The 276,082-nt window shown below is 54.4% G+C and overlaps 12 protein-coding genes, 1 non-coding gene and 1 pseudogene across 40 annotated transcripts in view; 5 read left to right on the plus strand and 9 right to left on the minus strand.

Moving 5' to 3' along the window:
- Positions 1 to 4,030: 4,030 nt before the first annotated feature.
- CAPN15 (calpain 15) lies at positions 4,031 to 25,533 on the minus strand. Of its 5 annotated transcripts, none has more exons than XM_060120314.1 (14): positions 25,271 to 25,533; positions 16,917 to 17,211; positions 12,236 to 12,334; positions 9,889 to 11,317; positions 8,896 to 9,104; positions 8,624 to 8,807; positions 8,321 to 8,544; positions 7,449 to 7,574; positions 7,197 to 7,349; positions 6,661 to 6,822; positions 6,317 to 6,543; positions 5,954 to 6,102; positions 5,701 to 5,879; positions 4,031 to 5,619 (listed from the first exon to the last, which is right to left on the minus strand). In XM_060120314.1, the coding sequence occupies exons 2-14, from the start codon at positions 17,096 to 17,098 to the stop codon at positions 5,442 to 5,444; spliced, it is 3,501 nt and encodes a 1,166-aa protein (XP_059976297.1). In that variant the 5' UTR covers positions 17,099 to 17,211; positions 25,271 to 25,533; the 3' UTR covers positions 4,031 to 5,441. The 5 variants fall into 5 exon arrangements, with proteins under 5 accessions (XP_059976297.1, XP_059976296.1, XP_059976298.1 ...); XM_060120313.1 differs by having other exon boundaries at positions 5,954 to 6,120; XM_060120316.1 differs by having other exon boundaries at positions 5,522 to 5,615; positions 5,954 to 6,120.
- Positions 25,534 to 29,979: 4,446 nt separating this feature from the next.
- RAB11FIP3 (RAB11 family interacting protein 3) lies at positions 29,980 to 111,377 on the minus strand. 3 transcript variants are annotated; one of them, XM_060078487.1, is made up of 15 exons: positions 110,745 to 111,377; positions 70,082 to 70,175; positions 61,524 to 61,618; positions 52,745 to 52,902; positions 48,646 to 48,795; positions 46,015 to 46,149; positions 42,786 to 42,821; positions 39,044 to 39,137; positions 38,099 to 38,202; positions 35,095 to 35,235; positions 32,724 to 32,805; positions 31,987 to 32,124; positions 31,741 to 31,896; positions 31,489 to 31,629; positions 29,980 to 31,414 (listed from the first exon to the last, which is right to left on the minus strand). In XM_060078487.1, exons 1-15 carry the CDS (start codon positions 111,309 to 111,311, stop codon positions 31,301 to 31,303), a joined length of 2,205 nt encoding a protein of 734 aa, XP_059934470.1. In that variant the 5' UTR covers positions 111,312 to 111,377; the 3' UTR covers positions 29,980 to 31,300. The 3 variants fall into 3 exon arrangements, with proteins under 3 accessions (XP_059934470.1, XP_059934472.1, XP_059934471.1); XM_060078489.1 differs by lacking the exon at positions 46,015 to 46,149 and having other exon boundaries at positions 61,524 to 61,615; XM_060078488.1 differs by lacking the exon at positions 46,015 to 46,149.
- Positions 111,378 to 123,205: 11,828 nt separating this feature from the next.
- On the minus strand, positions 123,206 to 136,368 carry DECR2 (2,4-dienoyl-CoA reductase 2). Of its 2 annotated transcripts, XM_060077916.1 has the most exons (9): positions 136,180 to 136,368; positions 129,888 to 129,956; positions 128,749 to 128,800; positions 128,028 to 128,163; positions 126,418 to 126,542; positions 126,256 to 126,349; positions 125,990 to 126,094; positions 125,260 to 125,477; positions 124,157 to 124,244 (listed from the first exon to the last, which is right to left on the minus strand). In XM_060077916.1, exons 1-8 carry the CDS (start codon positions 136,257 to 136,259, stop codon positions 125,260 to 125,262), a joined length of 879 nt encoding a protein of 292 aa, XP_059933899.1. In that variant the 5' UTR covers positions 136,260 to 136,368; the 3' UTR covers positions 124,157 to 124,244. The 2 variants fall into 2 exon arrangements, with proteins under 2 accessions (XP_059933900.1, XP_059933899.1); XM_060077917.1 differs by lacking the exon at positions 125,260 to 125,477 and having other exon boundaries at positions 123,206 to 124,244.
- On the plus strand, positions 127,544 to 127,955 carry LOC132476037 (small nuclear ribonucleoprotein Sm D2-like). Its single transcript, XM_060077727.1, has 2 exons — positions 127,544 to 127,888; positions 127,932 to 127,955. Exons 1-2 carry the CDS (start codon positions 127,562 to 127,564, stop codon positions 127,953 to 127,955), a joined length of 351 nt encoding a protein of 116 aa, XP_059933710.1. The 5' UTR covers positions 127,544 to 127,561.
- A 1,420-nt stretch (positions 136,369 to 137,788) lies between the features above and the next one.
- Positions 137,789 to 140,992, minus strand: NME4 (NME/NM23 nucleoside diphosphate kinase 4). 3 transcript variants are annotated; one of them, XM_060120397.1, is made up of 5 exons: positions 140,845 to 140,992; positions 139,085 to 139,215; positions 138,711 to 138,812; positions 138,501 to 138,613; positions 137,789 to 138,013 (listed from the first exon to the last, which is right to left on the minus strand). In XM_060120397.1, the coding sequence occupies exons 1-5, from the start codon at positions 140,933 to 140,935 to the stop codon at positions 137,890 to 137,892; spliced, it is 561 nt and encodes a 186-aa protein (XP_059976380.1). In that variant the 5' UTR covers positions 140,936 to 140,992; the 3' UTR covers positions 137,789 to 137,889. The 3 variants fall into 3 exon arrangements, with proteins under 3 accessions (XP_059976380.1, XP_059976379.1, XP_059976381.1); XM_060120396.1 differs by having other exon boundaries at positions 139,085 to 139,218; XM_060120398.1 differs by lacking the exon at positions 137,789 to 138,013 and adding an exon at positions 138,022 to 138,091 and having other exon boundaries at positions 139,085 to 139,218.
- A 12,582-nt stretch (positions 140,993 to 153,574) lies between these two features.
- LOC132477200 (U6 spliceosomal RNA) lies at positions 153,575 to 153,681 on the minus strand. The gene has a single exon (XR_009530220.1). It is a non-coding gene; the product is annotated as a U6 spliceosomal RNA (small nuclear RNA).
- Positions 153,682 to 156,203: 2,522 nt separating this feature from the next.
- On the plus strand, positions 156,204 to 166,555 carry PGAP6 (post-GPI attachment to proteins 6). Of its 6 annotated transcripts, none has more exons than XM_060078808.1 (13): positions 156,204 to 156,445; positions 159,989 to 160,166; positions 160,250 to 160,442; positions 160,715 to 160,842; positions 161,045 to 161,313; positions 161,397 to 161,716; positions 162,116 to 162,203; positions 162,279 to 162,402; positions 162,820 to 162,956; positions 163,365 to 163,543; positions 163,612 to 163,758; positions 164,585 to 164,701; positions 165,050 to 166,555. In XM_060078808.1, the coding sequence occupies exons 1-13, from the start codon at positions 156,322 to 156,324 to the stop codon at positions 165,344 to 165,346; spliced, it is 2,301 nt and encodes a 766-aa protein (XP_059934791.1). In that variant the 5' UTR covers positions 156,204 to 156,321; the 3' UTR covers positions 165,347 to 166,555. The 6 variants fall into 6 exon arrangements, with proteins under 6 accessions (XP_059934791.1, XP_059934792.1, XP_059934794.1 ...); XM_060078809.1 differs by having other exon boundaries at positions 160,748 to 160,842; XM_060078811.1 differs by having other exon boundaries at positions 159,989 to 160,049.
- Positions 166,556 to 166,867: 312 nt separating this feature from the next.
- MRPL28 (mitochondrial ribosomal protein L28) lies at positions 166,868 to 169,913 on the plus strand. Of its 2 annotated transcripts, none has more exons than XM_060078116.1 (6): positions 166,868 to 166,920; positions 167,138 to 167,435; positions 168,122 to 168,274; positions 168,594 to 168,728; positions 168,824 to 168,910; positions 169,519 to 169,913. In XM_060078116.1, the coding sequence occupies exons 2-6, from the start codon at positions 167,148 to 167,150 to the stop codon at positions 169,624 to 169,626; spliced, it is 771 nt and encodes a 256-aa protein (XP_059934099.1). In that variant the 5' UTR covers positions 166,868 to 166,920; positions 167,138 to 167,147; the 3' UTR covers positions 169,627 to 169,913. The 2 variants fall into 2 exon arrangements, with proteins under 2 accessions (XP_059934099.1, XP_059934100.1); XM_060078117.1 differs by lacking the exon at positions 166,868 to 166,920 and adding an exon at positions 166,942 to 167,038.
- An 11,337-nt stretch (positions 169,914 to 181,250) lies between these two features.
- On the plus strand, positions 181,251 to 239,969 carry AXIN1 (axin 1). 3 transcript variants are annotated; one of them, XM_060077844.1, is made up of 11 exons: positions 181,251 to 181,333; positions 185,170 to 186,130; positions 219,000 to 219,140; positions 222,451 to 222,547; positions 227,187 to 227,324; positions 231,436 to 231,962; positions 232,482 to 232,652; positions 234,681 to 234,926; positions 236,639 to 236,746; positions 238,389 to 238,556; positions 239,185 to 239,969. In XM_060077844.1, exons 2-11 carry the CDS (start codon positions 185,253 to 185,255, stop codon positions 239,309 to 239,311), a joined length of 2,601 nt encoding a protein of 866 aa, XP_059933827.1. In that variant the 5' UTR covers positions 181,251 to 181,333; positions 185,170 to 185,252; the 3' UTR covers positions 239,312 to 239,969. The 3 variants fall into 3 exon arrangements, with proteins under 3 accessions (XP_059933827.1, XP_059933826.1, XP_059933828.1); XM_060077843.1 differs by lacking the exon at positions 181,251 to 181,333 and adding an exon at positions 181,416 to 181,488; XM_060077845.1 differs by lacking the exons at positions 181,251 to 181,333; positions 236,639 to 236,746 and adding an exon at positions 181,418 to 181,488.
- LOC132476109 (small integral membrane protein 15-like) lies at positions 205,631 to 205,910 on the minus strand (annotated as a pseudogene).
- Positions 239,970 to 240,358: 389 nt separating the features above from the next.
- Positions 240,359 to 243,417, minus strand: PDIA2 (protein disulfide isomerase family A member 2). The gene is made up of 11 exons (XM_060077699.1): positions 243,207 to 243,417; positions 242,378 to 242,584; positions 242,175 to 242,308; positions 241,959 to 242,096; positions 241,760 to 241,876; positions 241,545 to 241,670; positions 241,270 to 241,467; positions 241,057 to 241,177; positions 240,803 to 240,984; positions 240,557 to 240,667; positions 240,359 to 240,430 (listed from the first exon to the last, which is right to left on the minus strand). The coding sequence occupies exons 1-11, from the start codon at positions 243,415 to 243,417 to the stop codon at positions 240,389 to 240,391; spliced, it is 1,587 nt and encodes a 528-aa protein (XP_059933682.1). The 3' UTR covers positions 240,359 to 240,388.
- A 181-nt stretch (positions 243,418 to 243,598) lies between these two features.
- Positions 243,599 to 246,064, minus strand: ARHGDIG (Rho GDP dissociation inhibitor gamma). Its single transcript, XM_060077700.1, has 6 exons — positions 245,948 to 246,064; positions 244,703 to 244,882; positions 244,542 to 244,625; positions 244,210 to 244,286; positions 244,066 to 244,129; positions 243,599 to 243,970 (listed from the first exon to the last, which is right to left on the minus strand). The coding sequence occupies exons 1-6, from the start codon at positions 246,018 to 246,020 to the stop codon at positions 243,771 to 243,773; spliced, it is 678 nt and encodes a 225-aa protein (XP_059933683.1). The 5' UTR covers positions 246,021 to 246,064; the 3' UTR covers positions 243,599 to 243,770.
- Positions 246,065 to 248,450: 2,386 nt separating this feature from the next.
- RGS11 (regulator of G protein signaling 11) lies at positions 248,451 to 257,595 on the plus strand. Of its 7 annotated transcripts, none has more exons than XM_060120271.1 (17): positions 248,451 to 248,534; positions 248,890 to 248,986; positions 249,063 to 249,113; positions 249,259 to 249,386; positions 250,005 to 250,056; positions 250,177 to 250,235; positions 250,450 to 250,526; positions 250,693 to 250,774; positions 251,912 to 251,980; positions 252,885 to 252,932; positions 253,015 to 253,076; positions 253,180 to 253,293; positions 253,372 to 253,487; positions 253,582 to 253,669; positions 253,755 to 253,893; positions 256,674 to 256,756; positions 256,835 to 257,595. In XM_060120271.1, the coding sequence occupies exons 1-17, from the start codon at positions 248,472 to 248,474 to the stop codon at positions 256,941 to 256,943; spliced, it is 1,437 nt and encodes a 478-aa protein (XP_059976254.1). In that variant the 5' UTR covers positions 248,451 to 248,471; the 3' UTR covers positions 256,944 to 257,595. The 7 variants fall into 7 exon arrangements, with proteins under 7 accessions (XP_059976254.1, XP_059976255.1, XP_059976256.1 ...); XM_060120272.1 differs by having other exon boundaries at positions 252,903 to 252,932; XM_060120273.1 differs by having other exon boundaries at positions 249,259 to 249,365; positions 252,903 to 252,932.
- A 991-nt stretch (positions 257,596 to 258,586) lies between these two features.
- FAM234A (family with sequence similarity 234 member A) overlaps positions 258,587 to 276,082 on the minus strand; it is a 32,145-nt gene continuing 14,649 nt past the window's right edge. For 2 of the 5 annotated variants that reach the window (XM_060078367.1, XM_060078369.1), the window contains 12 exons: positions 270,199 to 270,246; positions 269,584 to 269,881; positions 263,153 to 263,272; positions 262,722 to 262,913; positions 261,850 to 261,980; positions 261,489 to 261,621; positions 261,205 to 261,334; positions 260,715 to 260,855; positions 260,387 to 260,462; positions 260,094 to 260,249; positions 259,697 to 259,799; positions 258,587 to 259,609 (listed from right to left, as the gene is read on the minus strand). In XM_060078367.1, the coding sequence (XP_059934350.1) occupies positions 259,398 to 259,609; positions 259,697 to 259,799; positions 260,094 to 260,249; positions 260,387 to 260,462; positions 260,715 to 260,855; positions 261,205 to 261,334; positions 261,489 to 261,621; positions 261,850 to 261,980; positions 262,722 to 262,913; positions 263,153 to 263,272; positions 269,584 to 269,848 (1,659 nt within the window). In that variant the 5' untranslated portion in view covers positions 269,849 to 269,881; positions 270,199 to 270,246 and the 3' untranslated portion in view covers positions 258,587 to 259,397. Of the gene's footprint in view, positions 259,610 to 259,696; positions 259,800 to 260,093; positions 260,250 to 260,386; positions 260,463 to 260,714; positions 260,856 to 261,204; positions 261,335 to 261,488; positions 261,622 to 261,849; positions 261,981 to 262,721; positions 262,914 to 263,152; positions 263,273 to 269,583; positions 269,882 to 270,194; positions 270,247 to 271,686; positions 271,819 to 276,082 lie in introns of those variants that run through there. The other 3 variants (XM_060078365.1, XM_060078370.1, XM_060078366.1) reach the window with 3 other exon arrangements.

The following is a 276,082-nucleotide window of genomic DNA, read 5'->3' on the forward strand; positions in this document are numbered from 1 at the left end:
CGGCAGCTCAGCAGAAGCCGTGGAGGCCGCCTCTGTGGATGGGCCTTTCCAGAAGTCTGGGTGGGAGGAGAGGTGTCGGCACCTCCAAGGGGCTCAGCACCTGAGGGGCATGACTGGGCTTCCAGGAGGGGTCTTGCCAGGGGTGCAGGTGGGCCCTGAACTTGCTCCAGGGGTCCCGAGAGCTTGGCCATGGCTGCAGCCTAATGGCCTGTACACGGGGGTGCGAGTCAGGTCAGCCCATCAGGTGCACAGACTGTCTGCCGCTCTGCAGCCAGGCGAGGCCGGACAGCAGTGCCAGCCCCGGTGCCCCTGTGCTCTCTGCCTGAGGCACTCCCAGGCACATCTGCTCCCTCACAGCTGGCACACAGTGTGCCCAGGGCCTGTCCCACTTTCCACTCAGGAGTGGGGCGTGATGGTAGGTCATGACCCACCCACTGGACCCCACCCTGCAACATGTTGGGGAAAGCTTGGGCCCGGGGAGGTGGCCCCTGCTCCCTGAGGCAGTGTCAGGGATCCCTGAGCTTTGGGGCTTGGTCCCCCATGTGACCTGAGCCCTGAAACCCCTGCCCCTGCTCCTTGGGCATCAGTCCCCTTGTCTGCAGATTGGATGGTGGAAGACTTGGTCTCTGGGTGCTTCTGGCACCAGTGGGGTCCTAGGGAGCAGTCTTCTCTCCTCAGCTTGTCCTGGTGCAGGGTGGGGTGGGGACACGCAGCCCCTCCCTCTGCCCCCAGCCAGAGGCATTGTGGCCATTAACGTCCTCTGCCTGCTTGCCCAAGGCCGCCCGCCTGTCACCTCCATTAATGCTGGTACTTGTGCGCCAGGGGCACATGGGCAGGACGGACAGTGGGCCCAGGGAAGGCAGGGGGATGGCGGTGCAGTGCCTAGGGCAGGCCTGTCTCCTCCCCTCAGTGTCCACACACGGCCTCACCAGGACAGGTGTCGGGGCTGGGCCAGCCTCTGCTTACCCCATGGGTAGCGGGAAGGCGGTAGAGCCTCTAGGCAGGGTCTAGAAGCCACTGGGAGGGGTCAGTGCCATGCAGGATGATGGCCATGGCTCATATTCACCCTCTCGCTGATGAGCTCTGGGACACATGGCAGCCCTCAGAGTGTCTGAGGGCCCCTCCACGGGCCAGTGCGTGAGTTATCCTTGGCACTTCCTTCTCCTTGCCCATTTGAGGTGGCCTCAGGGACCCACGACTTGGTCCAAAGGGGCAGGGTTGGCACTTCCCTGGTGGTCCAGTGGTTAAGACTCTGAGCTCGCCAAGCAGGGGGCCCTGGTCAGGGAACTAGATCCTGTGTGCCGCAACTAAGACCTAGCACAGCCACATAAATAAATAAATAATTTTTAAAAACTCAAAAAACCCACAGAGGGGCAGGGTCACACCTGAGGGCCCTGGGTGCCAGTCTGAGTCCAGTGAATCTGAGAGCACTGGGGAGCCACAGCAGGTTCACAGCAGGTCTGTGAGGGAGCAGCAGAGCCAGAGAGATGGTGCTGGGTGACCGACTGTGTGGAGAGGGCTGCAAGCAGGTTTGGGGAACTCCACTATGAACCTCTGAGGGGTGGGTGGAGTGTGGCCCATGGCGGGCACATGCAGGGCCCAGATATTCTCCAGGGAGTGTATGGGAGTGCTGCCCAAGCTGGTCCAGATATGTAGGGTGGAGCGGGCCCCCCTGAGGGAAAGGGCATTGGCTGGGAGGCTCCTGGCACCTGGGACCCCAGGAGGCCTCTGGACCCAAACCTGCTCACTGCACCCCTCCCCCAATTAGCTCCCTCCTCTGGAAGTCACCCGGCCCGGCGCTCCCTGCATGCTTGATTAGCGGCCACCCTGGGGTGAGGTGGGGTGGGGTGTGATCTGATCCTCCATCTGCCTCAGGCCCTGGGATGGAGAGGCTCCTGGACGCTCTCTGGAGGCGCCAAGAGGGGCTGCAGTGGGAGTGAGCTCCCCACTATGAGAGGCATGCCAGCTGGGGCAGGGGCCTTTCCAATCACTGAGGGAGCAGCCTGGCCAGGCAAGTGGGAGGAATGGCTCAGGCCGCCGAGCCCCAACCCAGAGCCCCCACCCAGCTTCTGAGCTGCCCTGGCAGAGCAGCGCCCGGGGCCGACAGCAACCATATGTTGGAAGAGGAGCTGCGCAAGTCCCTCCGCGGCCCCCGGGGCCCAGCCTTCCTGGGCCTGTCACAGGCGATTTTCCCTGCCTGAGTGGCAGGCCGGCCAGCGGGCGGGGCGGGCGGGGGCTGCAGAGCCTGTGCGTACTCTGGGTCTGTCCCCCACGGCTCTCGACACTGACCCTGCCAGTCGGGGCAGACGCAGGTGCCGGGCCTGGAGTGGGAGACCCCGACATTCCGCCAGACGCCCGCCCCTTGCGGTCACCCCTGTCCAGGTCAAGGTCGGGGGCCCAGAGAGGAGCCCGGGAGAGGAGGTGGTCAGCGGGACCAGCCCCGCTGCTCCGTCGTGGGTGGGCGCCCAGGGCAGGCGGGAGAGTCAGCCCAGCGCCCAGAGCCCAGAGCCGTGCGGAGGAGGCGGGAGGCCGCGGCTAATTTGTACACTAAGTGCTTCTGACAGGGATGCCTCACAAGTGAGAACACAACACCACCCGCCTCAGGAAGGCCACCGCGGCCAACGGGTGGGCAGCCAGGCGGCCTGGGGGAGGGGCAGGAAGGGGGTCATGGGGGGATCTGGCCCAGCAGAGACCGGGAGGGGACCGGGGTTGTGGGGAGTGGGGGTGGGCTCGGGACGAGGGGCCCCTGTGGCTGGAGGGTCAGAGACACAGCGGGCAGTGGCTGAGGCGGGGAGCGGGGCCGGGCGGTGCGGAGGCGGCTTGCCCTCTTCCGACCCTCGTCCACCCCTCGCACAGGCCTGGGTCCAGGTGCCACCTGACGAAGGCCGAAGGCCCAGCAGGCCAAGTCCACTCCTCGGGCCGGCTCCCCCTCCTTCTCCCTCATCACAGTGGCTGCCCCAGGCCCTGACCCCTCCCCTGGCCAGGCCCCCACCTCAGCCCCCACCAGCACCTCCCCATGAGCTGCCGCGTCCCCACCAAGGGTCTCGCCTGCGGGGGGCCCCCAGCTCCCATTCCCCTCAGCCCCTCCCTGCTGGAGCAGGGGTGCCAGGGGAGTGGGCGCTGGCTGGGGTGAGCCGGGGTCTCCAGGCCAGCCGACGGTGGGCACGCAGCCCCCACCCCACTGTGGAAACCCCTGACGGGCCTCTCTGATCTCACTTCCTGGGCCATCTTGGGGCTGGAGGAACATGGGTTCAGGCTGCCCGGGACGTCCCAGTGGTGACGGGGGAGCCCAGCCCCCACCCCACGGGAGAAGGTCCGGCGTGGCCGCGCAGCTGTGGAGCAGGGCGGGCATCTCTGGGTGCTGAAGGGAGATGTGTTGTGGCAGCTCCCCTGCTGCCCGAGGCCCGCCTGGAGCCAACACTGCTGGTGGCTTTAATTGCTTTCACATACGATAGGCTGGCCTGTGACAGGCCTCTTACACCCGCGGAGCGGCCTCTGCACCCCAGCTCCCCTCTCGGCTAGGAGGCCGGGCCTGCTGCCGTTCCAACCTGGGAGCCCAGGCTGGGGCTGCAGGCTGTGTGCATGGTCCTGGCCGCCATCTGTAAAATGGGACAGGAGGGAGGGGGCACAGGACCCCACCACCCGCGGGAGACAAACTCTTCTCCCCGCCCCTCACTCTGCTCCGCCCACGACTCTGATGGATCCAGACGGGTGCCCTGAACGCAGATGTCTCCCTGGGAAAAGCCGAGCACACATACGGTCCTTCTGACGCTTCGTGGGGGCCGGTCTGCCAACCACTGTGGGGTCTGGCCTGAGCCTCTGTCCTACCTGGATACCCAGTCCTTCCTGGGATGCAGGCAGCTGGTGAACAGGGTACCCCTAAAGGCTCTCTGTGAGGCTGGCCTGGGCACTGGCTCAGCCACCCTGAGGAGCTGTTACCAGGTGGGCCTTGTTGCCCTTCAGCCCCTGGAGGAGAGGTGAGGGGCCAGGAACCCCTGGGAGAGACAGATGAGGAATCCTTACAAAACAAAACATTTTTATTTGGTCCATCAGAGCCTGAGTCGGGAAACACCCATGGAGAATCATCCTACAGGGATGGTACTGACAACTGATAAAATAGTCTCTGTGTCAGAAGAGCTGCCGTATGTACAGGGTTAAAAATACTCACAGCTCAGAGTGAAAGGAGAAATATAAAGGAGGCCCAAAGGGGAGTCTAGTGCTTCTGGGTGCTTCTCCAGGTGTAAGCCCACCCCCCACAAGTCCCATGGGAAGTGAGGGGCCACAGACTGGGCCACCCGCTGCCTGGGGACTGCAGGACAGTGAGGCAGGCGGCCCAGGAAGCCGGCCTCAGTCATCCTCAGGCAAACACAGAACTCAGGGCTGAGCAGCCAAAGGGAGGACGCTGGGCTTCTGAGGTGTGGAGGGGCTGGGAAGGGCCACACCCTGCATGTGCCTGGACAGGGCTGGCCAAGGATTTCTCCTGGACTGTTCCTCCCAGCAGAGGTCAGGTGGTGCTGAGGACAAACCCCCTCACCAAGCACAGGGCTGGGCCTGGGCTCAGGACCACCTGACCCACTGCCCCAACCCCAGCCTGGGGCATGGCTTCGATCCTGGCTGGCGCTCCAGGAATTGCATAGTGTCCCTCCCCACCACTGCTTGAGCCCATGGTCGCCAGGCACCTGCCTCCTGGGACACTGCTGGGACTCCAGGAACCCCTGCTTGCCTCATGAGGGCTTGGAAGGAGATGGGACCTGGGGCAAACTGCGGAGAAAAGGCTCCTGACCTCGTGCCCCACAAAGGGGGTGGGTCCCTGCTCTCACCTGGGGTTCTGGCCTGACCCCACAAGGGGGGGTGGTCCCTGCTCTCACCTGGGGTCCTGGCCTGACCCCACAAGGGGGGTGGTCCCTGCTCACCCCAGGTCCTGGCCTCTGACCCCCCAAAATGGGGGTGGTCCCTGCTCTCATCCTGGGGTCCTGGCCTGACCCCATAAGGGGGTGGTGGTCCCTGCTCACACCAGGGTCCTGTTCTCTGACCCCTCAAAACAGGGGCGGTCCCTGCTCCTACGGTGGGGTCCTGGCCTCTGATCCCCCAGATTTGGTTTTGTGAATGGAGCTCTTTGCTGCCTCACCCAGGCAGGAGGCCCCAGGCCATGGGAAGGTGCAGCCTTACCTTGGCCCTGGCAATCTGAGCCAGACCTCAAGGTGGGCTGGTCAGAGGAGCTGGCACACAGCTCCCTCGAGCTAGAGGCTGCTTCGAGGTATTCTGCTTGGTGGCTATGAGGCCCTGGGTAGGAGGGAGGGGCAGGAAGGAAGGCCCAGGGGAAGCTGCGCCATGCCGCTGGCGCTCCCTGGGTGGGGGTCCTGAGATTCTGGTTCAAGCATCCTGTGTTGGGGTCTTCCTCGTAAAGTGCGTGTGGGGGCAGGCAGGTGGGGGCAGGGTGGTCACAGCGGCCGGGGCCCATGCAGGCCAGCGACCTCGGGCGTGAGTGGGGGGCTGTGGCTGCCCTTGGAGGCCGTCCAGTCACTGAGGAAGGCCTGGGCCGCCTTGCGGTGCGCCAGGCGGTGGGTGATGGAGAAGCCGGCGTTGCCCTCCAGCTGGGACAGGATCACCAGGACCTGCCTGGGGGAGGGGGGCCGATGAGGGCCTGCGGAGGCTGGGGGCCGCGGGGCGGTGGGGTGGTGGTGGTGCGGGGGTGCCCACCTGTGCAGGGGTGGCACACTGTCCTGGGTGCGCAGGCTGCCACGCGTGGACACCACGTTGAAGCTGTCTGAGCAGTCGCACTGCACGTGCAGGTAAGACTTGGGGTGCCGGTTCTCCACCACCACGATAAGCCCCGCCCAGCCGTGCGTCAGGTAGTAGCAGGTCATGCCCTCACGTCCCTGGGTGCAGGTAGTACAGGGGTGGGTGGGTGGGCAGCCGCCTCCCTCCCCCTCCCCCCTGGACCCACACCCACCTCGTGCCGCTCGCCCCTGCTCTCCGTGAGCAGGATGATGGCATCCGCCAGCGTGGTCGGCTGGGCCTCCACAGGCTCCACCATGACGAGTCTTGAGCTGTACACGGCCAGCACGTGGCCGGGCGGCTCCGGGGTGCCGCGTGGGACCCCTGCTGAGAGGCCGGAGACTGTGGGGGGCACTGGGTGAGGAGAGTGGGCAGACATCCCCACTGGGTGCAGGCAGGGCTGTGCTGGTGTGGCAGGGCAGTTACCCTGCAGAGTGGCCGGAAGGCGTGGGTAGGGGTCCATGCTGGGCCTGGGTGGGGCAGGGGTCCCACCAGCGGGCCTGGGTGGGGGTTGTGTGGGCAGGCGTGGGTCGCTCACCCTGCACGGCCGGTGGGCCCGGTGCGGGGCCCCAGTGGTTGAAGGCACAGCACACCACGGCATACTCGCCGGGCTCCAGCATCACGTCGCAGTTGACAAACTTCTTGACTGCACGCTTGCTGTGGGCCAGCAGGCGGCCCAGGCTCAGGCGGCCACCGCTGCCGAAGGAAGCCCGGAACACCAAGACGCACAGGTCCAGGAGGTGGCTGTCTACCGAGTCCGTGCGCCTGCGGTGGCCCGCAGGGGTCACGGGTGGCCAGGCCCTGCCCAGCTGTCCCGCCCCTTCCACCCCGCCCCACCCTGCCCTGGCCAGGCCCCACCCCTGCCGCCCTGCCCCCACCCACCTGCTGCCCTCCTGGAAGAGGGCAAACTCCAGGGACGCTCGCTCCAGCACCGTGAGGGCCGTCACACCCACTGGCCCGCTGGCTGAACTGGGGAAGCAGCCCTGCACCCGTGCCTCCTGCCAGTCCGAGTGCACCTTGCAGATGTCCACGGAGTCAAAGTACCTGGGCAGCAAGCGAGAGGACGGCCCTGCTGAGCAGCCCCCACCCTCGCTCCAGACATGGCGCTCATCCCTGGGCAGGGTAACCCCAGTAGGCATCCTGCCCATCGGGATCTCTTGGGATCAGTGTCCCAGAAGCCCTGGTCTTGGCTGTTGCCTGTGGACACCACCATGGGGCGTCAGGCCGTAAGGCTGACCCACAGACAGAGCCCTGGCAGAAACACCCCGACCCTGTGCTGACCCGGATTCCAGGATGGACCAGGCCTCTGGTTGGCAGGAAGGACAGGACAGGCTCCCCGGGAAAGGACACTGCATACACTGGGGCGAGCAGGGCAGCCATGGGGCCGACACTGGACGTGGCTGCCCAGCATCCAGTACCTGATGAAGTCGCTGTACTCCATCCAGAAGACGCCTTCACTGCTGCCGTGCGGCATGAGCTCGCTCCGCAGATGCCCTGGCCAGTGAGGCCACTCATCCGACCAGCTGCCGTTCCAGGAGAAGCGGCCCCACGGGTTACGAAGGCGCAAGAGCCTGCGGACCACAGGGCTGAAGGCCACGCCCCTGCCCCCACGCCCCTGCCCCCACGCCCCTGCCCCCACGCCCCTGCCACATCCACACGCCCACACGTACCTGGAGCTCTGGACGTCACGGACGTCCAGGATGGAGTAGGCGTGGCGGGGGCGCAGGCCCAGGCTCTCATAGGCAGCATCGTCCACCTTCATGTTGCCTCCCCCACAGGAGGCGCCCATGAGGAACCTGTGCAGGTAGAGCAGCCCCGCTGACCGGGGAGCCCCTCAGTGACGGGCCTTAATGACGGGGGGGGCTGGGCTCACTCTCCAGGGGACCCCTGCTGGCCCAGACCTGCCTCCGGGGAGATGCAGCACGAGATGGGGGACCCTCCCTGCCTCTGGGAGACCCACGTGAGGCACATGGGACTCAGAAAGTGCTGGCCCAAGAGCTCAGAGGGCTTGGGCTGGGGGCAGGCAGACCCAGGGCCTTCGGAGGCCTGGTGAGGCCAGCTGATCCTGCCAGCTCAGGGCTGCGGCTCCCTGAGGGGTGGGGCCACCTAACTGACCAGCAACAGCTGAGTGCAAGGATCCTAGCACCAATGAGCTCTCTCCCAGGCCTGGGGTCCGGGACCCTCCCCAGACACTGGCCAATGCGTGCTGGGGCTCAGAAGCACCCCCAGCTCCCCCCACCTGCCTGTCCTGGCTGCTGCCGCCAGGCGCCTCTGTGGGGCTCACTCCACACAGCTCCATGAGGACACTGATGGTCATCAGCGGCCCAAGTCAGGACAGGGCCTTCTAGGTACAGGCCAACGGACAGCATCCTGCCTGCTGCTATCCTGCCAGGGCAGGTGGGACAGCCAGTGCAGCAGGGGAGCCAGGCTCCAGCTGGGGTCAGCCCATGCCCGAGATATCTTGTGAGATGTGGTACAGGTCAGAGGGTGCTGGCCCCGCCTCTCCCACTAGTCCATGCCCCAGCATGGCCGCCCCTCTTACCCAGCCTCCTTAGAACTCAGCATTTTGGCCCAGATGAGGTCAGTGTCAACTGGTTCCTCGCGGGGGTTAGTGGAGCTGACCTGCAAGGCCAAGCTCTCACAGGGGGCGCCGGTGAGCGTGGCCAGACCCTCGATGGCGCGCCCGGCCTGGAGGGCAAAGTAGGAGCCGTGCAGCTTGGCCAGAGCCTTCTCGATGAGGGCCACCCACAGCTGCTTGCGCTGAGCCTGCAGGGGGGGCTGGAGTTGTGAGGCCTGCTGCCGCCCGGCCCACGCCTGCCGCCCACCCCGCGCCCGCCGGCGCCACCTGGGAAAAGAGGAGGAAGCCGGCCTCGTCGCAGGGCAGCATGTCGTCCACCAGCACCGTTGTCCATGTGCCATCCTTGCAGAGCCGCACCTGGTAGGCGCCCTCTGCACACAGGCTGCGTGTGACCATCACCCGCTCGACCAGGTCCGGCCGCTCGGCCAGTACCGCCAGTGCACTCAGGAACCTGCGTGAAGTTGGGGCTCACGGAGAACATGGCCCGCCTGCCTGCCGCCCACTGCCCCCCACCCCCCGAGTAGGTGCCCCAAACTCACCAGCAGTTCCCCAGGAGCCCCTGAAGGATGTCTGAGGGCCGGAGAGTGTGGAACACGGACCACGAGGTACTGTGGTCCCTGAACACAGAGCAGTTGATCTCATGGGGCCGCAGCCACTGTCGCACACGCTGCTGGACGCTGTCGCCCGCGGGGAAGCCCACAGACTTGGGTCCAGGGGGGAAGCTGTCATCCACAAAGTTCACGCCATTCTGCAGAGACCACAGCCACAGGCTCAAGTCAGGCTGGACGCACTGCCCAAGAAAGCACCCTGCTGCCTGAGCCCCAGAGGAAGAGGTGGGCACATGTGTAGCTCCCTGACCCCTGTGGATGGCTTGGCCAGGCAACAGGTCAGTGGCAAGTATGTGAGCCCCAGGGAGAGGGTGCAGCACCCAGCCTGTAGGCTGCGTGGTGGGCATGGGTCGCAGGGAGCCTGGGTGGCCTCCCTGCACAGCCCACTGCACCGAAGGCCCCAGGAAGAAAAGTGGGGGGACCTGACGGGCAGGGCAGCCAGATCACAAGCTCCTGGATGGGTTGCCAGCAGTGACAGAGGGCAGCAGCATGAGCGGGGACGGACACCCTCTCCAGGTGCCCCTGGGGGTGGGTTATGCCCTGGGCCCAGGCCTCCTGCAGCTCCAAGGGAAGAAGGCATGAAGGGGCACCCCAACCCTGAGTTTCAGCAGGGTTTCTGCGGCTGCGGGAAGCACCAGGCCTGCCTGTTGGCGTGAAGCCGCTACCTGTCCCCACTTCCCTGTGGGGCCACCATCTGCAGGAACTCACAGCGGGGCCGAGGGGTCAGGACCACGGACTGTGGGGTCATGGATCCTTGTGGACACAGAGGGAGAAGGGCCCAGCACACTCAGGCAAGCAGTGACCTGGTGGCCCCACCCAAGTTCAGGGCCGGCCGGTGCTCTGAGCTTCGGGAAGAGGGTCCCACCCTCCCCCGAGCTGGAGAAGAGACAGCGGGGAAGGACAGATGATGCAGAGGGGCCTCACCTCCCGGCAGAAGGCCACAATGTTCTCCCATAGGGCCTTGGCCTCGCCCTCGTCCGTCTGCCGCCGCTTCTCCACGTGCATGCTCTCCCTGCGTCTCAGGGGCGCTGCGCCCCGGCGCTGGGTCACCAGGAGCTGGGGGGTGTGGCAGGCGGCACAGTGCTTGGCTCGGGGAGTGTTGAGTAGGGTGCAGGCAGGGCAAGCCCACTGGCCCAGGCGCTCAGTCGGTGCTGTGGGAAAGAGGTGGCCAGCCTTGTGGGCCAAGCAGGGCCCGGGCTTGTCCGCGCTGCAGTCGGGGCATCGGGTGGGAGGCTCGCCGTGCTCCTGGAAGCCATGCAGCTTGGAGCAGCCGCACGCCGTGCAGCGGGAGGCAGCTGTGGGGTTCCTGAGCGTGCACTTGGCACACGACCAGGTAGTGAAGTCAGGGCTGGAGGGGCTAGCGGGAGTGTAGCGCACGGTGTCGCCGGCCAGGTCAATGACGTCGCTGCCCGGTGTGGCGCCACCAGCCTCACAGTGGGCAGGGCTGGCGGGACCAGGTGGGCGCAGCGTGGTGCCACCCTCAGCTGCCTCTTCCTCCAGGAAGCTCAGCCGCTTGCTCGACAGTAGCTCCGCCAGGCGGGAGGCCCCGGCCGCAGTCCGCCCCAGGCCCTGGGGGTGCCCCTTGGAGCTGGCAGAGGGCGAGGGCTGGGTGGCCTCAGGCACCGGTGGCTGCAGCTGGGGGGGAACCTCGCGGCGGCTGCGAGGCACGGGGTTGTTCTGGAGGGTAGGCGAGAAGGGGCTGAAGGGTGGCCCCCGGGGGGGCTCCTGGTCCGCAGCAGAGGGAGGGTTGGCATCGGCGCCTTCCCCGGGCTGGGGCGGGGCAGGCATGACGGGGAAGCCTGCGGGAGCCACGACTTCTGGGACCACCAGGGCCTCGGGAGGAATCCTGGGCAGCGAAAGTTTCCGCGGCCCCCCACAGGCCGAGCAGGAGCTGGCCACGGGCGTGTTGTGCAGTGTGCAGCGCTGGCAGGCCCAGCCACTCCCGGTTGCGGCCGTGCCCCCCTCTTCCCCCTCCACCACCTCCGGCCGCCCCCCAGCTGGCTCCATGGCCGCCAGCCCTGCCGTCCGCGCAGGCCCTGCCTCCTCCCTGCAGCTGCCCTTGGGCTCCGGCAGGACCCCGTTGATGACGGGTAGCAGGGAGGCCCCGGGGACGGGCTCAGGGGCAAAGCCGCACACTTCGCAGGCCCCCTTGCCCAGGAGGTTGCGGAATGTGCAACGGGTGCAGGGCCACTTCTGTTCCTCCACGCTGAGCCGCAAGATCTGGTCGAGGTCAGGCTTGTGCCGTGGGGCCTCGCAGATGGAGCACTGGCGCTGGCCGGCCGGGTTCAGGAAGGTGCAGCGTGCGCAGGACCACTCCCCGACCGCAGCCATGGGCCCGGGCGAGTGCGTGTGGCTGCAAGGGAAGGCCGCGGTCAGTGATTTTTGACAAGGGTGTCAAGATTATTCAATGGGGAACAGACAGTCTTTTCAATCAATGGTGCTGGGAAAGCTGGGTTTAAATGCTAAAGAATGAGCCAGAGCCTTACCTCATGCCACATTCAACAATTAACTCAAAATGGATCAATGACCTAAATGTAAGAACGAAAACTATAAAACTCTTCGAAGAAGAAAATGTGAGTAAATCTTCATGGCCTTGGATTTGGCAATGTATTATTAGATATGACACCAAAAGTACAGGCAAACAAAGGGGAAAAAAAAGAACTTCATCAAAATTAACAACTTCCGTGCTTCAAAGGACACCATGAAGAAAGTGAAAAGATAACCTACAGGAGAAAATATATGCCCATCATCTATTTCTGATCAGGGTCTAGTATCCAGAATATATATAAAGTTCTTATAACTACACAACAAACAACCTGTTTTTAAAAATGGGCAGAGATGGGGACTTCCCTGGTGGTCCAGTCATTAAGACTCCGTGCTCCCAATGCCGGGACCTGGGGTTCGATCCCTGGTTGGGGAACTAGATCCCGCACGCCACAACTAAAAGATCCCACATGCTGCAACTAAGACCCAGCACACCCAAATAACTAAATAAGTATTATTTAAAAAATGGGCAGAGGACTTGAGGAGACTTTCCCCCAGAGATACATAAAAAGCCCATGAAAAGATGCTCAGCACCAGCAGCCATCAGGAAAATGCAAATCAAACTAGTACAAGGTACCACCTCACACCCAACAGGGCAGATGGTAACAGCACTGGTGAGGATCTGGAGAAACCACAGGCCTTCCCTACATTGCTGGTGGGAATGTAAAATATTACAGCTGCTTTGGAAAACAGTTTGACGGCTCCTCAAAAAGTTAAACAGACTTACCACAATTGTGACCCAGCTATTCCACCTCTAGGTATATGCTCAAAGAATTGAAAACTGGTGTTCTTCACAAACACACATCCACACATGTTCATGGCAGACCTGCTTACAACAGTCAAAAGGTGTAAACAACCCAAGTATCAATCAATGAATAAATGGATAAACGAAACATGGAATATCATTCGGCAACCAAGAAGAACGAAGCACCAACACACAACACCAACGAGCCCCGAAAGACACAAGAGGCCACGCGTGGTGTGATTCCATCCACAGGAAATGTTCAGGACGGGCAAACCCAAAGGCAGAGAGGAGACTGATGGTTCCTGGGGGCTGAGGAGGGGGGTGGGAGCAGGGCTCTGGGAGCCTCTGGGGTGGGCAGAGCTGGCCCCGCAACCCGCCTCTTAAGGACTAACCCGGGTGCGAGGGGCGTCCACACTCCACACACACAGTCTCCTACCCTGACTGTAGCTGCTCTGCTTGGCAGAAAATTCAACTGTTCTTTATAACAAGGCATGAAGCTTGGGCTTCTTATGGTATGTTTGTGCCAAATCCTTCAGGAAGAAAGAAAACTTCCCTCTTCTAAAAAAAACAAGGGACTTCCCTGGTGGTGTAGTGGTTAAGACTCCACACTTCCAATACAGGGGGCCTGGGTTCGACCCCTGGTGAAGGAACTAGATCCCACATGCCGCAACTAAAGATCCGCATGCCTCAATTGAAGATCCTGCATGCCGCAACTAAAGATCCGCATGCCTCAATTAAAGATCCTGCATGCCGCAACTAAAAGATCCCACATGCTGTAACTAAGACCTAGCTCAGCCAAATAAATAAATATTAAAACAAACAAACAAAAAATGTCCCCCGAGCAGCGCAACTGTTCCTTGGCCCAGAATAAACTGTGAAGCCGCCTTCTCGGGCGTGTGGCTGAGACTCACAGGCTGCCCACAGCACCCAAGTGGGTGGACGGGCCCTGGGGTGACCAGCACGGGGGTGGGGCCTGGCCAGGTCAGCTTTGGCCTTGGCTTCTGCACTACCAAAAGCCTAAGAAATCTGCCTGGAGGTGACTGGAGCCTCCCCTGCTGCTCCCCACTGACAGAAGGGCCCACAGTCAAGGCGTGGGCACATGTGTGCCCACACAGACACACACGTGCACACACACGCTGGATCCCAGGCAGCCTCCACGTGGGCCCCAGGCTCAGAGGATGGTCTTTTGCCTTGGGTGCCCCACCTGGCCTGCAGAGCTGGTCTGACCCTTTGTGGACCACCTGATCCTGGCAGGGGTGTCCAGGGAGAAGACTCGGGCCCCTGCCCCCAGCACAGGACAGGTGGGCCTGGGGCCCTCCTAGGACACACCTGCCCTCAGTTCCAGGCCCCTGGTGGTCCCAGACACGCTGAGCAGACACAGGACGGGGAGAGAGCCCAAGTCCCACCCACTCTCATGACCCAACAGCTGGCCAGTCCCTTGGCCGGATGAACATGAGGCCACACCCAGGACACACAGCAGGTGACACCTGGAGGCGGTGGGAGCTATGCTCCCTCAGGGACCCCTGCGGTCCACACCTCAGTCCGCACCTCAGCGTCACCAGGTGGGCAGAGATGAAGTGGCTCTGGGGTCAGCGACCAGGTGTCCAGAGGAGCCCTGGGCCTTTGCCCCCACCCCCTCAACTACCCTGCTCTGGTCTCCACACACAGGGTCACCCTCACGGCCACCCTGATGTTCTGGGGACCCAGGATCTGGATCCCTAGAGTGTCTGAGGTGAGGCCAGAGCACCAGACAAAGCCTGGAAGAGACCAGCATACCAAACTCCAGGACACGGGCGTCACTACGCACGACAGGAAGGCCAGCCAAGTGGGAAATGGACACCAAATACCTGCTTTGCCCTCAATTCTCTGGGGCTGCAACACTCAGCTCCAATTCAAAAGGGAGGTGATGGAAGGGCCTGGGACACGCAGGGTCTGCAGGAGCCTGGGGATGGCCTTTTCCTCCCCCAAAAAGCTGAGAGGAGTAAGTGTTGTCCCCACTCAGGGACCTTGCTCGGTCAGGCCAGCAGACCCAAGCCCAGGCTCCCAGGCAGGATGTGGCCACCTGATCCCCTGCTGGTTCTGAGGTGCACGTGGGCCCCTCCCTCTAAGGTCATCCTCAGCCAGCCTTGGGCTGTCCTCTCCGCCTCTGTGTCCCCAGGGGAGGCCCGAGCTCGTAGGTGGTGGATGCCCGTTACTCCTCAAGGCCTCGCGGCTCCTGGCAGGGCTTGGGGGTGGGTGTCATGCCCAGACCTGGAGGCTCTTCAGTGAAGGATGGGCTGCGTGCGGCGGGTGTCCACACAATGCCCGGGGCCCATGAGAGCAGGGGAAGAGTCAGCCGGACCGTCCACAGCTGCATATCCACGTGTCCAGGTATGGGTGTGGGGAGGGGTCCTGGCAGCCGGCCTTTCTGCCCCTCTTCCTGCATCTGTGGCGCCCAGCCCGCCCGTGCCGCTCCTTCTAGTGTCCGTGCTGGGTGTCTGGATTCCTCAAGGTCACTGGCAGCTCTTCCCACAACTTGCTCCCAGGGGCAGACAGTACCTGCCTGGAGTGCCAGGCTGGATGCGCCAGCCTGCGGAGAGGCCTGGCGGGTGGCCAGAGAGTGAGAGAGGACGCTGCCCGCCCAGGCCGCTGGCTGGTCAGCGTGAGCCAAGATCCAACAGGCACACACGCGCTGGGGCACAGGGTTGCCACCTCTGCTGCTCGCCGCAGCCCCCCCGCCCCCCAACCCAGTAATTCTACCCCTGGCGATTTATCCTGAGGACATAAATAGGCAGAAATAAAATGACACGTGTGCATGGAGAAAGGTGTGAAGAGGTGCACCCGCCACTGGGGATAAGCTGATCAAACCAGCACGAGCGACCACCTCAAACCACCAGGAGGCCAGGATCAGAACCGCGGGCGGTAACAGCATTGGGAGGGTGGGGAGAAACCAGAACCCTCCCTGCCTGGCTGGTGGGGATGGGAAACACTGCAGCCACTGTGGAAAACAGACTGGCGGTTTCTCAGAAAGTTAAACATAAACTTACAATAAACACGAGCAACTCACTTCTATGTATCTACCCAAGAGAAGTGAAAACACACGTCCATGCAAAAACCGGTACACAAATGTTCACGGCAGCAGATTCATAAAATCCATGGGCAAAGAACCCAAATGTCCATCAACTAATAAGCAGATAAACTCCACACAGTGGAGCACCATTCAGCCATAAAAGGAGTGAAGCACTGATACTACACCGTGGATGAGCCCAGAGAACACAATGCTCGGTGAGAGAGGCAGACACAAAGGTGTGATTCCCTTGACGTAAAACGTAAAATGTCCACTTTTGGTCTCTGTGGCAAATCCACAAAGACCAAAAGCGGATGAGTGATTTCCAGGGGGTGGGAAGTGACTGCAAATGGGCAGGAGATGGGGTCTTGGAGATGCTGTGAAACTGGATTATGCTGATGGCTGCACAACCGCACACGTGGACTAAAACCACTGAGCCACACGCTTAGGAGTGGAGGATCTGGCGGTAGGTTACGTTACACCCCAATAAAACACGTCACTCTAACAAGTGAACTGAGGCGATTTGCTAACTCCTGGTCCCTGCCACCGTCTGCTTCCCAGCACATCCCTCTGGACCTCAAGCCCTCATGACTCCATCCACTAGGGTAACTCAGACAAGACCACTCATACTGCCCCTGAAGCCTCCCAGGAGGCGGGTCCTGCTCCCACACGCCTGCTGGCCACCTAGACGGTGAGCTCAGGACATGCGTGGGGCCCACAGACACCAGGAAACTGTCCTGCACAAGTGAGCTGTGTCTGAGAGAAGTGACAGCCAAGGGCGGCTGGCAGGGGCCTTCGGGAGATGGAGGAGGGTGTCTGCTACCCACTAAGTCCAGGCGTAGGGGCCCAGAAGAGTGAAGCTACCTCTGGCTGGAGGTCCGTGGACCCTGAGTGTCTGCTGTGCACCAGGTACCTCTCCCTCCAGTGAGGCCGAAGGACGGGGCAAAGGCAGGGGCGTCAGTGTGTGCGTGGCTGACGTCGGAGCCCAACCCACCCAGACGTGAGCAGGGGGCACAGTGCCCGGGCTGCCCCACCCCCGTCACACCAGCACCCCAAGGGGAAGCTCTCCAGGTGATCCAGGGCAGCCTGGGCGGGTCTGAGTGCAGCCAAGGCTGCAGCTGGTGGGAGCTGGCGTGTGCAGCCTTGCCAGCGGGGACCCACGCCCCCCTCTGCTCCCTTGCAGGCAGCCACATCAGAGCAGGGTACCACGCACGGGTGGGGGGCCAGGGCAGTGCCCCCCATATCCCATGGGAAGCGAGCCAGCATTCTCAGTGCATGCTGTGCCCCTGCCCCTTCCCACCCAGCAAGAAGCTCCAGCTCCAGCAGACAAGCAAGCCCCGGGCTCAAGGTGGGCTGCAAGGGTCCCGTCCCAACCACCTCCGACCAGCCAGGCAAGACCTCCAGCCCGGCTCCAGGAGGGGCTGGCATCTCGGGCCTTCTCTACTGACTGAGCAACCCCTGAGCCTCTCAGGTGTCTGGGGGGGATGTGAGTCGCCAGAGGACCCTAAGGAACAGGGACCCCACTTCTCTGAAAGTCCCTCTGCCGAGGAAGGGGCACCTGACAGCAGCACCCGCCCCTCAGGGTCCCTTGGGGCCACGCCATCTCCACCTTCTTACCTTCGGGCCCGGGGGCGTGGGGGCTGGTGCTGCTGGGGGACCAGGGTGTTGCCCCAGACAGGCCCCCCAGGGCCGCTCCTACACCAGCCGGCCGCTGCCGGGGGCCCTGGGTAGGGCAGTCCCCTGGGGAAGCCGTGGTCCGACTCGGTCTCAGTGGCCAGCGAGGAGGCGGAGCTCCCCATGGCCCCTGCGACAGTGGCCACGCTGAGAGCCGGGCCTGGTCACATGTGGCCGGCGGCGGCTGGCGAGGTGGAGCATGGAGGAGGGCACCCACGCAGGAGACAGGGCGGCCGGGCTGGTCCGAGTCACACAACAACAACAGAAATGACACAGAGAATAAAGAGAGAGAAGAGACAGCGTGATTCACAGGCACCAAGCCCCCCAGGAGCCCAGGGAGGTTCCCAGCACACAAGTGGCCTTGGGGTGGCAAAGGAGAGCCCAAAGTAGGGGTCCCCACAGCCAGGGTCCCAACAGGGCTGCAGCCCCGGCACACAGCTCGCCTCCGCCCTGGAGTGGCACCCCCTCTCTGCTCCCACAGGGGAGGAGCGGCTGTGCCACGGTCGCTGGCCAAAAGGATATCAGCCTTAAAAGAAATGACTTAGGGCTTCCCTGGTGGCGCAGTGGTTGAGAGTCCGCCTGCCGATGCAGGGGACATGGGTTCGTGCCCCGGTCCGGGAAGATCCCACATGCCGCGGAGCGGCTAGGCCCGTGAGCCATGGCTGCTGAGCCTGCGCGTCCCGAGCCTGTGCTCCGCAACGGGAGAGGCCACAGCAGTGAGAGGCCTGCGTACCGCCAAAAAAAAAAAAAAAAAGATTTAGTGGATATTTAGCCGGAGAAAAGAAAAACAAGGGAAGAGAGCCCAGCGGGGCAGGCGAGCCCTGGCAGGACGGCCTCTGGGAGGGGCACTGGGTGGCGTCCAAAGTCACAGGGAGGTGCAGTCACCACCATGGCCCTTCTGGAAGGACAGCTCCCCCCACCCAGAGATGGGTGACCATGGAGGGACCCGGGAGGCTGCCCACCTTCCACGGGGAGGCCAATGGGCCCAAGAGCATCCGCCCTGAAATGGGAGGCCAGGTGCATCTCATTTCAAATAAGGCAAGTTCCAGTCAGGTTCAGGAAAGATGCCTGGGCCAGGCTCTGGGCCAAGGTGGGTGTCCAATTGGCTTTTTGGCCAAAGAGGTGACCAGCAGCCCTGCCCCCACCCCCAGGTCCACCGTCACCCAATGACACCCTTCTCCCAGCTTCCAAACAAGTCCCTTGGACACAGGGGCCAGCAGCAGGGGTGGAAATGGTGGACGCGTCCTTGCACAAAGGCAGGCTGGAGGGCGCCCAGGCCTCTGAAGCACTGGTCCATGCTGCATCCAGGGGACACGGGTGGGGATGCCCACACCTGAGTGGCTAGCAGCCCACGCAGCTCTGGAGGCTGGAAGGGTGGGAGAAGTCTGGGCCTCTGCCCCATAACAGCTTCAGTCAGGCCAGCTGAGGCGCCTGTAGCAATACCGTTCACCTGGACCCTTTCCTCCAAGGGACATGGACAGGATAGAGCAGCGTAGGGCCCGAAAGGCCTGGAGATCCCCAAAGTCACTTATCACTCAGGCCTCCTGTGCTCAGTACGACCAGAGCTGACGGTGGGGGCAGAGGCCCCAGTGGCCTTTAAAGCCGACACTGCCCACCTGGACCCTGAAGGGCTGAGGCTCCTGCTGACAGGAGTGCCGTCCAGTGGGAGCATCACATGAGCCTCAGGTGTCATTTCTAACCCTCCGACAGCCACGAAAGAAAGGCAGGACAGGTAAACAGAATCTCTGTAGCACATGTTACAACACCCAACACGTCCAATGTGCTGCCAGGTCAGTTTGGAATCAGGATGAAACCTGCGTGAACCACGTACCACCTATGTTGAGTTGAGGTCCTTCCTCTACTGTGGTTGATGCTCACCTCCACGAAGATGGGCCACACTCCAGGGGCAGCAGCCATGCTTGCCCAAGGTTTCCGTACTGGGCTGTGCTAGAGCACACTCCCAGTGGTCACGGCCACCTCAAGCAGGGTCACTCAAGACACCTGCCTCTCCCGTGATTACGAGTCGGCCACCACAACAACTAGAAGAGCCCCCAGGCTCCTGAATCCCACTCCACATAGGAACCCTTCGTGGGAAAAGAGCCCAAGCGTTTCTGACACTCCCCTTTCACAGCCAAATCCGGAGCAGGTGAGGGCTTGAGCTGAAGCTGAGCCCAGTGAAAGGTGTCCATGGAGCAAGACTACTCAAGCCTGGGTCCAGGCCGGTGTCCACTGTGAGAACAAAGGACGGGTGGGGGTAGACAGTCTACCTGCAGCCAGGTCAGGGCTGGCATCACGTGTGCCTGATGCAGGTAGAGCCGAGGGAAGAGTCAGGACACAGCCCTGCACCTCCCGGGGGCCTGTGGGCCTGGCTCGCTGGGAGGAAGGAGCACCAAGGTCCTGTGAGGACCCGCCTGCTCTGCACTGACGCTCTTAGCCTCGGGGGACTGAGCGCTCAGGCCTGTCACAGACACTTGGGGTACCGCATGTGATCAGCACACGAGGCACCAAGCGGGGCCAGCTCTGCACCCAAGCCCGGCAGCAGCTGTACCCCACGTGCCAGCCTCCCGACACACCTTCAGGAAACTCCGACCCTGCAGTCAAGAGGGTTGGGGGAGGGTGACCTGGAAGGGCCCCTCTGGGGAGTTCTGGGGATGGCAGCACCAACAGCCCCACACCCTGCTCGGCCCGCCGGGGTGATGGGGAGCCCTGGCTGCCTGGCCCAGGCCCTGTGCCCCCGCCCCGAGTCAGGTCCTTTCAGCCATGCCTTCTTGCGTCCTTCACTCACTCGCCAGCGCCCAGGCCACCTGGGCCCCGATGGCACTGCCCAGGGCCGCTCCCTGGCTGCTCTCTCTCGGGAACACTGCAAGAGAATCGCGTCTCCCGGCAGAAGCCTGGGCTCAGACGCTGCCAGCCTCCCGAGGGCCCGAAGGGTGGGTGTGCCTATCCCACTGCCCAGACCAAGCCAGTGCTTCCTTGCCCTTATTCGGGAACTGCTTCCCTAGATCTGAGCGGGATGGTGGCCTAGATCTGGCCTCAGGGAAGTGCAAGCACAGGGCTATGGCAGCCCCCCACCCGGAGTTACCAACACTCCCCAGCGGCTGGGGACAGCACGGGACCCTCCCCCAGAGTGACAAGAGCATGAAGGGCCGGACGAGGGTGACGCCTCCTCAGGACTCTCTCTGCGTGGGACGTGCCTGTCTTGGTGGTGGCAAGCCGGGTCCCGGGGGTGACGCCCCACGGCCTCACCCAGCTCACCTCGTCCCACTGCCCTCAGGGCACTTCCCGCGGCGGGTTACCCGACTGAGGACTAGGGTTGAGCCAACACCTGGCAGAGGCTGAACCCCACGTCCAGGGCGGGGAGGCGCGGGAACCTTACTCCCTGTACCCCCAATGCTCCGGGGGCTCCCGTGAGTCCTGTGGGCATCAGCACAGGCTGCCCCCGCTAGCCTGCGGGGCGTACACACAGGGCACCAGAGTCCCGTGGGTCAGCCAGGCTCTGCAGACACGGGCCGCCTGATGATGCTTCCACATGCGTGTACACGCTTCGCCCAGCCGTGTACACGCTTCGCCCAGCCGTGTTCACGGTGTACGTGCCCGACACCTGGCTGGTTTGCCACGTGCCAACTGCACACCACCTCCCACCCAGGGCCCCGGGCGGAAGTCTCGTTAAATCTCATCTCATAACGACGGTGCTTTCACAACTGCAGCAACCCCAACAGGCCGCCCCAAACCAGCCCAGACGGGGCATGGAGGGAGAGCAGCCGTGAGGGGACCCCAGGCTTTCCCAGAGCATTGCTCCCTGTGCCCGGGTGCCCCAGCTGCACCCACGAGACGTGAAGCCTGGTACTCCTGCCTGAGGGAGGGACAGGCCAGGACAGTGAATGAACCCACCTACGTCCCTTCCAGAAACCAGGCTGGGACAACACCCCCCACCCATGCCAGGAGGCCCCTGTCCCAGCACGGGTGGGACAGCATCCTCCCACGGCCACCCTCGAGGGGTCAGGCACCCATATCAGCAGCTCGGGGGCCCAAACCCGCAAGGTGGGAGGGCAGTGGGGTGCAGAGTTAGGGGCTGGGCCACTGGGGACGTGGTGGCTCTACCTGGGGAGCACCAAAGGGACAACAGACACAGTCCAGGAGACATGTCTGCCTTGCAGTGTGCCCAGAATGCCGGGACCACAGCCCCAAGTTTCAGGGGCATGGCGGCCTGCAGGGCTGTGAGGACCAGGGTTCTGAGGGGGGTGCCCACACCGCTCCACTGCAGCCGTACAAATCCACGGTGCTCGTGCCTGGGCTCTGCTTTGGGAGGTGAGGCTTCGTGGCAGGTTTGCCAAGAGCACATCCACCCAGAGGGAATGCCCTGTCCCTCTCCTGGAATGGTCTGGACTCTGGCCCCTGGAGCAGCAGCCCCAGCCCCCAGGCTTATCTGCAGGAGCCAGAGTCCGTTGGAGAGCGGTGTCAACCGGCCACATGGCTCTGCCTGCCACCCCGAGACCGGGGCCAACCCCAAGGTGAAGGCCACACAGAGGCCGTCCCACCTCCGCTGCCCCAAGGAAACACTCCCATGGGAACTGGCCAGGGACTATGTCCCTTTAGAAGCTGCATCTGTCCCTCACCCAGAGGTTGGAGGCCCCAGGGGCATGGCCTGATTCAGCTGCTCCTCGCTACCTGGCCCAAGGCCACAACTACCTCTAGGCCAGCCAGGGCCATAGGGAACAAGGCCCCCCTCAGCCTGGCTCTGCCCATGGTTGGGGCCACCAGGGAAAGGTGCCCAGGTGGGGCAGGGCTCTGGGCAAGTAGCCAGTAGCCATTGAGACTCATCTGGACCCAGGTCCTGGAACCACCTGGCCACTCCAACTGCCCACAGGGCCCATGTCCCCCTGCCAGTCCTTTCTAGGAGTGCTGTGAGGCCCAGATGCGCCCCCCCCACCAGCTGGGCCAGAACCCCACAACAGCATCGTCAACCTCTGAGAGGAGACTGTGGAGGTTCTGCTGAAAATTGCTAACAACGCCCCTAAGAACCAGGTCCAGGAACAAAATGGTAATGAGCACTCCCTGTCATCCAACTTGGGGAGAAATGCTGGAGTCCCAGATCCCTGCCTGCACACACTCTAAGGTGGCCGCTCTGCTGGCGTTTCTGGACTTCTCGGCCTGTCCAGCACCTCAGCCCTGAAGCATCCAGCCACAGGCCAGAACTCAGGGCCCCACTGGTACTGGTCACATAAATGACCAGCAGGTGTCAGGTGGGATTTGCTCTGCTTCTAGGGCCCCTGCTTTCTGGGGAGGGAGGAGCAGAGACAGGCCCCTCAAAATCAAAGCCATGGGTGAGGGGCAGCTCGCCAGCACGGAGGCTGGAGGACAAGCCGCGGGGGTCTGGGCTGCCTCCCAGAGGGGACAGGGTCACGGCGTGTCCTCCGTCTTTGGAGTTGTACCTGCCTCCGTCGTACGTCGTGAAAAAGGAAATTATTGTCAGGGAATCAGGGATGCCACCAGGACCTCGTTTCTAGTTCACGAGCTCAGTGCCGTCTGATGGTGAGTGTGCTTGGTTTTGGCACTCTGCCACATTTCTGTTCGCCAAGTGGCAGCAGGAGCAGCCCTGGCCCGGGCAGCCCAGTGACCTCGGGCCTTGAGCGTGGCAGAGCCACCTCACAGTGAGGGCACTGGAGCCTCCAGCTCACCCCAAAGGGAGGCACCTTTTCAGGAGCTGCAGGGGCTCCAAACACGCGGCCTTTCCCCTTCTGTGGGGGGAGGGGCAGGAGGTCCTAGCAGTGTGGATGTGGGGGGGCCGGGTGTGGGAGGACGTCCCCTGCCCTGGCCTTGGGCCAAGACGACCCAGAGGAGGAGAAGCCATGGATGCCTTCCTCGGGGCAAAGACACCATGACTCTCGTCAACAGCAGCTATCAACCCATTTTCCTTCTGATATTTTGCAGCACCATCCAGGCACGTCCCCCAGCCTGGCCACCAGGGAAAGGGGGTTGCAGCCTTTGACCTCAGGGAAGCAGACAGCAGGGTGTGGAGCAGTTGCTCAAGCGAGATGGTGCTGCCAGGACAGGCAGTGAGGCCGTGTGTCCCACTCGGTCTTGTGCGAGTCCACCCTGGGTGCCCCAGACAAGTCCTTACTGGAGGGACGGCACATCCTGCAGGCATCGGGAGGCCCCATGCTGCTCTCCCACAGCCCCCGGCTCCCTGCACTGTCCTAGCAGCACCAGCACAGCCATCTGCAGAGTGACCCAGGATGACAGGGTGTGGCTGGGCAGGTCTCCAAGCCCGAACTCCACCCACAGCCTCCTTCCAGCTCATTCAAAGAAGGTGGAGGCCAGTGACTCTTCCTCATCCATGAGAGGCTGAGAGGGGCCATTCTGGATGCCTCCCCCTCCAACCCCGGAGTTCCCCTCCGAGTTCAGAGCTGGGTCACCAGAGCTGCCTGCCAGCGAGCAGCTGACAGAGGATGCTCCCTGACCACCCTGCCTTGGTGCGAATGGGGCAGTGCTGGGCACAGGGGAAGCTGGGGACAGCCAAAGGGATACCACAGGCCTGCTGGGCATTCTCGGCAGAGCGGGACAGGGGGTGGGGGGGAGTGGTCCCTGCCTGCGAACTTGGCAGAAGGGATTAGGCAAGAGAGACACAACCATATTCCTGCTTTGGGATGCTCCTGTGGGTGCCGGGTGGGAGGGCCTGAGGCAGTCCAGGCAAAAGAGCAGAGTGAGGAGCCAGCTGACCCGGAGCCCACGGAGAACCCTTGGTCAGGGTCTGGGCCGCACCACTTAGGCTCTTCACCAACCAGCTCAGGCCGGTGAAAACATCTGTGGTTTCAGAGAATTTTTAGGACAGCAGAGTCCTTCTTCCCAACTCCATGTATAAAAAACAAACCGCCAGTGGTGGAAGGAAGAGGCTGAAAGGCATCCTCGTGGATCAGAGACCTGGATGTGCAGCCCCATCCAACCCTCCCCAGCAGCCACGGCTGCCCCTCAGCCTCGGCCTCCGGGTCTGTAAAGTGGGGCTTAGTAGAGTGCTACCTGAGAGACAGGGGCCCAGAGAATTTCATGCAGGGCCTGACAGCAAGGGTACCCCGTCAAGAAGGGCAGAGGGGTTTGGAGCCATCCTCCGGATGCAGGATCGGAGGGCCCAGCCACTTCCTGCTCTCAGAGCCTGTGGTCTGGGGGGTCTTAAAGCAGAGACACAAGATCCGAGACCGAAGGTCCCTGTCTAAAGCTGTGCAATCACTGAGCTTTGGGCCCAGCGGGGCTTAAGCCTGGCTCTCAGTAGGTCACGAGGTCACCAGCCTGGCTGCTCACGGGAAGCAGCTCTAGAGAGTTTCAGATGCAGAAGAAAAGAGGGGTGCTCCTCCCGGGAGCAGAACGACCTGAGAGGAAGTAAGAGAAGCTCAACACCAAGGCCAGGCTGAGCTGGCCTCTCCAAGACCTGCTCCCACCAGCCAGGCTGCAGAGTAGTGGCTCTCAGGCTCCCCATCCATCTGGGGCCCTCCTTCTGCAACTTGGGCCAGGGAAACACTACCTCTCTCCCCACATTTGAGAAAAGCAGTCAGAAGTGGAAGGATCGACTTACCCCCTCCCCCCAGCCTCTGGGAGGGAGGAGCTCTGGGATCTCCAAAGGAGGGGCTCCCAGGAAGAGCTCGGAACTACCAAGCACCCAACTGAGCCCGTTTCCCTCACAGGACGCCATGGCTCCGAGCCACAGGACCCCAAACTCCCAGGCCTGGCCTCACTGGGGTCCTGCTGCCTGGAGTCCGGTCACAAATTCGTGTGTGTTAAGGGGTCCCGAGAGCCAGCCCAGTCAGGGCCACTTGACCACACAACAAGGCTGCACTGGTCAGGATCAGAAGGGCCCCTCCTGTGGGCAACAGAAAGAGCTGGCTCGGCCGGCAGCCTAGCAAACATTCTCAGGGCCACCATGGGTAACTTTTCGGTTCGCTCCAGCGCCAGCAAGAGAGGGACGGGAGGAGGAAGTGTGGTTGGTGGCCAGTGGGCACACAGGGCGCGCCTGCTCCCCCACTCCACGGGGCCGCCCCGGGACACATCCCCTAACGTCGCCGGGGCCGGGACACTGCCCGGAGGTAAGGGCACTCAAGGGCAGGAGGGGCTGAGGCCGCCTCCCGTGTCCTTAGCACCCTGGGCTGGTCTCCCCCTGCTCGAGGTCCCGCCGGCTCCCCTCTCCAGCAGTGCCCCCAGGCCGGCCGGGACCGGCCAATGCCCAGGAGGCGCCACCCGTCGGCCACGGCCCCTCGGGGGTCCAGGCCGCGCCCCCGGCCCTGGCCTGGCCCAGGAGCGGGACTCACCTCCGCAAACCCGCGGCGCCTCCTCAGTCCCCGCGGCCCGGGCTCGCTCGCCTGCGCCGGCCGGCCCACAACTTGTTCTCGGAGGGCGGGCGGGCCCTCTGCCGCCGGCGCGCTGCCCCGACGGCCTCCCGCGCTGAGTGGCGGAGCGGGCGAGCGCACCGACCCTGCCCGACCCGTCCCGCGCAGCGCCCTGCGCCGCCTCCGTAGCGTAGCGCCCTGCCGGGGCCCCGCGGCTACGGCGCGCCCGGGGCGCACGCGGCGCTGTGAATCCCGCGCCCGGACTACCACTCCCACAAGGCGGCGCGGCGCGCGAGGCAGGCCGGGAGGCGGAGTCCGGAAAGATGGCCAGTAGCCGCCTCGACTGGCGCTCTCCGACTTCCCGGAGCGCCCAGGGAGGTGGCCGAGCCTGGTCCCGGGTGGCGCTGCGTGCTGAAGGAGGCCTCGACGGGACCGGGACTACAACTCCCAGAACGCCCCGCCTGGAGGAAGGGGCGGGACCTCCCCGGTAGCGGTGCTTCCGGTTGCCGTGCAGGTAGGCGCGGAGCTGCAGCCGCTGACCTCTCTCGGGCCCCTGAGGTCCGCGGTGCCCGCAGTCCCGCCAGCTCCCTCACGGGGTCCTTCTGGACTTGTGTGCTTCCTCGGGTCCCCGCAAACGCTTCATGGTCCGAAGCTCCGGTTCCCTGGGACCGACCTGGGCTGACCCAAGGCCGCGCCACTCAGTGTCACTTGGGCACGTTGCTTGTCTGAGCCCCCGTTTCTCCTCGGCCACCGGGGAAACCAGCATCCCCGCGCCGCTGGGAGGACGGAGGGAGGCGCAGTCTGGCGCCTGGCAGGAAGGAAGCCGGTGTGGTGAGCGGGGAGCCTCTGAGCAGAATCCGCCCCCATTCGCAAAGAGCCTCCTCAGGGGCGGCCGCTCCCTGCCCTTTGGGCAGCCGGAGGTCCCTCTGTCGCCTAGAGGCTGTGGAGGCAGCGGGACCTGCTGAAAGCGCTTTGGTGTCAGCGGTTTACCAGGCACAACCGAAGCACGGAGAAGCCACAGCGGGGAGTGGGGATGCTGAGGGCGGAGCTCCAGGGACCCTGGTATTTAGGGGCGCGTGGGGATCCTGAGAAGGCACGGCCCATGCAGGAGACACGGAAGCAAGGCCCCTGAGCTAAGACAGATTTAAGGAGAGTGGTTGTGGTCCAATTCTGCCTCCAGATGGAGAGGAGTTTTGCAAGGGGAGGTTAGGTAATGTTTGCTCCAGCGTCCAGTCAGTAGGACCTTCAGGGACAGCGCTCAATGCTCCTGGAAAACCTCCATCTTACTCTCCAGATGCTGCAGCCAGGACACCCACGTCCCAATCGTAGGTGCTTGGGCTCAGACAGCCGAGACAGAGCTGCTTCCTGAGTGCCTCTGGGGACTCAGCCCACCTCCAGCTTCCTCACCTGCACGAAGGTGACAATGACAGGCCTCTGACCAAGGCCTGGTGGCTGCAGAATCACTAGAGGACGGAGTCAAGGGCCGACTCCTAGTGGTGGCTCAGTGACCACAAGTCCCTTTCCTTCCCAGCCCCCTTCCGTCTGCACTGCCTGGGGTGATTGGGCCAGAACCGGTGTCCACAGCTCTATAACCTCCCAACAAGAAAAACAGCCGAAGTTGAGCCTGGTGACCTGATAGCTGAGGTTCCTGCCAGTTCACTGCAGGGCTTTGCAGAGCCAGTCCCTACGTGAGGGTGGGGAGAGAGCAGGAGCATCCCAGCTCTCCCCAGTAAGGGGCCAAGGCCTGCTGTCATAGGGGAGAAAGCCCAGTCACCAGAAGAGGGCCTCAGGAGGATTCTTCAAGACTGTCCCAGGAGGGAACTGGAAGGAACAGGTTTCATGTGCAGGGGCAGCAGGAGGACCAGAGCAGTGAGACCAGGGACGCATCTGTATAGTCAACCTGTGATCATCTTAGATGTTCTCAGGCACATAGGTGTAAATTTTAAGTTAACTATAAAGCAGAAGATAAGTGACCTTCAGGAGATAGCCACCCAGAGGGGAGAGGGGGTGGGGGGTGGCATTAGTTCAAGTGTCCCTGTGCAGGTCTCACTTGCGCTTTTCGCGGCTTTGGGACACAGCAGTGAACAAATGCTCTCAAGGAGTGGAGGTTCTATGGGGATGAGGGCACAGGGACCCTCCGTGGTGTGACAGGCACGTGGGAGCTGAGGCCAGCAGGCGGCTGAGGACAGGACACACCTGTGCTCTGGCAGGTTTTACCTAACGACCCGTAATCACCTGCTTTGTGAGACGCCCTCACAGGGCCTCCATCTCCTGGTCTCTGAACCACCAGCAGGTGGAGCGACAGGCACTGGCGCCACAGGGCTGGGGGTGAAGGTGGGCACCCCTTCCTTTAGTGTGGACAGGCTGGAGCAGGCTGAGCCAAGGACCGGGGCAGTACACGTGGGGCACGAGGAACCAGGGGCTGGGGGCCGGCTGTGCAGCCACCTGCCAGCACTCTGCTTCCAGGGGAGGGGCAGAGTCTTGCTCTGTGCACTTTGGCCAAGACCTCGAAGGGTGAAGCCGGGGCTCTAGCAACGTGAGGGAGGAGCTGACTTGAGACAGGATCTGCTTTGGGGCTGGGGGTGGAGGGTCCCCACACGGGAGAGATGCACTTTTTTTTTTTTTGCGGTACGCGGGCCTCTCACTGCTGTGGCCTCTCCCGTTGCGGAGCACAGGCTCTGGACGCGCAGGCTCAGCGGCCATGGCTCACGGGCCCAGCTGCTCCGCGGCATGTGGGATCTTCCCGGACCGGGGCACGAACCCGTGTCCCCTGCATCAGCAGGCGGACTCTCAACCACTGCGCCACCAGGGAAGCCCAAGAGATGCACTTTTGACACTGGCCTCCCGTGTACCCCACAGCCCCCTCCAGCACTCTCTGGGCACGCTCCGCCTGGGCCACCCTCTGTAAGAGGCTCTCCGGGAAGCTCTTCCTGGGCAGCAGCCAGGCACTGCCATTTCCATTTACAATGGGTTTTTGTCATGTGTTCTCCCACCCCACCCTGTCCCAAGGGGGCTCTGTCTCTAGTAGGGCTGGGACCCCTGCAGGACCAGGGCAAGGATCTCAGCCTTGGCTGGTGGGACCAGCTGGACTGCAGACAGGCCCCCACGTTTAAAAGTGGAAATGGAACGGGTTGGCAGGCCTCAGTGGGGTACGGAGAGGAGCCCCTTCCTGGTTTTGGCTTCACCTGATGGAAAGTCCCCTCCCCACACCCAGCTTCTCCTCCTAGGCAGAGACGGGCCCTTCAAGCTCCCGACGGACAGACCCGGGACATCACCCGGTGTCAAAGCAGAGGCACTGGCCTCCTCCCAGGTCAGCAGAGACGTCCCTAGTGCAGCAAGGCTAGGGACAAGGCCCTCCCAGGCCGCCACTGACCTCCTGAACCTGCTGGAGCACCCCGGCAACCCCAGTGCTGAGCCGGCCCCCTTGTGCAACTCCACCAGGAGTCTGGGGGTGAAGCCCGCATCCCAGGCCCCACCACAATGCTGCCCTCCCTGGGTGCCCTGACCACGTGGCCCACTGGTTGCACCTGGCAAGCACTGGGCCCTGGGGGTGGCCAGGTCCAAGTCCCAGCCCCACTAATGAACTTGATGATGTATGTATTGACTCTGGGGAGCTACCCCCTCTGAGCCCCAGGAGCATGCTTGAGGGCCTGCATCCTCTCCAGGCCCTCCCCCGAATCCTGGCAGGGATGCCGGCTCTAGGCAGGAACTCCTGCGACACATCCACACCCTCCAATTGCCCCTTCGGTGCTACTCACACAGCACCCAGGGCTCCTGGCGACCCTCAAAAGAGTCTTAATGCCACACCCCCAGCTGAGGACAAGGCCTGGGGGCCCTGCTTGCTGCAGGCCAGGCCAACCTGTCATCACCCGGGGGCAGAGTGGGCAGCAGACCTGGGCTCAAACTCTTCTCTGCCCCAATGGGTGGTCGGGTGGGGACTCAGTTTCTCCATCTGTGTCTGGTACACAGGTAGCTCAGTGCTAGGGGGTGGGAGATGTCTGGGCCAGGGAATCAAGTTTGGGGGACTTTTAGCTAACAGCCCACCTTCAAGTCAGATTTGGTCACTCACCCTTAGAAGCTCCTTGGTGGCATCCCCATGACTGCAGTGGCACCTGAGTTCTCCTTCCCTGGCTTCCCTGCCAAGCCTTTCCTGCCCAATCCCATGGTGCCTTTGCCTTTCCTGTGTCTTCCTTTGGGTACTCTCTCTGCCCCTACCCACTTCGGCCTGGCTGGCCCTCAGCACCATGTCAGCAGCCAGGCTGCACTTGGGGGCTGTGTCCTACCATGAACACATGGCCCTGGGGCCCCACCATGTCGCCCCACCCAAGGAGCATCCCCAGTTGGACTCCCCTGTGGGCCCAGCCAGGAGGGGGAATCCTGCCGCCTCTGGGAGGGGTTGGCCGGACCAGAAGGCCTCCTGCTGTCCAAGCCCAGAAGATGCCATGGGGAGCTCCTGGCCCGCCCCTCAGCCCCCTCAGATGCAGCACCAACTTTCATCAGTGCTGGGGCCCCTGGCCTCATGCTCCTACATCATCCAGGCCACTGTTGCTCGGCCTGGAGATCTTTCTCGAGGGGGTGAAAACAGGGTCAGCGTGCCAGCCGGTGCCCGGCGTCTGCGTGAAGGTCTCAGAGCAGCTTGTGTTCACAGAAACAAACCCAGTCTGTGTGGCGGGGCACAGCAGGACGGGGAGCAGAGTTCCAGTGTTTATTATCGTACATATATATATTTCATGTGTATACACAGATAGTTTTCTCTCTGAGAAGTATTAAAAAATTGATCAACCTTCAATCTATAAAAAATACCTACTCTACACGATAGAAAAATCTCTCCTCCAAGTTTACATTGATTTACACCCAAAGCTTTCCCCAAAATATACAATACGAGGCAACGTCTTAAATCTTAGTGTAGAAGGTGGGCCACGTGGAGGGTGGAGGGACACAGAGCCACACACACGCTCGCTCACGCACGCACGCACACACACACCCTCACGTATGCGCTCGCACACAGCAGCGGCCCGCCTGTGTGCAGGGTCTTGGCCCACCTGGGAGCACCCGGAGGCTCCTGGCTGGCGCTCAGGCTCGGGGGGCAGGCCCAGCAGCCCCTGTGGGTGATGCTGCTGCTCCTGGCAGTGCAGGTGCCAGGCAGGGGCTTCCTTGAAGAAGCCCCCAAGCCACCAGGAAGGCCTTGAACTGTGTACTTGTGAGAGCCTGCCCACCCCAGCCTCCTGCAAAGTGCACCTTGTGGAGACAGGACGACTCCTAAAGACCTCAAACTCCCAGAGGAAACTGGTTCCAGACGTTTGGTTTCCTCAGGCCAGCGGAGATCCGCACAGGGAGGAGAGGACACACCCCTGCCTGAACCCCCAGGGTCAGAGGGGAACAGCAACACCCACCCGATGCAGACAGCACGTTCCACGCCATGACTCTCAAGTCACAGGAGGGTTAGCGCCTAGGGTTACTGCAGCGAGGGGCTGGCCGTGAGCACAGGCCCATGGCCTAGAGGCCCCTGGGCCTGAAGCTGGACCAAGGGGCCCCTTCTGGTTGGGTGCCAGCCTGAGCAGCTCCAGGAAAGCTGGGGGGGGTTGCCTGCAGCTCCTGGCCAGACCCTGACACACGCCTCTCCTGCTTGTCCTCCCCCTGCCCCACCATGTCTGGTGCCAGGGTCCTGGGGCTTCTATGCCATCCAGGAGCAGCTGAGACTTGGACGGTACCAGGTCAGGGTGCCTGGCGGGCACAGGGAGCAGCACCCCCGGCAGGGACCCATTTCGTTCCTTTCTTCCCTGACAAGGCAGGAAGCGTGGGCGAGGTCACAGAGGGGTTCACCCCAGCCTGAGAGACTGTCCCTCATTCTCTGCAGAAAGGAGGGCATAGTGAGAGGCCAGAGCCACCGCGGGTTCCGGTCCTAGCATCCCTCCTCCCCCGCCCTGCCCTGCCCAGCTGTGTGCTCCACGGTGGGTGAGGGACCTCGGTCTCGGCCGCGTGCGTGCTGTGCTGGAGCCCCGCCGAGTGGCACTACTTGACCTCCAGGATGGACGGGTTGGTCTCCATGATGGCCACGATGATCCTGTCGATGTAGTCCTGCAGGCGGAAGTTGATCTCCTCCTGCTTCTGGATGGCGTCCATGAGCTGTGGGAGGAGTCAGGGGTAGGTGCCAGGTGCCCAGACTGCGGACGCCCGCAGGGGATGGGGCGGGGCGTTACCTCGTCTCGGGAGACGGAGCTGATCTCTGCGGCCAGAGACTCGGAGAAGGCCGTGGAGAAGAGGTTCTTGGCGCCCTGGATGCTCAGGTTGATGATCTGCCCGTTGAGCTCGTCATTCTGCTCCTTCAGGCTGCGGTTGTCCTGGGGGACACAGGGCGTCGTCACTCCTGGGCCGAGGCAGGACCACCAGCTCGGGCACCGGCTCCCACACGCCCCCATGTCGGCTCCCGGAAGCGTGAGCCCAGCCCGCACCTGCTTCAGCCTCCGGACCTCCTGCTCCAGCTCACTTTCCCGCGTGCGGCTGTTGTACTCCTGCAGGCCTGCGCTGCTACTGCGGCCCCTCCTCTGCTCGGCCTCCAGCTTGAAGAGCTGCAGATGCTCCAGCTGCTTGCGCAGGTCCTCGATCAGCTGCAGCAGTGAGGGTTGGCTCAGCTTGGCTTCAGGACCTCCGGGGCGGTCTGAATGCCAATGGGGGGGACCCCGGGGCTCTGTGCTCACCTCCTGGGTCGCCTCCTTGTCCCTCTGGAACTGGTGCCTCTCATGGCTCAGCCTGTCCCCCAGCTTCCTCCTGTTCTCCTGTTCCTCACTGAGCCGCAGTGACAGCTCCTCAATCTCATCCAGCAGCTTCTGCTTCTCCTGCAAGAACGAAACAGTTGCCGGAGACATGCCCGTCTGCCATCTATCCATGCAGCTCTCCTCAGCTGTCTGCGCCTGACACGTGGCAGGTGGGCCTGCGAGGCGCCCGGGACTGTTGCTGGGAGGAGGCCAGAGCCCAAGTGCTCTCCGATGTCCTCAGGGTGCAGAGTTGCCCAAGGGTCCCTGGGTGGGGAGGGGACCACAGGGCACAAGGGGTCAAGCTGAAGTCAGCCTCTCAAGGACCTCATCCTAGATTCAAACCAGGGGTTAATCTATGCGTGACTCTCCAGGCCCAAGGATGCCGGGAAGCCGGGCAGGGTTGCGCATCTTCCAGCAAAGGGACGGCCAGGCCCTGCGTCTCCTGGCTCCCTCACCCCCGGGGCCGCAGGGCCCGGTGTCACCAGCCTGCTCTCGAGCAGCACAGCTCCCTGGCCTGCAGGCGCACCCCTTGGCCAGCCGGCGCACCCCTTGGCCAGCCACACCCCCGCAGGCCCATCGGCCAACAGTGCGGCTGCCCTGCTTTGGAGAACCTGTCTCAGGTCCCGATGGCCCACAGGCACCCAGGGTGGAGGGCGGAGAGAGCCTGGCCGGCAGCTTACCTCCTCCAGGCGCTCGATGCTGGCCTTCAGGCAGGGCATGCAGGACCTCAGCTCACTCTTCTCCTCGTCCAGCTGCTGCAGCCTGGGGCACAAGAACAAGGCTGGGACCCGCAGAGCTGTCCCCTGACCACCACACGCACCCACACAAGGGCCCTGGGCCAAAGCTTCTCATGAGCCAGGATGGTGTCTCCACACACCTCTGGTTTACAGAGAAGCTGCAGACACAGAGCGAGTTCCACGGACCCTGAGCCCCTTTCGGCTTCTCCAGGCATCTGCTCACCATCATGGCGTTCATCACACCCACAATGGAAACGCAAATGACCAACCCATGGACTCAACACAGCTTTCCCACCAGCGCTCCTTCCCGTCCGGTGTCCCTGCACCACATTAGCCGTCATGGCTCCTCTGTCCCCTCTGGTCTGCTGCAGTCTCTGGACTTCCCGGGCTCTTCATGACCTTGACAGTTCTGAGCAGGTCTGGTCATGTATTTGGTAAAATGTCCCTCAGACTGGGTTTGTCTGGTGTCTTCTCGTGACTGGACAGGTTGTGGGTTTGGGAAGAATCCCACAGAGGAGAGGTGCCCTTCGCATCACGGGTGATGTTGACCTGGATCGCCTGGTTGGGGTGTGTCTGCCAGGTGTCTCCTCTGTCTAGTTCTCCTTTTCCCATCCCTTCTCTGTCGTCTGGAGGCCAGTCATGGGGTCCAGTCCACGCTCCAGGAACCCCCGAGCGGGCATGTCTGTGTGTTATTTGGTCTCCTCTGCAGGAGTCCACGTTGGGTTACACTCTGGATGGCGGTTCCTACTGTGCCCTAGCTATGCCCACTGGGAGCCATGACACACTGTCGTCTGTGTGTGCTTCTGTTCAAGCACCTCCTTGCTTCCTGGCACTCCAGGCTCTGCCGGTTTTCCTCTGTCCCAGCCACAGACCCAGACCTCCAAGGAGCCCCAGTTCCTTCCATGGCCCCGCTGTCCTCACCCCCTCAAGATCCCCAGGGAGCTGAGGGAGGCCACCAGGGTCCAGGCACATGGAGCTGCTAACTGAGGTGCAAAGAGCAGGCAGCGGTGACCCCGAGTCCCATCTCGCTCTGTGAGGCCCTGTCCACCTCGGGCCCCTGCAGCTGCTGTCCCACTCGGCCAGCAGGATGCTCCCTGCCATGCAGGCTCTGGTGCTGGCAGACACGGGGGGCAGGACGGCCCACCCCTAGGCACCCACAGCCCGGTGGACAGGGCCCCACGGAGAGGCTGTGGCCTGCAGGTCCACTGGACGGCACTGTGCCGAGGCCCAGGAAGAAGGCTTTCCCGGCAGGTGACACCGCGGGCCTGCCCCCGGGGAGGCCTCCCGTGCAGGAAGACCCCAGCACGGCTCTGTGTGCGGCCCCTCCTGCCACCTCCCACTGTTGAAAATATGTCAAAATGTATTTTCCAGCTTTAAGAGCTGGAGATAAACACATGCTAAAGAGCCTAGAGTTGTCGTTCACGAGTGTAAAACGGCTGCACGTTGAAGGCTGAGAGTGGTGCCCGTTCAGTTAAAAAGACTGTGAAATACCTGCCTCCCCGTCACTACCCACCCAGAAGCAAGCTCTGCAGAGGGAGGATGAGCAGGAACCTCCAGGTGACTGTTAACTTGTAGACATCTAGGTTCTCTGCTGGTTTTCTTTGACAAACAACATTTGAGATCCACGTGTCACCGTGAGTGGTCGCCCCCGGCCTGAGTTCCTGGTCCACTCCTGTGCCTTTGTCGGGTATCTGCACAGAGTATGCTCCCCTTTTCCTGACTCATCTAAGGCTTATGCCTCCAGGGGAGCATAGGGGTAATTTTCTCAAGTTGCCTTAAAAAAGGATTTTGACTTCGATTTTGAATGGTGCAGCATCCACTGGAGAAAGATTAGAGAAAGTGACATCCAGGTAGTGTCAGTCTTTGCCTTCAAATACTTTGTGGCCTTCAGTAGAGTTTTTTAGTTTTCTTCACAAAGGTTTTTCCACTGTTCGTAAAATCAAATTTGTTCCTAGGTATCGTGCCCTCCTGGGGTGGCCAGCTGTTGTGGTGAGAGCCCAGCTGCATTTCTCATCAGCCCTCTCCCCTACCGGACCTGAGGGTCCCCCGTCCCCCTCTCCCCAACCTGGCCCGCGTGTCCCCCGTCCCCCTCTCCCCAACCTGGCCCGCGGGTTCCCCATCCCCACTCTCCCCAACCTGGCCCGCGGGTCCCCCGTCCCCACTCTCCCCAACCTGGCCCGCGGGTCCCCCGTCCCCCTCTCCCCCACCTGGCCCGCGGGTCCCCGTCCCCCCTCTCCCCAACCTGGCCCGCGGGTCCCCCGTCCCCACTCTCCCCTACCTGGCCCGCGGGTTCCCCGTCCCCACTCTCCCCCACCTGGCCTGCAGGTTCTCAATCTCGATGCTCTTCTCTCGCTCCATCTTGCACAGGAGCTCCTTCTGCTTGCGTGTCTCCTCAAGGACCATCTCGCAGGCTCTCAGCTCCTGCTCCTTGAGCTGCTCCTCCAGGGCATTGGCTCTGCAAGGCCGAGGGGGAGGGGAGAAACTGTCCTGAGATGCTGCGCCCGGAGCTGGAGAGAGCGGCCCTGCCCAGAGCGGGGACGGGAAGGCACTGAGACGTCCCCCAATGGCCCACAGCTCTAGTCAAGGGCAGTTCTGAAGCAGGACATGTATCCCCCAAACAGCCTTCACCTCACAGAGGGTGCCTGGCCTTCAGACCACAGCACAGCCTTGACGGCAAGGACAGTCCCCATCATTCCCAGGGGGACTTACCCCCATCCTGGTCTGCACCCACAGTTGCCTCCTGCTCGCTGAGTGTGGGCAGGAGACACTCCCGGGCACAAGCCCACCAGGTGCCTGGCCCCAGGGCACCTCGCACTGATACTCCAGGCTGGAGACATGGTGTACAGACCCACCCCACCCAGGTCAGCCGTGGCAGACTCGAAGGCAGGTATAGCAAGAACATGGGGACAGAAGGAAGGTACACATGGGGACCCTGACCCTGGCCTCTTCCCAGACCACCACTCCCACGTGCAGGAGACAGCAATGGACCAAACCACAGACAAGGGCTCTGGGCCCTGCCTGTGGATGGCCGGAGCCCATGCCTCCAAGCTGCCCATCCACACAGGGCTTCTCATCTGCTTTTTGGTGCTTCGCACCCAAGAGTGAACAGACAGCCAAAGACCACCAGACATCACAGGAAAGCTCTTAATACAAAGTGGCCAAAGCAAACAGAAAAAACGACCTGAAGGAGATACATATCATGTGGGAAACACCACAGAAGCCCTGTGACTATCACCCTCAGAGGCCTGAGACACCACGTCCACGAAACAGGAGCAGCTGTCGCAGAAGGAATGGGTAACAGAAGTAACTCTTAGCAATTAAAACTACGACACGACAAAATTTTAAATTCAATAGAATAACTGAAGGAGAAAACCAGATGATTACACAGAAAAAAAGAAAAATGAGAAAATTAGAGAATAAAGAAGTAAAGAAAATGAGAAGGAAGGTCCGTAAGGTCTGATATCTGATTAACAGAAGTTTAGACCGACAAGAAAATGGAAGAAACTCTGAGAGACACGTTTTCCAGATTTAAAGGCTGGAAACCGTGTGCCCTCAGCACAGGAAACAACAAGAGACCCTCACAGCGTCGGGAGAGAACAGGACCTCACATAGCAGTGAGCCCAGCGGTGCCAGGGCCCTGGTCACAGATGGGACAGACGGCAGCGGAGCCGGCTCCCAGGGACCCAGCTCCCAGCGGGATCCCAGACTCAGCCACACTGTCGATGGCGGGGGTGGCGGGGGGACACGACACAACCCCGTTTTCAGACACGTGAGGCCTTAGGAAGCCTGGCTCCTATGCTGCGAGCAGGGCCTCTGCTCAGAAAGCGAGTAAGCAAAGAAGAAATGCGGGATCTAGAGAATAAGAAACCAGATGTGGAGAAAGCAGGTGGAACTCCTAGGATGGAGGGAAAGGAGAGCAGTGTGGCGGGTCAGTGCGGCTGGGAAACGCCAAGCAGCAGCAGCAGGAGTGTGTGCTTGGGGGGAACTTAGGCAAACACTGGCAGAAACGGCCCCAGGAAGTGGATATGACAGGCCCTGGGGCTGGGTGGCCGGGCAGGGCACAGAGTGTGGACTTTCCACCACAAAAGTGGATAACTGATAAATGCCCGTTGGATGAGACGAACCTCCGGTCAGCTAGAGAAAGGAGTCTGGTGGCCCATCCAGATCTCCCTGGACAAGGACAGGGAGGGAGTAAGGAACGTCCTGCAGACGCAGCGCTGGAGCCCCAGCCCTCGCACGAGCAGGGCCGACCCCACCCCTGGCTCTGCAGCAGGGCCACGGGCAGGAAAGCAGGTGGCCCCCGAGCTAGGGTCTCGACCACACAGGAGAACATGCTTCTGCTGCTCTGTTATAGCAGCGGGCGAGGCGCCCAGGATAACACAGCACATCCCGGTTCCCAGCCTCCAAGAGCAGGAGGACAGGTCATGAAGGCCCATCTCGCCCAGGAGAAGCCACAACAGGAGGCCAGTGTCCCCCAGAGCCTCGGGGCCCGTGTCCAGCGCTGGTACAAGTGCTCGGAGGGCGAGGAGCCCGGGGCTGCAGAGGGTTCAGCAGGGCCAGGCTTCGCCCAGACCACACGCCGTGCTGCCAGCCTCTGGACCTCTTGAAAGGGGTCTGTGACCCCCAAGCCTCCGCCTGCACACGGGCCCAGTCCCTTGTCCTCTGCAGGAGACGTGCTGCAAACTGGGGTGAGGTACACAGCGTGACTGGCTTCCCAACACCAAAAACCACACCGTGTGCTGTGAAAAGTCTGCAGAACAGGAGATGGGGAAGCACCTGCTCCCTCCTTACACCCACTTCCACACGGCTGTTATTTCTAACACAGAGCTCGCGGCTCCCACGTGGGGCTCGGTCGCACTGCTACGCCCCACGAGGACCCCATGCTTCAAGGGTAGGTCAAGTACCCGAGCACAGGGAGCTCTGGAGGCACTGGCCCCGCCCCAGAGCCCTCCCTTGCTGCCTCGGTTTCCTGGTCCAGGAGATGCGGAGATGAAGCAAGCCTGCGTGGGGTGGGGGGCGCGCCTTTGGTCAGGACGGGTCTTGGAAGCGGGGCACACGCCAGACACCCCCAGATGGGAATCCCAGCCGGGCACTCTGCAGGCAGGGTGTTGGCCCCGGCTTCTCCTGAGAGGTCCCTCCCTCGCCCTTTCCTCTGGGGAGAGCCCTCAGCGGGAGCCTTGCTCACCCCACACCATCCAGCGAGCCGGCCCCCAGCAGCTGAATGGAGGGTGGTGCTCAGAGAACCTGAGGGGAGGAGAACGACCACAGGGACCACAGGGCGGATCACACCCCACAGGCACTAAGAGGCCTGCGCTCACCTGTGCACCAGCTGGAGGTTCTCCTGCCTCAGCCGGCTGTGCTGCTCCCCGTTGGCAGCCGTGTCCTTCTCCAGCTCCGACACTCGCTTCTCCAGGAAGACAACCTGGGGAGCAAGATGGTGGCTTGAGAATCAAGGGGGTGGGACAGTGTGTGCCCCACGCAGACTGTCCTGGAGGCCATGCCCACCAGGCTGGAGACGCCCCGTGAACGAGGCAGCGCAGCCCCGTGGGCACCAGTGAGGACAGGGAGCACGTGGTGCCCTCGACCCTCAAAGGCAAAGGAGCTGAGGGGCCGCAGGCAGGGCCACTGCTCCGCCAGACACAGCCCACAGAGGCGGCTCATGCTGGGGACTCGAGTGACAGAAAGGCCCGGGGTTTGGAGCCAGACACGCTCAGCAGGCGGTGGGAGGCATGACGGCCAGACCGGAGAGCTGGGGAGGGCTCTGCAGAGCTGAGGTGTTGGAGGTGCTGTAGAGGTCCAGGAGGTGGGGGGCAGGGTGAGGTGGGCGAGGGGGACAGAAGGAGGTGGGAGAGAAGGGGGGGGGGTCTGTGGCCACCCTGCCCCTGCACTTCCTGGAGCTGGTCCTGGAGCCCCAGGGCCTTGGCCACGGGGAGGCTGCCCTGCCCCCGGCAACCTCTCAGGGGTGGCCGATTCCACCGTCCTGGCTCTACGATCACTGCAGGCTGCGGGCCCTCCCGCTTCCCCGGCCGGCACCTCTCCATGGACAACGTGACACCTCTCCTGTTCACCCCGCGGCTGCCAACCCGAGGAAACCCGCCAGAGATCACCAGGGCTGGTGGACGGCACAGCCCTGCCGGCGCCATCACCACCTCCCACTGTGCCCTCTGCGCACCTCACTCAACACACCCACCGGGGGCCTGCACCTGAGGCTGCTGAGTTGTCCACACGTGGCCCTCTGGCCCTGCCATCCATCCAGGGCCTACCTTGTCAGCAATGTCCTCTTCCATGCCCTCCACAGGGTCTGGGGGAGGGTCTTGCAGGGCCTCCATGGTCAGGGCCCCTGACTGATGCAGGTGCCTGGGGAGAATAAATGACAGCCCTGTCCAGAGAAGGTCCTTCAGCAGAGCAAGGAGAGCAAAGAAGGGGGACAACTTTGTGGCCAGGCCTGTACACATGAACACCCCCAGGCTGGTCTGGAAAGCAGAACCCAGCAGCAGGCGGGCAGGCCTCCACCGAAGGGGACTCCGGGCAGGACACCACTACCGAGGGCTGGGTGAACAGGCCATAGTCTGTGGAGCCCAAGGGGCCCGGCCTCCTTCCCTACCAGCTACTGGGCCAAGATACTTTGAACCTGGGCAGTAAAACAGGACGTCACTCCTCTTGGTGACACGAAATAATCTCATCTTCCCCGAGCCTTGAAACATTAATTCAAGGTCACGACCTGTGGGCACACCGTGACTTCCACGCTGTCTCCATCTCTGACTTCCAGGCGCACCTCTTGGGGCAGCCACGGCAAGACACACTTGGGGCCTCAGGGGGCCGAGCGTGAAAAGGGCACAGGCCCTTGGCTCTGACACATGCGGGAGGCGCCTCAGCGCTGTGTGACCCCGAGGAAGCTAGGCACCCTCACTATGCTACAGAACGGGGATCTGCAGGCTGTCACATAACTAAGGACACAGCACAGAGCCAGTTCAATAAAACACTATTAAAAAGTACACTCTCAGGACTTCCCCGGTGGTCCAGTGGTTAGGCCTCTGTGCTTCCATTGCAGCAGGCCCGGGTTCGTTCCCAGGTTGAGGAACTAAGATCCCGCATGCCGTGCCACATGGTCAAAAAAAAAAAAAAAAAAGTACAGTCTCTTTATCAAACAGATCAAGTTCTATTTCCTTTTCAGCACTGACTGAGCTTGCGCATTCCTTACATTTCTTTTCCAGAAACATTCTCAGGGGAACAAAAAGGAAGGGCATCTTTATCCCTGTAGACCACAACCCCCAACTGTGCCCTGGGGGGTACGTATCAGCGCATTTCTGTGGATTTCACTCAATTCCCCGAGGGTGCTGAATCCCAAGGGCCAGGGGAGGACAGGCCATCAAGTTGCCATCTAATCACTCCTCTTAACATCCATGACCTTGACCTAAACATGAGCTCCTGATGCCACTCCTGGGGCAGGAAGCTGCCCACCCCAGATCCAGAGACCACCCTGAGGAGGGGCCAAAGCCTGGGGGCTGGCACCGGATCCTGATCTCAGACCAGGGGTTCAGGCATTTTCCAAGGGCTGAATCTGGGGTTGGGGTGTGTGGCCACAACATGTAGCCACCTTAGGGTAAGGCCAAGGTTCCTCCCATGGTGGGTGGGGAGATTGTTTATTTAAGCCCATCCTGGCTCAGGAGACCCACCAGGGGAAGGCGGGGGATGCCTGATCCACCCCAAAGGGAGTCAGGTCAAGCCTGGCCGGTGGACGGGACTGCACCCTAAATGTCACCCGACCCCAGACCTGCTGTCGCCCTGTGGGGTCCCCAGGCACAACGATCCCAGAGCCATCTGCACCCAGGCGAGCACACAGCTAGGTCAGAGGCCTGGGCTGAAACGCTACCATAAGAGTGAAATGACAGCAAGCATTTTGAGTTTCCTTGGAAGGCTGGTGGCAGTTCTAAGGGCAGAAGAGCAGCAGATTCAAGGTGCACGTGTGTGTGAGTGTGTGTGCACTGACTGCAGACGATGCCTGTTTGTAAACAACAAACACCTGCAGGCTGGCCTTTTTTATACCAAAGGGTATCTGCAAAGGAAGATGAATTCTCAGAGCAGCAGCCGCAGAGGCCAAAAGCCGAGGAGCTGGGCCCTGGTGGCGCCAGGTCCATTCACGTGCCTGGTGTGGGAGCTGGGAGGGCAGGTCAGCTTCCTTAGTCTCACCAGCTGCAGGCTGTTTGGGTAAAAGGTGGAGCGAGAAGGGAAGTAATGCTGAAACTATGATCAAAGCATGGTCTGGAATTACTAGGAGGCTCCCAAGACCCAGGTGATGGAGAGAGCAAGTGAGGAGGGTGGGCCTTTGGATTCACCTCTGCTTCCCCTGGACCTTCAGCCCTTAACATGATAGGAAAAGAAAAATAAGTGTTTTATGTTCTCAGGGACAGAAGCAGGAAAGTAGACAGCGCCAGAGATGAGATGTCCAGGGCGCCGGACGCTGGAGGAGAGCCCAGGCGGCTGGCACCTGAGGGGCAGCAGGGAGGAGCTCAGATGGGGGAAGGGCGGCCCCCACCAGACGCCCGACTCAGGACTGCAGGCCTCCAAATGGGCTGCACCACAGCCTGTGAACTACCTGAAGGTCGGCAGCCAGGCAGGACCCCGCTCAGAGGGAGACCTCTAGCAAGAGAGACAGAACTCAAAGAAGGGTGGGGGAGCCAGAGCAGAGAGGCTGCCGTCAGAGGCTCCGGGGGCAGGGGCTCCGGGGGTAGGAGCTCCAGGACCAGGAGGTGGGGTGGAGGGCTCTGCGGATCGCGCTCCAGAGAGGCCCGCAGAGCTCAGCGCAGGCACTTCCAGACTGGAACAACGCCTCTCACTCCACCCAGTGTAATTAACAGCGGAAAGGACGCACAAGATTCATCCTGAAATGTCTGAGCTTCAGGGACAGGGAGAACATCTTTTAAAAGCTTCCAGAAGGGAAAAGCAGTCACAAAGAAAAACTAGCAAGCACTAGACTGTCCTGCAGCAGCATCAGGACTAGAGGATAATGAGCAACGCCTTCAAAATGGCTAAACGGAAACCATTTCTGATCTAGAATTCTACCCCAAGCCAAACCACAGGAGTAAAATGTCCAACAAGGGCTCAAAAATTTATTTCCTGGGCACGTCTTTTCTCAAGAAGCTACCAGAAGACGTGCTGGATAGAAAATGGAGATTAAAAAAAGGAAGAAGGGGCTCAGGGGGAGAGATGATCCAACACCTGAAACAGACACCAGGACCCGGCGTCAGGGAGACACACGGGGCCGCAGCCGTGCAGCCCACACAGCACGGGTGGAGAGGGTTAGGGCTCTGGGGGAACCATCCACGCAGCGGCAGGGCCAGGCAGTGGAGGCAGAAGACGACACAAATAAAAACATAAAGGCAATCACTGCCTCCAGGAGAAGCAACAACTCATCTTAGAAAGGAAACCCAATAACACATCACATGGCTTCCTGTGAAGAATGCTGGCGTCTTACAAGCCTAGAGCAGGCCTGGCAGGAGGGGTGAACGCATGTGCTGTTACCTCTCACTGCAGGAAGCCAGTGGCAGCTCCCAAAACTGAAAAATGAAGAAATGGTCACCAACGCTTGTTCTTTAGAAGCTCCTCCACCTCCTCCTCACCTTGGGGAGCCAGCAGGGGTGGAAAAGACACAGCCCTTGCAGGAGGTGGACCCAGACCCGGGCTGTGGCAGCAGGGCCCCCGCTGACCCTCCCCACCAGGTTAGCCTACAGCCCTCACATGGGGAAGACTCAACTGAACAGGAGGAAGGACAAAAGTTTTCACCACGGACCCCCAGCCACAAACCCAGGCCCAAATCTACTGCTTTGGAAATTCTTTTTACAACCCGTCCCCTCAAACTATTTTCAATCCCAAACCATGAGAAGTAACTTTCAGAAGTTTTTTAAAAAATACCTTGAAAATAGTATTTTCTAAACAAGTTTTTAAAGCACTGTGACCAGTGACACATTTCTGAAGAGCACCTCAGTGGGCACCCAGGGTTCCTACCTTGCCACCTTCTTGCTGGAGAGCCGCTTCGATGGACTGCAGAAATCAAAACAAACAGGAAAACGGTGTCAGAGAACAGACAGGGAGGATGGAGAGGAAGCAGGAAACTCAGGCGAAAGAGATATGGGGCGGGGGCGCGTCCGCAGGCATGCAGCACCCGCTCCCGAGGCCAGCTCCATGCACGGAAAGGCTCGCTCAGCAAAACATTCAGGGGCACGGGGACAATCTTGGGGGCCTGTCACCTAGTCCCAGCCCTCAAGGAAGTTTCAGATGGTGTCACAACCGGACCTCGGTTCAGGGGCTGGCCCCAGCGCCTGGACCCACAGGTGGCCACACTGGGTTCGAGCCATCGGCACGTCCCAAGTGATTTTGGAGCCACACTGCCCTCCAAAGGCTCAGCCGTCAGAGGCTCCACACAAGGCGTGACACGGGCCCACGTGTACGGGAAAGCTCTGTCGTCGGTTTTAACTCTGGCACTGACATTTCACCCTCTACCAGCCCAGCTGCGCAGAGACTCGCAAAGCTTTCCTGCCGCCGTTTCAGGACAGGTAAGTCAGCCCCATGTCGCCTGCCTGACGTGATCACCTGCAGTGGCAAAAGGGCCAAGCTTACCGTACCCCTCGTTGTGCTTCCCAATTTAACTGCTAAACTATTAGTTTCAACCTATGAGGACAAGAACAGTATCACGGCCAGACAGACACACCCCGTCAGTTACCGTGACCCCCTCAAGCTGGGGCAGGAAACCCTGTCGGGGGAGACACGCTGTTCCCGTCACCAGCAACCGTACCCAATACCAATGCACTGCCTCTCCGCTCCGGGCTCATCCTGCCTACCAGCTCCTGGCCCCTGCGATGCTGCGTCGGCAGAGGGTGCTGGACAGGGACCCAGGAAAGGGCCTGCTTCCAGGTGCCCCTGCTGCCTGGGCAGCACCAGGGTTTGAACTTGGGCCCTGATCCCCACACTCCCGAATCCCACCTGGGCGGCTGCCCCTGACACCTCCCAGGCAGTTCCGTGGTGGGAGTCCCTCTGGTGAGACCTCTCTCAGCGAACAGCTTTCCTGGCAGCCAGAGGGTGGACTTCAGCAAGTTCTAGAAGGTGCGGCTATGCCCTCTGCAGCCTGTGGGCGTGAGCCGCTGCTCCACCCTCACAGCTGCTGCCCCGTCTCCTCCTGAGCTCTCCTCCCAGCCAGTGCCACGTTACTCCAATCCCCCGTTACAATGGTCACTCTCTTTATTAAACTTTCCTATTCAAGTTACTGTGTGGTCCCCTCTTTTGACTGGGCCCTGACTGATGCTGTACATTTTAACACAAGTCTAATTTCATCCTGAAGCAACAGGAAAGGACAGACCACTGTCCAGTGTACTGTCCCCCTTCAGGGGCTGGCATCACTTGCACCTCTGGGTAAAGCAGACTTCTCAGTTTCTACAAAATGAACCGTTTTACAGAGGCTCCCAGGTATGTGGAAAATATGTATGTTCTGAGATTCAATGGGGAGAAATTATATCAGACGTCAAAGCTGCTGTCTGAATATGGTTTGGACTAAATCACCTTTCACCAACCACAAAGCATGACCAAATATGTTTATTTTGAGGCAATTCCATGGAAACCAATGGGTAAGATTCACATCTCCTTAAGTGAGTGTGTAGGGGAAAGTTCCTGACTCATTATAACGAGGATTCTGATGGCATATTAGTCCCCTTGTTAGTGCCTGTCTTAGGGAACAGGTGGCTGAAACTGGACGTGAGATCCCCTGGACTTGCTGGCTGGACTCGGCCACATCCCGGTCTGTTCTCTGCCCCACAAAGCCTGGAAGAGGCGACTGTGGCCGCCCTGGGGCAGGTCCTCAATGTGGGAAAAGATCATTTCCACATCAAGAACGTTCGGAGGGTGAGAGCTGAGATACGGAGACGGCAGGTCCCTGCTCGGGAAGGACAAATGACCATCCCCACCAAGCTGAGCGGCCATCCTGGAGCGCTGATCACTGGGCTGAACACGAGGGGTAAAGGGAGGCTGGCGGGTCTCTGGAATCCCCAGTCTCCCTGGAAGCCCCTCAAAGAGCACCTCCAGTTCTCCTCAGTGCTGCTGGCACCCCCAGCTCCCCTCTGAAGCTGCCAATCGGCCCTATCCCTCACCTGACCAGGTGCTGGCTGGACCCAGGCCCGAGCTCTGAGCTACACAAGTGCAGGAGGAAGGGCTGAACCAGCACCAGGGCACGACCGGCTGTCGGTCGCAGGGCCCACCAGGCAGACTGAGCGGCCGAGGCCAAGCCCCAAGGGCAGACGGCAGGCCTGGGAGGAAGTGTACATGCCAAAACCATTAGGATGGTTCACCTTCCATGCAACTCCCACCAGTCCAAGGCCCCTTCCTCCAGGAAGTTGCATGGGAGCCCACGGCACTGGTCGGCACATCCCACCCCTTCCTTGCTGCCCGCACAAGAGCGCCTGGCAGTCCCTTACTCCCTCCGCTGGGCTGGGGCTGTGGGGTGCACCACACGAGGGCCCATCTCTCCTCCACACAACACACTAATCAGCAATCTGCCTAACGGACACGTCAGCGTGTGCAAACCACCCAAAATGTTTCCTGCAGCTGGAGCCTGTGAGGCTGTGAGGAGCCAGGTGTCTCCTCCTAGAACTCTGACTGGGGGTGGGTACAGGGGGCGGAGAGGGAACCAGGAGATGAGGAGAGGGAGAGGCAAAGAGCAGCAGGCATGCTGGGCCCAGCGGCCTGTTCCGGGGACAGAGCAGCCAGTGACCCTGCCGCTGACAGAGGCTGCACAGCCTCCCGGAGACCAGCTCAGGGCAGGGCTCACCCCGATTCAAACTGACGCCCCTGAAAGCTGCTCACAAGTCTGCACCGAAGACCTACTCTCACTTAATATTTCCCAGTGCTGCTCCTTGTGACTCTCAACTTCAAACATCTTTTAGTAAAACGGAGAAAGCACCTCTTTCTAAAAGCAGACTTTCTCCCACACGCTGGCTGTCCTCAGGCAGGGCAGAGGCAGGGGACTGGACCGTGGCATGCACACAGGGCACCAGACCAGGAACAGCACATGCAGGGCAGGGGCCGGAGAAGAGTCCGCTGTCCGCACGCCTGCCCGGCCTCTGGAGGAAGCCCCCGAAGTGGGCCGGGCACAGGGAGTGCACCTGGGCCAGGGCAGTGGGGGCAGCTGCGGGCAGGCAGAGTCTGCCTCCCCCGGGTCAGAGAGCAGGCCAGGCACCGCACAGGTTACCTATTCTTTTCAAGATCGTTCAGGCGAGCAGAAAGATCCTCAAGGCGGTTGATTTGTTTGTGGCACTGGCTACAGTAAAACTCAAAAGCCTCATCCGTGAGGATGCTGTGCAGCTTGGCGGCAAGCGGGTCAGCGCTGGAGGGACGAGAGGTGTGGCTTCAGGAGAGAGCAAGGATCGGGTGGCTGGACGGGGTGAGCTGTCAGGCGGATGCCGCGGAGGCCTCTGTCACCCTCGGCACCACCTCCGGGACCCGCAACACCCGGCGCAGCGGCTGGGGGCACCTTCCTGGTCAGGCGCTCAGAGGACACAGGCGCAGCCCCGCAGCTCGTTGTAAAAGAAGAACCCTGCTTTGCCAAGAAGTAAATGACTGGACACACTGCATCCTCCTTTGTCAGAAACAGGTCAGCGCGAGAGCAATGCACACGGCCGGGGGGCGGCTTACTTTCTGTTCTGTAACCCTGTCAGTAACTGTCTAAAAACCACCAGAACCAAGAACTATGGGTGGATGACTTTCATTAAAAACTCATAATTCCGTTAGCCGCGCCACGACCTAATCTCAGTGGGCTTTCAGGGCAGTGGTAACGGCAGCCACGTCTTGCGGGTATTAGGACCCCAGGCTACAGAAAAGTTAAAGTGAGACATCAATCGTAGCGCAGAAGAAACCCTGCGGACATGGGATGAGGGACGGACACACGGAACAAATGGAGAGATCACCAAAATGGGAGACACACGCCCCGCGGGGCCACAGCCCAGCCCTCGGGGCAGCACCACTTGGAGCGCGTCAGGCAGCCCTCCTGGCTTGGCCCCCGCCCAGGCCCTCGGCATCTGCTGTTGGCACAGCTGGAGAGTTTCCAGAACTGGGGGCAGAAGGGAGAGGTGACTGACATGTACAGGCTGTCCAACCAGGCCAGGGTCTCCCCAAGGGGCCGGCATATCCCCTGACCCGGATACGAGGGTGGGCGCTTTCTCCCAGGGCCTCCTGCAGCCCGAAGAGGCAGGAGAGCCGGGCAGGAGCCAGCTCCGTGAGCGAAGGTCCTGCCCTTTACATGCCACAGTTGAGTTTATTCAAAGCCGGAATTTTCCAGAGAGTTTGGGGATGTCAGGTGATAAGAAAATGAATCCGAAGAGCCATTTGTGATGTTAAACCTCCCTCAGAGGCCAGTCGAAGGGCACAAACTTTCAGCAAGAGGAATAAGGTCCAAGGACACCACAGATGATAACACCATGCAAGCAGACCTCAGAAATACTGCGGGTTCACCTGCAGCCCGTTGCAATAAAGTGAGTGTTGCAATAAAGTGAGTCATGCGAAGTTTTTGGTTTCCAGTGCATGTAAAAGTGACGTTTACACTGTACCGTAGTCCAATAAGTGTGTAAAAGTATCACATCTGAAAAAACAACGTAGGGAATTCCCTGGTGGTTAGGACTCTGCGCTTCCACTGCAGGGGACACGAGTTCGCCCTCTGATCGGGGAACTAAGATCCCGCAAGCCACACGGCACAGCCAAAAAATTAAAATATTAAAAATTGAAAAAGAAAAGAAAAAACCCATGTGCGTGCATACCTTAACTAAAAAATACTTTATTCCTAAAAAATGCTCACCAGCATCTAGGCCTTCAGGGAGCTGTAATCTTTTTTTTTTTTTTTTTTTTTTCTAAGTAGAAGGCTGCTCCCTGTTGGGGAGAGGAGCTCTTTCCATTTCTTTTTTAAAATTTATTTATTTATTTATTTATTTTTGCTGCATTGGGTCTTTGTTGCTGTGCGTGGGCTTTCTCTAGTTGTGGTGGCTTCTCTTGTTGCAGAGCACGGGCTCTAGGCACGCAGGCTTCAGTAGTTATGGCTCATGGGCTCTAGAGCGCAGGCTCAGTAGTTCTGGTGCACAGGCTTAGTTGTTCCACGGCATGTGGGATCTTCCCCGACCAGGGCTTGAACCCGTGTCCCCTGTACTGGCAGGCAGATTCTTAACCACTGTGCCACCAGGGAAGTCCTGTAATCCTTTTGCAACAGTCACATCAAGGATTGCTGATCACAGGTTCCCACAACAAACAATTATAATGAGAGTCTGAAATATTGTTAGAATTACCATAATGAGACACAGAGACACGGTGCAAGCAATGGCTTTGGAAAAATGATACAGGGCTTCCACAGGCCTTCAGTGAGTAAAAAACACAAAGGGAAGTGCAGGACAAGGTCCACCTGCACAGCAAGACTGACTGCTGAGCAGGGTGTCAACACTCACACACACACACTCACACACTCTCTCACACTCACACTGTCTCTCTCACACACACACACACACACACACACTCTCACACACACACACAGCCTCCCTCAAGCTCAATGCAAACCACAATGTGATCCACAAACAGCACTGTGAAACCCGTAAAGCCGAGTTTCCCAACCCCAGCTCTGTGCCCTGGGACTCGGCTGAGGCCCCATAAACGGGGAGTGACTGGGACCATAACCGATGAGAGGAACCACAGCCAACTGTTATCCCGATAGAAATCTTAAAATTTTGACTGTGGCATTGTTCAATTATATTACAGTGAATAAAACAAGTTCTCTGTGAACCAAAAGGGGACCCTCCCCCTTAACGGAACGTGAAGAAACAAGGCCCTGGTGCAGGGCTGTTACCTGGGGGTAAGGAAGACGGGGTCTCTGCAGCCGTGCTCCCCGTTGCAGAGGGTCTCTGGGGACAGCTCCGCCTCACTGCCCTCACCATAGTCCTCGAAATGTTCCTCGCCTCCTATCACCGTGACGACCGACTGGCTGTGCAGGTGGGACCTGCAGAGGCAAACGAGTGTCAGCTGCTGACAGGGGCTGCGGGCACCCCAGAGCTGCGGGCGTAACCTGAGCCTCCAGCAGAAACGTGCGGTGACCACACGTGTGAGTTCGTGTTCTAACAGCCACACTAGGGAAGGTAAATGCGCAGGTGAAACTGACTTTAACAATGTATTTCACTTGGCCCAACATACCCAAAATCATCACTTCCAAAACAAGATCTTTATATTATCTATGTCCTTGTGTCATAATAAGCCTTCGAATCTGGTGTTTGCTGCACCCTGGGCACATGGCAGGTGCTCCCCGCCCCAGGGCTGGGCCACCACCTCACCACGGACCCCCCCAACCCCTGAGATCCTGTGAGCAGGTGCAGGAGCTGCCCCTCAGAGGGGCAGGCCTGGTAGTCAGGAGGGGTCAGTCTCCGTCCGCTGCCCAGACCCACAGTCGCACGACACGCAGCACAAGCTCCCCGAGGCACCTGACCCCAATGGTCTCGGGACGTCCGACTGCTCTCTGAAGAGCGCGTCTGAGTCTGACTGCCGCCCGCCTGCTACCAGCCCTCACCTTCTCACACAGAGACAGGAAGAAATGATTCCTTCCGACAGACACCATTTCACACTAAGCTGCTTTCTGCTTCTGTAGATGAGCTGCTTCGTGGATCCACGTGCCCAGACCCCAGGAGAGGAAGCTGCCCCCAAAGTGAGAAGGACCATGCGCAGCCTTCACGGGCTGGACGTGGACGCCCGTGGGCGGCGAGGAGCCCAGCGCCTGTCCTCGTGTCAGAGGGGATGCGCGCTTGGTGCTGGGGACCCGGGGCAGACCACGCAGCCGTCACGCACCGCATCGACAGAAAACGGGTGACTTTAGATTATAATCGGCAACCTCGCGGCAATTCAAGATTTTCTCATTTGACACCAACGTGACTTCAACGAATCCTGAGGGCAAGTCGCTGCTTAAGCAGCAAAACAGCCCAGAGCCTAGAAACTTCCAGAGAAAAACTAAGACCTCATAATGGTTTCCCAGATCTGACACTTCAACTTTGATTACTTGACCCAAATTGAATTTAAAAAACTTAGGGACTCCCCTGGTTGTGCAATGGTTAAGATTCCACGCTCCCAATACAGGGGGCCCGGGTTCAATCCCTTGTCAGGGAACTAGATCCCACATGCATGTCGCAACTAAGTGTCCACATGCCACAACTAAGGACCCCGTGAGCCACAACTAAGGAGCCCACAAGCCACAACTAAGATCCAGTGCAACCAAATAAATAAATAAATATTTAAAGAAATTTAAAAGAACTTACCTTATTACCTTAAAAAATACTGATCAGGGGCTTCCCTGGTGGCGCAGTGGTTAAGAATCTGCCTGCCAATACAGGGGACATGGGTTCGAGCCCTGGTCCGGGAAGATTCCACATGCCGCAGAGCAACTAAGCCCAAGCGCCACAACTACTGAGCCTGCGCTCTAGAGCCTTTGAGCCACAGCTACTGAAGCCCGTGTGCCTAGAGCCCGTGCTCTGCGACAAGAGAAGCCACCACAATGAGAAGCCTGCGCACCGCAACGAAGAGTAGCCCACGCTCACCACAACTAGAAAAAGCCCGCACGCAGCAACGAGGACCCAATGCAGCCAATAAATAAATAAATAAATTCTTAAAAAAAAAAAAAAAAGTACTGATCAGGAAGCTACAGCGAACGTGGCATCCCCAGCCCCATGCATTCTACCCTCACACCTCCCTCCTTGGTCACTGCAAGCCACTCTGGGCTCCCATCTCCACACGCTGGGCTTGGCCCCTGGTGGCCCTGGAAGGTGTTCCTCCAGTCCCAACAGAGCCCAAAGGCCGAACGTGCACGCACGACGCCCCCTTCCCCACCAGACGGTCACCGCACACCACAGCCATCAAGGAAAGCCCCCAATAAATGGAGCAATAAACTATGTTCAAAGACTGGGAGACCCACAGGGACAAGATGTTGGTTCTGCCCAAATAATCTACAGATCCAGCAAAATCCCAACCCAAATCCCAGCAGGTACTTTTTTCCAGAGACTAACAAGCTGAATCTATATAAAATCCACATGGAAATGTGAAGGCCAAAGGTGCCAACGCAGCCTTATAGAGCGAGGCTGGAGGGTGCACATGGCTGAACGGCAGGACCGGCGGGCAACAAACCTGGAGCAGAAGGACTAAGCGGTGCTGACCTGCACAGGGCACACAGGGCCAAGCAGGGCGTCCAGCACAGCCCATGCACTCGGCCACCTTGTGGGGCAGTGAGGAAGGAGGGAGCTTCAAAACCGAGCCTGAGCCGATGGACATCTATACAGGAAAAATGACCCCTGCCTCGCACCATGCACAAAAACTCCCTTACGGGGAGATGAAAGAGCTGAAAACAAAGGCAAAACAACAAAGCTTTACAGAAAAGCAGAAGTAAACGTCACAGTGATGTGGAGTAAGCAGAGATCTCTGCAGCAGAACACAGACATGCTAACCACAAAAGACAAACAGATACACTGGACTACAGTAGAATTAAAAACGTCTGTTCTCAGACACCCCAGGGAAGTGAGAAGATGACCTGCAGAGGGGGAAAAAGATGCCTGCAACACACCCAGGACAAAGGAGTCCCCTGAGACAGAGGAAGAGCTCCCACAATTGAAGACGGAGGAAAAGACGGCCCACGGGACCCGGGGAGGCCAGATCCACCCACCGCCTGTATCCACAGAGGCAGCCGACGCAGAGCTGAGAAGCAGTGCTGGGACCATCGGGCCATGAGCCTGTTTACTATCTGGCCTCTACGGAAAAGCTTGCAGAGTCCTGCAATCAACAAAGGGGCGAAAGCCTGGAACAGGCACCGCACAGGAGAGGGTCTCCACGTGGGCAGCCAGTGCAAGAAAGGCACTGCCCCCGTCAGGCACCTGGGAAACCCAAGTGAGGACCACCTGCTCTGCACGTCCTCAGACAAGAGGCGTGAAGAAGCGGAGGATGCCAGGCGTTGCGAGAATGGAGAGCAGCTGGAACCCGCAGGCGGCTGGCAGGCAGGGAGCTACCAAACCCCACCTGTAAGTGTCTGACCTGCAGTAACCCTTACAGAGGAGCCTGTGCCCCAGGTGCGCCCTATGCCACCAAGGAACAATCCCGGCCACCAAAAGACGTGATGCTTACATGCAGCAGCTTTACTCATGAAACCAAAACTGTGAGCAAACCCAATGCCCCAATGCCCACTGACAGGAAATTAGGAAGCTGCGGGCATTCACACAGTGGAACACTCAATAATAACCAGAATAAACCACTCACAACGGTGCACACATACACGGATAAACCTCACAGCCACGATACCAAGTGGGAGAAGCCAGCTGGAGAAAGGATACACACTGTGTGATGACCCTTGAGTGAGGAACAAACCATGAGCCAGGGTACCAGGGAAGGAGCCAGTGGTGGGGGGGGGGTGGCGGGAGGGCTGGTGCCTGGGACAGGCACACCGTCTTCAATTAGGGAGGAAAAACAGAAGCTCTGCAGGGGCCAAACAAGAAATGAAACGAAATAAAATAAGCAAAATTCCAGTTTCAAGGCCTCCTGGGGAGTCCAGGGCAGAACTGCCAGCCGTCACCTGGGCCCACATGGGCCACCTGGCACCTGGCCTCTCTGAGCCGGCCCTTCCCCCTCACTGTCCTCAAAAGCGTGGAGTCAAGGTGCCATAAAGATGAAGACGTTTGAAGTGTGTCTCACCCTGGGTCATAAGAATTGTGATGACAAAATCCAAAAGACTAAGCGAACGTTTTCTCCTAGGATTCCTATCTGTACAGAGGAGCACCTCCTGACGGAGGCTGCACGGTCAGCTGGGCGCAGGTTCTTCCCAGGACCGCAGCCCTCTGCAGGCTCACACTCCCCTCTGGATCACCCAACATGAACCCCACCATGACCCCATCTGCCATCAGCCCCGGGCCATGTAGCTAGGAACAGACCTGCCCGGGAGCAGCAGCAGGGCGCCGTGGCCGGGCTCCTCCGTGGCGTCCAGGCATTCAGGGGGCACCAGGGTGCCTGTGTCCTCATCCGTGAAGGTCTCACACTCACTGTAGGTGCTCTCGGAGCCCATGTATGCACTGTCTGTCACCTCGTTGGCCTAGGAGAGAGAGCCAAGAGTCAGTCCCGGGGCCCGGGAAAGGACCCTGTGGAGGGGGAGCTTGCACGTGGGAGATGTCCCTCCTATACTTCTAAGCAGAAGCCAGTAGGTTACAAAACACTTCAGTATTTTCAAAAATGAAAAACAGGCCCATGTTCAAGAGCAGAAAAAATGACTGGAGTGATTTTTAAACTCAGTTATAGAAATATGCCTAAAACGGACACAAAGTATCCCAACATCACAGGATACATGCCAGAACAGCCCGTTTTGTGGCTTTCCAGCACTGGAATGAATTCTACTCCAGGAACTAATGTTCAATAATGTAAGACTATGCCTTTTAAAAAGTCCCCATCAGGCTTCCCTGGTGGCGCAGTGGTTGAGAATCCGCCTGCCGATGCAGGGGACACGGGTTCATGCCCCGGTCTGGGAAGATCCCACATGCCGCAGAGCGGCTAGGCCTGTGAGCCATGGCCACTGAGCCTGAGCATCCGGAGCCTGTGCTCCGCAGCAGGAGAGGCCACAACGGTGAGAGGCCCGCGTACTGCAAAAAAAATAAAATAAAATTTAAAAATAAATAAATAAATAAATAAAAAGTCCCCATCAATATCTGCTCTGTACGTGCAAGCTATTGTTTTGAAATTCAATTACGTGGTCTAACCTCAAAATACGAACTCATCAATTATTTGACCAATTATGTTTGCTGGTTAAATGTCTACTTTCCCGGACTTCCCTGGTGGCGCAATGGTTAAGAATCCACCTGCCAATGCAGGGGACGCAGGTTCGATCCCTGGTCCGGGAAGATCCCACATTCCACAGAGCAGCTAAGCCCATGCGCCACAACTACTGAGCCTGCGGTCTAGAGCCCATGAGCCACAGCTACTGAGCCCACATGCCACAACTACTGAAGCCCACACGCCTAGAGTCCTCTCGTGCTCTGCAACAAAGAGAAGCCACCGCAATGAGAAGCCCGCGCACTGCAACGAGGAGTAGCCCCTGCTCTCTGCAACTAGAGAAAGCCCGCGCGCAGCAACGAAGACCCAACACAGCCAAAAATAAACTAATTAATTAATTTTAAAAAGGTCTACTTTCCCACTAAACACATCTTTGTTTTTACTCTTGTGGACCCAGTACCGAGCACAGGGCTGGGCGTACAGCAGACAGTAGATATTTGTGGATTGTCCAAATGAACTTAAAACTGAAGAACCATTAAACAGGCCATTTTCAATTTACAATCTCAGCTTTAACTGAAGTGCAACTTCATTGGTTAGGAGAAGTAGCCAACCTTTCATGCTCAAAAGAGTCTGAGGTTAACAATTTGCAAACAAGTAAGAATTCAGAGAAGCAACTGGAGACGGTGCACTTTGTCCTCGGGCTCTGGTGTCACAAGATGAGGTGGGGGGGGCAAGAGGGCCCCTGACGGCTGTCTCCGCGCCTGCGCCCGATGGAGACCCAGGGCCCATCCTCGGTCTGCTGTCCACCAGCTGTGTGACCCCAGCCCGGGCTCTCGAGCGTCCGAGCTGTGCTGCCTCATTTGTAGGTCAGGGGCTGCAGTGTTGATCTCAAGAGGTCGCAACCACTCAAGACAGAGATCACACAGGCAGGTGCGAGAACAGAGCCTGAAAGCTGGGGGCTCACGTGTCATAGGTGGTGCAACCCCCACGTCCTGCACATAGGACAGAATGAAGGAGGGAAGGCACCCAAGGTACCTACTGCAGGCATTCCATGACGCTCATTTCCAAGGGAAAACCCGATATTCCTTGGAATCTCAGGCAACTAAGTAATTCACAAAGAGCGTTCACTTCAAAATCTGAAATCAGGAAATCCTTTCAAGAGGCCCCCACTCTCCTTCTCCTCACCACCAAGCAGGTGGCTCTGGGCTCAGCCTGCAGGTAGGGACACTGTCTGAGCCAGGCAGGCTCCTCCATGTGCGAGGCTGGGCCCGCTGCTCCTGGGCCGAGGGACAGCTGCCCGGAGCCCTCCCCTCCCCTCTGCTCGCCCTCGACCCAGAAGCAGGCAGGGCCCACACACCCAGGACTTGGACTGGGGGTCTCAGAGATGCCTTCCTGTAGGGGACAGAGCGTGACTCTTGAGGTCAGCGTTTAGACAGCCAACCACCGCCACTTCCAGCAGAGGCTCCTCTGGCCAGTGTGGCCCCAGGTCCTCGAAGGCAGCGGGGTGCGCAGAAGCGCCAGCCAGCTCGGTGCCGGGGGAGGCCCGGAGCTCAGGCCTGTTGACCTCACCCGCAGTCATGTTGCTGAGGCCGGGCTGCAGCCGGAACCCTCCCTGGGGCCTGGAGGACAGTTCAGGGTGGAAGTAATTCCTCACAATGCAGGACGAGGCAGATGCCATGCAAACCCGACTGCGCCCACACCTCGCAAGCAGACATGCCCACCTTCCATCCTCATTCCTAAAGCAAGCCCGGCCCCGGGGCACACAGAGCAGCCCAGGGGCAGGAGGCCCAGAGGCTCCAAGAGGACCCCAGGGAGGGCCAAGGGGACCGGGAGGACGGGGCCAGCTCGTTTCACAGACACTGCCCACCTGCTCACCCCCTGAAGTCCAGGCTGTCCTGAATAAATTTCAGCAAGCCAGATAGTTTTCTAGGGCAGGTGGGTGAACACCTGCCTTTTAAGAGGGCAGAAAACTGTCTGTGAGCGTGGTCCACTGGAGGAACACCGAGGGCTCAGAGAGGCACCCCAGCGGCCCCCATGTGCCGCCAGACAGGACCTCGCTTTGCCAGCCCACCGTCTATGCCGCCAACTTAAAAATGATTACAAATTACATGTTAGGATAAGCTCATGTGGAAATCAAAGTGCACATTAGAAAGCTTGGCTGTGTTTGCTCACTGGTTAACAAACGCTGGGCCAGTGGGTGGGCAAGGAAGCCCGTGCTCACGGCCATCAGTGAGGGGCTCAAGGGCACCCAGGCCTGCCTGGGGCCCTCGCTGTCCGGTCACGGTCCCTCCAAGGGGAACAAGCTGCTGGGCAGACCGTGGCTGGTGTCCAGCCTCCTCTTACCCTTAGATGCCAGCCTGGCCAGGGCCTGGCTCCTCACACCAGCTCCAGGAAGGGCGCGCTCATGGAGACAGCCTTCCCATGGAATTGGAGCGCTGGGGACTCTGTCCAGACCGGTCGTCAGCTTCCAGCGGCCTTCTATTTGCCCATTGTGCTGAGGTTCTGCAAAACCTGTGTGTCCACCTGAAGGTACATCACTGTCTCGGAAGGAGTTTAACCCACTCCCAGATATGCTCCATTAAACCCGCTGCGCTAGCTGGCAAGGGGGGCAAAGTTCAGGAAGTGCTTGCTGGGCTTTTCATAGTCAGATCTCAAAACAGAGCGGCTTTTGTTCTTGATTTTCTAACCTTTCTGATAAGAGTCTGAACAAAAGACCTATTTCTCCATCATCTTATTAAGGCCAAGAGTTGGAGGAGAAGGGAGGGCCAGAGAAGGCACAGCAGAGACCATGCTTATCGTTCCGCTGGCGCCTGCTCTCTGTGACTTTCGCATCGCCCCTCTAGAAGTCCTGACACACGCGCGTCCCCGCGGGCATCAGGTCCTCTGCCAGTCCGCCCTCCACCTCGCTCAGACTCTCAGACCCGGAACCTTCTTCTCATTACCAGAACGTCAGCGACAACCCTCATTCACCGCCCCGCCCTTCCCCTTCTCAGAATCACCACTTTCTCCTGGGGAGAAAAGAATCAGAAACTTTCTCCTGGGGAATTCCCTGGATGTCCAGTGGTTAGGACTCTGCGCTTTCACTGCCGAGGGCCCAGGTTCAATCCCTAGTCAGGGAACTAAGATCCCACAAGCCATGTGGTGAGCCCCCAAATTTTTTAAAAAAATTTTCTCCTGGGAGCTCTCCTACAAGCTGGGGCCAAAGGGATGCTCAGTCAAACACCGGAAGTCACGGGTCCCCCAAAGCGTCCCCTGCAGGAAAGGACTCGGGAGCAGCAATCCACCAAGTGTTACTGCATAGTGCACCCTGACCAGCACTGCTGTGTGCCCAGCCAGAAAGTGTTCAACAAAAGGCTTATTTATCTCTGAAGATCGCCAGCAGAGGGTCTCCAGATGTGGTATTGGATATAATACACATAATCTTCACTCATATTGTTATGGGACTTACTGGGATTACACGATTCAAAAGCTTTTTAAAAAACAGCTTTCGGGCTTCCCTGGTGGCGCAGTGGTTGAGAGTCCGCCTGCCGATGCAGGGGACACGGGTTCGTGCCCCGGTCGGGGAAGATCCCACATGCCGCGGAGTGGCTAGGCCCGTGAGCCATGGCTGCTGAGCCTGCGCATCTGGAGCCTGTGCTCCACAACGGGAGAGGCCACAACAGTGAGAGGCCCGTGTACAGCAAAAAAAAAAAAAAAAAAAAAACAGCTTTCTACAAGTTTCTGTATAGCACCTAATTCCACTCCCCTCAAAATTACATCTAAAAACCTTGAAAAGGGGGCTTCCCTGGTGGTGCAGTGGTTAAGAATCTGCCTGCCAATGCAGGGGACACGGGTTTGAGCCCTGGTCCGGGAAGCAACTAAGCCCGCAGAGCAACTAAGCTGTGTGTCACAACAACTGAGCCTGTGCTCTAGAGCCCGCGAGCCACAACTACTGAGCCCGCGTGCCTAGAGCCTGTGCTCCACAACAAGAGAAGCCATTGCAATGAGAAGCCCGCGCACTACAACGAAGAGTAGCCCCTGCTTGCTGCAACTAGAGAAAGCCCGTACGCAATGAAGACCCAACACAGCCGAAAATAATAAATAAATAAAAATAAATACATTTATAATAAATAAATAAATAAATAATAAAAACCTTGAAAAGCATAAAAACACACGGAGGAACTTTTAAGACCTAACACTGTATGATTCTAACCAGCTCTACGACATTCTGAAAAAGCAAAACAATGGAGACCGTAAAAGATCAGAGGTTGCCAGGTGCTAGTGAGAGAAAGTGACAAATCTGGGGAGCAAAGAGGATTTTTAGGGCAGCGAAACTGCAATGGTAGATACATGTCATGAATTCATCAAAACCCACAGACCGTACACCACCAAGAGTGAACTCTAATGTAAACCATGGCCTTCAGTTAGTAACAATGTATCGACATTGGCTCACCCTTTATAACAAATGGAAGATGTTCACTGCGGGGAAACTGTGTATGTGTGAGGGGTGTAATGGGAACTCTCTGTACCGTCTGCTCCATTTTCTGTGGAGCAGAAAACCTAACACTGCTAAACTGTGAAGTATATTAATTCTTTTAAACCAACCAAAAAACTTAAAAAGAAATATTCCCTCCTTGTTGAAAAAAAAATTAAGATCTAAAAACCTGAGAAGCATTCCTGCTGCATACTCTGAAACGTCTGGTTCCCACCCACGTCCTCGGAAGGTGACAAGCGCGAGGTGGGGGCTGGCACACCTGAGAGTTGAGGCACCATAAAGGTGGGAGGGCAGGCTTCCCTGGTGGCGCAGTGGTTGAGAGTCCGCCTGCCGATGCAGGGGACACGGGTTCATGCCCCGGTCCGGGCAGATCCCACATGCCGCGGAGCGGCTGGGCCCGTGAGCCATGGCCGCGGAGCCTGCGCGTCTGGAGCCTGTGCTCCGCAACGGGAGAGGCCACAACAGTGAGAGGCCCGCATACAGAAAAAAAAAAAAAAAAAAAGGTGGGAGGGCCACACTTATGGGATGCCAGGGGGGTCCACCGTGCAGAGGACAGGAGCCAGCGGTCGGATAGCACCCCAAGTCTGCTCCTCCCAGGCTTCAGGAGGCAGCCCCAGCGTCAGCGGGCCTCACACTTTTGGATCAAATGTGTTGATGCCTTTTACTATCCTGAGTAACAAAACTCAATGTACTAGTTCCCTGTGGCTGCCAATTTCTTTTTTCTTTTTTAAATTTAATTTAATTTAAATTTTGGTGTTTTTTTTTTCCTTTGGCTGCATTGGGTCTTCGTTGCTGCACGTGGGCTTTCTCTAGTTGCGGCAAGCGGGGCCTACTATTTGTTGTGGTGCACTGGCTTCTCATTGCAGTGGCTTCTCTTGTTGCGGAGCATGGGTTCTGGGCACACAGGCTTCAGTAGTTGCAGCACGCAGGCCCTAGAGCACGCAGGCTTTAGTAGCTGTAGCACATGGGCTCAGTAGTTGTGGCTCACGGGCTTAGTTGCTCCGTGGCATGTGGGATCTTCCCAGACCAGGGATCGAACCTGTGTCCCCTGCATTGGCAGGTGGATTCTTAACCACTGTGCCACCAGGGAAGTCCCAGGGCTGCCAATTTCTAAGTACCATAAACTGGTGGCTTAAGACAACAGGAATATATTTTCAGAGACTTGGAGGCCAGAAGTTGGAAATCAAGGTGTCAGCAGGGCTGAATTCTTCCTGAGGCTCCAGAGGAGGACCTTTCCTGCCTCGTCCAGCTCCTGGTGGCTAGGGGATGTCTCGGCTGGTAGCCGTGTTCCTCCAGCTCTGCCCACGTCTTCATACCACCTTCTCTCCCGTGTGTCATCTCCCTTTCTCTTCAAAGGACATTGGTCACTGGATTCAGGGCCCACTCTACCCAGCATGATCCCATCTTGAGATCCTTAACTTAACGAGATCTGCAAAGACCCTTTTCCCAAATAAGGTCACATTCACGCGTTCCGATGTACCTTTTGGGGGGTACCATTCAACCCATGACACCCACATACACATAAAATACAAAGAATCAATATAACGCCATGGAAATACGAGAGAACGAAACGGACGACATTGATGGTAAAGTGTGTGCTGGTGTGTCAACGGGCAGGAGAGGTCTGTTGCTGGCCGACCACTAAGTGAGGAGACGGGGTTCTCTAGACGCTCTGAACAAGAAAAGCAGGCTCTCCCCTGACCTAGCTGCACTTGTGGAAAGTTCAAGGTGTGTCGTTCCACACAGAGCCTTCCACGCCTCGCCATCCCACAGTCTCGGGGTCTGGCAGCTGACTTGACAGCTGACACGTCAGGGTCCTGCACACCCTCAGCCCTGCCCGGCCACACCATGCCTCACAGCCAGCACGCGTCCCAGCTGGGCACTTGGCCTCCATGTACCAGGACTGGGCCTGGCACCACCAGGCCACACACAGAATGAACACACCAGCTGTTGCTGAATGGGGGACGCAAGGTGGGGTGGTCCCTGCCCTCAGGGGCTCAGGCCCAGGTGGGACTCTGGGACAAAGCTGTGAGGGGTGAACGCTCCCAGGTGGCTTGGAGGCCTGTGCTGGCAGAAGTGAGAGACAGTCAGGAAGTGAACCTGTGTCATCTGAGGGGTGACTAATACCTGGGCAGTTTCTCAGAGCAGGGAACAAGCTACAGAGACACAGAGGAGGGCAGTGGGATCTTGTGGGGTGTTACCATTCACAGGGACTCTCAGAAGCTCTTCATTTCACAAAGGAGCCCGTGCTCTGGCCTTGCTTGGCAGTCTGGCAGAAGGGGACAGCAATGTCACAGGAGAGCCTGTCCCTCTGCTGACAACAGGCCACCAGCCCCGGGTGCACAGCAGGGTGAGCAGACGCCTGCCAACCACAGCGTCCCCACCAGTGTCAGAATGAGCCCTGCCTGCCTGCCCTTCATGGCATTCCCCACAGAAACAGCCGTGGAGATGACCAAGAGGCACATGAAAAGATGCTCAACATCATTAATTATTAGAGAAATGCAAATCAAAACTACAATGAGGTATCACCTCACATCGGTCAGAATGGCCATCATCAAAAAAATCTACAAACAATAAATACTGGAAAGGGTGTGCTGAAAAGGGAACCCTCCTGCACTGCTGAATGTAAGTTGATACAACCACTATGGAAAACAGTATGGAGGTTCCTTAAAAAACTAAAAATAGAGCTACCATATGACCCAGCAATCCCACAACTGGGCATATACCTGAGAAAACCATAATTCAAAAAGAGACATGTACCACAATGTTCACTGCAGCATTATTTACAATAGCCAGGACATGGAAACAACCTAAATGTCCATCGACAGATGAATGGATAAAGAAGATGTGGCACATATATACAATGGAATATTACTCAGCCATAAAAAGAAACGAAATTGAGTTATTTGTAGTGAGGCGGATGGACCTAGATCCTGTCATACAGAGTGAAGTTAAGTCAGAAAGAGAAAAACAAATACCATATGCTAACGCATATATATGGAATCTAAAAAAAAAAAAAATGGTACTGATGAACCTAGTTGCAGGGCAGGAATAAAGACACAGACACAGAGAATGGACTTGAGGACACGGGGTGGGAGGGGGAAGCTGGGGCAAAGTGAGAGTAGCATCGACATATATACACTATCGAATGTAAAATAGATAGCTAGTGGGAAGCAGCAGCATAGCACAGGGAGATCAGCTCGGTGCTTTGCGATGACCTAGAGGGGCGGGATAGGGAGGGGTTGGAGGGAGGCTCACAGGGACGAGATATGGGGACATATGTATGCATATGGCTGATTCACTTTGTTGTACAACAGAAACTAACACAGTATTGTGAAGCAATTATACTCCAGTAAAGATCTATTAAAAAAAAAAAATTTGTGGGCACCAACGAGTGAAGCAGGATTTAGGTTACATGAGGAAGACAGCGTGTATCTGTCAGATGCCCGCTCAGCTCTCCCGGGAAGACCACTTGCCTCAAAGGTAACGAAGTCATCGAACTCCTCGGGGCAGGCTGGCGGCTCCTCGTCGGGGGCAGGCGTGACGCTGCAGAGCTGGCCTTCGGGATCTGCTAGAGAAAGAAGACCCGGCTCAGCAGGTGGCCCAGAGTATCCCCAGAGAGGTCAAGCGGGAAGGTGTGTGCGTGGTGGACGTGAGCGGGACCTAGACTGGCCATGAGAAACCCCGGGGGAAGGAGGCAAGCAGTGCAGCCCCGGGGAAACAAGGCTTTGGGCCAGACTCCACGTTTTATTTATTTATTTTGGCCACGCCACGCGTCTTGCGGGATCTTAGTTCCCCAACCGGGGACTGCACCCAGGCTCTTGGCAGTGAAAGCGTGGAGTCCTAACCACTGGACCGCCAGGGAAGTCCCACACTCCACGTTTTAAAGAATCTGTCTTGTCTGGGGAGGTGTCAGTGTGATAACATCTGTCCAAGGTGCTGGACCCATGGCAGCTTTTATTTTCTCCCTTTTTACTTAACTTTACCTTCTACAATACATTTTATTTTATAATAGGTTTGAAGGAAACGCTATCATTTCATGCTGGATAACGCTGACGTCAGCACCAGAGACCCCACTTCTCAAACATGAGCCCACAGCAGCGGCCCTTCTGCAGGAAAAGCTCTGCTCCCACGGCCTCTAGGCAATGTCAGGGCATAGCCGGTCCCAAAGAGCATGCAAGACGCCTATGTTTCCTGAAGCTGCTTCATTACTGTGATATCATAAGAAATATTTATTTGGTCTTTGTCTCCATTGGTTCCTGGCACAGAGCTCCAAAAACCCCGGGGATTTCCTGAGTGCAGGGGTGAAAGGAGCATCTTTTATTCATAACAAGCCCCTTTCAGCCTTACCTGGGTTCACACCAGTGAGGTGACTCTGAGGATGGGGGCTGGTTGCCAGGGGAACTTTCAGCCCCACTCCTGACCTCTGACCTCCCAGGATGGGGAAGGGCTGGAGACGCAGCTATCTCCAACAGCCAGGGATTAAACAGTCTTGCCCGTGTAATGGAGCCTCCACACAAACCCCAAATGAAGGGGTTCAGGGAGCTTCCGGGTTGGGAACACACTCAGATACCATGAGGGTGGCACATCCCAAACTCCATGGGGACAGAAACCTCTCCATGCCAGACCCTGCCCCATATACCTCTTCACCTGGCTGTTCATTTGTAACCTTCATAATACCCTTTATAATGAACTGGTAACAGTAAGTAAAGCGCCTCCCTGGGTTCTATGAGCCATTCTAGCAAATTATCACACCTGCAGAGGAAGTTGTGGGAACTCTCGATTTGCAGTCAAGTCAGACAGGAGGGAGGGTGACCCGGGCACCTGGGGAGTTGGTGTCCCAGGTGGTATCCACAGAGCACAGAGGACTGCGTGGTGAGGAAAATCCACAACACAGATCACAGCAGTGACTACTCAAACACATCAGTTCCTTGTTGAGTGTGTTTCACGTGACCTAACAAAACATCAGTCACTTATTTGTATGGAGTAGAGGCCTTTGAGGGCCAAGTGGACCAGCAAGCCTCCTGATGCTCCTGCGAAAAGGACTCTGAAGGGTCAGCAACGGCCTCCTTAGCCAGAGGACGCTCTTCTCTGGCATCTGGACACCACGCCCACAGCTGGGCTCTGAGGCTTGGGGCCACAGGACAGTCTGCGGGGGGGGGATGGATGCTGCTGGACCCCTCAGTGGCAGGACATGTGGCTATGTCCTGTTTTTGAAGAGCTCTCAATTTGAACAGAATAATCATGCTTCCCCTCGACAATCAAGCAGATTCAAACGTTTACACGTTCAGTAGCTGTGAGATGCTGCTCCAAATTCAAGACTGCAAAAGCCCTTTGGCTGCTTCCGTCTTAAGAATCACAGGTGATGGAAACAACCTAAGTGTCCATCATCGGATGAATGGATAAAGAAGATGTGGCACATATATACAATGGAATATTACTCAGCCATAAAAAGAAACGAAATTGAGCTACTTGTAATGAGGTGGATAGACCTAGAGTCTGTCATACAGAGTGAAGTAAGTCAGAAAGAGAAAGACAAATACCGTATGCTAATACATATATATGGAATTTTAAAAAAAAAGTGTCATGAAGAACCTAGGGGTAAGACAGGAATAAAGACACAGACCTACTAGAAAATGGACTTGAGGATATGGGGAGGGGGAAGGGTAAGCTGTGACAAAGCGAGAGAATGGCATGGACATATATACACTACCAAACGTAAAATAGATAGCTAGTGGGAAGCAGCCGCATAGCACAGGGAGATCAGCTCGGTGCTTTGTGACCGCCTGGAGGGGTGGGATAGGGAGGGTGGGAGGAAGGGAGATGCAAGAGGAAGAGATATGGGAACATATGTATATGTATAACTGATTCACTTTGTTATAAAGCAGAAACTAACACACCATTGTAAAGCAATTATACTCCAATAAAGATGTAAAAAAAAAAAAAAAGGGAATCACAGGTACTTTTGCTGCTGTTGCTTTGTACCGTTTTCTCCAGGGGAGTGTAGCTCAGACAGTGGCTGGAGTGAAGGAGCCTCAGAGCGTGGCAGGCTGGACCTGGACCTGGACCCCGTGCTCGCTGCCCACCACGCCAGCCCACAGCCCTGCAGCCCCTCATTGGAGGCCTGGTCTTTGATGCAGGTGAACTATGGCAGAACCATGGGGAGAGGGTGACTGTGGACGGAAGCCTTTGGTGTCTGGGGCAGGGAAGGAAGAGGACCACTTACCCAGGCGCAAAGCTGTAAAGCGCTAGGCTGACTCTGCCTATCTTTCCACTTTCAAATGTTAAGTCTTGCCTGCACTTCCAAAAACTGAAACAGAGAATTCAAAACTCTCAGAAAGCAGCCAATCATCTTAGCCACAGTGGACATGTGCTCAGATTCCAGGGGTGGGTCCTGCCCCATGCAGTGGAGGAACATGTGAACACAGGTCGCATTTCTACAATCTCGATGGGAACTAAATATGGTTCTTCTATCAGTTTTCTCAATTAAGTATCAGTTTTTACTGTTTATTTATCTTATTCTTCCAGAGCCTGGGGGTGGGGGATGAGCCAGAGCAACAGCCCATTTGTAACAACCCCCCTTGATTTCATTCTATTCCTGAAACGAGGCCTGTGGCGAGGACTCCTGCGCTCCTCTGCAAAACTGGGTCAGTACACGAAGTTAGCGCTCCACTCCCAGACGCAGAACGGAAGCCTGACAGACACGACAGGCCGACCATGGCCATGGCAGGCGTGCCAGCAGGAAGACGTGAGGTGAGCTCTGGCTGAAAGCAGTTCAGGTGATCATGCTCCGAGTTAACAATTTCAAAATCGTCTCTGACTTGTTTTCATTCTAATTTTATTTTCACTCTCCATTCCTAACAAAAGTTAAATGATGATGTCAAATTACCAAAAAAAAAAAAAAGGAGAAGCAGGGGGATTTCCCTGCTTCCTGGTTAGGACTTTCCCTGGTTAGGACTCCGCAATTTCACTGCCAGGGCCTGGGTTCAATCCCTGGTTGGGGAACTGGGATCCCACAAGAAGCGAGACCCCCCCAAAAAAAAACCACACACAAGAAAAACAAAAAAAACGAAAAGCAGGGCCCACAGCCCTGACCCACCCAGCAGTTCACCCACTGTGTGGGGAGGGGCGTCCCCACCAGCACTGCCCACTCCAGAAGAGGCTAAGTCTCCTGAGGCACCCAAGCTGCCCAGCCCAGCCCCCTGGCCTTCCTGCAGCCCCAAATGTGCAGCGTGGCCCCAGGTCCCCTTCCCAGATGCTCTCTGGGAGACCTGTGTGCCCCCAGCTTCGCCGTCCCCCGAATCCCATCACTTCCCGGGGTTGTCCGGGCTGTCCTCCACTAGAAAGCCAGCTCCACAGGTGCTGTGTCCCTGAGCCTGGAATGGTCCTCTTGGCAAAGCCAATGGCCCTGACAGGTCTCAGCTGCCCCCTCCCACAGCCGCAGCCCCTTCGTCTGCCTGATTCAAGCTCTCATCACGGCAGCCTCCCCTTAGCCTGCCCACCCGAGGACCCCACCCTATCTGCTGGCCAGGCTGGGCCCCTGCCCAACCCTGCCCCCCACCCCCCACCCTCTCTGCTCCCTCTGGCACACACTTCAGGAGTGGAGTCTGCTCTGCATAGGCTAAACTGGGGCGGGGGACACCAGCTGCAGTGTGGCATCACGCTGAGACCGAGCCTCACCCTCCCACACCACCGCGTGGGACGCTGCTGTTCCAGAATATTCGTGCCACTGAAGAATCACAGCACCACTTCCTGGAGCATTCAGGCTAACTCCGGGACAGCCTAAGAAGCTTTTATTTTTAATTACAGTGGAAATGTTACCAAAAAGGAATGCAAAAATAATGAGACTCAGTGATGTGTGTGGGCCCCAGAGGCGGAACTTTCACCAAGTTGTCCTGACCTGGGGACTTCCCTGGTGGTCCAGTGGTTAACAATCAGTCTTGCAATGCAAGGGACACTGGTTCGACCCCTGGTCGGGAAACTAAGATTCCCACATGCCGTGGGGCAACTAAGCCCATGCGCCACAACTAGAGAGAAGCCCGCGCACCGCAACGAAAGATCCTGCGTGCCACAAGACCCGACGCAGCCAAAAACATAAATCTATTAAAAAAAAAAAAAATAGTCCTGACCTGGAGGCTCTGATTCAGCAGGAAGTGAGGACAGGAGGGCCCCCAGCTGCAGGGGGAAGGGCCCAGGCCAAGGCAGGGAGGGAGGAGGGGTGTGGCGAGCCCCATGTCAGCACCAGGTGGAAGGCTGACCACAAGGGACAAGCAGGACCCAGGAGACAAGACATTCTCAGACAACCATCTTCTCTCACCAGGTTGATAAATCTATGCACACGAAACTTCGAGACACGTGCAACCAGGGGACAGCCTCGGGGACAGTAGCTGGCACCCCTCCGGCTCAAAAGATGGGGGTCACTCTGCTCCCACGCCGGGGCCTGACGGGCTGGTGGCTGAAGAGCTCTGACAGTGCACTGGGTCGTGCCCGCCTGGTCATGAGTTTTCCAGGGAGCACATTCTGACTCCTGAGGCCCAGGGTTGGGACCCCCTAGGTCACGACCCCCCAGGAATTCCTACAGCTGAGCTTGCTGTTTCTTGTCACCTGTGGGCCTATCAGAACAGAGCAGCCACTGCCCAGCAACAGAATCAGGAACGTGGGCTCAAAGAGGCTCAGAGAGGGCCTCAGAGCCACACAGATAGCCCCGGCACCATCTCTTGCTGGCCACTGTCCTGGTCTCCTTCCTGCCCACGACCAGGGGCCTTGACCCTTCAGAGAAAGCCCAGTCTTGGCCCTGGCTGGAAGGTGCCCCGTGGCCAGCAGCTGCTCCGTGGTCACCCCAGGGAGTGGTCCACACCACTCCCCCCGAGGCCATGGGCTGAGGGTGGACAGCAGCATGCCTAGCCTGGCTCATGTCAGGCCAAGTGTCCCAGCAATTCCCATAAGTTCTTAAATTCTAGAATGTTCTGCTGACGTCCCAGTAGAGCACTCAGGGGCTTTAGCACCGTCTTCCCCACAAAATGGCTTAGTCTCTGCTTACCTGAATATTCAATTTGTTTAATTACTGTGACCCCATAAACACTGATCCCCTCTGGCCGAGAGTATTCCAGAAGCACATTTTCCTCTTACTCCACGTCTTGTTTTTCCTGGCATGAGTGACTGCTTGCTGGTGTCCTGGGCTTGACCCCTATGCACCCACCACCCTCCCACCCCCAAGCCCTCGGGCAGAGCTGCGAAGCCTTCTCCAACGACCCACCAGTCCTGGGGCCCTGGCTCCCATCACCGCCAACCTGCGGCCAACCCATCACATAGGGTGAAGGTGAAATGAAGCTGCTGAAGACAAGACCCCACGGAGCCACCTCCTCCGGGACATGTGATCTCCTTACTGACCCCCGGGACTGAGACCAGGCAGCCCAGCGCGGCGGCTCCAGCCCCACTGGGTCTGGACACCCACGGACCCAGCGGGAAGCTCTCAGGCACACGTGGCACACGCGTGAAAACCAGTCACACGGCAGACCTCAAACTCCAGGCACAGCACAGAGATCTCATTCTCTGACTATCACACACATGATTAGGTTCAAATTATTGACAAGATCTTAAAATACATTTAGAAATTGTTTAAAATAATTGATGAGTCAAAGAAAAAATCACACTGGTTTGTTAAAAACTAAGAGAAAAAAGCCTACACCTAGAGTTTCCCAAAGGTTAACCGAGGAAGCTGTGGGCGGACAAGCCAGCCCCCCGCGTCCTGGGCGTGCCTGTGGTGGCCCCGGTGACCTTCCCGAAGGCCTGGCTTGGGTGCCTGCTGTGGGGCGGTGAGCACACCATACCAGGAAGCACCAAGACACACTGGAGGTGGAGAAGCAAAAATCTGCATGAAGCCACCAAAAAATTTTGTCCAAGGGATGAAGTTTTAAACAACTTTCTGTTTTAACCACACACCTAACCTCCAAAAAATCACTGAAGGACTACAATCCACTGGTTACACAGATCCAGACACAGGCACGAAGCCTCCGCCTGCGGACTCAGCCTGGAGCCCAGGGTTCACCTCGCCCACCCCACCCCCAGTACGACCTCTGGGTGGTACTACCCAGCTCAACACACGGGCCTTGGGACTGCCCCCAACCTAGACCAGCCTCGCGCCAGCCGGCCCCCAGAGAGGGCTGCCAGCCCAGAGCTGGCCGGTGCGGTCCTCCAGCCCGGCCCACCCACCACACTGAGGGCAGCTACATAGCCTCGCCATGTGCCGCGCTCGCGTGGGGTCCCCAGGCTGTGCAGGGCCTCAGACGGCGTGCATGCAGACTGACTGGGAGAAAGAGCCAGCGGGGACTTGGGGTTTAGGAAACCTTGCCCACGTGACACTGCTAGGCAATAACTTGGGGACGGGGACAGACAAGACAGATGACACTACCAACAACTGCTGAGAAGACCCAAGTGCATCCATCCCTTGACCCAGCCCCATCAGGTAACTGATGGCCTCGCCCAGGTCTGCACGTCCTCCTTTTCCTCTGCCAAGAGCAGGAGGAGGGAACGAGCCTGCGACTGGGACCTCTCACCACCCTCACCCCAGCACGTGGCCACAGATGGGGAATGAGAAGGAAAGCTCTATTCAGAGCTTTGGGATTTTATTTAAAAGGACAGCATATGGGCAACCAACTGGTGAGAGTGTGAAATGTTCGCTCTGGCAGTTCTGTACGAAACTAAGCTCACAGCCAGCACGCAACCAGCCATCCCATCCCTGGGCACAGGCTCCAAAGCCATGACAACACTGTCCACACAAAGACTTGGACCCCAGCGTCACTAGAAGGTTCATTCATTGCGGCCCCAAACTGGAGACATATTACTGTCCATCACCTGGGGGGCGGACAGACAAACTGCATAGGCATGCAGGCGAGCACAGCTCCACACGGGAAGAGTGCCCTGACACGCGGCAGCACGGGTGAGTCGCAAGCATCACACGCGGGCGAGCACAACACAGGAGTGCGGCCAATGGTTTATTTATGTGACGTCCACGAGAGGCAAGGCTAATCCATGCTGACAGAACCAGCCAAGGAGATGCCGGCAGGAGGGAGGGGATCACTGGAAGGCCGGCAGGGAGCTGTCTCCGGGGGCAGTAAGGCTCTGGGCAGGGGTCTGCATCCCAGCAGGAGAACATCAACATTCACAGAAGGGCACACAAGATTTGTGCATTCACAAAAGGTAAATTTTGACTCAAAGTAAGACTGCAAACGAATACTGAACTCTAAGTAATGACTGATACACAGGACAAGGTGTTTGGGGGAGTGTATGGCAGTATACCTGTCTAAAATGCATCCCATTTAAAAAAAAAAAAGATGGATTGTTGGACAGATGTATGGGTGGATATATGATATATAATGACACAAACGCAGGAAGATGTTCCCTGCAGACTGTGGATGGCAAACACACGTGTGGGTGTTCACTGTGTAAGTCTTGCAATGTTTTTGTACGTTTGGAAGTTTTCATTAAAAAAAACAACTTCTGGGGACTTCCCTGGTGGCACAGCGGATAAGACTCCATGCTCCCGATGCAGGGGGCCTGGGTTCGATCCCTGGTCAGGGAACTAGACCCCACATGCATGCCACAACTAAGGAGCCCCTGAGCCGCAACTAAGGAGCCCATGTGCTGCAACTAAGAAGCCGGCAAGTCACAACTAAAGGAGCCCTGGAGCTGCAACTAAGGAGCCAGGCTGCTGCAACTAAGACCTGGTGCAACCAAATAAATAAATAAATATTAAAAAAAAAAACTTCTGGGGGAAGGGGCAGTAGACTTCTAACATTACAAATAAGTAGCTGAGTCAGTGAATTCTGGAGGACAGTGCATGAGGAGCAAAGAACGAGGTGGGAGAGAGGGCCTCCTGAAACCTGGGGTGTTTCAGGGGCTCTAAGGAGGAGGAGGCTGTGAAGCTCAGCAAAGGGAGCCTGAGGAGTGAGGGTCACTAATTGGGGGGTGGGGGGCTGAGGGAGGGGGCTGAGGAAGGGGTGAGGCGACAGAAGCACACGGTGGGGTGACTGACCTCCATTTCTGATCGCTGTGATCCCTCGGTAGAAGTCTTCGAAACTAATCACGCCGAGCCCACTGGGATCCAAGTACCTCGTTAAGTCCTTCACCTGCAATGGCCAAGTGAGAATGTTATCGGAGCCTTCACACTTCGGGTGGTGGTGGGGTCGTGCATGTGACATCTCACCACATTCAGAGAAGCAGGCGGCTTGCAAGGGGCAGTGCTGAAAGTAAGGGCCATCGGGTCCTCTGACTGGAGTGCCAGCAACAGCTCCAGCCAGGGCACAGGTGGCATCTGGGGAGACGCTGCCAACAGTGCCCAGAACCATGAACCACGAACCACGGAATAAGACCCTGCTCTCAGGCCAAAAGCCATGCTTCTTGAGTGTGCTGAAGTTTTAGGCATTACTGCAGTCAGGATCCAGGCGCTATGCACAGCACAGACCTGCCCATCCTGACAGGGACCCCAGCCGTGCAGAGGCCTTAGTAAAACTGACTCCAGCAAGTAGACCCTGGACATCAGAAATAATAAAAAGTGGGATAATTCACACATGATGTTCCAGAGAATGAAACTCTCCAAAAAGAAGATAAGTTTCTGTTTGTAAGTATAAACTGGATTTCATCAAAATTTAATACTTTTGCTCTTTAAAAGACACCCTTAGACAACACCGTAGATCAACTATACTCCAATAAAAATTAATTAAAAAAAAAAGACGGGTTTCCCTGGTGGCGCAGTGGTTGGGAGTCCGCCTGCCAGTGCGGGGGACATGGGTTTGAGCCCTGGTCCGGGAGGATCCCACATGCCATGGAGCGGCTGGGTCCGTGTGGCACAACTACTGAGCCCGTGTGGCACAACTACTGAGGCCCGCACGCCTGGAGCCTATGCTTCACAACGAGAGAGGCCACCATGATGAGAGGCCCACGCACCGCAATGGAGTCCAAAAATAAATAAATTAAATAAATAAAGATTAAAAAAAAAAGACACCATTAGTATAACTAAAAGACACAGACTGGGAGAAAATCTTTGCAAATCATATATCTCATAAAGGACTTGCATCCAGAAGGTATAAAGAAATCTTAAAATTCAGCAAGAAGACGAACACAATTCGTTTTTTTTTTTTTTTTTTTTTTTGTGTTACGTGGGCCTCTCACTGTTGTGGCCTCTCCCGCTGCGGAGCACAGGCTCCGGACGCGCAGGCTCAGCGGCCATGGCTCACGGGCCCAGCCACTCCGCGGCATGTGGGATCCTCCCAGACCGGGACACGAACCCGCGTCCCCTGCATCGGCAGGCGGACTCTCAACCACTGCGCCACCAGGGAAGCCCCACAATTCGTTTTAATGGGCAAAAGATTTAAACAGACATTTCATCAAACAAGGTATATAAATAGCTGATAAGCACATGAAAAGATGGTCAAGATCCTGAGTCCTTAGGGAGATGCAAACTGAAACCATAAACGGCTGTAATGAAGACAACTGACAACAGCAAGTGTTGCCGAGGAAGTGGAGGCACAGGAACCTCCGACGCTGCCAGGAAGGGTGGGAAATGGTCTGGGAAATCTGGAAAACCAGGGCCAACCACACAACACAGAAACTCTACTCTTAGGGATCTTCGCAAGAGAAAGGAAAACGTGGGTCCAAACAAAGACGTGTATACAAATGTTTACAGCAAGCGGCATTATTCAAAACAGCCGAAGAGCAGCAGCAGCCCAGATGTCCACCAGCTGAGGAACGGATAAACACGATGTGGTCCCTCCATACAATGGACTACTCTTCAGCCACGAAAAGGAATGAAATACTGACACACATACAACATGAAAGAGCCTCAAAGACATTCTGCTAGATAAAAAGCCAGGCACAAAAGACTACAAATTATATCTTTTCACTTACAGAAAATTTTCAGAAAAGACAAACCTACAGAGCTCAGTGGTTTCCTGGGATTCTGGGGTAGAAGCAAGGGTTGACTGCAAACAGCACAAGGGATCTTTCTGGGGTGCAGAGATGTTGTAAAACTAGGCTGAGGTGAAGGGCATGACTCTATAAGTTTGCTAAAATTCACAAACTGTACATTTTAAATGGATGAATTTTTTGGTATATATGTTATACTTCAACAAAGCTCTTAAGAAACAAATGAATAGAAAGGTAAAAAGGATTCAAGGGAAACTGACAAATACTGAAGTAAGGCAAAGAAGATCTAATATATGGATATTAGAAGTCCCTCAGAAGAAAAATCAAAGCAAAGAACAAATATTAAAACTATACTTAAGGGACTTCCCTGGTGATCCAGTGGTTAAGAATCTGCCTTCCAATGCAGGGGACACAGGTTCAATCCCTGGTCGGGGAACTAAGATCCCACATGCCTCAGAGCAAGTAAGCCTGCGTGCCACAACTGCAGAGCCCATACATCACAACTACTGAGGCTGCGCACTCTGGAGCCCATGCACCACAAGTGGAGAAGCCCTCATGCTGCAATGAAGGTCCCACATGCTGCAACAAAGATCCTGCACGCCACAACTAAGACCCGACACAGCCAAATAAATTAATTAATTAGCCAAAGCAATCTTAAGAGAAAAAAACAGAGCTGTAGGAATCAGACTCCCTGACTGCAGACTATACTACAAAGTTACAGTAATCAAAACAATATGGTACTGGCACAAAAACAGAAATATAGATCAATGGAACAGGATAGAAAGCCCAGAGATAAACCCACACACCTATGGTCAACTAATCTATGACAAAGGAGTCAAAGATATACAATGGAGAAAAGATAGTCTCTTCAATAAGTGGTGCTGGGAAAACTGGACAGCTGCATGTAAAAGAATGAAATTAGAACATTCCCTAACACCATACACAAAAATAAACTCAAAATGGATTAAAGACTTAAATGTAAGACCAGACACTATGAAACTCTTAGAGGAAAACACAGGAAGAACACTCTTTGACATAAATCACAGCGAGGTCTTTTTTGACCCACCTCCTAGAGTAATGGAAATAAAAACAAAAATAAACAAATGGGACCTAATGAAACTTAAAAGCTTTTGCACAGCAAAGGAAACTACAAACAAGACGAAAAGACAACCCTCAGAATGGGAGAAAATATTTGCAAATGAAGCAACAGACAAAGGATTAATCTCCAAAATATATAAACAGCTCATGCAGCTCAATATTGAAAAACAATCCAATCCAAAATGGGCAGAAGACCTAAACAGACATTTCTCCAAAGAAGACATACAGATGGCCAAGAGGCACATGAAAAGCTGCTCAACATCACTAATTATTAGAGAAATGCAAATCAAAGCTACAATGAGGTATCACCTCACATGGGTTAGAATGGGAATCATCAGAAAATCTGCAAACAACAAATGCTGGAGAGGGTGTGGAGAAAAGGGAACCCTCCTACACTGTTGGTGGGAATGTAAATTGATACAGCCACTATGGAGAACAGTATGGAGGTTCCTTAAAAAACTAAAAATAGAATTACCCTATGACCCTGCAATCCCACTACTGGGCATATACCCAGAGAAAAACATAATTCAAAAAGACACATGCACCGCAATGTTCATGGCAGCACTATTTACAATAGCCAGGTCATGGAAGCAACCTAAATGCCCATCGACAGACGAATGGATAAAGAAGATGTGGTACATATATACAATGCAATATTACTCAGCCATAAAAAAGAACGAAATTGGGTCATTTGTAGAGACGTGGATGGACCTAGAGACTGTCATACAGAGTGAAGTTAAGTCAGAAAGAGAAAAACAAATATCGTTTATTAATGCATATATGTGGAATCTAGAAAAATGGTACAGACAAACCAGTTTGCAAGGCAGTAACAGAGACACAGATGTATAGAACAAACGTATGGCCACCAAGGGTGGGAGGGTGGGATGAATTGCGAGATTGGGATTGACATATATACACTAATATGTATAAAATAGATAGGTAATAAGAACCTGCTGTATAAAAAATAAATAAATAAAATTCAAAACTATACTTAAGAAAAATTCCCTAGAATAAAAAAAAAGTTTTTAACTACGTATTTGTTTTTTCCCTCGAGACTTTATTTTATTATTTTTTTAATTGAAGTACAGTTGACTTACCATGTTTCAGGGGTCAACTACCTATTGAGAGAATATATCATGTCCCTAAGAATATCAACTCCCATCCCCAAAAGATCTCATACAAGACTTATTCTGGTGAATTTCTTAGACTTTAAAGGAAAAGAAAAAAATCGTTTGAATATGCAAAAATCAAGTGATTGGGCTTCCCTGGTGGCACAGTGGTTGGGAGTCTGCCTGCCGATGCAGGGGACATGGGTTCGTGCCCCGGTCCGGAAAGATCCCACATGCTGCAGAGCGGCTGGGCCCGTGAGCCATGGCCACTGAGCCTGCGTGTCCAGAGCCTGTGCTCCGCAACGGGAGAGGCCACAACAGTGAGAGGCCCACATACCGCAAAAAAAAAAAAAAAAAAAAAAAATCAAGTGATTTATAAAAGAAAATTAGATGATCATTAACATTTCTGGCAGCCACACCAAGTAACAAGGGATATTCGAATTCCACCAGCCCATGTGTTGTTGAGGACTGGGATCCCCAACACGACTGAAAAAGATATAAGACTGAAGATGCCAGGCAAATACCCTATAATCCTGATTTTGAATTTTAAGTACCACCATGAAGCATCACTCATGATGTACTAAAAACAAAAGAATCACTTTCTTTTCTGTCCACTTAGTAGTCAGCACCCCTCGCACCCAGGTGAAGGTATTTACATTCCAATTCCCATTAGAGGGAACCAGGACCCTTGGGGAAGTGCTAGGGAAAGGGCAGGCTGAGCCTGGACTATCTTGTCATCCCTGAGAGCAAAGATGCTGTGAAAGACTTTGTCAGGTCAACGTCAAAGAACTCAGGAGCCAACCTGAAAGTGAGCTGACCTGAGCACTGACTGGACACACAAAACTCGCCTCAACCCACAATGGAGTGACTGCAGTAAAAGTCACCGCTCATCACTGGAGACACTAGGGAACCCACTTATTACTGTGAAAATTAACCCATAAAGGGAAAGAATCAAGCGGTGGGCCTGCCTTCCCTACACAGGCATAATAGGGCCACAGTATATGAACGAGGGCAATAGCTCTGTACAGAGCATCCCAGCTACTAAGCGCAGCAGCGATGGGATCAGAACAGCAGGTCCTGCCCGCGATCCTTGGTGAGGGAACAACACGTCACACATCACACAATACGATGTTCAGCGCCCCCAAGGGCACAGAAGACACACCCAGATACCACGTGTCTCCTGATGGAACCGTGAGACACTGCCTGAATCCACCTGGAATCCAACTGCCAATTTACAGGAAATACAATGATCAACGTGTGTTAACAATACTGAGGAGTATAATCAACAAAACCCAGTCCGTGAGACCCTTGACGGAGACAGACAAGGGACCTGCTGTCTTTAAGGGAAAAAAAGATGGAGAGGAACCTTTATTAAGAGACTCAGGAGAGGGACGTCCCTGGTGGTGCAGTGGCTAAGAATCCACCTGCCAACGCAGGGGACACCGGTTCAAGCCCTGGCCGGGAAGACCCCACATGCCGCGGAGCAACTAAACCTGTGCGCCAAAACTAGAGCCTGTGCTCTAGAGCCCGCGAGCCACAACTACTGAAGCTCGCAAGCCTAGAGCCTGTACTCCTCAACAAGAGAAGCCACTGCGAGGAGAAGCCCGCGCACTGCAACGAAGAGCAGCCCCTGCTCGCTGCAACTAGAGAAAGCCCACGCACAGCAACGAAGACCCAAAGCAGCCAAAAATAAATAAATTAAATTAATTAATTAAAAAAAGAGAGACTCAGGAGAGACACATCAACCTACTACCATGCAGGGAGTTTTTGGATCTGGACTCAAATTTTTAAAGCTTTTAATTGTATTTATAAGATAACTAGAAGCTTGAATACTGACTGATGCAGGATACTGAATATGGATTATTTGATGATATTGAGGAATGGCAGTTAATTTTTATAGGTGTGACAATGATATTTTGGTAATTTTTCCAAGCGCATTGTTTTTTTTTTTTCTTGGCCACGTCATGTGGCATGTGGGACCTTAGTTCCCCGACCGGGGATCGAACCCATACCCCTGGCATTGGAAACATGTAGTCTTAACCACTGGACCGCCAGGGAAGTCCCAGCGCATTGCTTTTTTGATATATACTTATTGAAATATTTAGAGGGTAAGGCATATATGTGGTTACATGTATGTACCCGGCTGGCATGGCTGAGAAGTGTCAGGGCAGGGGGGCGCACACCAGGGAGGCATCACACAATTCTCTCTAGTTTTCTATAGGCTTGAACTTTCCATAATGAAAATAAGACAGAAAAGGAGAAAAAGACCAAAGAAGAGCAAGAAAGAAAGAGAGGAAAGATGGGGGGAGGAGAGGGAGCAAAGGAGGAGGCAGTCAGCCAGGGATAGGGCAGACCTTGGACCACAAAGCGCTGACGCATGGACAGGGCACACTCGGGGAGTGGTACAGGCAAACAGGGCGCTCAGTGGTGGAGAACCCACTCCGGCCAAGGCACCCCACAAGCACTGTTCTGTGCTGGGCAGGCTGGTGGATGCTGCCACAGTTAGCCCTCTCCCCCATCTGTTGACGTGCATGGACAGGGACCAGCTCAAGCCGACTGACCCACAGCTCAGGATTCTCTAGCCTTCCCCCATCCCAGGGCCCGTATGCTCCTGAGACACTGGGCTTGGAAGTCCACACAGCAGCTGACTTCTTGAGACCATGGAGTCTAAATCCTCCCTCCTATCTCACGAAGGCCTTCATTCCTAAAGCTCTTCGCTTGCTGGGGACCTGAAATCCACAGTGGCCAATCTGTCCTTCAGATTCCTAAGGGGACTTCCCTGGTGGCCTAGGGGTTAAGAATCCGCCTGCCAATGCAGGGGACACGGGTTCGAGCCCTAGTCCGGGAAGATCCCACATGCCGTGGAGCAACTAAGCCCGTGAACCACAACTACCAAGCCTGTGCTCTAGAGCCCACGAGCCACAACTACTGAAGCCCATGCGCCTAGAGCCCGTGCTCCGCAACAAGAGAAGCCACTGCAATGAGAAGCCCGTACACCACAACGAAGATCCAACACAGCCAAAAATAAATAAATAAAATAAATTAAAAAAAAAAAAAAAGATTCCTGGGCTTCCCTGGTGGCGCAGTGGTTGAGAGTCCACCTGCCGATGCAGGAGACACTGGTTCGTGCCCCGGTCCGGGAGGATCCCACGTGCCGCGGAGCGGCTGGGCCCGTGAGCCATGGCCGCTGAGCCTGCGCGTCCGGAGCCTGTGCTCCGCAACGGGAGAGGCCACAACAGTGAGAGGCCCGCGTACCGCAAAAAAAAAAAAAAAGATTCCTAAGAATTTCAACAATGAAGCTACCAATTGGACACAAAGTACCAAGCTGTTCATTCCTAAATATTAACCAATGCTTTTTAAACAAATTATTAAATAGTTACCATGTTAGAAAGAGCAAGGATGAATCAAAGCATTCATTTTTTTTAAAGTCCACTTTAGGACTTCCCTGGTGGCACAGTGGTTAAGAATCCGCCTGCCAATGCAGGGGACACGGGTTCGAGCCCTGGTCCGGGAAGATCCCACATGCCGCAGAGCAACTAAGCCCACACGCCACAACTACTGAGCCCGGGCTCTAGAGCCCGCAAGCCACAACTACTGAGCCCGAGTGCCACAACTACTGAAGCCCGTGTGCCTAGAGCCCGTGCTCTGCCACCAGAAAAGCCACCGCAATGAGAAGCCCGTGCACCGCATGGAAGAGTAGCCCCTGCCCACCACAACTAGAGAAAGCGCATGTGCAGCAACGAAGACCCAACACAGCCAAAACTGAAAAAAAAAAAAAAGTCCACTTTATTTTTCTTTATAATTTGGAGGATAAATTAATGTCCATGCAGCTGATGATTAGGGGATCGTTCTATTCTCTAAGCCCAAAGTACTCCATTCAGAGGCCTTCAGGAAAAACAACGAGCCTGGAAATTAAGAACCTGCCCTTTCTTGCAAAGAAGGGACAGAAAACCAAGCTCAGAGAAGTACACCCCATCCAAGCCAGCCAACACCCGTCGGGCAGGCAGACACAGGAGACCACAGAAACACCCCAGGAGAGAACCCCACTCTGCAACCAGCTGCAGGCAGACGGGCCCAGCTTCCACGTGGTTATTCTAACAAGAGAAATTTACTGGCAAATTATATTGTTTCTGTTACAGACATGCAGACATAATCTGCAGAAGCCAGAACAACTTCTCCAACCACAGTTAACTCCAGCCACAGAAGCCCCAGTCACAAAAATCATGGGAAAGCACAGCCCTTCACAAGGAGAGTGACCCTCCTTCCTGCACCTGCTTGTTACCACTGTCCTTGAATTGTAACATTTTCAAAACAGCCTGTCTTTTATCAGAAGCACCTCAACCTAATTAACATTTACAGAACACTCCAGCCTACATAAGTAGAATCCTGACAAGTGTACATGGAACATTTATCAAGACAGTCTATATACTGGGCCATAGAACAAGTTTCAAAAGACTCAGGTCTCAAGTCAACATCATTAACCATTAGGGAATGTAAATTCCCACTGTAGTGAGGTGCGTGTGTATCTGAATGGCCAGAATGCAAGACTGGCCACACCACACACACCAAGTGTTTGGAGGATGAGAACTGGAATTCTCCTACACGCTGCTGCCAACTGGAAAATTCCACAACCACTTTGGGAAACTGTCTGGAAATTCCTAAGAAGGTTAGCCTTATTCCTACCACACAATCACACAAAAGAAGTCATTTCACTTCTAGGTGTTACTCAAGAGAAATGAAAGCAGACGTCCAAAGCAAGACTTGTAGATGAAGGATAACAGAAGCATTATTTGTGATGGCCAAAAAAATGGAGACAACCCAAATGTCCATCGACACAAGAATGTATAAAATGTGGTACTCCATGGGGGGAAAAAATAAGCAGCAGCAGCCATGGTGACAAGAAGCAAAATGCTCTAGGGCCTCCTATAGCAATTCATAAACTTCACACCGACGTGCGGGTGGGCAGGCGGGGACGGGAGAGAAGCTGATGGTAGCTGGTCCCGAATGTCCACAACGAGGCCTGCAGCTCGCCCACCTAAAGGCATCTGACCTTCTTTCTAGGAGCATCTATAAAGCAGCTAAACTACGTGCCGTATATATACAACGGCTTTCCCTGCTGCCGAGAACTCCTCTCAGCTGTCCTGGGCTGCTCTGCCCAAGCACCTGGAGGGACCAGCCAGTGCCCGAGGCATCCAGACGTCACCTGCCTCTGCACCTGGAGGGGTGATCCTAGATCACCTGTTACGATGACCTGATTAACTGCCCCTGGTTTAAGGGGGAGGGCTTAGAAAATTCTAAAATGAAAGCATCGTGCTGGTCTTAGATGGACAAGGTCATTCCTCATGTATCACATTCAGGAATCCACTTTTGTCTTTAGACACACGTGTTGCAGTGTCACCAGCCGTGTCCTTTGTGGATGGAAGGTGCCCACTCAGAGCCCAGCTGTACCCCGTGACTGGGAGGCTCTTCTTGCCATGCTTTGGGACAGGGACACCAGAAGCTGCCGTCTCCCTACGTCTGTCATCGCTAGGAGTTTGGAGGCTTGCTGTTTGAAGATTTTGGTGCGGGAGGTGGGGGTCAGGGAGGCTGGGGTCTGGGGCAGGGGCACCTCCAGCCACTTCAGGGCATGCAGCCGTTCTGACCACCTTATTTCTTTAACAGCTTTGTGGACATACAATTCACCAATTTAAAGGGTACAATTCAGTGGTTTTTCGTATATTCACAGAGCCGTCTCCATGTTATTTATTTATTTATTTGTTTGTTTGTTTGTTTGTTTGTTTGTTTTTGCGGTATGCAGGTCTCTCACTGCTGTGGCCTCTCCCGCTGCAGAGCACAGGCTCTGGACGCGCAGGCCCAGAGGCCATGGCTCACTGGCCCAGCTGCTCCGCGGCATGCAGGATCTTCCCGGACCGGGGCACGAACCCGTGTCCCCTGCATCGGCAGGCAGACTCTCAACCACTGCGCCACCAGGGAAGCCCTCCATGTTATTTTAAAGACAATAAAATCTTTAAATGCACATGAGAATACTCGGTAAAATAGTCAAGTGGAAACACTTAAGCTTTATGCAAACGTGCTGAAAAGATGAAACAGAATTTACAGGAGTAACAGAGAACATATCTGTTCAACTTATGCAACCCCATTAATCAGGGTGAAGAGGAGGCACTGCTGGACACAGAGGCCTCTCCACCCCTCCCTGCATCTCAACTCCCAGAAGGGGCACCCCCAAGGGGCTACGAAAGGGTCCGCCTCACGGCTCTTCTCTGGATCAAGGACGATCAGGCCCTGCTCCCGGACATGTGAGAGCAGCATGCAGTGTGCCCTCCAGCCTGTCACCTCTCTGCACATAACAGAAGTGGAGGCGTCATTCCTTACGGGACACCCCTGGACTCCCAGCCTAACCCAGGCCCCTTAGAATAAGTAAAGGAGGAAAAGAAGAAACCGCACAGTTATCCAGCACAGGTACGCACAGGTATGCAGCTCAGCAGCCGCGACGCTGCAGGCTGGAGCAGGACAGACTGCCCCCACTCCCGCCCGCCTGGCTCCATTCGGAAGCCCTTCTTTCTGCTCTTCAGCTTCGGATGGTTCTGGGGGTTCACTGCCTCTACGTCTAACTAATGTGCTCCTCGTGCTATTTCGTGGCTTGTCAAATTTACATGCTGCATTTTGGCCTCCTATGGTGAAAAGCAAGAATTCAACACCACCCTCCTACCCCAGTTTAGCTAGGCCTTCTGCAGTATTCACATCATGGAGTACAGAAATATTTTTCACTGGAGAGCACTGCCTTTCTTACATAATTTCTTCCTCTGCTTAGCAATTCCCTTGCTTTCCATGCCTCCACTGTCCACACACCTACTGCTCTATGCAACCTTCCCCAGACCCCCACCCCCCGGCCCCACCCGACTCCTGTGTTTCCTCATGCCGCTGCTCCTAGCCCGCGTGCCCACCTTCCATGCTGGGAACCCTGTGTCCTCCTTTCTTGGTGCCCCTCATCTCACCGAAGCCCCTGAAGCTTCGTGAGGAGGAAGTGTGTGGTGTGCACCCTGAGCATCCTTATCTGAGGCCAGCACTCTCCCCTTACCTGGGCAGGTGCCTGCACCTGGCTGTAGGGTCGAAACCTGTCCCGATGCAGTGGGAAGGCCACCCACCCCACTCCTGCATGTGCTGTGGCCTCTGATACCAACCCCATCGTAATGCTTTGTGTGCGGCCTGTTTTAATCTCCCTTCTCTTTATTGGCAGGATTCGCCATATTTGCTGGGGGTACTTTTTCCTCACAGGAAGAGCCCTTTCACCTGGAGACACAGTCCTCCTGAAGGTCCCTATGACGGTGTCTCTGGGCCCCTCGCCACAACTGTTGGTCCGGCAGTGCGCCTTATCTTTCATCTCCTAGTATCTCTGCCTTTTAAAGAACTTTCTGGGATGTATTCTTGACTTGATCTTCGTTTTTAATTTATTAAAGAAATGCTTTTATATCATTTTTAATTTCTGAGGGTGTGTTCTAGTTCTCTGAATGTGATGTGTTCTTTAATCTGACAATATAAATTGTTTCATTTTCCAAGTTTTCTTCTGCTCTCTGCACTGACTCTGTTCCCTTCAAGTGCCTTCCACTTTTTCTTTTTTGGTTTTGGTTTTGGTCTCTGCCTTTCTTGTTGGAGGCTCCCCTAAAGTATCTGAGGTCCCTGACCATCCCTCTATACTTAAAAGTAGTCACTAAAAAGTTGACGAGCTGGGCTTGTCGACTGGGGACCTTACTGCAGGTGCCTTGGGCAGAGACCTGGCTCTGTGTTGTAGCTGCTCCAGGACTGGACGTTGTGGGGAAAGGGTCCTGAGAGGGCTTGTGAATATGATGGGATAGCTGTGTGCGGCAAACATGAAGGCCAGTGCGTGTGTTAACTGTAGCAGACAGCTGGTCACAAAGAAGTAAGCTGTTGTGCTGTGAGGGCCACGTGGCTGGACCTGAGGGTGGCCAGTAGGACCCAAGGGCTGTTGCCTGCCAACCACCAGCAAGAAAACAGGGATCTCAGCACTACAACCACAAGGAACTGAATGAGCGTGGTGGAGGACCCTGAGTCCCAGGCAGGAATGCAGCCTGGACAGACACTGGGCAGAGGGCACAGCCAGTGCAAAGGGCCGGAGGAGGCGAGCCCGTGGCACACAGGGAGCCTCAAGGAGGCCAGTGGCTGGAGCAGAGGGAACGAGGGTTTGGCAGCAGAAAGGTGGTCAGTGCCCTGGGAGAGCTCCGAGCACAGGAGTCCCAGGATTTGCCTTAACACTACTATCTGGTTGCCTGTGAGCCAAGGCTGCAGGGTGGGGCAATGAGGCAGTGCTCCCACAAGCCAAGCAGAGCAACAGGCGAAGCCTGAGAAGTGGTGGGACTCTGGACGTATCCTGACGACAGAGCCAGCAGCGTTTCCCAATGGATCAGAAGTCGGGTGAGAGAAAGACATTTTGGCCCGAGTCGCTGGAAGGGTGGGACTGCTGTTTACTGAGATGGGGACACTGCAGGTGGCACTCAAAGCTTCAGCCATGAGTCTGAGACGTCCATCTGACATCCCAGCATGAGCCCAGCATCCGGGAGTGCCCCGGGCTGGAGAAGCGATGTTGGGGGTCATCAGCACAGAGGCCACATTTACAGTGTTAGCCTGGGAGTGAGTGAGACCGAAGTGGGAGGAGCAGCCCTGGGCCTCCAGCCCTGGGTGAGGAACCAGCGAAGTGAGACTCAACAGCCAACGGTGTTCAGTGCTGCGTGCGGCAGGGCAGGCCAGGCAGGTGACGCACAATCACGAACCAACGTAACCATGACAGCGCAGGCGTCCAGAGCATCTGCGGCATTCCTCACTCTGACCTAGAAATGGGGCTGCCTCGTTGAGCCTTCACTTTCCGAAGGCTTCTAATGCCTACTGCTACTTTACCTTCAGAAAGGCTATGATGGCACGCTTTCAAAAATCTTTTAGTTGTGATAAAATATACATAAAATTTACCATCAACCATTCTTAGGTGTGCAGCTCAGTGGCATTAAGTACATTCACACTGCTGTGCACCATCACCCCCAGCATCTCCAGAACTTTCTCATCTTCCCAACTGAAACTGTCCCCACTAAGCACTAACACCCCACACCCTCCTCCAGCCCCTGGCAACTTCTATCTATTTTCTGTCTCTGAATCTGATGTTCTAGAGACCTCATAGAAGGGATCATACAGGATTTGTCCTTTTGTGTCTCGCTCATCTCACTGTGCAAAATGTCCTCCAGGTTTGTCCGTGTTGCAGTATGTGTCAGAATGTCCTTCCTTTTTAAGGCTGAATGGCAGTCGCTGTATGCATACACCACATTCTGTTTATCCATTTATCTGACCATGGACACTGGTGCTGCTTCCACTTTCTGCTGACTTGTAAATAGTGCTGCTATGAACAAAGATGTGCAAATATATAATGGTATAATTTTAAGAAGAAAAAATGTACATGCAGTGTGATTCTAACACAATGACATTTAGCAACCTGGGTAAATATTATCATATTACTTCTCAAGAGAGTCTACATGTAAAACGCTAGTGGTTTTTTCCCATTTCCTAGTCTCCCTCCACAGCTACTGAAGCACTTTGAATTTTATGTCCTCTGTTTGAAACTGGTTGTTTTCCTTTCTTGGATAATAGACACTTTCCCCTACTCTATGAGCGTCCTGTGGCTGCTATAACAAATGACCACAAACTTAGTAGCCTAAAACTACAGAAACCTATTCTCTTACAGTTCTGGAGATCAAAGTCCAAAATGAGTCTTTAGGCTGAAATCAAGGAGTTGGCAGGGCTGGTCCCTCCTGGAGGCTCCAGGGGAGAATCTGCCCCCTGGCCGTCTGGCTGCCAGCATTCACTGAGGCTGGGCACCCCAAGCCCGACTTCCATCGCCACACAGCCAAGTCCTCTCCTCCTCCCACCTCACTGTTATAAGGACCCTTGTGGTTCCATTGAGGGCCCACCAGGATAACCCCATCTCAAGACCCTTAATTTAATCACATCCACAAAGTCCCTTTTGCCATGTAAGGTAATGTTCACAGGCTCCAGGGAACAGAACCTGGATGTCTTCCGGGGCCACTGTCAACCTACCACACCCAACTTACTTTTTTAAAATAATACTTTATTGAGATACAATTTCCACCCTTACTGTTTTAAGTCAATCCACTCCTCTTGGAAGAAATTCAGCTTACCTGAATGTTGATTTTATTTTACCTTATTAACATTTATTTATTTATTTATTTATTGAAGTAGAGTTGATTTACAATGTTAATTACTGCTGTGCAGCAAAGTAATTCAATTATACATATATATATTCTTTTTTATATATATTCTTTTCCATTATGATTTATCACAGGATATTGGATATAGTTCTCTGTGCTATAAAGTAAGACCTTGTTTATCCATTCTTTATATAAAAGCTTACATCCGCTGACCCCAACCTCCCACTCCATCCCTCCCCCAACCCCCTCCCCCTTGGCAACCACCAGTCTGTTCTCTATGTCCGTGATTCTGCTTCTGTTTCACAGATAGGTTCATCTGCATCATATTTTGGATTCCACATCTAAGTGATATCAGATAGTATTTGTCTTTCTCTTTCTGGCTTACTTCACTTAAGTATGATAACCTCTAGCTGCATCCATGTTGCTACACTGAATGCTGATTTTAAACCTTTATTCTCAGCCGTTTGGCAGAGGCCCACTGCCATGGTCCATTTTGCTCAATGCTATACCCCAGGGTGAGAATGGTGCCTGGCCCATGGCAGGTGCTCAGTAAACATTTACTCAGTGAAAGGAGGGCTCTGTCACAGGGACCAGCAGCTGGACACAACAGTGGGGGGCTAGTCGAGACCCCCTTAATGTGGCCAGATCAAACCATGCCCCAGAAGAACACCTGCATCTCCCAGAGCAGGTGGCTGCCCAGAGTGGACTTTCATGTCCCCCTTTATGGGGACAGACCCCCACCTCCCCACTGGGGAACCAACGTCCTCTTGGACCCTGTGCTCTGCCTCAAGGAAAGGCCTCTCCCTCCTTGGTGGAGCAGGCAGCCCAGAGTCACCATGTAGGGACAGTGCCTGAGAAAGACACCACCACAGAAGCCCAGGCTGCTACTGGTGGCCCCTCGGCCCAGGCTGGCATGGCATGAGTCGCCCCTGAAAACAAGCTCTTCACAGAGTGAATCACGCTGATTAGGATGGACTTTCTCATAAAAGTGTGGTACAACCCTCGCTTTGTTCCCAGGAAGGTCACACAAGCACAGGCAAGAGCTGGGGGTACACATTTCAGGGCCTTCCAGCAGCTACAGCTCCAGAACATGGCAAAGCCTCTGATTTGCACATACTCACTTTTCTAGATAAGAAGAGACACTGCACCACAGGCCATGTGAAACAACAGATAAAACCCCTACTTTAAGGTACCTGACCGCCCTTGGCCCTAAGGATGCCCCTGTGTGCTCCAGACGGTTACAACCCAGGGCACTGGGTAAGCACAGCCCAGGACCCAAAACTCTTTCCCTTGTGCCTTCAGCTCCCTCCTGGGTGTATCTGAAGGCACAGATTTACAAGTGGCACAAGGACTTCATTATGTGATCATTCTGCTTAAACAAAGAGCTCTGAGATGGTTCTCTGCCCCCTGCAGGCTGCCCAGGTGAGCCAAGCCCCCCAGGTGAGCTGTACCAAGGGCGACGTTGGGAAGACGGCCTGCGAGCGTCACTCTTTAAGTCCCCGGAAGAAGACACCCTCTACAAGGAGAGCTGATGCTGCAAAGTCACCACCAGAGACAAGGCAAACCTCAAGTAGCGCCCCACCCTCGCGTAGCACCAGTGTTTTGCTTCACTTGGAGAACCAACTTGTGAGTGGGCCAGAGAGGCCAAGGCAATCGGCAGGGGAAAGAAAAGATGACAAGACACAAAAGAACATCCTCCCATGCAGGTCCCAGAAGACCCAGGAAGACCAACACCCTCACCCCAGGACCATCAGGACATACCTCCTCCACTCCCCACACTGCACTCAGCACAGTCTCTCCCCCACCCCACCCCATCCTGCTCGCTGGGGCTTTGACCTGCACCTGGCCCAGGGTGGCACACGGCTGGGAACAAATGCACCAGTGCCCAGAAGACGGGCTCTCTCCTGCAGCCCTTCGGGTCTTCTGGCAGAACCGTTTCCCCACAGGAAACCCAGTACAGGAGCCAACAGTTACCTGGTTCAGCCACCTGACTGGGGACAACGCCCCTCGGATGTCACTCCCCAGCACCAGACCAGGCCAGAAACAGCCACACCCATGTAGTCTGTGGTTGGGTTTCAGTAGTTTTGTTTTGTTTTGAGATTTGTTTAAACCTGAAAGCGACAGTTCCTAGATTGTGACAGTACCTAGGACAAATCTTGAGAGGACTAAAAAAAAAAAACTCCAGAAGCTCTAAAATGTGAAGCGTTAAACCTTGGAGCTAATAAAGCTAACTGTAGAACTGGCCTAATGTCTATGATCATCACAATTTTTTTTTAATTGTCAAGAGATCATGCAACAGTGGAGAAAACTTCTAAGTCAGCACAAAATGAAAATTCTTCAGGCTCTCATTCTGTCCACTATCATCCTGTTTTCTCTGCCTTCATCCTCTGCACTTTGCTCTTTAAAAGCAGAATGCTAAACCAAAACAAAGACAGTATTTATTCCTTAATGATACAGACTGATGGCATCCATCTGAAACATATAAGAAGGGATAATAGCACAAAAGAAAGGAACTCTACAGAAACTCATAACATTTTTACAGCTCCATAGGATTTTAGAGTCTGCTTGAGCTGACCCCCACATCACAGGTTAAGAAATGGAGGCTAGTCAGCACTCACTGTGACACAAAAGATACACACACAAAAATACTGTTCACTAACACTTTTAGAGAAACATCAGGTCAAATACACTCATAAGAAAAATGCAAGTTAAAACTACACTGATATATCATTGTCCCTGTATCAGACTGGTAATACTTTTCTAGAGGACAATTTGGCGTTAAAAACATTTAAAAAATCATTTAAGATCTATACATGTTTCCCCAGCAATTCCATTCTTAAGACTTTAAGCTAAAGACATAATAAAGACTGTGCAGGAAGATTCAGCTAGGAGAAAGCTTGTAACAGCAGAAAAATGAAAACCTAAAATACCAAAGACAGAAGATTAAATGAATAAATTCTAGCACATTCATTCATATGATGGAAAAGTAGGCATTAAAATCACGTTGTAGGAGTAAATCTACCAACATTGAGAGATGATGACAATATACTGATTTAAAGTAAATTAAAACTGTAAGTTAATTGTGACTCTGGTTTCATTTATCTCTCTTATATAAGTAATGATTTAAAGCCTAGAAGGTTGAAATGATTCACAATGCCAGATGGTATTTTTATTTTCTCCTTTATTTGCATGTTTTTATGTAAATGTACATTACCTTGTTATTGCTTTAAAGGCAATACCAACCTGAGAACAGGTTCTTGATTCACGTTACAAATGCTAAGATTCCTCCGAGAAAGTTCTTAGTGTAAAAGAGAAAGCCAAATGTTCCTCTAAATGTGGATTAAGCCCCATTAACCAGTACTTCTCGCAAAAGGCATCATAAGGCAGTTTTTAAAAATAAAATCACCAAGAGGAAAATGTCTGGCGATTTTGTGGCTTTTCTCTCCTCTCCAGCCAGAGTGAATTGAATCACGCTGATAAGGGTGGACTTTCTCATAAAAGGGCTTTCTGTTTCCCACAGCAAAAAAGTCAGCCTTGTTTTTCCTGGATTTTAGTAGAGTAAACCAACCCACCCAAAGCTGGAATGAAACACAACCGTAAACAAGTGGAAAAAGAAGAAGGGCGGGTGGAGGAGGGGAGGAGAGGGAGGCACCTGCCCTGGCAGCGTCTCTCCTGACTCTTGGGAGAACCACACCAGACAAGGGAGACTGTCCTGAGGTCCCCTCTGTGGTCAAAGAGCCACTTGATAAGCAGCCAGCGGAGCCAGAGCTCCTGCCCAGAGGGTCGCTCACAGGCGCTGCCCATGAACCCCACGCACACAGGGGAAGCACAGCTCTGTGCTTTCCCACAGCTCAGCAAACAGGGCCGCTCCGACAGCACAGAAAACAATTGATCTCCCCCCGACTCACTTGGAGAGCTGCTCCCAGGAAAGCACCACCACCTGGACCGTGGACAGCTGAGCAGGAGAGCCAGCTCCTGCACACAGCCCTGTCCAGCCTCTGCTCCTCTGCAAACAGCAGCAGCCTTCACGAGAAGTACCCAAGGCTCCAGAAGGAAAGGAAAAAATGCTTTAATTCAAAGTATGTGCACCCCCGGCCCCCCATTCTCCCCCCCAAGCACCCCTCACACTGCCTGGGCCTGGGCGAGGCAGAGGGGCAGGACCCAGGAGGGAACCTCCATGGTGATCGCCGCAAAGGAAGCCTGTGTCCAGGCCCAAGCACTGACTTTCAAGCCTGACCAAAAGACATACTCGTTTACTGATGACTTAAAAAGGCCACAAAGGCCCCACTAATACACCCAGCTAGCGAGGCCCCAGTCACCCGTCACCACAGTGCCCTGGGACTTTCTCCCTAGGAGGCAGCACCCCAAAGTGGAAAGTAATGGGACTTTGGGTCTGACAGCTCCAGGTTCAGATGCAGCCTCTCTCAGCAACTGTGTCTTCTCAGAGCGGCTCCTCAACGAGCTCCTGGTCTCACCCTCGACACACCTGCTCGGGCAGGACAAGGGTTTTCCCTCACAGCCAAGCTCTCTCTGTTCCTGGTCCCACCCCAGAGGGTGGGACGAAAGTGCCCACGGCACAGCGGGGCCCTCGGGTCACTGTGTGCAGCCAGGGTCCAGATGCACAGCTCTGGGGCAGAAGTCTCCCAGTGATGCAACAGCACCTCCTGGGCACTCGTTAGGGATGCAGACTCTCAGGCCCCACCAGGGACCTGCTGAAAAGGGGACCTGCTGGTGAGACCTGGCACTGTGTTCTAACAAGCCATCCAGGCCATCCAATGCCACTGCAGCTTGAGACCCTCTGAGCAGAGGGAGGAGCAGAGGCCTGGCCCCAGAAGGACTTCACGGGACCAGACAGGACGGGGCTGAAGCAGCCAAAGACCTTGTTTGTTAATATGTAACTCCAGGGGATTCCCTGGTGGCACACTTGTTAAGAATCCATCTGCCAGTGCAGGAGACACGGCTTCAAGCCCTGGTCTGGGAAGATCTCACATGCCGTGGAGCAACTAAGCCCGTGCGCCACAACTACTGAGCCTGCGCTCTAGAGCTTTGAGCCACAACTACTGAGCCTGAGCTCTAGAGCTTTGAGCCACAACTACTGAGCCTGCGCTCTAGAGCCTTTGAGCCACAGCTACTGAAGCCCGCGCACCTAGAGCCCATGCTCCGCAACAAGAGAAACCACCACAATGAGAAGCCGGCGCACCGCAATGAAGAGTAGCCCCCGCTCACCGCAACTAAAGAAAGCCCGCACACAGCAACGAAGACCCAATGCAGCCAAAAATAAATAAATAAATAAATTTATTTTTTTTAAAAATGTAACTCCAACCACCATCCCCAGAATCCCCGAGACACCCACAAGTGGGAATATTAACCCCACCTCCAAAACACAGTGCCATGTAGGGACCCTCCTATTTCATAGGTTGTGAATCTGAACCTGGTTTCCTCCTTCCTTAAACACACAATCAAAGGGCAGAGTGTGTTATTACATCACAGGAAGAGGGCCCGGGGCCACGAGTGTGTATGGCTCAGGATAGGAGAGAGCAGGGCAGGGCGAAGTGCTCCAGCCCACGCATGGCGCCACCAACTGGGCACGTCCCAGCTCGCAAGAGAGTCTGTGTACAAAATCTCTTTGTAGTGGAAACTACAGAGTATCCAACGTAAGGGATTATTTTATTACCATTACAGGAAATTTCAAATCCATATTTAATTTTTGTGACTTGTCTATCTGTGGGTCTTTAAATAAATAAGCAGCATTTTCTCGGGGAGGGGGTGGATGTGGAGACAGGACACGCCCCACTGTCAACAGCAACTGGGGGAGATTTCATGTCCTAGGATGTACACTTCTGGAACATTTGTTTTTTCAGTAATGGACAAATATGACTTCAGTCATCAGGAACATCAAAGCCTGAAGGAACAGGGACCCAAGCTGATCTTCTCAGGTCTCAAGAGGCGGGATGAGGAAGAAGGTGGGTGGGCATGGACAGAGCTCGCCTCCCCAGCTGTGCCGCCCAGACTCAGCACACAGCACCTTCAGAAGTGAGTCTGTCTTTCCTTAAGGGATAGAAGGGTCTCACTGTGTCTCTTGAGCAGCTTCGTGAGGAAGATGCATCTCCAACTTTCTGAGAAACCGGAGGCAGGACGCTGGGGCAAAGCAAGGGGCTCTCTTCCAGCAAGAGGGCATCCTTCAGGAAGTTAGAGTACCAGTCAGGCCACGGAGCACCCACCATCACCTGTCCTCAGGGGAGAGGGGAAGGAGGGGGAGAAAGGAGCCACCTGGTCCACTTCTCCCTGCACTTCTGGCTTCCACAGAAACCAGTTTCATCCCCAACATGGTATCCCAAATCTTTTGAGCCACTTAGTAAGTTTTCAATACAAAGAAAAGGAACACAGCGAGGTAAGGTCCAGAAATATTTTAAGCAGTTCCCAATTTTTGAAACTATTTACAAGCTCCCCACATGTAACATTAATAATACAACATAATAACACTTAACACATAACCAGGTAAATGTAACATGGTTTTGGAGCATGACTATACTTAGGAAGTGAAAAGGTTAACACTGAATATGCTACTCATACATACAGAATTGGAAACAGGAGACTCTTAGGAGGCAGAATAAATGTTTTTCACAAAATAGAAATTAATTAAAAATCAACCAAAGGAAAAATAGGGTCTGATCTGTTGAAGGGTCCCAAATAATCAGACACGGCAAAAACAAACACACAGAAACCACAGACAAGAAACAAAGCCTCCCTTTAAAAGAAAAGTATTTACTCTTCCTACCCAATTTCAAACAGCCCCCAAACCATTAATTCCTAGAAGGCAGGAAATGTGTTCCTAATTTCTTTTGGCAACTCCCCCTAAAAGGCCAGCACTAGCTTCCTGCACACCTTTCAGGTAACCACACACCGCCCCAGGGCCCTTGAGCCACAAGCCATAAATATACATGCAGCTTTTTAAAGTTCCTCGAAGGGCTCCCCTGGTGGCGCAGTGGTTGGGATTCCGCCTGCCTCTGCAGGGGACACGGGTTCGTGCCCCGGTCCGGGAAGATCCCACATGCTGTGGAGCGGCTGGGCCCGTGAGCCATGGCCACTGAGCCTGCGCGTCCGGAGCCTGTGCTCCGCAACAGGAGAGGCCACAACAGTGAGAGGCCCGCGTACCGCAAAAATAAATAAATAAATAAATAAATAAAGTTCCTCTAGGGTGTCCCAAAGGGAATTAAAATCTAGAGAACACGGCTCTGCACACAGTGAGCCCTCAATCACTCAGAGTACCCCCCACCCCATGTCAGCACCACACCTGCCCTATTCACTGCTCACAAGCACCTGTGAACCAGGCACTGCCAGGACCCTCACTTGGACAGAGGCCTGGAGCAGGTGAGTATCTTGCCAGGGCCCCCAGCCTTTGGCCCTCACATCCCCTTCCTCAGCCCCCTCTGCGTTCTCCATCCCCCGGGGGCCTCAACATTCGTGTTTTCCGGAGGCTTCACTGGTGACTCCAGGACGCCATCAGCCACGGCTGGTCGCCCACACCACTCCCCCTTGTCCTTGCTGACAGACCCCCATCCTGTCCGGGTCTTCCTTCCTTCATCCATGTGTGTCTGCAAATACCTGGGAGGTCCCCCAGGCACGTTCATGGTGGGCAGGTGGGAATGGAGACAGAGATGACAAATAGCAGCATAAGTAAAACATGGACTTTGCTAGATGGTTTAAGTGCTAAGGGGAAAAGCAAAGTGGGGAAAGGGAACAGAGAATGCTAGAGGCAAGGAATGTCCTGTTAGTGTGGGGGACGCCCAGCAGGCAAGGCTGCCTGGAGCCAGGCCAGCAGAGTGGTCCTGACTGGTCAACCAGTGGTTCTCACACGCCTCACCCTGCAGAGTGAATGCTGTGTCCCTAACAAGCCTCTGGGCCCTGCTGCCAGTCCAGGGACCCTACTTGCAGGGACCAGCACGGGGAGTGCCTACAAGCAAACTGGCCAACAAAGGCTTGTCCCGTGTGAGAGGACACACTTTGTTCATTCTCGGAACCTGGCTGTGTTACATGCTGCTGAGTCCTTCTACATACTGACCTCTCAGATTCTACGTCCAGCCCAGACTGGTCTCTGAGCTCCAGGCCAGAGAGCACTGGACATCCACGGAAATGCCCCCCAGACCCAGGCCTAGGCCCTCCATCCCACCCACACTTATTCGGCCACAGGATGGGACCATTACTGCCCCCCGGGGTCCCTTCTAGCCTCCCCCCACTCCATTCCCTTGAGCACCACCTAGTCCAAGCGGTCACCAGCCTTGGCCGAACCCTTCACCGGCCTCCTGTCGGGTCTCCCCGTCCACCCCTGTCCTCTCCAAACAAACCATCCTCTGGAAGAGTCAGTCTCATTTCCGACCCTTCTCTACGTAAACTCCTTGGTGCCTTCAACCCACCCTGGGACTAAAGACCAAATCCCCTGCTAGGCCTGGCCCAGCACCTCCTCTGCCACGGAGGCTCCTCGTCCCCCACAAGCGCCCTCTTTCCTCCCACTGAGGCCTCTCCACAGGCTGTGCCTCCACCTGGAGCGCTCTTCCTCTCGACCCTTTGCTTCACTAATTCCGCTCAGCCTCAGTATGTAGGCTCAAGAGTTACCTCAAAAAAAAAAAAAAAAAAAAAAAAAGAAGAATAAACAAGAATAAACCGACTTCCCTGAGGGAAACATTCCCAACTAGGCTGGATTCCCTGTTACACAACCTCAAACACTCTGCTTCTCCTGCGCAGCACCTGTATCAGCTTGCAGCTCCTGGGGACGACCTGTCCCACGTCCTGAGGAGGGCAGGAAGCAGGCCAGCCCTCCTCACCACCATGTCCCCATGTCCCCGCACCCACGGCACCGCCTGGATGGGGAAGGTGCTCACAGATGCCACTGCACACAGGTGCTGAGTGAACGAATGACAGGTGCCCGAGCCTGAAGCCACTCCTGGGTCCCTCTGACGGTTTTGTGTCCTTGAACACATATAACATCCACCTTATAGATGGAAAAATAGGGGTCTCAAACATGAAAGAACACTACATCCAGAGGCCACGTGCTACAGCACAAAGGACTCCTAGTGTCCTGGGCTCAGTTCCCTGGCACGTGGGTGCCGGCGCCCTGGGGTCACACTCCCAGCACCGTCCAGGGCTGAGCTCCTGCAAACCGGGAAGAGAAGGACCTGTGGGCGGGGAGCACTGCCTGCAGGTTCTCCAGGGACTGCATTTCAGAGCCAGTAACAGGAAGCCCTCGCTGAGCAGCTGAGATATTTCCAGAAGCACAGCCAAGCGCTTTCTGCCTCCTCTCTTTAGTACCTACTTCGGCTCCCACAGAAAAGCTCTGAAATGCCAAAAAAGCCTGAGTAAACCTCTTCCATATATCTATGACTCCAAGCACAAGGCAATAACCTCCATTTCCCCATCACAAAAATTAGCTCTTGCTTAGAACTTAGGTAAACGAAAAGTGACCCGTGTGGCTGGGGGTACCGCAGCATTACTCCTAGTAGAGAAACACTGGAAAAAATAAATGCTTACCAGTCACAGCACAACAACGTAATGGAATATTCTAAGGTTAGACAACCTAATTTCATGTTTGTGGACTTTGTCAAAATATGAAAACTTTCACACACGTCAAATACAGATGAGAAAGGCTAAGTCAAATCATCTGTTGACCCAGATTTCCCGCAGATAACATTTGGGGGAGAATGGAAAGGGGCAGCAGAGCTTGCATCTGGTCCTGTCCCCCCAGCCAGGGGACAGTGACAAGTCCTGCTCTGCCTGGGTCACAGGATGACGGTGGAGCACACAGAAAAGCCTGCAGGCAGATGCCTAAGCCTGTCTTGACAAATGCATGTCTGGGACGCTGAGGAGAGAGAAGGGCCAAAACGGAGCTAAATGCAGAACACGGGAGCTTCTCTCCACTCCCTCCCGAAGTCCAGGAAAACACAACTCCAGAGGCAAGGCCCCAAGGTTCCAGAATATGCACAGGAACGGACAAGAAGGAAGTTGATTAGAGCAGAGAACACAGAGATGTAAGCGCACAGAGGGGATGCCAGACGACCCAGCACCGGGCGTCATACCTGAAAAGAAAAGCCTGGTAGAGGGTCTAACAGGGAAGACCCGGCAGGGAGGCTGACTTAAGAGATGCAACCACAGGTACTCCCAGAGGTGGGAGGTGAGCCCCGCTGGAGCCCAGGGTACAAGTAAAACAGTCAGACCCCGGCAGACAGGCTAGAAAGAACTACTGACAGGTATGCAGAAAACTGAGCAAAGGAAAACATAATGTGATCACTAACTCCAGGAAAAGCAAAAGGCTGTATTAGAAAGGAAGTGTAATCACAGCACACTAAACGGGTCCGCCATCAAAAATATCTGCAGTCAAAATAAGACAAACTCAGAATGCCTACTCAGCCAAGACTGGGATTAACCGTGTTGAAAGAATGGAGGAGATGGAAGGGAAATATGTGGGTGTACCTTCCACAAGAAAAAGTCTATAGAAAGTACCTAAAATTGGAGGAAAACACTAACAAAGGAAACAGCCAGGAGCCTGGGAGCAGGAGGTGGCAGTCAGGAGAATTCAGCTACTTTCGGCATATGACATGCGGTATACTATGTGACTTTTTAAACTATACACATGACAAAAAATCAAACGGAAACGTAAAATTAAAATAAGTAGGGATTTCCCTGGTGGCGCAGTATATAAAACTCCACGCTCCCAATGTACAGGGGCCGGGTTCGACCCCTGGTCGGGGAACTAGATCCCACATGAATGCCACAACTAAGAGTTTGCATACCTGAAATAAGGAGCCCGCCTGCCGCAACTAAGGAGCCCACCCGCACAACCAAGTAAATAAATTAAGAAAAAATAAAATAGGACTTCCCTGGTGGCACAGTGGTTGAGAATCCGCCTGCCAATGCAGGAGACATAGGTTCGAGCCCTGGTCCGGGGAAGATCCCACATGCCACAGAGCAACTAAGCCCATGCGCCACAACTACTGAGCCTGTGTTCTAGAGCCCACGAGCCACAACTACCGAGCCTGCGTGCCACAACTACTGAAGCCCACGCGCCTAGAGCCCGTGGTCTGCAATGAGAAGCCATAAGAAGCCAGCCCACCACAACGAAGAGTAGCTCCCGCTCGCTGCAATTAGAGAAAGCCCGCATGCAGCAATGAAGACCCAACACAGCCATAAATAAATAAATAAATAAATAAATATTTAAAAGAAAGAAAGAATATAAAGTAATTACCAAACACACGTAGCAAGCTGAAGTGAGAGAGTAGCAGGGACATGGCAGGAAGAATGGGCCAAGGTGGATAGACTTCTCCACCGGGGTCCTGGCTCCTTGTCTGTGCTTTTCTACCAGACAAAGCAGAGAGGGCAGAGGGCAGCCCGGAGGCCTCCTGAGGGGCTGGCAGAGGGGGCCCCAAGTAAACACTGGTGAAATTAATGTCCAGATAAATACAGCAGTAAGGAAAAGAGGGATGTTAAAATATGACTGGGGTGCATGGTCTTTAAAGAGATGCAAACATTTTCAGAACTCTCTGGGACAGTGGCTCTCCAAACATGACCTCAGGACCAGGGGCAGCAGCATCGCCAGGAACTGTGCCAAGGAAACAGGCCCCACTCAGACCAGATCAATTAGACACTCTGGGGCAGCCCAGCAGCCAGTGTTTACGGGATCTACAGGTGATTCGGATGCGTGTAAACATGTGACATCAGGCCACAACTCAGCCACTTCAGGAGTGTATGACAGCTGTTCTCAACCAACCAGTGCAGGGACCCCAGGGGACCCTAGTGTCTGAGGAAGGGGGTTCTGCAAGATCAATGCTAGTTCCATAACATCCTAAGACGTCCTTTGCCTTCTTTCATCACACTTTCTCCCAAATGTACCGTGGAGTTTTCCAGAGGCTACATGACACAACAGATCACTTGCAGAAGCAGATATTAAAGAAACCAGCTCTCATCAATCAAGCCAGACATTTAAGACATTTGCCAAAATGTAAGATAATGCCACTTCTCTCACTATTTTAGAAAACAGTTATTTTTCCAAAAAATGCCATTAATGTTAACATGTGATAATTATTTTTTAATGAACTAATAAAAAGATACTTTAGGGACTTCCGTGGTGGTCCAGTGGTTAAGACTCCACGCTCCCAAAGCAGGGGGCACAGGTTCGATCCCTGGTCGGGGAAGTAAGATCCCACATGCCGCACCGCACAGCAAAAAAAAAAAAAAAAAAAAAAAAAAAGATACTTTAAATGTTTTTAGTTTTACTTTCTAATACAGCAGAGACCAACAGAAATAGCCCACATAAACAAAGGCTCTTTGGTACTCAACAACACTGAACAATGTACAGGGGTATGAGACAAAAAGTTGATGAATCAGTGGTCTAAGGCACTGACAACCTACATACACAAGGAGTCTCCTGCCCATCACCCAAAGGTCACAATATATACTGTACCATCTTTAAAGGCTTTCTACATCACTAGGAGTGACAACAGGATCTTTGTGGCTTAAACCAACCCCACACAAGTCCATTTTGCTGCACTCTGTTGATACCTAAAACCCACAGTGAACGAACCTCAGGACCGCAATGTGCAACACCTGCCATACACACTCAAGGCATGTGTATGTACACACTCCACAGCAGCACCCAGCCATTTTCATGACAAAACACAAAGCATAAAATACATGAAGTTGCCCTGAAACAAGAAGTTATTTTTAGGTCCCTAAGCATTTCTAAGGTCCTTTCACATATTTGTTCAAGTATGGGTTCATCCCATTTGAGTACTGTCAGCAGAGAGAGGAAAGGGGCTCTCTCTAAATTCCCTTCTCAGTGAGCCTGTGGGCTGAAGAAGATATTCACGCCCCTTGGGGGAGCAGAATCTCCTGATAAATAAGAATATGGTTTTATCACAAGCTATTCCTAGTTTAAGAGGAGTTTTAATTTCCCATTTCAACCCCTGTGTCAAAGAGAGGGGTCATTGCATACCCTGTGTACTCGATGAACCAACAATGCTAGACGGGGCACTGAGTCAATAAGAAGGAAAACCTGGGTGCATAGGTGTAACATTCCTTTCACTTGTTTGGGAACAAAGGAGTTTTTTTGTTTCTTTTTGTTGGCTGTTTTTAAGATTGATAAAAGCCACACAACCTAACATTCCGTACAAGATGTAGTATAGATTACATCAATGAGCTTCCCATATTGTATTTTTCCTTTTATTTTTAAATACGTCAAACTCACTGAAAAAGTTCGAGGAACACAAGAAACACCTACATCCCTCCCCTAGAGTCAGCAATGACTAACATCTTTCCACATTTGCTGTAAGTCTCTTTCCACACACGTGCTTTTCCTGTGGGACTGCTGAAAGTAAACCACAGACGTCCTGATACCTCTCTAACCCTGCCACCATGTATTTCCTAGGAACAAGACCCCCCTACATAATGACAACAGTATTATGACCCACAAGGAATTTAACACTGTTATTATCAAGTGTTCCATCTATACTCAAAATTTCCCAACCATCCCAATAATGGCCTTTGTAGTTTTGTTTTTGTTTTCTTTTAATCCAGCATCCAGTCGAGGGCCAGGCCTTGGTGGTCATGATTCTTTAGACTTCTTCAATCTACGTGCCTGACTCTTTTAATGACACTGATATTTTATTTTATGTGGGGTTTTAAAATATTTATTTATTATTTATTTAGGCATCACCAGGCATTTATTTATTTACTTATTTACTTATTTATTTATGGCTGCACTGGTTTTTGTGCTGTGTGCGGGCTTCTCATTGTGGTGGCTTCTCTTGTTGCGGAGCACGGGCTCTAGGCGTGCAGGCTTCAGTAGTTGTGGCTCACGGGCTCTAGAGCACAGACTCAGTAGATGTGGCATATGCGCCTAGTTGCTCTACGGCATGTGGGATCTTCCCGGACTAGGGATTGAACCCGTGTCCCCTGCATTGGCAGGTGGATTCTTAACCTCTGTGCCACCAGGGAAGCCCTGCACCAGGTCTTAGTTGCAGCACTCAGGATCTTTAGTTGCGGCATGCGGACTTCTTAGTGTGGCATGTATGTGGGATCTAGTTCCCCGACCAGGGATTGAACCTGGGCCCCCTGCATTGGGAGCGCAGAGTCTTATCCACTGGACCACAGGGAAGTCCCACAACACTCATATTTGAGGCGTCCAAGCAGCTGTCCTGTAGATGCCCTACAGCATGTGTCTGATTTTTTTCTCATTACTTGACTCAGGTCAAACATTTTTGGCAAGAATGTTGTCCCTCCCACTGCATCCCATGGAGGGGCATTGTCTGTCCACTACTGGGGAGTCTGAGTTTGATCACGTGCTCAAGGCGGAATCCACCAGATTTCTCCAACGTAAAGAGAGCTTTTCCCTTTGTAATCAATCATCACTGGAAAGACACTTTTGACTGTGTGAGTATCCTGCCGTCCCTGCTGCCAACAAAGTGTTTAAACCACGTTTTTTGACAACCACTGATGATCCTTGCCTGAATCAATTATTACCTTGGTGGTTGCAAAATACTGATTGTCTAAACCTTTCCGACTTTCTACCTTAACTGGCATTTGTCTATAAGAAGCCCCATGCCCCCCCTTTGGAGTATCACTATGAGTGATTTTTATTCTCTGTGCCATGGACTTTTTAAATTCAACGTATCCATGATTGTTATTCTTTTTTGTGCTCAAAATGCCCCAGATTTGTCCATTAGGAACCCATTCAAGCTGCTCTTTTTTCTGACATGTCCCCATCAATTTTTGAACACTTCCTTGCTTTCTGGTACAAGATAATCCAGGCTCACATTGAATTTTCCCTGCCCAGAACCTGGAATACATCATTTCTCTAAGGATCCCTGATCCCTTTAGTGGAAAATGGTATTTGGCAACCAAGATCTGGGGACTAGGTGTACTCAGTGCTACTGGGGTATCATTGCCCCTAGACCCTCTCAGGAAACAGGGTTAGGAATGTTTGTTAATCATGTATTCATACTCATACCTCCGATTTAAATCACCAGACAGCAGGGTCCTTCCTCACCTCTTCTTCACATTTCATCTCTTTCCTCCCAGAGAACCCTGGTTCCCAACACCAGTACATGTGCTCATTTTATCCTAAAATACGGCCAAAGTCACCTCAGAACTACTACTCTGATCTATCAACAACAAACCTACTCTGTAGTATATTTCTCTGTAGTTCTTTTTTTCTTCTGAATATATCCCACTAAAGGAATACAGAGTGCTGTGTGTGTGGCTGAAATTACTCTTTCTTATGTGGTTATGTTATTAATTCAATATACTTCTAGGTTCACCTGTTTCTATTTGAATTCAATATTAGTCTTTTTTTCTATCATTGTTGTTTTACTTTTTGAATATGCAGAATATCTGCATGGTTCAAAAAGTCAAAATTATATAAAAAGGCATACTTGGATAAGTTTCACTCCCATCCAGATCCCTTACCCCTTGCCCTCACCTACTTGGATAAGTTATTTTAATTAGTTTCTAGTCTATCCTTCCTATGTTTCTTTTTGCAAAGAGAAGCAAATATATATAGTCAAAATTTTTTTCTATTGAAGTATACTTGACTTACAATATACACATATTCTTACTTCCTCTTCTTTCTTATTTCACACTCTTTCTCCCTTCTTTTCTTTTCAGTCAGGCCCTGTCCCGGAGCCTCTGACTATGGAAACCTCGGACGGGTTGAGGATCAGACTAGAGGCTGAGAGGGTAGGTGAGGAGAAGAGCCTGCTCTGGGGGTCAGGAGGGTCCTTCTTCTTCCTGTCAGTTCCTCCTCCTCTGAACTGAAGACTGAAGTCCATCACTCAGTGTTCTGGACCTCAGATCTTTTTTTTTTTCTTTTTCTTTTTTAAATTGGGGTAAATTAACCATTTTTAAGTATACAGCTCTGTGGCATTAAGTACATTCACACTGTTGTACAACCATCACGATTATCCATCTCTGGCACTTTTTCATCTTCCTCAACTGAAACTTTACCTATCAAACACTAATCCCCCGCCCCCAGCACCCACCATTCTACTTTCTATCCCCATTGTTTACTCTAGCAGGCCTCCTATAAGCACCCATTCTTTCCTACCGCATAGTATGCATATTAATTTGTATCAATACTTTCTTTTTTCACTTAATACATCTTAGAAATAACTCTACCAGTTCATAGGAATCTTCCTCTTTTATTTTTGCAGCTGCACAGTTCTCAGTTAAGTTGATGTACCTTGGTTCACTCTTCCTGGGTGGACATCTAGGTTGTTTCCACTTTTATATTACAAATAATGCTGCAATGAATAACCCCGTGCATCTGGTGTTTTGCACCTGGGGAGGTACATCCTCAGGGTAAATGACTTTTATGTAGGAAGTGGGACTCTGAAGCTGAGGGTAAATGCACACACAGATACTGCCAAGCTCCCCTCCAAGAGGACTGTACCACCCTGCACTCCCACAGCAATACGACAGCATGCCTGTTTCCCAAAGCCTCACCAAGAGAATGTGTTCAAGCTTTTATATATATATACGAAGAGTGAGAAATGCTATCCCAGCAATTTTAATTTGCATTTCTTTTATCATAAGCGAAGCTGAGCATCTTTTCATATATTTAAGGGCCATTTGTGTATCTTCTTCTGTGGAATGTCTTCATATCTTTTGTTCATTTTTCTATCAGCTTTGGTCTCTTTTCCTTTTGACTTTTTTTTTTTTTGGCAGTACGCGGTCCTCTCACTGTTGTGGCCTCTCCCGCTGCGGAGCACAGGCTCCGGACACGCAGGCTCAGCGACCATGGTGCATGGTCCCAGCCGCCCCGTGGCATGTGAGATCCCCTCGGACCGGGGCACGAACCCGCGCCCCCTGCATCGGCAGGAGGACTCTCAACAACTGCGCCACCAGGGAAGCCCCTCCTTTTGACTTTTAAGAGTTTTTATATCAGCCTTTTATCTGTGATTCACATGTTTTTAAAAAATCTTATTGAGAGCTCCTACTCCAGAACACTGGGGCCAAAGAGGTGCCCTGGGCTGGCTGTGCTTCCCGCTTCTCCCAGATGAAGACCTGTGCTCCTGTGCGGGCATGGTCAGGAGCTCCAGGATGGACCTGACACAGAGCCAGCCATCAACTCTGGCAGAGCCAGGAGGCCAGCCATCCTCTGCTCAGATCTCTCCCGCAACTCACACCTTCAAACCATCCTCATCTGTTTGTCAAGTGAGAAAAATATTCTCACTGGTTGAAGTTTTTAAAGGTACTTTAGTAGGCTTTCAAAGGAAATGCTAATCTCTCTAATCAGTGTAAATTTTTATTTACTTTTATTGTGGCTCAAGCAATCTATGAGTAAAATTAAAATTACCATTAAAAAAAATTTTTTTTTGGCTGTGTTGGGTCTTCGTTGCTGCACGCAGGCTTTCTCTAGTTGTGGGGAGTGGGGGCTTCTCTTGTTGCAGAGCACAGGCTTTAATTAAGCATGCGGGCTTCAGTAGTTGTGGCATTCGGGCTCTAGAGCGCAGGCTCAGTAGTTGTGGTGCACGGGCCTAGCTGCTCCGCGGCATGTGGGATCTTCCCGGACCAGGGATCGAACCCGTGTCCCCTGCATTGGCAGGTGGACTCCTATCCACTGCGTCACCAGGGAAGCCCAAAATTACCAATTAACTTGACAAATATATAAACAACAAGGTCCTACTGCATGGCACAGGGAACTATACTCAATATCCTGTGACAAACCATAATTGAAAAGAATATGAAAAAGAATATAAATATATATACAAAACTGAGTCACTTTGCTGTACAGAAGAAATGAACACATTGTTAATCAACTGTACTTCAATAAAAAAATTTTAATTAAAAAATTCAAAATTAAAATATATATGATTAATCAGTTCACTGGCAGGAAGCTTAGTCTAAACAACAAGGTTTATAAAACATCCCTGGATTGCTAGTGACAGTAAAATGCTAAGCCACTGTTCTGTTTACTGATCCAGTGACTTATGGCAATAAAAGGCCTTTACAGTCCTGAACAATGCCTCTGGTCCAAACACATAAACGACCTGCCAACAGATGCAGCCAACAGGTGCCACCACATCATTCATAACCGGAGTTTTAGGCTTTAAGCTGGTTAAACTCGCTTAAAGAAAAATCAGAATAACGTATGTGAAATAAAAAAGAACAACGGATCATGAAAGCCTCTGACATCCACACCATGGATGAGGTGAGGTTGGGTGAGGTCCCAACACCATAGAGCCCTAGTTCAGAACAGGGATATGAACAGGCAAGCTCACTTCTGACTACAGCAGGACTATTTACCTGTGGGCACAGAAGGCTCTAAAACTTTTGTAAATGCTTTTAAAAATTATCCAACAAAAGAAAAAGCAAAGTAGGTCATTTAACAAACTAGAATTACAGGAGTTATATATCCTTAAATCCTTCTGAAGACATGCGTCTTTAAAAAATAGTTGGGACTTCAAGAAAATAGCTAAAAATACCTGGGATTTTAGAAATCCCAAATAATAGACACACAGACACTGTATGCAAAAGGACTTAATATGCATCGTGACAGTGCTTCAAGTAATTCACAGCTAATAATACTAAAATGTTATTGGCCCTCTGGTTTGTCTCATATTTAGAGCAGCCATCCAGGACACCTTGCCCACAATATGTCCCTGCTGAAAGGGGGCAGCACCCATTCCAGGCTTGCTGCTCTCAGCCCAAGGTTCCGCTTGCCCAGCAAAAGGATTACAGACAAGGAGCCAGGACAGCTGATCCATCAGCACAGACAGGAAACTGGCTCAACATTAGCTCTGGTTTTGAAACTTACGAAAAACACACCACCACAAGATTGTAACCAGAGTAATACCAACTTGCCAAAAACAAGTATTAAATATTTAGACAGAAAAAACAAAATGTACCTACTGAAAAAATTTCTTTTTCTCCCTAACCATGATACTGAATCCATTTATACTAATTGACTAATCTCAAAAGCTTTTGAAACTTCCAATGCAATCAGTGCAATTCTTTTCACCAGGAAGTTCTTACTTATGTTAGATGCTGATGAAAGCTCAATGCCAACCTTCAAGAATTACAGGCATTTTCTCATATGCATTTCTCCAAATATCAATAAAAATTAAAGGGCTTCCCTGGTGGCGCAGTGTTTGGGAGTCCACCTGCCAATGTAGGGGACACGGGTTCGAGCCCTGGTCTGGGAAGATCCCACATGCCGTGGAGCAACTGGGTCCGTGCGCCACAACTACTGAGTCTGCGCACCACAACTACTGAGTGCGCTCTCGAGCCCGTGAGCCACAGCTACTGAGGCCCGCGCGCCTAGAGCCCGTGCTCCGCATCAAGAGAAGCCACCGCAACGAGAGGCCTGCGTGCCACAACAGGGAGTGGCCCCTGCTCGCCACAACTAGAGAAAGCCCACGCGCAGCAACGAAGACCCAACTTAGCCAAAAATAAATAAATAAATTTTAAAATTAAAATTAAAATTAAAATTCCATCTTCAATAAGCATCTGGGGCTTCCCTGGTGGCGCAGTGGTTGACAATCTGCCTGCCAATGCAGGAGACATGGGTTCGAGCCCTGGCCTGGGAAGATCCCACATGCCGCGGAGCAACTAGGCCCGTGAGCCACAACTACTGAGCCTGCGCATCTGGAGCCTGTGCTCCTCAATGAGAGGCCGCGACAGTGAGAGGCCCGCGCACTGCGACGAAGAGTAGCCCCCGCTCCCCGCAACTAGAGAAAGCCCTCGCACAGAAACGAAGACCCAACACACCCAAAAATAAATAAATAAAGACATTAAAAAAAAAATAAGCATCTGAACATGCTAATTCAATGTTCTATGCAGTTTTAAAGTTTACTAGAAAATCTGAGTTTCTTTAGATGTATTTTGTATATTGATCTAAAACCTTAACAGAGTCAAAGTAAAACCTGTAAATATTTTGTCTTTCGCGTCTATTTACATTTTTTATTTCTAAAGATGACAATGAAATTTTTTACTAGATTCCTTTTTATACTGTTTGAAATTTATGGTATACGTACAGGCACTACTTTTCAGAATAATTTAAATGAGTAACATAATAGAAAATTTGGCCAATACTTCAAATAAAACCACCCCATTTCCACCACATGCACCCACACAACGAAAAATAATTTTTTAAAATACATTTATTTTATTTATATATTTTTGGCTGCATTGGGTCTTCGTTGCTGTGTGCGGGCTTTCTCTAGTTGCGGCAAGCGGGGGTTACTCTTCATTGTGGTGCACAGGCTTCTCATTGCAGTGGCTTCCCTTGTTGCGGAGCATGGGCTCTAGGCACGCAAGCTTCAGTAGTTGCAGCACATGGGCTTCAGTAGTTGTAGCACACGGGCTCAGTAGTTGTGGCTCACGGGCCCTAGAGCACAGGCTCAACAGTTGTGGCACACAGGCCTAGTTGCTCCGTAGCATGTGGGATCTTCCCGGACCAGGGCTTGAACCCGTGTCCCCCGCACTGGCAGGCAGATTTGTAACCACTGTACCACCAGGGAAGCCCCCCAAAATAATTTTTAATACTTCCTTCAAGGCTTTTATTTTCACATGGATAACTTTTACCCAGTTAAAATCGTGGTATACATACAATGAATTTATATACGACTATTCACTTATATCAGAAGTGATAATCTAGGCTACTCTGGAGACTTTGCAATTATCATAAAAGTACTTTCAATGGCCACCTAAACAGTCTTCAGTGGGTGCCTAACCCTTTTGTCTGATATTTCTATTATAATTAATGTTTAGACCCTGTGCCCAGAATTTAAACGAAATAAGTGTTTGAAAAGGAAGCAACCCCTAACTTGGTGCCCTTTACAATGTGGTCTGTGAAGTCCACGTGGAATTTAATTCTTCCTAAATGTTAGATCCTACACTGGAATAATCCCACATGACTCTGAATCTCCCTGAGGACAAGTAAGCCTTAGGCTTCCATTAAAGTACAGCTGGTCCTCTGTATCTGTGGGTTCCACATCCACGGATTCAACCAAGGATCAAAAACATTTTGGGGGCTGGGGCTGGGGGGACTTCTCTGGTGGTCCAGGGAAGTTAAGTTAAGACTCCGCACTTCCACTGTAGGGGGTATGGGTTCAATCCCTGGTCTGGGAACTAAGATCCCACATGCTGTGCAGAGTGGCCAAAAAAAAAAAAAAATTGGGGGAAAGAAATTCCAGAAAGTTCCAAAAAGCAAAACTTGAACCTGCCACCTGCTGTCAACTATTTACATAACATTCACACTGTATTTACAACTGTTTATGTAGCATTTACATTGTATTAAATATTATAAGTAAAACAGAGATGATTTAAAGCATATAGGAGGAAAAAATTATAAAACAAAACAAAACCAAAAAAATCAACAGAACATTGTAAATCAACAATGTTTCAATAAAAAATATTATAGAACAAAAAATAATAAAGTATATGGGAGGATGTGTATAGGTTATATGCAAATATCACACCATTATGTATAAGCAATCCATGGATTTTGGTATCCAAGGTGGGTAAGTCCTGAAACCAATCCTACCCTCCATACAGAGGGACGAATGTATACATCTGAGATCTTCAATTTTAAAAAACAGGTCAAAAAGCAGGTTCAAAACAACAGACATGGAATTATACCATTTTTGGACAATGAAGCATTATTACATATATTTTAATTTACACATTAAATACTTAAATAGTTATCTCTGGATGGTGGATTATAAGTGATTCTTATTTTTATATTTTGCTTACTGGTGTTACTTACTTTTATTTTTTTAAACAATGAATATCTGGGACTTCCCTGGTGGTCCAGTGGCTAAGACTCCATGCTCCCAATGCAGGGGGCCTGGGTTCGATCCCTGGGCAGGGAACTAGATCCCACATGCCGCAACTAACAGTTCGCATGCTGCAACTAAAGATTCTGCACACTGCAACTAAAAGATCCCACATGCCGCAACGAAGGTCCCCCATGCAGCAACTAAGACCAGGAACAGTCAAATAAATAAATAAATAAACATTTAAAAATAATAATAGAAAATAAACAATAAACATCTATAAAAATAATTTAGCTTCTACCCAATATGACCTCAGTTGTGTACTTCTAAACAGTTATGTGTGTGTATATAAAAAAGTCTGGAAGGAAATGCACAAGAATGCTAATGCTGTTTTTCTCGTGATAGTGGGATTATTGGTAATTTTTTGTTTTATATTTTATAACACTCTGTATTTTCCAGTTTTTAAAAATAATAAGCATGTGTTACTTTTATACTATGAAAAAGGCATTTTTTAAGACACTAACAAAATTGCCTGGGATCCAAGCACAGAAAGGAACGTCATCTGCCTTTTAGCAATTCCTCCAACACACAGACCCAGACACACACACACCACCAGCTCTCACATGCATCTGCTCCCACACGCACACTCATTCTCTCTCACACACACACATGCAAACCCAAGACTAGGACAGAAACTGGAAAGGAAACTGAAGCAACTAAAAGGTGTGGCCAAACGTCCCCAGGGAGTTCCAACTGCCCACCAGCAGAGGAATGGAAAGGAATGAAAAGCAGGGAGACCTTCTGTGCATTGACACCTCCTCCAGCAGCCTCCTTTTCCAAGTGCTGAGGAGGATGGACAGGGCCCACAAGGTTACTGAAGGGCATTCACGGCTCCAACGTGCAGGGCTCTCTGGAAAGGACCCGTGACTGTTAAAATGTAAATGCTTAAGTGAGTATTATACTGTGAAAATAATCTTTACAATTATAACTTATTCCTTTGAAAAATAACACCAAAAGAAATGAATCCTTTCTCACAATACTCTCACAGTTTATTTTACAATTTCTGCTTTATGATAAGTTGGTGATGACTACAAAAGCATCAGTCCTCTCAGTACGAAGGGGTCACATCAACGAGGAATCTTCATAGACAGTCAAGGCCTTAAAGAAAACCTACTGCAACTTCAGAACTAGTGCCTGGGCACATCTGACTATAAATTCCTAGTCAAGAAAATACAACCAGAAAGCTCCTCTGTAGTCTTCTTTCCCCTTTCAATTCCTGCCAACACTGTGTTCTATTACACCACACCTGATCTATCACCAGATGAGGTAATGAGAGCCAAACACACCATGACATTGCTAAAGAAAGAGGGACACAAAAGCCACCTGTATTATGAATGGGAACTGCTTCTATTAAAAATTCAGATAATCCACTTAAATAATTTAAAACACTTCCTTCATAAACAGATTACATGAAAGATACTGAAAGCGCCACCTTTGAAAATTTGACGATAATCAAGATAATTGAGTTGCGACCATCAAGGACAGTAATGTGACCGGCCTAAGAGACTCATGAACTCAGTATTTTGAAATCTCAAGGTGGAAAGTACAGCAACTTATGGTCTTTATTGCTGTTACCCAGCTTATCCAAACTGTTCCTACAGTTTAAAAAAATCATAAATGTTTAAAAAAGAATTCTTATCTTTTAGAGATATATACTGAAATATTTATGGGTGAAATGATATGTCAGGTATGTGCTTCAAAAGTAATCTGGGGGTGGGGAGTAGGGAGTTCACAAATGAGCCAAGACTTCGGAAACTGTGCAATGGCTTGGGGGCAGGTAGAGTGTTTCACTAGACTATGCTCTCTACTCTTATGTATGTTCAATACTTTTCATTTAAAAAAATTAAAAATATTTATCATGAGGTAGAATTCTTCACTTTTCTCTAAATTATTTCACTACCAAGGAATATTTCTTCTCTTTGCTCCTCTATAATGTATTCTGACATTGGACTTGGAAAAGCAAGACTGAGTCATAATAAAGGCTAGCAAAGCTTACACAGACACAAAAATTAACCTTTTGCTACACTGTTAATTAGCTGTTCCAAAACAAGAGCTCTCCTCCACCATCCCAGGAAGCCTGTCCAAGTCCGGTACTTAGATCACATCCAACACTGCTTCTTCCTGAGAAGTCTGGGGCAGCAGACAGAAGGGGCAATGCCACAGGAGATCTCCCTCACTTGCCCATCCCCACCAAATCCTGAGTCATCCTGGCCTTACCCCCAAACTTAAAATTCCACCAGGGGCTACCAGAACAAAGAATGTTGACTCATTTCTACTTTGTATTTAGAAAAAGCTCAGCCCCCAATAACAACCCCAATTTTTTCCCACTGTGATCAATAATAATGATACAACAAAAGGTGGTTCTCAAATGAAAATGGTTTTATTAAGTCAATAAGATGAAACTTTGTGGGATTATTTAGGGACACCAAACCTAGGAAGTTGAGAGCCACCTAAACATTATGAGCCCAGAAGACCTAGGTGTAGTCCCTGTTATTGCACTGACAATCTGTGAGGCCTTGGAAAGTAACTTAACCTTTTTGGGCCTCCAGTTTCTTACCTGTAAAGTGGGATGAATCCCTTCTGCCTCCTACCACCTCAGAGAAAGGTTGATGATCCAGTGAAAACATAAATGAGCCTCATATAAGCTATAAGGCACTCTATTAAGGTCAGATTATGGTAAAGAAGAACAAATGTGCCATTTTCCTAACATTCTTGATTGGTGTAATGAGGAAGGGAATGTTTGCAGAGAAGACACATCACACTAATGAGAAACAACCAAGGATACCCAAGGTGCTCTCCAGCCGAGGGGCAAGAAGGAAAAGCATCAAAAAAACTGAGACCAGGACTTCCCTGGTGGCTCAGTGGTTAAGAATCCACCTGCCAATTCAGGGGACACAGGTTCAATCCCTGGTCTGGGAAGATCCACACACTGTGGAGCAACTAACCCTGTGCGCCACAACTACAGAGCCTGTGCTCTAGAGCCCACGGAGCCACAACTGCTGAGCCCACGTGCCACAACTACTGAAGCCCGCGTGCCTAGGCCCCGTGCTCCCCAACAGAGAAGAAACCGCAATGAGAAGCATGCACACGGCAACAAAGAGTAGCCCCCGCTCACCACAACTAGAGAAAGCCCACATGCAGCAACAAAGACCCAACGCAGCCAAAAATAAATAAATAAAATATTTTAAAATTTATTAAAAAAAAAACAAAAAACGTAGACCAGCAATCACAATCCATACTAACCATACAGGAAACTGTCAGTCACATATCTCTCTTTCTGTCCATTACACTGAGATGGAAGACCTGTCCTGAGCAATGTCTTCAACCCAGAGCTAAACAGGAGCTCACAATGACCTAGACGCCAACATTCAGGATGCCCAGAGGGACATGCCCACGCTGAAAACTCAACAAGGAGCCCTGACTCAGGACGACCCAGTTCTTTACATGACAGCTCAATGGACACTGTGAATACTCAGGGGGCACACAGATCCTTTATAAAGGTTCTTAATGTTACGGCAGACACTCTAAATAGCAGGTTGTCCATTTTACCTCTTGGCTTAAACATGCATATGTACCTGAACACCCACTTAACAAATACCCACATGTATGAAAAGTCAATAAAACACAGAAACTAGCAGATCAACCTTCTGTGATTTCCCACTACTAAGTAAACTATTTAAAAATGAACACCAGTAACCTATTTGACGTCTATCTGGGTTAACAGCAGAACATACACAGCCCTGCTGCTGTCTCCACGTGAACTTTCGTAAGTACTGAGATGGGGGAAGGCCTGGATCTTAAGGCCCACCTTCTCCCAGAGCAGCCGCAGCCCTGGGAGCTGCACAGGACTCCTGCCACACTGCCCTGTGCATTCCCGTCACCTGTCCAGCACCTCACCTGTCTTACAAGGGTGGAGATGGCCCTAATGGAATTCTGCTCGAGTTTGTATTCACCACTGTGCTCTTAGGCTCATTCCCCTCCCTATGGGGTTCATCCCTTTCCCCTCCGCACAGAAGGTATGGAAATGATCGTTGTTCACGTTCATTGTCTCCCCAACAACGAATCTACCTAAAACATAAGCCAAACATACACAGTAAAGTAACTGCGCTCAAAATAGATTAACATGATCTTAAGCGTACAAGTGCAGCCTGGCCTCTGCAGACCGAAGAAGTGAATTACTTCAGCCAAAGCAGACCTGGGCCCTCAGTTGGGGGAACCGCTGGCACTTCTCCATCCAGGGAGCACTTTTATCCGGCAGCCTAGGGGCATGTCCCCACGCCAGGAGCTCCTCTCAATTTAGGAAAGATCCGCTTGTGTGGCTTGGGATGGCAGGGAAAGAAACTGACTCCCGGGAACAGAACCTCTTTAAAGGGGGAAAAGGTGCTTCAGCGAAATTCAACCAGAGGTGAGAGCAGACGAAGTGAATCAAAAGAGAACGCGGGACCTGCACTCCGCGAACACCGGGACCTGCACTCCGCGAACACCGCGCGGGGCCCGTCTGCCACGCTGCGAGTTACCTGTTCTGCCCCATAGACGGTGGCGAACTGGACGAAGTCTTCGATGCGGACGAAGCCGTCCCCATCCCCGTCCAGGGCATCAAATACGGCTCGGAGGCGGGGGCCGTCCTCCGGACACCCCGCGGGCTCGCTCGTTAGGGGGCGGGTCTGGCTAAAGTCCGAGGGCCGATCCGGGTCCCCAGGACCCAGCTCCAGGGCCGGCTCGCCCACCGCGGGGGACGCAAAGGAAGGAAAGAAGTCGACCTCGCCCCTCAGGTGATGGCTGCGGCTGAAGTCCTGCGCGCAGACAGACGCGCTGTGCGGGGGGCCGTCACCCTCCGGCTCCGTCGTCCAGGAAAAGAACGGGCCGAGTTCCGGCAACGGCGGGTCGGGGTCGGAGTCCCGGCTCGAGCGCTGCGGCCGCCGCTCCCGCCCTGGAGCTTGCCCAGCATCCGCGCCGGCCGCGAGGTCCTGCGGGCCGAGCCCAGGGCGCGGGGCGGGGGCGGCGGGCGCTCCGGACCCACCGGGCTCTGGGTCGGGGCCCGGGCCGCCCGCTGGGGAGGCCGGCCAGCTCGGGTCCATCTTCATGGGCGCGCCCCCAGCCGCGGCGCGGGCCCGCGAGGCCAGTGATGCGGCGGGCGGCGCGGGCGGCAGACAAAGGCGCTCAGGGCGCGGCGGCGGGCGCGGGCATCCCCGCGGCGGCGCGGGCGGGCGCGCGCGGGGCGCCCGGACTGCTCGGGCTGGCGCTCGGGCCCTGCTCCGCCTTCGCCCATCTTCGCGCCGCGCCTCAGCTGTCCTCGGCCCGGCGGCGCGGCGGGCGCGGGCCCATGGCGGCGGCGGGTGGCCGAGGGAAGTCGAGGGGGAGGACGGGGAGAGGACGCCGAGGAGGGGGACGCCGAGGAGGGGACCCTGAGGAGGAGGAGGAAGAAGACCCTGATGAGGAGGACGACGCAGAGGTGGACGCTGAGGGGGACGCAGCCCAGGCGGACGACGAGAAAGCACCCGAGGTACCGGAGCGCACGCCACCGCCCTCGCCCCGCCCCCCGTTCGGCATGACGTCAGCACGTCGCGCCGCACGCTGGCCCCGCCCCTCGCAGCTTTATTATAAAGGCAGGCGCCGGAGCGGCTGCGTGGTCTGGGTTTTTCGATCCTTCGCTGTATGCTGACGTGTGGGAGCAAGAGGTGGGTGTCCTCGGAGGCTGTGGGCCCGGGCGTGACGTCATCGACCCACGCACGGGACGGATGGACTGAGTCCTGCAAGTGTAAAGCGCTCCCACAAATTGATAAGCAACGAACACGATTCTAATGGGGCGGGGGAAGTGCAAGTTGCGCCCTCCGCAGACGCCCGCCGCGCGGAGAAGTCCAGGCGTTGACCTGCGGCAGCAAGAGCAGCCACCGCCTGAATGTGGAAGGGCTCTGAAAATGAGGTCCATCACTTGTGACCGAAGGAACGCGTGGCCAAACACTGAGACCTTTTTTTAAATCTATGACAAGGGCTTTTTTCCCCATAGGATATCCAGTGTTCATCACCGGTGTACAGTCAAGCCTCCCAAGCACTGCGGCTGTCTTTGACAACTGACATCTGTTTCTCTAGATGTCACTATCGTCAGTGGGGACACAGGGCGCCAGGCAGCAACATGGGAACCTTGAAGCAGGCATGAAATCGGAGACATGCTGGATAGGAGCCGGTGAGCTGCCAGGCCTCAGGCGAGGTGCACTTAACATTACAGGCTCCATTTAGAGCCTGTAATGAGATGTATCGGGGAAAGCACCAGCACTAGGTATGTTCATAAGCATCTTTGGCAAGAACCAAAGGAAACTGAACCTGTTTCCAAGTGTACCGTGAGGAGCAGTGTGTTAATTAACTGATTCATCTCCCATGACAAAATCCCAGGGCACGTGGCACCAGATTTTGTGAGGTTGGCACTGGGGAAAAGAAGGGCAAGGGAATACCGCCCCGCAACCCAAAAACTATATTCTCAATTTCTTATAAGAGCTGTATGCTTTCATGAGGAAGATACTGCATTCAAAGAAAATAAGTTATCTCCAGTTTGGCAAGAATCTGAAATTGGACTGGTGCCTTTGGCCAGATACAGTTTTCAGAGGTAATTATAGTGATGTGTCAACCTTTCTAAATAAGGGTATTAATATGGGGGAGGTAAAACCAAATGAGGCGAGGGCTGCGCCCTGAGGAAGCAGCACTCCTACTGCTGCTGTGCCAATTCATGAAAAATCTTCATTCCTTGGCTGGCTGATGCACCCAAACAGAACCCCAGCATGGAAAGCATGCACCTTCCTGCTTAGAGCACTTCAAGAAACTCTGTTCCTGAAATATTAAAGGTAACAAGTTCCTGGGCACTTGGACTGGGCGTTTGGACCTCGAGCATCCCCTATAGACATTGTTTTAATATATGAATTTATTTATTTATTGTTGGCTGCGTTGGGTCTTCGTTGCTGCGCACGGGCTTTCTCTAGTTGCGGCAAGCGGGGGCTACTCTTCGTTATGGTGCGCGGGCTTCTCATTGCGGTGGCTTCTCGTTGCGGAGCACAGGCTCTAGGCATGTGGGCTTCAGTAACTGTGGCTCGCGGGCTCTAGAGTGGAGGCTCAGTAGTTGTGGTGCATGGGCTTAGCTGCTCCATGGCATGTGGGATCTTCCCGTACCAGAGAGCAAACCTGTGTCCCAAGCACTGGCAGGTGGACTCTCAACCCCTGCTCCACCAGGGAAGTCCTCCCTTTAGACATTTTTGATCTCTAACATTCAAGATGAAATGAACCAGCTCAAGGGAAGCAGCCCCTGCTGCCATTTTAACCTGCTCCTCCATGCCCACCCCGTGCACATTTTAATTTAGCCATGTAACAGGTACACAGAAGAGGAAGGGAGAGGGTGGGGTGCAGCTTACATCTGTTGGCTTTTGGGTCTGAGTGAATGTCTGTGAAAACCTCCCTCTGTGAGTCTTTCTTTTTGAAAGGTACCTGGGTTAAACACTTATCTTTTGGAACTCTCAAGCAAATGGGTCTCCTTGATCCCTCTTCCCTGGTGACCTTTGACCTATGGAGAAAGATGGGAAAATGAAGACCAGCAAGGTGACTCAGCAGATTCTTAGCTGTGTAGCACAGCCCTGTTGGACCTGACAAGGGAGCAAAGGGAAAGTAGGTCAAGAAGCCTCAGTGGAAGAATGCACGTCTCTCCTGGGATAGGGCCTCTCCACCACCTGGGTGAGATCTGGCCACTTACAGGAGGAAGGGGAAGGTGACAGGCAAGGCTAAATTTGATCACAAATCTATCTTATTTAATGCACATTTTTAAAAACCAGGAGGAAATACACCAAAATTACAGTAAACATTACATATGATTTCCCCCATTTTTGCTAGTCTGATGAACTTAAAACAGCAGCTCATCTTGCCTTATTTGAATTTAGCTGAATGCTAATGTGGTTGAGTGTTTCTTACTGTGTTTACTGACCACTAGGATCTGTGAAATGCCCAATTGTAGCACTTGCTTTTCTTTTGGGTTCTCTGACTTTTTCTTTAGGTAAAATCCCTCATATGTTTTTTTGTTTTGTTTTGTTTGTTTGTTTGTGGTACGCGGGCCTCTCACTGCTGTGGCCTCTCCCGTTGCAGAGCACAGGCTCCAGACGCGCAGGCTTAGCGGCCATGGCTCACCGGCCCAGCCGTTCCGCAGCATGTGGGATCTTCCCGGACCGGGGCACAAACCCGTGTCCCCTGCACCGGCAGGCGGACTCTCAACCACTGCGCCACCAGGGAAGCCCCCCTTATATGTTTTTGATGTTGCAAGTATCTTCTCCCTGCCTGTGACCCGTTCATGAACTCTGCCTGTTGGGGATGATTAGACATAAATCTTTCATTTTGGGTAGTCAAACCCATCATTTTTATCCTTGGTGGCTTTGCTAATCATAAGGAAAATGGACTTTTCTATAGCTGGTGCTAGTTGTCTGTACAGAAACCTTACAACTAGATCCCTATGTCATATCAGATACAAAAATAATTAGAGTGATCAAAGACATAGCAGTGGAAAGCAAGGGAATTCCCTGGCAGTCCAGTGGTTAGGACTCCACGCTGCTGAGGGTGCAGGTTCGATCCCTGGTCAGGGAACTAAGATCCTGCAAGCCACAAGGTGTGGCCCGAAAAAAAAAGCAAAACTTTAAAACTTTTTTTTTTTTTTTTTTTTTTTGCGGTACGCGGGCCTCTCACAGCTGCGGCCTCTCCCGTTGCGGAGCACAGGCTCCGGACGCGCAGGCTCAGCAGCCGTGGCTCACTGGCCCAGCCGCTCCGCGGCATGCGGGATCTTCCCGGAGCGGGGCACGAACCCGTGTCTCCTGCATCGGCAGGCGGACCCTCAACCACTGCGCCACCAGGGAAGCCCAAAACTTTAAAACTTTAAGAAGACATTGAAAAATATCTTTATGACCTTGGAGCAAGAAAGTTTCGTACACAAGAATAAAAATTACAAACCATTTTAAAAAAAGACAATGACTTAAAGTTAAATACATTAAAATTTAAGCTTTCCAAAAGTAAAGGTACACAAATCAAATAGAGGGTGGGAGGGCTGGGGGAGAGGGAAATTTGTTGAAGTGAAGGAACCATTTCATATATTGATTGTAATGGTGGTTCTATAACTGAATGTGTTTGTCAAAATTCACAGAACTGTACGCTGCAAAGAATGAATTTTACTGTATGTAAATTATGCCTTAGTAAAAATTAATTTAAAAAAATTTTCCTTCTGTTTGATGAAAGACACACTTAGTCTGCTCATGCTGCTGTGACCAAATGCCATATACTGGTTTGTTAAAAAGCACATTTATTTTTCATAATTCGGCAGTCTGGGAAATGCAAGATCAAGATGCCAGTGTTAACCTAAAACAATTAAAAAGTCAGTTATTTTACCAGCAACATGGGTTTATTCAGAAGCTGCAAAGAGTTGTAATTGGAGACATGCAACTATGTCCAGCAAAGGAAAGGAAATGCTTTTTTTTATAGGGGAGAAGGAGTTGAGAGGAGCTGTCATAAACAAAGAGCCCATTGGAGGAAACTGGGAGTTCTAGGTGCAGTGGCTTTTCATTGGCTGAGTTGTGACAGTCTTTCATTGGCTGGACTGTTGCTGGTCAAAGAGAAATTGTTTCTTCCGCCTGCTGGGTAGTAAAGTAGTATCCCTTCCTGCTGGGACACGTTGGGATCTGTGCTGATGTTAAGTGGTATGTGCATGAAAGCTCCCCCTTCTGGCACCCTGGTTCCATTTTGATGAGGTTTCCTCTTACTACTTTTCACACCTGCAAATTCCTTCCTGTTGAGAGCTCTCTTCCTGGCTTGTGGTGAGGGTCTCCTTCTAGGTGTGTCCTAGCATGGTGAAGAGAGCCATCTCTCCCTCTTCCTCTTTTTATAAGGCAGCAATTCTATCATGGGAGGTCATCTACATGAACTCATCTAATGGTTATCTCCCAAAAGGCCCCATCTCCAAATACCATTGCTTTGGGGGCTAGGGCTTCAACACATGAATTTGGGGGGACACAATTCAGTCCATAGCAACTGGGAAGAGATATTTAAGACAGATGTAACTGACAATGAATTTATTTCCAGAATACACAAGAATTCCTCAAAAAACAGTAAAAGAACAGCAACCTAGTAGAAAAATCAGCAGTGAATACAAAAAAGCAGTTCCAGAGGAAGAAACTCAATTGGCCACTAAACATATAAAAAGATGCTTAACCACACTGATAATCAAGGGAATGAGTAACGATAGCATTTGACATCAATCAGTAGAAATTAAGTCTGATGTTAGCCAAGTGTGGGGATTCACAGAACTAATACAGCTGAAGCTCTGTGTCCCCTTAACCTGGCACTCCTGCTTCTCCACCTTCAGGTCCAAGAGGAGGCAGGAAAGGGGTGTTTGAGGCAGCCCTGGTTTCCATAGTCCCGTGAAGAGCTTGCTGGCTGGCTGAGGGGAAGTCTGTTGCGATGGAATACTGAGCAGTTTCAGCAAATGGATCACATCCTCACACAACCACATGGGCAGACTTCTAAAACAAGCTGTGTGAGAAAGCAAGTTACAGAACAGATACTGTGTAATACCGTTATTGCAAAGTTTCAGAACACATCATCAATACATATATTGTTGTTGAACACCTTCATTTGTAGTAAAAATACCAAAACGAAAATGGGAATTATATTGAGGGGGGACAGAGGAGGAAAGTGGTAAAAGGTAGCTGTACCTGTAACATTTATTTCCTCCAAAAACAGGCAGACTGGGAATAAACAGGACACAGTACCAATATCCGGTAAACATGGCGGGTGAGTACACGTGCGTCCGGGCTTGTCCACATATTTTAAGGATTTCATAATTAAACACTTTTTAAATTCAGTAAGTAAATCCTGTACCCAAAGTCTCAAGATATCTACCTCTATTTATAGCTTTTCCTTTCGCAAGTATGTCGTTAAGCTGTTTGGAATTTTTTTTTTTTGGCTGCGTTGGGTCTTCATTGCTGGCATGGGCTTTCTCTAGTTGCGGCGAGTGGGGGCTACTCTTTGTTGTGTGCGCGGGCTTCTCATTGAGGTGGCTTCTCTTGTTGCGGAGCATGGGCTGTAGATGCACAGGCTTCAGTAGTTGTGGCACATGGGCTCAGTAGTTGTGGCTCACAGGCTCTAGAGGGCAGGCTCAGAAGTTGTGGCGCACACGGGCATAGTTGCTCTGCGGCATGTGGAATCTTCCCGGACCAGGGCTAGAACCCATGTCCCCTGCCCTGGCAAGCAGATTCTTAACCACTGCACCACCAGGGAAGTCCCTGGACTTTTTAAAAATGTGGTGTAAAATAGGGACCCACTTTTGTTTCTCTCACTTAATGAGCTGGTTTCCCAGAGCCATCTGTTCTTCCACCACCTATTTGTGAGACCATCCCTATCAACCATTTGAAGATTGAAAGTAATTTGTGTCCAAGGTGGAGTGATGTTGGGAACCCAGACCAGAGAGTTGTGGAGCAGTTCTCGGGGTGTCTAAAGAAGCCCACCTCCCACGGGGACAGGATGGATACTTCTGTGATAGGTCCCTTCTCAGCGAGCACTACAGGCTGTGCCGGGCCGGACATCTGCACTTGGAGCAATCCCTCCACCCAGAGCTCCAGGAGGAGCCAGCCCGCGGTCAAGGGGAAGCCTCTCAGCTGGCCAGTGGTGGACGTAGTGCCCAAGGGAGGCCATGGATGTGCCCTGGAGATGGATAGCAGGCAGGGGCAGAGCTCTATTCTGGAGGACGAAGAGACCTGCCACAGGGCCGTGATGGGGCCAGAGCAAGGGAGGAGCAGGGCCACCAAACAGCCTGCCACTGGGCTGCCCAGGAAAGGGGTCTGGACCTGGCTGAGGGCCCAGCACCTCTACCTCCTGTCCCACCTTCTCCTCCCACCCAGAAGAGGCTGGCCTCCCCCTCCCAGTCCTAAGCTGCCATCCTGGCTGGGTCACCTGGGGATGAGGGGGCAGGGAGAAATGAGGGGGTTTCCAAGGGGCGGGAGGAGGCGTTTTACAGGCGATGGGTATGTTCATCCTCTTGATTGTGGTGATGGTTTCACGGATGTAGAAATGTCAGAACTCACCAAACTCTGGATTTCACTCATGTGCAGTCTTCTGAATGTCAATTATACCTCAATCAAGCTACAAACTGCTGGCCAAATATTTCAATTTACAAATTTTAAAAACTACATATACATTTTGTGTAGGGTAAGTAAACTGAGAGCAGAGTCAATTTTAGGTCTAGATCGCACGCACCCTCCCCATGGCCTCCTGAAGCCAAGAGCACAGTCCACACTCGTGTTTAATGATATTTATTCAGTGGGGAAGGATTTTTTTCTCACCTTCAAGCTTAGTAAAGTACATTTCTTAGAGTAAAAATAGACCATGAGTTTGTAAGGCACAATTTAATTCCTCCTGACTCAGCCGAGGTTTGGATGATTTTCTTATTTTAACATTTCACTCTGCAGTTGCTGGCACCTGGTCTCCCATCTTCCTGTGAGGACAGGCATCTCCAGTCCCCACAGCGCCCACATCCCACACCTCCCACGCCTCCCCTGCAGCCAGAATCACAGCCCACAGCCGGGGGATGGGCGCCGAGCACCAGGCGGGGAGAGGATGGTACGCAGATTCAGAACTTCCTTTCTTAGCCTCAGGTCACATTTTCCAGAGGTGAAGATATACTTCACACCATTCTCCTCCCATGGGGTAAAAATTGTCCAGATTACACGTGATGGTGGAAGAGTTAAACGTTCATTCTGCACGTTCCTAACTCCTTCTTTTTTTTTTTTTTCTTGATTTTATTTTCTTAAGTCACTTATCTTCTTAATTCATTTGTTTTTTTAAATTAATTTATTTATTTTTGGCTGTGTTGGGTCTTCGTTTCGTTTCTGTGCGCGGGCTTTCTCTAGTTGTGGCGAGCGGGGGCCACTCTTCATCGCGGTGCGCGGTCCTCTCACTGTCGCGGCCTCTCGCTTTGCTAAGCACAGGCTCTAGACGCGCAGGCTCAGTAGTTGTGGCTCATGGGCCTAGCTGCTCCGCGGCATGTGGGATCTTCCCAGACCAGGGCTCGAACCCGTGTCCCCTGCATTGGCAGGCGGGCTCTCAACCACTGCGCCACCAGGGAAGCCCCCCTAACTCCTTCTTCAGCAGACACCTGTCAGGTGCTGTCTCATTGAGATGCTCTGACGTAGGGGTGTGATGAGGTGCCCCCCAAATACTCCAAAATGTGAAAGTAAAGTTATCCTCTGGGAGTTGAGGAACTCCATACTAATAACACGTCACCTAGGAAATAATGCAAGATGATCAGTAAATAAATGACTAAAGAGTTATAGAAACCTCTGTCTGCTGACAGGGTAATGTAGGTCTAATCCCAGAGACCTGAACCAGGATGCAGCGGTAAACATGAAATCCAGCAATCCCATCTGAGGGGCTGTTCCCTTGAAGGGCCCGATTAGCACAAGCAAGGAAAAGGGAAGTCCAAAGAAGGATCCGGCCCCCCACGGCCCCTAGGACAGAAGAGCCTAGTTGGGCAGAGCTCTGGCCCAAGAGGTGAGCAGGGAGCCTCTGCCATCTCCCACTGGTCCTCAGGTTTTGCCAGAGAGGGGACCTGAGACTCATGCGATCTCACACACACACACACACACACACACACACACACACGTTCTCAGCACGCTGGTCTACACATTCGTTTCTAGTGAGTGTGTTTGATGTCAGTCAGGACCCACATGGGATGCCTGCTCACACGCGTTTTCTAGAAGCAGTGGGAGTTGCCAGGTTCATATAATGCAGTCAACCCTTGGCCACAGTTTATTGAGCGAGAGCCAGTCCCTGACCCGAAGGGAGCACTTTTCCCAAGAACCGGGATGTGTGTCTGACAGAAGGAATGCCGCCACTCTTCAGGGGGCTGGGCTACAGCTTGCACACAGGGCAGCTAGGATCTGGGCATAGAGAGCAGAAGGGCAGCGAGGGGAGGGGCAGGTTCACAGGGCAGGTCAAGTGGGAGAAGGAAGAACCCCCGAGCCCTGGGCCCCAGCTTCGTCCCCAAGCTCCAGTGCGTCCCACCCCTGGAGCCTGTGAACTTCCCAGGATCTCCCCCCACATCCCCTCTTCGTATCTGTTGCAGCATCCAGCACAGACCAGCCTAAGTGCCCAGAGGGATATGCCCCAAGGGGCCCACGCCCAGCCCCCTCCCCGGCCTGGGAAGCCCTGACCCCAAAGATTCCCTCTGCCCTGCTCAAGAGGACACGGCTGCCCGGCTGCAACATGATCGGGCCTTGGGGCAGAGCCAGGGGTGACCAGGACCCCGCCTGGACACACAGCCCAGGGTGGGGGCGTGACCACTGCAAGGCAGGCTCGGTCTGACCCACATGAGAAGGACAAAGTGATGTGAGGGTCAGAGAGGGGAACATCTGCTGAGCCTCCAACTGGCAAGGTGCTCGGGGATTTACCATCTCTCCCTGCTTCACTCAGCGAGCCCACGTGCATGGCCGAGAGGAAGTTCCGGAGGGAGAGTCATTGCCCAGCCAGGGCACCAGGCAAAGGGCTCAGTGTGTACCTGGTGGGTGGATAGTGTCTGGGCGAGGTCAGCCTCAGCCTCCCAAGTCTCCTCCTCCATCGGGGTGGCCCAGCCCTGGCAGGTCCCACAGTGCCCGGGGCCACCAGAGATCTACATGTGGAGGATGCCAACCAAGGGAACAAGAAACAAAGCAGCACGACCTCCAGCCCTTTCAGTGGTGACCCGCAGACAAAGCACAGGCAAGCCGGTGAGTTTTACTAAGTTACCATGGCAACAGGAGTCGGCAGAGAAACTCCCCCAGGTTAACAGTTTAGTTAAGTGAATTTTAAAGTTCACTGCATCATGGTGACGCCTCGGGGATACCTTGTGTGGCTCACAACACATAGGGGTCATTCACATATTCATTCAAAAAAAAATGTACAACGTGGAGCAGGGGCTGGAAGGCTGCACCCCAGTGGTGGGCAGCCCTATGCTGTAGCCATGATGTTTCCTGTTTATTTTTTAAATTAACTTATTTATTTGTTTTGTTTTTTTTTTGTTTTGGCTGTGTTGGGTCTTCCTTTCCGCACACGGGCTTTCTCTAGTTGCGGAGAGCAGGGGCTACTCTTCGTTGCGGTGCGCAGGCTTCTCATTGTCGTGGCTTCTCGTTGCAGAACACAGGCTCTAGGCGCGCAGGCTTCAGTAGTTGTGGCACGCGGGCTCAGTAGTTGTAGCTCGCAGGCTCTAGAGCCCAGGCTCAGCAGTTACGGCGCACGGGCTTAGTTGCTCCGCAGCATGTGGGATCTTCCCAGGCCAGGGCTCGAACCCGTGTCCCCTGCATTGGCAGGCGGATTCTTAACCACTGTGCCACCAGAGAAGCCCGGCCATGATGTTTTTATGTGTAGTTCTGAAAAGACGTGAGGCATCCTCATGCCATGGAAGGGGGACTTGGAGTGGGCGGGGTCTGTAAATCAGCTTCCACAGCTGAGGTTCACACATAAAAGATGATCCTTCCTTTCAGAGAACCTGGCATTTTCTGAGGGAATTGTAGAGATTGTTAATGTGGAAGGGGACAACCTAGTTCTCTGCCAACTGCCACCAAGTCCGAGTGCCACTGCTGGGGCCGGTGTTAACCCCCTCACCACGTGCACCTGGCCCTCCTTGCCAGCCCGACCCAGAGCCCACCTGGCAAGTGACACGCGCCAGGTGTGCCCATGACCCACAAGCCCCCGGCAGGTGTCCTGGACCTGCAGGACGACAGCCGGGGCTGGTGGACTAAGCCAAACAACGAGGCAGATTCCTTACAGCCAAACTGACCACCACATGCAGACGATGAGCATGGGCACGGACTTCATGATGTGTGCAACTGTGATGTTTAACTTTGTGTCAACTTGACGGGGCTAATGTATGCCCAGATAGCTGGTAAATTGGTATCTCTGGGTATTTCTCAAGAGATTAGCATTTGATTCAGTAGATGGAAGACCTGCCCTCATCAGTGTGGGCTGAGGAAGGGCAAGTTCCCTTGCTCTCTGCTTGAGCGGGGACATCCACCTTCCAGTGCCCTTGGCTGTCGGAGCCCCTGGTTCTTGGGCCTTCGGGCTCAGACTGAATCACACCATCTGCTTTGCCGGGGCTCCAGCTTGCAGTTGGCAGATCATGGGACTTCTCAGCCCCCACAGTCACATGAGCCAGTCCCTATAATAAATCTCCTCCTGCAGATCTATATATATCCTACTGGCTCTGTTTCCTGGAGAATCCTGACTAACAGTAATGAAAGGCTCACTCCTTTCATTCTCTTCTGTCCTCCTGGAGCTACGCTGCTGTTGAGTCCCAGGCCTTCGAATGTGGCTGGCGGGACACCCTCCCCAGGGCCTTCTCTGTCTCCTCCAGGGACGGCAGGCCTCAGCTCTCTGGCACGTGGGGTCTGTGGTTGCAGCTCCCCAGGAACTGCCTTCACGGTTCTCTTTCCTCCTCCCGTGGCATCACGAGCACCCATCTGCCTGCCTTGCTGGTAGACTTGATGCCACCACACCCTGGTCTCCGTTTAAATGGCAAGCGGAGCTCCTTCTGCCCGGTGGCCTCCCTGCCATGCCCCTGCACCCATGAAGGCGGGAAGGAACTCAGGTGGGTGTGGGTATCTGGGGCAGAGGGCTCAAGCTCAGGACTCTAGTGGCAGCACCAGGAGCTTGCAGGGCAGGCAGCGCCCCCCGCCCCCCTCCAGGACCAGCTGTGGAGGACACCCCTCCCACCAGGGGAGCAGACAGCCTCCCCTCGCCTCAGGGTGGGCTCCCCCTGCCTCAGGACCAGGGCATCACGCATTAGGTAAAAAGTGTTTTCTAAACTCTTCACAGGAAAAAGACAGGAAGTAGACACACCACTAAACGCCCGGATCACCAGTGATTTTGTTCAGGTGCCCTCCTCCTCCTTCTAAAAACATTTGTGAAGTCCAATGAATAGATGTTTTCACAGGAAAAAGATTATTTTTTAAGTAAATGCATTTTCTGGCAAAACTCTTGGACCCGTGCTTATGCAAATGGATGGTACAGGTGGGGGCAGGGTGGGAGGCAGGGAGGAAGGGGGCACCCAAGCCGCATGTCCAGCCAGAGGGCAGACCGACAGCTTTGAGCACCTTGAAGTTTGTAACAAACAGCACAGAAAACAAGCCCAGGATCCAAGTGGCCCCCTTAGGTCCTGGCCTGGGTGTGTGTCAAAGAGTGGTCATTGGGGAAGAATTGAGGGCCCAGAGATCCCCCAACCCCTGGGCGTGAGGGAGGGTGCTGGTGACAACGGGGACAGGCCACCTGGAGGACCTAGAAAGTGAGCCCCTAAATGACCAAGGACTAAGTCCTCTGGGGATGTCCCAGCAAAGGACAGACTCCAGGGCAGGTGGGGAGCAACCCTGCCCGTCACTGGAGGCCGGCAGAGGTCCCTTCTGCAGCCCACACCCCCTGTGATAGGACCCAGGACACAGGTCTTATGGAGAGGCTCAAACACGCTCCTCCAGCTTCCCTAGTTTGGCATTTCTTTGCCAAGCAAAGGTCTCAAAGCGGGAGAGCAAGGAAGAGAAGACAGCCTGAAATGACCCCTTCTCTCCACCCAGGCCATGGGAGCCACCTCAGGACACCCACTGGATGCAGGCAGGAGGGGAAAGGAGGCCAGCCTAGGCAGGGGCTGGGGTGGCGGGACAGCCCTGACCCTGGGTTGTGCAAGGGGGACACCCCTGCGTCCTGGCCTCCTCAACACTCTCGAAGCCCTGGAACCCAGACCTCCCCGGCGTGTGTGAGCAGGTCAGCAGGCCAGCCACACTGCCTAGTCCCTGCCGCCATGCATGGGAGACGGGGCCATGGGGAGGGAATGTGGATGCAGCACGGTTCCTAGAGGAAAGGCCAGTCTCTGCTTCAGTCACTCTGTTGGAATTGTCAGGTTTGGCGCTCAGGCTGGGCAGGCGGGAGGCAGGTCACAGGGATCCGAGAGCAGGTGTGGACCAGCTCCTCTGCAGCACACTGTCCCCTGCCTGTCAGAAATGCCAGCAGACACAAGGTCACTGGAGAGCACTGAGGGGCACCCACCTCCTGCACAGCCCTGGGGGTGTGAGTGGCCAGGCTGCGGCGGGCAGCAGGCCACCAGGCCGTGTGTGTCTCCTGGAGGTGGATACAGCAGCCCCCTCTGCCCCCTCCCAGCCCTCCTCACCCCAGCGACCGGGGGGCCTGCCCGGCACGCACACCCTCCCGCCGCCTGGTCGCCCGCATGCCCTGGGCACTGAGAATGTGTCTGCCGGCCACCAAACCACAGATGGCCAATCAGCAGCTCCTGTCCTACAAACAAGCCCACCTCTTAGACTGGGGGTCTCCACAGAAGCCCACGCCAACTGCAGCTTCACGGTGTGACTGAACGCTGTGAGCTCCTGGGTGTCCACCACCCCCCAGGACGGGACAGGAGCCAGCCAAAGTCCTAGAATGTTCCTGCCACCACCCTGCGATGGGGACCCAGGAGGCTTAGGGGCCAGGTCCCAACCAGGGCGGTTACATCTCCTCAGCCATCCTCAAAGGAAGCTGCTGCTCAGAGGACTAGGATGAGCAGGTCTCAAGGGCTGGCCACACCCCTGGGACTGGTGAGGGAGGAGGGGAAGCAGAGAGCAGTGGCACCTTCCCCCACCCCCATGGGCCCAGCAAGCCCTCAGGCCCCCAGAGAGGTTCACCCAGGGGAGCTCCCAAAGAGAGACAGGGTTCCCAGCCTCTTCAGGCAAGCCATACAGGTTCTGGTTTTCAGGGAGGCCCCGAGGTCTGCAGTGCAGCTCCGTGGGGCCGGCCCCTCCCAGCACCACCCATTTGCCCCGGAAGACTCGAGCCTTGCCCTATGTGTGGAGCAGGGGAACCCAAAAGTGCCCGAGAATACATCTAGAAAAACATGTAAGAGACTGAGGAGAAAGGCATCAGGCCCAGCACAGTGACCATCAGTCCACCAGGTGGGTATTTTGGGGAGGGGACCAAGGACACAGGTGACCCCTGAAGGTGGGAGTGGCACATCACCTAGAGCTTAGCAGAGAAGGATGAGAAGTCCGCCAGCGACTGGATGTCGTTAGGGAATGTCAGCCAGGCCCCACCATCAACCACCAGCAGGGCCCCCGTCACATAGGATGCCAAAGGGCTGGCCAGGAAGAGGGCGCTGTGGGCGATCTCCGTCTTGTTCCCCAGCCTCTGCAGGGGGCTTGCCAGGACCTTTGCCCTCATGCTGGCCTGTGGGCCACCTGGGAAGCAGCGGGAGGCTCAGCCCCTGTGGGCCCCAGGACCCCGGGACCCTTCACCCTCCCCTGCCCAGCTTCCCCTGAACCACACCCGGGAATGTTGGGGGCATCGTTAGCATCATCCTGGGGGAGCAGGAACAGGCCAGGTAAAGTAACACCCACCACAGAACCAGCACAGGGCCTTTCTCCGCTCACCCTGCCAAGGCTCTGGAGGCTTCATTGGGGCCCCACTTTGTGTCCGGCTCACACATCAAGGCCAGCAGCCCCTGGCCTCTAGCTCTAGGGGGCAGCTGCCCAAGTCCAGCTGACCCTTAGTCCATTGCAGGTCTGTGCGAACTGTCCCCAGCCTGGAGGCGGACTCTTTGCCCACCCTGGGAAGCCATGAGGATTTGGCACTGATCCCAGGCCTGTCCCAGCCAGGTGTGAGGGGAGCCCTCGGAGGCACGGTTGGGGGGTGGGGTGACTGTGCTCAGGGGAGCACCCGCTGCGGGGCCTGGGCTCCCCGGGAGCCTTACCCAGCCGCCGGAAGCCCTCTGTGCCGCTGATGGGGCCGGGGGCAAGGCTGTTGACGCGGATGTTCTGGGGGCCCCACTCCACAGCCAGGTGCCGTGTCATCGCATCTGCATGGGAGGCCGGCAGGCATGAGGGAGAAGCAGGGCTGCTCTGCCTTTAGGGAGGCCCAGGTGGGGGTGGGGGCTCAGCGTCACTCGGGACACTGCCGGCCTCCGGGGACAGGGATGGGGAGGAACCCACGTGGGCAGACCAGAGGGGGCGCCCGTACCCACGGCCGCCTTGGCAGAGCCTGCATGCACTTGGAGCACCTGCCCGCGGGTACCCAGGGTTGCAGTGATGTTCACGATCACCCCGCCATGGCCCTGCAACACACGAGAGGGGCAGTGAGCGGTGGCCAGAAGCGGGGAGGCCCTGGCCGCGGGACACTCACACGGAAGAACTTCTCGTAGAGTACACGAGACACGTTGAAGGTGCCCAAGGTGTCGATGTCCATCACGGTCTTGAAGGCGTTGGAAGACAAGGCACTGGCAGGGCACAGGAAGTTCCCGGCTGCACCTGCCAGTGGAAGGAGACAGCGGATGGTGCTGGAGCCCCGGGCAGTTGAAGTATCTGGACCCTCAGGGTGGCCCAGGTTGGCCAGGGAAGGAAACCTGAGCATTTGGACACGTTCCTGAATGGCGGGCAGGATGGGTTTTATGGGTTGGATTGTGTCCCTAAAAAAATTCACTGAAGTCCCAACCCCTGGTACCTGTGAACGTGACCTTATTTGAAAAGATGGTCTTTGCAGATGTCATCAAGGTAAGATTAGATCATACTGAATTAGGGTGGCCTAAGCCCAAAGATTGGCTTCCTTAAAAAGAAGGGGGCACAGCCGTGCACAGGGGATGGCAGTGTGAAGGAGGCAGAGGCTGGAGGGGTGCAGCCCAGAACCAAGGCCTGCCAGGCAGCAACCCCAGGAGCTGAGGGCAGGGCCTGGGACAGAAGCTCCCTCGAACCTTGTTTTCAGACTTCTGGCCTCCAGACTGTGAGAGAATATATTTCTGTTGTTTTAAGCTGCCCAGCGTATAACTTTGTTAGGGGCAGGAAAATATTACGCAGGGTGTTTTTAAAGGAAATTTCAGCAAAAATGAACCTGAATGTAAAATAGGGACTATAGTTACCCGTATGTATCAATATCGGTTCCCCGGTTGTAACACATGCGAGGTGTTCATAGTATGTGGAGTTCTCTGTACTATCTGCTCAATTAGTCTGCGAATCTAAAACTATATTAAAACAATAACGTGTAGTCCTTTTTCTTTAAGGGGGAATTTCAGGACACAAGAGTGGCCCTACTCTGTGATTCAGCCTAGTTCACGGGGCATCCTCTTGAGCCACGGCTGCACTGACCCGGGAGGAGCTGAGTGGCCTGGAGCCAGGACAGTTCTGGAGCCTCCAAACAGGGAGATGTGGTATTGCTGACCTGTCAGAAGCCCCCTGGCCAGAAGGCCGAAGCAACGTGGAGGAAACGTTAGTGACTTGAGAGCACGGCCACCACCATTGCCACCACGTGCCTCCTCAACAAGCCCAAGGGTGAGATGACCCTGGAGGAGCTGCAGAAGCGGGAGGAGGAGGAGTTTAACATGGGTCCACTCCCCGTGCTCACACAGTCGGTCAAGAACAACACCCAAGTGCTCATCAGTTGCCGCAACAAGAAGCTCCTGGGCCGTGTGAAGGCCTCTGATAGGCACCGCAACATGGTGCTGGAGAAAGTGAAGGACGTGTGGACCAAGGTCCCCACGAATGGCAGGAGCAAGAAGTCCAAGCCAGTCAACGAGGACCACTACATCTCCAAGATGGTCCTGTGTGGGGACTCGGTCATTGTGGTCCTGCGGAACCCGCTCATGCATCGCCAGCAAGAAAGGGCCTCCTCCCCGCCGTCAGAACTTGCCCCCTCATTTTTCAAAGACCTGCCCTTTGCGCTGGGAATAATAAAGTACTGTGTTTTTTCTAAAAAAAAAAAAAAAAAAGGAAGCCCCCTGGTCTCGCTCAACAGTGACTCACAGTTAATGAGAATGTCGATCTTCCCGAACTCCTTCAGAGCCTGCTCCACGGCTGCCATGATGGCCAGGGGAGCTCGGACGTCCAGAGATAAAGGGAGGCACCTCTGGCCAGTGGCAGCAGCCAGCTTTCTGGCAGCCTAGAAGCCGGACAGGAAGACAGAGGTGGGCAGCAGGCCGGTGGCCTCCGCCTGGAGGAACAGCCCTTCAGAATCTGATGAGGATGATGAGCCAGGTTCTGCCAGGAAGCCAGGCTCTGCTGCTGAAACCCACTCTGCAGAGACACAGCTGGCAAGTGGCCACTCCCCAGGGCCATGACCCCTGGTGGACGCTGCTAAGACAGCCCGCACCCTCTCCCCTTTCATCACCCTCCAGGCCCCTGGTCACTAGTCACAGGTCAACGGCAGCTCCAGCTGACGTCCAGTCCCTGCCCCGAGACCAACCACGGCAGTGGAGAGGCTCTCCACCCTCATGACCCTGGTGAGCCCAGAGATCTGTCTTGGGGCCACAGTACCACCCAACATAAGGGTTCCCGCACAGGACCCAATAAGTAGATTCTTTAAAAAGACAAGGATGTCCCTGCGGGCCACTTCCATTGAAGCTCTGTATTTGGAAGAGGGGCAGGTTTTGGTGTAATCATCCTCTGGACCTCAGGACCCTCCAGGCCCAGGCTCCCAGCCCCCAAAGCTGTCCATGGACGTGTGGGCACAGGAGAGACCCCTTACCATCGACACTCTAGGAAGACTTCTGCTGGCGATGACTGTGTGGCAGCCGTGCCTGCAAAGCCAGATGGCAGGCGTGAGGGCAGCAAGGTGCAAGGGACACGCCCAGCTGGGCTCCTGCCTGGCGCTCGAAGCAAAGGTCCCCCTCCCCGAAGGGTCTCTCAGGCTTAAACACCAGCCTAGGGCTGAAGGCACAGCTAGCGGAGGACATAGGGGCCTCCGTGGGGCTGAGTGACTATGGCAGGACCTCAGGCAGGCACCACTGGTTTCTGGGCTGGGTCTCTCTGGCACGCGGTATGCCAGCCATGTAGGGATGTGGGCCTTGCCCCAAACACCATGTGAGCAGCTGTGAGTCTCGGACATGGGGCCCAGACTCTTCATGAGTCTGCTGGGTCCACCTGGGTCTCCCCGGGAGGCTGGAGTGAAGGACAGAGAGCCCATTCCGGGGCCAGGGCACCTCCCCTGCCTTACCTCCCGACAAACCCAGCCTCAAACTCAGTAACAGTACCAGCTACCACCTGCTAAGCCAGTCCCACTGAATCCTCAGAACACCACAGCACAGCTGGCCACGCTCTGCTCAGAGAAGCAACAAAGCTTCCAGCTTGGAAAACAAATTCACCTGGAATGGATGAGTCCCAAAATCTCGTCCAGTGGGAAATCTCTGAAAAGCAGGGTCCTGGAGGAAACCAGCTTCATCTCCCCTAACCCCAGCCTAACTCTAGGCCTCTCATAGGTGCGGGTGACAAACTGTTGACCTGGGCCTGAGACCACAGACCTTGTGTCCCAGGAGGCACTGTGCTCTGCACGGTGCCAGGGTCCAACTCGGCCCACCATGACCCTGTCTCGGCAAGGCCCTGGGGAACCCTGCAGTAGAATTACCTCAACCTTTGGATCCTCCCGCTTTGTACAAATGGGGGTGCTGAGGTCAGAGCCAAACAGTCTAGACTAATCTCTAGGAGAAACTGTAGTCTTGCCTCTCCCAGGACAGCACTTGACCCCTTTCAGATGCTCTCTGATGGCCCTGGGCCTAGAGGGGTTCCCACCACCCACCGGCATTTTGCCCAAGATCCCAGGGTCCAGTGGGGTCCATGCAAGGGGGTGGGGAGCAAGATGGGGCACAGAGCAAACAGAGCAGTGCTTACCGCATGAAAATCTCAGCAATCCGGAACCCGATTCCAGAGCCACCGCCTGTGATGAAGGCTACCTTGTCACTGAGAGAAGAAAACAGAGTCTCTTTAAAGAGGCCCCGGTTAAATGGGGGCGGGGAGGAGGTGCTCTTGGAGGACATTGACCCTCTGCAATGGGCCCTTCTGTCAAATTTGAGAAACGATGCTTTTTAAAGCCTGCATTCCTCAGCTTTTTGAATCTTTGGGAAGAATGTCTCTATGCATAAAAGTCTCTATGCAGAAAGTTATCAATTAAGTGAGAAATGTTTTCAAAACATACAAGCCTTCCTCCAGCCACCCGCTAAGCGGATAGGGTAGAGGGTTCCTGGAGAAAGAGAAACGGGCATGGCTTTCTTGACGTAAGAGAAGCATTTTTGGCCTAAGCCATTCTATGATCTAAGCCTGGTCACAGTCTTGTCCTCGAACAGGGCTCAAAGAATACAGAAACTGGGACTTCCCTGGTGGTCCAGTGGTTAAGACTCCATGCTCTTGATGCAGGGGCCCCAGGTTGGATCCTTGGTCAGGGAACTAGATCCCGTATGCCACAACTGAAGATCCCACATGCCATCCCACGTATCACAACTAAGACCTGGTGCTGCCAAATAAATAAGGTTTTTTTTAAAATAAAAATGGGGCCTCCCTGGTGGCGCAGTGGTTGAGAGTCCGCCTGCCGATGCAGGGGATACGGGTTCGTGCCCCGGTCTGGGAGGATCCCATATGCCGCGGAGCGGCTGGGCCCGTGAGCCATGGCTGCTGGGCCTGCGCGTCCGGAGCCTGTGCTCCACAACGGGGGAGGCCACAACAGTGAGAGGCCCGCGTACCGAAAAAAAATAAAAAATAAAAAAAATAAAAATGGGTAGGGGTCACATATATATGCTGTCTACAAGAGACCCACTTCAGACTTAGGGACACATACACACTGAAAGTGAGAGGATGGAAAAAGATATTCCATGCAAATGGAAATTAAAAGAAAGCTGGAGTAGCAATACTCAGATAAAATAGATTTTAAAATAAAGAATGTTACAAGAGACAAGGAAGGACACTACATAACGATCAAGGGATCAATCCAGGAAGAAGAAATAACAATTATAAATAGATATACACCCAACATAGGAGCACCTCAATACATAAGCCAACTGCTAACAGCTATAAAAGAGGAAATCGACAGTAACACAATAACAGTGGGGGACTTTGGGCTTCCCTGGTGGCTCAGTGGTTAAGAATCCGCCTGCCAACGCAGGGGACACAGGTTCGAGCCCTGGCCCAGAAGATCTGACATACCGTGGAGCAACTAAGCCTGTGCACCACAACTACTGAGCCTGTGCTCTAGAGCCCATGAGCCACAACTACTGAGCCCACGCACCACAACTACTGAAGCTTGTGTGCCTAGAGCCTGTGCTCTGCAACAAGAGAAGCCACCGCAATGAGAAGCCTGCACACTGCAACGAAGAGTACCCCTGCTCACTGCAACTAGAGAAAGCCCGCATGCAGCAACGAAGACCCAACACAGTCAAAAATAAATAAATAAAATAAATTTAAAAATAATAATAATAGTGGGGGACTTTAACACCTCACTTACACCAATGGACAGATCATCCAGCAGAAAATTAATAACAAAACACAAGCTTTAAATGACACAATAGACCAGACAGATTTAATTGATATTTATAGGACATTCCATCCAAAAACAGCAGATTACACTTTCTTCTCAAGTGCACATGGAACATTCTCCAGGATAGATCACATCTGGGGTCACAAATCAAGCCTCGGTAAATCTAAGAAAATTGAAATTATATCAAGAATCTTTTCCAACCACAACGCTATGAGATTAGAAATCAATTACAGGGGAAAAAAACATAAAAAACACAAACACATGGAGGCTAAACAATACATTACTAAATAACCAAGAGATCACTGAAGAAATCAAAGGGGAAATAAAAAATACCTAGAGACAAATGACAATGAAAACACAATGATCCAAAACCTATGGGATGCAGCAAAAGCAGTTCTAAGAAGGAAGTTTATAGCAATGCAAGCCTACCTCAAGAAATAAGAAAAATCTCAAGTAAACAATCTAACCTTACACCTAAAGGAACTAAAGAAAGAAGAACAAACAAAACCCAAAGTTAGCAGAAGGAAAGAAATCATAAAGGTCAGAGCAGAAATAAATGAAATAGAAACAAAGAAAACAATAGCAAAGATCAATAAAACTAAAAGCTGGTTCTTTGAGAAGATAAACAAAATTGATAAACCTTTAGCCAGGCTCATCAAGAAAAAGAGGGAGAGGACTCAAATCAATAAAATTAGAAATGAAAAAGGAGACGTTACAATGGACACTGCAGAAATACAAAGCATCCAAAGAGACTATTACAAGCAACTCTATGCCAATAAAATGGACAACCCGGAAGAAGTGGACAAATTCTTAGAAAGGTATAACCTTCCAAGACTGAACCAGGATGAAATAGAAAATATGAACAGACCAATCACAAGTAATGAAATTGAAACTGTGATTAAAAATCTTCCAACACGGCTTCCCTGGTGGTGCAGTGGTTGAGAGTCCGCCTGCCGATGCAGGGGAAACGGGTTCGCGCCCCAGTCTGGGAGGATCCCACATGCCGCGGAGCAGCTGGGCCCGTGAGCCATGGCCGCTGAGCCTGCGCGTCTGGAGCCTGTGCTCCGCAATGGGAGAGGCCGCAACGGTGAGAGGCCCGCGTACCGCAAAAAAAAAAAAAAAAAAAAAAAAAAATCTTCCAACAAACAAAAGTCCAGGACCAGATGGCTTCACAAGTGAATTCTATCAAACATTTAGAGAAGAGCTAACACCTATCCTTCTCAAACTCTTCCTAAAAATTGCAGACGAGGGGCTTTCCTGGTGGTGCAGTGGTTGAGAGTCCGCCTGCCGATGCAGGGGAACGGGTTCGTGCCCCAGTCTGGGAAGATCCCACGTGCCGCGGAGTGGCTAGGCCTATGAGCCATGGCCACTGAGCCTGCGCGTCTGGAGCCTGTGCTCCGCAACGGGAGAAGCCACAACAGTGAGAGGCCCAAGTACCGAAAAAAAAAAAAAAAAAAAAAATTGCAGAGGAAGGAACACTCCCAAACTCACTCTCTGAGGCCACCATCACCCTGATACCAAAACCAAATAAAGATACTACAAAAAAAGAAAATGACAGACCAATATCACTGATGAATATAGATGCAAAAATCTTCAACAAAATACTAGCAAACCGAATCCAACAACACATTAAAAGGATCATACACCATGATCAAGTGGGATTTATCCCAGGGACGCAAGGATTCTTCAATATATGCAAATCAATCAATGTGATACACCATATTAACAAATTGAAGAATGAAAACCACATGATCATCTCAATAGATGCAGAAAAAGCTTTTGACAAAATTCAACACCCATTTATGATAAAAACTCTCCAGAAAGTGGGCATAGAGGGAACCTACCTCAACATAATAAAGGCCATATACGAAAAACCCACAGCAAACATCATTTTCAATAGTGAAAACCTGAAAGCACTTCCTCTAAGATCAGGAACAAAACAAGGATGTCCACTCTCGCCACTATTATTCAGCATAGTTTGGAAGTCCTAACCACTGCAATCAGAGAAGAAAAAGAAATAAAAGGAATACAAATTGGAAAAGAAGAAGTAAAACTGTCACTGCAGATGACATGATACTATACAGAGAGAATCCTAAAGATGCCACCAGAAAACTACTAGAGCTAATCAATGAATTTGGTAAAGTTGCAGGATACAAAATTAATGCACAGAAATCTCTTGCATTCCTATACACTAACAACGAAATATCAGAAAGAGAAATTAAGGAAACAATCCCATTTACCATTGCAACAAAAAGAATAAAATACCTAGGAATAAACCTACCTAAGGAGGTAAAAGACCTGTACTCAGAAAACTATAAGACACTGATGAAAGAAATCAAAGATGACACAAACAGATGGAGAGATATACCATGTTCTTGGATTGGAAGAATCAATATTGTGAAAATGACTATATACTACCCAAAGCAATCTACAGATTCAATGCAATTCCTATCAAATTACCAGTGGCATTTTTTTACAGAACCAGAACAAAAAATCTTAAAATTTGTGTGGAGACACAAAAGACACCGAATAGCCAAAGCAGTCTTGAAGGAAAAAAACGGAGCTGGAGGAATCAGACTCCCTGACTTCAGACTATACTACAAAGCTACAGTAATCAAGACAATATGGTACTGGCACAAAAACAGAAATACAGATCAGTGGAACAGGATAAAAAGCCCAGAGATAAATCCATGCACCTATGGTCAACTAATCTATGACAAAGGAGGCAAGGATATACAATGGAGAAAAGACAGTCTCTTCAATAAGTGGTGCTGGGAGCACTGGACAGCTACATGTAAAAGAATGAAATTAGAACACTTCCTAACACCATACACAAAAATAAACTCAAAATGGATTAAAGACTTAAATGTAAGACTGGACACTATAAAACTCTTAGAGGAAAACATAGGAAGAACACTCTGTGACATAAATCACAGCAAGGTCTTTTTTGACCCAACTCCTAGAGTAATGGAAATAAAAACAAAAATAAACAAATGGGACCTAATGAAACTTAAAAGCTTTTGCACAGCAAAGGAAACTACAAACAAGATGAAAAGACAACCCTCAGAATGGGAGAAAATATTTGCAAATGAAACAACAAAGGATTAATCTCCAAAATATATAAACAGCTCATGCAGCTCAATATTAAAAAAAACAAACAACCCAATCAAAAAATGGGCAGAAGACCTAAATAGACATTTCTCCAAAGAAGACATACAGATGGCCAAGAGGCACATGAAAAGCTGCTCAACATCACTAATTATTAGAGAAATGCAAATCAAAAGTACAATGAGGTATCACCTCACACGGGTTAGAATGGGAATCATCAGAAAAGCTACAAACAACAAATGCTGGAGAGGGTGTGGAGAAAAGGGAACCCTCCTACACTGTTGGTGGGAATGTAAATTGATACAGTCACTATGGAGAACAGTATGGAGGTTCCTTAAAAAACTAAAAATAGAATTACCCTATGACCCAGCAATCCCACTACTGGGCATATACCCAGAGAAAACCATAATTCAAAAAGACACATGGACCCCAATGTTCATGGCAGCACTATTTACAATAGCCAGGTCATGGAAGCAACCTAAATGCCCATCGACAGACGAATGGATAAAGAAGATGTGGTACATATATACAATGCAATATTACTCAGCCATAAAAAGGAACGAAATTGGGTCATTTGTAGAGACGTGGATGGACCTAGAGACTGCCATACAGAGTGAAGTAAGTCAGAAAGAGAAAAACAAATATATATTAACGCATATATGTGGAACCTAGAAAAATGGTACAAATGAACTGGTTTGCAGGGCAGAAATAGAGACACAGATGTAGAGAACAAACGTGTATGGACACCAAGGGGGTCAAGGCGGGGAGGCATGGTGGTGGGATGAATTGGGAGTTTGGGATTGACATATATACATTAATATGTATAAAACAGATAACTAATAAGAACCTGCTGTATAAAAAATAAATAAAATAAAATTCAAAAATTCAAAAAAAAATGGGTAAGGGTCAAACTCTATCCAAGTTAAAAAAAAAAAAGAATACAGAAACTAACGATTGTCATCAGGCAAGAGAAGTAACAATAGCAAAGATAATAAATCAGGTTTAAAGACTCCCAGTTCTGTTTCCATGGTAAAGATTAGCCTGAAGTGCTCAACCACCAGATCAACTGGAACCTCAGGGATGATGACCCTCGTGACTTCAATCAACTAAAGCTTGGACTCTCAACCGCCCAAACCCTTCATGAAGATGCATGCACCTTTAGCTTAAAACTTCCCCAAATTTGCTGTGCGGGGAGACACCGCTTTGGGGAAAATCTCCAACGTTCTCCTTACTTGCTGCTAGTAATAATTAATCCTTCCTTCTCCTGACCTTTGGCTTGGTTGTGTCCTTTGACACTCACCCCCACCTCGGAGCATTACTAATGAACACCCGCCACCACCCACAGGACAAACAGACCGTGTTCACAGCCATGCAAAGATCAGAACACCAGCAGTTGCATCTCTGGGGCACCTGGACCTCCGGACTGTCTGGCCACCAGGCACAGGGTCCTCACGCATCCCAGTAAAACCGCAGTCCCCGTGCAGCCCGCACCGCAGGCGCTCCCTCCCCCTGCCCGGCTCCCTGGGGCGCCCCCGACACGGCCCTCACCGAAGCAAGTCCGGACAGAAGAGGTGGCGGTACTCCGGGAGACAGTCGTCCTCGCTGACGTCGGGCGGTGGCTGGGCCATGGCGCTCGGTGCGGGCCTGGGCGGCTAGAACAGCAGGGACCCGCCGGGATCAGGACTCCGACCTCGTCCTCCGGTGACAGGCGGCGCTGTACCCGCGCCCTCCTCTCTGGCTGGCCTGGGACGAGGAGGCCCCGCCCACCCGGCGCTCGCCCCTCTCGGGACGCCCCGCCTCCGCGTGCTCTCGCTCCTCCCAGGAAGCCCCGCCTCCGTGTCCCCTCGCTCCTCCCAGGACGCTCCAACCACGCCGGCCCTCCCTCTTCCCAGGACAACCGGGTCCTTCCCGGCCCTCCCCGCGCTTCTCCCAGGACTTCCGGCCCCATGGCCGCGCAGCCTGCTGGGACTGGAAGTCAGTCTGGGCGCTAAGGTGTGCGCAGACGCAGTGCGGCGGGTAGGTTCTCGCGGCGGAGGCGCGGTGAACGCGGCTGGGAGCTGTCCGCTTTCCCGACTCCTTTTCACAAGACTGGGCGTCAGTGCCGGGGTCGGAGCCAGCCGGACACAGGGGACACTCGGTTCCCGGGCTAAGGTGGAGCTCGCGGGCCGGCTCAGGGCCCCTCGGCTTCCCTCACCGCCCTGGGCCCTGCTGTGCATTTAAAACACCTGGTCGGACTCGCCCAGCATTTAAAGTTCCTCGCCTCCTGGACGCTTTCCTTTCCTGTTGCAAAAGTGTGACGTAGAAGACGGAAGGAGAGTAGAGCCCAGAAAAGCCATGGGAAACAAGGAAGGCCCTTCCCTCGAATGGCCAGTCCCAGGGTTAGATCCCAACATGACCCTTTCGCGGCCAGTAAAGTCAGTATACTTCATCCGTGCCCTCATGTGTAGGCACAGAGAGCAACCAAAGCCGGGAATCCAGGACCAGCGAGCGCTTCCGTTGGCAAGACGTCAAATTTGAGTGAGGACCAAGTCGGCCTCAGCAGGTGTAATGATGTGTGGTGTCCAGTACCTGTGACAAGTGACCGGGGACACACCTGAGGACCAGGCGTAAGTGTGCAGTGTCAGTGTGGTCACCAGCCCTTCTGCCCTAGGGGCGGCTTCAGTTCCCTGCCTACCCCTTCCTGCAACCCTCCAGTTCTGCCTAGGGCTCCTCCTTGAGGGAGATTACTAGCTCAGGGGCTCAGCTTGGATTCCCCAGATTTCAGGCTGGAGGTCTCTGGACCTCTGCCTGTCTCATACATTCAACAAAGTTATTGATTCCCTCCCTCCTGGTGTGTGAGAGATGGTAAGCTTCATTTCTACTTTCAAGCTGCTTACAACTTTGCATAAAGGCCTCATCCTTACCTCAGAGATAGCAGGGGCTGTAATGAGCACTCCACCCCCACGCACAGCACAGTGAATTTTAATGTCTCCACTTTGGGGGAAGGGAGGTCACACTACCAGCTTTTGGAGGCACCCCAAAGCTTGTCTGGCACTTTGGTACAGAAAGGATTTTGTCCAATCTCTTGCTTGCTTTGGATAATACTAAAAGGCACATAAAGTTGGTGGCTCAACCCCTCTGGGCTGGGGTGGGGCAGCAGGTGGACAGGCGGGTGGGTCTGGGACAGATGGGCAGAGCATGGGTGTGGGCTCAAGGTCTTGTCGACAGAGGTAGTTGGTCCTGGGTGGATGCTGGGGTGACCGAGGGTACCCTGAGTGCTCAGGCTGGATAGATGCTGCTGTGGTGGCCTTCGTCTGCCCAGTCCACCAGCTCACTGCTCTGGAACCACAGCTGGATCTCCCTCTGGGCACCCTCCACGGAGTCGCTGGCGTGGATGATGTTCCTGTGCCAGGTGGCAGAGGTAGGACACAGGCTTCAGTGTGCACCTTGGGGGTCCCAGGGACAGTCTGCTGATCCCCTACTGTCGAGGGGAGTAAGCGGGGCGATTGTACAGAGGGGAAAGGAAGAACAGGGGAGCTGCAAAACTGGGTTCCAGCCTGATCTCAGCTTCTTACCCACAACCTCACCTGTCCCGTGCCAACCCCCGGGGTGTCTGGCGATAAAGTGAGGTGACAGACAACGATGGCAGAGCACGTACAAAACACGGGAATGCTCTATCTGCTCCTGTGTGCATTAAAGGGTTTTTTAAAAAACTGCACTAGCAAACGTTCGGTGTGATGTGCCACCAGTAAAAGTCTCTTCTGGCTTTACTTTCCCCTGAGCAAGAAGCCCAGGTCCGGTGGATCTGCCTTAGCAGCAAGCCGCCACCTCAAGCCCCTAGTGAGCTGGCCCTCAGCTCCAAGTGGCCGAGTGTGTTAGGGCCCCCATACCTGCTGATGTGGATGCTGAAGTCTCCCCGGATGGTGCCAGGGGCAGCCTCAGCCGAGTTGGTGTGTCCTATCATGGCCCTCGAGGTGCAGACCACATTGGGGCCTTCCCAGACCTGCAGCACAGAGATAAAGGAGGTGGGGAGAGGTGGGTATCAGCAAGGGCTCAGTCCAGGACCCTCCACCCCTCCCACCACCCCTGCCCCGCTGTACCATGGCCACCACCGGGCCGGAGCTCATGTAGCTGATGAGGGCTGGGTAGAAGGGCTTCCTCTGCAGGTCGTGGTAGTGCTCAGCAAGGATGCTCTCTGGTGCCTGGTGCATTGGGGGAAGGGGGTGAGAGGAGCCCCTGGAGAGGGAGCCCCACCAGGCACTGGGACAGTGACATGGTGTACTGATCACAGGGCCCTTTGCAGACGACACCTACATGGGGCAGCACTCCAGCCACAAAAGCATAAGGCAGACACCTTCCCACCCCTCCCCTTCTACTGCCAACACCAGGATATCTTCCTGACGCAGGGCAGAGATGTGAGAAGCCCCCCATCCCAGTCTCCTCAGGGACACCCACAGGCCAAGAGCCCTGGTACCTGCAGCATCTTCATCCCCACCAGCTTGAAGCCCCTCCTCTCAAAGCGCTGGATCACATCCCCAACGAGCCTCCGCTGCACCCCGTCTGGCTTCACTGCAACCAGGGTCCGCTCCAGGGTCCAGGAGGGTCCTCCTTTAGAAGAGGGGGGTTCGGGGCTGCCGAGGCCTCACCCTTTCATGTCTCCCAGACCTGGGTTCCCCTGCCAGGACCCAGGTGTCACCTGGACTTCAGAGTGTCTGCCTCAGGCAGAGCAGCTCTGGAGGGGAGAAGTGTGGTGTCCACAGCCAGGACTGTCCAGCATGGTGCTACCCCTTGGGACAAGCAGCACAGGGGGTCCCTGGGGACTTCAGCCTTTCGGAGGGGCCATGGGCCCTCCCAGGCAGTGGCGGAAGCTGTCCATGATAGAGCTGATGTCCCCTGAAAAGGCATCTATCTTAGACAGCCTGGAGGCCTGGGGAGGCACAGTCCAGCTCAGAGGCCACCCGGAGGCCCAAAGATGCCACACTGGAAAGAAAGTACAAGTCTTGGCCTGATTTTCATTCTTGTCCTTTGCGGTGCTAGCACAGACAATGTCTGAACCCCCAACCTGCCGCATCAGGAAGGAACTACCACCCATCTTCTGGGTCTCAGGTGAAGGAATGGCAGGGGACCAGGGAGACAGAAGTGCACTCTCCCCACCGGCTGGGCCACAGACAGTGGGACAAAGGGACCTGGGGATTGAGGAGAAAGGTGGAAGGGTTCCTGTCTGCAGGTGGGGAGAGTTGAGAGGGCTCCTCCCCTCACACCTTCGTTGGCCAGGCTGCTGTGGGGTTCCAGGGTGGGATGCTTCCGGACCTAAAGTCAACACTGCCACAGTCTTCCCCCTCCTGGGGAGACACTGCCCAGGAGACCTCCAGCATCATCACCCTCCTACAGCCCCAGGCCACTTCCAGAGTTATGCTGACCCTCAGCATTGGGTCCAGGGTCAAGTGTACTTTTGAGAGGAGCCCAGACCCTGGATGTCCAGCTAATTCCTGCAGAGAGGGAGGAGAGAACTGGAGGAGAAATAAGACTGTAGGGTCCAGGAGGGCCAGTGTCCCTGGAGGAATCTGCAGCTGCCTTCCCATCCCCAGGAGGAAAATTAACCAAAGTTGTGCAGGGCCTGGAGAGCAGGCAGTGGGTGCCCACCACATTCCTTCAATGAACCGCGCTGGAGGAAGTCCCCCCATCCTTATTCCATCCCCCAAGCCCAGTGCCTGGGGGCCCTGCTGCCAGCTGGCTTGTGCCTCGGATGGTGGCAGTTCACTCTTGCCAGCATTTGGAACGCCAGGATATCTGCCGCTCAGGAAGGGCCTGAGGGTCAGCAGCTAGGGCAGAGGTCCCTGTGGATACCAGCCGGCAGGGATAGGCCAGGCGGAAAAACTCCCCAGGACTGGAGTGTTCATCTGCTGAGAATGACCCCGCTCAGGACCCCCTGGTCCGCTGCAAAGTGTGGCCACCAGACTTCTGGCTTCCTCCTGCCCTGGAACCCTGGGGACCCCCTGCCCTGAGCACGGTGAGGAGGCGAGCGGGGGCGTGGGGGTCTGGGTGGGAGTGAGCGGTGGGGGGGTGGTGCGCGCAGGGCCCCAGCCCGGCGAGAACCCGACGGTCGCGCAGCTCCAGCCGGCCTGTCCCGAGGCTTCAAGCCCCCTGCGCCAGGGCCCGCACGTGCGCCAGCAGAGGCCTGCGGCACCTCAGCCCGCCCCACCTCGCGCATGGCCGCCGGGTGGGCGGACTCACCAGAGCTGGAGCGCGCAAGCAGGCTGGCGACCGGGGCCCGCGTGCGGCACATCAGCCCCCGCAGAGCCGCGCGCCCGGAGAGACCGCACATGACTCCCTGCCCGCGAGTGCCGTCTGAGAGCGCAAGAGAGAGGCCCGGGGAGGGAGGGGGAGGGGCGGAGGGAAGAGGGAGGGAGGAGGGTGGAGGGAGAAAAGGAACCTGGGGAAGGGTTGGAGGGACAGAGGGAAGAGGGAGGGAGGGAAGGGGAGGGAGGTGGAGGGCCAGAGGGAGAAAAGGAACCCGGGGAACGGGCAGCGGGAGAAAGGTAGGAGGGAGGGAGGGGAAGGGGGGAGAGGAGGAGGGGTGGAGGGAGGGAGAGCGGCGCAAGGCCCCCACGGCCCCTACCCTCGCGGCCCCACACCGACCCTGATTCACTTAAGAGGCCTCGGGAAGTATTTAATGTCAATTTCTGTTAAAATTAGAAGAAAAAAATAACAGTGATGATGAACGCAGCATGGATTGTATTCGTCTTTATACCAACACAGTCCTTAAGTATCAGTTTGAGTTCATGCAAGTCCTCCGCCTGTCTTGGGCTGCACCCGTCCTGGCAGCAGGACCTGCTTCTGGGGGCGGGGGGTGTCCTCCCACCTGAGTCTCCCTCGGAAATTACACCCTGCATCTGGGGAGGGTGGACCTGGATGGTCAGGCAAGGTCAGGCAGGGCATCTCTGCATTTGGATGGGGAAAATCCCACCTTTATTCTCAAGTGGACATGTAACTGCATTCCTCTGAAGGAATTTAGCTTCCACTGAAACCCTTACGGTGCCTGTGACTTTATCGCAAGCAGAAATCACAGATATTTTCATATACTATATTGTTCCAGTTGAGAAGGTGGCGCAGTACTGTTTGAAATATGAGACCAACTGCAAGATATTATGTAATGAGTTTTCATTTTCTTTTTTTAAATTTTATTTATTTATTTTTGGCTGTGTTGGGTCTTTGTTGCTGTGCGCGGGCTTTCTCTAGATGCGGTGAGCGGGGGCTACTCTACGTTGGGGTGCACAGGCTTCTAAATGTGTTGGCTTCTCTTGTTGCGGAGCCCAGGCTCTAGGTGCGTGCGGGCTTCAGTAGTTGTGGCACATGGGCTCAGTAGTTGTGGAGCACGGGCTAAGTTGCTCCGTGGCATGTGGGATCTTCCCGGACCAGGGCTCAAACCCGTGCCCCCTGCATTGGCAGGCAGATTCTTTTCTTTTCTTTTTTTTTTAATTTATTTTATTTTTGGTTGCGTTGGATGTTCGTTGCTACACGCCGGCTTTCTCTAGTTGCGGGGAGCAGGGGCTAGGCTTCATTACAATGCGCAGGCTTCTCATTGTGGTGACTTCTCTTGTTGCGGAGCCTGGGCGGGCTCTAGGCGCGCGGGCTTCAATAGTTGTAGCACACGGGCTTCAGTAGTTGTGGCTCCCGGGCTCTAGAGCACGGGCTCACTAGTTGTGGCGCACGGGCTTAGTTGCTCCGTGGCATGTGGAATCCTCCCAGACCAGGGCTCGAACCCGTGTCCCCTGAATTGGCAGGTGGATTCTTAACCACTGCGCCACCAGGGAAGCCCTGTAATGAGTTTTTGAAAAAGCATATATACTTCTTTATGCTGTTGTGTATGGAGTTGTTTTCTTAATTTCATTTTCAGTTTTTCATTACAAGTGTATAAAAATACAATTGAGTTTTGCATATGGATCTTGTATCCAGAGACTTTGGTGAACTCATTTATTAATTCTAATAGTTTTTTAGTGGATTCCTCAGGATTTTGTACATACAAGGTTATGTCATACAGGAATAGAGATAGTTTGACTTTTTCCTTCCCAATCTGGATGTCTTTTTTTTTCATTTTATTAATAAATTGCTTGGCTAGAATCTTCAGTACAATGTTAAATACAAGTGACCTTCTTTTTCCACTGTCTTAAGACGGGAGATTAGATTTTTGTTTTGAAATATTTTTTTCGTTCTTAGTATAGACATTTTTTTTTTTTAAGATGTTGGGGGTAGGAGTTTATTAATTTATTTATTTTTGCTGTGTTGGGTCTTCGTTTCTGTGCGAGGGCTTTCTCTAGCTGTGGCAAGCGGGGGCCACTCTTCATCGCGGTGCGCGGGCCTTTCACTATCGCGGCCTCTCGTTGCGGAGCACAGGCTCCAGACGCGCAGGCTCAGTAGCTGTGGCTCACAGGCCTAGCCGCTCTGTGGCATGTGGGATCCTCCCAGCCCAGGGCTCGAACCCGTGTCCCCTGCATTAGCAGGCAGACTCTCAACCACTGCGCCACCAGGGAAGCCCCAGTATAGACATTTACAGCTATAAATTTCCCTCTAAACACTGCTTTAACTATATTCCATAAGTTTTGATGTGTCTTCATTTTCTTTCATCTCAAAGTATTTTCTGATTTCCCTTTTGATTTCGTATACTCTAAAAACTACAAATCATTGTTGAAAGAAATTACAGAAAATCTAAATAAATGACAAAACATCCCACATTCATGGATTGGAAGACTTAACATGTTAATATGTCAGTGCTCCTCAAACTGATCTACAGGTTCAACTTAATCCCTGTCAAAATCCTGACTTCTTTGTAAAAATTGATAAGTTGATTCTCGAATTCAGTGGGTTTGCAAGAGACCCAGAATAACCAGAAACTCCTGAAAAAGAACAAAGCAGGAGAACTCACACTTCCTGATTTCAAACTTATCACAAAACAATAATAATCAAGTCAGTGTGGTACCAGCACAAGGATAGACATATAGACCAATGGAATAGAATTGAGAGTCCAGAAATAAAACCATACATCTATAGTCAACTGATTTTGGCGAGGAAGCCAAGACCATTCAATGAGAGATAGAATAGTCTTTTCAACAAATGGTGTTGCAGTAGCCAAGACATGGAAACAACCTAAATGTCCATTGACAGATAAATGGGTAAAGAAGATGTGATACACATATACAATGGAATATAACTCAGCCATAAAAAAGAATGAAATAATGCCATTTACAGCAACATGGATGGACCTAGTGATTATCATATTAAGTGAAGTAAGTCAGAAAGAGAAAGACAAATACCATATATCACTTATATGTGAGATCTAAAATATGACACAAATTAACTTACCTACGGGACTTCTCTGGTAGTCCAGTGGTTAGGACTCTGTGCTCCCAATTCAGGGGGCTCAGGTTCGATCCCTGGTCAGGGAACTAGATCCCGCATGCCACAACTAAGACCAGGTGCAACCAAATAAATAATTTTTCTTTTAAAAAAGACATGCACCACAATGTTCATTGCAGCACTATTTACAATAGCCAGGACATGGAACCAACCTAAATGTCCATTGACAGATGAATGGATAAAGAAGATGTGGCACATATATACAATGGAATATTACTCAGCCATAAAAAAGAATGAAACTGAGTTATTTGTAGTGAGGTGGATGGACCTAGAGCCTGTCATAGAGTAAAGTAAATCAGAAAGAGAAAAACAAATACCATATGCTAACGCATATATATGGAATCTAAAAAAAAAAAAAAAGGTACTGATGAACCTAGTTGCAGGGCCTGAATAAAGAGGTAGACATAGAGAACGGACTTGATGACATGAGGTGGGAGGGTGAAGCTGGGGTGAAGTGAGAGTAGCATTGGCGTGTACACACTATCAAATGTAAAACAGTTGGCTGGTGGGAAGCAGCAGCATAGCACAGGGAGACTGGCTTGGTGCTTTGCGATGACCTAGAGGGGTGGGATAGGGAGAATGGGAGGGAGGCTCAAGAGGGAGGGGATGTGGGCACATGTGTATGCATATGGCTGATTTGCTTTGTTGTGCAACAGAAACTAACACGGTATTGTGAAGCAATTATACTCCAATAAAAATGTATTAAAAAAAGTATCACTTAAAAAAAATTAGCTTATCTACGAAACAGAAGCAGACTCACCGAACAGACTTGTGGTTGCCAAGGGGGAGGAGGGTGGGGGAGGGATGGATTGGGAGTTTGGGATTAGTACATGCAAACTATTATGTATGCAATGCATAAACAACAAGATCTTATTGCATAGCACAGGAAGCTATATTCAATATCCTGTGATAAACCATAATGGAAAAGAATATGAGAAAGAATATATATATATATATATATATATATATATATATATATATATATATATAACTGAATCACTTTGATTCAGCACCTGCAAAGATGCTCAACATCATTAGTCATCAGGAAAATGCAAATCAAAACCCCGAGAGACAACTTTATACCCACTAGCATGGCTAGAACCAAAAGGTCAGATAATAACATGTGTTGGTGAGGATGTGGAAAAATTGGAACCCTCCTGCATTACTGATGGCAATGTAAAATAATGCAGCCACTTTGGGAAATAGTCTGGCAATTTCTCAAATGATTAAAAATCGAATCATATGACTCAGAAATTCTACTTCTAGGTATATACCCAAAAGAAAGTACATGTCCACAAAAATTTGTACACAAAATTTCACAGCAGCATTATTTATAGTAGCCAAAGGGTGGAAATAACCCAAGTGTCCATCAGTTGATGAATAGATAAACAAAATGTGGTCAGTCCATGCAGTGGAATAGTATTCGGCCATAAAAGGAAGGAAATACTGACACATGCTGTAACCTGAATGAACTTTTTTTCCCCCTAACCACTGGACCGCAAGGGAATTCCCTTGAAGGAACCTTGGAAACATTATGCGGAGTGAAAGAATTCAGTCACAAAAGGCCACATATTGTATGATTCCATTCATGTGAAAGTACAGAATAGGGAAGTATACAGAGACAGAAAGTAGTATTCGTGGTTGCTTAGGGCTGGGGGTGGGGAGTGGTGGGGGAATGGGAGGGTGATAGCTAAAGGGTATGGAGCTTCTTTTTTCTTAATATTTATTTTATTTTATTTTGGGCTGCTTCAGGTCTTAGTTGCGGCACACAGGATCTTCATTGCGGCGTGCGGGCCCTCTAGTTGAGGCGTACGGGCTTAGTTGCCCTGCAGCATGTGGGATCTTAGTTCCTCCACCAGGGATTGAACCCACATCCCCTGCATTAGAAGGTGGATTCTTAACCACTGGACCACCAGGGAAGTCCCTGGAGCTTCTTTTTAGGAGACGAAAATGTTCTAAAATTGACTGTGGTGATGGTTACACATATGTGTGAGTACACCAAAAATCACTGAATTGTAAATTTTAAATGGGTGAATGGTTTAGTATGGAATTATTTCTCAACAAAGCTGTTTTTTCAAAGATGAAAAAGCATTTATTATTATGTCACATATTTTAAATGTCTTGAGACATCTTGGCTGTTTCATCAAACCACTTCCAACCCTGCACAGGTCAGGCCCTACACTTTTCTGGGACTCTGAGGCTGCTGTCGCCCAGCCCCAGACTGATTCCTGTTCCCAGAGACAGTGCAGCACATGGCTCACACCACTGCTCCGTGCAAGGTGGCCACTTGCTGTTGTGAGGTGAGCCTGCTTCCCCACCCCCTTTGCATCTGGGCTGGCCCTGTGGCTGGTTGTGTCTGCACAAACGCTGGGTAACATCCTCATCTGGGCCTTAGAGATCTGCACGTCTGCCTTTGCCATTTGGGATGCATGGGCTTGGACTTTCCTTTCCATGTAAAGAAGCCGAAGGCAGCCACAGAGAAAGAGAAAGAAAGAGCCCCCAGCCCCCAGCCATCCCCACCAAAGCACCAGAAGTATGGGTAGTCATCTTGAGAGTTCCAGCCCCAGCTTATGCCTCAGGGAGCAGAAGAGCCACCAGCTGAGCCCTGCCCAGCTCCCTGACTCAGCAAAGAATCAGCAGAAAATATCCTGGCTGTTGTGTGAAGCCGCTGAGTTTTGGGGTAGTTTGTTGAGATGCCTCCCACTCAACCCAGCTTGGCTCAACTGAGCTCATCTGAGATGTGGAATCCCTTGGCTTCTCTGTGGCCAAGCCAGGGCTCAAGTAGAAGAGTGGCCCTAGGTCCACTGCTCCTCCGACCACAGTTCCCTGTGTCCTCTTCTGGCCAGGATCTGTGCAGCTTCTGTGTGAAGACTTCAGGCTCACTGGTGGCTGGCTGAGTGAATTAGGAGACCTGAGTTTCGACCCTGGTCCTTCTCCTAAGGCTACACCTTTACCCGCTCTGAGCCCCGTCCCCTCCTCTGTAAGGTGCTGCTGACGGTGCCTCAGGGAATAGGGTCTGGCACATGGGCTGCTTCTTGCTCTGTCCTGTCTCGTCCTGTCCCTGTTCCTGTCCCTCTCCTGCACCCTGACACCCTCCTCAAGCTTCCAGACCCACTGCCACTGTGTCAGATGGGATTGCTGGGGGATTTACCTTCCCCAGAGGCAGAGATGTGCACCCTGCATCTCCCTGGCCCCCATATCACAACAGTTCTGGGGTGCCTTCAGAGCTTCCCCAGAGATCAGGCCAGAGTTCCATGACCTGGGCCTCCTTCTCTTCCCTTTCCAGACCCACTTCCTACTCCCCCTGAGTGTTCTCTGGGACCGCCTCCTAAAACATCGTTCTCACATTTTCACACAGGTCCACATCAGGGTCCACCTCCAGGAAACCCATCCTCAGAAAGGAAGATACCAGAAGGAAGCACTTTATGACCACATATGATACAGCAGAGCACAAACACGAGGCTGTTCATTTCTCTTCTAACGCTGACTCTCCTCCCGCGCCCGGCACTAAAACCTGGAAGCACTTTATCAATACATTTGCTCGGTATTTATTTCTCCGTGACCGCATTCCTCCCTTCTAGACTCTCCTCTCCCATCTCTTGAGGAGTAGATCTCATAGCCCTCAGATCATTTTCAGTTGTTACAGGTCCAGTTTCACGTGGGTTAAAACCCCCGCCATGTATCCACCTGAAGAGTCCTTTCTCTCCTTCCCCCAAGCCGGCCGGGTTTGGTCCAGGTGAGGCTGGTCTGCAACAACATCCTTTCTCTCAATCTCTGTCCTCATCGGGTGCATGACTTTCTTGTCTCCAAGTTGTTGACATTCAGCTTCCTCTTGGCAAGGCAGCCCTAGTTCCTTCTGAGACTTAGGACGGCAGACATCCTGTCTCAGACCCTGCACCCCTGAGCCCTTCAGGTAGAGCCAGGGCCCAGGGCCAGTGGTCAGCTGTCCTCACCTTGACCCACAGACCCCAATCAATGTTCCAACAGGATTGTTTTGTGGTCTCGAATTACAATATGGAAATGCAAGGGGCCTGACTACCCAGACTCTCTGAAGAAGATGAGGGTGAGAGGGCTTGTTCTGCAAGCTATCAGTCCTTGTTACATAGCTGTAATAATTCCGACCGTGTGTTGGCCCAGGTACTGACAAGTAGACCAAGGGAACAGGATAGAGAACCCAGAAACAGACTCATACATGTACAAGCACCGAATATATGACGGAGGAGCCACTGCAGATCAGTGGGAAATGCAGAATTTCAATAAACATTGCTGGGTCAATCAGGTATCCATATAGAAAGAGAGAGAGAGAAACCTAATCCTACATACACAGAAATAAATTTCAGGTAGGTTAAAGGCCTAAATATGAAAGGCAGATCTATAAAGCTTTCAGAAGGTAAGAAACTATAAGCAGGACCTTCTAAGGGGAAGAATGTCTTTAGGCACAAAAGGCACTAATCATAAAGAAAATGATTGACAAATTCAACTACCTTAAAATGAAGAACTTCATAAAAAACACCATGAAGACATTAAAATGGCCCAAATCTAAAACACTGACAATACAGAATGCTGGCAAGAATGTAAAGCAACAGGAACACTAGTTCATCACTGGTGGAAATGCAAAATGGAACACTTACTTTGGAATATATTTTGGTGGTTTCTTACAGAACTAAACATACTCTTACCATGTGCTGTAGCAATCATTATACTTGGTATTTACTGAAATGAGTTGAAAATGTATGTCCCCAAAAAAGTGCACATAGATGTTTATAGCAGCTTTATTCATAATTGCTTTATTCATAAATTGCCAAAACTTGGAAACAACCAAGACGTCCTTCAGTAGGTGAATGGATAAATAAACTGTGGTGCATCCAGACAGTGGAATATAGTTCAGCAATAAAAAGAAATACAGGGGGGGCTTCCCTGGTGGCGCAGTGGTTGAGAGTCTGCCTGCTAATGCAGGGGACATGGGTTCGAGCCCTGGTCTGGGAGGATCCCACATGCCGCGGAGCGGCTGGGCCCGTGAGCCACAACTACTGAGCCTGCACGTCTGGAGCCTGTGCTCCACAGTAGGAGAGGCCCGCGCACCGCGATGAGGAGTGGCCCCCACTTGCCACAGCTAGAGAAAGCCCTCGCACAGAAACAGCAAAAATAAATGGATAAATTAATAAACTCCTACCCCCAACATCTTCTTAAAAAAAAAAAAAAGAAATACAGGGGACTTCCCTGGTGGCCCAGTGGTTAAGAACCCGCCTGCCAACGTAGGGGACACGGGTTCGAGCCCTGATCCGGGAGGACCCTACATGCCGTGGAGAAACTAAGCCCATGCGCCACAACTACTGAACCTGCACTCTAGAACCCACGAGCCACAACTACTGAGCCCGTGTGCCACAACTACTGAAGCCCGTGCGCCTAGAGCCCGTGCTCCGCAACAAGAGAAGCTATCGCATTGAGAAGCCTGCGCACCACAATGAAGAGTAGCCCCCGCTCGACGCAACTAGAGAAAGCCTGTGTGCAGCAACGAAGACCCAACACAGCCAAAAATAAATAAATTTTAAAAAATAAAAATATTAAAGAAAAAGAAGAAAGGGTGGGGAGTAGATGAAACAAAGCTATCAAAATGTTGATGATTGTTGAACTGGGGTGATAGGTATGTGAGGGCTTGAGGGTATGAATTTTTTTTTTTTTTTTTTTTGCGGTACGCGGGCCTCTCACTGTTGCGGCCTCTCCCGTTGCGGAGCACAGGCTCCGGATGTGTAGGCTCAGCGGCCATGGCTCACGGGCCCAGCCGCTCCGCGGCATGTGGGACCCTCCCGGACCGGGGCACGAACCCTTGTCCCCTGCATCGGCAGGCGGACTCCCAACCACTGCGCCACCAGGGAAGCCCTGAGTTTATGATTTGATTTCAGTGTATGTTTGAAAATTCCTATAATAAAAGGTAAAAAACAAAACAGGTCTTTAAAAAAAAAAAGAAAAGAAAAAAAGAAATGTGCCATCAATCCCTAAAAGGATATGAAGTAAACTTAAATGCATATTACTTAGTGAGAGAAGCCAGTTCGGAAAGGCTGTATACTGTATGATTCTGACTTCGACTATATAACATGCTGGAAAAGGCAAAACTCTGGAGACAGTAAAAAGATCAGTGATTGCCAGGGGTTGGGTGCTGGAAAGGATGACCAGGCAGAGCACAGAGGGTTTTTAGGGCAGTGAAACTACCCTGTATGGTACTATAATGATAGATACATGTCTTTATATATTTGTCCAAACCCATAGAATGTACAATACCAAGAGTGAACCTTAATGTAAGCTATGGACTGTGAGTGATTAGGATGTAGGTTCATCAGCTGTAACAAATGACCACCCTGGTGGGGGATGGTGCTAGTGGGGAAGGCTGTGCATGTTTGGGGGCAGAGGGTATATGGGAACTCTCTGCACTTTCTGCTTAATTTTGCTATGAATCTAAAACTCTTAAAAATAAAATATATTAAATACACACACACAGACCATGAAGAAAGAAAAAGACAAATCACAGAACAGGAAAGAATATTTCCACCACTTAAAACCTATGCACGTCTAGGGCTCTATGACCAGAAATCAGTGAGTAAAAGACCAATGGCCCAACAGCACAGCAAATACTTGAAGATTCATTTCTCCAAAGAGGAAATTTTAACAGCCAGTAAATAACGCAAAGGTGCTCAGCCTCAGGAGTAATCAGAGAAACGCAAATAAAGTCATGGTACAAATCTCCAAGTCTGAAAATTCCAGATATTAGCGAGAATGTGGACCACTGGAACCCCTCACTGCTAGTGAGAATCTCAGCCGACCAAACCCGTTTAGGTGAACAGTGTGGAGTTATCAAGAAAGGGAAAAGACAAGCTACAGAGCCAGAGAAAATATTTGCAACTCATAAATCTGATCAGGGTCTAGTATGAAGAATTTATAAAGAACTCTTACAAGTTAATAACAGAAAACCACTCCGCCCACAGCCTCCCGTAACCCTCTCCCCTTGAGTGTGGGCTGCACCCAGTGACAAGGAGAAAACAGCAGGAGATGGGAGGTTGCCTTCAGGATTGGTGACCAGACCCGCTGATCTGCTTCTTCCTTTCTCCTCCCCCCCATCCTGCATGGAGTTCCAGCTGCCCTACAGGCAGGTCCACGTGACAAGGAACCCAGGTCTCTGGCCAACAGCCAGTGTGGACCTGGCACAGCCACGGATGTGAGTTTAGAAGCAGATCCTACCCCAGTCCCGCCTTGAGGTGACTGAAGCCCCGGTTGACACTTTTGCAGCCTGACTAAGAATGAGGTGGGTGGGGAATGAGGGGCGACAGCCTTGGATTTCTGGGACATTCCTGCTTGGAGAGACCCTGCCCTGCAGGGTGGGAGGAGGGGGCAACCCAGGAGAACCAGACTCCGTACCAGCCCTGCTGCTGCTGTCTCCTTGCCCTACACCGGCTCTCTGGCTGTTTCTAATCTTGTGCCTCTTTGGATAAACGTGGAAGTTTCCAGGTTGCCCCTTCCCCATCACCTGCGAACCAGCAGCCTCTCAGGAGACCCTGAGTCTGATTTTCACTGATTTCTAGATACCTAATTATTGTTAGAGATTTCTAATTTAATTCCATTGTGGTCAGAGAACATATTCTGTATCACCCAAATTCTTTGAAGTTTATGGAGAACTGTTTTTTTTTTAAATTAATTAATTATTTATTTATTTAGCTGCACTGGGTCTTAGTTGCGGCATGCGGGCTCCCAGCTGTGTTATGCAGGATCTAGTTCCCCAATCAGGAATCAAACCCAGGCCCCCTGCATTGGGAGCACAGAGTCTCAACCACTGGACCACCAGGGAAGTCCCCTGATGCTCTTTTAATAGGTGCATACATATTTATTTCTTCCTTATGAACTGACCCTTTTATGGTTATGAAAAAAAATTTTTTTTGGTGATACCTTTTGTCTTGAAGTCCACCTTATCTAATAGAAATATAGGCACTCCAGTTTCTCATGTTTATTATTGCATACTGGGTCTTTGTCCATCCGCTTACTTTCAACCCATCTATGTCTTTATGGATGTAGATAGCTGGGTCTTGCTTTTTAAAAAATCCAGTCTGATAATCTCTGTCTTTTAATTGGTGTGTGTAGTCCATGAATAATTAGTGTAATTATTGATATGGTTGGAGTTAGGTCTCCTATTTTATTATTTGTTTTGTGTTTACCCCCTCTGATTTATATTATTTCCCTCCTTTCCTGACCTCTTTCGGATTAAATGAATATTTTAAAATACCGTTTAATTTATTTATTGGATTTTTAGGTATACCTTAGCATTATTTTTATACTGGTTGCTCTAGGGATTGTAATTACATCCCTAACATTTCACAGACTGTTTAGAATTTATACTGTGCCACTTCATGTAAGATGCAGGAATCTTGCAACCATGTAGGTCTGTTTTCTCCTTCCCCCTGTCCTTTCTGCTCCATTGTTTCTGCAGAGAAGTTATACGTTGTTTGAATTGTTATTCCCTTGAATGTCGTTTTTCTCTGGATGCTTTCAATATTTCCTCTTTTTGTTTGGTTTTCAGTAGTTGACTATTATGTGCCTGGGTATGATTTTCTTTGTACAATTTCTTCTTAGGATTCACTGAGCTTCTTGAATCTGTACATTAATGTCTTTCACCAAATTTCACAGTTTTTTCTGCCTCATTCTCTCCTATCCTTTTGGGACTGCAACTTTAAACATGTTAGACCTCTTTTCACCCCTGCTCGGGTCACTGCAGGGGGAGCCAGTGTGGGTGGCTTCTTCTCGGAGCTGGGGTCCCAGGTAGCCTGGCCTCCATCTGCCAGCCCAGGGAAGCTGCTGAGGGCTGTCAAGGGGGAGCACTCAAACCAGAGCATCACTCTCGGGGCATCCTGCCCTGGCAACATCTTCTGCCCCTGTGACCCACTGCCACCAGGGGACCACTTTCATCTTTCTCATCTTCTCCTGTAAATTGCTGGGATATGGGATATTTCCAGTGTCTTCTTTTGGACTGTCTTTTTTTCAGTGTGTGAATTTCCTTTCTATCTTAGGTATATTCACCTTTTATCACACATAGCACATGTTTTCTCCCATTTGTCTTTTGACTTAATTGATGACGTCTATCCTTTCACGCTTTTTATAATTACATAGCATTTTAAAAAATGTAGTCAAATAAGTAACTTTTTCTTCATGTTCCCCGGTTCCCTGTCTTGCTCAAGAAATTCTTTCCCATGACTGTATTCTAAGGGACGTGTTCTAGTTTCTTTTGAATATTTTTATCATTTTATTTTTTAAAGAATTTTATTGGATTATAGCTGATTTACAATGTTGTGTTAGTTTCAGGTGTACAGTAAAGTGAATCAGTTATACATATACATATACATATATCCACTCTTTTTTAGCTTCTTTTCCCATATAGGTCATTACAGAGTATTGAGTAGAGTTCCCTGTGCTATAAAGTAGGTCCTTATTAGTTATCCATTTTATATATAGTCGTGTGTACATGTCACTCCCAATCTCCCAATTTATCCCTCCCCCCACTTTCCCGCCTAAAAATATGGAACGCTTCATGAATTTGTGTGTCATCGTTGTGCAGGGGCCATGCTAATCTTCTCTGTATCGTTCCAATTTTAGTATATGTGCTGCTGAGGTGAGCACTATCATTTTATTCTTGACAGATGACAACCTGATCCAGTTGGAATTCATTTTTCTGTGTAGTGTGAGGTAGGATACAGAACCGTGTATTCGCAAGACCTCCAGAAAGGGCCTCCTGCCACTGGGCCTGTTTCCATCTTCAGATGAGGCCTCCCAGGTGGGTCCTTTCCATTTTTTAAAAAATATTTATTTATTTATTTATTATTTAGGCTGTGCTGGGCCTTAGTTGTGGCATGCGGGACCTTTTTGCGGCATGCATGTGGGATCTAGTTCCCTGACCAGGGATTGAACCCTGGCCCACTGCATTGGGAGCGTGGAGTCTTACCCACTGGACCACCGGGGAAGTTCCTCCTTTCCATTATTAATACTCTGTTACTTAGCAGAGTTCTCCTGAGCCCCCTAGATGGAGCACTGATACCTCCTCTCCTGCCTGCTTGGGGAGCTTGGCCTGGGAGCCTCACACTGAGGTGACCCTCAGAGTGGGTAAGGCTGGTGAGGGACCGCTGAGCCCAGCCTGGGGCAGGGATGGATCTCGGCTGGAATAGTCTGCAGGGCTCAGTGCTGACCACAGCTGCTGTCCCCAGCATGATCTGGGTCAGTACAGTGCACTAAAGTCGAAGCTCAGCAAAATCCAGAATTGGTCTCTGTCCCTTTAAACTGAGAACCTGGGAGCCCCCTGCGGCCAGGGGTGAGGGGGGTCCAGCCTAGATTCCAGAGGAATAAAAGGTCTCTTTTAAGGGTTCACACCTGAGGCTTCCTTCCCCCACCCTCCTGCCATGCCTCACCACCGCCCCCCCCCATGCCTCACGCCCCCTTACCCCCCAGCATTCAGTGGCCTTGGGCTCCCTGGGTCAGCTTCTCTTCCCTCCCGACCGGTAAACTCTCACGCACGCGCGAACACACCCACACGAACAAAGTTCGAAAGGTGCAAACAGGTATAGCCCCTTTTCCCAATCCTCAGCCACAGGGTTCCCTTCCCCCCCTGGCTGCTGGATGCTTCCAGGCATTCTATGTCTTTAAGACATGCAAATTTAAAAAAAATTTTTTTCTACAAAAATGGTAGCTTTCTGAACACATTATTCTGCCCTTCCCTTTTTTCAGTTAATGGTCCCCCTGGTAGACCATTCCCAATTAGTACACAGAGCTTCCTGGTTTTCCTTTTACAGCCCACTGGATCAGTGTTTATAATATCACAGTGTTTGAATTTTGATCTGGGTACCCATGACTCTAATGCCCATACCCTCATGACCAATATCTGGGTGCATGCTGCACTCGAATGCAGCCTCAGGCTTCTGTGACCATATCTGCAGGGAAAATGCACAGCGGTGGCAGGACTGAGGCTCCCAGGAGGCTCAGCAAACCTAAGAAAGTCTGTGGGCAATGCCACCCTTTCGGTAGGATCAAATTTTTTGATCTCTGCAGGTTTGTTAGGTGAAAGAAGGCCTCTGGGTGCTTTTCAGTGTGCATTTCTCTAAGGAGGGAAACATTCATCTGCATATCCTTTCCAGTAATCTTCTCTGGTGGTTTGCTGTGGGAGAGTTGATATTTCTTATTTACTTGTAGGAACTCTTTATTATTAGTAATCTCATTAAGATCGGCCCTTTGTGATGTGAGTTGCAAGCGTCCTCCCATTTGAGGCTTGTTTTTTGAGTTTGGTTACGCAGTTTTGCTCGTAGCTGAATTTCTACCTTGCCTCTAGCCTACTGGGTCACATGTAGAAAAGCCTTCGCTTCCCCTAAACTGTGAAAAAGTTTCCCCATGTTCTCTTCCAGTCCCTCCATCGTTTCCTTTTCACGCTGAAATCCTTAATCTCTTGGAATTTACCCGGATGTCAAGGGTGAGTGAGTCCCACCCACTGACGTGAATCGCCACCTTCACTGTGTACGAAATATGTACAAGGAGCCTTTTCATTTTTCCATGAAAGTGTTTTTCACATACTCGTAGCGCCTTTGTGGTGTGACGCGCCGGGAGGCCGGCCGGGGAGTCCGGCGCCCGGCCCACGAGCAGGGACCGAAAGACACTCGCGTCCCAGGGTCCCCCCAGCGCATCCAGAAAGCATGTGGGGACACTCCGCGGACGCTTCGAAATCTCCTGCGCGTTCCAAGTCACGCCCCACCATTTCTCCCTCTGAACCAAGACCCCCGCGGCCCCCGGGGTCCCGCGCCACCCTTCGCCCCCATTCCTCCCTCCGTCCCACGTGTCCCGAGACCCTCCACTTCATCCCGCCCCGCCTCCCCCACCTGCGCACTGTCGCGGGCCCGAGTTCCCCACCAGTCCGGACCTCCCTCCGACCCATTTTCCCTGCGCGCCCTCTTGGTCCCCGCATCGCCCCCCGCCCCACGTCGCCCCCCGCCCCACGTCGCCCCCCGCCCCGCATCCTCCTTCAGATCGCCTTCCCCGCGCGCCCCACGAGCCCAGCTCAGTGCCGTGCGCCCGTCGCCCCTCTCCGGCCCAGCTCCCGGCGGGGCGGGGCCTCTCAGGCGGAAGTGCCCGGGGCGCCGGCGGCTGGGACCGGCCCGGACGATGGGAGCCCAGGGCAGAGGCGGCGGCTGGGGCCGCAGTGGCGGCGGTGGCTGCCCGAGCGGCGGCGGGGGTGGGCGGCCGGGTACGCGGGTCGGGTAGCGCCGGGCCGAGCGCGGAGCCATGCGCCGGGCTGGGACCGGGACCGGGGGCGCGGCGGTGGCGGTGCCGGTGGCTGTGCCGCTGCTGCTGCTGCTGCTGCTCGCTCGGTCCTCGCCTGCCGCCGCCGGCGACGGCAAAAAGAGCGGTGAGAGAGCGCGGACCCGCGGGCGCCATCCCGGGAGCTCGGGCTGGGGGACGGAGGGAGCATCGGGGGGAGCGGCCGGGATTGTGAGTCACCTGGGGGCACCTGTGCGCTCACCTGGCGCGGACGTAGGGCCCAGGTCCCTACCCTGTGTTGGGGGCGCAGGGCGGCCCCTTGCGGGGCACCGAGTGTGACAGCGGGCGATAGAAGGGACACCCGCGCCCCCTCCTCTGTCCCCGGGGCCGGGTTCGGCCAGACGGTCCCCTTGGAGCGAGTCCTCCCTTCCTTCCTGCTCCTCCTCCTCCCAACGGGTTCTGGTCGGGCACGAGCCTCGCACACCAGGACGTGGGGGTGAAGTGGCCCAGGGGGACTCTTCTGGGACTCCAAGAGCTGTGGGGGGGAGCTGCGAGCCCCTGGGAAGAAACGTTGGGCCGTGGGATTCCCGGGTCCCCATCTGGTCTGGGAGAGGGTCGGAGTTGGGAAAAAGTTGCTTAGATCCTAGAGTAGCAGCCTGGGTGGGTGTAATGCCTCCACCCGCCCAAGGTGACCACCACCCTACTGCGGTCACTTTCAACAGCTGGCCTTGCTTGTTGGAGGCTAGACTCCCAGTCGTCCTCAGGACCCTAGCAGGCCAGAGTGGTTCTGAGAAATGGGCACCTCTGTGTTGTCTGGGAACTTCCACTCCCTTTGACGAAGGCCCAAGGAGGTGGCTAGACCAGAAGGTGCTGTCCTTGGGGTTCTGCAGGATACCTGAGGATGCTGAGTAAATTGCCTGATTCCTGAGGCCTTGGGCTCTCTGGTGGCCAGGCTGGTGGGGCTGGGAGGGCCCAGATGCCCCACCGGGCAGTAGGCAGCTTACCAAGCACAGCCTGGGGCTGGCTCCCAGCCCATCCCCCCTTCTCTGAAATCTTGCTTCTCCAAGCTCCTGTTTCTTTGAGGGTTGTGCCTCTGGTTTCTGAGCTTGGCACAGCTTGAAATGAAAGGCAGTTTCCCCGAGATGGGCCCCTGATTAAATTGCTCTATCGGGTACCGATGAGAAAGTCATCCTTACTTTCTCCTTTACTCCTTTTCCGGGATCAGGGATCAGGGCTAGGTGAGGGGTCACTGGTGAAGAGTTTATGGAGATGGAAAACCTGGGGCAGCTGCTCACCTCCCAGGCCTGCTGAAGTGATCCTGGTTTCTGTGTGATCCTGGCTTCTGGGGTCTCTGGGTGGGCAGGGTCTCCGCACTGTGTACCTGTCCTGGTTTGGAGGATGTGGGACAGGGTGCCCTTTCTAGGGTTCCCAGGACAGGCTCAGGGACTTTCTTTCTCCTACCCCCAGCCCTGTGTCCTTGGAGGGGGTTGTGGGCAGAGCCGGTGTGCATGTGACTGGTGCTCCCTGATATCAGAAATGTGTCTTCCACATCTGGCTCAGATGGAGAGCTGCAGAGCTGGGGGTGGGGTGCTGGAGGGGCTGTGTGGCCTGGGAGTGGGGACCACTGGGTCTTAGGGTGACCTCTTTTATCTCTCATGCACCTGCTGAAACTTCACAGCCACCAGCTGGGTTGCAGGTGTCCAGGGCTGGCAGGGGCCAGAGGACCTGGCCACTCTCTGGTCAGGGGGCTGCACACTGCAGCAGGACCTCCCCTACCCGGCCCCATCTAGAAGCTGGGTGACTGGTGGGCTGGCTGACTGTTTCTCTAAGGCCCTGTGGTCCTGGGGTGGGGTGGGGGGAGGGTTGCTGCAGCCTCAGGAGAAAGTTTGTATTTGCTCAGTGACTGCTAGTCTCCTGGCACTCAGGCCACAGTTGGCAGTTGGGACTTGGTGGCCACTAGGCACCTGGAAAGCCTGGAGTGTGTCCTATGTGATGCCTACCCCTGCCCAGCCCCCCATACCGGGCTCCTCCGAGCAGAGCTCAGACTGGCTTTGCAAGTGGGCTGCTATCTTTTCTCAGGGTGTTTCCATGGCAGGGTCAGGAGGCTGGCAGGAAAGCCAGCTGCTCACCTGGTTCCCTTACCTGCTCACGTGGCCCACCTGGAAGGGCCCGGGCTTGCTGCTGGGGTAGTGTGAGTTGCCAGTTTCCCAGTGGGACAGGGGGAGGTACCCAGCTCAGAGGAGAGGGAGACCACACCCTGCTGTGTCCACAATGCATTTCTTCTTAAAGCACTTTAACATCCATTAACCATGGAGGGAGGGGCAGCCAAAGGGAGGTGCTGTCCGCCTCAGCCAACTCAGAGGAAGCTAGGACCCAGAGAGGGGAAGGGATGGTCAAGGTCACACCGAGAACAAGGCCTGAGCTGGCAGTGGGGCCAAGCTTCCTACCATGCAGCACAGGTGCCTTGTCAGCCACCCCTGGAACACAGAGAGCACCAGAGCATGCCTGTTCTGTGGGAGGCCCTAGAGGGAGGGTCTGAGTGGGCACCCTCACCCACTCATGGGGCAGGTGGTTACACCATGAGCCCCAGACACATGCTCCAGCGGAGGTTGTGCCAGTTAATGGACACTCCCAGGAGGGCCCTAATCCAGGGTGGGGCCACAGGCCTCTGTGCCCAGTCCCAGCAGACCTTCAGAGCTGGTCTGGGAAAGGCTGGCATGACAAAAGGGGGCTGCAAGTGCAAACTTTTGGAGTGTGTGGGGGAGGGCAGCTGGGGAGTCACGGAGGTGGGAGCCTGGGAGCCACTGCCAGTACTGGGGCGCAGGGGAGCCCCGGGCTGGGGCCACTCTGCAGGGGCTTGTGCCCACTGGAGCTGGGGGGTAGCCATTCCAGCCTAGGTCCCCTCCCCACAGGGTCTCTGCCTGCCTCCTGTCTGGGTGAGGAGGGATGACGGCTCTGGGGCAACTGTATCCCAAATCATGGCCTGAGCAGGCAGCCAGCCTCCAGACCTGGACTCCCTGGCCTGTCCAGTGGAACCAGGATCAAGGATGCTGGAGCTGGGGAAGCTCAGAGGAGGTGGGGGAGAGTGTCCTGGCGTCCAGTGCCCAGGGCAGTTGGGGGGGCTCCCGCCCTGACCACTTCCTGTGCCCTTCAGACTCCATCCCTCAGCCCTGGATGTGCCAGGGCTGCAGTGGAGGGAGGCGGGGGCGCGGGGCTGTGACCAGTGTGGAGAGGAGCTACCCTCTGAGTGGGGCTCTTCCTGCTTCTAAGGTCTGAGACCGTTGGGGTGATCGGTGTTGGGTGGCTGTGGGACTCATTGATAAGGGGTGGCTGGTGGCTGGTGGATGGGATGTGGAGAACTGGGGAAATTTGGCGGAGGAATGGCTGTGGGGGACTGAGCCTGTGAGCTAGAGATCGTTGGCAGGGCTGGAGGGGTTTAGAAAGATGGATGTGTGGACGTGAGTGGGAATGTGATGCCTGAGTGAAAACTTCTGAGCCCTGGGCCCTTGCCAAAGGCTGGGGGGAGCAGTGACCTTTCCGAGGTCAGAGTGGGCATGCCAGGCATCCCAGGGGCTCCTTGGCTTCCCTCGCCCCTTCTCTCCAGCCCAGGCCAGGCATGAGGGCCTCCATCTTCTCCCCAGGGGAGGGGGATCCTGGGCACCCTGGCCCGCTGACAGCGCCTTCTCTGCAGATGCCAGGCTGGTGTCGGAGCAGTTTTCGCAGGCCCCGCAGAAGCTGGCTTTCTACAGCTGGTATGGCAGTGCCAGGCTCTTCCACTTCCGGGTACCCCCAGACACAGTACTGCTGCGCTGGCTGCTGCAGGTGTCCAGGGGCAGTGGCCCCACTTGCACCAACATGGAGATCACCGTGTAGGTGCCCGCCCGCTGCCCCCGCCCCCGCCTGAGCCGCCTGGGCCTGACACCTGAGCCTGCCCTGCTCTCCCTGCCTCCAGGTACTTCCGCTACGGCGCCCCTCCCGTCATCAACCCACTGGGCACCAGCTTCCCTGACAACACCTCCGTTCAGCCCTCCTTCCTCCTCAAGATGCTGCACAGCAACGCCTCCATCAACATCTCCCACCCAGCACCTGGGGACTGGTTTGTGGCCGCCCACCTGCCTCCCTCATCCCATAAGATTGAGGTGAAGGTAAGGGGGCTCCCTCCAGGGACAGGGTGTGGGCAGGACCCCACAGTGCATGAATGGCCAGTCCCTATTTTTCATCTCCCCAGGGCAGACTTTGCTCAGGGCTCTGCTGCCCAGCCCTGCCCCTCCACCCTAGGGCTCTCTGGTTCAGCCCTGACACCCTCCCCCACAGGCTCTCTGGTCCAGCCCCGCCTCCCTCAACCCTAGGGCTCTCTGGTCCAGCCCTGCTGCCCCCTCCTGCTTCCCCTTCTCCCCTGTGCCTGCTCTCTCCTTAGGGCTTTGTTCCCACCTGTGCCTACATCTTCCAGCCTGACATGGTGGTCGTGCGAGTGGTCGAGGTCTCCATTCTGGAGCCTGACGTGCCCCTTCCACAGACCCTCCTCTCCTACCCCAGCTACCTCAAGTGAGTGGAGGTTTGGTGGAGTGGGTGGTACTGCTGTCCTCACTGCGGGTGAAAGAGCGGTGGGTCTGCGTCTCTGGGTCGTGCTAAGAAGTGGGGGCCAGGTGTCTCGCCCCCTTTGGCTACCACTCTGAGGGTGAAGTATACGGGGAGGTTGGTTGAAGCTGCAGAGAGCCCAAGTGAGGCCTTATCCCCTTGGCTGCAGAGTCTTCGTCCCCGAGTACACCCAGGAGCTGCGGCTGGAGCTGCAGGGCTGTGTGTCCAACGGGAGCCTGGGCTGCCCTGTGCGCCTCACCGTGGGCTCGGCCACCCTGCCTGGAAACTTCCAGAAGGTGCTCACTTGCAGCGGCCCCACCCAGGCCTGCCGCCTGCTGCTGCCCTCACCACCCTGGGACCGGTGGCTGCAAGTGACGGCCAAGAGCCTTGCTGGGCCCCGTGTGTCCGTGGCTTTCAGTGCTGTGGCTGCCCTCACAGGTGGGCTGAGCGGGGAGATGGCTCTGTCCCCTGCCTTCCGCCCTCAGGCCTTCCTCCAGCTGAGCCCCTTGTGGTCCTAACAGCATGCAGGCCGTGGAGTGTGAACTTCCAGCACCTTCTGCAGAGCAGCCCAAACCAGAGTAGCAATGCCTCCACCGGTCTGCTGCCCCCGACCCCCAGCTACCAGGACCTGGACCGGAGGGGCAGGGTGGGCGGCGGCCCCTTCTGCCTCAGGAGCTTCCCCGTCCTGCGGGAAGACGTGGACGTGGTATCTGTGCGCTTCCAGCCCCTGGACAGGGTCTCGGTGCTCGTGCAGTCGGACATGCCCTCGGTGATGCGGCTGAACCTCAACACGGGCATGGACAGCGGGGGCTCCCTCACCATCTCCATGCGGGTCAACAAGGTACCTTGGTCCAAGAGCCCCTAGAGGCCTGGCTCGGATCAGGGCTCAGGGCCCAGGACTCAGACCTGCCTGGGCGGAGTGATGCTGCTCAGGCCTCCCTGTGCCGACTTCGGCACGGAGACGGGATTGGGGTGGCCTTTCGGGCAACAAAGTGAGCTCGGCACGCATTGGGCCAGAACAGGCACCATCTGAGACACAGAAGGCCTGTTCTGCGGGGCAGCAGGTCCCCGTCGGCAGGCCCAGGGCTGCAGGTAGGGTCAGAAGCTGGGTGCCCCAGGCCTGGAGGGGAAGGGTCCTGGTACGCCCTGAGCCAGCGGGGGCCACAGAGAATAGCGCCCAGCACCAGGGGTGAACTTGAGGTGGAGGCCAGGGACTGACGCTGACTGGCCTCCTTTCCAGACCGTGGTTGCCGACACCTCAGTGGTAGCCTGTGTGACTGTTGCCTCTCCCTTGCTCAGCTTCAACGCTTCGCTCAGCTGCACCACAGGTATAGGGGGCATCTGGCCCAGGGACCAGCAGGCCCTCTGGCTCCCTATGACCGGGCCTTCCTCCTCCCCTGCAGCCTTCTTCGAGGGCCACCCCCTGTCTCTGAGTGCCTCTTCTCCCACGGCCAACCTCATCATCCCCTACCCAGAGACAGACAACTGGTACCTCTCCCTGCAGCTCATGTGCCCCGAGAGACCTGAGTAAGTAAACTTGAGGGCAGCCGGCCACATGGTTGCGCTCGGGACCATGGACAGGGCTGCCCGCATCCCAGTTTGGGGCTGACCCAACTTCCTGCACGCCGTGCAGGGTCAGTTGCCTCCTGGGAGTTCTAAAGGGTTCCCCACCTCCACCTGGCCACTCCTCCCGTGGCAGCTCTGAGAGTCCAGACACAAGCAGGGGGACTGGTCCAGGACACAGCCCCAGACAGGCTGGTACTCGGGCAGCAGGAGGAAGAGGGGCATCTTGGCCTCGCAGAGCTTGTGGCTGCTGTCCTCCAGGGCTCGGAGCTCGGGGGCCTCAACTCTGGGCTCATGTGTCCAAGACCCTGCTGGGAGCACTGGTGGGGGACTGACCGGCAGACCTCAGCAGCCAGCCTTCCTATGGCCCCTTCCTTGCAGGGAGTGTGAGCAGGCCTCGGTCCTCGTGGAGACCACCTTGTACTTGGTGCCCTGCTTGAACGACTGTGGACCCTACGGCCAGTGCCTCCTGCTGCGCAGACATGGCTACCTGTATGCGGGCTGCAGCTGCAAGGCAGGTGAGGGATGGTCCTGATGTCTCCCCCCACTCGTGCCCTTGGCCTCCCAGCCCTGTGCCTTCCTCTGGGAGCCCATCCCAGCTCTGCCCCCAAAGAGCAATGACAGATGCCGCCTTCCCACCCCTACCGTGCCCCCGTGCGGGCACAGAGAGGCACCCCCAGAGATGGTACTGCCTTCTGATCTTGGCCTCCCCTGCCCACACCTGCCCCCACCTACCCACACTGGCATCCACCTACCCACATGTGCCCCACGCCTACCCACACCTGTCCCGGCCTGCTCAGGGGTGAGGAAGGGGCTTCTCTGCAGGGCCCTGGGTGAGGGGCGGGCCCTGAGGTTCCAAAGCGCCCCCTGCCAAGTCTGCCCCACTTGCCCAGCTTCAGCCCCCTCTGCGTTGCCTTGGCCCACAGGCTGGCGTGGATGGAGCTGCACAGACAACAGCACAGCCCAGACGGCGGCCCAGCAGAAGGCGGCTGCCCTCTTGCTTACCCTGAGCAACCTCGTGTTCCTGGCCCCCATCGCCATCTCCGTGCACCGCTCCCTCCTGGTGGAGGCCTCTGTCTACGCCTACACCATGTTCTTCTCCACGGTAGGCCTGCTTGCTCCCCTGGGGGTGGTAGGGGGACCTGGGCTGCCGCTCACTGCCCGGCCCCACAGTTCTACCACGCCTGCGACCAGCCGGGTGAAGCGGTGCTGTGCATCCTCAACTATGACACGCTGCAGTACTGCGACTTCCTGGGCTCCGGAGTGTCCATCTGGGTTACCGTCCTCTGCATGGCCCGGCTGAAGGCCGCCCTGAAATATGTGAGTGATTTCCTGATACCCGGGGTCTGGGCTCTGGGGGCGCGGAGGCCCCTGTGCACAGCGTGTCGAGAGAGACACCAGAAAGGGGGTTTGGCCTCTGCCGTTCGAAACCTCTTGTACTGACCAGTCGCCTGCTGGTAGAGGCTGCCTCCAGTTGTGAAGGGACTGTGTCAGCTGCTCGGAGGATGCCAGGAGAGGAAGGTGGTGGGCAGGGTTGGGCGAGGCCCGTCTGTCTCCTAGGGCTCCATTCAGAGAGGAGGCCTGGAGCCCCAACCCTGGACCAGACCTCCCTGAGAAGCGCCCAGCTGTGCTCCTGGAGTCCCTGGTGCTGAGGACACTTCGGGGACTTTCCTGCTGCAGCTGGGCTTGCCTGATGGAGATGCGTGCCCTGGTGCCCTGCCTGCCCAAGTTTGTGCCCCAGAAATTCACCTGTGGGGAATTCCCTCTCAGTCCAGTGGTTAAGACTCTGTGCTTTCACTGCTGAGGGTAGCGTGGGTTCAATCCCTGGTCCGGGAACTAAGATCCTGCAAGCTGTGCAGCGTGGCCAAAACAAAACACATTAGAAATCTACCTGTGGATGGACCCTTGGGACTGATGGATCCCAGCAATGCAGGAGCTGGAGGAGGGGCATCTCCCTCCCAGCCAGCAGAGCAGGGCAGGGTGTGCCAGTTGCTCCAAGGGGACTGGCAGAGGTGCTGGGGGGCAGTAGGGACAGTGGGATGACCAGCAGGCCCAAACCACCTGCTCCTGCTGGCCCTTGTGCCATCAAAGGCAAACCAGGCCTAGGGCTCCTGTGACCCTGCCATCGTCCCTGTGCTTTGCCCAGGTTCTGTTTCTCCTGGGCGCTCTGGTGTTCGCCATGTCCTTGCAGCTGGACCGCAGGGCCGCCTGGAACACAATGGGGCCTTGCCTCTTTGCCATTGTGGTCATGGTCACCATGTGGGTAAGGAGCTAGAGCAGGCCTGGGGTCCTGCCCAGGCTCCCTCTCCTGGTAATTGGGGTAAAAGAGCATGGGTTCTCCATACACGCTCACTCTGGGAGGAGAGAGCATGGCCCCTCATTTTGGCCATGTTCTCAGTCCTGGGTCTGAGTCCTCCAGATCTGCTGAGGGCTGCCAGTGGCACCCACAGGGGCTCAGTGTGGCTTCATGCCCAGGGCCTGGGCCTGAGGAACCCATAGATCTTTGTGCCCTTGAACCCCTCCAAGCAGCCCACACTCCCAGACCTGGGCAGGCCCCTGGGAGCTGTGGCTGCAGCCCCTGTGCCAACACTCGTGTGCTGGTTTTCTCCAGGTGTACCGCTGCGGGCGCCGGCGCCACTGCTACCCCCACTCCTGGCAGCGCTGGGTCTTCTACCTCCTGCCCGGCATCTCCATGGCCGCTGTGGCCATCACCATCTACACTTCCATGATGACCAGCGACAACTATTACTATACCCACAGCATCTGGCACATGCTGCTGGCAGGGAGCGCAGCCTTCTTGCTGCCACCACGTGAACAGCACACCAAGCCCTGGGCCTGCTCCCAGAAGCTCACCTGCCACTATGAGATCTGCAAGAACCACCGGGACGAGCTGTACACAGTGACATGACACAGCCAGCTTGGGGACACCTGCAGCTTTGATGATCTCTCCAGCCAGGGGCAGGACCAAGGGAGAGGGACCCTGTCCAGATCCATTTCCAACTGAATAAAATTGCCCTGAGCACTCTTTTGCTTTCTCCTCCTGAGGAGAGGACCACACCCCCAACTCCCTTGTGCCCACTGGCTGCCAGCTGACTTGGTCACTCTGCAGGTCCCAGCGGGTATCTGCAGTGGCCCCTGGGGCCTGGGCCTGGCTGCCTGGAGACCACAGGTACCATGTGGGGTCAGGATCTGAGTTCTTCTGGCCTGGGGATGGTTGGAGGGAGATGTGGTGTAAGAGTCCCCCATTGCCCTATTCCTCTGTGAGGCTGTGTTATGAGAGACCCAGGTGGGCTGAGGAGGCCTGAGCCCACCTCCCACGGGCCCCTGCCCCGTAGGCTGGGAACTATGCCATCTCTGGCTCATTGACACCTTGTGGCTCTGAATGCCAGCCTGCCGTGGGCATGGGGATGCCCCCTGCTAATACCTTTGCCATGGGAAGGAGTGACCACATTTACCAGGGAGCTGATGGCACTGGGGTGTCCGTAAGGGCCAGCTGCCATGGGTAGCATGGGGGAGGCTGACTTCTGGCTGTCCAGCCCTCCCCCTTCACTCCCTTTGGCTCTCAGTTTTGGAGCTGCAGGCCCCTGAGATGAGCTTCCTGGGGAGGGGGCTGCCAAGCTGCTCTGGGAGTGCTGGGCCTGCAGGGCACACCTGGTCCCATCTTTGTGTCCCACTGACCCCTGGGTTCCTGGGCCCTGTCTAGGGAGCATCTCCTTGAGTTACTCCCAGGAGAGAAGGTGATGGCTGCCGCCCCGCACTGACCCAACCACATGTTTGGGGAGGGGCTCCTGGAGACCTGGCCCTGCCTTTCTCCTTCCTCTGTGGTGGAAGCACGGGTAAGGGCTGCTGACTGCCCCAGGAGCAGTGCCCTGCCCCTCCCTAAGGGGCTGCTGTCTGCGTAAGGGTGCTGGACAGGGCTGCTGAGCCCAGGATGGGGGGCACGCACTCTCATCTTTTGGCCCTGGCGTCTTCCCTTCTGAGTCCTGTGCAGGCTGCGGCCTCCCTGGAGGCTTCCTGCACCCCCAGTCACCCAGCACTTGGCCACTGGAGCATTCTCTAGGCTTGTAAAGCGGAAACATTTATATACAGGATTTTGGGGAGGAATTTTTTCAAGACATTTAAGACGTATGTAAGACGTATTTTTCTGTACCTCTGATTGCACTGTGATTGGTGAATTTAATATTCTACATGATGTTTCAAGGCAAAAGAGTTTTTACATTGTTTTCTGCGCTCCTTCCGGGAGGAGGGGAGGTGGGACTGAGAATGACAGGTCCCTGCTCCCGGGAAATGGGCCCACACTTGCAGACGGTGCCTGCAGCTGCCGCCGTTTCCGCAGCGAGTTTTCCACGGTCCCTAAAGACGGGAAAGGGGGCGGGACGAGGTGGGTGTAGACCAACCGGCTTTGCAGCCAGTCAGGGGCGGATGGAGGGCAAGGTGCCCCGGCACAACTTCCGGTTCCGCCGGGGAGCGGGACTCGGTTAGGTAGGTGCTGGGCCGGCTCTGGAGTCGGGGTATTGCGGTGGTTGGGCCGCCCGGGGTCACGCGGCTGGGGTCGGGGCCGCGCGGGGCCATAGGGCAGGGGTCGAGGCGGCACGTGAGGGTAGGAATGGGGCGGGGCGCCGGGGGCTGGAGTCGGGGGTGGGTGTCGGGGCCCGCGTCCTGCCGGGCGCGCGTGACGATGGCCCTTTCCTCCTGCCAGGCTCGCCGCGATGCCCCTGCACAAGGTCCCGGTCGGCCTGTGGAAGCAGCTCCGGCTGCGGGAGGGCATCTACTCCCGCCTGCCCCAGCACTACCTGCGTTCCCTGAAGGAGGCGCGGACGCCCACTCCCGTGCACTACAGGCCACACGGGGTCAAAATCAAGATCAACCCCAAGAACGGGCAGCGGGAGCGCGTGGAGGACGTGCCCATTCCCATTTACTATCCCCCGGAGTCCCAGCTGGGGCTCTGGGGCGGCGAGGGCTGGGTGCAGGGTCACAGATACGTCAACAACGACAAGGTGGGTGAGCAGGACGGGCTTGAGCGGTACTTCTTGGGCCTCGCTGCCTTGCTCCGGGCTCTGGAGGTACCTGGACAGTGAAAGGGACCCCCACCCCTCGGGGAGAGGGAGCTTATAGTCTGGTGGAGACACAGCTCCCTCTGAAGAGTGTCCTCAGGAGTAAAAAGTCACGGTTCTGGCAGCCAGATGAAGTGTATAGATGAGGAGCCCTGTGTGGGGAGAAGAGATGGAGAATGAGGTTTAAGGTCCCCTGTCAGCTTGACCGCCATACTTACCCTACTTCTCGTGACACCTACAGGGCTGGCATTTGGGAAGGCTGAGAGGCTCACCTGGGAGCAGGTCTCCTGAGTCTGCCCCCTGAGCTGTGTTGCCTCTGGTGGGGAGCCTGGGGGGAGGAGGGGGCTTATGTCTTTGAGGCCTCCTAGGCTAGCGTCTCCCTTTGCCTTTGGGCCCTTCGTCCCTGGTTTGGGATGTGATGACCTGTGAACCGTGGAGTTATGGCTGTGTGTGCGGTGTGTCTGGAATAAACACCAGCAACTTGGGCAAAGTCTGGGGAGAAGCTGACCTCTGGGTGGGCAGCTGGGTCCCCAGGTGGGGACTGGTTCATGCAGCTGCACATGCCCAGTCTCCCCACTCCAGTGTGTGGGGAGAAGCAGCAGCGCTCACCAAGTTTCTTGCCCCCTCAGCTCTCCAAGAGGGTGAAGAAGGTGTGGAAGCCACAGCTGTTCCAGCGTGAGCTTTACAGTGAGATCCTGGATACCAGGTTCACCGTGACTGTGACCATGCGCACCCTGGACCTCATCGACGAGGCCTACGGGTTTGACTTCTACATTCTCAAGGCAAGCAGATCTGCACCACACTGAGGTTCTTTGTGAGATATAAACGGGACCATGTCCCTTTCTGGGCAGCCCCAGTGGGAGCCATCACTGTGGACGGCCATCTTGCCCATGTGGCCGAGGGAGCACAGCTACCTCCTTCTCTGCTCTTAGACCTTCCTCGCTTCTGGTCTGGGTGCTGGGGCTGCCCACCTGGCCTAAAGTGCTCCACCAGGCTGGCCTGGGGGCTGCCAGCTGCTGGGGAGGAAGCTGGAAGGGCCGGCTGGTGGGGTGGGCAGGACCCTGCCCGCAGCACCTGGCCCTATGCAGAGCCTTCTGCCAGACCCCGAAGGAGGACCTGTGCTCCAAGTTTGGGATGGACCTGAAGCGAGGAATGCTGCTGCGGCTCGCCCGACAGGACCCCGAGCTGCACCCAGATGACCCCGACAGGAGGGCGGCCATCTACGACAAGTACAAGGTCAGGGCTCCAGCCTTTACTTACTGCTCCTCGTGGGCCCCCTGGCCGGCTGCCCGACCCTGACCTCACCCGCGAGCCCGTCTCTGTCTGCCCAGGCGTTTGTCATCCCAGAGGCAGAAGCCGAGTGGGTTGGCCTGACACTGGACGAGGCCGTGGAGAAGCAGAGGCTCCTGGAAGAGAAGGTGAGCGTGTGTGAGCACCAGCTGCCCTGCCCTCTCAGGAGTGGGCACAGCTGCCAAGCAGCAGCCCCTGGGGTGCATTGACAGGGGCACTGGGTGGGCTTGGGGAGGCACTGCTGCCCAGCGGGAGCCGTGGGCTGTGGTCTCCGCGTGGCCCACTCCCTCCCCTCCAGGTCCTGACCCTCTTCTGCCCCCCCTGGCTGGTTTCGTGGATGGGAAGGTGGATAAGACCTGGATGCTTGGCACCATCGATTTCTGTGGCCACCTAGCATTCCCCAGGGTCTGCCCAGTACTGCACTGAGGCCTTTTGTGTCTGTCCTCCAGAGGACTCTGGAGCGTGTGATAGCTGCCAGGACAGGGGGCCCGTCACAGCTGCTGCCCCTTCTCTCTGCCCAGAGTCTCTGCAGCCAAGGCCCCTGTGGCTCCTCTCCCACGAACAGAGCACTGTCCTCTGGGCTGGGGGCTAGCGGATGGCAAGTAGCCTTGCTTGACCCCGTGACCAAGCCGGAGGGGCCTGGTCCTCTCATGCTCAATTCCTCTCGGTGTTTGGTCAGGAGCTGGATCCCCACCCTCCCCAGAGCGCCTCACCGTGACCTGCCTTGTCTCTCTAGGACCCCGTTCCTCTGTTCAAGGTCTACGTGGAGGAGCTGATCGAGCAGCTTCAGCAGCAAGCGCTGTCTGAGCCGGCAGTGGTGCAGAAGAGAGCCAGCAGGACGTAGCCGCACTGGGACCTGGGCCTGACAGCCAGGCTCAGCACCCCGCCCCCTTTGGCACCATGGACAGAGCCTGGGGTGGTGGTGAGGGCCCCCGTGGTTGTGTGTGCTGGCCGTGCAGCTCCCGGGTGGGGTGGGCTTTGTGGAGGCCCCAGGAGGTCTCTTGTCCCAGGATCCCCAGAGGCCTGGGGCCCTCTCGCTGCCTCTGTCCCCCGCTCCCCACAGTGGAGGCCCTGCCAAGGCATGTCACCACCCTCGGGGGACAGTGTGAGTAAAGTCTGAGCCGGGCTGTGTGTGTGCTGCTTTGCTTAGAGGATCAGTCTCACCCTGTGCCTCAGAGACCCGGGACGCAGCTGAGGTGGGTGGTGGTCCCTAGGTGTGCAAGGTTTTGGTGCTTTTCTCTTCTGTGGGAGAACCCAGCATTGTGGGAGGCATCCTAGGATAGAGTAGGACTGTGCTCGCTCCTGCTCATTGCACACTGCCTGGAATGTTCTCCAGAGCAGAGGCCTGGTGCTATGCTCTGGCTCTGAGAGTGGCTGTATGGTGTCTGCACCAGCACTGCCTGTGGGGTGGCGAGCACCCCCCCAGCTCTGGGAGGTGCAGGGGCCCCAGAGGGTGCTGCTGGTGCCAGTGTCTCGCAGGGAAAGCCTTGAGTTTGGAGCTTCTGTTAGCACCTCCCTGTCACGGTCCAAAAGGAGGCAGAGGCCACATGGCCTGCGGGGCCTGTGACACACATGTTCCTCTGCAGCTGACCCAGACCTGAACCTGGGTGGGGATGTGGCCCCCAGTGGGAGACTGGACCAGGCACCTGAGGCCTTTCCTGCTCTGAGATTGGGGGGTGGCATGACCCTCTTCGCTGACCCTACCTGGAAGTCCTGAGCACCGAGACCCATTTGGGTCTCTCTGGGAGGACACAGGTGGGTTCCCCTGACCTGGTCCTGGCAACTGACTGAGGGGCACGAGGCTCCCCTGAGGGAGCCATGGAAGTGATGCCACCTGGGCTGTGTTTATGGGGTGGGAGGCCATAGGGAGCATGCAGCTGGCCAGTGGGCACGGCTGCAAGAGAGCCCTGGAGGGTTCCATGGCTTGCAAGGAGGTCATCCAGGATTGGGGGCTGCCTTGGGGTCAGAGCCCTGGCGGGGGATGCCCCAGAGGTCACCAGTCCCAGTCTCCTCCGGGGACACCTTGAGACCCCACGTGTCCTCATCCCTATTCTGTGACCGTTTTAATTTTTTAAGAATTTTACCAAAAGCTGATGATGCCCAGCTCATGCCTGGCCCGGCTCTGTGGGCTGGCAACGCCCAGCCCAGTTGTCTGAACCACACAGACTGCTGGTGCTCTGGGTGGGCCAGTCTCCCCAGCTTCCACCTCCTGGTTCCCTCCCACGTTCAGGATCCCCTTTCTGTGCCCTGCCACCCCTTCCCCCCGCCACCCCCCCAGTCTGTTGCCTGGGTACCCCTGCGATGGGCACCCAGAACAGCCCCAGTTCACTGATATTGACTCAGGTACCCCTCCCTTGCCTGCTCCTTCCCGCCCCAACTAAGACCACAGGCCGAGGGGGTGCCTGTGGCATTCCTGGAGCCTCGAGGGACCTGAGGGACCTGGCGCTGGCATAGGGCTTGTGGCCTGAGCAGGGTGGGGGCTGGGCCAGGTGTGAGCAGTCCAGGGGAGGGGAGAGGTGGATGGAGGGTGGAATTGGCCTCCCTGTCAGCACTGGTGGGCCCAGGCTGGGCTTTTGCTGGCCCCTGGGAGGAGCTTGGCATGCCCTTAGCAGGTCACTTGCCCCTCGCATAGCCTGAGGCTGGACTGAGGTGGGGGTCTGAGTGTGGTCCTGGCCCCAGAACTAAAACATGAGCATTTTTCTGGTGGTGCAGCATCAGTTCCATCAAATTCTCACAGAAATCCTTGACTCAGGAAAGGTTCAGAAGCCCTCACTGAGTGACAGACTTACTCCCCAGCCCCAAGAAAACAATAACCCAGACCTTCCGGTTTCCTCTGGGAGGTGGGAGTGGGGAGAGGACACAAGGGCTGCACTCACCCACAGGCACGGAGCCAGGAGCTGAGCTGCCCATCAGCCACGCGTCCCTGCCCTCCACGTATCCCACCCTCCCGGCCCTGGTCAGGCGGAGGCCCCTGAGCTGCCTTCATTTCCGTCAGTCACACCTCTGCACAGTCTCAACCACAGTCTCTTTGTTGCTCTGTCAGAGCTCCGGTTCTGCCCTGGCTGAGGCCCTGCAGCGCATCAGGACCCTGGGTTGGTGCAGGGCAGGGGGTTGTGCTGATCAAGGTCGAACCTGTGGAAGCATGAGCTGCCCTGCACTGACCCGTGGCTGCAAACAGGCCATGCCCCTGTCTCTGCACCAGCTGGGTCGACCCTCCTATGTGTTTCTATGACAACAGCTCAACCAGTCAGTTTCCATGCTGGGCTGTGGACAGGAGGGTGAAGCATCACTATGGCTATGGACTGGGGAGGGGCCCTCGGGACCAGCACTGGAGGCCCTGACAGTAGCATGGCCATCAACACCATGATGTCTCAAGGCCCTGTTGTGTCCACTGCCTGATTCCACTGTCCCTGTGTCCCAGGGCAGGCAAAAGGACCAACCCTACCTAGAGAGGGGACAACCTAGGCTGAGAGGGGCAGGGCTCAATCCAGGGCTCTGTGCTTGACCCCTCACTATCAGGGTCTGCAGGGTGGCAGGTGTGCAGAGGGCAACTGGGGCCCTGTCAGGGTGCTGGGAGCACAAGGGAGCTGCTGTGGGGCCCATCCACACGCACTGAGACCCACCTCAACCTTCATCCATTGCTGCCCCCTTGAGCCCCTCTCCTCCCACCGCCACTGGCTGCCCCCTAGCTGGAGCCGTAGGTCAGGAGAACTTGCCCAGCAGCACCAGCCCTGTGCAGATTGGCACCCTGTGCCGTAGCACACCAGAGTCGTCCCCTGCTCACCCTGAGCCCCAGAATGAGGCTCCAGGCCATGGACCCTTTACCACCCACAGGTGACCCAGCCCACTTTGCCCTTGGACAAGGTCTGTCTGCGCATGGCATCCAGCACAGCAGGGGATGCCCCAAGGCTGGGGGTGGAAGCCCCATGACTGGGCAGCTTGGGGTGTGGCCAGGCCAGTGTGAAGAGTTCAGGATAAGTCCAGGGTGCTGGCCGAGCAGCTTCTGTGCCCTGTGACTCTGGGCCCAGCCCAGCCTGCCCTGTGCCTGTTCCCTCAGATGTGTGACGACTATGGACTCCTGTTCCATGCTCCCCCTTACTCCTGGGTCCCTCTGGCTTTGGCAGTGGCCTCGGCAGGGGCCTGCCTCAGCCTTGGCTTCTTCCTGGGGGCTTGAGGCCCACACCTGCTTTTCCAAGCCCTGCTGTTCCTCCATCTTCTGCTCAGCAGGTGGGGCTGGGCCTCCTAGGGCTCTCAGGTGCCCTAGGGGACCTTGACCAGGAGGTGCTGACCCCAGGGGCTTTTTGAAAGGCCAGGGGTTGTCATGGAGATGGGGTGGGGGTGGCTCTGGGCTGCTCTCTGTCCTGCAACACCCAGGGTGGCCAGTTCTTGGAGTGATGCTGCATTGTGCCCTTGCTGAATAGCTGTGGCCTTGAGACATCAGGGAAGGCCTCACTGAGGCCAGCAGACCTTGGGGCAGGCCACAGGAAGAGCAGGTGCAAAGACACAGGGTTGGAAAGTGTCCCAGGGTCCTACTGGGTGGAGACACAAGGTCTGTGGGGCAGCAGGGCCATGCTGGGGCTGTGTGTGTCTGTGTGTCCAAAGGACTAAGGAGAGGGCTGCACAGGGGTTGGCAGGCAGAGGTGAGGCCCGGAGGCCCTTTGGGGTCTGAGGCGAAGGAGAGCTTGGATCTGCCTCCTGGGGGTGGGGAGTTCCTCCTGCTCCTCCTCCTCCTGCCCTCACGCATTATTTTCTCACCAGACTGGGCCTGGCCTTCAGCTCCTGGGACAAGCCTGACCTGAAGTCTTCCTCTCAGTAGGGGCTGCAAGGACACTGTTCCTGCCACTGCCAGGGCATCAGGAAGGGCATGGAGTGGCCTAGCACATGTCCCAAGAGAGGGACAGGGACCCCTAACACTGGACATGCGTGAAACACACACACAAAAAAACACCCAACAGCTGGTGCAGGAGCAGCAACCATCCAGCCACATCTGACCCGACCCTCCAAGGGGACCCTGGCGTGGGCCCACCAGCGGTGCCGCCTGCTCCCTCCGCAGTCAGGAGTGGCTCGGGGGTGGCGGTGTCTAAAGGGGCTGGTTGCCATGGCTACCATAGGGTTCCGAGGCCGTCATCTGGTCCCTGCCTCAGCCAATCGGCGGTGGGAGCCCGAGCTGCAGCCTAGAGTCACGCTTCTTCCTTGCAGCCACACAGTGGCCAAGAGCAGGGACCCGCTTCCTGGAGTGGCTCAGAGTGCTCGGACGGACAGCCAGGCCCAGCATGGCGGAGCGCGGGCCGGTGGGGCGGGAGCAGGCACACGGAGCCAGGCAGGTGAGGTAAGCTGGGTGGGTGCACGGATAGACAGACGGGCAGACAGGCAGACAGGTGGACGCGCTCCCTGCTGCCCATTGTTCTTGTGGCTGAGCCCACAGCCCTCAGCCCACCCCACTCTCTGCACCTTCACCCCGGGACCCTCTCCCCAAATACCCCAAGGAAGGGTCATGGGAAGAGAGACAAAGGAAACGGCACAAGGCAGGATGAATCCCAGTGCACCGAGGTCCGAAAATCGCTCTCGTGGGTCTTTCTCGTCAGATTTCACGTAGAGGCGGCATCAAAGACCCCCAACTGGCCGAGGCCCTGGGCGTAACAGCTGCCCGGCCACTGCTCCCAGGGCTAGGCAACAGGCATGTCAAGGCAGTGCGGTTTCAGAAGCATTTTTTCGAGAAGAAAAAAAAAGGCGGAAAAAAAGGAAAAAACGTCCACCTATAACGGGGAGTGGTCAGCCCAAGATGGATCAGAAGCGCCAAATCCCATTACTCGGGACTTCAGAGGACAGGCCCCGAAAAGGCAGCTGCGATTAAGAGCTTGTAAATGGAGTGTCCTTTGGAGATCAAAGAGGGATGCGCTCGTGTGTGTGTGTGCGTGTGTGCGCGTGTGCACGCGTGTGTGCAGGAACGCGCATTGAGGGGCGCTGGCCGTGGGGCTGTGCGCCATGGCATGGTGGAGCCCGGAGTGTCACCTGCCGGCCATGGCCGCACTCCATGTTGCAGTGTCCTTGCTGCTGTGTGTGACGTGTGGATGCCCCTGGGGGGGTGGGCCTGTGCAGGCGAGGGCTGGTGCCCACCACCCACACCTGGCGTTGGGCAGCGGGCCCTCTGGAAGGAGGTCCTGCCTGGGCCTTGGCCCCCAACCTGGGCCTCCATCTTCTTCTCCTGGAGTCTGGTCTCGTCCCCACGTTGGGCCAGACGGGCCTGGCAGGAGCCGAGCGCTCAGGCCCGCCACGGCCGAGCCGGGTGTGAAGACGGGCGGAGGCTGCCTGTAATCACCCCAACCGTCCTGCTGCCCGCAGAGGCTCAGGGCTCCCAGATGGCCTGGCGAGTGTGTCTCAGAGGTTCAAAGCCTCCGTCAGTGCGATTGTTAGGTTATTAGGTAAACTCTGAGAAGCAAATCTTTTAATCCACTGTGGCTAATCCAGTGCACTTTTGTTTGCCACGACAGATTCTGCAGCAACAAAGGGGCCAGAGGGACCCGGCATACATAATCACATACTTACAACTGGTCCGCGGCAGCCGCAGGGCTCCTAGGCAGCCGAGAGAGACATCGAGGGATGGCAAAGTGGAGGGCGGGTGGCGGAGGCAGACCTGGAGGGGTGGGCTGGGGACGGGGGCAGCTGGCCCACCTGGGGCAGCACTTCCCTGCCTCCCGCCACCAAGGCCCCTAGCTATCAGCTCGAGGGGTGGCCCTGGTCCCCAGGACTATGGGGACTTGGCCGGGGCGGAGGCTGGGGGTGGAATGAGGTGTGTCAGGTGGAAGGAGAAACAATAATCCTCAGATGGGTGTGAGCGCTCACGGCACTGGGAGAGGCCTTCGGGGATGGGGCAGCCAGGACAGGGACAGAGAGGACAGAGGGGGAGTCTGCCGGGCATGAGGGTCAGTGCAGCAGGCGGGCAGGCGGGGGCAGGCCCCAAGACCAGAGGGGGAGTAGCCTGAGGCTGACTGGGAAGGTGGGACTTTACCTGCTGCTTCCAGAAGTTGGGCCGAGGTCCCCAGGAACCTGGCCCTTCCATGTGGACACCAGTGCTCCTGGGGAAATAGCACTGGGGGTGGGCGAGGCCAGGAGGCCCAGTCCTCTGTTTGAGACGTGTCTGAGACCACAGCCAGCGTGGGCTCCATCTCGTGGCCTGGGCCCATTCATGGAGGGCCACACACAGACCTCTGAGGCCAGCAGGATCACGTTGGGACTCTCACTTTGCTAAGGAGGATACTCTGGCTCGAGGAGGTGCCCACAGTCTCTGGCTGGCCCAACACACAGGCAGACGCTTAAGTGTCCAGGGAGGCAGGAGCTGAGCAGGTGACACTGAGGCACCCAAGTTGGGGAGGTGATGGGTTGGGGGGGGGTGGGTTGCTCACCCCTCCTCTTTCCCAAGCCCCTGTGGCTGGTGGGAGCCATCTTGGCCTTCGAGCCCTCAGTGCCCATCCTCTATCCCTGAGCCCACTAGACACACCCTTGCAGTCAGAATCCTCCAGAGAGGCAGTGCAGAAAGGTGTCCCTGCTGTGCCCCTCAGCCTGGACTGACAGGACCCCCTCAGGACACAGGGTGAGACCTGAGTTGGGGGTGTGTGGAGGGCACCCTGGCATGGAGTGTGCTGGCTTTGGGGCTTCGCCCTTGACTCCTGGGGGCCGGCAGGGATGAGGGGAGCTGTGTCAGGTCTGCTGGGTGAGTGGTCTGTGCAGGGACCCTGAGACGAGCATGCCACCGGCTTGCGGGGCCTGGGACTCCGGGCTCTGAGCGAGCAGGAGCAAGCAGGTGACCACCGCGCCCGTTTGTGAGCGTACTGCCCGCGCCGGCAATGGCGGAGTGCTCAGCTCGCCATCTCTGTGGGTGGGACCTCCTGGCCTGTAAGAGGCCAGGGCAGGATGAGGTGCCTCCTAGGAGCAGGGGCCACCAGGACTGGATGACAGAGAGCAGCAGGGTCAGAAAGTGTCTTGCACCACTGAGATGACCTTGGAGCCAGTTTGTCTGAAGCAAAGCCCTGCTCCTGTCCCCCTACCTCCCTAGCTTGGCACTGGGACTGGGGTTGCTCCTGGGCGCCTGTCTGCGGCAGCTTCGGTTGCAGGCTGGCAAGAGGACTCCAGGCAACAAGAGGGATGCAAAATGGCAGCCTGGAGGACACACCTGCCCCCAGGTGGGAAGGGTGAGAGGAGCCAGACACAGGTGGAAAGAGGTGGGGGACCTGCCTGAGGCAGAGTCGGGGCCCAGGGAGGCCCCAGCCCAGGGTGGCCATGGAGCTGGCCGGCCCAGGAAGCTCAAGGTGGCACCTTCTTGCTGGTCCCAAGGCTGACTCGGGGCGACCACAGCAGTCACACCCCGCCTGACACTGCCCCATGGGTCAGCGCTGTCCCATACCCCAGGATCCTCACCTGAGGCTGGCCTCACTCTGATGGATTAATTTAGCGTTGTTGTAGACCTTCTTCCTGATGTGTGAAGAGACTGGAGCCCGCCTTAATTGCCCTCCAGCAACGACTGGTATTAATGCTCTGGGGTAGTTCCTGCCTTTATAGGCACATTCTCTGCGTCCACCCAAGTGGGTACCGTGTGTGTGGGCTCCAAGCCTTTCTACTTGGTGGTGTCTCTCACACCCTTGGTGTGATGTCTCCACATCCTTTGTTGAACTTGTGATGGGGGAGCACCTGGCCCTCCTCGCTGAGCTCAGAACTGATGCAAAAAGGACACTCAGGACAATACATGGAGCCCAGGGGTCTAGGTTCATGGCCAGGAAGGTGGCTGGCCTCTGTGGCTGGGGCCGCCTCTCAGAAGGGAAGTCCACTTGCACTCGTCAGAACTGATAAGCCAAGGCCTCCTTCCTCTCCAGGTCCTCACCTGCCTGCCCATTGTGCACTCCCACTGTGCACACCTGGAGCCAGGCAGAAGAGCTGAAAATGCAGAGCCCAGAAGGGGCTCAGCCTGAAGCTTGCAACTCCCTCCAGAAGCCTGACTCAGAACAGCCCCTCCTTGCCCTCCCCTCCTGGGAGTCAGGAGTGGTGCATATCTGACGTGCAGTAGCCTGTCTGCGGGGCTCATCCCCCACACATGGTGCCATGCTGGACGCCCCTCAACATACCACCTTGGTGCATCTTGGATGATTCCCAAGGATTAATTCTTGCAAGTGGTCTCCCCCAGCCAAGTGGACAAACATCTGTAAGGCTTCAGAGCTCACTCAATTTCAAATATTCCTTTTATGTCTCAGTTGAAGAAAATGATTTATTTTCTGCTCTTACGTTTTTTATTTCATTCCTGGAAAGCCTGAACAAATGTCATCTACAGTTTATCACATCAAAGCCTCCTGTGGCAGACTCCTGCCCCCAGGGAGGGGTGCATTTTAAAGGACTTCTGTAGGAAAAGAGGGCTCCATCATGGACTTACCTTTTCCCAAGTGAGGCTCCCACAGCTCTGTGTCTGCTCTCAGCTCTGGGTGGCTGACGCAGTCCCCCTGCCAGGTCACCCTTGCTCCAGTACAGGCCCCCAGGGCTGCCCTCCCTGCCTCCCTCTCTTCAGAGCCTCCCCAAGTTCCCTCCTCTGGGCTCCTCCCACCGCCACCCTGCTCCAGCCTCCCCTGAGTGCCCATAGCCACAACCCTGAAGCAGGGCTACAGCATTTCCTCCAGGCTTTCTGATTCCCTTCCTGTCCCCACAGGGCGAGGGCCCCGAGGAGCCAGAGGCGCGAGGGCCCTGTTCTGGTCCCAGGGCCTGGGGACATCTGCCACCATGGGCCAGGAGGAGGATGGATGTGGACACGACCCTGGGAGCCTGGCCTGGCCACAGCAGCAGCTCTGCAGAACCAAGGCAAGCATTGGGGGCCTGTGTCTGGGGGTGGAAGGACAGCCTGAGGACCAGTGTCCTGGAGGTCCTGATGGCTGTTCGGCCCACCGAGGACTCCTGCACCCCACGGAGACTCTGTTGTGCCATGATGGCCACCTATTCTGTCTCTAAGTCTCTGTGGCTGAACAGGGTTGGGGGTAGGCTGCAAAGTCATCTCCTTTACCCAGCACTGGGAGGCCTGGGGCCATCCCAGCTGGATGTTGGTGACAGTGACACCTGCCACCAGGACTCTAGTGAGTTCAGCAGTGCAGTTCCTCTGATGTGCTGTCCCTACCCATAGCCCCTGCTCCTGCCCAGCCTGCCCTGGGTGGTGGCCTGGGCCATTGGCAGGCTGGGGATTCTTCCCTGGTGGCCTTCATCCCTCATTGCTCCCCTTTCCTATGAAACCCTGGGCGTCAGAGGCTGTGCTGAGTCCTGGGAAGCTGGATGCTGGGGGTTGGGATGCCTCTGTGCCGCTCACCCCAGGCAGGGGCCAGTAGTGGGCAGCTGGGTAGGAGGTTGGCTGGTGGGTAGAGTGCCCCAAGCCTGGACTTCTCCCCTTGCCTGGGAGCTATGAGGGATGAGGATGGGCAGCAAGGGTGAATCAGGAGAAGATGTGGTGGCATTAGAGGTGACCTGGGGAGTTGGGGGGGCAGCATAATTGAAGCATGAAGATGGGCAAATGACCAAATGCACCCAGGGAAGAGCCCTGAAGGCTGCGAGAGCTCCAGAGAGCAGGCCAGGTGAGGGCCACTGAGGATAGTGTGGGATGGATGAGGGGCTGGGGAGCCCTGGGCCGGGAGGAGGTGAGCAGGTCCCTGTGTGGCCTGAGCTTCAACTTCCTTGTGTTATAATGGGGGTACAGCCATGCCCTGGAGCTTGTCGGCAACATTTTTCAAGGTGCCAGGTCTGATATGGCACTGCTGGAGGATGAGGTCCTGAGTGATCATGGGAGTGGCAGAAGCAATTCCTCAGGGGCAGTAATCAATTCCTGGTGCCCACATCCTTTTCCTCTGGGAAGGGCTGGTGGTGGGTGGGCAACATGGGAGCTAGCCAGCTGGGCTTGCAAGGCAAGGGCTGCCATGGAAACAGCGAGGGGGAGAAGGGTAGTGGGTGCAGGGATCAGGACACCCAGAAGCCCTTGCTCTCAGGCTGGCCTGGGCCAGTGGGACCCACGGGGCAGTGATGGGAAGTGGAGCCCTTGCCGGGACGCTGGATGGTGCCTGGGAGAAATTGAGGCAGGCTGGACCAGTTGGGGTGGGGCCTCAGCCAGTCCCGCCCACAGCTCTTTGGAGGTTGGGGCCCCTGCCCAAGTGACTTCCAACATTTATTGGATGCCTACGGTGTGCCCTGGTCTTGGCTGGGTCCTGATGGGCTGGGGACTCAGGGAGGGCAGAGCCCAAGCCCACCTTCTCAGGGTCCTGGCTGCCTGGGGGGCAGCAGGCACGGAGCAGGGGGACAAAGAGGGTGGATGTCACCAGGGGCTTAGTTCCTAGTCAGCCTGGCTGTGCTCTCCAACCGCCCAACTCCTGGACACCTGCTTTCTTCTGTGCCGTGGGCAGTTGGTGGCCGTCCTCCTGAGAGGGTCTTCCCGTTCAGGGAGCTCCGAGGCCGTGGCAGGCCGGCTGGGAGCGGGCCGGGCCTGTGGGTGCCGACCTGGGGAGCCCTGGGCCGGTGGACACCGTGTGGGCAGCAGAAAAGGGCTGCAACCTGGCGTGCGCCCGCGGTGCGCCTGGGGGCCGTCCGTTTGCTCGGTGCTCGGGCCACCCTCCCGGACCACACAGCCCCAGGGGCCCAGCGCAGTTTCCGGCGCCCCCTCCCGGGTCACCCTTGACAGCGTCCTGGCACCGTCCACACCAAGTCCTCTCCCCAACCGACACATTTGATCACGCCCATTCGCTCAGGCTCTGCGTCACGCCTCGAGTCCGCCTCGGGTCCGCCTAGACGCTTTTGGCCCCGCCTCCACGCTCAGGATTCTCGCCTACATCAGGCCCCGCCTCCATGCTCGAGGCCTCGCCCCCACGCTCGAGGCCTCGCCCCCACGCTCGAGGCCTCACCCGCTACGCTCTTCGCCCTTCCCTGCGCTCCGGTTCCGTCTAGCGCTCTCGGCCAGGCTGCCACTCTCTTGGCCCCGCCTCCACACTCCGGCCCCGCCTCCACTCTAGAGGCTCCGCCCACCACAGTTCTTCGCCCTGTCACCGCTCTCGGGGTTCATCTGGTGTTCCCGGCCCCGCCCCACCCCTGGCCCCGCCCCACGCTCTTGGCACGCCCCCGCGCTCCAAGCCCCGCCTCACGCTCCGGGCCCCGCCCCCGCACTTCCGGACGGCGCCGGCGGGGGCGCTCCGGCCTGGGCTTCGGCGCTGTGAGCTTCGGCTCCCGGCTCGGGGGGAAGCGATCGCGGCCGCTGCCGCCGCCGCCGCCGCCGCCGCCGCCGCCGCCGCCGCCGGACCGGCCGGAGTCGGGCCGGAGCCGCGTCCCCGCGGAGCAGGCCGGTGGGAGTGGGCGGCCGGCCTTGGCGGCGCCCCCGCGGCCTGCCCCGCGCCCGCCTCCGGGCCGCCGCGCCGCCGCTGCGATGGGGGCCGCCCGGGGCCGCGCCCCCGCCCGGTCCCGCCCGCCGCGTCGCCGCTGAGCGCATGGGCCGCGCCGCGCCGCTCCGCTCTGGGAGCCGGTCCCGGGGCCCCGCCGCCGCCGCCGCTCGGGTGAGTAGTGCGGCCGGGCGCGCATTCCTGAGGGGCGCGGGCCTGTGCGGCGCCCATTGTAGGCCGCGTAGGCCGGGCCAGGCGCGGGACCCGGAAGAGGGGCTTGGAGGGTGTGCGGGCTCCGAGGCTGTGCGGGCTTGGAGCGTGTGAGGAAGGTGTGTGGGTCCACTCTTGGGAGGTCGGGTGTGTCTAGGAAGAGATGCTAGCAGGTGATGCAGAAGGCAAGGTCTGTTGACTCTGGAGCCTGTGGATGGGGAAGAGTGGGATTTGGTTCAGAAGGGGCAGCCACTTGCAGTAGGTGAGCTGAAGGGGGTGAGGAATACTCAGGATTCTGAGAAGGTTAATGGGGGGTCCTCCTGGAAGAGACCGGGGTCTGCAGCTGATGTGTTTGATTGGATGGTGCCGAGTGCAGTGCTGTGGTCTGTGGGCCTGGGGCATGTTCGGCCAGAGTGGGTGGGGTGCAGAGGGATCCTGGAGATAAGCAGGACAGTGGAGTGTCCCTTCCCCTCCCCCAGCAAAAAGTAGAAATGAGTGAGTTTGAAACCCAAGGAGGGCACTCTCTCTGAGGCAGAGGCGCCTGAGTCTGGGTCTCTGCTGTGGTTTGGCTTGCTTGAGGGGCTTTACTCTTTCAGGTTGATGCCTCACCCCCAAAACTCTCTCTTGGGTGTGTATCTTAGAATCTACCTCTGCCCTACGTTTTGGAATTCAGTCGCTCATGAAACCAGAGCTGTATAGTCAGGACAGTGAAACTTATAGCTCAGCCTCCAGGACAGAAGAGAAAAATACATTAGTCCTTGGGGGATTTTTCTCAGCCCATCTCGTAAGATAATTAATAAAGAGTTACTGTGCATCTCAGCCCCTCCTTCTTGCTTGTACTTACGTTCTCTGCTGCTTCAGGAAGAATCTCAGATGCACTTGGACCAGGCCCTGTTTTGGAGAACATACACAGTCTAAACCTGACCTCCCAAGATAGCAGTATCTGGGTTTCAGTTTTAGGAACTTCTATTCAGGGACAAGGATGGGAAAGCATGCAAAATACAATGTTTCTGTTTGATTTTTCAGCAGATATTTATGTTTCTTGGATTTCTAGTTTCAGAAAAGCTAAGTGGATTTTTTGGGTTACATTAGTCATTGAGGATTTAGGTGGTGGGGGAACAGATTACATGTAAAACAGTAGTCCCAACCCTTCAAGACTTTCATTAATGGACAGTTGGGAGTATGTCAGAATCACGCTCTATTATTTCCACACTCCACATACATCAAAAATTCAAAAGGTCTATTTGAGTAAAATAAATAAATATACACACACCTATAGCATTGAGCTGGCTGCCATGGTACCCAGAGGGTGCGCCTAGGCAGTGACTGAAGGCGATTTTAAGTGAGGTGTCAGAGTTGTGGATTCCTTTTATGGAATCCCTTTACTGATGGTGGTTACAGGCTGTTGGCCAGATTCCGTGTTTGTGGGCGTTTGACTCTAACCTGAATTAATATAACTGCTTTATCTGTGGTATGTGTGTGTGTGTGCACGCTGAATGCTTGCTGTACTTCTCCGTGGGAACCCAGATATTTTGGTAATTGGAGCACGTTTCAATAACAGCAGTAATTTGGAGAGATGTTCATGTGCTTCCAGGGACACCAAAGGTCTTCTGTCACTTGACAGCCAAAAATAGATGTGAAGTTTAAGAAATGTTTCTTCTGGGCTATGAAAAAATAGTTTAAATGATTGGGGGACGTGTTCACACAAATGAGAAGTTAGTCTACCAAGACAGCACATTTTTATAATAAAGGGCTAGATCTTGAATTTGCTGCTATTTCAGCACCTGTGAAGAGCTGACATTTGGCGTCTATGACAAGTGTTGTTTTCCTTAATGTTAATGAATTAGGTGTTTATTGGTGCCCATTAGTTGCAAGACGTGGTGTTAGATGCTGTGGGCCCTGCAGAAAATGTTTAAATCAGGCTGCTACAAATCATTTACCGGGAAGACATAGAGATAAGTGACAGTGACTTGTCATTAGCCTCCTGTTAGAACGCAGTGACTTGGTTTTTTCTCAAGGCGAGTGAACTAGAGTATCTCCATCCGTAAGGCTCAGAGCACCAGGTGCGGGTCCTCTTTCCTGAGATGGTGTCCCCGACAGGAGGACGCTAGACATCCATGAGCTGGTGTGGAGACATCAAAGGTGCTCATTCCGTGTTGATGGGACTCAAAAAAAGGGACTTTGCAGTTGAAGTGGTCCACGAGCAGCAGGGTGTCACAGCCCGTGGGCCTTGACGAAGGAGCAGGCTGTTCCTGCTGAGGCTGAGATTGCAGCCTACCCCGTAGTTTTCATACAGAGTCATTAGCTTCAGAACAATAATTGTGACCCATCCTCCATCTCTAGATGCTTCTAGCTGTCGGCAGCTGCTGGCAGGTGAAGTGTGTACAGTGTGAGAATGCAGGTACCAGGGCAGATTACATGCAGGCCAGGGCCCGGAGTGTGGAGAGGTGGCTGGGGAGATCCACGCCTTGTGTTTGTACCAGGTTTTACGATTTCACTCTGCTCCCTCTGGCTTGTTCAGTGCTTTAGGCATTTGGACGTGTCATGCTTCTCTCCCGTCTCCTTCTAGGCACACCACTTACATCCAACAGGCCAGGTGGGGAGGTGTAGCCTGAGCTCGTGGGCTCAGTGACAGGGAGGACCAAAGACCGTGGCAGAGTCCCGGTCCAGGACAGTCCTCCCTCGTACAAGACAGGCATCTGGCAGCAGAAACAAAACCCATAGTCCCCTGACCTCTAAGAGGGTGGGTAATTTGGTTTTCATTTTATGGAGTTGACTCATGTGAGCTGTATGCTTCCTTAGCTAATTGTGTTTGGATTTCGTTTGTTCTATACCTTCTCTGCTCCTCAGAGTACTCAATTGTCATTTGCTATCAGAAGGACACTTTCTTTTTAAGCAAGGTTTTAAAGTTGAGGGCAGCTTTCTGATGAAGCGTTTTTAAGACTGTCCACGGGAATTCCCTGGCGGTCCAGTGGTTAGGACTCCGTGCTTTCACTGCTGAGGGCCCGGGTTCAATCCCTGATCAGGAAACTAAAATCCCGCAAAAAAAAAAAAAAAAAAAAGACTGTCCACATCATTGGCGGCGTGAGAAGGCCCCTGTGCCTGTGCATGTGAGTGATGTCCTTTGGTCACTCACTTGAAGATGCTGAAAACGACCCACAGTTAACTGCTCTTTTGGGCGTGTTGAGACTTAGAGGAACAAGTTGCTGTGTGTTCGCATATGTTGTGAGGCACAGTAAGTGTGAAGTAATGGGGCAGCAGGAAGCACAGTGGCTGTGGGCCTGGAGAGTGTGGAGTGGAGAGCAGACCGCCTGCCTTCTGGTGAGTGATGTGCCATATCTGAGTGTCACAGCGACCCTGTTCTACTCAGATACACATCCTCGTCTTTCATGTGAGGTTTATACAGCTGGGAGGACCAGAAGCACCTCTCTTTCCTCCAGTCCTTCTGCCTTCCTGGAGCCTGAGGAGAGGGACTGGCCATGCAGCTCTGTAGCTGGGATGGGCCGCTAGTCTCTCTTTGTTCTCACAGAATGACACTTGAGGGTAGTGGCGCTCTCTGTGTTCTGGACATTCATTTCTTAGTGCCAGAGGCATTCCTGTAGTTGGAAAAGTTTCCAGAAATTGTTCTAACATAGTACAAACCTTTTTTTGTGACAAAAGGTTGAAAATTTAAACTGAGTTTCTGGCTTTGAGTTCGAGCGGGAGGGCATCATTGCAAGTCTTGTCTTGAGAAAACCTCTGTGGTCATGTTTCCATGGACCCACCTTTCCTAATCCTTGTCCTCTTAATGGTTTCAACAGGACAGATTGATTCACTTTGGAGCTGTAAGTACTGATGTATTAGGGTGCAGCGCTCATTGTTCAGTGACGCACAGAGTCCCAAAATGAATATCCAAGAGCAGGGTTTCCCCTTGGACCTCGGAGCAAGTTTCACCGAAGATGCCCCCCGACCCCCAGTGCCTGGTGAGGAGGGTGAACTGGTGTCCACGGACCCCAGGCCCATCAGCCACAGCTTCTGCTCTGGGAAAGGTGCCGGGATTAAAGGTGAGACTTCAACAGCCACTCCGAGGCGCTCAGATCTGGACCTGGGGTACGAGCCTGAGGGCAGCGCTTCGCCCACCCCTCCGTACTTGAAGTGGGCCGAGTCGCTGCACTCCCTACTGGACGATCAAGACGGGATAAACCTGTTTAGGACTTTCCTGAAGCAGGAGGACTGTGCCGATCTCCTGGACTTCTGGTTTGCCTGCAGCGGCTTCAGGAAACTGGAGCCCTGTGACTCGAATGAGGAGAAGAGGCTGAAGCTGGCCAGAGCTATCTACCGCAAGTACATCCTCGATAACAATGGCATTGTGTCCAGGCAGACCAAGCCAGCCACCAAGAGCTTCATAAAGGACTGCATCATGAAGCAGCAGATCGATCCCGCCATGTTCGACCAGGCCCAGACGGAAATCCAGTCTACCATGGAGGAGAACACCTACCCCTCGTTCCTCAAGTCCGATATTTATTTGGAGTACACGAGGACAGGCTCAGAGAGCCCAAAGCTCTGCAGTGACCAGAGCTCCGGGTCGGGGACAGGGAAGGGAGTACCTGGATACCTACCCACTTTGAACGAAGATGAGGAATGGAAATGTGACCAAGATGTAGACGAAGACGATGGCAGAGACCCTGCTCCCCCCGGCAGGCTCACGCAGAAGCTGCTCCTGGAAACCGCCGCCCCGAGGGCCTCCTCAAGTAGACGGTACAGCGAAGGCAGAGAGTTCAGGTGAGTCCGACCCGAGGCCTCCGTTTCTGTGCTCACCTCCAAGACCTGGAGAACTAGCAGGGAAAGGTCTTGTCCTTCAGCCCCAAAGTGGGTGGACTCCTGGAGCTGGGGCAAATTGCGGTTTTAGTCTTTCCTCATGATGCCTTCACATTTGTCATTAGATGTTTTTAATGTTTGTATTTTGAGGGCACTTTTATCAAGAACAGCCTAAAATATATGGCTTTGTAAGTCATTAGGAACATTGGAATTCTTAGAAGTGATACGACATTTAAACCTTACCCTTTATTTTTATTTTTTTATTTTTTAATAAATTTACTTACTTGTTTATTTATTTTTGGCTGCATTGGGTCTTCGTTGCTGTGCGTGGGCTTTCTCTAGTTGCGGCGAGCGGGGGGCTACTCTTTGTTGCGGTGCACTGGCTTCTCATTGCGGTGGGTTCTCTTGTTTCAGAGTACGGGCTCTAGGTGCATGGGCTTCAGTAGTTGTGGCTCGCGGGCTCAGTAGTTGTGGCGCACGGGCTTAGTTGCTCTGCAGCATGTGGGATCTTCCCGGACCAGGGATCGAACCCTTGTCCCCTCCATTGGCAGGCAGATGCTCAACCACTGTGCCACCAGGGAAGTCCCTAAACCTTACCCTTTAGCAGTAAAATTTGTGTCCTCTTGCACAGAAGGTGATCTACCTGGCAGACATCTTTTGGCTTAATAAAGAGAAGAGTGGACATTTCAGTGCATCAGTACATAGAGAATTCTGGATCATTGCTTTTTGTAACTGTCTTATAAGGTTCTTCCTAGAGGTCGGGGGGGTGGTGGTGAGGAGGCTGATGTGCTTCAAGTTGTCCGAGCACTTTGGGAACTTCCAAAGTGGTTGTGGCTCCAGGATTGGACCTTTCTCCCGCCAAGAAAATGAGTTGTGCTGTTGTGTATTCAGTTCCCAGCATTCTGAAGCTGTGATCACAGTCTTTGCACGTGGGCACATATGTGGCTTTGGAAGCGTGGAGTGGTGCTATCTGGAAGTTGTTACCACTTTGGAAACCTGTTTCTTCGTTCTCTTTTCTGTGGTTGCTGGAAGTTTATTTGGTCTCGAGTTGGAGTCTGTTGCCGATTTTAGTGGGCACTTCGGGTCTCACTCATTTCCCTGTAGCTGGTTCTGGATACTCCTGCCTGTGAAACTTTGAAAGCCTGGAATTCCTGTGACCCTGCTGATTTAATCAAGAGTCTGCAAGCACATCCCCAGGTGCTGGGCCTCTCCCGTGGAGTTAGAAAAAGTGCAGATCACTTCTTCAGGCTTACTGTGGCAGAGAAATTGGTCACTTGCTGATAAAACACAGGATTAAACATTTTTAAGGTTTAAATGTCCTTTAAGTGATGTGATTGAAGATACACTGTTTAGGTAATTTTTGTGGGCCTTTTGCTCACTGTCTTTAAACCTTATTGATTTAGCAATCTTTTTAGGGCAGAATATACTATAAAATTATCCTGATAGGTAAGGCTAGTAACTGACACAGCTTTTCAGACCTAACCTGAAAGTTGTCATATTTGATTAGAACAGTTTAAAAATGGGATTAAATTTGAGGCCTGGGCTGTAGGGAAAAACAAATTGAGTTCAATTCTGATTTCTAATTTTAGAAATTCCTGCGTGCCACCCCTCCCCCAACCAGCCAGTCTGCACACTTTTCAGTTCTCAATCGGGGGTCGGTCATAGCAGCAACTTTGCTTTTTCTCTCTTTGGTTTGCTCTATTTGTAATAAATAACCTTTACTATCAAATTAATAGAATATGTTGCTGTAGGGACTCTGGCACACGTTCGTTTTTAACTCGCCTCTTGTGGAGCTGCTGGTGGCCGTGGGAGTCTGGCGCTCACGAGTCCTGCCTGTGCTCGGACCCCGTCCTTCTGGGGGCTGCCTTTGCGGTTGTGCGGGTGGACAGTCCCCCGTGTCAGGGTCATTGTTCATCAGCACTAGCAGGATATGGAGTCCAGCGCATTCTACCTGCTCTGCAAGGGTGTGCAGTTAGGATGCATTAGTGTGAAAGTCACAGAAAAGCCAGCCCACCCCAGCTTAAACACTGAAGGGGATTGGTTGGCTCAGGTAAATGAAAAGTCCAGAGGCAGGCCCAGCTTCAGATGTGGTTTGATTCGGACTCCAGCCATTTTTCTTTCAAAGACTTATTTCTTTTTTTCGGAGAAGTTTTAGGTTACCAGCAACATTAAGAGGAAGGTACAGAGGTTTCCCATGTACCCCTCCCCCCCGCACACGCACAGCCTCCCCCACTCTCACCATCCCCCACCGGGGTGGTCATTTGTTACAGCTGATGAGCCTACACTAATCACCCACAGTCCATAGCTTACATTAGGGTTCCCTCTCGGTGACTTGTATCTATCACTCTAGTACCATGCAGGGTAGTTTCCTCTGTGCTCGGCCTGTTTAACCTCTCCAGCCCCCAACACCTGGCAACCACCGATCTTTTTACTGTCTTCACAGTTTTGCCTTTTCCAGAATGCCATGTAGCTGGAAGTATACAGTATGTAGCCTACTCATATTGGCTTCTTTAACTTAGTAATATGCTTTTAAGGTTTTTCAGTGTCTTTTCGTGGCTTGATAGCTCATTTCTTTTTTTTTTTTTTTTTTTTTTTTTTTTTTTTGTGGTATGCGGGCCTCTCACTGTTGTGGCCTCCCCCGTTGCGGAGCACAGGCTCCGGACGCGCAGGCTCAGCGGCCATGGCTCACGGGCCCAGCCGCTCCGCGGCATATGGGATCCTCCCAGACCGGGGCACGAACCCGTATCCCCTGCATCGGCAGGCGGACTCTCAACCACTTGCGCCACCAGGGAGGCCCTCATTTCTTTTTAACACTGAATAATATTGCGTTGTCTGGATAGACCACAGTTTACTTATCCATTCACCTGCTGAAGGACATCCTGATGGTTCCAGTTTTTGGCAGTTATGACTAAAGCTGCGGTAAACACCTGTATGCAGGTTTTTGTGTGGACGTGAGTTTTCATTTCCTTTGGGTAAAATATCAAGGAGCACAATTGCTGGATTGTATGCTGAGATCACGTTCATTTTTGTAAGAAACTGTCCCTTGTCTGAATGCTTCTTTGCCTCTGCCTTCCTGCGGCCAGCTTCGCTCTCAGGTTGGCTCCCTTGTTTTGTAAACAGATGCTTCCCACTGAAGGAACGTCCTGCAGTTTGCCCTGAGTGGCTGGGGGTGCTGTGTGCCAGTGTGTCCTGCCCACTCCAGCATAATCACTGTGCAAGGGCTGAGGCTCTGCTCTTGGGCTTACACCAAATAGGGCCACCCCAGAAGAAAAGTGGGGTGCCCCACTCAGACAGCATCACCACTCTCCAGCAGGGGGAGTGGTCCTTCAGGGGAAGATTGGGGTTAACGGGGAAGGGAGGAGGAGAGTGGGTAGTGAATAGGCAGCTAGTGAATGCCCACTGCCAGGAAGAGGAGCCGGGTGGGAACCTCAGCTCAGGGGATGTGTTTCCTGCAACAGCAGGTGCTTCTCTCAGCACTGATTCTGCGTGGAGGAGTGTGTCAGCCGGGAGGCTGCTCCCACTGTGCTCACTGGTGTCGCTGAGGCTCCCTGTTCCCTGGCGGGAGGCCTGAGCAGCAGTCCTCATTTGCTTCACATGTGTGCACACAGCTGTTTTTCAGATCGCTGACTTGAGAGATGGTAAATGAGCCTTTTACGTGGGTCTTTGTCAAAACTGAGAAAACAGGGATGCCCCTGGCTTTTTTCTGCATTTATCCTAGTCACCTGGGACGACTAGGATAAAGAGCCCAGGGCTGAGGGGTCACAAAATTCCTTGCTGCTCTTCTGTTCTCTGTGTGGAAGACTTTCCCAGTCTTTATTGCCCTTTGTCAGTGGAACTTTGAACATAACTTTGGTTGGTTCATACACACCATTTAAATTTGGTGTGAATTGGCAGAGGGTCCTCTGATGATGTAGATGTTTTGGCTGTTTATTTACTTAATGCTTTGGCCTGAGGGGCCAGGATCTGTAAGACATTAGCAGGCTCAGAAGCTTGGCCTGGCCTGGCCTCCAGGGGCTGTGCTGGGCCTGGTTGGTCAGGCCTGAGTCAAGCCATCTTCAGCCCTTCAACCACCTGCGCTTAGCGATCGCCGCTGGTTTTCTTTTGTCTCTCTCTCTCTTTAAAAAAAAAAAAAAATTGATTTATTTCTTTTTGGCTGCATCAGATCTTAGTTGCAGCACGTGGGAGTTTCGTTGCAGCTCATGGGCTCTTTGTTGCGGCGCACGGGCTTCTCTCTAGTTGTGGCATGCAGGCTTAGTTGCCCTGCGTGGCATGCAGGATCTTAGTTCCCCAACCAGGAATCGAACCCACGTCCCCTGCATTGGAAGGCGGATTCTTAACCACTGGACCACCAGGGAAGCCCCTCTCTCTCTTTTTTTAATTGAAGTGTAGTTGGCTTACAGTGTTGTCTTAATTTCTGCTGTATAGCAAAGTGACTCCGTTATACATATATATGTATTCTTTTTTTTTAATAAATAAATAAGTATATTTATTTATTTATTTATGGCTGCGTTGGGTCTTCGTTGCTGCGCACAGGCTTTCTCTAGTTGAGGCAAGCGAGGGCTACTCTTTGTTGCGGTGTGTGGGCTTCTCATTGCAGTGGCTTGTCTTTGTTGTGGAGCACGGGCTCTAGGCGCGTGGGTTCAGTAGTTGTGGCTCACGAGCTCTACAGCACAGGCTCACTAGTTGTGGCACACAGGCTTAGTTGCTCCATGGCATGTGGGATCTTCCCAGACCAGGGCTCGAACCTGTGTCCCCTGCCTTGGCAGGCGGATTCTTAACTACTGTGCCACCAGGGAAATCCCAAAATATGCCTTCTTTTTTATATTCTTTTCCATTATGTTTTTTTAAAGACAACCCAATTTTTATTTTTATTTTTTAAAAATTTATTTATTTATTTATTTATGGCTGCATTGGGTCTTCTTCGCTGCGCACAGGCTTTCTCTAGTTGCGATGAGTGGGGGCTACTCTTTGTTGTGGTATGTGGGCTTCTCCTTGCGGTGGCTTCTCTTGTTGCGAACACAGGCTCTAGGCGCACGGGCTTCAGTAGTTGTGGCTTGCAGGCTCCAGAGTGCAGGCTCAGTAGTTGCGGCTCACGGACTTAGTTGCTCTGCGGCACGTGGGCTCTTCCCAGACCAGGGCTTGAACCCGTGTCCCCTGTGTTGGCAGGTGGATTCTTAACCACTGTGCCACCAGGGGAGTCCTATTTTTTTTCATTTAAAATATTTATTTGTTTATTTATTTGGCTGCACTGGGTCTTAGTTGCAGCATGTGGGCTCTTGGTTGCGGCATGTTTAGTTGGAGCACGCGGGCTCTTAGTTGTGGCATGCATGTGGGATCTAGTTCCCTACCAGGGATCGAACCTGGGCCCCCTGTATTGGGCGCGTGGCATCTTAACCACTGGACCACCAGGGAAGTCCCTCCATTATGGTTTATCTCAGGATATTGAATACAATTCCCTATGCTCTTCAGTAGGACCTTGTTTATATCACTGCTGGTTTTTTGTTTTTTTAAAAAATATTTATTTATTTAATTTATTTTTGGCTGCGTCGGGTCTTAGTTGAGGCATGCAGGATCTTTGTGGTGTGTGGGCTATCATTGTAGGTCGTGGGCTTCTCTCTAGTTGTGGCGTGTGGATTTTCTCTTCTCTAGCTGTGGCGCGCAGACTCCAGGGCGCATGAGCTCTGTAGTTTGTGGCACGCGGGCTCTCTCATAGAGGAGCATGAGCTCAGTAGTTGTAGCGCGTGGGCTTAGTTGCCCCGTGGCGTGTGGGATCTTAGTTCCCTGACCAGGGATCAAACCCGCGTCCCCTGCATTAGAAGGCAATTCTTTTTTTTTTTTTTTTAAGATTTATTTATTCATTTTATATATTTTTGCTGCGTTGGGTCTTTGTTGCTGCACAAGGGCTTTCTCTAGTTGCGGCGAGCGGGGGCTACTCTTCGTTGCAGTGTGTGGGCTTCACATCGTGGTGGCTTCTCTTGTTGCAGAGCACGGGCTCTAGGTGCGCAGGCTTCAGTAGTTGTGGCACGCAGGCTTCAGTAGTTGTGGCTCGCGGGCTCTAGAGCGCAGGCTCGGTAGTTGTGGTGCACGGGCTTAGTTGCTCTGCGACATGTGGGATCTTTCCGGAGCAGGTCTCGAACCCGTGTCCCTTGCATTGGCAGGTGGATTCTTAACCACTGCACCACCAGGGAAGTCCTGGAAGGCAATTCTTTACCACTGGACCACCAGGGAAGTCCCTCACTGCTGGTTTTAATGTCTGACAGCAGCAAATGCTTTCCATTTCTCTTCACTACCTTCCTCGCTGAGAAGTTCCCCGAGGACAGGGTCCAGCTGATATTTCCTTATGTCTTCCTGGTGGGCCAGCCAGTGAGGTGCTCTTGGTCAGGGCTGGTCATCGTGGCTGTGGCCGGAGAGTGGAGCACAGATGGTGTTTGTAGCAGGAATAACTCAGCGACTTGTGGGTCCTTTGAAGGGTGGGTGACTAACCCTTCCTCTCCAGACTGAGGAACTGCCTGACTTGTTTGTTGCCTTATCGACTGTACTTCTGGTAAATGGCTTAAAAGAAATGTAAAAAGAGGAAGCACCCAAATGTGTATAGTTTCGTGTGGAAGGTGGAAAAGTGAGATTGATCTGGGGTTTCTGGTTGGCGTTCCAGTGCAGCGGGTGGAGTTGGGGTGGTGACTCTGGCACCTGGCTGCCGAGGAGCTCCAGTCCAAAGGGTGGCGGTGGCCCAGGCCGTGGGGGTCTCAGGACACTGGTCCCATTAATAGTGAGCCTGTTTGACTTGACCTTCAGCAAATACTCTTCACTGTTGAATTTTTAGGTCATTTGTGATGGAAGGTGACTCATTTGTAAAGTGTGACTCTCCCTGTGGCCTTCCCCCTCTTTCTTCCTACTGCTGTGCTTTTAGTCACTCTTAAATGTGGGGTACGAAGCTAGGGAAGAGAGCATAGCCCTGCTGCCAGTCCCTTGTCACCTTCCAGGTGTATAACTTGTCCAACTGGATGAATTCCTTTAACTGAACAGATGATCCCAAGGTTGGTCACTGGAGATGTTTTCAGACAGGCCCTAGTGTGCAGCTGTGGGGCTCTCAAGACAGTTGACAGGGAATTCCCTGGTGGTCCAATGGTTAGGACTCGACGCTCTCACTTCCTAGGGCCTGAATTCAATCCCTGGTCAGGGAACTAAGATCCCACAAGCCACGTGGCGCAACTGAAAAAACAAAAAGACAGGAGTTTACAAATCTTTCCATTCCCCTTGCTGGCTGAATGGGAGAACATTAATCTCAGTGGTTTAACTTAAGGACCCCTCACTTGGTGACTTTTCCACAGGCTGTGTCTTCTGGGGCAGCCTTCTCCTGGTTGTGTGATGGTGGGGAAGTTGCTTCACCTCTCTGAGCTTTTCTGTAAAAATGGGGACGGTGAAGTAAGGGCCTGCCCAATGAGGTTGTCAGGGAGGTTCCGTGAGCTGACCCCTGGGCATGCCCGCACACAGCAGCACAGCAGGCTCAGTGCACACAGCAGGTGCTCAGGGAGTTTCACATCCTTCTGTGTTCTTCATCATCATCTGAACTTAGTGGTCTGCTAGATGTTGGTGAAATTTGTATCTGGGTTACAAATGATTTCAAAGTAGCGAATGACACATTCCAATTTTAATAATCATGTTTCCTGAGAGTGAGGCATGTTAATTCCCCATCCCAAACCTGCTCCTCTCATGGCCATCCTTACCTCCAGAAGTGGCACCACCATCTACCAGGTCAACGTGGCCCACCTGATTCCCCATCCGAAGGTATGCTGAACCCTCTGCCTCTCGCTGTCTGCACTCTGGCCCCCACACCCTCCTCCTGGACCCGCAGAGCCTTCTGGGTGAGCCTCTGCCTCAGTCTTTTCTCTCCACAGTGCCCAAAGGGACCTTTCTAGATGCAGGTCTGACTACGCTCTTCCTTCTTCCATGATGCGGGGACTTCCCACTGCCCCTGGACTGCACCCCAGGCTCCTGTGACACAGCGTGTCCACAGGACACCCTGTCGTGGTACCAGCACACTGTGAGCATTTTACATGCCTATCAGTGGGGGGAGGCTGGCTAATAAAAGTTTTTAAACTAGTTACAGGAGAGTCAAAAAATATTTTTTCTCTGTTTTAGTCATATAAAACTCTGTAGCCTTTTTCTTTTAATATTGATTTGTTTTTTTATTGATTGATTGATTGATTGATTTTTGGGTGTGTCAGGTCTTAGTTGCGGCACGTGGGATCTTTCGTTGCAGTGAGGGGGGGGCGCGCGGGCTTCTCTCTAGTTGTGGCACATGGGCTCATTAGTTGCGGCGCGTGGGCTTAGTTGCCCCACGGCATGTGGGATCTTAGTTCCCCAACCAGGGATTGAACCCACGTCCCCTGTACTGGAAGGCGGATTCTTAACCACTGGACAACCGGGGAAGCCCCAAAACTCTGTAGTCTTTGATGACAGGTTTCAACAAAGTCCGGGAAAGTGCAGTTAGCTGTCAGACTGAAGAATTTTGGAATAGAGAGGCCCCTTTGTCTGGGGCTTCACGTTGGTGGGTTTATGAAAGGGAAGTGCCTACAGAGACTGCGGTCTGAGAGGCCCACGCTGCCTGTGGTTCTGCCGCCTGGCCGCTGGGTTGGGGAGGCTGGGCTGGCGACTGGCCGCGTGTGTCTTCTGTGCGTCAGCTGCCGGGGGATCAGCCCGTTCGCAGGTTGGTGCACCAGTTAGCGTCACAGAGACTGGAATTTGATTCATACTCACTGGCTCTGTTAATCTCTTCTAGAATCCTGACTTCATTTACACCAGTTTACCCAGCAATCATTAGAAATAATGGAATTTGGCCAAGTAGTGGTTGTTCAGTTAGGAAAGGAAGGCAGTCTAATAATTCTTTCTTCAATCCAGCTTGAGGCCGAGTACGTGTGTGTGTGTAAGAAAATTGTTGCTTTATTTTTCCCCCATGTCACATCAGTACAAATGCACATTTTTGTGAGCCACTCAGTGTCCTCTCAGAGCTCATTAATTCCAAAAAGTGTTTGCTCTGAGGAAACAACTCAGTAAATCTCTTCAGTCCCTTCCTGGAACTCAGGCTGGCTATCTGATTTTGTGAAAATAAACGCAGTCTTCAAAGATGCCGTGCACAGGGCCTTGTGCGTGCATGTGAAGGGCTTCAGGCTCACTCCTCCTCACCCCTCCCCTGGGTGGATTACAGCCTCGGCCCACAAGCCTTCTCGGAACTGGTGAAATTCTTTGTAGCAACTGGACTCAGCTCTTTTGTTTGGACCAAACTCCTCCAGTTTTGATGGATAGAGGTGAGCCCTGCCTTGTGTGGCTGGGTGGGTACCCTTCTCAGCCCCCCAGCAGCAGGAGGCTCCCATTCTCTGGCCCTCTGCTCATCCAGCCTTGCGCCCTTCAAATCTTTAACGTGCTTTTATCTGGTATTGACCCTCTCTGGATCACTGGCTCATTTTTAGTCTGTAGGGCCAGTGTCTTCTCTTGAACAAATATTTAAAAATAATCATAGGGCTTCCCTGGTGGCGCAGTGGTTGAGAGTCCGCCTGCCGACGCAGGGGACACGGGTTCGTGCCCTGCTCCGGGAAGATCCCACGTGCTGTGGAGCGGCTGGGCCCGTGAGCCATGGCCGCTGAGCCTGTGCGTCTGGAGCCTGTGCTCCGCAACAGGAGAGGCCACAACAGTGAGAGGCCCGCGTACCACACACAAAAAAAAAATCGTAAAGAATGTTGCTTGTAATAGCCAGCAGCTAGAGTAACTTGAATGTCTAATAGCAGGATTGATTGCATAGGGATTTTTCTTCTGCATAGTTGGAGAACATAGACTTTCTATTTTCTTCTTTTTGTTTTTCTACATTTTCCAAATTCCTATAAAACATAAACCTTTGTAATTCGAAAGTATGTTATTAAAATATATACAAAGATATATCACAAGAGGGTGTGAATTATGTGTAGTTTTTCAACAGCATGTTTTTTCTTTTAAAAGGATGCATATAAATGTTTCCTTTTAGTATGATCTTAGGTCTTCTTAATGTTTGCACTGCTATACCAGTTTTGTTTTGTTTTGTGTTTTTTTGGCCGCATTGAGTGTGGTATGCTGGATCTTAGTTCCCTGACCAGGGATCAAATCCGCGCCCCCTGCATTGGAAGCACAGAGTCTTAACCACTGGACCACCAGGGAAGTCCCTATACCAGTATTTTAATTAATTTTAGTTTTTATTAAAAATATGGAGAGAAGGAAAAATTCAAATAACGCTAAAAGGCTGATAACTAAATTTAGCAGTCTTATGACCCCCTGGCCTTTCCAGGATGGCCGCTTCCAACTGTGTCTTGCCCTAGTGTATTAGCTCAGGCTGCCAGGACAAAATATCATAGACTTGGGGGTTAAACAACAGACATTTATTTCTCACGGTTCTGGAGGCTGGAGGTCCCAGACCAAAGCGCTGGCAAGGTAGGTTTCATTCCATTCTTCTCTTGGTTTGCTCACATGGCCTTTTCTTAGTGTGTCTGTGTGGAGAGAGAGACAGCTTCCCAGCATCTCTTCTGGTAAGGGTAATGATCCTGTCAGATCAGGGCCCCACTTTCATGACTTCATTTAACCATGTGACTTCCTTAGAAGCCCCATCTCCAAATACAGCCACATGGGGGGGTGGTAAGGGCCTCCATATGAGAATCTGGGGGATGTAGACTCTCAGTCCATCACACCCCCCTTTGTGAGTGATGTACTCATACTGCTGTCCTTGGGGCATCTGCCCTCAGCCAGTCTCTGTGGATGCTCTCCTTTCCCCACCACCTGGCCTGATTATTAACACATTCTGGGTTTGGTTTACATCCATATTTGGTGTTTTCATTGCTGAGCCAAGTTGGGCCAAGCATTTTCTTTCTTGTGCCATTTTTGTGTGTGTGTGTTTTAAAGTTATGGTTGTTGCATTTTTTCATTTGATTAGATATTTGATTTTCTGACATAAATCTTCCCTTATGCTGCATTGGCTTAAAAAGTGCCTGTCAAAATACTTCTCATTACTTTTCTCATTTTGGAGCCTGTATTATTTAGATGTTGGACCATTTGGAATGATCCTTTAAATTTTGTTTCTTTTCTCCTATTTTCTGTTTCTTTTCTTTTTGTTGTGTTTTCAGCTCTTTCTACTAAATTTCTCCTGCTCTTGTTTTCTGAATATATACTCTAAAAAGACAAAATCATCCTTTTTTTTTTTTAATTGTTCATGGATCAGCATTTAAAAATCTTTCTGGTGTTGACCTAAAACAATATAACAGCCAGTTATTTTACCAGAAAATGGGTTTATTGCAAAGAATTGCAATTTGGGACATGCAGTCTATAGCAAGCCACAGGCAAGTCCAGAGAACAAAGGAGAGGAACTTCTTTTATAGAGGAGAAGGAGGAGTTGGGAGGTGCTGTTATAAACAAAGAACCCATTGGAGGAAACTGGGAGTTCAGAGTACAGTGGCTTTTCATTGGCTGAGCTGTTGCCAGGCAAAGAGAAATTCTCTCTCGATCCTGCTGGGTGATCCTTCTTCATGTTGGAGATGCAAAGGTATGTCTCTTCCTGTTGGGTCTGCAATTATGATGGTAGGGTGTGAGGGCTCCCTTTCCTGGCCTCCCAACTCCATTTTATTTTATTTATTTTTATTTTTATTTTTATTTATTTTTTGGCCACGCTGCCCAGCCTGTGGGATCTTAGTTCCCCAACCAGGGATTGCATCCGGGCACTTGGCAGTGAGAGCATGGAGTCCTAACCACTGGACTGCCAGGGAATTCCCCCATCTCCATTTTAAGTGAGGGTTCTGTGTATTAACTTTCACATTAGCATCATGCCCCTACCCACCCCTCAGTAGGGAGACATGGTGGGTTGTGTCAAGAAGTCCTGCATATGTGGGAGAAAGACTGCTCCTTTTTCCTATGGTTATAGAGCTGGGCCTAGTTTGCAAAACTTATTTTAAATACAAATGAGAATTCTTTGGGAAGAAGTCAGTGAAAGAAAAGGAGATGTGGAGCACTGCTGTTTAGGGAGGATCTAATGTGATGACCGTAAAATATGTAATTTGTAGGTGGTAACATTGTGGAAGGATTCTTTTTTTTTTTTTAAACTCATGTCAGTTTGGGAAGAGTTTATTTATTTATTTTTAATTTATTTATATTTTATTTGTTTATTTTTGGCTGAGTTGGGTCTTTGTTGCTGCATGTGGGCTTTCTCTAGTTCCTGCGAGCGGGGGCTACTCTTTGTTGCACTGTGTGGGCTTCTCATTGCGGTGGCTTCTCTTGTTGCGGAGCACGGGCTCTAGGCACACGGGCTTCAGTAGTTGTGGCTTGCGGGCTCTAGAGTGCAGGCTCAGTAGTTGTGGCCCACAGGCTTAGTTGCCCCACGGCAGGTGGGATCTCCCTGGACCAGGGCTCGAACTTGTGTCCCCTGCATTGGCAGGAGGATTCTTAACCACTGTGCCACCAGGGAAGTCCGAGTCTTTCTTTTTTAATGAGAATTCTCTTTGGGATGCCTTTAGTACCCTTCAGATTATTCAGTGGATAAAAATTATATGCATACATATAACTTGTCAGGAGCACATTTGTTCTGTGTGTTAAGCTTGCTTGAATTAGGCATGGCTGAAGGGTTTGTGTCTTGGGGAAGATGTGGATGCTGTATCTCATTCTTGTGTAATTCTTGGATTTCTTACTGAATCTTCTTGAGGACTGTTCGTTCATCTGAGGACAGTTGATCCCTGTGCTGGCAATGGACTTGTGAAACTGAATAAAGGGAACCTCATTTAAAGTCTGGAGTCCAGAAGGGGAGCTCTGATGCCCTACACTCCACCTCAGTTAGAGACCGCGCAGGAAGAGAGGTACCTTGCATTCCCAGCAGGGAGGTATCTACTTTACTGCCCCTGCAGGAGGAAGGAAGAGTTCTTGCCCAGCGCCAAGCCCAGCCTGTTGGAACCCTTGCAGCTCAGCCAATAGGAATCCATCACCACCCTGAACTCTTGCTTTCCTCCAAGGGGCTTTGGTTCAAAGCATCCCTCTCAGCTTCCTCCTTTTCTCTATAAAGTAACACTCCTCTCCTTTGTTTGCTGGACTTGCCTGTAGTTTTTGCTATAGCATGGTCGTCCTGAATTGCAATTCTCTGCTATTCCTGAATAAACCCGTTTTGCTGGTAAAATAACTGGATGTTCTCAGCAGACTATTATGATCGGTGTTTTGGAGAACAAAAGGGGGGCTCAAGGACAGTGGTCCACATATGACCAAGAAAAGCGGTGTCTGAGCAGACAGGAAAAGATGACTCTGTGTGGCCCCAATACAGCTGCCCCTTTGAAAGGAGAATTGACAGAAATACAGATTTATTTGTTCATTGAGTGTCCTCCATGTGCCACATACTTTTCTAGAAGCTGGAGATTCACTAGTGAACAAAGCAGACAAAAATCCCTCCACTTGTGGAGCTTACACTTTTAACAGGGAGAGATACAAGATGAGAACCCAAGTAAAATACTGAGCATTTCAGATGGTGCAGTTTAAGTTGGGGCAGAGGGAGGGTTGCCATTTTCACAAGAGTGGCCAGAGAGGGTCTCATTCTGGAGGGTGACTTTTGAGCAAAGCCTGAAGAAGGTGAGAGCACAGACCGTGTACCTGGAGGAGGACGAGGGAAGAGCAAGTAGGAAGGGCAGCCTAGCCAGGGCAGAGTGGCTGAGGGGCGAGGGCTGGGAGGAGAGCGCAGAGAGGTGACTTGGCATTTCTGAGACTGTGGCTTCTGCTTTGGTCTCTCTCAAATTGTCAGTGTATTGATGGTGTTTGGAGCTGTGAGCCTTGTTGTGACACCCCAGTGAGCGAACGTAGATAGAGACAAGAAGGCCTCTGGCGGCTTTCCACTGCCGAGGGTTGTGGAGACCTGGCAGTGAGGTTGGAGGAAACCAGCGGAGTATGGGGTCTTGGAGACCAAATGAAGAAAGTGCACCAAGAAAGGTGGGTTGAGTAACCGTTGGCACTGCTGGTAGGTGATGTGAGATGGGGGCTGGTGTCCTGGAGATTGTTGGGGACCCTGAGTTGTGCTGGGGGGAGATGGTAAAAGCACATTGAAATGGCTTTCAGATTGAGCTTTAAACAGCTCAGAGCCCTTTGAAAAGGACTGTGTCTTAGTCTTATTTGTCCTTGGCTTAAGATACTGTCTTGCAGGTCTGCTCTTGATAAATATGTACTGAAAGAAATGACTCGAGCTCTTAGAAAACACCTGCAAGGTGTGCGGAATCCACCCGCCCGCCTGTGCCCTTGAGTACAGCGTTCACATCCCCGTCCTGAGACCCCTGACTTTTATCAAGGAAGTGGCTGCTTCCCTTGTGGTTCATGTCACAGCCAGGAGCTACCTCTGCATTGGTTTTACCCTTTTTGGCCTCCCACCTTTGATAAAGAAATCTAGCTTAAAAAAAATCAGATCAAGTGAGAAATTCTATCTGATTCCTTTTATTAAGGATTCAGAAACAAGCTATGGCTTATGTGTTTCAATACGCCACTAGTGTTGAATGTCGAGGCTGAATTTATTGGTTGAAGTCTCCCACTATGAACATGGATTTGTCTGTTGTTGTTTTTTCTGTCAAGTTTTGCTCTATGTGTTTTGAGTCCATAGTTTACATGCATACACATTGAGTTCTTACTTGTTTCTGTGGATTGACCATTTTATTATTATAACATGTCTTTATATCTAATATTGCTTTTTGCTTAAAAATCTACTTTGTCTGATATTGGTATAGCTACCCCAACTTTCTTTTAAGAGTATTTGCATGATTTATGTGTTTTCCAATCTTTTATTTATTTATTGAGATATAATTGACATACATTCTATTAGTTTCAGGGGTACACCATAACCATTCGATATTTGTATATAGTGTGAAATGGTCACCACAGTTAGTCTAGTTAACATCTGTTGCCGTGTGTAGTTACAAAATTTTTTTTTTCTTGTGAAGAGACTTCAGTCTTTTATTTTCAAATGTTCTATATTCTTTTTTTTGGCCGCAGTGTGCGGCTTGTGGGATTTTAGTTCCCCGACTAGGGATTGAACTCACGCCCTCGGCAGTGAGAGTGCAGGGCCCTAACCACTGGACTGCCACGGAATTCTGAAATTTTCTATATTCTTTTTTTTTTTTGATTTTTTTTTATGTGGACCATTTTTAAAGTGTCTGTTGAATTTGTTACAATATTGCTTCTGTTTTTTGGTTTTTTGGCCGTGAAGCATGTGGGATTCCAGCCCCCCGACCAGGGATTGAACCCGCACCCCCTGCATTGGAAGGTGAAGTCCCAACCACTGGACCGCCAGGGAAGTCCCAATTTTCTATATTCTTATATTTAAGTTATTTCTCTTATAAGGTGGATATGGATAGTTTTTTAAAAATCCAGATGATCTTTTTTAAAAAATTTTTTATTTATTGATTTTTGGCTGCGTTGGGTCTCAGTTGCTGTGCACGGGCTTTCTCTAGTTATGGTGAGTGGGGGCTACATTTCGTTGCGGTCCGTGGGCTTCTTATTGCTGTGGCTTCTCTTGTTGCGGAACACGGGCTCTAGGCACGCGGGCTTCAGTAGTTGCAGCATGTGAGCTCAGTAGTTGAACCCGTGTCCCCTGCGTTGGCAGGCGGATTCTTAACCACTGTGCCATCAGGGAAGTCCCCAGATGATCTATTCTTAATTGGCATATTTAGTTGATTTATATTTAATATATAATAATTACCAATATATTTGGACTTAAAGCTATCTTTTAGTATTTATGTTTTATTTGTTCCTCCTCATTCTCCTTTCTCGTTTCTTTTGGATTAATTAAATTTTTTTTTGTTATTCAAATGCCCCCCTCTGTTAGCTTGTTCTACATTTATGTACTACTATTTTTTTTTAATTTTTAATTTCTTTTTATTTTTGGATGCGTTGGGTCTTCCTTGCTGTGCGTGGGCTTTCTCTAGTTGTGGCGAGCAGAGGCTACTCTTCATTGCGGTGCGCGGGCTTCTCATTGCGGTGCCTTCTCTTGTTGCGGGGCACAGGCTCTAGGTGCGCAGGCTTCAGTAGTTGTGGCTTGTGGGCTCTAGAGCGCAGGCTCAGTAGTTGTGGTGCACGGGCTTAGTTGCTCTGCGGCATGTGGGATCTTTCCAGACCAGGGCTCCAACCCGTGTCCCCTGCATTGGCAGGCGGATTCTTAACTACAGTGCCACCAGGGAAGCCCTGTACTACTACTTTTTAAGTGGTTCCTCTAGAGATTACAGCATGCATCCCTGACCTATTCGAGTGTAAGTTGGTTCTTTTGTCACTTACCGGAAAATGTAAAGACTAAAGGTTAAACTAACACAAGTTATGTACTCCCCCATTGCTTTTTATGCAGTTGTTGTTTAGTTTTTTTTGTATGTGTATGTATGTATGTATTTATTTATCTATTAATTTGGCTGCATCGGATCTTGGTTGCAGCACGCAGGATCTTTGTTGAGGCGCGCAGGATCTTTCATTGCGGCGTGTGGGCTCAGTATTGTGGTGTGGGCTTAGTTGCCCGCGGCATGTGGGTTCTTAGTCCTACAGCTGCACCATCCAAGGTAATTTGTCATGTTTTGGTGCCACCATTAAGATTTTCTTCTGTGTCTTTGGTAAAACTACTGAAGTTTTACTATCATGTCTGTTTACCTGGCTTGGGGTTTGAAGTACTTTTTGAATCTCTGGCTTGATGATTTTTGTGAATTTTGGGAAGTTCTCAGTTATTAGCTCTTCAAATATTGCTTCTGCTGTATTCTCTCTTTCTCCTCTCCTTCTGGGATTCCAGTTACTCATGTGTCAGACCTTTCTTCTTTTTAAGTCTTCTCAGTAGTTTCTGTCCTTACCATGCTTCAGTATGTATATTTTCCAGACCTATGTACCATTCACTAATTTCTCTTCAGTTGTGTGTAGTCTACTGTTACGTCTGTCTGTGGAGTTCTTAACTTCATTTGTTATATTTTTCAGTTTTAGTGTTCATTTGATTTTTTTTAATATTCAGTCCCCTGCTCAAACTCTCCAGCTTGTCTTTTAACTTACTGAATACATTAATCACATATATTTTAATGTCCTGTAATTTTAAAATTGGGGTGTTTTGTGGTTCTGTTTCTGTTGTCTTGTTTTTCTCTTGTTCTTGAGTCAGTTGGTCCCGTCTCCTAGTATGCTGGGCAGTTTTTATTGAACACCAGACATTGTATATGAAAAATACAGGGATCGTTTGAAGTTCCTGATCGTAATTTTCTCCAATGAGGTCTTACTTTTGCTTCTGACTGGCCTTTAGTGTGGGGACCTGTCACTTTACTCCAGCCAGGAACCAATCTGATTTGAACACAAGACTTCAGTCTTTGGGCAGGCTGGTCTATTTCAGGTTCATCCCTTCTTCTAGGATATAGCCCATTGGGGTCCCGACTGAAGGCCTGGGGTCTTCACCAGGGCCCACATCTTTGGTGCACTTGGAATACCCACTTAAGAATTCTGGAAGTTTTCACATTCTCAGCTTGGAAGTCATTGCTTGAGAACCTCAAGGAGAAAAGTGGGACCGTATGTTTGACTTGCCTGTCTGTTTTCCTTTTTTCTCTCATGCTTTGGCCCCTTAAGAGATCTCATTTCCTTGGTAGCTATCTTGTGCCTTAAAACAGATGAAAACATTTTTTTATATAAAAAAGTATCAAATTTATTTCAATATCTAGTTTCATTTTTTGTTGTTGTTGTTGTTTTTTGTTTGTTTGTTTTGCGGTACGTGGGCCTCTCACTGTTGTGGCCTCTCCCGTTGCGGAGCACAGGCTCTGGATGCGCAGGCTCAGCAGGATGGCTCACGGGCCCAGCCGCTCCGCGGCATGTGGGATCTTCCCGGACCGGGGCATGAACCCGTGTCCCCTGCATCAGTAGGCAGACTCTCAACCACTGCGCCACCAGGGAAGCCCTCTAGTTTCATTTTTAAGTTAAAGCTTTTAGACAATTTTTTTTGTCATTTAAGATTTATTATCGGAGGTGAGGAAAATGTTAGTGAGCTATTAATTACTGACAACAAATAAAATGATTAACCATGCATTTATAAAAGACATGTTAAAGAGTAAAAAGTTCCAGTTACACTACTTAACTGAAGGAGATATCCTTCAGCCCTTTATTTCTAATTATAACACGTTCTCATTTTGACATAATTTACACCTTTTTCACCCAATTAATACTATGATAAACAAAAATTTTCCAACTGTTAAGCCTTTCTTTACCATTTATGAAATATGACTTAACTGTTACTGTTTAAAAGTTCCTTAAAAGAAATTTGGAATTTTAATTTTCACCATGAACCTGTTTGATCAAAAAAGTAAAGGACAGGGCTTCCCTGGTGGCGCAGTGGTTGAGAGTCCACCTGCCGATGCAGGGGACATGAGTTTGTGCCCCGGTCCAGGAAGATCCCACATGCCGCGGAGCGGCTGGGCCCGTGAGCCATGGCTGCTGAGCCTGCGCGTCCGGAGCCTGTGCTCCGCAACGGGAGAGGCCGCAACAGTGAGAGGCCCGCGTACCGCAAAAAAAAAAATAAATAAATAAAAGAAAAAAAAGTAAAGGACATCACTACCACATGAATTAAAAGAATGGAATAGAAAACAAAAGTGGTATTATATAATCAGCAAATTATTTGATAAGACATTTTAAGTACTTCACATTTCTACTTAGCACAAGTGAGAATTAACTGGTTCCACGGTACTACAAGGCTTGGCAGTTTTACTCCAAGCTTTAAATCATAGTGTTATTCAAGTCATCGCTAAGAAAATAGCAGTGTTCATATGTACAAAAATTGTTATATCTAGTAAGTGGTATTCTACATAGTCAAGATAATAAGAGAATTCTTTATAAAATTAGATTTTAAAAAATGCAGAATGTCTGGTAATTACCAGTATCTCAAAAGCTAAAATGAGAAAAATACAGAAAATAGAAGTAGTCATTGAATAACATTATTTTGCTTTGAGGAAGCCAGAAATGATTCTATTCCAAGAAATAAGTAATAATGAGAAAAGATGTGATTAATACACTGTATCTCTTTTAAGCCAAAGCACACTTTTCACCTCCGGACAATTCTGATTTTTATATTCTTAATCTCCTTTGTCCAGAACAAGACCCCATTTTAAGCCATTATTTGAATAGAGTCCATAATCTAAAGCCATTTTTCTCCACAGGATGTTTTCATTTTAGTACATATGCTGCAAAAAGGCAAATGACTAAGTCAGTTATAAAGAATTTGTAGCATAATAAATGCCAATTTACAGTAACTGTCAACAGACTTCTACACCGAAGCCTGAAAGTTGCTACAGTACAGGTGAGAACTAACATGATTCTTCCATATGCTCAGACTTAGTTTACTAAGTAATACTATCGTAAGATCTGAAAAGCAACGTTAATGGGTCCTTGCAAAGCTGCAAAATTTTCCAGACAATTTTCCTCTGGTTGCAGATCCTGTTCATTCTTTCAATCATCTTTTAGTCCTTTAGCTTTTGCAGTATCTTCTTGACGTTTTTGTTTCTTCTTTTGCTCCTTTTCCCTGGCCTCAATCATCTTGGCCAATTTCTAAGACAGTACAGCACTTGCTAGAAACAATAGAGTTAGGGCCAAAATAACTGTTGTAAGGAAGCCATATGAGTCCTTTGCAGCCCATTCCACAACATACTCAGCCCAAGCCTTTATATCAAACATCTTTGTAGAGGCCTTATGCTTGAGTAGTGATCTCTAATTTTGTCCTGGGATTATTAGCCAATCACAATTTCAGATGACCCTTGGCTGGTTGTCTTCTTTAGCTCTACCATACACTTCTGAGAGAATGCTTAAATTCTATATACTTGGGCGGTTGGCGCGGTGGCTGCCTCCACTGGGCACGGGGGCAAAACCGCGGCAGTGGCTGCCACCAGCCTCCCCTACATCGCGCCTGGGACGGTGGGCTCAGACCCCCACTCCCAACTCTCTGTTTTTCTAATTGTCCTTGCAGGTGGTGAAGGTGTGCAGCAAGCAAGTCCACCTTGCACACCAAAATCCAAGGCTCACTTTATTTTATACATCAGCTGTTTACTTAGAGCTTGATTTAGATGAACGCTTATATTAGGTAGTTCTGTTGTGTGGCTTTAAAAGTCAGAAAAATCTGTGAAGAGACGAGTCCTGATAGGCATCCCTGTTTCTCTGGACCTACCTTAAGCTGCCTCTGGCAGAGAGGCTGTCCTGCCTTGCGGAAATCAGTGGAAATCAGAGTAAATGCTCCATGGGTTATACAACTCAAACGTTCTTCAAGGTCCAGACACCCACCCCATTCACCCTCTCAATACTGTCTAAAGGTAAATAATCTGAATAATTGTGTGTCCTTCCAAAGCATCTTTGTAAACATATAGAAATTAATATGAACATATTCTTATATTTTTAATGCTTAATACATTTTAAAGTAGGAATTTTCTTTTGAGAAATGGACGTGACCTAAAAAATTAGGTCCATCACACAGAATGTGGTATACATTGAGTATAAACTCTAGACCTATTGCATATGTATTCGTTTTTCAGGTGTAAAATGAATTTACTAATCACTGTAAACAAATTTAGAGTTTTCTTTTGTTTGGATTTGTATTGCTTTTATCCATCTGAGTGTTGTTGCCCTGTTCCCCATGTGACAAAGGTGGCTGGGTGGATTAGTGGCCAGGTTCACTGTTGGGGAAGAGTGTGAACGTAACGAACTGGCCTGAGTGAGAAACAGACTCAGGGCTCTGGTGGATAGAGCGTTACCCAGCACAAATGCCAGACGGGTTCAGCCCCGCATACCGTGTGTGCACAGGACACATGCATCTGCCATAGCATGAGGTGCTGTGCTCAGCATTCGCTCTGCAGCAGGCCCACTTTTGAGCCCACGTCGCCAACACTGTTGCTGGGGGTGGAAAACAGGCTCGCAGGTGTACCTGTGCTGGAGCCCTCCCGCCCCCACTGGGGGTTCCCGTCCTCTGCTGGTCTCGGGTTCCCAGCCATGTGGCTGTGCTCCACCCTCAAGGCAGCCTCCGAGGGCCACAGGCGTGGAAACTGCAGTGTTGAAGGGGCCTGATGAGGCCTGGCACTGTGCCCTGAGGTGGCAGCCTGAGCCCGGGTTAGGCCAGTGACAGAGAATGCTTTTGCACATCCTAGCATTGAAGGAATGTCAGACTTGCCCCTTGGTTCTTTGAAATTCGGTTCGCTTTGGAATGTAAAGTTTTGTGGTACCACCTGCAGTTGTGCTGGAGATAATATAAAGATAAACATTCCATGGTGAACAAAGACTGGCAAATAAGAGCAGCCCAGGCCTTTTGTTTTCACAGGGTCCACTCTATATACATACGGAAACAGTGGATGTATCTTACCTAGTTGGGCTTTCTCATAACGTGGTCAGGGTAAGTTCATTTGGATACAGTGAACATCCTTGAAAAAGAAAATCCTTTTGAAACATTGTGAAAGAAAGCTTCATAAGCAGAAAAATCAAATAACTCTTATAAAAGCAAAGTACCCGAAGAATCTGTGTTTCTCCCTTAGGTTTTCACTTTCTGGACAGACTTCTGTGTGCTGCGTCAAGGAAAGCAGACACGGGTGTCCTGTTAGCCTAGAGAAGGGTTGAGGATTACGTGGTGATGTTACAAGGTGAAAAGGGTGACCCGAGGCTTGGAGTTTCTGATTTCTGAATTACTTCAAGGGAACAAATCATACTGTTATATGAACAGAGTTTTGACTTTGGCTACTAGATTCATAAGTGGATGTTTTTAAATTTTTAATAAGCCACGTTTTGAAAGTCACCGATTTGGTCTTGTAGCTTCAGCCCCAAGAACTTGTCTCCTTAGCAGAATTCTGTGGGATCTCGGGTTTGCAGCCCTCAGCCTCCCGCCTCGCTTCAGGTTATTGACTGACGACTGATTCAGACCTGTGTTAAAGAGGTGATGGGTCTGCCATGGGATCTGCTGCTTTGAAATCAGCAAGGACCCATGTCTAGAGTCTCTGGCTCAGTTTGAAAGACCTCAGGGGGCAGGCATAGATAGCATCTCTGTAAATTACTCTGAATTGCCTTCAATTTGTTGGGAGTTGCCACTTCTGAATGTTTATTGTGACTGTGAGTGTGTGAAGTGTGATTGGCACTTCTTTGGACCTGGTAAGTTCCTTGGAGCTTGTTTTTGAGTGGTCAAAGCTGGAGGGAGGGGCTGAAGTCTCCAGGTGAGGGTAGTGCTAGATGCAGGCTGACCCCCATCATTGAAACGAGAATGATTTATTAAAAATCATGGGGGCCTTCCTGGTGGCGCAGTGGTTAAGAGTCCGCCTGCCGATGCAGGGGATACGGGTTCGTGCCCCGGTCTGGGAGGATCCCATATGCCGCGGAGCGGCTGGACCCGTGAGCCATGGCCGCTGGGCCTGCGCATCCGGAGCCTGTGCTCCGCAACGGGAGAGGCCGCAACAGTGAGAGGCCCGCATACCGCAAAAAGAAAATAAATAAATAAATAAATAAATGAATAAATAAATAAATAAATAAAAATCATGGTGGCAGATTCTGTGAAACTTTTTTTTTTTTTTTTTTGCGGTACGCGGGCCTCTCGCTGTTGAGGCCTCTCCCGTTGCGGAGCACAGGCTCCGGACGCGCAGGCTCAGTGGCCATGGCTCACGGGCCTAGCCGCTCTGCGGCATGTGGGATCTTTCCAGACCGGGACACGAACCCATGTCCCCTGCATCGGCAGGCGGGCTCTCAACCACTGTGCCACCAGGGAGGCCCCTGTGAAACATTTTTTGTTTCACTTTTTAAACACTACCACATAAACTTCCTCTTCATCAAATCCATGTAACTTAAAAATCTGATGTGAAACATTTGTGTAAGTCCAGGTCCTGAAGAGATTTCTGCTGACATTTGAGAAACCGGTTGTGAGCAGAGAAAAGCTGACTTAAATTTGCAGTGTTTACACTAAGCAGAGAGGAACGGGGTTTCTGGTTTGGTTGTCACCACGTTTGAGCTCTCGTTGGCAAGTTCCAGATGTGACTTCTGTATAGCGCTTTATAATTTTCAAAGTGGTCTTCATGTATCTTGTTCCATAGATACCAACAACTGCTCTGCAGCAATAAACTTCCAGGGACATGTTATTATCAAAGTTATATAAGAAATATATTTGGTGCAGGAAAATTGAAAAATACAGATAAATGAAAAACGATCTGATACCCCACTGCTCACAGGTAGCACTGTTCTATGTGGATCCCTCCGGAGTCTTCTCGACACATGTGTAATCTTCCCTGGGAAGATGGGCTCCATAATCCACCTCACCCACAATGTGAATTTTCAACAGTTATTATAAAGAGTTACTGGTTTGCGTGGCATAGCTACATAAAAGATTTGTGGCAAAGAGGAAATTATAACAGGTGGACCCCCCCACCCCAGCTTTCTTCTCTGTGAATCTTTCAAGTCAGGAGTGCTTGGCCTCCCTTGAGTATGATGTTCTTCTGACTTCAGAGCCTTGAATATGCTTTGTTAAGCATTGTACAGGAAGTTAGGTGGAATTGTGGGATTTGACTGTGACCTGCAGCCTTTACCACACAGCCTTGTCCTGTTCCTTGTGTGGGGCACCGTGCAGGACAGTGTGGGGACCCGTCTGAGTTGAGGGCCTTCTGCATAGTCTGGCCCTCGGCATCGCCTTGTTTGTACTGTTCTGTAGGATGCTTGGACTCCTTTCAAAGAGGCGACCCTTGTCGGTCCACTTTGCAGGGGAGGAACCTGCGCAAGGTTAGTAGCTGGTAAGTGGTGGTGAGGGCAGATTGGGCCCTGGCGCTCCAGTGGTTAAGACATTGGCTGTCACTGCCAAAGGCCCGGGTTCGATCCCTGGTCCGGGAACTAAGATCCCGTGAGCCACGTGGCGTGGGAAAAAAAAGTTGGACTTACAGGTGAAATGATGAAGTGTCCTTGCCATCTGTGCCTTTGTCTTGGTCGTTTTTCTGTGGTTTCGAGGGCACTGTAATATGAGAAGATGAGCTTTGGGGTCAAGTGGCCTTGTTCGGGAGCCGCCCTGTCTGCCTTCCTTCTGACGGGTGGGGTCGGACGCCGGGCGAGCCCCGCATGTCTATTGGGGTCTGGGTGGGAGCTCCTCCCTCAGTGCTGGGCTCCCTGAGGGTAGAGGGGTGAGAGCTCTGGTCTGGGTGCCCTCCCCCCACGTGATTCTATAGACTGCACTCCCTGCCGCTGGAGCTGGTGCAGTGAAGGGTGGGCGCTGGCCTTGGCCCGCTGTGGAGCCGTGCAGCCCCAGAGGAGAGCGGTTGCCGGGCGGTGGAGGGCGCACTGCAGCACCCCAATCCTCAGGCAGCACTCCGGCATGAGAGGGCCGACGTGGGTGGACTGCAGGATCCATGTGCCAGCCGGAGCAAACGAGAGGGGGCGTGTGCTCCTGTGTGAGATTCTAGAGAACACAGTGATGGGTGGGGGTGGGGTTGGACAGGGGATCGGAAGGGGCACAAGGAAACTGGGGGGGTGGACGCACTCATCCTCTCTGTCACGGTGGCGGCCGCACAGGGTGGACGCGTGTCGGAAGCCCTCACACCGTGCTCTGTAATTGTGTGCAAGACATCATGTGCCTTCTTTCAGGGACCCAAGGTTTTAGGAGCACAGGGGACGCAGCGTCCGTGTTCCTGCAGGCCGGCCGAGCAGACCAGATGGCAGCTCCCCTCATCCTCTGAAATGGGGATGATAAACCCCCCTGCTCACAGGGGTGTACCTTTAACCTTTCTTATGTTTGAATATACAAATGAATTACGTATTCTGAAAGTTAAATCCTCGCGTTTGCTTAGAGAGAGAAAAGCCCTCTGTCAGAAGCAGTGTGGGGAAGGTCAGCCGTGTTCTCTTACACTCATTCAGCATCATTGTGGTTCCTGCCCATGAATTCCGTAACTATACTATTTTCTGTGGGTTTAAAAACAGAGAACAGGAACCAGAGCCCACCTCTCCTGATGCTTTTCCAGGGCAGCAGGACTCTGCCCTCCTGCTCATAGGACGAGGCCGCCCGCTCCCGCTTAGCAATGTGCGTGGGCCTGTGGGGCTCATTCTGGGTCTGCTCTCCTCGGTTTACAGGTGTGGAAGCCAGGTGTGGTCACAGAGCCAGCCAAAGGCGGAGTGGGGCCGGTTCCTGCTGACGACGGGCAGGTGGGTCCGGCAGGCGGGGCGAGCTCACCAGGGCCTAGCCCGAGCCGCAGCTCTCCTCACGCCATGTCTGTGAGTGAGGGGGTGAGCGTGGGCCAGACCTTGAGACAAGAGGTTTCTGGATTTTCTTGCACCTTGAAGAGTTGATGGAGACCCCAGAGAAGGAAGCAGCACTGCTCCCTCTGCTCCCCTAAACAGAGGAAGGCGGGATTCCTATTTCCAGAGTCAGGGTCTTCTGACCAGCCCTTCAGTTGGAAACAACTGCGGAGTCTGGATGAATTACGTAGCACTATTGGAGACACTGCAGTGTAGGAATTAAGATACGTGGCAGCTGTGGCCTTTGGGCTGGGGAGAGGCAGGTGGAGGGCCTAGACCTGCCCGGGAGGAAGGGCCAAGGTACGAGTGGGCTTCGGTCTCTGCTCACTGAGGACCTGTGCTGCGGTTCCCATGGTAACCGATGCATGCACGGTGGATGGTCTCTTCAGGGAAGAGAGTGGCATGGGCAGGGCGGGGACCCTGGGCAGCGCGGCAGTCCCCTCCCTCCATCACACGTCTGCCCTTCTAGGCCTCCTGGCCTCAGACCCTGAAGTGGCCAGGCCCGGAGGGTTTCCATGGCCCGGAGGGTTTTGAGCTCCCAGGTGCTGCGGGGCTGCACGTGCAGAGATGGAGCGGGGTGAGCATGGCGAGGGGTGCAGGGCCGAGGAAGCAGTGCACGTTTGCCTTAAAGACCAGGTGGCCGCGCCACCACCTGCCTCCCCGTGGGCAGGAGCAAAGCGCGTTTTCCTTAATGCCGAGGACCACGAGTGTGTGCACGGATATAGATAGGCTGTTTCAGCAGGTGGTATGCTGGTCACATTTGGGATGGTTTGTTTCGTCCAGAAGGTGTGACCTTTAATCAGTTAAAGGTCTTGATGGAGGAAGTGCTCTCAGGAGTGGACTTGCTGTCCCTTTGGGGTAGTGATTCTGGCCACGTGGCAAACCTCCCACCCAACAGCTCCCACTGCAGGCCTCTGTGAACAGTGTGCAGTGGTGCGTCCCCAACACCTTCGTGTGAGCAGAGACCCCCCCACAGTGCCCAGGCCAGCCCCCCCGCATGCGGGCCTGGGACATGGTGAGGCTTGAGCTCAGTGAGGAGTAGGTGTTGGGTGAAGATGGGTGTGACTTCTGGGGGTTGGGCCCTGCCAGTTCCAGCACGTGTGGCACTGAGCAGAAGGATTGTGGGTTGAGACACGAGGCTGCCACGGTCGGAAACGACTCCAGCATCCAGAGTCAGGAAGTGGGTGGCAGGGTGCCGGGTACGGGGGCCAGGAGGGCTCCCAGGGCTGTGCTGAGGCCCACTATTGAGTGGGCCTCATGTCTGACTAGTCGGGGAAGCCACGTAGGCTCCGTCTTTCCTCTGGTCTCTGTTTATTTTCTTTGTCTGAAATGACCTTAATCATTGTTCACATCCCTGCCCTGTGCCACACTGTTTCGTTGGCTGTGTTCCCAGTGGCACCTGGCACGGAGGCAAGCGCCTTTCCTGCTTAACCTCAGGTTGTAGCTGAGCCATGTCCCCACGTCGGCAAGTGAATGCATCGCGTGCCAGGCGCCATTCCTAAGCTGCCACCTGCTGGAGGAGAGATGGGCATCGCACACCACAGTTAGCAACTCTGTGTGGGCCAAGGCCCAGTGACTAGCAAGGACCAGTGGCCCACAGGCAGATTTGGGATTTTAGGGGCCAGTAGACTCACAAGTAAAATTCTAGGAGGTACTTGAGGCGACTGCACTTGTATGTGGCCAAATTACAACATTAAAAAAAGCAAACTGCACCTTATTTGGCCCCTCAGAGACCTCCCACCTTGCTTAGGAGAGAGTTAGGGAGTGGAGTATCTGGTCTCCGGCGTTTCCTCCAGCCAGACGTGAAGGCGAGCGGCACAGGGACTGTCTCGCCGTGGCAACCAGAAGCGTTGCTTCTCAAATTGAGCGTGTGAAGCTGCTGCAGGACAGGAACCTGAGTGTGTTTCTGGAATGCTCAGCGGACTTGGTAAGCCACTTAAGGCATTACTTTTATGCCAGAACAAGCAGGAGCATAACGTGAAGCATAATGCAGTATGTGCCTGAATTTCTGAGTAAAAAATCACAAGACTTCTGCTGACCAAGGTGACGAAGTGATTCCATGAGGCCTCACCCGCTGGGCCCTGCGGGGCTGTGTGGGGTGAGCACTCAGGCCGGGCTGCAGGTGGTGGGGCCAGCAGAGAGGTCTGATCGACATTCCTCCTGGGAGTGGTGCAAGTTAGGAATCCTCTTTCATCCAGAGGATTTCCAGGGGGTAGGAGGTCTCCCATAAATGGAGGAATCACACTTCTAGTATCGGGCAACCACACAGTTCAGGGCAAACTGCTGAGAATAGCTAGAAACGCTGGGAACTGGTTTTCTTTTTAATCAGATTGACGCCTTTGGAGAGCTAACCAAGCAGGAAGGAATGGCAGCCCCATCAGAGAAGGGAGCCCAGGGAGACAGTCTGGAAAGTGTGGCTGGTCCTTGGGCTCCAGGGGGATGGGGCTTGCCTGGGAGGAAGGTGCCCTACACGTGGGTCGGGATTCCGCCCCCACCCTCTGAGAGCCTGCAGCCCAGCCTGGACTCTCTCAGTTCCTGACTGTGGATTAAGGTGGCTGGATTCCTAGTGCCCCAGCCACAGGCTAGGGTAAAATGCATACGCTCTGGGGAAGAAAGCATCGTCCCAGGCGGCCAGTTTAGAAAGATTTTCACACAGTGTCTGGCTTTCCATCCAGAATAACCAGGTACTGAATGAAAAATAATCAGGCACTCAAGAATACAAGACAATGTGATAAAAAATGCAGAGGAGGAAGCCTTGGGGATCCAGGTAAGGAGGTTTACGGATACCTCCTTGGTGGAAATCTTTCAGGGCTGGGGCTGGGAGTGGAGGAGTGTTCTCAGACTCTGGGCTCTGGGAAGAGCAGAGCTGGAAGGAATGGATTATAATCCACTGGATAAAATAAAAATCCACTCGGGTACATAGGATGCCAACTGATAAATACAGATCAAGTGATGGGTGTGAACAGGATTTGTATATAATCTCAAAGTATCTCTGCCACAAATTACCTCTTAATTACAAAGGAAAAGTAATAAATTTAGAGTGGAAACACTTGGCAGGCACTGGGTTTGCCACCAATATTGGGACCAACCAGCATGGTGTTTCTCTTTTTTTCTTTTCTTATACATTTATTTTATTTTATTTATTTTTATTTTTGGCTGCATTGGGTCTTCATTGCTGTGTACGGGCGTTCTCTAGTTGCAGCGAGCGGGGGCTACTCTTTGTTGCAGTGCGCAGGCTTCTCATTGCGGTGGCTTCTCGTTGTGGAGCACGAGCTCTAGGCACACAGGCTTCAGTAGTTGCGGCACAAGGGCTTAGTTGCTCCTCGGCATGTGGGATCTTCCTGGATCAGGGATCGAACCCGTGTCCCCTGCATTGGCAGGCAGATTCTTAACCACTGCACCACCAGGGAAGTCCCATGGTTTTCCTTGAGGTGATACAGCATCGCTTCTGTGACGTTCTGCCAGAAATGTTAGACGCAGATCTCACGTGAGACATTCTGTGGAACGACTGGCCCAGCCTCTTGAGAATGTCACTTCGGGAAGGAGGTAGACAAGGAGCCAGGTTGAAGGTGGCTGAAGACACGACAGTCAGTGTGTGGCTGTGGCCTGCATCTTGGAACATAGGAATAGCTCTAGAGGCCACTCCTGGGACGGTGGACGGGGTCCGAGCTCAACCTCCATGTCAGGGTTGCGCTGCCTGCTGTTTTTGGTCTGTGGCGTGTCTGTTCGCTGTGCATCCCAGGCGTGGGTTGATGTGGCACTCTGGCCTCAGGCGCTGGGCCTGGAGGAGAGCCTGCCTGGGGCGGGTGTGGCAGGGGGGCAGCAACAGGGTGGGTGGGTGGGGCCAGCACCACCTCACCTTCCCAGGAGCTGCGGGAGGTGGAGAGGTCAATGATGACGGGTGACATTTCAAAGTGCCTGGGTGTACAGACGTCTCTTAAGACCCTGCTTTCAGTTCCTTTGGCTATATGCAAAGACGGGAAATTGCTGAATCATATGGTGACTCTTTTAATTTTTAGGAACTGCCACACTGTGTTCCACAGAGACTGTACCATTTTACATTCCCACCAAAAGCTTACAAAGTTCCCTAGAAACAGAAAATGATTACCAACCAGAATTCCAACCCAGTAAAAATACCCTTTAGGAATAAAGGGGGAATTAAGACAGTTTCAGACCAACAAACACCAAGTTGTCAGCCGCAGCCCCTTTACTAAAGGACAGACATACTTAAGGGTGTTCTTCAGGCAGAAAGAAAATGCTCTTAGGTGGAAACACCCAATACAGGAAGGAAAGGGCAAGTATGTGGGTGACTCTGGGTGACTGCTGGCGGGATAAAGTAATACTGATGATGTCTTGTGGGATTTAAGACATTACACTGAACTAAAATCCAGGATAACAACAGCACATGAGTGTGTGTGGGAGGTGAGTAGAGTTAATTATTTTGGGGGGGCATGCGGGATCTTAGTCCCCTGACCAGGGATCAAACCCGTGCCCCCTGCAGTGGAAGCTTGGAGTCTTAGCCACTGGACTGTCCCTAGTGGAGTTAATTCTGACCATGTGTTGCCTGGGAACAGGTAAAATGCAATTAATTGGACCTTGATGCATCAAGGGTACCTATTATAATCTCTAAAGGAACCAATGAAAGAATAGTAAAAGGCTTACTTTGTTAGAGGGAGGAGATGGAAAATAAAAAATATTCCAAAAGAAGGCAAGAAAGAACAAAAGAAGATAGAACAGCTGTGACAAACAGAAAGCAAACAATGAGATGGTGGATCCACTCTCTGTAACCACACTGAATGCAACAGGACCAAAGGAAGCAATTAAAAGGAAAAATGGTCAAACTGGAACTTGAAAAGGCTAGCAGCTTACAAAGGACACACAAAAGTAAAAGGATCTAGGAGGGTTGAGTGTGAAAGGATGGAAAGCAAAATCCTGCCAGCAGCAACCCCAGAGAGCAGGTGACGGGGAGGCTGGACGGTCCCCGGCGGGCTTTTATTCTGAGGACTGGAAACTACAGAGAGCTTGGAGGTTTCCCTGGATGCCACATCTGGGTTCTGGTTCCTGGCCGTCTTGTGGGGAGCAGCCCAGCGTCCCCCGAGTGACATTTCCCAGAACATCCTCTGTCGCGCGGCAGCCTGCAGCGCCTCTGTCCTGAGAGCCAGCCTTCCTGTCCACGGTCAGCACCTCGCTGGTCTCCCTCCGTTCTGTTCTCTCTCAACAGCCCTTTGCTTCCCTTTGTTCTGCACTGGGAGCTGTGTACATAGTGGGGTTTGCTCTGTACTGGAGGCCGTGGAAAGGATCCATGTTTTTCCTGCTTATCGCCTCAAAGCTGGTTTTTCTATACGCGTGAAAGACGTGCCTGGGACCTGTCAGAGGAGGGAGCAGACGGCCCTGGTGCGTTGGCGTCGCAGGCTTGGTCCTGCCCTCGTGGGTGTGCGGGATGCTGCCCACGATGTGACGGGGACACTGAAGAGCAGCTTAGCGCTCCCTGTGATCTGAGTTCCAGTACAGTGGCTGTTAATGGTGACAGTATTGGCGGTTTTGTTTTTAAAGAACCAGAGGAATAGCAGTGTCCCTGAGAAAGAGCATGATGTTGCAGACGTCTGCTCCGTGTCAGCGTAAACGTAGGACCAGGTGCGGGTCCCCGTCTGTGAACGTGTCCCCATTCCTTCCCATAAGCCTCTATGGTGCTGCCGCTGCCCTCATTTGGCCAGAACATGTTAGTGGGCTCCAGGGATGCCCTCAGGCTGCCTTGGGTGGGTCAGAAGGACCCTGGTGCGTGGTGACTGACCCTCTGCAGTGTCCCTCTGCGGTGTGGGGATGATGAGCACCTGATCCTGAGCTGGCGGGCGAGTTGTGTGCCACATCACCATCCACTGCTGTGGCCTCAGTGGCAGAACAGGTGGGGTGCCGTGGCTACACGGTTTGTGCTTGTGGCCCCTGGGGAGGTGGGCCGCTCCTCTCCAGCTGCGCTGCCCGGCCTGGCCCACGTGTGCTGCATGACAGGTGTCCAGGACGGAAAGGTGCCTGGTCCTGCCGTCTCGTTAAAGTGCCTTTTCCTGAGTGTGTGCACAGCACAAACCAGGGCTTCCAGAGGTTCTGTTCTTCCGGTGGTGGGCATCCACGTGAGGCTCCGTCAACTTAGAAGCGTTGTGGTCCCTTCCCCTCCCTCATCGAGGACACAAATCCAGGGGACGAGGTGACTCCTACCATGTCCCTGGAGTCAGCACAGCTGCCGTTCACGAGCGCCCTGACCAGAGCGAGGCTGGAGCCAGGGGCGTTTGCACGGGCTCGATGGGCCCCCAGCACGTCGTAGCCCTCGCAACCCGCGGGGACTGACCAGCGTTGCTTCCAGGGAGGCTCTGGGAAGAGGAGGCAGTGTGGAGAGCAGCAGCGAAGGGCCGGTAGGGCCATCGTGGGATGAGCAGAGCAGGATAGACTCCAGAAATCGATGCATGTGTTTGGGGAGTTAGGTGTGAAAGTATTCAGAACAAGGTGGATTGTGCAGTACTTAATGCTAACGGCTGGCTCTCCATTTTGATGCAAGGGAGTAGGTAGATTTTACACACACATATTTCAGGTAGAGATCTAAATTTAAAAAAAGCAACTATTGAAACATTTGAGGAAAAACAGAAGAATATATTTGTAATCTTTGAATGAGGAAAGCTGGCCTATGTAAGATACAGAAAAGTCTATAAAGGGAAAGATTGGTAAATCTGATTTCACAGAAATAAAAAACTTTTGTAATATCAAGATCAACATAAACAATGTTAAAAAGTGACATTTAGGGAGAAAATATTTTTCCCGTATATAACCAGAGGTTAATAGTAAGAATATTTAAAGGCATCTGTAAATCACTAAGAAACTCACAAACAGTCTAATAGAAAATGGACAGAGCTATGAACAGGTAATTTAAAGAGGAGGGAATTTAAGTGACACCCAAACCTCCAGCCTGACCACCAACCAGGGAAATGCAGACTAAACCCAGGTGTCAGTTTCTGACTATTCACGTGACAAGTGGTGTTGGGTCCCACCCAGGGAGTGCTGGACTGCTCCTGGGAGGAAGTGGCCCGGGGTAGGGGGGGCAGCGAGACAGCCACTGTTAAACCCACAGGTCCCTTCACCCGCCATCCCCCTCATCCGTCCTGTGGCAGTTCTCAGTGCACGGGAGTCCTGGCCCACTCCGTGACCCTCTTGAGGGGGCCGTGGCACCGGTGCTGCGGCTGTGCCCGCAGGGTCGGGTGGCTTTACGGCTGATGAGCGAGTCTGCGGGCAGCGCTCCGTAGGAGCAGGGAGAGCAGAGCAGCCGTGCCCCGTTTCCAGTTATGTGCATGGAAATGCCAACCCAGATGACGCTCCGTGTGCTCACTTACACGTCTGCCTCATGTGGAGGGGACATGTGGGAGATGCCCATCTCCCTGAGAAGGACAGCGGGGTGGGAGGCAGGGTGGAGACGCCAGCCCTTTCTGCTCCGTCTTCTGAATTGTTGGCGTCTGTAGTTGACATATTGGGATATCAGATGATTCTGAAAATGTGGATTAATGCACGAGGACATTGTCCGGCAGCTGCTAACGTGCTTCTTTGTTGGCAGGTATGGATCCTGGCGGGAGCCTGTCAACCCCTACTACGTCAACTCTGGCTATGCCCTCGCCCCAGCCACCAGCGCCAACGACAGTGAGCAGCAGAGCCTGTCCAGCGATGCTGACAGCCTGTCCCTCACCGACAGCAGCGTGTAAGTGCCCCTGCCTGGGAGAGCAGCCCCTAAGGGGCAGCCAGGCCCATCTCCCCAGAAGCTGTTTTGGGGCCCTCACCAGTGGGGTGTCAGTGCATCTGCATTGCAGGGAGTGTCGCTAGAAATCCTCAAGCAAACTGGAGCCAAGGTTTGTTGTAGTTGCTTCCCTGCAGGCCGAGGCTGCTGGAACCTTTGGAAGAGGGAAAGCCTCAGAGCTGCCTGGGCTGGCGCCCCAGGTTCTGGGTCTCTCTGGTATTCATGTCGGAGGCGCGGCCAAGGCGGGCCATCCCCAAGGGCGTCTCCAGTCCATCCTGCTCTGCGCTCATGCTCCTTTAATCTGGAAGCCGCCGTCTCACCTGCTCAGCAGTGCTTGTCGTCCCCTCAGCGTGGTTCTGTACTGGCCCCCTGTGCCCGACAGCTCAGGGATGGCCACCAGGGGCCACAGGAGCCACATTGAGCCTCTGTGTCACTTGATGGTGACAGCTTCCTTCATCGTCCTCTCCAGGGAAAACCCTCCCTTGGGGGAAAATGCTTGTTTCTGATACCTTTCTCTTTGGTTCAGCAGGTGACTTTGGGGACCCAGGCGTGCGTCAGAAGTTTGATTGTGTCAGACATGCCCATGTCACATCAGGGTGTTGCTTGTCTGCCTGCTTGGGTCACGTGGGGCCCTGACTCCACCACCCATGAGTGTCAGGCTCTCCCGGCTTTCAGTCATATGCCGTTTGCCATCTGACCGCCACCGAGGGGAAGGTTCTGGCCAGGCCCAGGCCCAGGGTGGGAGGCAGCCTTTGGCTGTGAAGCCAGCAGGTGTGGGCCCGTGGCCGCATCCGCAGGTGTCCTGTCCCCACGAGAGCACGTGGGGTTGTGGCCCTGGCTGCTCTCAGCGGGTCATGGGGACTCTGCCCCCGCCCTAGCTAGGGTCTAGAGGTCAGATAGGTTTAAATAAAGAGGAAAAGGCTGCCGAGCTCGTCTTTGTACGTGAGCAGGCCTTTCCACGTTGAGGTCTTGCTCTGTGGGCCGTTTTCTCGGTATGTGCTTTGTGCTGCCTGTGTCTTTGTGCTGCTTTCCACGCTGCATCCCGCTGGACGGGATGGGGGGTCAGGCCGCTGACGGGACGGGTCTCTGAGCAGGTTCCTGCAGCCCCGTGCTGTGTGCGTCTGGCACCCTTTCTTTTCCCCTTTGGTGACCACACGGTGGAGGCGTCATCCCGTCAGGTTGAGCCTCTGTGGGGCACTTCTCATTCATCATTACCTTCTCCTTTGTCTTGAATCTTTAATATAAAATGCTGACATGTTTTTAACAACTTATTTGAAATTACTGGGGTTTCAAACACTACCTTCAATGAATATAAAGTATCACATAAAAGGGTTCCAACGAACTGCAGCCCTTCAGACCCCCGGGAGCAGCTGACAGCACGAGACCTGTTTTCCTCTTCCCCAGAACTCAGTTACTGCAATGACCATTAGTCTCTTAATTCTCTCCAAGAAAAGGACATGTGTTTGCTAAAGGGAAGATCTAAAAATTTTAAAATATGTTTTTCCCTGATGTTCTCTTCATCTTGGTTTACACTGAGACTCAGAAATGTAGGCATAGTCGAGAATTAGGAATGTAAAATTGTGGCAGATATTTGAATGTATATGAGGCAGAAAATAGGATCGTGTGTTTCATCTAAATTATTTCTGATGGCAACTCAGGGTCGCCTCCACCTGGTGAAGTGCTTCCTAGTCCATTGACTTTGGGCATAGATTCTGAGGATGGTGCCTGATCCTCAGAAGCATATGGATTTTAGGTGCCCTGTCAGAGTACATGAGAGACAGACAAGTTGGTGGCTTGGGACACCTGAACAAGCCCTGGGACGTGTGAGGGCGTTCAGATGTACTTGACGCTCTTCTTCACTGATGCCTGTCCCCTGGAGCAGCCTGGCCCCGCTGGACTGCTGAGCCATCTGCACTGTGGCACCGCCTGGGACCCTGACAGCCAGGGACACCCGGGCACAGCACAGCCTCTCTCTGCCCTGCTCTGAACCTAAGTACACCCTTGCCACCCAGCCTGGGGTGCAGCCCTGCCTGCCCGCAAAGCCACAGAGCTGTGGTTGTGTGTCTGCCCGGGATGGGGCCAGGACACACCGAGTGCTGTGTGCTTGGCGCCTTCGCTAGGCGCTCCAGCAGTCGATGCAGTGAGATCAGAATTGTCATGGCTGCGTGTTCACATCCTGGTGTCCAGTGAAAACAGCACTGCTCTGGCAGTACTTACCCTGTGGGCAGTGCTTGAGCAGGATGCAGGGGGTTAGGATCGCTGGCACAGATGTTCACTGCACCTGCCGGACAACTGGGAGGCTAGAGTCTTTCAGTAGCAGACGATTGGGAGGGCCATCTCTTCGAGCTGTTGGAGGTGGCAGCACGCCACAGAGTCCTTCAGAGACAGAAGCGGGGACCAGAGAAGGCTCCTGTTGGCCACTGTGCTCCCCGGAGTAGCTTTCAAATGGCAGGAGAGAGCTGCCGAGTTCTTAAGGGGCAGCACGTGTGCAGTGAGCCGTGTGTTGGATCTGCTACTTCTCTTGAATAAGTGCTTCGTTATTTTAAAGACAGTATGTAATTTTAAAAAAATTTATGTATTTGGTTGCTCCAGGTGTTAGTTGCAGCAGGTGGACTCCTTAATTGCAGCTCCAGGACTCCTTAGTTGCGGCACATGGTCTCCTTAGTTGTGGCATGTGAACTGTTAGTTGCGGCATGCATGTGCGAACTAGTTCCCTGACCAGGGATCAAACCCAGACCCCCTGCATTGGGAGTGTGGAGTCTTATCCACTGCACCACCAGGGAAGTCCCAACAGTATGTAATTTAATTTTTATTTTTATCTTAATCTTCAAAAGGGTTTATAACTAAAATTTACATCAAGGAAACTAATTTGAGCATTTGACAGAGAGATTACACTGCATTACCAATTTACCTTGGAAGAAAGCAGAATATAGGAACCTTGGAAATCTCTTTCAACGGTATCTAGATTGTCTTGGCCACCCATTTTGCAGCCCTCCAATGTTTCCAGTTCATTTAGAGCACCCCTTCCAGGTAGGTACACCATATCCTGCCTGGGCAGTAAAGCAGGGGTCAGCACACATTTTCCATAAAGGATCACGAATAGTCTCTGTCCCATGTTCCTCCTCTGCTTTAAAAATGTAAAAGTCATTCTTAGCCCATCACACCTCAGAAAAATAGGCTGTGCTGGCCCTGCTCTAGATAAAGCCAGCTCAGCTGAATTTGGTTGAGCCATTCTATTTGTGCTCATGCTGGACTGTCTCTCTCTCCTGGACAGGGATGGAGTCCCACCTTACAGGATCCGCAAGCAGCACCGCCGGGAGATGCAGGAGAGCGTCCAGGTCAACGGGCGCGTGCCTCTACCTCACATTCCTGTAAGTTCGTCTGCACAGCCCTCGCCCTCCCCGTCTCCGAGTTTGGGGCTCACCTGCCCTCCTGGACCCGTGCCCACCCGTTCTCTCCACTCTGACCAGGCTGCTGTGGCACTGGCCTGGCTTCCTAGGAGCTCAGCTCAGGTGCAGGCACGGCACACGGTCACAGGCATTCTCGCCCTGTGGCTGGAGCGGGCAGCGCCCGCACAGTCGGTACAGATGAGCAGGGACTGCCCTCCTCACAGCCTTTCCCATCGTGTTAAGTGAGGTGCTTCTCCTGGAGGTGGGAGAACCGCTCGGAGCCTGTCACTGGCTCGATGCCCAGGCCTGGCCAGACTGGCGGCCGGCAGCTCTGTGGGACAGCGTGGCAGTGCCCCCGTCCTGAGCACCCATGAGCACTGCTTTGTTCGGGATGAAACAAGGCATCGGCCGCCTGTGGCTGAACTGTGGGGCATCCTGACTTGAAAGCTGCCTCAACTTCACCTCTTGGATAAAAATAACAAGGTGATAGTGGTCCTCCTGATCGTGGGCACTGGGGACCCTCAGAGAGCCCAGTGCAGGGTGGGGCTGGGCAGAGAGTTCCTTTGCTGATGATGGGAGGGATTAGCTGTCCTCGTTTGGACGCGTTGACTTGGAGCGGGAAAGACCTTGCAGGGAAGATGTGGTCTCGTCGCGTTGGTGCACCCACAGTGACTCGTGTCTTCCTGGCGGTTTCTGTGCAGGGAAAGCAGATGCGTCTCAGGATTGTTGCACACATCTGCCCTCCATCAGGATTCCTTGGTTAGAGTCTTTTCACTTTTCTGTAGGTGCTTTAATGTCCAAATAAGAAAAGTGATATGGTTGAGAAGAGGGCATTTTGTCACCTCCCAGCTACCCCTTGGCACAGATGCGCCTGAACCAGGCACCGATGGTGTCTGCTTAGGGACAAGTGGAAGACGCTATGAGGGCTGTGTGTGCACGTGTGTGTGTACATGTACGGGTGTGCACATGCGTGTGCCTGCCTGTGGGCAGCCTCCTGGGGAGCGCTGAGCTGGCTCGTGTCTGGAGCAGCCTGGGCCTGAGCCGAGGCCGTGGCCACACGTGTCCTCTCTGCTCTTTGGACCAGGCTGGGCAGGGGCACAGAGGAGGTGCCCAGCATCTTGTGTCCCAGAAAATAGGGGTGCGAGGGGACATGGAAGGGGTCACAGTCAGTGCCGTGGAGTGGGGTCTGTGCGTGGATGCTGACGTGACGGGGCGGTCGAGCCCGTTGAGGAGCAGGGTGTCAGCATCGTCCCCAGTGTGCCCTCACAGACCACATACTCCCGGGGGAGAAAGCTGCTTTGTGAAAGGACCTGCCTGGGCTCCTGCGTCCGCGACAGGACGTCAGAGCTACCCCTGCGAGGACATAGCCTGAGCCGAGGGCCGTCCTGCACAAGAACTGCTCTTTAACTCTCATAGGTCACGGGGTCATGAAAATCCCATGTGGACCCAGCTGAGGCCACCGCACCCTCCAGGGTGAGCCCAGGGAGGCAGGTCGGGGCTGGAGGTGCTCATGTGGGAGAGTCCCTGCGTGTAGGAAGCACGCCGTCTGCTGTCAGATCCAGAAAAAACGTTCTTCGTGTTGTTCTTGCAACTTGTCTGCAAGTTTAAGATTTTTTCCAAAATAAAAATTTTTTAATTTGAAAAATTAAACAAAGTGTTAGACAAAACCTACAGAAAGAGCCGGAGTAGCACGGGGGCGGGTTGTCTGCGTGCAGCACTGAGAGGGGCGGAGAGGACAGGGTGGCCCAGAGCCCATGTGCCGCCCGAGCAGCTTCCAGAATCAGAACAGCAGTGCCCTTGGGTCCCAGAAGGCCCTTGGCGGGCAATCCTGCATCCTGAGGGTCTGTGTTTCCTGGCCCTGCACCTTGAGCCCAGATTCAAGAGAACGGCTGTGCCGGGTAATTGGGGGTGAGAGGAGAAACACCATGAGTGGCCTGCAGTCGGGGGAGTCCTCCCTGGGGTGTGGCTGTCTGCACGCGGGGAGCGGAGTCCCTGCCAGGGCGAGGGCTAGTCGGGGGCTGGTTGGCAGCTGTGCTCAGCCAGGCCATGTGCTCGGGGCAGAAGGTGCAGCTGAGTTTTGTTCAGTGATGTGGTTTGAGGTTCGAGGTGAAGAGACTTCAGCCTCATCTACCACGACTCACGTGGACGCCTTCGCCACCAACGGGAAGAGAACGCTGCTTCGCGCCTCTGTTCGCCAGCGACGTGTCTTCTGTGGCTGGTGCCCCGGGAGCCCGTGCACATTTGTTTGATTGTCGGACCGCATGCTGGGTGGTGGGCGGAGGTGCGTCCAGGGAGCTAGGGCTCTTGTTGCCGTTGCACGTCTTTTTTGGGAGTTGCCATTTTTCGGGGGGTCTACTGCGTTCAGTGCTCCTCGCTGCGAGACGCACGGGGGTTTGGGGAGGCCAGTGGAGGGGACGCATGTGGGTGACTGTGTCGTGGGAGAGAGGTGCCAGTGTGTGGGGGAGCCTGTGGCCCTCCACATGTGAAGTGTCTGGTCCTGAGATCCTTAAGGCTGAGGGAGGAGCCTCTTCTTTCTTTGTTGGCCTTTTAAATTCCTCAGAAGTTTCACATTTTTATTTACTTGAAATATTTTCCTTTGTGGTTTTTTTTTTATTTCTTCAAAGCTGGAGAGGTTACCGTTCTTCCATGAATCTGATAATCATTGTAACTTCTGACAGCTTTCTTATTTTCGGAGTCACAGCTGCACAGCTTGGAGGCTGTTTTCCAGAATGGACTCGCTGGATCTCGTCAAGAGCTTTTTCCTTCTGCTCTTGTGCGGTCAGAACCGTGCGCTCTCACCACCTGGATGTCGTGCTGGTGTCACAGCACTCTTGGCTCAGTGCTCCCTGCCCCGGCTCTCCTGCCTCTGGCCTCTGACCAGCCGGCTTGGTGGGGCCGAGCTGCCCTCAGGTCCCTATGGTATGTCCCAACGCCCGCTCTTGAGGACTCCTTCCAGGGCCCGGCCTCTTGGCCATCCCACCGCCCAGTCGTCTGGGGCTCATCATCCACACCCACCTTCTCTCAGGACCTTCTAGAAGTGCTGGGCACCCTGTCTGCCCTTCTTGGGCATGGCCTCCTTGGCTCCAGGACAAACCTCTGCCTGGTGTTGGGCACTGCCTGGCCCTTGGCACCAACTTCTCCGCCTCTGAAGCATTGGCCTGTGTCCAGGCGTCTTCGAGCCTGTCGTGGTCAGCGTCAGCCTCAGTGGCTTGTTTCTGAGCCCTTCATGTGACATTCTTCCCTAATTTTACATATTTCTGAGGAACCAGGAACTGTTCTCACTCCTGTCTTGTAGATGAGGAATGGGTGTGCAGATCCAGACCATGTCCAGAGCCCCCGGGCACCAGCTCCACCCAGGCTCCCACCCCTATCCCACGGCTTCCCACCTAGCCTGCTTCTGTCTGGACGCCAGGGTTCTACATAGCCACTGTCGACCCAGAGGTCAGAGAGGGCCCCTGTGCGCCACCCTGTCGCCAGGCCCTTCCAGGCCCTCCCTCCCTTGGGTCTCCCCTCCCCCTCACCAGCCTCCTCATGCAGCACTCCTGCCGCTCCCATCCCTCCCTCACTTAGACCTCAGTGGCTTAGATTTTTAAAACATGTTTTGCTATAGAGGACGTTTATTGGGACAGCTGGTGAAATTGGAATAAGATCTGTGATTAGATAAGAATATTGTATCAGGATTTTTTTTTCATAATTGGTCTGTAGCTAGGTACAAGATTGTCCTTGGTTTTTGTTAAATACATTCTAAAGTGTATAGGAGTTAGCAGGCGTCACCCGTGCAGAGTGTTCTCTGCTGACTCAGGAAAGTGTGTGCGTGTCTGTGTCTAGGGGAGAAAGTGACAGCAAGTGTGGCAGGTGGCAGTGGGCTGGGGTCCAGGTGAGGGTGCACAGGAGTTCTTCGTACTCTTCTTGCAATTGTTTTGGATTTGAAATTATTTCACATTAAAGCTAGCTACTCCCCACCCCCGCAAAAGAAAAAGCTATCCAGTGTATTGTTGTAAACTGCATCGCGGAATTATGTTCTCTGAAAGGAAGAGCCGTCTGTCATCCCACCTCTCCCTTGACTCTTTCCTGTACCCAAAGTTTTGTGTCCCTCATCCCAACATCGGAGCCCAGAGCCTGGTCCACGCACACCTGAGTGCCGGGCACTGCTGCCCCCTTGTGTGCAGGGCGGGCGCTGCAGGGAGCGGCCAGCCCTTCTGGCCCGTGGGCTCGTCCTGTCCTCACTGGTCTTCGCAGCTGTAGCTCTCCTGCCACGCCTCTGCCACGGCCCCAGCTGCCCTGGGTCCCAGCCTGGGCAGTCACGAGAAGCGCTTCTCTGGGACGGGCCAGAAGCTCTCGGGGTAGGCGCCCCTGGGCTGAGGGCGCCGGGGTGGCCTTTGTCCCGGGGACGCAGCTCCCGGCCTGCTCAGTGTCTCCACCCAGGGTCATGCGAGGCGGGAAGCGGTGGTGTCTGCTCGTTCTCACTGCTGGGTCAGCTCTGGGTGGGGGAGAAATGGTCTCTGCATTTGGATAAAATGCAGGCCCCATGTCCTCTCCTCACCTGCGGCGTGGCAGGGCCACCCGGGCGCGGAGCAGCTCCACACTGCACGCACGGCTCACCAGCGGCGTCTCCTTGCAGCGCACGTACCGAATGCCAAAGGAAGTCCGTGTGGAGCCCCAGAAGTTTGCCGCAGAGCTCATCCACCGCCTGGAGGCTGTGCAGCGGACGCGGGAGGCTGAGGAGAAGCTGGAGGAGCGGTTGAAGCGCGTCCGGATGGTGAGTGGGTCCCATGGCGGGGCGCCACGCCGGGTCTCCGAGGTGTGTGACCACACTCAGTAGAGTTTAGGGGGCCTTCAGGCCCTGAGCTGCTCCCACCAGGGCCCCCCAGCACCTCCCCGCCCCGCTGGATCATGCTCCGCCCCGACTTGGGGGCTTATGGGCAGCTCTCCCATGACACCTGCTCCCGGACCCAGGCCTGGCCTGCATCCTGCTCAGTGCCCTCCCTGCCACGCGGAGCTGAGATGCCCTCACATGGGCAGGAGGGGCAGGAGGCTCCCACTTGTCACTTCCGAGTGTAGAGTGGCTTTTAGGTCTGGACACAGGCTCTGTTTTGTCTTGTTTTCTGACCTGCAGCCTTGTTTGATGGAACTTTGGAGGCTAAGAAGTTTCATAATATTTGTAATTTATTTGCTTTAATACTTTTCTGCCCATAACTGCCAGAGATACCTTGCTTTTGTTGCCCTGGGCGTGTCATTCTACTAGACTCGTTTCCACACATTCAGGGCCTCCGTGCAGAGGTGCTGGTGACAGGCGTGCCCCTCACATGCCCTCTCTGTGCCCAGTCCCCCTGGACTTCGTGGGCCTCAGTGCTGTGTCCCACGGGCCTTTGCTTTTTCTCTTAGAGCAGAAATCTATTCTCTTCTCGATATTTTGCCCAATACCTGAAACTCAAAAATGTGACATTTCCTGAAGGAGTTGTTTCTCCACCCGATCTTCCTATTTAATATACAGGACCTGAGCCCTCGCTGGACCCCATCAGAACCCTTGGGAGGGCCCTGCTGTTTCAGTTCCACGTTCCCCGGGTGGGCCGTGTGTACAACAGTCTGGAGGCACTGCCATCAGGGTGGACATGGGGCCTGGCACGTGGTCACACCTGGCGGTCCCCTCTCCTCCACCTGCACCCGGCTCCAGAGCTCCCAGTGATGCCCAGCCCTGAAACGGGGGGCCTGGCTCCCCCATCTTCCCCCGTGGGGAGATAGCAGGCAGGTTTCCCATAGCGTGTCAGAACCTGGGACCCCTCACAGCACCAGAACGCAGCCCTGAGAGTGAGACGCTGGCGGGCGGGGCTGTGCTGCGAGGAGCCTCAGGGAGCCTGCTCAGCCCTCGCTCTCCTCTTCCGCCCGCATGGTAACCGCACGGCCCTCACAGCAGAGAAGGTGTGGCCTGAGGGCTTCCCCTGAGCTGACCAGCTGTCCTCGCGTGGCCCCCGAGGTCACCCGACAGGCACCCACCCTGCCGGCTCCCGTGACTTGGTCTCACTGCTTGGGAGGGAGTGGCCAGCAGGGCTGGGGTCAGGGGTTGAGTTGGCTGAGCTGCTCTCGTTAAGGCCATGAGGCCTGTGGAGGAGCTGAAGGGACAGTTAAGGGCATGGTTTCCGCCTCCTGCGACCCCGCTCTGAAAAAACGAACACGGGGGAAGGGGAAGGGTAAGCTGTGACAGTGAGAGAATGGCATGGACATATATACACTACCAAACGTAAGGTATATAGCTTGTGGGAAGTAGCCGCATAGCACAGGGAGATCAGCTCGGTGCTTTGTGACCACCTAGAGGGGTGGGATAGGGAGGGTGGGAGGGAGGGAGATGCAAGAGGGGAGAGATACGGGAACATACATATATGTATAACTGATTCACTTTGTTATAAAGCAGAAACTAACACGCCATTGTAAAGCAATTATACTCCAATAAAGATGTTAAAAAATAACAACAACAACAAAAACAAACACAGATCAGAGTTCCCGTGGAGTGCAGGTGCTTCGGCAGGAGCTTGGCCCCGGGTCACGCGTGTGACGAGGCCGCGTCTTCCTCGGCCAGCAGCATTTCCACGGCACTACCTCTCTGAGGCAGCCCCGAGCACGTCGCTGTTAACAGCTCTTAAAACCAACGTGCTTAGGACATAACGTGTGTAACATTCCGTGAAAGAAGTTTAAGAAAGTGAGAATTCACCACCTTTTCATGGCGGACTTGAGCTTTCGTAATCGTTCTGTTAAGTTTTCAGTCTTGGCTCAGGGGCTGCGTGTGCTTGTGGTCCTGGCAGGTCAGCATTCTGGGCGAGACATCCTACAGGCAGCTGCAGCTCTAGGTACTGAGTGTGCTTTTCTGACGTCTGAGTCTGAGACTCTTTCTCTTTGTGGCCTCCCTGGCAGGCGCTTGGTGACTGTGCCTGGAGCCCATGAGCTCTCACGGGAGGGGCTGGACCAAACAGTGTTCTCTGATTTAACAGAAAGTGTCCAAACGAATGTCTAGTGTCAGTTCAGGAACTGGTCGGCGGGCACAGGACCTCAAGCTCAGGCAGGCTGCCACTTGCAGTGGCCGTTGGCCATTGGTGCCCGGCCTCAGGATCACGTTCTTAGGCACACGGCTGCTCCGATTGGTCTGCTCCCACAGGCATCCCTCGGTCCCCAGGGGTGTGGCACCCTGCCCAGCAGCTGGCAGTGTGGTCTTGAGTCTCTTACTCCGTGTGACTTTGTAAGCTATATGAATCATGCTATAAGTGAGAGAGTCCTTATTTAAGAGGAATAACTACAGTATTTTTATTTTTGGCTGTGCTGCGCAGCTTGTGGGATCTTGGTTCCCCAACCAGGGATTGAACCCAGGATTCTGCAGTGAAAGCGCCAAGTCCTAACCACTGGACCTCCAGGGAAGTTCCACTACAGATTTTTTAATAACTTATTTTCATTGTAAAACTTGGAAAATAAAAACAAAATAAAACGGGCTTCCCTGGTGGTGCAGTGGTTAGGATTCCACCTGCCGATGCAGGGGACACGGGTTCGTGCCCTGGTCCGGGGGATTCCCACGTGCCGCAGAGCAGCTGGGCCCGTGAGCCATGGCCGCTGAGCCTGCGCGTCCGGAGCCTGTGCTCCGCAACGGGAGAGGCCACAGCAGTGAGAGGCTTGCGTACCGCAAAAAAAAAAAAAAAAAAAAGAAAACGAATACTATCAGCTGAATGGTTATGTAAATCTATAATATCAATATTATAGAACTCTAAAATTGAATTTCTGCACATGCAGAGCTATTAAGAAAAACTAGATGTCAGATCCGTAGGAATTTGGAGGTTCCCTCTTGCTCTCTGCTGCCCTAGGTGAATAGTGTCAACACTGCAGTGCCCTGGGGAAGACTTGGCGAGGAGTCTCCCAGCCCTTCATCCCTGCAAAGCACAGGGGTCGGGATGGGGACACAGGATGGGGCGCAGGAGCCCAGGGGTCTGAGGCTCTGCCAGGGCAGCTCCCATCTGTGCCCACAGGGTGTGTGCTCCCCCTCCATCCATCCCTCTCTCCCTGTCTGTCCTCTTCAGTACCATTTTCCATCCTGAGTTGCAGTGCCCACAGCTGACGGCATGTCCGAATGACATTTAGGTACTTTTGCAGTGGTGAGTTTTGTGAACTCCCAGAGGTTTTTTGTGTTAAAGTGCAGGGTGGCTTAGTCGCCCATTTTCTCAGTTATGACCAGACATACTCAGCATTCTGGTTTGGACAAATCAATAAGACGAGAAAATAAATGTGACTAGTATCTTCTGGAATTAAAGTGATTGAATATTTATGTTTATAGATGTGGTTATGGTAATTCTCAGAGAGTCAAAGGAAATTCTATTAGTTTAATGTCAGAATTTATTAAGACACCAATAACAAGATAAGCAAAAACCAAGAGCTCTTCTATACAAGGGCAACATTCCCTTTGAAAATATGATGGAAAATATGGCAGTAAGATTGAAGAATAGGAAAACTCAACTGAAAAAAAAAAGAAAATTTTTATTGATAAGCATAAGAGAAAGTAGAACCAGTGCCAGGATTCCCGGTGGTCTCCGCGGCACTGGCATTGTGCCCCTCCTCACCACGTACCCACCACACTCGGGTGGTGAGCCCAGCCTCCATCCGTCTGCACCCTCTTGCCGCGCAGACTGCCCAAAGCCCAGCCACGCTTGCTTGGGACTCAGCAGGGACAGGAGGGGCTCTGGGGGCCGCTCTGGGTCGGGCGGCCCCTCCAGCACCTCACCTGCTCATCCCGGGCTTGGGGCTCCTGGCCTTTGCTTGCTTGTGATTTGTCTCCCCAAGCGTGAGGTTTCTGCAGTGCGGCCAGTGCCAAGAGGTAACGTATGGCCTTGTCCTCACAGGAGGAAGAAGGTGAGGATGGTGATGTGTCCTCTGGCCCCCCAGGGGCCAGTCATAAGCTGCCTTCAGCCCCGGCCTGGCACCACTTCCCACCCCGCTACGCGGACGTGAGCTGTGTGGGGCTGCGGGACGCACACGAGGAGAACCCCGAGAGCATCCTGGACGAGCATGTGCAGCGAGTCATGAGGACACCGGGCTGCCAGTCACCGGGGCCTGGCCACCGCTCCCCGGACAGTGCGCACATGCCCAAGATGGGGGCGCTAGGGGGCACAGTGCCCGGGCATGGAAAGCACATGCCCAAGTCGGGGGCAAAGCTGGACACAGCTGGCCTGCACCTCCACAGACACGGCCACCACCACGGCCACCATAGCTCAGCTAGGCCCAAGGAGCCTGCTGAGGCCGAGGCCTCCCGCCGGGTCCAGAGCAGCTTCGCGTGGGGCCCAGAGCTGCACGGCCACGCGGCCAAGCCCCGAAGCCACGTGGAGAGCATGGGCGCCGCCCCCACCACCAGTGACAGCCTGGCCTACAGGTGAGTGTGTGCAGCGGTTCCCTCTTTCTGCATCTGTGTCAGTGAGACTGTGTGTGTCTCCAGGAAAAAGGGGTCAAGGCGAGAGGCCGTATCTCCTGTGGCCTCTGTTCAGCCTTCAATCCAGGATTCCCCTTTAAAAGTCATTAAATCAGGGTCAGCCACAGAGACAGCAGGCACCTGGGTGCACTGGCCGCTGGAGCTCCAGCCTTGAAGCATGGTCAGGTCAGATGCACCTGTTTCGGAGAGCAGTGTCTGGGTGAGGAAGGGTGGCCAGGCCCTGGATGCCGCCACCTTGGCTCCAACCCTCCCGGCCCATGCTGCCCGGACGCCTTCCTTCCTTTCCTTCCCGCCATAGAGTCCACCAAAACAACCCCACTCATGCCCGCAGAGCCAGGGCAGAGGCCCCACGTTCAGGGAGGGGCCCTTCCAGGCCACCCTCCCATAGCCATGAGGGTCTGGGCCAGCTGTCCAGCATCAGGCCAGCTGAAGTAGCAGGTGACCTGGGTCTTGCTCTTGCAGCGGGAAGGCAAGCATGACCTCCAAAAGAAACTCCAAGAAGGCCGAGTCGGGGAAGAGCACCAGCGTGGAGGCACCAGGCCCCTCTGAGGACGCAGAGAAGAACCAGAAAATCATGCAGTGGATCATCGAGGGCGAGAAGGAGATCAGCAGGCACCGGAAGGCTGGCCACGGGTGAGAAGCCGTGTGTGGGCGTGGGCCCTGTGCAGTTGTGGGCACAGGCGTCCAGAGCCACCCCGCCAGCCTTTAGCGCCCCTCTGCCAGCATCCCGAGCAGCTGGTCTTAGTGCAAGCCACATGCCACGGAAGCAGGAATTCCTTGGAATTAGGTCCAGAGGTCCACACCTTCCTGTGTGGACCCTGTGATGGGGTGGGGGTCGTCAATGAGCTTCATTGTCCTGGGCAGGAGTGCCCACTGGTGGGGTCAGTCTGAAGTTGCTGCAGCCCCCCCACCCCACCCCACCGGGGAGGGGCCTCCTGCCACGTGGCTGCCCTCCTGTGAGAAGGAGCTAAGGCAGGGCCTGCACGAGGAACCGTATGGGCCTAACCTGCTTGTCCTCCAGCTGCCGGGGGCAGTTCTCATCTGGTCTGTGTCCCTCTGAGCTCTGTGTCAGTCTCAGTGTCACCCCTGTCCCCTTTGTGGTGGGGACAGGGCTGGGCGGGGGGCCTGGGGCTGGTGGGGTCGGCCCATGGGTGGACTTCCCGGGCCCTCGCCGTTCCTGGGCATTCCTGGGAAGGGCCGAGTGGTGTGTGTGAGGCAGGTGAGGCAGGTCATTGGCGACACGGGGTCCCTGTGTCTTGTGTCCACGTAACCTTGGAACGAGCCCCCTGCCAGTGTGCAGACCCTTTGCAGTCACAGAGCCTGACCTGGTGGGGGGGCCTCTCTGGGAGCCCCTCTCTTGCTCTGGTGGGGGTGGATTTTTGGCTTCTCTGGATTTCTCTCTTTTGCGATTTTCACAAGGACTGGCTCTGTCCTTGGCCGCTCCCCCAACCCCAAATGGAGGGTTGGAGGGCTTCTGTGGGTAAAGAGTAAGAGTCTAGAAACAGCCTCCTGGGTTTGGAAGGCTCCTGCCCTCTGGCTGGGCTGCAGGTTCTATCAAATGCTGATGCTACAGCATCTCCACCAGCACTTCTTGGGATCTGTGGGGCCAGGGGAGGTGAGACCTGTAGAGGGGAGAATGGGGGGAATGTGGGGCCAGGGAGTGAGGGGTAGGGGGACGGGGTGAGGTCTCCCTGTGGCCGGCCTTGTGGGACTTTTTAGGAGGAGTCCACCTCCCCCTAGGGTACATTCCCTGGGCAGTTCTGGCATCACAAGGGCACTAGGTCAACCCACTCCCCCCAGGGCCCCCTTCTTGGGATTCCCTCCTTTTTGCTCCTGAGGCTAAGCCCCCCTTTCTGAGGCCTCCAGCCTAGCTGAGAGAGGCAGATGTTTTCACTCGAATTCCATTCGGTGATTGAGTGACGGCAGGTCACACAGATGTAAAGCACGTTCTCAGTGTCTGATGATGGGGAGCGTGATGTTACGTGGAGGGGGAACTCAGGAAAGATCACGTGTTCAGAATTATGCTAATTATGTCAAGTATTTTGTTTTTCTTTTTAACTTATTTATATTGGGCTGTGTTGGTTCTTCATTGCTGCGCAGAGGCTTTCTCTAGCTGCAGCGAGCAGGGGCTACTCTTTGTTGTGGTGCGCGGGCTTCTCGTTGCCATAGGCTTCTCCTGTTGTGGAGCATGGGCTCTAGGACACGGGGGCTTCAGTAGTTGTGGCTCATGGGCTTAGTTGCTCCATGGCATGTGGGATCTTCCTGGACCAGGGCTCGAACCCATATACCCTGCATTGGCAGGCGGATTCCTAACCACTGTGCCACCAGGGAAGTCCCTGTGTCAAGTGTTTTTAATGGAGAAGGAAATACACTGAATATACCGAGAGTGGCTGTTTCTGAATTACATTTATTTTTTCTTTGAATTTCCTGACTGTTTCAGGTTTTTCACAAAGAGCACTTATTTTAATATCAAAATACTTTTCAATAACACTGAAAACTTTTCTTTAAAAGAAGTTTTCATGGGGAAGCAGAAAAAAAAAGTATTCACATAGGATGTGATTTATATTTCAATACACAAGTTTCCAGGAAGGACTGTACGTTCGAGGTGCAGGGGGCCGTGGTGGGTGTGGGCGCTGCTCACCTTGTTCTCTGGCCCCACAGGTCGTCCGGGGCAAAAAAGCAGCAGGCCCACGAGAGCTCCCGGCCCTTGTCCATCGAGCGCCCCGGGGCCGTGCACCCCTGGGTCAGCGCCCAGCTCCGGACCTCCGTGCAGCCCTCGCATCTCTTCATCCAGGACCCCACGATGCCACCCAACCCGGCCCCCAACCCTCTGACGCAGCTGGAGGAGGCCCGCCGACGCTTGGAGGAGGAGGAGAAGAGGGCCAGCAAGGCGCCCTCGAGGCAGAGGTACAGGACCTCGGGAGAGCAGGGCCTCCTGCTGTGTGGCCGAGGGCTGGGAGGGCAGGTGGTCATCACACTGTCCCTCTGGGGAGGGAGGGGGAGCCCTTCCTGTGTCTCAACTGCCCTGCGCATGTGCTCACTCGCCCTTACCTTGGGACTGCTGGAGGTCACAGTCAGATGACCATTGGCTGCTGTGCTGGCTGAGCCAGGAGGGGGCGGTCCTGGGGGCTCCCAGCTGCCTCCACGAAAGGGGCCTGGAACATGTGGTTCACAGCTACACGGAGGGGAGCCCCGATGTCACGTGCAGGCAGGACGTCGGTGCTGAGATGTGGGTGGGTGTAAACTCTTCTCCTGGAAAGGCCCCAGCCCCACAGCCCTCCTCACTGTGCCCTCCTTGGCCTTCAGGGCCAGGGTGGCCCCAGAGGGGCAGGAAGGCCTCCCCTTTATGGGGGACAGGTCGTCCCTCCAGGCTGGATCCTTGCAGCTGGGCCTTTGAGGTCACTTTCCCAGGCCTGCTGACCCATCAGGATTCCCAGGTGGATCAGGGTCTCTGAGGGGCCTGGAAATCTGGGGAATGTGGTCATCAAACTGCAGCCACTGTTTTTCTTGGATGTTACTGGCTCCCATTGCCCTCGGTCAGCTGGGCATCTGGGGTCTGGCCTCACCGTGTTTGGGTCCGTGCTGCTCTGGGGAAGCTGGCGTCAGGGTGCAGACCCTGCCCAGCGTCCGTCTTGGGCATAGCTGGAAGCCCGCATGTGTCCCCCGGGTCACTGAAGGTGACCATGTTTACGCCTAGCTGTCTCACACCCCGTGATCTCGTTCGTCAGCATAGAGCCGGGGAGCAGGCTGTGCACGCGGCCTTGCCTGGTGCTAGCCTGTAAGCTGGAGGCCAGTGGGGCAGCAGTGGGGCCACCGTGGGGGCTGGGGCGTGTGGACACCCTCCCTGCCGTGAGGACCCCCTGCAGGGGCTTCCTGGCCCATCACCCTTGCTGCCCACTGTCTGTTCTTCCTGTGAGTACTCACAGGTCCTGCCCAGTGGCATGTCGTGTCTGGCTGGTGACGCTGAGCTGAGCCACACAGGTGGCTCTGGCACCTCCACAGTGGTCAATCTAGGGCACGTGGGCCTTTTGTAAATGGCTACAGACCAGAGAGTTGGGCCCTCCTCGTGGGGTGACCTCCGCCCAGGCCGGTGAAAGTAGAAGTTGTGTCAGGGCCACAGAGCATTGCCCCCGGGGTGGAAGGCCACTGGGAGAGGAGCTGCCAGGCAGGGAGTCCCCTTCAGATGGAGCAGTGGCCGCGCTCCAGAGCCCAGGTCTGTGTTGAGTGCTGAGTAGGAAGAGCTGCACCCCAGGGAGGAGGCCAGGGCAGCTCCTCTCAGAAGGCGAAGGCTCCTCTGAGTGTGCATGAAGTGACAGGACCCAGCATGTTCCCGGTGCCTGAGGCTCTGCCCAGATGAGGGTCTGGGAACCCTGGATGGATGGAAGCAGCGTCGGCCTCTCGACTCATCCTGATGGAGTCCTGCTCCTCCCACCCGGCTCCACAACCCAAGGAGGGCTTTGGTGTCCTGTCCGCTGCACACAGTGGGAGCCTCGTCTGTGGTGACAGAGCGTCTTGGGAGCCCCTGCTCCGTCTTCCCGCTGGTCTCCTGTGGTCACCGCCAACTGCTGCTGGAGGCCCTGCCCAGGCCCATGCGGCTCACTGACGCCGTTGTTCCCTAGGTATGTGCAGGAGGTCATCCAGCGGGGGCGCTCCTGTGTCAGGCCAGCGTGCACGCCCGTGCTGAGCGTGGTGCCAGCGGTGTCCGACCTGGAGCTCTCCGAGACAGAGTACGTGCGCTCCCCCCGGGTCTTCCCGGTACCGCCCAGCCATACCGCGCCTCCGGCCAGGCGCTGCAGTGGCGCAGCTGTGCCCGCGATGGGAGCTCAGGCACTGCACCTGAAGAGCTGGGTCTGCAAGTGTATCTCTGTCAAAGGAACCGTCTGACTGTCCACGTGGTGACAAGTGACCAACGGGCCAGAGAGGAGGTCCACTCGCCTCCCGCACTCTGGCCTCACGTCCCTACCAGGCCTTGGGACTCGCTGGTCAGCAACCTGCCCGGATCGATGGGTTCAGGGCTGCAGCCCTGACTCCCCTGGCACTGCTGACCGGAAGCGTCAGCCCCGGGCACTTGTGCGCAGCAAGCGGGCTCTGTTCTCACATGGACCACAGGCACCTGCGGGTCGGCTCCCTGGGCATGTGCAGGCCAGGCTGGGCGCTGGGGAGCCAAGGGCCGTATGTAGACAGTGCTGGCCACCCTGTCCCTGCACTTCTGCTCAAGACAGAGAAGAAGGAAGGGGCCCCCGCCTCAGCCTTGCCGGGCTGACCCCAGACAGTACTTCCTCACACCCGGCTGAGTGTGCTGAGGGGCTCACGGCCTCCCCATAGGTCACTCCTCCAGTGGCCCCTGGAGAAGCAGGGACTCAGCGTCCCTTCTGTAGAGAATGGACCCCACAGGAACCCCAGCTGGGCTCCTAGGACAGCCTGGGCTTGAGGTCGCAGGACTGAGGGACGGGAAGTGGGCTCTGGGAGCCTGGCTCAGGCAGTGGATGGCCACACAGCTGAGGTGACCGCCGGCTCTGTGCCCTGGAGCACCGGGGCGGGGGGGTCCCCGGGGAGAGTAGAGCCTGCTGTGCGCTCAGGTGGCCTTCCTGACGTGACACTGACACGCCCAGCTGGCCAGGGCAAGGGCTGTGCCAGGCTCCACGTGCGCAGCTCTGGAGCGGTTACAGGACCGGACGCTGGAGGAGACGGGTGCTGCCTCAGCCTGGGCAGGAGGCGCTGCTTGCCTCGGCGCCCCCTGGAAGTGTGGCTGGCTGCTGCTTATGGTCTTGTGACAGGCTCTCTGCCATGAGGCAGATCCGTGTCAGGATCCGTCACAGTTCTATTCTGTTCGTCCAGTCCCTGGCCTTAGGTGTTTCTGAAGTTGGGGGCTGTAGGCCTTACTAGGACACGAGCAGTTTAGCCCAGCCTCGAGGCGGTGGCTGTGGCGGGTTCCGTGGCCTGGCTGTCTCATGCAGCCCAGCAGAGGCATCCGCTGTGGGTTGCGGCTCTGAGAAGCCTGCTCGCCTAACTTCACGTGGTCTGGGTAGTGGGTGCTGCCCGCCAGGCAGTTCAAGCCACAGTGAGACCAGGGCCTCGCAGTGGGTGGTGGGCGGGCCGAGGCGCCGGTCAGACAATTGGTGGGCAGGCGACGAGCTGCTGTCCGCGTGGGTCAGGGCACGTGGCTGGCGCAGGACTGGAAACCTGGGCTGAGGCACCACGTGGGGTGAGCCCCCCGGGGCTGGATGTGGCTATGTGGGTGGGGCGGGCGTCAGGGCCTGTGGATGTGTGGCACTTCTGAGCATGGCACAGCCTACCCTGCAGGCCCTGCTCTGTCGTTTACTGGGGGGCCTGGGGCCCAGCAGTCACCGCTGCTTCTCCACCCCCCAGGACGAAATCGCAGAGGAAGGCAGGTGGTGGGAGTGCCCAGTCGTGCGACAGCATCGTCGTGGCCTACTATTTCTGTGGGGAGCCCATCCCCTACCGGACCCTGGTGAGGGGCCGTGCGGTCACCCTGGGCCAGTTCAAGGAGCTGCTGACCAAGAAAGGCAACTACAGGTGAGAGGCCTTGGTGGGGTCCGCTCAGGAGACGGTGCTGTGTGCTGACGCCGCGCTGAATCCTTGCCTCCACCTGTCTGGCCACGGGCTGTCGGCGTGAGCCCCGCGATGGGTGGGGCATGGGTGGTGTCAGGTGGCTGAGGGCTCCAGGCCGAGCAAGGGGTCTGGAGGGTCTGTTGGTCCCCGTGCTGGTGTGACCTCAGTCGGCCTCGCCTCAGCCTCATAACCATCCTCCGCAGGTCTGCCCTGGGCTGCCCAGCCCTGCCGGCCTGAGACCAGCTCCTGCACGCTCCTCGTTGGGCTCTGTAGGTCGGGTGGGGCCCATGGGGTCTCGGCTGGGGTCAGCCCAAGGTGGGCCTGCCTGGGTGGTTTGCTGTGGCCACTGGAGGGGCCCTGGGCCGAGTGCAGGCGCTTTAGCCCAGTGAAGAGGACAGAAACCCCACGCCCACCCACTCCTCCCCCACAGCACCTAGAGGCCGGGGCAGGGACCCTGCATGTGGTCACCGCACGTGTCCAGCACTGGCACTCAGGCACCGGGCAGAACCGCCTCGCGTGCCCTGCAGGAGGTGTCGGGGGCGGCTGCCAAACTGCCGGACGCTGCCGCCCTCACCGCCCCTCCCGCCCGCAGATACTACTTCAAGAAGGTGAGCGACGAGTTCGAATGCGGCGTGGTGTTCGAGGAGGTGCGCGAGGATGGGGCCGTGCTGCCCGTCTTCGAGGAGAAGGTCATCGGCAAGGTGGAGAAGGTGGACTGACGGGCGGGCCTGGCCTCCGCGCTGCGCACCACGAGGGCCTGTGCCGGGTCGCGAGAGCGTGGCAGACACGCGGCTGCTGGCGGAAGGCTGGGTGCTGCCCGCCTCACAGCCGCCACCCCTTTGGTCCGTCTGTGTCCAGGAGGGCAGGGGTCCCTCTGGGGTCCCACAGGCTTCCACCCACTCCTCTGCAGGACACTCAAGAGCCCACCCAGCAGGGAGCCCACCATGGGGCCGCCTTGAGACCCTCCCCCACAGCCCCCTGCTGCTAACCGCAGACGCCCCCGGCGCTCGCCTCACAGGCTCTGCTTCTCCTTCCGGGACTCGCCCGCCATGGCCTGCCCTGGTCAGGCCTGTCCCAGAGCCGGGGTGCAGGGGGCCCCGTGGGGCCTCTGTCCATTGTACATGTCACCGAGTGCCTTCAACACAGCTTGTCTCTTGCCTCACTGTGTGGACCCGGTGACGTAGCACCGAGGCCCAAGCGTGGGCTCAGCGGGTCCCGGGCCCCTTCCTCCTAAGGGCCCATGTAAATATGTACATTTCTCAGGCCTGGGCCAGCGGGGAGGGGCTGCCCCAAGCCCGTTTTTCATGCGCTGACTTGTACAATTATCTTTTCAAAGGTACTTGGATAATAATGAAATAAAACCATTTTTGAATCTTGCCTGGCTGTGGACTGCACCTGTCCAACGTGGCTGGTGGGAATGCCCCTCAGCTGGCTCCTGGGATGTGTGCCCCGTCTCCCAGCCACCAAAGGAAGTCAGGCCAGCCTCTGGTGGGGAGCGGGGGCCATGGAGCAACGCTAGCAGAGCTTGGGAGAGAGAGTGGGCCTGAAGCTGGCGGCAATGCCATGCTCCCCTTTCCTGCCCCAGTGGAGCCTCAGGCCTGAGCCAGGGACCCATCTTCCATCCAAGATGTGAAGGACCCAGGAGGCTGAGATTGGGCCCAAACCAAGGGCCAGGGGGCCTGCCTTGCTCAGGAACCACACACACAGTCCAGGACCAGAGCTCTTTATTCACAGCCCACAGCTTCCATGGGCACCAAGGGACACGGCTCCCCGGGTGGGCGCTGACAGCGGTGCAACTACAGCTCGTCCTTGGGCTCCGTGGTGTTTTCTGGCATCTCCTGGAAAGAGTCATAGAGACCCAGCTGGAAGCTGCACCCTCAGCCCAGCCCAGCCCAGCCCATGTCACAGCCACGCGTCCAGAGGACTCGTCCAGAGACCTGGAGCCTTGGGACAGAGACACCCACCGGGAAGGGGGCTCCGGGCACCTCCGTGGGCTCCTCTGCAGGCAGCTCACCCCCGCTGTCCAGAAACTTGGAGAAGGTCTCCAGGTCCCTGGTGCCTTTGTATTCAATCACCTGAGGAAAGACAGGCGGGTCTGGGGGACACACCGTCCAGGGTCTAAGGCCAACCCTCCGAGGCCACGCCGCATCTCCAGCCGAGGTCTGAAGAGCCTAGACTGAGCCCAGACCAAGGATGGGGTCCTGCCTCACCTTCCTACCAGGCCCCGCCGGGAAGTACTTGAGGGTGGGGAAGCCGTGCACAGGGAGGGCCTCCAGCTCGTTGGCCGTGGCATCCAGCTCGGCGATGACGATGTCCTCGTGGTCCCTGTACTTCTCAGCCAGTGCCTCCCAGGCCGGGGCCATCTCTTTGCAGTGGGTGCTCCATGGGGCATCTAGGACAGGGGGGCATCAGCACAGCCAGCAGGGTCCCTGCTGCCCACTAGCCCACTGCCCTCTGCACTCACAGAACTTGATAAACACGTTCTTGGTTTCATCAAAAGCCACCTGCTCGAAATTCTTGCCCACGAGGGTCTTGACTGGCCGCTGGTCCCAGTCGGGGGGGACCTCCTGGCTCAAGTGATAAGGCTGGGGGAACCGGCCAGGTGCTTTATTGGGGGTCTCTCCCAAGAGCCGCTGCTCCCATCCCCTCCCCCCAACTGGGCAGTCCAACAGCGGACCTTGACCTCCCCACCCAGGACTGCGCGGCAGAAGTCTGCAACCGAGGTGGCGGTGACTGGCCCCCTGTCCACAGGCATGTACTTCTTGGTGGTCTCAATGTTGATGAAGCGTAGGGTGGGGGCCTCCTCGGCCTTGAGGCCGAAGTACTGGAGCACGTGGTCGTTGCTGGCGCCCACGTCCACCACCACAAACAGCACCTGCCAGCAGGGAGTCCGCGTGGGCCCCCCACCTCCCCACTGCCACCTCACCCCCCACCCATGGGCCGAGCCAGTACCTGCCCCCGGAAGCCGGGAGCCGCCTCCCGGAAGCCCGCCAGCAGCTCCCGGTGGGGGGCCAGCGTCTGGTTGACGAACAGCAGCAAATGGTTAAGGATCCTGGCTGCAAAGATCTTATGGGACGTCTGCGGGGGCAAGTGGCGCTCGTGGGCTGCTCCCGTGCTCGCCTTCCATCTGCCGCTCCCACCCGCCCCTGCCCTCCGGCCCCACTTACCTGGCTGTTGAACTCCGTGACCAGGTGCATGCTGTGCGTGAGGAGGAAGCGTGACAGATCCTCTTGGTCCAGGCCCAGCTCCTCATCCACTGGGAAGTCTGCCCGCCCCTCGTCATACTGGACAACGCCGGGTGGGTCAGCAGGAGCCATCGCCCTGACTCTGACCCCCACTTCCGCCCTGACTCGGAGCGTGACCCACCTTTTTGAAGAGGACCACGGTGTCCTTGGTGAGGCCGAACTTCTGAAAGAGCTGAGGCTGGTTGGTGAGGCCAAAGCTCATGTCCAGGACATCCTGGGCCAGGGCCAGGAAGGTAGCCACATCCTTGTCCTGCAGGTCCTAAGGGGCCCGAGCCTATGAGGCCGACTGGCCTCACAGACCCTGCTCCCAGGCCCGGCCCCCGTGCCACCAGCTCACCTGGAAGAAGCCAATGACCACCACATCCCGGGCATCTATCAGCGCTTGGGCGCCCTCCTCATCCTCCAGCCTCGTGGCACTGGGCCCCACCCGCCGCCTCAGCCACTCAGCAATGCCCTCGGCCTCCCAGGGGCCTGCAGAGATTCCCCTCAGCCTGGGCCAGCCCTGCCACCCGCCCACCCGCCCATGCCCACTCCCCGCACCAGTGTACTCCTCCGGGTGCGTGTGGTTCCCATCACGGAAGAACTTGAGTGTGGGGTACTCTGTCACCGCAAACTCCTCGGCCAGCTCTGGCTCCGCGGGTCCGTCCACCTTGGCCAGCCTGACTTTGGCCGACTCTGCTGCCAGCAGGGCAGCCGCCTTGCTGTACTCAGGGGCCAGTGACTTGCAGTGCCCACACCATGGGGCGTCTGGGGGACAGGGCCATGAGTGCCCCAGGCCTCCATGGCCCCAGCCGCAGCCCCTGCTCCCGCCCGGCCAGAGCTGGCCGACCTTGGGGCCAGTCAGGCCCAGCAGGGAGCAAGCATGTCCTGTCCACACCTTCCTCATCAGGGGCCCACCTGAGCCTTGGCCACATGGAGCCCAAGTACCGGAGACCAGCCTCCTCAAGGCTCCCGGCTTGGGGAGGCAGTGGCCAGTACTGTCCTGACAGGGAATTTAGGAGGAATTTTCCGTTGCCGCCCCCTGAGGCCGGCTCCCGGCCATCTGCCTGTTGAGGCCTGCCGGCTAAGAATGGCTCTCACGTGTGAAAAGCTTGTAAAAACCCAGAAGAATGTGCAAGCCTGAATGCTGGCTGGCCCTTTACGGAAGAGTTTGTAGAAGGACAATGACCGTGGGTCTCCCCTGCACCTGTGCCCTTCACCACTGTGAGGCTGGACCCCCAGGCCCAGCTCAGCCCCAAGGCTGTGCCTCGGGTATCTTCTGACAGAGCTCCAGGAGCACGGTGGGGGCGAGTGGCCCTGGCATGGGGGGGGTAGAACCCCCCAGGTGGCCCCTGCGGGTCTCCCAGCCCCACCGGCCCCAAGCACTCACAGAACTCCACCAGCAGGGCAGGGTGCTCCCGCAAGGCCAGGCCAAGGGTCTGCCGGCTCAGCACCAAGATCCCATCCTCCTCCGGGGGCTCCTTCTCGGGGGGCTCCTCCTCAGGGGGCTCCTCCAAGGGACCCTCGGGCCCTGGCCCCTGTCCCCACAGGCCTGAGGCCCCGAGCAGCAGCAGCAGCGCTGGCAGGAGCCGGCCGTCCATGGCGGTGCCGGGGCCCATGGGGCGGGGGCAGATAAGGGGGTGGGGGGCCAAGCAGCTGCTGCCACGTGGCACACAGGCCTGGTTGCAGGGAAGATAAGGCTGGGAGGCCCCCCCACCCCGGGGGCGGGGAGGCAGACAGGCGACACCGAGGGCACCGAGACAGAGCAACGTTTAATAGGACTGTTCAGGGCACAGTGCCAGGCCTGGGGAGGGGGCGTCCCGGGACAGGACAGAGGGCAGGGGCTCTGGCCACTGAGGGGGCCGGGGAACGGTCAGGGGTCCCTTGCAGCGACTGGCAGAGGTGGGGGAGACCAGGATCGCAAGTGGGAACACAGCCCTGGGACAGGGGGCGCTCAGCTCTCCCAGTCCTGGCAGATGTGGAGGCCCCACTCCCAGGACAGGTGGGGGGTCCTGTCGTCATCGGTGAAGAAGGACGTGACCACGTAGGCACCCCGCACCAGCACTCCCCGGGGCGCCTCCTCCAACGGAGTCACAAACTCGTACTCCTGGGCGCTCGGGCCATAGCTGCCCACCATGTAGACGGCTTTGTCCACTGGGGGAGGGCGAGGGTGTCAGGGGCTGCCCTCTGTCCCACTGGCCCCCACCCCGAGCCTTCCCCCTGGGCTGCCCCCTCCACGCAGCCCTCACCTCGCAGGCCCTGGCGGTAGGTGTGATGCAGACACTTGAGGCCACTGACGATCTCCTTATTGACCTGAGGGACAGAGGGTGTTAGGGGGAACCTGGGGGGCTGGGCCTGTGGCTGGCTGGTGTCCCCAGTGACAGCTCCCTCACCTTGAAGGTAATCTTCACTTTGTAATCAACACCCTCCTTCAGGACAAACACCCGGTTTTTCAGCGCAGCCAACTCTCCTGTTAGGGAAAGTGCAGCTAAGTGTGAACTCCTGGGATGGCTGAGACCCTGCCCCAGGAGCCCCCATGGGGGGCCTGTACCTGTGAGGTCTAGGTCTGAGTACTTGGGATTGGGCATGGGTGGGGGGATCCTAGGAGGTCCATGGCAACGAGCCCAGGTCTCTACCCCAAAGATCAGTTTGTATTTTGCGGAGAGGGTTACCTGTGAGGTCCCTGCCTGGGGCTCAGGGTCGCACCAGGCATCCTGGGAGTTACCTGTGAGGTCCATGGTGATGGGCCCTGGGGCCTGCTCAGACATCAGTGTCAGGCTGGTCACCTGCACGTTGGGCAGGCTTGGGTCTGAAGAGAAACCAGAAGTGTACAGGTGCCCTAACCCTAACCCACCCTCTCCACCCCAGTCCAGGGCGTGGGCATACCCAAGGCAGGCGGCTCAGGCCCCAGCAGCGCCCGCTTGTAATTGACCAGGCTCTCGTCGTCCGGGTCCAGCTGCTGGATCTCCAGGAGGCTCTTCCTCCCCGGGGCCCGGTACTCCGGCACGGCCTCATCCAGCACCTCATCTGGAGGCAGCTGCCCCTTCTCCTTGTCGGTCAGGAGGACTGGGGGTCGGGGAGGGTGTGTGAGCAGCTGCTGCCAGCTGACCTGGTATTTGCTGGAGCCTGCCGTCTGGCCAGCTGGACCTCCCACTGCCCAAACTTAACAGGAGTCCGGTGAGAGCTCTGGGATAGGGGTGGGCCGAGAAGATGCAGAGCAGTGCCCAAACCCAGCCTCTTAGGGAAGGGCCTGGGGAGTGGAGAAGGCTCCCAAGAGATGGAGGCAGGTGATCCCTGGAGGCTCCAGCTGCATCCTTCTGCCCCACCCATTCATCCCAGGCCCCTCCCTGACTGTAGGGGGAAGGAAGACCCCAAATGGGGAACAGCCCCAAGGGATAGGGTCCACCACTACAGAGTGGTGACCACTGAGGTCTTCTCTAGAGCAGAGGCTCTGCCGTTTTGCTGCTCTCCAGGGTCCCCAGTGCCCTAGGCCTCTTCCCATATTCCCATAAGGCTCTCGGACACCTCTCAGGGTCCCCACCACCCTGCTCAGGGACTGCGTTCCCTGAATGCCTCCCCACAGTCTTGGGAGTTCCTCTCCATAATGCTCCTGAAGGGTAGGGGTGGTTCTCTCTAAACCCCTCAACTTATGCTCTGAGGCCACCTCCCCAGGTGCCTCCAGACCCAGTCAGCTAAGCCCCTTCCCCGGCGCCTTAACGCAGGGGTCTTTCTGAGCCCTTCCCACAGTCCTAGGGGAAGCTCCTATGGTGCCTTGGGGCAGGGTCTTTCCGAGTCCCTGCCCACTGCGCTCCAGTCTTTCCCGGGATCCACACCCTCCCTGAAGGAGCCCCAGCCCCACCCAAGGGAGATGGGACCTCAGGGGCAGGTTCCCACGGGGAGAGGGCCCCCCTGCCACCCTGGCTTCACAAACAGACCCGCCCACTCTTGACCCCTTGCCCCATGAGTGTCTGGCCCGGACGAAGCCCCCCACCCCTGTCAGAGCCCTGCCGGGGGACCCCGCCGCGAGGTCCCCACGAGCGCCCCCAAAGTTTCCGCGGGGGAGAAGCCGCCGCGCCCCGGGCTGAGCCCCCCGCCCACGTGGCCGCCCTGGCCCTAGCCAGGCCCGCTCACCTCGGGCGCACAGCGCCAGCCGGAGCAGCTCCAGCAGCTGCGCCCACAGCTCACACGCGTCCAGGCCCAGCATGGTGGCCCGCGGCCCGGCCCCGCCGCCGAGCCGCCGAGGAGCCGCCGCCCGCCCCGCCGCCGCCCGGCTCGGCGCTCAGCCCCGGCGCGACTGCGGTGAGCTCATCCCGGCCGGGAGCGCCCCCCGCGCCCAGCGCCGCGCCCGCGCCGCGCGCCCCCAGCCGCTCCGCGGACCCCGCGCAGCCCCGCAGAGACGCGCGTGTCGCCCTCTTGGCGCCGGCACCCGGTCGTCCCCGCCGCGGGCGCACTCGGACCCCGCACAGCCGCCGCGGTCACGGTCCCAGCATCCAGCCCCGCCTGCACCCGGCTCTGGCCATCAGAGCTGCCCCACCCCACGGCGCCGCCCGGAGTCTGGGGAGTCTCCGGGGAAGCCCTCTGGGCGGGGCTGGTGGGACTGGGGGCGCGAGTGGAGCAGGTGCGTCCCCCCGCCACAGGTCCCCAGGCTCTCGTTACCTGCAGGCAGCGCAGGCCGCACCTGGGGCCCGACAGTCCCTCCCCTCCCCCTACTCCCACCCCCGCTGGAGCTTATTTATGTCTGGGCAGAGGGGACTCCTAGAGTCTGCCCAGCCTTGGGGGGTGGGGGATGCTGTGTGTGTCTGCACAGCCTCCTGGCCCCGCACCCCAGAGGTTCACAGGCATCAGCACGGAGGGGCCAGTGTCCACACACACAGTGAGGTGCAGTCTGGAGACACAGCCATTATTCCAGTGTTTATTGACTGGGCTGTGTGAGCGTGGCGGCGGGGTGGAGGGGTCTTTGCATGCTCTATGCTCAGAGGCCCCCATCCTTGGGGAGAAAAGGACACTGATCTGAAACAGAACGGGGTGGTGGAGTGCTGAGAGGGGCGCACAGAAGGGGCCTCTGGTCTTGATGCCTAAACAGACCTTGTGACAGGTAGATGGGGTTCAGCGGGGCGGGGGTGAGCTGGACCTGAGGCTGGGGACAGCTGGGTCAAAGTGGAGGAGCAGGCAGAACACCAGCTAGAGTTCCCCTGCTTCCTTACACCCCTCCGTCCCCCATTTCTGAGGACACCCAAGAATCGGATCTGCCCTGGCCCAAAGGAGCCCCCTATCTGAGAAGGAGGCCAGCAGGCCGTGGGTGGGGACGGCACGTGTGCTAGGGTGGGGACTGTCCCCCTTGGAGCCGCACCTGCCCACAGTCTTTCCAAGGCAGGGTCTCCCCAGCCGGATCCCAGCCCTTCTAGGGTCACATCCTGCTGCCCCTTCCCTGGGGTGGTCAGGGAAGCCACTTGTCCCCAGGCTGGGGACAGCTCTGGCCTCTGGGGGCCTTCAGCCTCTCTGGAAGCCCATCCATGAAGAGAGGACAGCCAGGCCTGGGGCCAGCCTGACCCCACCTGTGTGGGTGGGGCTGGGTGAGAGAATTTCACTGGCATGTAAGGGAGAATGGCACCTGGGAAGGGTAGAACACCCCTCCAGTACCCCTGCCCCAGCTCAGCCTGGACATGGCTTTGCCTGCAGTGGAAATGGGTTCAGATGGCCATGTTGGAGGCTCTGGCCAAAGGCTAACCCCGACATCCTGCCCTGCCCCAAGCACCTAAAAATCAGAAATAGACATGTTTGCACCACTTTAAAATGGCCCCAACAAAAGGGGTGTGGGTGGCCAAGCTGTTGGAGGAGGGAGAGAAATGGCCAGGCTGGGCCCTGAGCCCAGAGGCTGCCCACGAATCTTGGGGGGCAGGTGTTGAGATCTTCTCTCCCAGTAAAGACCCCTCCCACAGTCTCCCACAGTTTCGGGGTAACCCGGGTGGGGTCTCTGTCTGTTCCCCAACTGGTGCCCCAGGCATCATCAGTGCAGCAGAGGGGAAGTGAGCTGCCTGCCATATTCTCCCAGGCCTCAAGGGCCCCCGCCCAGCACACCTACGCAGCCATGCAGTGTCATACCAGCCCGGTAGCATCTGCATGCGTCAGGGACAGTGTCACAGTTGCAGGGACACACTCCTAGGGCCAGTTCGACCCCTCACCCAGACCTTACAGCCCCTGCACCGCTGGTCGCCCACATCCTGGGGCGCCACACAGGAGGTGGGTATGGGGGAGGGGTTACAGTGACCCTAAACGGTTGTAATCCACCCCAGCCCTCCTTCCCCACAAGTCCCCTCTTCCCTTTTCTGAGTCCCCATCCTTTCCCTGAGTTCCCACCCCACCTCTGAGCCTCCCCCACCGCCGTCCCAGCAGAGGCTGATTCCCCCCACGCTGTCCGGGTGGGTCCAAGCCCCTCTCGAAGCTCCAGGCAAGCTCCCGCGGGCACGGGCCTCGGTTTCTCGTGACGTGAGGGGAGCCTGCTCGAGGTGGATGATCGGACGCGCGTCCCCAGACCCCAGACCCCGCGGCTGCCGAGGGTTAACTCGCGGGCGGGGCGGCGGCCCGGGAGGGGAGGGGAGGGGAGGGGAGGGGCGGGGCGGCCGGACACCCTCGCCCCGCTGGGCCTGCCTCAGCCATGGCCGCCGGCCCCGCGTCCCACGGCGGGCACCCCCGCGCGCAGAGGCCGCATCTGAGCAAGGTGGGTGCCGGGATCCCGCCCGCCCCCCACCCCCGACACGCGAGGCCGGGAGGGGCAGGAGAGGAGTGAGTGCGGGTGCACGCGAGTGTGGACACTACGCGAGCGCGCGAGTGTGGACGCGGGTCTGGGGCCATGACACTGTGTGAGCGGGGTGGGGCGGCGGAGACCCCGGGGTTGGGGTCGCTGCTCGCTCGCGCCCCCCCTCGCCTCCGCGGTCAGCCACGGCCTGAAATCCCACGTCAGTGAGCGTTAATCTTCAAGCACACTGATCCGGCGCATCCCGGGCTGTTCCGGGGCATCTGGATCTGGGGGTGGGGGAGGAGGCCACCGCAGGCCCTCAACCTCCTTTGCCCAGATGGAGCGGATGGTGGTGAGTATGCAGGACCCCGACCAGGGTGTGAAGATGCGGAGCCAGCGCCTGCTCGTCACCGTCATTCCTCACGCAGTGACTGGTGAGGTGCTGCAGGGGCAGGGAGGGGGGTGCCGGCCCTGCCTTGGCCTCCCCCTACCCCAGTCTCTGCTATGCAGGCAACGACATCATGGAGTGGTTGATCCAGAAGTACTGCATCACAGAGGAGGGTAAGGGGTCAGCCCGCTGCTCTTCCTGCGCCCATACCCAGCCCTGGGGTCGCTGTGCTGATGGCCTAGGGCTGGGGCCAAGCTCACTGTGCTGGGGGACCTGGCTCGGCTCCCCCCATTAAGAATTCACCACCTTGCTCCCCAGAGGCCCTGCACCTGGGCACCCTCCTAGTGCGGCATGGCTACCTATACCCACTGCGAGACCCCTGCCACCTCGAGCTCCGGCTGGATGAAACGCCCTATAGGTTCCAGGTCAGGCTCAACTGGGAGCAGGTAGGACCCGTCCCACCAGGCAGCGCCTTGGCGGGTACTCCTGGAAGGGGTGGGGCTGGGGCAGGAGCAGGACCTGTGATGTCACCGCAGATCTTGTGGTCCACTGCCCCCTCCCCAAAAGGCCTGGACTGGAAGCGTCCCTGTGACAGAAAGACCAAGTTAAGGGGAGGGACCTTTAACCTTTAGCAGGGCCCCATAAGGCATAGTACCTGCAGAGGACTCCACCAGCTTACCCGGGGTCCTTAGGTCCCAGCCCTGAAGAAGGGGCCTAAGGACAGGATCCCTGCACCTCAGTGTGTGTCCTCAGTCATGATGGAGCACCCCCTCCTGCCCTCCGTGGCCACACCAGGGACCCCGGCAGGTCCTGCCCTCAGTCCCCACCCCCCCAGCACTACAACTACCTCCTGGGCCTGGGCAGGGAGCCCAGAGTCAGTGAACCAAGTGCAGCTCGGTCCAGGTGGAGGGAATGGTGGATGGTCAGCTGAGCCTTGGGGCAGTGGGAAGATACCCCCCCAGCCAGCCCAGTCTCTTCGCAAGGGAGCTGAGAGGGTGGGGATGACTCTTGGGGCGGGGAAGGCCCAGAAGGTCACAGATACCTTTGTCCTTGCACCACACCAGACGCCCTATTTCTGGATGAGCACCCTGTGGCCAGCCGCTGAGCTGGACTATGGTGAGTGAGGAGGGGTGGGCCAGCCGGGGACAAACTCCCAGGACGGTGGCTGCAGGTGTGATGCCACAGGGGAGGGGGAGCTGACATTGCTCGTCTGCAACCTGTGCCCTGTCCTTCCAGCCATCTACCTGGCCAAGAAGAACATCCGAAAGCGGGGGGGCCTGGTTGACCATGAAAAGGTGGGACACCCTCCCCACCCCTCCCAGGCTGAATCCAGCCAGAGGAGCCCAGTCCCCTACTTGTGGCCCTAGAGCACACAGCCCGGACCCCAGGGTGATGTGGATACACAAGCACAAACACCCTAGGTGGTCTCAGAGGGGAGGTGGGGGGGGTCCACACCACAGAGCTGGGCACCAGAGGGAGTTTCCCACTGGAGACCTCACCACTCCGCAGGAGCACTACGACCAGCTGCACAGGAAGATTAGCCACACGTGGGACCTGGTAGTGATGCAGGCAAGAGAGCAGCTGTGGTGAGACAATGCCCTGCGTGCCCCGCACGCCCCCGGCCCGGGCACTGGCAGCCCTGGGACCAGAAACAGTGCGCCCAGGCTTGGCTGCCTGCCCAGGCCTCGGCCTGAAGTGGGGGGTGAGGTGGTGGGCACAGTGTCCCCCCAGCTCTGCCTACCCGCCCCCCAGGGCAGCTAAGCAGCGCAGGAAGGGGGACAGGCTGGTCATCGCATGCCAGGAGCAGACGTACTGGCTGGTGAACAGGCCCCCGGTGAGCCCCTTGTGGGGGGTGGTCCTTAGACAGCAGCGGAGTCCTGCTAGCGGTTAGTGTGCCTCCTCAGGTGCTCGCTGAGGAGGACCTGCTTTCTGACCCCTGGGAAGGACATGCTTTTAGGGATCCTGTCAGGTGACAGGAAGTTCTGTTTCTGTGGTTCATGAGAACCCAAAGGTCACAAGGCCAGGCCTGAGTTGCCCCCACCCACAGACTAGGACACAGCAGCTTCTCTCTGGGTCTAAGGAAGCAGAATGTGGGCACCTGAAGGCCCTGGGCGGGGTGGGGGGGTGAGTGAGAGCACCTGAAGGCCCTTGGGGTGGGGGGAGGTGAGTGAGGGCAGGCTTAGCTGCAGCATGAGGGACTGAGGTCACAGGCCAAGAGCTTCTGGGGTCAGGCCTTACCCAGATCCGTGGGTCTGGCAGGTGGGTTGAGGTCCCCCTACTGTGTGGGGCAGTGGAGAGACCAGTAGACACAGATGTGTGCTGTGAGGGGCAATCACAGCAGACCATGAATAGAAGCTCCGGGGGAAAAAGCTCCATGAAAAAAAAAAGAGAGGCGCCCAGGGGCCTGATTACCTCATCAGGTGTGGGTAGTGTCTCTGGGAAAATGACCCTAATCTTCCACCTGAGGGTCACGGGGTCTCCGGCGTTGAGGGTGGAGTGGGCGTGGCCAAGGCTGAGCAGTGGGCTGAGGGCCGGTGGTGGTCCTGTGGAGAGACCAGTAATGGCGCCCGTGGCCTCCGGTGAGGCATGTGTGTCTGGGGACGGGGTGGTCAGGACGAGGTGCGGCCAGAGGGGCTGTCTCAGGTAGGGCTGGGATTCTGGCCTGAGCAGCCAGGAGCTCGGAGGTGAGTTTGGCTGAGGCGAGGAAGAACGGGGGGCTTGAGGGCAGGTCACAGACTTTGCTTTAGGAGCCAGGAGCTGGGTGAGGGGCTGGAGAGGGGACCAGGGTGGGCTAGACAGGGAGGGTGCCCTGGGGTGGGGATGAGCAGAGAGCATACAGGTCCCGAGTTCCCCTGAGCATGTTTCCACATTAGGGCCTGACATGGGTGCGGAGCTTCAGTGTATGGGGTTAGGAGGGTCTCAGCAGCCTGCCTGAGCTGTGCCCCCGCTTCATCTCATCCCCCCTCTGCAGCCCGGGGTCCCCAGCGTGCTGGAGCAAGGTCCAGAGCGGGGTTCCTGCACTGCTGGGCGAGTGCAGATGGTGAGGACCCTGCGTGCACACACACCCAGCCACTCCCCACCCCTGCACAGTACCCTCCGCTCCATGTGCCCCCACCTCCCTTAACCCCTCCACCTCCCCCCCTGCCCCTTTACCCCCCCACTCCACCACTAGGGGACTGCTTGGGGGCTGCCCACCCACCTGTCCACTTGTCCATCCAAATGTCCCATGATTCAGTCACTCCAAGTCTCCTGCTTTGCTCCCTGGCTCACTGCCCCGACTCCCAGCCCCCTGCTAACTCTTGCTCTCTCTCACCTCCCACCTGCTGCCCTCGGTGCAAGTAAGTACAGTAGACCCTATGGGGGGAGGGGGTTTCTTCCCCCAGGCCAGGGCAGCATCAGGGTCTGTGGGGACTTGGAGGGGTGGCGAGCACGGCCACGGGCCCGAGCAACCAGGGCCGAATGAACCATGTGCCTCCAAAGCCTCCAAACTGGATGGAATTGACCAGGACACATGTCCGAACTTTGTAGCAACAGAGTCCTCGGTCAGATCCCACGACACCCAAAACATAGAGCAGAGTCATCTAGTACTTTTCTGAGAAAACACCTTCCTGACTTCAAAATCATAGTTCACGGTCATAGGTTTGTGATTTCCATCAAAGTCACGCAAAGATAGCTGAGAGGAAAGGTTGGCATCACAGGCATCCTGAGGGTGCTGGCTGCCCTCCCCTCCTTTCAGTACACTTGAAAACATGAAATAGTGACAGTTGGGGAAACTCAAGGCAACTTTGAGCACCTGAAGGCTTGGTGAACACCCCGAAACGTCCAGACTTGAGGCCCCAGGAGGCGTCCTGGAAATTCAGACCCCTGCATTAGAGGCCAGGGCTCCGGAGGGCAGGGCAGGGGTGGGATGTCAGTCCCTATAGGGACCTGCCTTCTAACTGCAGCCCACCGGCCCCTTCCAGACCAAGACCGTGGACTTCTACAGGCGGGAGGTAGGTCCTGGGGGCAGAAGGGAGGGTAAGGGTGGGCTGGTGGCTCCCAGCCCCGGCGCCCGTCACAGGTCTCCCATCCTAGGTCGAGTGCTTACGAAAGGCACTGGGCAGGGCCCGGGTGAAGTCCTCCGTCTGCCTTGAGGCGTGAGTGGGATGGGGGTGGTGGCTGGAGACCCCCAGCCCAGAGCCCAAACCCTTCCTCCAGCGCCCTCCCTGCACTGGCCCTGGCACCACCCTCCACCCCCAGGTACCTGAAATTTAGCAGCCAGCGTGGGCTGCACGACCCCATCATGTCGGGGTGCCTGCCCAGCAACCCCTGGGTCACAGACAACGATACCTACTGGGCCATGAATGCACCCAGGTGAGCCCGGGGTGGGCCATGAGCTGCAGGTGTGCCCCTGCCTTCCTCGTGCTCCTGACCCACCCGCCCTTCCCCCAGCGCGGCCGTGCCCACAAGGCTCCGTGTGGAGCAGTGGGCCTTCAGCTTCCGGGAACTCTTGGAAGACCCTGTGGGACGGGCCCATTTCATGGACTTTCTCAGGAAAGAGTTCAGTGGTGAGAAGCCCCCTCCCCTGCTCCCTGCTCGAGCCCCCCCACCCCAGGTTTCCACCAGCCTGGGGTGGGCCTGACCCGGTGCCCGGACCCCCAGCCGAGAACCTCAGCTTCTGGGAGGCCTGTGAGGAGCTGCGCCACGGAGGGCAGGCCCAGGTCCCCGCCCTGGTGGACGCCGTGTACCAGTGAGTGCCGCAGGGTGGGGCGGGGGGCGGGCAGCGGCCAGCCCGAATGGCCCAGACCCACCGGGGCTCCCCTCTCCCATGCCAGGCAGTTCCTGGCCCCCGGTGCTGCCCGCTGGGTCAACATCGACAGCCGGACGATGGAGCGGACGCTGGTGGGCCTGGGCCGGCCGCACCGCCATGTGCTGGACGACGCCCAGCTGCACATCTACATGCTGATGAAGAAGGTGGGTGCCTCTCCCTCGCCGCCCCCCCCAAGCCGGTGTCAGCTGGCTTCAGTGGTCACAGCTCAGAGGCTGGTCCGCACCCACTCCCCGTGGCTCCTGCCAGCTTAGTCCCGCAGCTCACACCGCGCTTTACAGAGCAGCAAACCAAGGCTCAGGGCAGCCGCAGGGCTTGTCCAGCCGTGGTTGTAAAGTGTCCTAACGTGGAAAAGGTCAAATATGAACAAAAAGTAAATGACAAATCCCCACGTACCTACAGCCCACCTTCACAAACTGTCGTCTCGGGGCCTATCCAGACTCACGGTCCATCCTGTCCAGTGGCCTACCACACGCACACACCCCCCTCGACTTTAAAGCCATTTCCAGACTTCCTGTCTGTAGGTATTGCAGGAAGTTCCCTTAAAGGACACGGCCACCGCTTCTCTTTCAACGTGGCAGCAGAGGCCAGCATCACACCCGAAACACCAACAGTATTTACTCAATGCCCTCAAGTGGCCAGTCGCGTCCCCTTCCCCACGTGACCTCAGGCCAGTTTCCCGCTGCTGCTTATTCTCTGTGCTGTGGAGGTAGAAGCCTGATGGGGTCTCGGGGCTGAGATCAGGGTGAGAGCAGGCTGGTTTCTTCTGGAGCCTCCAGGGGAGAATCCGTCCTCCATTCTCCAGCTTGTGGACACCGTGTTCCTTGATCAGATTGTTTTCAGTTTTGTTGTTGTTGGTTCGGTTTGTTTGGGAATAGTTACTTCAGAGGTGGTGTCTGATGTGTTCTCCACTCAGGAGGGATGTCAGTCCAGCTCTCTCTCTTTTGTGGTGAAAGCAGCCTTGACAGTCTGGCCCAGTTCCATGATTTCATGAGGGTGTGGGATGTTCTAACCCATCACTGCCTGCCTGTTCTGACGCCTCCTCTCTCTGCTTGTTGCTGGCCCAGTGGTACCGATCATAGAGGAAAGGCAGGACCAAGGCTTGATTCCTCCTTTAAACTTACTTACTTACTTATTTATTTATGGCTGCATTGGGGTCTGTTGCTGCTGTGCACGGGTTTTCTCTAGTTGCGGTGGGTGGGGGGCTACTCTTTGTTGCGGTGCGCGGGCTTCTCATTGCTGTGGTTTATCTTGCGGAGCACGGGCTCTAGGCGCGCGGACTTCAGTAGTTGTGGCACGTGGGCTTAGTTGCTCTGTGGAATGTGGGATTTTCCCAGACCAGCGGTTGAACCCGTGTCCCCTGCGTTGGCAGGTGAATTCTTAACCACTGCACCACCAGGGAAGTCCTAAACATAATTTTTTTTTAATATTTATTTTCTTAATTTTTTTGGCTGCATAGGGTCTTCGTTGTGGCATGCGGGCTTCTCTCTAGTTGTGGCGTGTGGGTTTTCTCTTCTCTAGTTGTGGCGTTCGGGTTCCAGAGCACATGGGCTCTGGAGTTGTGGCACGTGGGCTTAGATGCCCTGCTGCATGTGGGATCCTACTTCCCTGACCAGGGATCAAACTTGCGTGCCCTGCATTGGAAGGCAGATTCTTTACCACTGGACCACCAGGGAAGTCCCTTGATTCCTTCTTTAATTACCACTTTTCAAAATAAGCAGTTGCACCCCTGGTATCTGCCAAGGGTAGTCAGTGAGGTTGGGATGCTTTTAATACCATTGTAAATTCACGTTTTGACCATACTTGATGGGTTTCAATCCCTTTCAGTCCTTGTCTCATGGGATGTGCAGAGGTCCCCCTCTCCGGCTGATTGCTCTTGAGTCCTGTGACGTGTCCGAAATCTATGGTGCTTCCCAGCTTTCTAAGGGGCCGTCCTACTCCAGACCTAGAGCCAGCCATTCCTTGGGCCCTCAGCCCTCCCTCGGGGGTGGTGTTCAGAAACCATGACCTGCACATCAGACCCGTCATAGCGTCAGGGGTGGTCATGGTTCCCAGGACTTTCAGTGGACAGAATCAGGAAATACGTGTTTTAACTAAAACATACCAGGAGTTCATACTGATACTTCTAATTCAGAATCAGGATTACAGAGTTTCCTTAACCTCTTTGGCCTCTCTCTCTCGCTCCTCATTCCCCTACTGAAAATCTGGGTTTTCAGTGGTGCCAACATAATCACTCACTTGCTTTTTCTCGAGATTCACTCAGTAGCTCAACTCAGCAGCACGACACTACCATTCAGTGACTGAGAGTCGTTTACTGTTTGTTTTTTCGGTCCTTTGTCCACAGCCCCTCAGACGCCCCTTGGACACTCGGTTACGTGTGGCTAGGGTGGTGTCACCCGCTGGACGCCCAGCTTCACTGTCCCCCTTCAGTGTTTGGGGGTTGCTTATTTATTTTATAATTACTTAAAATATCTACACAGTTTCAAAATCCAATCTACAAAGTACATTCAACTAAATCTTGTTTATACCCCTGCCCCTCCACCAAAAGTTAACAATTTAAAATGTGTATTTTTCTTTTAAAAATGTAACACCCGGGTTTATAGATTCCTGTCCCTCTTTATTGAATCCCGTGGTTTTTGTCGACCGTGACTTTGTCCCGCTCCACGTGCCCAGCCTCACTCTGTGGGTCTGCAAGAACCAGTGACACCGGTTCCCTGTCGCAGGAGGCGCCACGTTCACTCCCCATGTGGGCACCGGGCTCCTGCGTGGTTGGGGGCCAGTCTCCCTGAGTCCGACCCGGTCTGGGCTGGTCTGGGGAGGCTGCTCCAGCCCAGTCCACTGTGGGCCCCGCCCTTGGAGGAGCCTGGGCAGTGCTGGCTGAGACCAGGAGTGGGAAGGGGTCAGGTCCAGATGCTGTCTGTTGCAGGACTCCTACCCGAGGTTCCTGAAGTCGGATTTGTACAAAGACCTGCTGGCGGAGGCCGTGGTGCCCCCGGAGACCAAGCGACGGTCAGCCAGGTGGTGCCCAGGGAGGCAGGTGGGATGCCGGGGGTGGCGCCCTGCGCTCAGGCCCCTTCTTCTCCACAGGGTGTTCCCGTTCATGCGGAAGCCGCGCCATTCCAGCCCCAGCCCTGCTCTCCTTCCTGCCTCTGCCTCCGCCTCCAGGGAGCCCTCGGGTGGTGACGGGGAGGCCTAGGTGGGCCTGGGCAGGGGCAGAATGGGGCCATCTTGCCCTCATCAACTCCTCTTGCCCAGGGTCCTTGCAGCCACTGAGACTCCCCGGCACGGGAGTCTCCTCGGGCCCCAAGCGCCCGGCCTTACGGGGGCACCGACCTCTCTGGCTTCCACCTTTTCCCTTGTCACACCCTCCCCCAGAAGGGGCTGTTCGGGTGCTGATTCCCAGGGCAGGGGTGCCCTGGACTGAGACAAGATGGCAGCACACCTGGCATTCTACGCCGGTTCCCACCCCGCTGGTGACTCCCAGGGCAAGATTTCAGTCAGGTGGCCGCCAGCAGGGGGCGTGGGCGTGCAGGGGGAGGTGCTGCTCCCACTGGGCCGTGGCCTCTCCGCCTCCGTGGCCACCCGAGGCCCGTGGCTTCTCTCCGGTGTTGTACAGAGATGGCTCCAGCATCGTTGCTCCTCCAACAGCCATCCCTGGTTCACAGCCAGGGCGGCAGAGCCTCTAGGGAAAGACACCAGGGAGTCCCCACTCCGAGGGCCCCCCGAGACTCAGCTGCTCCTTTGGGAGTGCAGCCAGACTGGCTCAGCTGGGGCAGCGCCACCCCTCCCTCAGGGCTGCCCACACCCTCCCACTCCCAGCCCAGAAATAAAAGACCTTTGGGTCCTCACTCTGAGCCTGTCCTGCTGTGGTCCAAATCGTGGTGGGTGCACACGTGGTGGGTGTGCTTGTGGTGGGTGTGCATGCACGTGTGGCGTGTGGGTGAGGCATGCACTGGTGAGGGAGGTGGTGAAGGACAATGGGAAGTTCAGGTGTCAGAGGCAGTGGGTGGAGGATCCCTTGTGTGGGGTCTGTAGGCCTGGGGCTGGGCTCAGGCTGCAGACTTGGGGAGACAGTGGGGAGCTTGTGCTCTGGCGGCACATGGATGCCTGAGTCCTCCAGGGGAGAGTGAGCACAGAGTCCAGGGGGCTGTCTGGTGTTGAACCCAGCCTCTCCAGGGTCAGCTGTGCCCTAAGACAACACAGTGACACGGAGCACAGTGTGGGCTTTATTTACAAGTCCAGGGTGCACCGGTGAGGGTGTCTCCGGGGCGGCCCAGACCCCGAACTCCTGCACATCGTCCTGGAACCTGAAGGCTGGTCCCTGCCTAGAGCCAGCTCCTCCCTCCTCTGCTGTGGACCCAGACCTGGGCCCTTGGGCCCAGGTGGCTTCTCACAGGGACAGGGAATCCAACCCCTCAACCTCAGCCTTGTCGTTGCCTCCCAGGCCTGCCCAAGGAGAAACAGACCTGGTTCTGGAAGCAGGCTTGTCACACGTAAGCGCCTTCAGGAAATTCCTGCAGGATTCTCCACAACAGCCCCCATCACTTTGGTAACCCAAACCTTCGTCTCACTGAAGCCCCCTGCCTGGGCGGCTACCAGAGCTCAGCCCTAGAGGACACAGGTGCTGGGGGACCCCCTGCCTGTCCCGGGTGGGAGAATGCCCACAGGCTGGGTTCCTAGCCTGCTGTGGGTGAGCAGGGCGGGAACCACAGACCCGAGATGCACTTGGAGGCCGTGCTGGACGCTCCCAGTCTCTGATTGGGTGGTGTGGGTGCTGGCCTCACCTCCCCAGCAGCCTTTCCCACTGATCTAGCAGACAAACACAGGCACACACAGGGCTTTCCAGACAGTGCAAAACCAGTGTTTATTCTGATTTCTTCCCGAGGTACCCAGGGTCATCAGGCTGCTTGCTTTTGTCCGGGCACGGCTGAGTCCCACAGCACCAGGCGGGTCTGGGGTGACCAAGGCACAGAGGTGAGTCTTGCATCAGGTGACACCGACTATGGGGGGGTGTCCAAGCACCAGGAAGGAGGGGCCGCTGGCCACACCCAGGGGTGCAGGGATCCCTGAGGGACAAGGAGCTCCAGTGTGTACCCAGGGGTGCACGCTGACCCCAGGGCGCATCCTGGGGCCAGGTCCTAGGGACACTCACAACTCCAGGCAGCCCATCCGTCACATCCTCCCAGGACCCATTCCTCATGGGCCCTGTCATGGGCTCTCCAGGGCGAGTTACCACCAACCACACTGGGGTGTGGGCCTGCCTCAAGCCACCCCAGGGCCCACCACCCTCTAAGCTCCACGACCCCAGGGAGACAATACAGAGAAGGCAAGGCTCAGACGGAAAGAGGGAGGGGATTCTGCAGCCGAGGCTCTGGCCAGGCATGGAGTGAGGGTGAGCTGCTGCCAGCACGGGCTCTGCCCAGGGAAACCCGGGGGGGGGGGCTCGGAGTGGGGACCTGAGTGAGGACCTGGCATGCTGGCAGGAGAGGGGAGAGGCCCCGGCACGTCCCTGGGGTAACGGGCCCAGTGGAGAGCGTTGCCAGGTCACCAGGTCAGGAGTCGGCGTGCAGACCGAGCCAGTGAAGGGCTGATTTCCCAGGATGTGAAACTTCAGCAGCCGCCTCTGCTTCGGGCTCTGGCCAAACCACGTCTAGGCCTCGTTCCGGTACCGTAGGCGAAAGAACCGGTCCCTGACGGCCTGGTCACTGTCGGGGCCACCCTCAGCCAGACGGACTACCTTGCTGCTCGGGATGAGGTCCCGCACCTTGTGTTTGGCCACGGAGACCAGGCCGGGTGGATCCGGGCTGGCCGGGCCCGTCAGGAGAATGTAGGCAGCGTGGCGGCTCGGCTCAAGCAGAACCACTGTGGGGACATGGCCATCAGGTCCCGGGACCGGCCAGCACAGGCCTCCCATGGCTGGCGGCCCGGGCCCATGCGGGGCGCACTCACCCTGGAAGGTGACAATGGGGGTGGAGATGTTGGCCAGTTCCAGCAGGACTCTGGGCTGCGTGGGGTGGAACATGTACAGGCGGTGCCCGGCAGCTCCGGGCTCCTGCAGGGAGTGCAGCGGGGGCATGAGGCTGACCCTCCCGGACGCTCCTGACTGGGACCGCACCCAGAGCTGTGGCCGCTGGCGTCCCACAAAACACCCACCTCCCGCCCCGCTTCCCCACCTGACCCTGACCCTTCTCGGTTGTCTTCCAGCTGCCGCCCCTTGCACCCACTTCCTCCCAGAAAGCCCGGACCCCCTTGCCCTGCCCACCCTCCCCTCCGTGGCTTCTGTCTATCTGCACTCACCCAGCCACCGGCTCCACCCCATGCCACAAACCAGGACCCAAGACTGTACCGTCTGGTTGGCACCAGCCAGCTCGTGGAGGCCCCAGAAGAAGAAGGCGGAGCGGTGGTCTGCGGTGGGAAGGCTGGCGGACTGCGGGTCCCTGGGGAGGCCTGGGAGAGCCTGGCTCCACAGGACAGCCCCGGAGCTGAGGTCCAGGAGCAGGATCTGCAGAGGGAGGGGCAGCACAGGGTTGTGTCCCAGAGGGCGGCTCACCGAAGCCTCTGGTCCCCACTCGGCCTACGGCTCAGACCAGCTTCCCTCAGCTACGGGCAAAGGTGGGACCCAGGAGCAAGTGCCGCAACCTGTCTCTCGGAGCCGGTCCCGTTCTCAATGACCATGGCCGGGACGTCGGGTTTGTAGTAGCCGAGGATGGGTTTTCTGGAAGGAGAGGGGAGGAGGGCTCACACGGGCCTCTGAAGGAGACACCTGGGATAGGCTGCGGCTGCACCTGCACGGGCCGGAGCTTTGACGCCAGGGGTCTCACTCCCCTCCCCCAGGGCAGGGTGGCACCAGGTGACAGGCAGTGGCCTCTGGCAGAAGCATACAGGCCTTGTCCCCAGGGCCGCCAGGGGTGGGGGTGGGGGTGGGGACACACTGGGGTACCCAGTTCCCTGGAGAAGGACCCCATACCTCAGGACCTGGGCTGCACCGAGGGTCCACCTGGGCACCAGCTCCTGCCCGTCCAGCAGCACGCAGGCCTCGGAACTCACGAGAAGCAGGTCCTCACCCACCTTCCCCGGAACGTTCATCAGGTAGCGGACAGCTCCTGAGCTACACGGGCAGGAGGGACGGGATAGGGCCCCGGGTAGGGTTGGGGACGGGACCCTCCCCAGCGCTGCCTGCCGGGTTGTTTCCCTCAGGCTCCCAGGGCTCAGCCTCATCTTTCTTACTTCTCCAGTTTCAAACTAAAAGGAAGGCCCTCACTGGACGCAGGGACCAGTGAGCCCGGGGGCAGGGAGGGCATCTTCTCCCCCGTTTTTATTCGTCTTCTGTTTGCCGGTTTACTGAGTCTGAGCCCAGGACGACCTCAGACACCTGACACAAAGTAAGGGCCCTGTGCCTGCCCTACGGCTCCTCCTTGTGCCCAGGGCCCCCGCGCACAGGCCCCCACACCCCCGACCTGTGCTCCTGCAGCCTGTGGGAGGTGGCGTTGAGCCTGCCCTCCCAGAGGGGGTCGCTCTTGAGCGAGCTGTCCCTCCCGGTGGCCTTCTCATACAGGCCCTTCACTGAGTGGCTGCAGAGGGAGGTGCCTGTGAACAAAGAAGAGCCTTGCGTCACCTGTCAGCGGGCGATGACTGCGAGTCCCTGGAACAAGAGCAGGAGCCACTAGCCCCACACCTGCTTCCTCCCAGGTGCCAGCAGGCCCACAAGGGAGGCTGCCCTGGGGCAGCGGATGCCACGTACCGCAGGGGATGAGGACGTAGTGGGCACCTGCACTGGTGACATAGAGGATGGAGCCGCTGGTCCCGTCCACACCCAGGCTGCCCGGGGGGCCGACTTGCTGCCCGGTGCCGCCTGAATAGACGTAGCCGTTGACCTGCAGCACACGGAGGAGGGGAGCAGGCCCACCCGCTGGGTCGAACCTACAGTGTCTGATGCCGGGAGACGTGGGGCCGCCCGCACCATCCTCAGAGCTGCGCCCATGGCACCGGTGGGAAAGCGCACTCTCTGCCACTCTTGGGGGGCCCAGAAGTGCCCGCTGGGTCTGCAGGCACCCGAGCTCGGGGCAGCGGGGGAGGCCACGTGGCTGGAACGAGGGCTGTACCTGGTTCTCCTCCTGGGTGAGGACCAGCAGGTCTGGGACCCCGTCAGCATCGACGTCGGGCACCCGGAGCAGAGGGCTCAGCACGGACACGTTCCCCCCGAAGCTGCTGGGACGGCTCCACAGGGTCTCCCCTAAAACCAAGCACAGGGCCCTTGTGCTGCCGTGGAAACAGACGTGCGTGTGTAGCCGCCTGGCGCCCATAGGCACGTGTCAGCAGCATCACTTTGGGGCAGCACGGCCCCCTCCTTTCTTCTCATCCTGTTTCCAGTGTTTGGCTGACGCAGATCCTCCCCCCTCAGATGCGCAGGGCCTGGCCTCCCTGTCGCCCACTGGGGTCACACGAGAATGAAAGTGCAGCCTTGTGGATGGACCCGGGGACTGAAGGTCCTGACCTGACAGCATCTGACCCAAGTACAATCTGCCCACACCCGTTTTTAGTCGGATTCTTCTCTTCTTAAAATATTTCCAGCTTGCTCTTTATTCTCCTCCCTACTCTTAAAACCACAACTTACAAAGGAAGTGCTGCTAGCCCCAAACCTAGCATCAAGGCACAGAATTCCTTAGGGCTTTGGAAAAGGACCTGTTGCCTTAAGGCAGGTCTCAGGGCTCGAGCTAGCCAGGCCCACACACCCCATCCCTGGGGCCTGGTCAGCAATGCCCCCACCCCCTCCAGGTGCCGTGCCGCAGGCACAGGCGGGACTTATGTGGGGACAACAGTGAAGTGTGACTCCTCATGGGGCGTCCCCCTCCCACCCGTGCCTTCCTTCCTATCCAGCTACACTGCCCATAAGAGCCCGGGCTGACCCTCCCCGGAGCATCCTGGCATCGGACCCGTGTGCGGAGGCCTGGGGGACCCACGGGAAGCAGCCTACCTGTGACCGAGTCTACCGCAATGAAAGGGCCAGGTATGCCGAGGATGATACAGGCAGAAGACGCCCCACTGCCCCTCGGCTGGGGGACACCGCACTCCACGAGGGCCCTGTTCTGGGCCACGGGCCTCTCCCAGAGGACGGTGCCGTTGGCCCCCGACACAGCGGCCACAAAGGTGCAGGGGGAGGAAAAGCCTGGAGGGAGAGACCCAGGTCTGCAGGGCTGAGCGTGCCGGCCTCGTGCTGTGGCCCTGCCCTGGGCTCTGTCCCTGGATCCCTGGTGTTGACCCCATGGGGTCAGCAGCCCAGCGGGAAAGGAGAGTGACATGAAAGTTCCCAGAAATTCCACCAACTGCTTCCCCCAAAACCGAGAGGGTGAGGGGATTCCTCCTCCTGCAGGGAGCTCCTCATTTTTTGGGTAAAAACAAAATTACCTTCATCAGCACAGGAGAGGCTGAAATTGCTTCTGCTGCTGTTGGTGTTTTTATAAAGAAAGAGAACATCCTGGATCCTGTCCTTGTTCACGTCTTCTGTGGCCAGAAAGTCATAGGCGACTGAAAAGGAAACCACCGGCTACTTTCCAAGGCCAGGCCTGATGCGCCCCACTCTGGGCGCCGTGGGGCTGAGTGCCAGGTGCAGCTGCCCGCGGAGCTACCACAGGGAAGCGCTGCTTCCTCGTGGGCTGGCAGCCCCACACCCCTTCAGAGCAGCAGCAATTCTTCATCACTCGGGTGTCAGTTGTTAAGGACACCTGGGCATCACAAATGGACGTTCTGCACCTTCTGCTCAGGGCCGAGTCCCTCCCTAATCAGACTGGGGTCTGGAGTCCACATGTCCACACTCACAGGGGCTACCCCCTCCTTCATTCAAGGACTCAAATGATAAACTACATGCTTTAAAATCAAACACCAAAGGAACAAAATGAGGCCCTTACCTCACTCCATATACAAAAATGAATTCAAAATGGATCAAAGACCTAAACTTAACAGCTGACAGTAAAACTCTTAGAAGAAAACACAGGGGCTAAATCTTCATGACATTGGTTTTGGCAATGATTTCTTGGATACGACACCAAAAGCACAGGCAGGAAAAGAAAAAAATAAGTAAATTGTACTTCATCAAAGGACACCATCGAGGGAGTGAAAAGACAGACCACAGAAGGGGAGAAAATATTTGCAAACCATACCTCTGATAAGGGATTAATATCCAGAATATACAAAAAACTCCTACAACCCAACAACAAAAACAAACAACCCAATTCAAAAATGAGCAAAAGACTTGAATAGATGTTTCTCTTAAGAAGATATACAAATAGTCCATAAACACATGAAAAGATGCTTAACATCACTAGTAATAAGGGAAATGCAGATCAAAACCACGAGGGGACCTCCCTGGTGGCGCAGTGGTTAAGAATCCACATGCCAATGCAGGGGACATGAGTCCGATCCCTGGTCCGGGAAGATCCCACATGCCTCGGAGCAACTAAGCCTGTGTGCCACAACTACTGAGCCCGTGCACCTAGAGCCTGCGAGCCACAACTACTGAGCCCGTGTGCCCTACAGCCTGTGCGCCACACGTACTAAGCCCACGTGATGCAACTACCGAAGCCTAAATGCTCTGGGGCCTGCGTGCTGCAATTACTGAGCCCATGTGCTGCAACTACTGAAGCCCGTGCCCCTAGAACTGGTGCTCCACAACAAGAGAAGCCACCGCAATGAGAAGCCCACGCACCGCAACGAAAAGCAGCCACCACTCACAGCAACTAGAGAAAGCCAGTGCACAGCAACGAAGACCCAACACAGCCAAAAATAAAAATAAAATTATGAAAGCAGGGACTCAGACAGTTACTTGTACATGAATGTTCAAAGCAGCATTATTTACAACAGCCAAAAGGTGAAAATAACCCAAGTGTCCATGGATAGAAGAATGGATAAACAAAATGTGATCCATCCATACAATGGGGTATTATTCACCCATAAAAAGAAATGAAGTTCTGCAACACGCTACAACATGGATGAACCTCGAGGACATTACGCTCAGTGAAATTAGCTAGTCACAAAAAGACAAACAGACAATTCCAGTTATATGAGGTACTTAGAACAGGCATATTCTAGAGACTAAAGTGGAACAGAGGTTACCAGAGGGTGGACAGGAGGGCAGGATGGAAGTTGCCGTGTGTTGGGCACAGAATATCTGTTTGAGATGATAAAGGTTTTGAAAATAGTGATGATGGTCAATGCAGCATTGTGAATGTTTGAATGCCACTTATTTGTTCACTTTAAAATGGCGATTTTTGGGTGATGTGTATTTTACCATAATTAAAAATAAAACTGAATACCAGACACAAGACTTCCAGAATCATGGAGTGAAGGCAAATAAATCCTCTCCTCCAAAATAACAGTAAAATGAGGCCAAGTTGTCAAAAGCACCCATTTCAGGGTGCTGGAACCAGACTGAAGGCACACCTTGAATTGAGAGGCACAGATTTAAGAAACACTATTGAGCCGTGGGTTAGAACAGAGGACGTCTGGGGCCTTTCACCTTGGGCTGCTCCCATGCTCACCCTCCATCAGCCAGGTACCACACTGGGTGAGATTAGAAAGCAGCAGCTTCCTGCCAGGGGGGCTGAAAACAGGAGTGATCTCCGGGGCAGACCAAGGGGAGGCCAACTTTGGAGCCAGCTCCAGGGTGAGATACACATAGGGAGATGGGCCAGAAAGTGAGACACCCTAGTTGGTTCTGATAAGACCCCACATATTCCGGGCAGTCTGAAGGCTTCACCCACCATCAGGAGAGACGAGAGAGGGCCCTTGCTCTCTCCACATCTATGAGGACAAAGTCATCACCAGAAAAGAAAGCTGAGTTTGGGAATTCACTGAAGGCCCAGAGGTTAGAACCCCATGCTTCCACTGCAGGGGGCATGGGTTCGATCCCTGGTCAGGGAACTAAGATCCCGCAAGCCGTGTGGCATGGCCAAAAAAATAAAATAAAATGGGGCTAATAATCTGAAAAAAGAAAGAAGGAAAGAAAGAAAGGGAAGAAAGGGAGGGAGGGAAAGCTATGTTCAATATCCCTCACTAATACAGACACAAACCAGCAAACTGGACCCAGCAACCTGAAGAAGTGATTGTACAACATGATCTAGTGGGTTCTACCTCAGGAATGCAAGGTTGATTTAACATCTGAAAATCAAGGTGATATGCCAGGTTCACAGAATAAAGGACAAAAACCACACAGTTGTCTCACAGACAGAGAAAAAATATTTGACAAAACCTAACACCTTTTCATGATAAAAACCCAAACAGATAAAGGGCATCTACAAAAAGCCTACAGCTATTAGCACACCTACTGCTGAAACATGTAATGTTTTATTTCCAAGATTGGGAGGAAGATACCTGCTCTCACTTCATCTGTTCGACATTGTACTGGAGATTCGAGCAATGAAATCAGGCAAGAAAAAGAAATAAAAGGGAAGGAAGAAGTAAAACCGTCTCTCTCTCTCTTTTTTTTTTTTGCATATTCTATGACTCTGTAGGTAGGAAATTCTAAATACACACATACACCCCTACTAGTCTAGTTAATGAGTTCAAGGCCACAATTTAAAAGGTCCATATAATAACCAGCAGTGTTTCTATAAACTACCAAAGGGAACTTGAAAATTAAATTCACACAATTCCTATCACAAGAGCATCAAAGAGAACATTCAGTGGTTGGGGAGGGGTGGTTTGGGAGTTTGGGGTTAGCAGACACAAACTATTATGTATAGGATGGATAAACAACAAGGTCCTACTGCATAGCACAGGGAACTGTATTCAATATCCTGGGATAAACCATAATGGAAAGAATATGAAAAAGAATGTATATATGTACAACTGACTCATTTTGCTGTAAAGCAGAGATTAACACAACATTGTAAATCAACTATACTTCAATAAAATTAAAAAATATGCTTAGATAAAAGTACTCATAAAAAAAAGAACATTTTGGAATAAATTTAACGAAAGAAGTGCAGGACTTGCCCACTGAACACTGTAAAACATTGTTCAGAGAAATTAAAGATCTAAACAAATGGAGACATACCTCCTACACGGGGACTGCAAGGTTGGATACTGTTACGATGCAACTCTACCCAAACTAATTTATAGATTCTACACAATTTCTGTTAAAACCCAAGAAGCCTTTTTTACAGAAATTGACAAGCTGCTCCTAAAATTTTATAAAAATGCCAAGGACCCAAAGAGCCAAAACAATGTTGAGGAGAAATAAAGGAATAGAGTTGGAAGACTTCCGTCTGTGGAGCTGTGGAAATCAAGTCGATGCGGCACTGGTGTAAGGACGCAGCAAGACAGGACACAACTGACGGTTGAATGCGTTTCAGCAAAGGCGCCAGGCCACTCAGTGAGGGAAGGATCACGTTCCCGACACTGTCGACATGCACGCCTCCCACCCCCAGACTCACGGGAGCTCTGCAGCATCAGTGCCCCTGTGCCTCTGAGACGGTCCTGCTGGGAGGGAGGCATGTGTGACCGTTTCTAGAAATCCTGCCACTTGCTTCCACCAAACACTCTACACAAAAACAACCTCAAAATGGATCACAGACCTAAACAGCAGTGAGAACTCTCAACCTTCTCGAAGAAAAAACAGGAGAAAATCTTCATGACCTTACATTAGGCAAAGAGTTCTTAGACACCAAAAACACAACCCATGCTAAAAAAATGATACGTTTGACTTCATCAAAATTTGAAACTTTTGTGCTTCAGCAGACAGACACACTACAGAAAATAAAAAGACAAGCCCCAGATAGGTCACAAATATTCACAAATCACATATGTGATGAAAGACTTGCACCTGGAACATATAAAGAACTTAAAAATTTTTTATTGACATACAGCTGATTTACAATGTTGTGTTAAAATAACTTTTATAACTCAATAATAAAACAATCATATTTTTAAGTGAGCGGAAGATTTGAATAGACATTCACCAAAGATGATGTAAGAATGGCTAATAACCCACGTAAACATCATTAGTCACCAGGGAAACGCAAACTATAAACACAATTAGGTACCACTTCACACCCACTAGGAAGGCTACACTAAAAAAGACAAGAGATTTCCCTGGTGGTGCAGTGGTTAAGAATCCACCTGCCAATGCAGGGGACATGGGTTCAAGCCCTGGTCCGGGAGGATCCCACATGCTGCGGAGCAACTGGGCCCGTGCACCACAACTACTGAAACCTGCACGCCTGGAGCCCATGCTCTACAACAAGAGAAGCCACCGCAGTGAGAAGCCTGCACGCTGCGGCGAGGAGTGGCCCTCACTCACTGCAACTAGAGAAAGCCCTTGCGCAGCAACAAAGACCCAATGCAGCCAAAAACAAACAAACAAACAAATTAATTAATTAAAAAAAAAAGATAATGACAAGTGTTGGCTGCTAGGATGTGGAGGAGCCAGAATCCTCTCCCACACAGCCAGTGGGGACATGGAATGGTGCAGCTGCTGGGGAAGGCCTGGCAGTGACAGGAGTCAAACACAAACTTACCACGAGGTTCAAGAGTTCTGCTCCTGGCAACCTACCCAAGAGAAATAAGACATATGTCCACACAAAGATTTGTACACAAATATTCACAGCAGTGTTACTCATAACAGTCAAAAACTGAAAACGATGCAAATGTTCACCAACTGGTCAATGGATCTGGTCTGTCCACACAAAGGAACACGCTACCACACGGATGAACTCATGTAAGTGAGAGAGGCCAAAGATGCATCTTACATGATTTCATTTACATGAAACGTCCAGGAACAGCAAGTGTATAGAGATGGGAAGCCCACTGGCAGCTCCGGGGCTGGAGTCGGGGCTGGGGCCTGCGGGCAAAGAATCGTGTAGAGATGATGGATGTGCTAAACACTGGATTGTGGCGACAGCTGCACAGGTGCTCAAGTGTTTTTTTTTTTTTAAACAAGTTTATTATTATTTTTAATAATAGTTCTTTAATTAATTAATTTATTTATTTATTTTTGGCTGTGTCGGGTCTTAGTTGCAGCACGTGGGCTCTCTAGTTGAGGTACGCAAGCTCAGTAGCTGTGGCTCGTGGGCTTAGTTGTCCCGCGGCATGTGGGATCTTAGTTCCCTGACCAGGGATTGAACCTGTGTCCCCTGCATTGTAGGGCAGATTCTTTACCACTGGACCACCAGGGAAGTCCCAGTGCCCAAGTCTTAAACTGACTAAGAATCATCGAATCGTATACTCAAAGCAAGTGAATATTATAATAAATTATACCTCAATTAAGCTGCCAAAAATAAACACAAACATGTATTACTTCACCCTCTGAAAATTAGGCACCAAATTCTGAACAAAATTGACCGTCAGTGGGGCTTAAACAAGAAATTCCCCTTATTCCACCAGAGAGGGCTTCAAGTCTGTGCAAAGAAACATTGCGAGGCTGTCAGCACCCACGCCCGCTGACACGGGGACAACTCCCAACAGGCAGGGAAGTGCCCAGAGGAAAGCTGACTCAGCAGCTCCCATAAAGGCCAAGATTTTACGAGAGAGAAATCAAGTGTGCTCGACTGCGGTGGGGCGGACTGGAAACTCGGCTGGAGCACGTCAGGGAGACCCAGCCACAAATCTGCTGCCTGGTTTTCACATTTCGAATGGCCTTCGCTACATCTATTCTGCCAGTTGCTCTGTTTTACTAATGTTTTTTTAATTCAGAAAAGTAACCAAATGGGCCACTTTCCTTTCCTGACCCCCCTCCCGTCCTTCCTGAGGACGCTCCTGCTTCCCTGAGAGGCGGCCCCCAGCACCCAGACTCCAGGGGACCCGGGGACACTCGGCGCCCCTGCCCCACAAGCCGCCCGCACCTGCTGCCTTGTAATCGATCCTCCACACCCCCTGTGACGCCGGCCGGTCTGGACATGGGATGATGAAGGAAACCACGAACACCACGAAAAGGCAGACGAACAGCGAAAGAAAAAAGGCCACCGTCCGGCACCGGGAGAGGCGGGACTGCGGGGGCGGCTTCACGCTGGTTTCCTTTCCCGCTGGGTTTCCCAGATGTTCCTGCACCTTCCTGTTCTCGTTCTTCAGGGGGTGGATCTCGGCTTCTAAGTCCTTGCTGTCCGTCATCGTGTGCACACCCCCAAGCTCACCTCTTGGCCACTGTGGTGGCGACACAGGAGAGGTGGTCAGGAGCCCCAGGGGCGGCTGTGACCGTGGCCCATCAGCCCAAGAAAGGGTGTCACAGACTCCACCGGAGAAGGCCTCTAACTCAGAAGGGCAGTGGGCGCACAGAGGCAGCACACAGGACGGGTTTCCCTCTACGCTCTGCAGCTCCTGCCTGCTGACCCGGGCAGGCCGGCCGGGCTAGACTACGGCAGAGCACGCATTAAACATTAACTATTAACTGAGGCACCTCTGACCGGCCCCCCGCCCCAAGTCGCGGTCAGCCCCCCAGGGAGGGGGCTGCACTTACTCACCGGGTGACCCAAGTGAGCTTCGAGGTCTGATCGCACCTGTGTCCTTCCCTGTGAAAGGAAAACAACAGCGTTTACAAGACTCCGAGGGTTAAAGCAGTAAATGCACAGAAGCACTTATAACAGTATCTGACAGTGGGCACTCAAGCTAATTATTATTGGTAACAAGATAAAGTCACGCGGGGGGTCGGGGGGATGGGGGACGACCTCCCTCCTTCCTGCCCCTCCTGCTGGGGGCACCGGGCGTGCTGGGGAGGAAACCTGGGGCAGGAAATAAGGAAACCTCGGAAAATAAGACGGAAAACACTTCTGAAGTTGAACCACAGACAGAGTGGGCCTGACAGCTGGAAACCTCCATCACTAAGCTTTGTGCTCTTCATCGTGCGAGAAAGAAACATATCTTGCCTTATGCCAGGCAGAAGTTTTTGTTATTTTGGTCCTTTTTAAACAGCCAAACCAGTGTCCTAACTAACACAAATTATATTGAGAGGCTGCAAGGGATCAAAGCGTCTGAGTGGGTTATAAGCCTCATCTACACGAGAGGGAGGCTGTGCCAGTGGTTAAAACCAGGACAGCGGGAAGGGCTCCCTCTGGGAAGGGGTGGGTTAGGGAGGCGGGAAGAGACAACAGAATGCTGGTTTTCTCTGTAAACGTTTTACCTTCTGACTTTAACTGTTTTTCTCTATTATTTAATAAAAACAATTCATTTAAAAGCCTGTGTACACAGCCACTAGAGCAGCTTTGGTAATAAAATGTAAAATGGCAGGGGTGGGTGAGGAGGTAGAGACCCTGGGAAACACAGTCGTGCACAGCGGCGAGAAGGAAACACGGCAGCCGCTGTGGAAACGGCCTGGCGGTTCCTCAGACGATCAAACACGGAGCAACTGTCCGACCCAGCAGCTCCACTCCTAGGTGTCTTTCCAGGAGACCTGAGAACAGGGACTTACACAAACGCTTCATTGTCCCGAATAACCCCACTATCCGTCAACAGGTGACGGATGAACAGAATGGGGTCTGCCCACACTGTGGACTATTACACAGCCGTGAAGAGGAGTGAAGCTCTGACACAGGCGATAGCATTGACGAGCCTCAAAAACATGAGGCTTGGTGAGATTACACGGACACAGAAGGTCACGTATCGTACGACTCCAGTTATACGAAATGTCCGGAACAGGCAGATCCCTGGAGGCAGGGGCTGGCGGAGGGGGCTGGGGGGAGTGCTAAAAGGTGAGCCTTCCTTCTGGGATGCTAACAGTGGCTGCAAAACACAACGCGTGTGCTAAATGTCAGTAATGGTAAAGTTCATGTTGTGTGTATGTTACCACAATTTAAAAAGAAAACCAAACAAATCTCTGTGCCTCCCCCGAGTGCTGAGACATGAGTTTTAACATCCTGCAGTCAGAAAAGGTGAGCCTGTCAAGGTGATGAGCTGGACACAGGAAATCAAACAAGGACTCATGACCAGGGGCCTCCTCAAGCCAAGCATCTTACCCGTGGGGCGGGAGGTGGGGGCCCGTCTGGGAGGGATGGGAAAGAGCCGGCAGCAGAGCCTGGATCTACCTGGCGCATCCAGCCTCTGTGGTCCCAGCGAGGGGTGTGTGAAATATTTAACATGCGTAGATTCTTTTAGCAAAGGAAAGAAAACTGAATGAGAGACCAGAAGGCTAAAATTACTGATTTTAAAAGCTCTATCTATAAAGTTCTCTTTTGTAAGAGCTTTAGAACGTTGGGCCAGAAACTCAAGCTCTCTGAACCACGGCTGTGCAAGCACGAGGGCACCTGCTCAAAATGACAACCACTCACATCCCACCTACAACCCTGTTTCCCAGACCTCGTTCGCGGCTGGCACACCTGGAGACCAGGTCTGCACAGGGAATCCACTTTCACAAACGCTGGCGCATGTGGGGATTGCAAAGCGCTGGTGAAACGCAACCAGGCAGTCTGTGAACGCAGTGGGGTGAGCACAGAGGTCCCTCCCGAGCCATGATCCTCACCTTGGGCACATTCACCATCTGATCAGGTCAGCCTGTCTGGGTGGGGCCGGGCAGGGGGCGACTCCCAGGTCCAGCCACCTGGGAAAAAGCGCTGGCCCAAGAGTCTGTTCTTTTGCTGTGGTCACCCCACTCTCACCATCACATGGCTAGATTCTTCCTGCCTCCTGCCCTGCCATGGAGACGCCACCTCCCCATTGCCAGCCTGGAGGAAAGCAAAGCAAAGGGAGGAAGAGCCCCTTCCCTCCATCCAGCTGCCTGGGGGTTCTTGTCCCTGGAGTTCTCAGCAAGCTTAGTGAAGTAAACCCCAATGCTGACCCCAAGCTAGTAAGTTAAACCACTCCTTTTCCTAGTCAGTCTTTCACTCCCTAAGGTAAGAAACAAGGACAGTGCAAAACAGTTACTGATGTCGTTTGGTTTTTTTTTTTAAGTCAGCAATAAATTTATGTGATACAACGTGTGAAAGATATAAAAGCATAACTGCCCTTCCTCTTGTAGCCCCCAGGCTCAAGAGGAGAAGTGTGGTACTAGTTTCTTACGGCTCCCTCCAGAAATATTCTGTGCACTGAAAACCATAAAGTGTGTTTTAAAATGTGAGTAGAATAATCGAGTTATAAACCTGACCTCTGAAAATTAAAGGAAATATGAGCCCAAACTATTCTCTAGTCCCTGCTACACAGGTTTCCTTGTTAAGTCAGACCAATGGTGCATCATGGAGGAACACAAGGAATGCTGTTGGTCCCCCAGTGAGGGCGGAGAGAACCCCCTCCCCACGCTGCCACCCATCTAGATGTAGAAGCAGAAAGGGAAACTCTCCAAACGGTCCTTAGCAACACAGCTGGGGAGTCAGGTCAGCACCTACGGTCTGGCCAAGCCCGCATGCAGGGGAGGACAAAATAAGACCCGTCACAGACCTGATGGAGGACGGACAGAGGCTTCAGGAGCCCAGCCCCCTCTGCCGGGGCCAAGGCAGCCCCGCGAGACCAGCACCTCGTGGGCTGACCTTGTCCAGGGCCATGTTGCGATAAACATCCCTGCAGGAACCACCTTTTTTTTTTTTTTTTTTTTTGCGGTATGCGGGCCTCTCACTGTTGTGGCCTCCCCCGTCGCGGAGCACAGGCTCCGGACGCGCAGGCTCCGGATGCGCAGGCTCAGCGGCCATGGCTCACGGGCCCAGCCGCTCCGCGGCATATGGGATCCTCCCAGACCGGGGCACGAACCCGTATCCCCTGCATCGGCAGGCGGACTCTCAACCACTTGCGCCACCAGGGAGGCCCAGGAACCACCTTTTAAACCAGCAGACGTTGGCTTCTAAAACTGTGAATGAGCCACTAAGACATCTGTTGAAGTCATAAACTGATCTGAGATAAAAAAAGAATTTGTGAGAAGCTCATTTAAAATCGCCAATGAGGGGACTTCCCTGGTGGTGCAGCGGTTAAGAATCTGCCTGCCAATGCAGGGGACACAGGTTTGAGCCCTGGTCTGGGAAGATCCCACATGCCACAGAGCAAGTAAGCCCATGTATCACGACTACTGAGGCTGTGTTCTAGAGCCCACGAGCCGCAACTACTGAGCCCGTGTGCCACAACTACTGAAGCCCATGTGCCTAGAGCCTGTGCTCCACAACAAGAGAAGCCACCGCAATGAGAAGTCCACACACTGCAACGAAGAGTAGCCCCAGCTCGCTGCAACTAGAGAAAGCCTGCGCGCAGCAACAAAGACCCAACGTAGCCATAAATAAATAAATAAATTTACAAAACTAATAAAATAAAATCGCCAATGGGATCCCCACCTCAATCTTAGCTTAGTATTTATCTGTAGCTTGAATCATTTAATTCTCATGAGCATATTAGTTTGAGAATGTTTTTCTAAGTTTTACACCCTATAAGTGAAGACCTAAAAAATTACTCATTATATAAAATGAAACAGCCAATGTGCAAGATTCATTTTCACTTACCTAATAAATCACTTTCAACAAATACGTTAATATTTTCTTAAGGAATAATGATTTCCAGTCATTCAAAAACTAAAAATCAAATGTTCTGTGCCAGGAATTGTACGTGTGCCTTTCTAAGATCATTTTTGTGTGTCATTATTTTTATTCTGGAAGTTTTAACTAATCAAAGTGGTGGTTCAAAATACAATTTGGAAAATTTAGGAGCGTATTGATTGTGTTCCTGTAACAGAATTTCATGGGAGGACTTCCCTGGTGGTCCAGTGGGTAAGACTCCACGCTCCCAATGCAGGGGGCCTGGGTTCGATCCCTGGTCGGGGAAGTTCCGCACTCCATGTGGTGCAGCCACAAAAATAAATAAATAAAATAAATAATAATGATGTCTCTTGGCCAGTTTGACTTTTTAAAAAATATATATTTATCTATTTATTTATTTATTTGTCTGCGCAGGCTCTTCATTGCGGCATGCAGGATCTTTAGCTGTGGCATGTGGGAATCTTTTAATTGCGGCATGCGGGATCTAGTTCCCTGACCAAGGATTGAACCTGCGCCCCCTGCATGGGGAGCACGGAGTCTTAACCACTGCACCACCAAGGAAGTCCCCATTTTGACTTTTTTTTTTTTTTTTTTTTTTTTGCGGTATGCGGGCCTCTCACTGTTGTGGCCTCTCCCATTGTGGAGCACAGGCTCCGGACGTGCAGGCTCAGCGGCCATGGCTCACAGGTCCAGCCGCTCCGTGGCATGTGGGATCTTCCCGGACCGGGGCACGAACCCGTGTCCCCTGCATCAGCAGGCAGACTCTCAACCACTGCGCCACCAGGGAAGCCCCCCCATTTTGACTTTTTAACACATGGCATCTTTACTAAGTGAACTGGAAGGTCTGTCGTTGGCAGAACTCGTGCAGTAACTTGTGACGATAAGTCATTTGACCCATGATAAACACTGCAAATAGCGCACATTACAGCCACTGTGGAAAACAGTGTGGAGGTTCCTCAGAAGACTAAAATAGAATTACCATATGATCCAGCAACCCCACTCCTGGGTATATACCCAGACAAAACTATAATTCAAAAAGATACAGGGAATGGGGCTTCCCTGGTGGCACAGTGGTTAAGAATCCACCTGTCAATGCAGGGGACACGGGTTCGAGTCCTGGTCCGAGAAGATCCCACATGCCGTGGAGCAACTAAGCCCGTGTGCCGCAACGACTGAGCCTGCACTCTAGAGCCCACGAGCCACAACTACTGAGCCCAAAGGCCACAACTACTGAAGCCCGTGCGCCTATAGCCCAGGCTCTGCAACAAGAGAAGCCACCGCAATGAGAAGCCGGCACACCGCAACGAAGAGTAGCCCCCACTCGCCACAACTAGAGAAGGCCCATGTGCAGCAACGAAGACCCATGGCAGCCAAAAATAAAATAAATAAAATATATTAAAAAAAAAAAGATACAGGGAATTCCCTGATGGTCCAGTGGTTAGGACTCAGCGCTTTCACTGCAGTGGCCTGGGTTCAATCCCTGGTTGGGGAACTAAGATCCTGCCAGCTGTGCGGTGAGGCCAAAAAAAGAAAAAAAAAAAGATACATGCACCCCAATGTTCACAGTGATGCTATTTACAATAGCCAAGACATGGAAACAACCTAAATGTCCACTGACAGATGAATGGATAAAGAAAATGCAGTACATATATATAATGGAATACCACTCAGCCATAAAAAAGAATGAAATGATGCCATATGCAGCAACATGGATGCAACTAGAGATTATCATACTAAGTGAAGTAAGTCAGAAAGAGAAAGACAAATCCCATATGATAACACTTATATGTGGAATCTAAAATATGATGCAAATGAACCTATCTATGAAACAGAAACAGAATCACAGAGGAAGACTGGTGATTGTCAAGGGGGAGGGGGTTGGAGGAGGGGTGGATTGGGAGTTTGG

The sequence above is a fragment of the Mesoplodon densirostris genome, chromosome 16 (genome assembly GCF_025265405.1).
Source record: "Mesoplodon densirostris isolate mMesDen1 chromosome 16, mMesDen1 primary haplotype, whole genome shotgun sequence".
Lineage (NCBI taxonomy): Eukaryota > Metazoa > Chordata > Mammalia > Artiodactyla > Ziphiidae > Mesoplodon > Mesoplodon densirostris.

Excerpts from the sequence above, each read along its gene's own strand:
- ARHGDIG (XM_060077700.1), bottom strand. The coding sequence starts at position 246,020 with ATGCTGGGCCTGGACGCGTGTGAGCTGTGGGCGCAGCTGCTGGAGCTG. Across the intron at positions 244,287-244,541 it reads CATCACCATGGACCTCACAG|GAGAGTTGGCTGCGCTGAAA; the intron begins GTAACTCCCAGG and ends TTTCCCTAACAG. Across the intron at positions 244,130-244,209 it reads AAGTGAAGATTACCTTCAAG|GTCAATAAGGAGATCGTCAG; the intron begins GTGAGGGAGCTG and ends TCTGTCCCTCAG.
- LOC132476037 (XM_060077727.1), top strand. The coding sequence starts at position 127,562 with ATGACCCTGGAGGAGCTGCAGAAGCGGGAGGAGGAGGAGTTTAACATG. Across the intron at positions 127,889-127,931 it reads TGCATCGCCAGCAAGAAAGG|ACCTGCCCTTTGCGCTGGGA; the intron begins GCCTCCTCCCCG and ends CATTTTTCAAAG.
- MRPL28 (XM_060078116.1), top strand. The coding sequence starts at position 167,148 with ATGCCCCTGCACAAGGTCCCGGTCGGCCTGTGGAAGCAGCTCCGGCTG. Across the intron at positions 168,275-168,593 it reads TTGACTTCTACATTCTCAAG|ACCCCGAAGGAGGACCTGTG; the intron begins GCAAGCAGATCT and ends GCCTTCTGCCAG. Across the intron at positions 168,729-168,823 it reads CCATCTACGACAAGTACAAG|GCGTTTGTCATCCCAGAGGC; the intron begins GTCAGGGCTCCA and ends CTGTCTGCCCAG.
- CAPN15 (XM_060120313.1), bottom strand. The coding sequence starts at position 17,098 with ATGGGGAGCTCCGCCTCCTCGCTGGCCACTGAGACCGAGTCGGACCAC. Across the intron at positions 7,350-7,448 it reads CGTGACGTCCAGAGCTCCAG|GCTCTTGCGCCTTCGTAACC; the intron begins GTACGTGTGGGC and ends TGTGGTCCGCAG. Across the intron at positions 5,620-5,700 it reads AGTGTGCCACCCCTGCACAG|GCAGGTCCTGGTGATCCTGT; the intron begins GTGGGCACCCCC and ends CCCCTCCCCCAG.
- NME4 (XM_060120396.1), bottom strand. The coding sequence starts at position 140,935 with ATGTGCGGTCTCTCCGGGCGCGCGGCTCTGCGGGGGCTGATGTGCCGC. Across the intron at positions 138,813-139,084 it reads TGGGGATGAAGATGCTGCAG|GCACCAGAGAGCATCCTTGC; the intron begins GTACCAGGGCTC and ends CCAATGCACCAG. Across the intron at positions 138,014-138,500 it reads TTCAGCATCCACATCAGCAG|GAACATCATCCACGCCAGCG; the intron begins GTATGGGGGCCC and ends CACCTGGCACAG.
- DECR2 (XM_060077916.1), bottom strand. The coding sequence starts at position 136,259 with ATGGCCCAGCCACCGCCCGACGTCAGCGAGGACGACTGTCTCCCGGAG. Across the intron at positions 128,164-128,748 it reads GTCTTCCTAGAGTGTCGATG|GCTGCCAGAAAGCTGGCTGC; the intron begins GTAAGGGGTCTC and ends TCCGGCTTCTAG. Across the intron at positions 126,350-126,417 it reads TCTACGAGAAGTTCTTCCGT|GGCCATGGCGGGGTGATCGT; the intron begins GTGAGTGTCCCG and ends CGTGTGTTGCAG.
- RGS11 (XM_060120271.1), top strand. The coding sequence starts at position 248,472 with ATGGCCGCCGGCCCCGCGTCCCACGGCGGGCACCCCCGCGCGCAGAGG. Across the intron at positions 250,527-250,692 it reads CAGGCAAGAGAGCAGCTGTG|GGCAGCTAAGCAGCGCAGGA; the intron begins GTGAGACAATGC and ends CCCGCCCCCCAG. Across the intron at positions 256,757-256,834 it reads CCCCCGGAGACCAAGCGACG|GGTGTTCCCGTTCATGCGGA; the intron begins GTCAGCCAGGTG and ends TCTTCTCCACAG.
- PDIA2 (XM_060077699.1), bottom strand. The coding sequence starts at position 243,417 with ATGGACGGCCGGCTCCTGCCAGCGCTGCTGCTGCTGCTCGGGGCCTCA. Across the intron at positions 242,097-242,174 it reads TGGTCATTGGCTTCTTCCAG|GACCTGCAGGACAAGGATGT; the intron begins GTGAGCTGGTGG and ends CGGGCCCCTTAG. Across the intron at positions 240,985-241,056 it reads GAACGTGTTTATCAAGTTCT|ATGCCCCATGGAGCACCCAC; the intron begins GTGAGTGCAGAG and ends CCCCTGTCCTAG.
- RAB11FIP3 (XM_060078487.1), bottom strand. The coding sequence starts at position 111,311 with ATGAAGATGGACCCGAGCTGGCCGGCCTCCCCAGCGGGCGGCCCGGGC. Across the intron at positions 35,236-38,098 it reads AACCTCCAGCTGGTGCACAG|AGCCAATGCCCTGGAGGAGC; the intron begins GTGAGCGCAGGC and ends TCGGCCTTGCAG. Across the intron at positions 31,415-31,488 it reads GCTCCGTCTCCCGAGACGAG|CTCATGGACGCCATCCAGAA; the intron begins GTAACGCCCCGC and ends CTCCTCCCACAG.
- AXIN1 (XM_060077844.1), top strand. The coding sequence starts at position 185,253 with ATGAATATCCAAGAGCAGGGTTTCCCCTTGGACCTCGGAGCAAGTTTC. Across the intron at positions 222,548-227,186 it reads TGCCTCTACCTCACATTCCT|CGCACGTACCGAATGCCAAA; the intron begins GTAAGTTCGTCT and ends GTCTCCTTGCAG. Across the intron at positions 231,963-232,481 it reads AGTGACAGCCTGGCCTACAG|CGGGAAGGCAAGCATGACCT; the intron begins GTGAGTGTGTGC and ends TTGCTCTTGCAG.
- PGAP6 (XM_060078807.1), top strand. The coding sequence starts at position 156,322 with ATGCGCCGGGCTGGGACCGGGACCGGGGGCGCGGCGGTGGCGGTGCCG. Across the intron at positions 162,957-163,364 it reads GGGCTGCAGCTGCAAGGCAG|GCTGGCGTGGATGGAGCTGC; the intron begins GTGAGGGATGGT and ends CTTGGCCCACAG. Across the intron at positions 164,702-165,049 it reads TGGTCATGGTCACCATGTGG|GTGTACCGCTGCGGGCGCCG; the intron begins GTAAGGAGCTAG and ends GGTTTTCTCCAG.